Here is a 288,358-nt window from a genome sequence, read left to right as displayed (position 1 = left end):
TTGCAGAGCTGCTCAGGGCTCCTGGTGTCTGCTGAAACATGGTACAGGCATAGGGCAGGTCTGGTTTGGTCAGGATTTGTTCCCAGAGCAGCTTCTGATGAGCACAACTAATCATTCAGTACATTTTTTTAATGTGGTTTGTAGAGAACTCGATCTCTTAGCAACAGGTATCACAAAACATCAGCTGGTTTATGGTACAGAAAGACGTTTTTCTTCACTGAAAAGGAAAACACACGTTTCTCCGCATGTATTTATAGCCTGTTTTCTGGGTCTTCTTGACTTTGGGCTGTCTCTTTTTTTAGACCTGATGGCTGGCTTTCCTTAAGGGGTCTCATTGTAAAAAGTTGGATTCTCTTCTGCTTTAAAAATGGTTGATTAGCCTAACGTGTCTGTGTGGTGAAACCTCACGGCATTTTGTGACATGGATGTGCTTTATGTTGCTTTCTTTGACACCAGTTCCTCCATTTGACCTTCGCAGATCTCTTGAATCTGGGGAGCCTTGCTGTTAACCCTGGTACCACCACTGTTGGGACATCCCACCAGAAACAGGGGTTGCAGGACCACCCCAGGCAGGCAGACACAGTGTAGCCAGTGCCATGTCCTCTGGAGAGCCCAAAGGCCTGGGTCCTCCATCTCCTGTGGCAAAATGTGCCCTACTAATGAGGTGTATGAGCCCCTGCATGCCCATCAGACATAGCCAGTCAGTAGTTAGAGGAGGAAAGGCAATAAACACACTTTCACGCAAAAGAAAAATATCATAGAATCATAGGATGGTCAGGGTTGGAAGAGACTTTAAAGATCAGCTAGTCAATATAACTGATAGTGTTTCATATTTAGGGGTCGTTAATTCATCCAGGACTGGCTCATTGGATGTTGCCATACAGTACATCACTGAATAAAATGATTGTGTCCTGGCCCCTTGTGATGATAAGTTACTTTTCTGTCTTAATTGTGTTACTCGAGAGAGTTTCTTATCCTCGTATAATGGAGAGCTTGGAAGGCTGGTTCCCATAGCGTCATGGGTTTGGAGCCAATCTTATTAGTTTTAGGGTTTTGATGAGCTGGAAATACTAAAGCAAGACGATGAGAGGAAATTTGTCCTAAAAGAAGTTAACATTTGGTTCAAAACCTCTTGGAGAGCATGGAGTCAGGCCCTCCACGTGGAGTGCCCTGCTCTGCTCACCCTCCTCTCTGAAGGGCAGTACAGAAACAGGGCATTCCTTAGGGATGGGCAGCAGAAAAGTATAAGGAGGAACTTCAGCCCCTTCAAATCATCAGCCTGTTTGTTGCAGCCTTGTCACAAACCATGATCCGCCTTTGCAAAAAGAGGCTTTCCAATACCTCTGTTCTCTACAGCTGTTTTTCCTGGCCCTGAAACAAAAACAAAACTCCCTTTTCACACGCTGCACTTCTGCCCCAGTGCTCCCTACCCCTCTGTATCTGTTTGTTTGGAGCCCCCACTGCGCAGCCCCAGCACCTTCAAAGAGCCCCTATAATCTCCAATTAAATCTGGCTGTGTCCTAGGAGGCGTCAGCTGGGGAAATTACACAATTAGGGTTGATTCTGTCTGCCACAGAATTTGGTGGCAGCTCCTAATTGCTAAATGAGCGCTCGGTTGTATTAATTATTCCAAGTATCGCTCTCAGTTTTTTTTAATTGGTCATTCCAGTTGGATGGGTGGCCGGTGTCTTTGACGAACAAAATGGTCCATCAGGCTTAGTGTTTGATGATGGGAAAGGGCCTGTGATAATGTTTGTGGGTCCCCTTTTTTTTTTCACACCTGCACATGCAAAACCATTGCTGGTAATTAATTTAGAGAGAGCGGGTCTAGAAATTTTTCCTGTCTTTCATCCTTCCTCCTTTCCCGCTCCCAAAACTCTCTGGAGCTTTGCAAGCTTTGCTTGAAAAGAAGAGTTAGCAACATTTTCAGCCCCTTAAAAAGTGGTAATGAAAGGACTCAGGGGGCAGAGCAAACCAAAAGCAGGGATGTTTTGTTCGCTGCTCCGGCAAGTGAGAACAAAGGCACTGTTTTCAATGTGTAGACGCTTTCTTCCAGTTCCAGTTTGACTTGAGAACGGTGCCCTGTTTGAGTCTTGGCACATTAATCCAGGGGTGCCCAGCCCTGGCAAGCCCTGAATCTCACAGAAGAGCACCCAAACGAAGGGAAAGCACTCAGGGAAGAAGCCGTGTCTAATTGCAGGAGGCAGGAGCGAATCCTGCCTTTGCTCCATATGGAGAATATCCCCATCTGGAAACTTTCCTGGGCTCCTTCTTGCTTGTCTCTGATGTCTGATAGCAAAATCTCCCTTGGCTTCAGTGACAACATTTGCAGCCAGTGAGTTGATGGGTCTCCTGTGAGATTCAAACTCATCTTTTGAGTGAGAAAATGGGGTAAAACATCACCCTGCAGCACGCACAGCTGGTGTGGAAAGGGTAAGGACCCCAAAAAGCACAGCACAAGGAGGAGCTTGGTCCTGGCAGGGTGACCGTGCGATCCAGTTACACCCCAGTGCCCAGATGAGTGTCACCAGCACCATAAAATGGAATTTATTGTAGGCAGATATGTTAATAAAACAACAAACAGCAGGTTATTTGTCTGCCCTCCCTAGTGGCAGCAAAGGGGGACTTTTCCATTTGTGCCTGGCCTTTCCCATAACTCTCCCCTGTAGCCCTGTGAAGTTCCCAGGAAATCGGGGTGCATCACCAAAAGGAAGCGTTCGGACAGAAAACAGCCCATGCTTCAGAAACCAGAGACCAGACGTCTCCCAACATGGTTTTTGGAGCTCCCTCCTCTTCAGCCTTCACAACACCACCCCAAGTGTCCTCCTCCACATTTACTCCCCTGCTGCTGCCTGTGGTTTTGCCCAGCCTTTGCTTGGTTTCTGCCCTTTCCAGTTCATCTGATAGCAAAAGCATTTTACCATCAAGACCTGCTCTTCCTTCAGGGATTGCACCCACTCTTCTAACATTTTTTGAGGATATTCCCCATTTTTGTGCAGTTCTACCATTTGGAACGGTAGATGTCTACCTGATGTCCCAGTTTAGCCCACATTTTCACGTAGTATTTGAGGGCTCCCCTGGATGTGTCATGTGTTCAGAGCGAAGTTTTTAGCTGGGATTTTGCAGGAGCACGGGAATTGCGGGGATTCCTCCTTTTGTTGCTGTTTGTGCCAGCCATTCCCCTGCCGTATCCGGTGCCATCCTGGCAAGAACGGGGCCCTTAAGCAGTTTCGTTGTTTAAAAAATGAGGCGCATATGCGGGATGGGTGAGCACAGATCCCTCTGATACGTGGGGCTGACTCTGATAGGCATCACAGAGCATTGTGCAAGGGAGGCTGAGGGCAGATGCAAACCCTCAGTACTGGATTTCCCTCCCTGGGACAGCGTTACTGAGGCACCTACATCCAGTTACAGAGGTGTGAAAGCAGATAAACCATGAGAGAGACTTCTCTAGCAAATGGAGGGCCTTCTGGATGTAGCTCCTGATATCCAGATCATCATGGTCAGGTGGGCTTTGCAAGGACAGAGGACCATGAGCAGAGTGTTAGTAGGTGCTAAAAATAGGTGGGTGCACAGATTGCCCTGGCTGAGCTTTATAACCTTGCCTGCAATGTCCCTGGAGCTGGAATGCAGCAGGGAGCCTGCATGGGGGACACTGAGGACTTAAACCAAGGTGGGTTCATCACTGACTTACCTGGAATTGCAACGAAATGTGTGTCATGGAGCCAAATGCACTAGGGCTAAGTACACCTGGGGAGAAAGGAGGGAGCTCCTGTGCATCTCAAAGGCATTCAGCAAGAGGTACAACTTGGTACACAGTTGTCAGTCAGGGGAAGGGGATTACAGAGGCTTCAGAGTAGTGCTGAGATGGGGCTGTGATGCTGGATGGTGATGATTCTGGGCATCATCACTGCTGCAGGAGGGACCAGCAGTGATGCTTTCCCAACAGCCTTGGCGGCCATTGTGTTCTCCAAGACAGTTCTTGAAGGGCCAGCACCTTCGGTTTGTCTTGGCCAGACGCACACAAGTCTCTGCAACCAGTGGGTTTGGGTGCTCCATGTCTGAGTGCTTCCTGCACACCTGGGGGAGATGCCATTTACCCTCCTTGGCCTCCTTTTTGCTATTTTATAGCCCAAACACTACCCCCCCGCCAAACACATTGCCCCCATCTCCCTTTGGCCTCAGCTTGGAGCACAGGTCTGGGGGGCTGGATGTGGCCCCAGTGTGGCAGGGGAAACACAGCATGTACAGCTCTGCAGTGTTTCCTTAAGCAGAAATGAAAGCTCAGGAGGCTTTTTTAAAAAACTTTTTCTTTCTTCCCAGTATAATGAGTTTGCCGCTGCTGCTGCCTTAATTTGGAGTTAATATGTAATGTTTGTAACACAGCCAAGGAACGTAGCTGTACTTGAGGCAGATTATAAAAAGTATCTCATGCTAACACTGGTGTTTTAAAACTTATCCCTGTTCAAAGGTAACATGAATCTTTAAAACTAAAATCACCCGTACTTACAGAACATAAACATGATAAACCAGTTTGGCACTGGTGCATTTTTTTCTTTCCTTCCCTTAAGGAGGCTACACTACGTTTGTACTCAGTGAGGAGGAACATTTTCCAGTGCACTCAGCTCACACTTTTTCTCTGCTCCCTTGCTGGCCCATCAGCATTCTTTTACAGTTCTAACATCTTTCTGCTGTTTATGCTTCTTGGCTACTATTGTCTGTATCTTTTTACACGCTGAAGACAGGTTCTCATCCTGATCTGGGATAACTCTACTTGTTGATTTAAAAGCAGCCACTTTAGATTTATACTGGCATTACCAAGACAAGAACCTGGTCATGAACCTTTCATCACAAAACCAAAATGCAAACACCCTGTCTATGTCTATGAGAGTCATTTAGCTGGAAAGCATTTCTGTGTCATTTATCTTGACTGCAGCAGGTAGCAATTTAACTGTCACTCCGCACATGCCAAATCCTCCTCAAATGCATCTGCTCACCAGCTGATATCCTCTGTGGCAGAAAGGGGCCTGTTCAACTTGGTTTTTCCTTTCTCAGGTGTCCCCTTCTGGACCCGGCCAGATAAGATGGAGAAGAAACTGCTGGCAGTTCCCGCCGCCAACACCGTTCGCTTCCGATGCCCGGCAGGTGGAAACCCAACTCCTTCCATCTACTGGCTGAAAAACGGCAAGGAGTTCAAAGGGGAGCATAGGATTGGGGGCATTAAGGTAAGGACTTGGTTTGGATCTCAGTTTTTGTTAGTAGTTTTCTACCAACTAGAAAATTGTGTTTCACAGTGATTAATGTTGGTGGGTGTAAGAGCGCTGTCCTGACTGTGTAGAAACAAGGGTGGTTCCTGCACCCTTAGGAATTGCCTGACACCAGAGTTTTAAAAAGGATTACTGTCCTTTGGGATTGAAGGTTAATTCCTTCTGAGTTTGTCTATAGTGGTCATTCAAGGAGTAGGTAGAAATGAGGCTGGGTTTATGGTTGCATTGTGAACAGTGATAAAAATGCAAGAGCAGAAACTTCTGTCCTAATTTCTGGAGATCAGCCCGGTGCATTGAGATGTGTTAGACCAAGCTGTAGCTACTCCCAGCTTTCAAGGAAAACCTATTCAGTATCCTTTGAAGGTATAGGAAGGACCTCACCAAAGAGCTGGACACTCATGCTGGTAGTCATTAACATTCTTGTGGTATAAATCACTGACCCCTGGTCAAGTGTTGGATTCCCTTGTAGCCAGAGTAATAGCATCTGCTCCTTGGCTGCTCTCTCCTGCCTTTCTACCATGAGGTGTTCTGGAAAATGCTCTGGCTCACGTTTATAGATGGAGCTCAGGGACACTAAACCTTAATGCAGTCAAACTATTTAATTAGCCAGAAGTTTCTGTGCTACTGTATATGACGAATTATGGCAGGCTTTTAAAAGGAAAATCAGCTTTTCTGTGATTTTGTTGTTGTTGCTATTACTTAAGGGGACAGTAAGACTCTTTTACTCTTTTTTTGTTTTCTTTGGGGAGAACAAAACTGGCAGCAGCTGATTATAACAAAATCATCATAGCAGGAGGGACTCCTAAGCAACAATTTTTGTCTGCACTGTGCCAGCCCTGACATAACCCTGGGCTGCTGCTCAGGAGAGAAGGTGACTTGTAGGAAAGCACTTTCATCAGTACTTGGAATAGCTGTGTGCTGATGCCTGCCACATCCGTAGTGTTTTGAAGGGGCACCAGGCATGCAAAGCGTGCCGTGCTCCAGAAACCAGAGAAGGATTCAAAAAAGCCCTCCCCACAGTTTTGAGCTGTTTCTTTCCTGTTAGCTCAGACCTGTTCCTGAAAGAGCCTTTTGTGATTGCTTCAGTGAAGGCTTTGAAGCTCCCTCCTCAGTCCTGTCCCTACTCCAGTCGGGATGAGGCTGAGAGCATGCTCAGGTTTGGATCTTCTGAAAAGTTATGGAGGAAAAAGAAGTGGGGAGTCAACTCCTGTGGGTAAACTGCTTTTCAGCAGATGACATTCACAAAGCAGAAGCATCTTTTACTAATTGCAGGCTGTAAGGATCATCATGAAGTGTTTTCAGGCTTGCGTGCGCCATTCCAACGGCTTTTCACTAAACTATGTGACATCAGCTGCACTAAATTATGCTTGCAGAATAAAATCTAAAGCTGAAAGCAATTCCCCTACCCACTTCTCAGGAGTTTTAATCTATCTTTGAGTTTAAATTGACACGTTTCATCCTCTGCAACATGGTAGTGAGTCTTTGGCATCGCTGTACTTTGTGTCCCTAGGGACACCTTCCAGCAACAAGCCAATGCTTGAAAGAGCTTTTGAAGGCAATGTCAGGCCAATTACAGGAAGATTGGTTTAAGCTCTCTATCTGTCTAGGTGTAGTTCTTTGTCCCATTCTTGATATAAAGACATCTTTCTCTCTCTGTAATTTTCCTTCCTTTATTTGCTTGATTTTGCTCATGGGCCATGGTTAGATGTAAGTAGTCTAGTATAAATCTCATCCAATATAAATATACTGATAGGTATCAGCTGAGATTTGAACCAGAAAAGGAGATTGAAAACCTGCTCGGTATCTCATGTATTTAAGATTTAAATTCCCTGTTACAACTTAACTTCATAACAGGATTAGGCAGCTTGAAAAGAATGGGCAAGATCCAGATCTGGCAGAGTTTGGTTGGCTTACTTCATCTCGAGGTCTGGTCTTAACCCAGAAATCCCTGAGCTGGGAATGTTCTCATTTGTTTTCAGTGTGTGGAAGAGTTTAAATGTTGATTGTGAGAAGTCTGTTGTCAGCAAATGAAAGCTGACCACTCTTCCACGTCTGACGCTTGCACATGGCATTTAGACCCCGTGTGACTGCCGGGTGTAAAGCCTGCAAGAGAGAAGGGTGAGTGTTGAAAACATGAAGGGCAGGCTAACCTAGTTTTGTTACAGTTTAACTGGTAAAGAAAAGAAATTCATATGACTTATCATATGAAATTTCCCAAAGAGCATTAATGGTTAAATCCTTGTTGGAATCTCTAATATCGTAAGCCTGTGTGTGTTAAATGACCCTAGAAGGGAAGATTGAGGGGGAGGGGAGATGGAGGATTATCCCTTCCCCAGACCATTGCACTAACTTGCATACCAGTCTGGCAAACACAAGGTTCCAAGTGTGTCTGCAAATGTTTGTTTCACAAGGAGCCAAGAATGACAACACCAAATAAACCAGAGGGATTTCCAGTATCTCACCCACTTGATTAATTCCTACACTAAGTCACTTCATGTTTGTAGTATTCTTTCGAGTGCAGTGACTATTCTAACTTGGGAACATCCCATTTTATTATCCTTTAAATCTGTCAGTCTCGACCTTAAAAAAACAAATTTGTTGCTTCTCGAAGGGTTTCCAAACAAGTTCTACCCCATAAGTCCGTGCTCCCAGATTCTTCTCTCTGTTCAGAGTCCAAAGTCCCCATCACAAACCTGAGGAAGTTCTTTGAAAGTGTCATATGAGTACATCCTTAGTAAAACACCTAATTTGGACCTGATTTTATAATACAGGTCAGACTAGGGAGTCATCTGTGTGTCTGGAGCCCCATTTCCTTGAAGTAGCTCCTAGGGGTTTGACATGCAAACACTTTGCAATGCTGAAAAGTGAATTAAAAGAGGCCTTTAGACACAACTGTGAGACAAGCCAGTATGGAAATGAGCCACTGAACAGCCACAAATTTGCATTGAAACTTCCGAGACAGTCTGGTATGTTCAGCTGTGAACTTGGGGTCCAGGCTCTCTGTTCTCAGAGCTTCTCTTACCCTGTAATGGTCACACAGTTACAGAGATGCAGCAAACGGGATGTTGCTTTACAAAAGGTGTAATGTTGGTTCTGCATTGAGCTCTTCCATTTGTGCTGTCCTGGGTGGGCAGAGGTGCAGTCAGACCTGACCAGAGATCTGCCACAGCTGAGATGCCTGTACAGACTGTTTAGCCCCAGCTTCCTGTTACATATAACCTGAAATGAAAGGAAATGCTGTATTCAGTGGTCTCCAAAAAGTGGGGTGCTCAACAGTGCTGTTTTCAGGGATGCAGAGATCTACAGAGCTTTGTTAAAATGACTTTTGCTTGCGCATCTTGCAACTAAGCTGTCTAGTCCTATGATTTTAAACCTTCTCTTTGCAAAATTCTGGCTTTGATTGCAACTTGGCCCTCTAAAGGGAAGCATGTGGATGCAATTTATGTGTAGCAAAAGAGGTTAAATGACTTCATATTTGAGTTCACCTGCTGCAGCAAGAAACCTCCAGGAGCAATTACACCCTTGTTTTTTCCATCAGCCCTTGACATACTATAGCACAGTGCTATTGTAATCTCCTGCTTCTGTGTCCTTGGGGTCACCTTCAAAACATTTAATAAAGTTAAATGTTCTGCTTTGAGCGGCAGAAGGCATCAAATTAATATCCAGAGATTTGGAGAGCTTTCATACACTATGCCCCCTGAAGTCATGTTTGTTACTGTTGGTTGCTTTCTGTATTAATTCAAGATTTGCTTTCGGTATCCATTTCCTTTATAATCACTAGAGACAAACATTCTAGCTGAGATCACAGGGCAGCAGGTCAAGGTGGAGACATGGGTTGTGCTTTCCCTTCTGCTACTGAACAACCCTTCTTAACATGAGCCACATCCAGAAAACCAGCTAGTATAGAACTCTGTGCCAAAATAGAAGGGCTGACCAAGCATCCTAGGGACCAGACTTGAGGCTGGACATGTTTTCTCCTGTTTCTTATAGGGAATTTAGGGGACTAACTTGGTTATAGACACCCATTTCTGTTCAGACAGATGCAGTGACCTGTTGCCTCTATAACACACACATTTTAAAATATATTATAGGTAGGGTGAGAAGTATGATTTTATTGTTTATAGTCTTCTTATGGGTTATATGTAGCAGTTGGTAAAGGTCTAGAGCTGAGAGTACAATGTTTTGAGCTGACAGAGCCTCTGGACCAGAGTGGCAGAGGGGACCAGCAGATTGGAGTTATCTTACCTGATGCCTTCTGAAGTCGTTATTCTAATGAGAGGTGCCATGTTCAGCTGTCAGCTGGTTTCATTATTGTGGTTATTGTGGAAGCATGTAGAAGTCCCCATTGAAATCTCAGTGCGTTACCTTGTGTTGCATCATTTTTGCATTGGTCTTAATGCCTTTTCTCAGACTTTAATGACCCTTGTAATGGGTCCTTGCGATGTTCAGGCCTACTCTGGAGTCCATTGATGCTGGCCAAGTGTGTAGAAGCCCACTGATTGTTCACTGGTTTGAATGGTCTGGTGATGAGGGTACTTGACCACGAACTTGATGGTTTGTTTTCTTCTAGTTGCGACACCAGCAGTGGAGCCTGGTGATGGAGAGTGTTGTGCCGTCAGATCGAGGGAATTACACCTGTGTTGTGGAGAACAAATATGGAAGCATTAGGCACACGTACCAGCTTGATGTATTAGGTGAGATTTCACTGTTTTCTCTCTACAGCTGATCTGTGGTGGTGGTATTGAATAGCTTCATGATAGGGTATGGGAAGCAGGAGCTTAGTTTTTTTCCTAAGGTGCTGGATCATGTGTCTTCTAAAAGCAACAACAAACTTCTTTTTGGCCAATAATTCAGGCTCAGAACTGTGATCAGTAAATTACTTAGCCAGTCTACAGAGGGGCCAGAAAAGGAATGGCAGGGCTGAAGTGCCTCTTCTATTCCCTGGTGGTTCTTCTCTGTTTGACCTGAGAAGCACTGGGTAGAGCAGTGGTCAGGACACCTGTGGGGGACAAAACTTTTTTGCATCCTTTCTGCTGAAAAGCCAGCAGATGGAGGTTTCAGAGGAGAATACTGGCTGAAAGAAGGACAAGTAAAAGGATTTCTTCTCTTTTCTGTTTTTCAGAAAGGTCACCCCACCGACCCATCCTGCAAGCAGGGCTCCCTGCCAACCAGACCGTGGTGGTAGGGAGCAATGTGGAGTTTCACTGCAAGGTCTACAGTGATGCCCAGCCTCATATCCAGTGGCTGAAACACGTGGAAGTGAATGGCAGCAAGTATGGACCCGATGGGACCCCATATGTCACGGTGCTGAAGGTTGGTACATGCTCCTTCTTCTCGCCCTCAGGGCAGTCCTTCTGTAAGTCTGCGCCGTGGAACACTCTGTTTTGGAGGGAATACAGCAAAAATGTCCTAAAATTGGTGTTCCAAACTCTTCTGTTTGCCAGAGATAACACTACTACTGTAGTGGCAGAGATAAGCAAAGTAGTTGAAAGAGCTGAGGTAATTGTGAGAAATGCAGCATAATAAAGGAGCTGTCAGATTGCACTTGACCTAAAATTGTAAAAATAACCTTTTTTTACAGCTTCAATAGAGGTATTTTCAGAGCTTATTAAAATAAAAGGCTCCCAACTAAAACACATTCTTCCTTTTCCAAATAAACACACTGCAATGTGCACATACTAAATAATGCTGAACAACCAGCACCTGAGAGCCAAGATAGTCTTGTTCCACCCACTAACATTTGTGAACATTGCTATTATCCGTGCTCAGGAAAACTTTTTTTTTTAATTGAATAAAAAGTCACATAGTAAGACTTTATTTTGCTAAAATGCTTTCTTGAAAGGGAACTTGCAGATTACAGCTAGAACAAAGCCAGAGGGTCTGGTTCCCCTCAACCAATATAAATATAAGAAGTAGGGAATAGAGAGTGAAAAGACATTGGACCTCAAAAATCCGTTTTCTTTTTAAATAATCAAGGACATTGTGTGTTGGTGTTTATTAAAATATATAGGGCAAAATGGAGTTTTTATGCTGAAAGCAGATTTTATCTCTGCAGCTTCAAGCTGAGGTTGTCCTGTGTGTGGACATTCCCCATGCTCATCCTGCTGCACACACCCTTCTTCTCTTTGTATGAAGTTTAAAGAAAAACAAACACTTATCAGACAGTATCTACAAAACTGTAACTCAGCCAGATACATGATAATAAAAGCCAGAGACCCTGGAAATAATTACACAGATTGAAATAACAGATTGGTTGGAAGAAATGGTTGGAGACAGTTCTTCAGGACTGGCAACATGTGCTTCTCACAAGTTGATAAAACTTCTTATTTCTTGCCATCTCTCCAAATGTGTTTGAATTATGCATATTTGAATTTCCCCCTGGTTTCACAGCCCAGTACCAAGCTCTGAATAGCTGGTTGTGTCACATGCCATCTCGTATAGTCTCCGAGCTCTGTGTGTGGTCTCCCCGTGGGATAAAGTGCTACCTTTTGGAAGTTTGCAGAGCCGCTGCGAACAGTGCCTTGTGTCACAAGCACAAGCTCCCATTTTGCTGTGGCAAAGAACATATAAATAGTCCGTATAAATAGTGTTTTAAAATTAAGTTGGAGCGGCACCGGGGTGGCTAGGTAATTAGAATTGCCAAATACCTTCTCTTCTGTGAACGGCAAAGGCTCCGCATTCCTCGAAGGGGAGCACAGGCAGGCGTTTGAAAGCACAAGTTTTGTTTGGTTTTATGTTTTTTGCTGAATAGGACCAGCACACGTCTATTTACTACTTCTGGTTAATCAGGAATGCTTTGAATTGTATTAATGCCGGCATCAGCACTGGGGCACGGAGCATTTCCATTTTGGGATGCATCTTTTGTGCGCCAGTACTGGGCCTCCACAGAGCTGTGTCAGGCCCAGCTTTGCAGGGATTTTTTTTTTTTTTAATGTATGTGTGCTTATATTGTATTTTATAAATAAATATCTGATTCAATGATCTCACTGTCATCTTGGGGCTCTCTTCTGCCCCATGCTGTGCTGCCTGCAGGGAGATAAGGGTTTTTTTATCAGCCTGCCCTTCCCTTCTGCCTTCAGATTTTGTGGAGCGTAGGAGCTGCTATGGGGCAGTTTATGTATGGGGAATATCCCAGTCTCCATCGCATGAGGGGGACAGAGTGGTGCCTAGCACATGAAATTCCCCCCACACACACATCTAAAGGGGGGGGTCAAACCCCACACCAGTCCAGATGGATAAGTTGAATGCTGTACTTTCAACCCATTTTTTAAACAGCTTGACAAAACCAAGCCATCACCTGCATCAGTTCCTGAAAGCCTGGGCTAATTTGTGATCAAAGAAAAACCCTTTTTCTTTGCAGAAGAGCACTAAATGCATTCCAGTTACAGGGGGGTGCTGGCAACACTGTGCCCAAGCTTTGTCAAAGGCTAAATTGTACATTCTGCATTGAAACATGCCCAGTTTAATTATAAACAAGGCAGCAACAGCAGGCAGGCACGTTTCCCCACTAGTCAGGGCAGACAAAATTGCCAGCACGTAAGCCTTAGAGATGAGATCAGGTCAAAACCAGTGGTGTTTGTCATCAGACATGGACACTGGGGCTCTTCTGGTGCCTCCTCTGGGTTCAGTTAATAACCTATCAGAGCTGGCTGCTCTGATGATTTTAGTGGGCTGCAAGTCATATTGGCAGGATCAGGCCTTGAAATGGGAGGCATCAAGACTGGGCTGGAGAGCATAAGACCAAAGCTGAGAAGAGAATTATTTTCATTTCCAGAACTGAAGCTTCTTCTGAGGCCACTTAAAACAGTTGTGCATTTTCAGCCAAAATAAAAACAACTGTTTAGTGTTTAGGGAAAAAAAGATGTGCTGTTGTGGCAGCATGGAAGAAGATAAATAAACCCCTCGCTTAAGAGTCTGAACTTCGTTTGATTTATATGCACCACTTTATTTAGTAAAGAAGAGGCTCCTATAAGCAGTGGAAAAAATTACAGCTAATTTCTGAAAGGCAAAGTCAGCAGCGAGTTTCAGACCGCCACTGCTTATATTTTGTTTCCAAATTCTATTTTGGAATCTGATAATTGAAACAGTATTTGCTGAGCTGAGTTGCAAACACAAATCTCTGCTTAAACCCTTTCTCTGGTGCTCCTGTCTGCAGAGTTATTAAGAAACTGAGGAGATAGAGAAGGGGGAAACTGGTCTGTTTTAGAAAAGAAATCGCATGTGTGAAGGGAAGGGAGTTCACTTTCACGTGGTTTGGGGGCCAAATGCAACTTCTCTTCATCATTTAGGTCCTGGGTTAGGTGTCTCGCCACAGGGTGAACTGGGGATGTTGCCACAGCTGAAAAGAAACCTGCTGTGCACAGTCAATCCTATCTGATGTAGGTGCGAAGGAGGTATTGTTTGGTTTACTGAAGTTCAGGTTTCTGTCTATTCCTGCAGTCTTGGATCAGTAAAAGCGCTGAAGCCGATGCTAACCTAAATCTGTTCAATGTGACAGAACAAGATGAAGGAGAATATCTGTGTAGAGCCAACAATTTCGTAGGCATAGCCGAAAAGCCATTTTGGCTCCACATTCGCAAACCAAAACCAGGTAAACCATAGACTCTGTCCCAAGGGCCTGGCAACTGCAAGAATGAGCTATAACATTTTTAAGAATCTAGTGATTAAAATTACTATTCATTTTGTATTATACCCTGTCAACTGACGCTGAATGGCTTTATCTTATTTCCTTGCTAATTTTTTTTTTACAAGAATGTAACGCCTATACAGCAATTGCCATGGAAAAATTCCCACAATAAAATGACTGTCAAATTTTGCTATCAACTCTTCATACTTCAATTCCTTTCCCTTCCTTACAATTGAGTGCTGATAACAGAATTGCATGTTAATGACCTCTGACGTTCAAAGCTCTGAAAAACCAAGCTGCTTCAAGTTTTTCACCCATAAAACTGATATAATCAGTTCTGTCCCTTGGAGAAGTAATGGAGAAATAAATATCAACATTGGCTCATGCAAGCAAACATGTTAACTGAAGAACAGCAGCAGTCTCATGGGCTCTGGGTTTTGACTCCAGCTTGGAGGGTTTGGCTGCTGTGTTGTTCAGTGCCACTGCAGGAAAATTCTTAACAGGAGTTATACTGCAGTATTGAGGGCTCTCAATCAACATATGGCTCTGAGATACTCACTGAAGCAATTATAAAAAATTATAAAATTCTATATTTTTTTAATGAACTCATGAACCAAAATGTTTGTATATTCCTCTGATCAGCACTTGAATCTTTCCCCACTACATCTCACCTCCTTTATCCTTTCTTTCTGTCTTTCCTCTCTCTCCTCTTTCCTCCTCTTTCTTTCCCCACCCCTGTACTCACCCTACTAACCCAAAGTCAGTCATATTGTGGGGGCAATTTTTCATTTGGATGCTTTTGCTTGCATGCTTCTTTAGTGGGACAGAGTAAGAACCTGGTGAAGGGAACTTTTTTTTTTTGTTTGTTTTTGACTACAGGTTGCAGAGGGGAATGAATAAATAAATGTGGAAGATGGGCCATTGGAAAAAAAAATAAAAAAAAGAACCACCTTAATCTGCTTTTAAAATTTGCCTGTGGTGTCCTCACACTTGCTGGGAATGTGGCTTATTCTCTGTTTTCCCTCTTTCTATATGTGTGTGTTTTTTTTCCCTGTAGACGGCAGGTGTTAACACAACGGATAAGGAGCTAGAGATTCTGTACTTGCGAAATGTTACTTTTGAGGATGCTGGGGAATATACTTGTCTCGCAGGGAATTCTATTGGGTTCTCACATCACTCTGCTTGGCTGACGGTGCTACCAGGTATTTCCTTCTGTGCTGGCTTCTCCTTCCCTCTCCAGGATGCCTTGATGTTTTGCTTTAGAAATGCCAAGTTCCCGCAGACTGCCTCTTGCTTGCAAGAGAGGTGTTTTCCAGGGAGGGATTTTCTGCAGACCCCTGTTGCATACTCGCAGCTGACACTTTTTGCACTGCGTCTAAAATTTTAAATAATTGCAGTAAATAAAATATTATAATAAATCACATATTAATTAATATATTAAATAAAATATTATAATAAATCAAATAAATAAAATGCACTGGTTTTGGTTTTTTTCTTTTTATCTAGATAAAAGGGAGATGTTCACAGCCTCTTTGTTAGGAGACTGTTAGGTGCCAAAATAAGGAGCTTTGTCTTCTTACACTGCCAGTGAGAGAAGGAAGCCTCCCCATCAGATGATCCAGGGCACCTAAATTGGACATGGATTGTGGATCATCTTATGAAGGATCCTTTCTGTCTGACCTCATATCTTAACCTAAAATTAGATGCATAAGTGTCTGGTGTGAGTACACCCTTCCCTGCCTGTAGCATTATTTCCACTTCACGGATGAGCAGGCCAAGATAGTGATCTCAAACAGAAGGTCAAGGAGAGTCATCTGCAGACAGAGCACAGGAGTCCTGGCTCCCAGGGGCATTGCATGCTGCCTGCTCCAGCTGGGATCGATGAAAGCTGCAGTGGGCTTGAAACCCGAGGCCAGGGTGACCTCAATTTTGTGGTCCTTTCATGTGCAAAGCTCTTATTGACAATGAAGCCAGCACAGAATATGCAACAGAGGGATCTGCTCTCCAAAAGGGGGAATGAGGCTGTGCTGCCCCTTCACCTGCAGAATCTGCCTCCAGCTACAGGGCAGGCTTGAGCATGGTCCAGAGAAGCACTAGCAATATTCATTTGAATCTCATATATGCTGTGCCTTGCACAGAGTGCAGAAACAGACCTGGAGTATGTTCAATAGACCCTTAGTGAAAAGGCATGCAAAATCCTGGACAGCCCACTCTTGACTCACTCAGTCATAGACCACATTTAGGTCCATCTCACAACACATCCATCTCATGATGTGTTTAGGAACTGGAAACTTTGGCATTTCTAATCTCGACTTTATCTGTGCGGATGATTTGGATGTAGTCGCTTTTACTGGGGCTTAAGAAGGTCTCCTCCATGCCCGACCCTGCAGCTGGTGGGATCTGCTGATCTTTCCTGTTTATTTGCCAGCTCTATAATAGCTGATCTGATCCTGTTTCTGCTTCTGACATACACTGGATGAGAAATCATTTCCTTTGGTTAGAAGACTAATGTTTCTGTTATTTTGAGAATCTCACAATATTGTCTCAACTGACTGATGCTCTGTTTTTGCAATGTATGAATTTACACCTCTTATTTTATCAAAGAATAAGCAGGAGAAAACCCACCAAAAAACCTGAAGCAGAACTTTATTTTGAAGTCAGACACAGCGAAGGACAGCCGTCTGTGCAGCAGCAGGCCTCCACAGAGGGGGTGCAGGATACAGCCTGTCTGGGGAACCTCAACTTGTAAACCCTCGTCCGTGCTATGGGAGGAGGGACGTGGAGCAGAGAATGAGACAGTGTGATCCAAGGCAGCAGAGCTGTGGCACCAACTGTAGTGCCTGGTCCCAGGAGATCTGGTACCCCTTTCTCACAGCAAGGGATGGCTGTTTGGCAGGATCAGGCCATCCATAGCTGGCACACAGGCTGGTGCAACCCCCACTGTCACCGACAGCCCCTTCCCCATGTCCCCCTGGACACAGCCATCCATGACCTGACACGGAGCCTGCTGCTGCCAGGGAAAGGCTCCTGCTGCTTGCTGAAGGGGCTGCTCAGTGGTGGACACGATCCATCAGTGAGCTGCCCATGCCGACATGACTTCATTATAAAGTTTCCCCACTGTTGACTGTTCCTCTGATGCCAGCATGCCTTTGTGGGACAGAAAACCAGTCCTACCATGGCCCCTTTCTCTGGTCTACATGCCTGTCCTGAAAGGAACAAGAGGGAAAACACAGCTGAGCTTTGCTGGTCTCTAAATAAAGTCTTGCTACCAGGTAGCCACTGCTGATGGGCTCATGCCATCACCCTCCTGGCTCATGCACCTCTCTGAACCAGACCTTCCAGCCTCTACGCAGCAAAACTGTTTTCATTGAATAATTAAGCAGTTTGTTCTTTTGAGGCTTTTTCCCTCTGTGATGTCTTATTGCTGGGTACTCCTTGAGTCCCTTGGTCCCTCAGGGCAGGCACTGGTCCAGTGGAAATCTTTGATACAGAATCTGAATGAGCAAAGTGAAGCAAACCCCAGTCCTGCAGCTTTTGCACATCCAAGGCATCCAGGTACATGGTGTGGATGTGTGGAGAAAGCAAGATCTGGGTCAGAGGAACAGCACAGATGTGTGAAGATGCCTTCAGCCTAGAGCAGTGGTTTCCAGTCTGTGGGCTGAAGACTCTTAAAAACCAAAGATTGCATCAAAGGGCAGTAAAATTACCCCAAAGAGGGCAAACTGAATTAATGTTTTAGCTACAGCTGCAGGCAGAAAACCACTGGCCTGGGAGAATCCCCTTACTGAAGTCACTCAGCAAATTGGCATAGCTGAGCAAGTCCTCCCCAAATTCTTTGTGCTGCATGTGTGTGGTTGCCTGTGGGCAGCTGCCTGCTCTGTCCTGACTGCCATCTCTTGTCACCCTGCAGCCGAGGAGCTCATGGAAATGGATGATTCAGGCTCAGTGTACACTGGCATTCTCAGTTATGGCACTGGCTTTTCTTTCCTTCTCCTGGTACTGGTCTTGGTGATTGTCTGGAGGATGAAAATGCCAAACAAAAAGGCCATGAACACCCCCACTGTACAGAAAGTCTCCAAATTTCCACTCAAGAGACAGGTAACAGAAAGTAGATACAAGATTCCTATTCCCCCTATGGTATCTCTCTTTTTTTTTTTTCTTCCTCCTCTTTGAAATTTTCTCACTAGGTGAGAAGCTCCACCAGAAAAACATTGTCCAAGAGGGACATAAGTTGGCTGCAACCTAGAAGTGTAACCCCCTTTTATTCATTTCTGTGCCAGTGGAGCAGTGGCAGGTGGCTGCTGACTCTGGTTCATGAGCAGCCCCCAAGCAGCTGCATTGCTGCTGCCCTTGTCCAGGAGGGGCTGGCAGTGCAGCTGTGGGTGCCACAGGAAGCACATCTGGCAGGGGAACAGTTCAGTCCAGGCTCCCTGATGGAGCAGGGATTTGAGGAGAAGGAGCACATCTAATTGCGCTCCTTCCTGCTTTCACAGAGGTCACTGGTGAACCCAGAGCAGTTCATATGGAGGTGGCAGAGGGTCCTCTGTGCAATTAGAGGAATTGCAGAGGGGCAGGAGCAAAAGACACCACGTGAAACCCCATAGTGAAGGATACAGATTTCAAGCTTTGGCTGGAAGCTCACGGTGGCTGTTTACAGTGCCAGAGTGGGAGAGGTCACTCCATAGCCTGTATGTGCTGTGGAGATGCACACAGAGCAACTGAATGGATCAGACCTCCTGCTGCTGGAGGGCACTGGCTGATCTGTCCCTTCTTTCCACAAGCTATAAACCTGACCACGGGTGCCTAAATGAGTGCATTTCTGCAAGGGTGGGGGCATTTCCTGGTTAGAATATTCCAGAAATGTGTCCATGGGCAAAGAGAGCTCAAACCTCCTCAGTGTTCCGTCTCAGGCACTGCCTGCTCTGGGAATACAGTTGGCAATAACACTTCATTTGCTCTACCCAAGCAGGTGTCGCTGGAGTCCAACTCTTCCATGAATTCCAACACGCCCCTGGTCCGGATCACGCGTCTCTCCTCCAGCGATGGGCCGATGCTGGCCAACGTTTCCGAGCTGGAACTGCCTCCAGATCCCAAGTGGGAATTGACACGTTCTCGGTCAGTCAAACCTGCGGGTCGGGGTCTCTGTGCCAGCTGGTGGTGTAGCCACACCAGTACCCCCATAACATGCCTGTTTGTTCCTCCCTGCAGCCTGACCTTGGGGAAGCCTCTTGGTGAGGGGTGTTTCGGCCAAGTGGTGATGGCAGAAGCAATTGGGATTGATAAGGACAAGCCCAACAAGGCCGTCACGGTTGCTGTCAAGATGTTAAAAGGTATGGGGAGTCCACAGAAGGCAGAACAGCATATTGTGCTGGGATTTCCTGTGTTTGCCTCTCTTTTGAGTCTTTTATACAAACAGATACAGTAGAAGAAAGCAAGAACAGCCTTTCTTCCCCTTTACCCACATAGCCTGGGGGTGAGGGCTGTCCTTGGAGAGCAGGTAAAAGTGCAAATCCCATCAGGAAGAGGGACTAGGAATTAAACCAGTTCTCTGCCAAGGGGTAATAGCATCCCTGAGAAGAAGGGGAACCCCCTTCACTTCTAGCCAGCTCCATGAATCAGCCCACTCCTTGCTCCTCCCATAACCAGCGCTGCCTGTTCTACCAAAAGCTTATGCAGCAAGGTCAGATGGGGTTTGCAGAAATTCGGTTGACAAACCCCTTCTTGAGGAACTTCATGGAAAAAACTCAGTCCCAAACTTGCTGGAGCAAGTAGGGCAGGTGCTCCAGCAGTGAGCAGCCTGGGCTTGAGGTTACATGGGGTGACACTGTTAAAAAAAGGTAATATTTCTTGTCAGAAAAGGATTTGTTTAACTTACATTTTCTTCAGTCCATTCTAAAGCAGGGTTTGGAAGTAGGAACATTACATCTTTCCAAATCAAAGCATTCTTTTGGGAAGGTTTTCCCCCATTTTTCTACTTTTGCAGAAAGGTTTTTCTACTTCTGTAGAAAAATTGCAGTTTTCTATACAAAAAATACAATCCTTTGTGTAGCCACTCTCCCAGCTCTTACCTTCCATCTTTTATTCTTTGCCTGTGGAGCTGAGGGAGGGAAACTACCAGAAAAGCAGGTACCAGGTACCAAAGCCTGACTTTCTTTCTGTAATACTTGACAGGAAGAAACAGAAGATGAAAGGCATTATTGATTTCCATATGAGCATTTATCTCCACTTATTTGTTCTTTTATCTTTTTTTGTTCTAATGGTAGTAGATTTTGATTTTATTTTGATTCTTCTTCCCAAAGTAGAACAAAACCAAAACCAGCCATATTTTGAGTATTGTTTCCACACCAAAGCCCCACAGGGCTACACAGCAGTTGTGACTACTGTAAGTAGTAACTACTTCCCTAAACACTTATTTTTTTCATGACTTTTTTTTGCTTTCCTCTCCTACCTTCTCCAGATGACGCCACAGACAAGGACCTTTCCGACCTGGTCTCTGAGATGGAAATGATGAAAATGATTGGAAAGCACAAAAACATTATTAACCTCCTCGGTGCCTGCACACAGGATGGTACGTAGCAGAGCAGCCCAGTGCTCACAGGGTCGTGGGAGGCTCAGGTTTGGCTGTCCCCCTGTGTAATTACTCACTGGCTGTCCAAAATACCCCAGATGAGATTTTGGTGGTCAGCTCTTCCTCTGCTGGACACTGATGTGCCCTTCTTTGCAGGACCACTCTATGTGTTGGTGGAATACGCATCAAAGGGGAACTTGCGGGAATACCTCAGGGCACGTCGCCCGCCTGGCATGGACTATTCCTTCGACACCTGCAAGCTGCCCGAGGAGCAGCTGACATTTAAGGACCTGGTTTCCTGCGCCTACCAGGTGGCACGGGGCATGGAGTACTTGGCATCTCAGAAAGTGAGTTGAGAAACATCATTTGGTAGAAGCTTCCATCAAAGCCACGTATTCGAAGGCAGGCCATGCTATGTGTGTGGAACAACCTCAGGCAAAGCACTGCAGGCTTATCCCTTTAGAGACCAGACTTTTCCCTATGAAGTGTCTTGGGGTTTTTGCTGGAGGCTTTTCCCTATGAAGTGTCTTGGGGTTTTTGCTGGAGGCTTCACCCATATGCAGAAGTCCCTGTATGCTGGCTGCATTCATGAGCCATGCAGCTGTGCAGCCCTCACTGTTCACCTGCAGGACCATTAGCACCCCCAAAATGCCTACAAAACACAAGCAACCCAGTCCTTGGTGCCTTTCCTCACCAGTTCAGCCTCTACCACTTGTAGAGGTAACTGAGCTGTGCAGTTCTGGGGCTCAGGCAGCAGTGGTCAGGGTGAGTGTCACGCCGAATTGTGCACTTCCACTGCGGGAGATGTTAGGTTGGACAGCAGTGAGAAGCTGAGTGCAGCCCTGTTCCCCTCACCTCCTTTCTGAGGTCGCTAAAGATGCAGAGCACTCACAGGGAAGCTGAGATCCTGAGTGTAGCTCATGTGTTTGCAGCTGTCACGAGCACGTGTAGGCTCAGTGGGAGCAGAGCCGGCGGTGGATTTGGCTCGATGCACGGCGGTGCCCAGGATGCTCCCAGGGGAGCACTTTGCTGGTGCTGAGCCAGCTGCTGTGTTTGCTTACATCGTGCCCTGGGATTACTTCTGATTTACCCTGACATCAGCAAGTGGAGAATCAGGCTTTGGTTCACCAAGCTGTGCACCAGCCAGCATGGCCTTTCTGTGGGCAAGGGAGCATTGTGGCAAGAGCATGTTCAGTTTCAGATGTCAGATGTGTTTGTCCTCTGCCTGCAGTTCATGGTGGGTGGCTCATGGTGGCTTTAAACTCCCTTTCTGCACAGTGCTGGCCGATTTAGCTTCTTTGTCAGCTGACAGCTGTGATGTTGGGGGTTGGACTAGGTGAGTTTTAAAAGTCCCTTCCAACCCAAACCATTCTATGATTCGATGCGTTTTGGATGTATTGGGGGTATCTGAATGCAAGGATTTTTTTTCCTCTCAAACATCAGCCCGCACTCCTCCTCGTGGCTTCACGTGCCAGTAAGTGCCCATAGAAGGGGAGAGTTGGCTTTCTCATCTGTGCATCCCCTTTGGAGAGAAAAGGCACGTGCGTGGCTGTGTCAGCGCTGGGGCTGCTGATTAGGTGTTGCTAAGAGGTGGTTCCCACTGAGCATGCATGATGGGGCGGTGACACAGAAAGCCAGGAGTTAAGCAGTGCCCACAGCTTTATGAGCTCGGGAGTCAATGAAACGGCAGCTCATAAACCACACGGTGCTGCTGGTTCCAGGCGCGAGCAGCTAACGAGCCCTTATTTATTGACTTGCTCACCTTCCACAGTGCATTCATCGCGACTTGGCAGCCAGGAACGTGTTAGTCACCGAAGATAATGTGATGAAAATAGCTGATTTTGGCCTCGCTAGAGACGTTCACAACATTGACTATTACAAGAAAACCACCAATGTAAGTACAGCGCTGCCGAGCGCGCGCAGTTCTTCTGGCAGGGAACTCGGTCATTCCTGCAGCAAGTGGCCCTTGTCCCACATCTCCCTTTCTAGAGGGGCTTAGGAGGAAGAAATCTGATGGGGACCTCACCTAGGGAGGGACTGTAGATAGACTGGTCCAAGGAGTCTATACACCATCTGTTTTCTTCCTGACAAATCCTGCTCCTGCCAGCAGCAGGTTGTGAGGTCTCAGCTCTGGCCAGGAAGCTTTAGACTAAGAGAAACAGAAGTTTCTCCCATAGGGGAATGGAGCCTTTTCAAGTCTGCTCCAGTACTGTTCCTTAAGGTCCCAAGGAGCCCACTTCTGTCTCACTAGAGCCCTTGACAGAGGAACATTACTTGTTGTATACCTAGAGCTACCTGGTTTTCGTGCGTTTCTTTTTTACATTCAAGTTCCTTGACGCCCCTGCCAAGAGTGAGAAGATGGTCCAGGCAGTCCTTTGAAGCCCACTATGCCCATACTTATCCCCTCCAGTAGTATATCAGAAATCTTTCTTAATTGCCAGGATGTCTTAATCATAAATTAATAACAGTTCTTGGGAATTTTAGTTGTAGATCAGATGGATTTTCCCTGTTTAAACTCTGTTGGACAGCTGAAAGCATAATTCCATTTGTGTATCCCATCTCTAGTTGTCTCCCTCAGTGAAACAGTAGGTCAGAAGAGGACAAAGTTCCCCCATAGCCAAATTATGGCTTAAACATGAAACAGTTCTTTCTGACTCCCTCCAGGGGCCAAGCAAAGCCCCAGAGAATTATGATTAATCTAGTCTTTCTCATTTCATATTTCTCATGTGACAGCCTGTGTTTATGACCCTGATGTAGGATGGGATCAGACCTCCTCTCTTAGCCTCCAGCAGGATCAGGATTTGTTTCTTAGAGGATCTGGCCCTTGCCTTCACTCTTTAGGAGTTCCCTTCAAGTTGAGCCTAAGCTGGGTTTGGACTTGTAATCAACTGTTTCTTCCAACCAAAGAGACAGAAAGTGTTGTCCCATGCTCTGCATCTATGAGCAGTGGATGCTGTTCCCATGCAAAGATTTGGATGCACTGATTCGTTAAACCTGCCTTGGCAGTGAAATACAGTCCTTGACAGAGAGCATTTACTGCAAAAATTGTCAGCGAAGATCCAGGGATCAAATGCTCTAATCTGTTTATATGTGGCCACTGCTGCTTTGCCCAGTGACCGGGAAGGCAGATGTGGTTGTTAATGAAAATGTTTCAAACTGGATTAGAAAAGAAGATTCAGATGGTGCCGTTGTGGCTGGGGAAATATGCTGATGGGATGTTCCCATTGTCTTCCTAATTACAGGGTCGGCTGCCTGTGAAATGGATGGCTCCCGAAGCCTTGTTTGACCGGGTCTATACTCACCAGAGCGATGTGTAAGCAAACCTACACTTTAAAAAAAATAAATAAAATGACAGGAAAATCTACACCTATAGTATCTTACAGACAAACATACTGCTAAGCATGACCTGGGGCGCCTGAGGATGCAAAAACACAGGAATCAGTTCCAAGCTGCGTCTTCGCACACGTGGTTTTGTTTTGCCGTTATCTGGTTGCTTTCATCTGAGGATCTCTAGTGAGCTGCTGAAAAATTATTGGAAAGCAGGCAGGCATTTCTTGTCCAGCTTATAGATGAGGTGATTCATCTGGCAGTTGAAAAATATTGTGCTAAAAAAAAAAATCTCCATGAAAAAAAAATCACCCTCGGCATCCTCCACGCTTTGCCCCAGAGAGTTAACGCTTCAGTCAAGTATGTGGAGTGAGCTTGAAATATTCTGTCTGCTGTTAGAATTGATTGGAGTGTAGTCAGCAAATGTATCCCCAGATTAATTTTGCCACCTTTATTTCCCTTATTTTTCCTAATCCTATCTAGTTTTTGAGTGCCTCTGCACAGTAAGCAAACAGCAGAGCCCGCCTTACGTGTAAGTCGGTATCACATCTGAATTTTGCAAGGGCTGAAGCAGCTCCACATGCACACTGGAATTTTTATTGCAATATTTGGTCAATAAGGGCGTTTTTACAGTCAGCCCGCCTGCTCCCCAAAGCTCACTGCTTGCAGTTGCACAAACGAATCTTATTCTATTTCTGTAGTTTTCCCATACTTTGGCTTTTATTGATCTTAAATCATAGTTTCCATGCTTAGGTAATGCTGCAGAAGGCATGACAGATAAATCAAAGCTAGAGAACGGGAGAGCGAGTGTGCATGAAAGCGAAACAGAGACAGATAATCCCTGTTTTTAAAAAGAAAATGAAGAAGGCAGAAGATATTTTTGAAAAAGAGGACTTTTAACCAGAGCACAGCTGCAGGACTGGAGTGTGTAACATTAGTGCTCTGCTGATTTTTGTTGGGGTATTTTTCTCCCGGCTTGGCCAGTGAAATGAGTGTTGTAACAAGCAAGTTTTGGTATCAGCTTGCACAATTAGTGGCCTGTGGTTCCAAGCCTGCAATTCAGTGAAGCCGTGCATGAATAATTTGATTTGTTCCATTCAGTGGAGCTGGTGGAAGACCTAACAAAGAGCTGGGGGTGATAGATGGGCTGTCACCTATCTGATTAAATGCTCATTTCAATTTCAGACTTGGTGCCTGGGATTTCTTTGCTATTGAGTTGGATCAGCAGAGATCTCCAAGTAACTAGTAAAAATGGCCTAGGCAATTAGTCATGCTATTGATGACTTTGTTAGCTATGCATGGCTGCACAGAAATAAAGCCAAGCCAGGGGGAAAGGGATATGGGGGGATGCTTGGAAAAAAAACCTCATTGAATTTTAAAGATCTTTCTTTGGTTTCCAGCTGGTCCTTTGGAGTGCTACTATGGGAGATCTTCACTTTGGGAGGGTCTCCATACCCGGGAATTCCTGTTGAGGAACTCTTCAAGCTCTTGAAGGAAGGCCATCGGATGGACAAACCCGCGAACTGCACTCATGATTTGTGAGTGTGTGGGGGGGGGCTGACCTTCTTGCACCTCTGACCCTTCCCTCTATGGCGAAATAGTGTCCTAGGCTGTTTGAGCTGTGGTTTGAGCTGTTGGGGCACCCCCACTGCAAAATTGTGCAGCCATCTCCAGGTAGACTTACCCATCCCAACTCATTTTGGCTCAGCCCATGACTACTGAGCAGCATATGGCGCCTGCCCTCGTTTGGTGGGTGGTGGTTGGGGGTGTAGCTCTGGTGTGTCACCTTCAGGACAGGTCCTCCTCCTGCTTGGAAAGCACAGTCATGCATGAGATGATCAGTGATGAGGATCACGACTCCACAAAACCCTCCTCTTCCCCCCAGCTGGCCACGCACCAAGGCCACCACGATTGGCATTGCGTTGGCAATAGCTGTTCTGTCAGGCGATTTTGGGGTGAGTGGGCAGGCGATGGGTGCTGCATAGCCCCTCCAAGGTGACTGTTCCCTCTCCCCTCTCACGCAGGTACATGATCATGCGGGAGTGTTGGCACGCCGTCCCGTCGCAGCGACCCACCTTCAAGCAGCTGGTGGAAGACCTGGACAGGGTCCTCACCGTGACGTCCACCGATGTGAGTGTGGCGGGGCGGGCGCGGGAAGGGGTCACTCGGTCCCCAGCAGGGGCACCCACTGATGAGTCTGTCGCCCTGGCAGGAGTACCTGGACCTCTCAGTGCCCTTCGAGCAGTACTCGCCGGCTGGCCAGGACACCCACAGCACCTGCTCCTCAGGGGACGACTCGGTCTTTGCACATGACCTGCTGCCCGATGAGCCCTGCCTGCCCAAGCATCCCCCCTGCAACGGCGTCATCCGGACGTGAGGACCCCCGGCGCAGACGGATGGACAGATGGGCGGGTGGACAGAGTGCCCACAGAGGTGCGAGTGTGGGGCGCCGAGGGTGAAACCGTAGTGAAGGATCTTCCAGTGGAACTGTGCGATGGTGCCCGGAGATTTGTGTTGTTGACAAAGCTGTTCAGGGTAAAAAAAAAAAAAAAAAAAAAAGATTAACTTTTTTTATAAATTTTTTTTAAAAATTTTTTTTCTCCCTATTGCTGTATGAAAAGTCAAGAAGCACTGTTTGGCCTGAAGGAACTAATCTCTTGCCAAGATGATCTATCGTAGATGGGTTTTTTTGTTGTCGTTATTTACTTTTCATTTTTTGGGGGTTTTTATCTTTACTACGCAGAATGTTGAACCTGGGGGGTGCTGACCTCCCAGCCTCCGCGCTTGCGTTTCGAGTGCCAGAGTAACCGTTCTGTGCCTGCAATAAGAAGAAGAGAAAAAAAGAAATCTTCCTTTAAAAAAAAAAAGAAAAAAACAAAAAACACACACACACGAAAAGGTGTAAAGAATGTGGAAATTCTTGGCTTATGCAATCTGTACATGAACCTTTTTGGTGGAGCTGAAAAGCCACGTTGCCTGCAGGGATTCATATATTTATAAAAATATCTATATTTTTGTTGTCGTCGTTTTTATAGCTTCATGATCGTGCTACCCAGCTACATAGAAGGAATCCTTTTTGGAAGAAGAAGAAGAAGAAGAAAAAAAACAAAATTAAGTAAAATGCAAATTGCCACGGAGAAATGAAAATAAAAATAACAAAAAGAGACGGTCAAGTCACCTGAAGTGTCAGCGCTTTGGCCCTTGCACTGGGCTGGGAGCAATGGGGCCGTGCCAAGGCAGGAGCAGACCTCAGGGATGGGCAGAGACCCCGTGGGGTCCCTGGGGAAGAGTGCACCACCCATCTGAGAGCGGCGGGGTGCCCTGAGACCTGGCTCCTGGGTGCCCACACAGCATCTCAAGTCACATCCTGGCCTCTGAGAACAGCCATTTTTTGGGGGGAAAAAAATCTCGCTTTTGGGGTTTGCCTGTTTTTGCTTGCCAAGGGTGAGTGGGAGGAGCAGCTCCTCCACCCACCCCTCGATGCCAGCAGTTTGGCTCCATCTACGTGCAGTGACTCGGAGAAAGAAGTTACGGGTACCTGTAGGCAAGAGCCTTTAACTTATATCAAAAAGGTTTATTCCAGAGAATCTGTGTATATATCTATAAATATATCATGTATATATATAAATAAATATATTAAAAAAAAAAGAATGTATAATACTAATGCAACATAAAGCAGTACTGAGAGAGAGTCTCAAAATACGAGCATTGCAATCTAGGATATACTGATCTGGGCAAAAGAAAAGATGTTTTTGATTGTTTTATATCTTCACAGTTTTGTTTTAAAAATTGTACCTTAACGTGTATATTTGTAAAGTTATTTATAGATATTAACATATCTGTTCATTGGTTTAAATAGCATAGTGTTACTGTAAACTTTAAATTTCACCGAGCTTAAGGGTGTTTTTTTTAACTTATTAAAAGTGGAGAAAAAATATATTAATCAAGTTTTTCCTTTGTGTTTATGGGAAATATTGAAAGAATGTATAGATGTACAGTCCTTTAACAAATTACATTTAATGTTATAAATATATATATGTATTCATTAAAAAAATATTAGTTTATCCTGGATTGCAGTGAGCAAAGGTAAGTTTATTTTTCAATACATCACCAGTGGTTAAAACCAAACAAATAGCAACAGAGAGATGATTTTTACATATTTCAGAAAAACAAGGCCAAGAATTCTTCCATCAGTTTAACCACTGTGCATTAAGGGGGTGTGGGTGTTTATTTTTCTATTTTCAAATGAAGGTATTCTTTGTGGTCGATTTAATAACAAGTGTGCAGCAAAGCGAAATGTTGACTTTGGATGATGTGGGGTAGGGTTTTTTTTTTTCCCTTTTTGCCAGTACTGTTGTATTTTGGGTTTCAGAAATGCCATGTGAGCAAAATAGTGACACTGTTTGCAGGAGAGCTGCTATGGCTGCGTATTTCTTTTGCATCTAACACGTTGGAAAATACCAGTGACGCCTGATATTTGGTGTTTAAAATGCTGTGCTATTTTGTTCCTCAATGCCAGATAGCTGTTTAAAAGCACAGGACTGAACTAAGGAATGTTAGCACGGATCAGGCTGACAATGGGGGAGGTTTGGGCTGAGGATTTTTTGTGGGTGGGGTGTTTTTTTTGTCCAGGAGACTTCATGTACTACCACAAAGAGGCAAGGCAAATTGCATCCTGAATTCTTTCTTTCCATTTTTCTCTGGTGCATATTACATATCAATGTTGCAGAATAACAGGATGACAGCATCTCATTTTAAGATTTTTTTTTTCTTCTTAGAGCCACAAAATCCTTATCCTAAAATAAATAATTTATAGTTTGAGGTTACTTCAATGGAAGTTTGAGAAGGTAGATTTCTATAGATTTTTGTTTTGTTGGAATAAAAAGAAAAGAATTTTTTGGTATTTTCTTACAAATGTCTGCTAATTGTGTACATTCCAAGTACTCGAAGCATCGAGTTTTCCTGTACTGAAAAAAGAAAATGTACAAAACTGTGCATGATTTTAAATGTTACTAGATATTATAAATATATATATAATTTATTGAGTTTTTACAAGATGTATCTGTTGTAGACTTGTTGACTTTAACATTTCTTATTCAATGCTTATATAGTTTTATAGCCTGGACTATTATCTTTAAAAGCTTAAAAAAAAATTAAAAATTCCAATTTTGTTACATTTTATACTGTTGATGTTACAATCCACAGGTTTGCATAGCGTGATTTTTGCAATGAGCAACTCTGTTCAGTTTATTTTAATACTGTATTTCTGTGCCTGACAGCTGTAGCTGTCAAAGGTGTGAGATGAACACTAAATAAAACTATTCTGCTTTTGTTAACATGGGAAACTTACTTCTACCAAAAAAAAAATTAATAAATAAACAAGATGTTAAATTTTGGGATTTACACCCAGTTGTGAGGGTCCTTTGCAAAACCAGGTCTTCCAGGCACTGGGATTTGTAGTTCCAGGAGGGTTTAATTTTTATAGTGCTGCTTTGCGAGTCCTGGCCAGCACAGGTTTTGAATTCATAATAAGTTTATAGCAATTTTGGTTGAAGGACAGTATTCTATATTTGTTAGTGAGTACATTTATAGTCACACAAGCCACTGTGTGCAGAGAGTTGTTAACCCCTGCTCTCATACGGAATTAAGCACATAGCAGTAGCAAAAGGGCAGGAATTACTCATTAAAGTTCCCAGTGGGAGACTTCTCCCAGCTCAGTGGGACAGGCACAAGGGACCTAATCCTGCCTGGATCCCAAGGAGCAAGGGGTGACCAAGTTTGGCTTTGGATTCAGGCTCAGGAAATCCTGGCTCAGGTAGTAGCAGACGATGCAGGGGGATGTTGCAGTTTGGGAAACATTGGGCCAATCCTACCAGCCCTTTCATATAATATTAATGGATTTCTATAAGTGATCCTGTTGTACTGCATCCCATACATCTTGATTTTTGCATGCAAGTATGTCTACCTTTGTATAGCCTGCCTACAGGAGCAAGCACTTGTGTTTAAGTAGCTGGGCGTGGAATGGCATGCATCCAAGGAAATTACATCTGTGGCACTGGGACTGGCACCACCACTGTTACATCCTAATGGAATTTAAAAAATAAAAAAATTACATGAGATTTAGGTCATTTCCCTGGCCATTGCAAGAAAAAAACACATTCTTTTAGCACCACTAAGATCCACTGCATTGTGGGACGAGTCTTGCTACCTGACACGAGTTCTTTCCATGCTTTAGGGACATGCTTTGGTGGCCAGCCCTCAGCCCTGCGCCAGCAGGAGGAGCGTGGGCCAGGGGACACGCCCTGATCATCCAGGGCTACAGTCAAGTCAGAGTGCAGCTAAGTGGCCTTTTGCTGGCTCATATGGAAATTGCTTCCTCTTGGCAGGGTGGTGAGGGTGTGTTGCAACCATTTGCCACCCCCAGGACTTGAAAAGCAGAAGCAGAGCAGATTGTTCTCCAGTGAGCTGTGATGTGTAGCATACCTGTGCTTTATAGCTGTCCAAAAAAAGTCCTCTTAGCACACAAATAGCACAGAGTCAAAGTCACGAAGAGGAAAGTCTCTATCCCGGCACAGCACTGACCCGCGTGTGGTGCTGCCATGGTATTTGCTTTCCCTCTGGGGTTTCATGATGTCATTCTTCCTCTGCTGGCCTTCACCCGCAGCAGTGTTTGCTTGTGGCCTAGGGAGGAGGGGGTAATATTTTACTTTAATTGCCCTACAGTGCACCCAGTTCTTAGTCCAGGATGAATATTTGGCTGCAGCATGTGATGCACATCAAGTAACACACAAAACAATCTCAAGGAACATTTGCAAAGTTGCTCAGTTGGGCTGTGTCCCTGAGAGAACATCCCACTGCAGCTCATCTCCCCTTCATTGGCTGCAGTCTTCCACCCAAACCCTTTCCACATGAAAGAGTTATTTTTCAAAGCAGAACAAATGTCTTCTTTCCTCTGCGGGTGACTACATAAATAGGGCCTCTCACTGGCGGCCGTGACCTGTTTCATAGCAACATTCAAATAAATTCCTAAAATTATGATTTATTTCCATTGGTCATGGTTCCATGGTGAGACAGGGAGGATTTGGCAAAAGGAAGAAAAGTCTGAAGCCCTGCAGGTGTCAGTAGGAGATGGCAACTAAAACCAAAACAGCAAAGTTTCCTGGTGCCATTTCAAACTCTCAGAGGTGTCTCCTGCTAGTGGACTCCTCTGAGCAAGTTCATCCCTCCCAGGAGTTATATAACCTGGGAGAGAGGTTATGTATAACCTGGGAGAGAGAATATGGAGGCATGGGTTGTGCTAACATGAAAAAGGAATGTAAAAGGTGAATGATGGCTCTGCTCAACACAGCAGAGCTACTAACAATGGGAGGACATGAGGGAACAGCCAGAGGAGAAGCCAGGAGCTAAGTGCTTTCTAGGGTTTTGTGGCCCAGGACCATCGGCTCACCAAAAGACAGGGGAAAGGATTTGTCACTCTTATTTTACCCTCTTTTCCCTCCTCTTTCTATGTTAGCTCTGATTTAGTTTGTCTGTTTCATCACCATCATGCAGTTTTTCACAAACAGCTTCTCAGGTGTCAGCAGTGTGTCAAGCGGAAAAAGCATTGTGCCCTGCCCCAAAAGATTATTATCTAAACCCAGGAAAGAAATCAGTGTTGTAGTGCCCAGTGATACAGCCAGCTTTGAGCTCTGTGGGGACATTTGTGCCCACACACACCACTGTGTGACCAGTTCTCCTGCTGGTGCCCACCGAAGATGAGCTGTAACCATTGTACCTGTCACAGACCCGTTTTGTTTGTTTTTTCTGAGGGAGGTGGAGGGGGGCAGGTGTGGTAGTGGTGTCTGACAGGAGCAGGGGATGGTAAAGCATGCAAGCAGAAGAAAGATCTTACCAAATGTGCAAGTGGGATTGGCCTATGAACAATTCTGCTGAAGACCAAAGTCTGCATTCATCACCCACCAACCATGGTTTGCTCCAGGTTCTTCACCAGTGCAGGTAAAAGTGTCTTTTCCATCAAGGAGGAAGGACCCCAGCTGGGAGAGGAGAGCAGAAAAAAGGGACAGAGCCAAGTGCATCTTCCAGCCAAATGCTACATTGAAATAGGCACTGGGCACCAAACTTGAGCAGTGAAAGCAAGCGGAAATTTGGCACCAGGAGAGCATCAGGTACCTCCTCACCTCCACGACAGTGGGGTGCACTCCCTGCACATTTGGTCGGAAAATAAGGCAGCACAAACTAAAACCAGTGCTGGGCAGAACAAGACAACACCATGGATAATCAACACACAGCCTCTCCAGTGATAACACACCCTGTCTAGCCCTTGTTAATGGCATTTAGCTAAATGCCATGCACACTCACCTCTGAGGCTGCCTTGCCCCCCTCCGCATGTTCTCGAGGCTGAGATGGGGTGAAGGTGGCACCACTGCCTCACATCAAAGGTGGGTGCCTTACGTCTCAGGTAGGCACTGTGTCTGGGCTTGGTACCCCCTGAGCCAAAGGCCATACACATGGATGTAAGTGTAATTAGAGGCTTCCCAGATGTTGGAGACTCTATTGAAGAGCAGGTTGCAAGCAGGGGTATTGAAACTTTTAATTCATATACCAACAAGACCTCTTAAGAGGAGAGGAGCAGAACCTGAAGTTCAATAGCCAACAGAAAATCAAGCCTGAGAAAGGCAATATAAAACATAACTCATCGCCTAAGGGCTCTGCCAGACCAGTAGAACTGGGGAAAAACCCAAATGAATTCTTACAAGCCCTCACTAAAGCTGCCTCAAGGAACTCTGCTTTGGAGAATAAATGCACAAACTACACAGACACAGCACAAAGCCCTGTGGAAAACTGCTGTCATGCAGCCCAAACAGCTGCCTGGACAACCAGGATCCAGCCAGCAGCTTGCCATTTTCCCAGGAGCCAGCATGTTGCTCTATGTGATGGCTCTGATCCTACCAAGAAAGCCTGAACTCAACACAAGAGGAATCATTCCTTGCCTTTCCTGGGTATCACAAGTATCTTTCTCCCAATATAGACAATAACTTGGTCAAGAAATTATTCTTTCTGCTGACCTTCCATCAGACACTTGTCTAGTCTGCTCAGCAAGGCAGAAAACACATTTATTGGTTTCAGTCGATTTTTCCACTTTCAGACCAGTAATACAGAGGAGGCAGAGACCATTTTTTCCCGAACAACAGATTAGCTTGACTTTGTGGATGTTTTCAAGCAGACCCTGGTATTAAACCTTCTTCAGTAGAGCTGACCAGTAATCTCTTCATATTGCAGGGGACGGAGACCTGTTTTCACCCTCTTGTGCCCCCCCGCAGCATTTAACTCCCCCAGATGTGTCTGTCCCACAGCTGATGGCAGGCTCAGAGGTGATGGTGCCTGAGGCCACTCTGGAGGAACAAACTCAAAGAGCACTGACAGTTTTTCATTGCACATTACAGGGTTCCAAAGCAATCATCTTCCTGTCCCAGAATGACACATACACATCTTCCACAGGGGAAGAACACGCATTTAAATGCTGGCGTTACACTGAGCCCACCACATTCTCGTTGTGCACCTCCATGAGGGCTGAGCGGCGGGACAGGATCAGCTCTTGAATGTGCCTAATTGATTCAGTTTGCACAGTGGCTTCAGAGGACACATAGTGCCAGTCTTATATTTTTGCCTCATATGGTCTTCTAGTAATGTCTTCTCCCATTTGATGTCAGGGTCTTGTCTCAGCAGACAGTCTTAGCAGTCTGGCCTCTGCCACAAACCACCTGCTCCAGCCAAGGGAACCACAGCAGGATGCTAACTACAGGGCCACGGACCTTGGGTCCTTAGGAAACTGCTGAATACATCAGCATAATGGCACTGAGATGTTCAGCTGGTGAAGAAACCAAAGAAGAAGAGTAGAGACAGGCATAGGGGTGGTGAAAACTGAGTCATCTTCATAAAAAGGAGGGAAAGGACCAAGCTGCCAGGTGGTTTACTAAGAAAGGTGGCATAACTTTCCAGGGACTTATGAGTCCACACACTGGGAATGTGCTGTTGTCATAAAGGGCCACTCATTTACAGCCTACATGTGAGAATTTCAACATCATGGTAGTCGGAATGTCATCTCAGGGCTTGTTATACAAGTAATTCAGATTTCCGGTGATATTTTTTCTCGGACAGAAACCATGCAACCAACTCTAACCTACAGGAGGTAAATTTTAGGTCTGTTTGATCTGGCATAGTAAAATACATTTGTGGGAACACCCTCATCAGTATATACATTCCTACCAAATACTTCTGTTGGAGGTTTATGGCTTACACATGCAAAACTTCTGTAAATACCTCCCAAAGGCATTTATGGTCAAACTCTTGGAGAATACCAGGAAAATCCAGAATTGTACCATCTTGATGAGACCCTGCAGACTCTTCCTCTTCAAAAAAGCCATTCCACTCAGAACAACCCTCATCACCTCAGCCTGGGGTGTATAAACACCCAAATAATAAAATTGTCTGCCAAGAAGCCCTTCACAAACTACTCAAGGAAATATTCATATCCCACAGGAGGAATGACAAAAGCACCTGAAAATTAGGTAATGCCTTTGCAAGTTTTATCATCTTCCAAATAGCTCAAGAGAGATGAGAGACTGTGCAATATAACCCTGATGACCAGGGACTTTCAACTGGTAAGGCAACCACCAAAATCTGGAACAATCATACTTGGCTTCAGGGCAGGACAGGGACTATAAGATTTAAAAAAAAAAAAAAAAAAGCAGATAAATACAACACACATTGTGAGGCTGATGCTGAACAAACACCAAGATCCAGACAGGGGTGCTGGGTCCAGACTGCAAGGGAGGAAGGCAAAGGAACTCCCAACTCTCCTTGTCCAGGCTGAGCAAAGATGTTTATGGTGGATGAGTGGAGCTGACCAAGTGATGGACTTCCTCCAGCCTCACAATAGCAAAAAACTGGTGTTTCTTCTGAGATCAATGTCTGTGGAGAGGACAAGAGACTGTACCTGGAGCTGTGCCAGGTGGGCATCACTCCCCTTTTCTCTGCAACAGTGTTTTTTTCTGCTAGTTAACAAATATATAGTTATTAATATATAGTTATATCTACATGCTTGCTAGGTAGAATTTCAGCATAGCAAGAGTTCTGCTGTTAGGTAGAAATTCTGGGAAAATGAGTTCTTTTAGTATTGCTTATCAGTTTTATTGGTATTTACCACTAAGATTGTGATTCTACCTTAAACTGGAGGAAGCCTCAGATGGGCTGAAACATTTCAGATGCACTTTCTTCCACCTTCACCTGTGCCCCCTCATTGTTAATTACTTGTGATGAGACTTTTCATCGAGAAGGTCTCAGAGCATAGGACATACATACACATTCTATTTTTATTACAAATTATTATTTATTTGTGGTGATCACATTTTTTTTTCTCTTTTTAAAAAAATAAACAGAAGTTAAGAAACCTGAGCCAGTGAGAGCCTTTAGATACCAAGTCCATTTCATACAAAACCCACTATCAGCTTTCACTCTTGGAGAATGATTTTAATGACATTTTCAGGAACTGAGTTTGCAAAAGCAAGGCTGTTACTGGATATTCAGAAAACAGAAAAGTAAGTGCTATATTCATTACAACATTACAACGCTATGTTGGCACAGAAATGGTCATGGCTTTTCCATCAGCCTTGTACTTAAATATAGAATTCAAGAAATTTTTACAAGGTAAAGAAAAGGCAAGAAATTATTGGCAAAAGGTGTGGCTCTGAGGTTGCAGAATCCAAAATAGTTTTGGTTGGCTGATCAACAGCTAGTTAATTTTTCTGAATGCACCACAATCCTCCTGTCAGTGGTACTAACTCACATTTGCCTTGCCCAGATCGGTGTGTCACATGGATTTTATGAACAGAGAAGAACACAAGAGCCCTATGAGCCCAAGGAGAGCAGGCAGCTCCAAAAGGGAAACACTCATCCTCATTGTTATGGTCAACCTTAAGGAGCCATGTGAAAGGCCATCACTTCAGTTGTTAGGCAAAATCTCCAGCAAAGCCGAGAGAGGTTTGCCTGTGTGGGAGGGACTGGAGAAGCAAGGCCTCTGTGCATGTGTGAGCATGTAGAACGGGGCAGAAAAACAGCTGTTTATGCAATATTAAAGTTGAGAAATGAAGCAGTGAAGCAATGCGGCGTTAGGGGTGAGTGCTCAGGTGTAATGTTGTCTCCCGATATTTAGGTGTCGGTGATCACAGAGTCACAGAATCACTAAGGATGAAAAAGACCTCTAAGATCATCGAGTCCCTCCATGTTCCCAAGTGCCTTGTCCACATGCCTTTTAAATACTTCTAGCGTGGTTTTGCACACCACTATGACTCCATGCAATAACCAAGATCTGTAAAAATGCTGTAGTTGGGGTTGTTCAGTGACAAATCAACCTGTGATTATCCTGCAAAGGGAGAAAAAAAAAAGCAACACTTTCAGACCTCACAATCCTCACAGCCCCATGCTTGGTCCTTGATCTCCAGGTCTATGTGGGCTGTGTCTTCTGGCAGGAGGCCACACTCTCACCAGGAGAGAATTATGCCTAAAATAAGACTGTCACTTAGTTGACCACAGAGTGTTTCACTCTGGATGTCAGCATCCAAATAAGAGTCTAAATATGTCACCACTGACTTTAGCTCCTGCCTACTCTGCAGAAGGGCACCAGGGAGGTGAGTGTCCCTCACTGCCTGTGCAGCCCCACAAACATCACCAGACCAGCCTTTCCTCCTCAGCATCTCCTAGGAAAGCCGTGTCATTATTCACACAGTAATTTGCTGGTTTGTGGTTCTTGATCTAGGATGCTCCTCACAGCTGACATATCACAGCAACTGCCCCTTCCTGCAAGCACAGGAGCACCAGAAAATGGTCCTGCAGATACTCCTTTACAAAGTCCACATCATCTCTCAGGATTCAGCTGTGCAAGACAGATAGGGCAAGCACAGCCCCATGGCTTATAGTGAGACCTTTCTTCTCCCTTTGAGAAATGAGAATCTGTGGCTACAAAGGAACAGATCTTCCACATCCCCGTGCCTTTCAAAGTTTCCAGCTTATTTTGCATATAATTCCAAATGATCAAATATAATGCTGATTTGATATGTGTTTATTTTTCTTTCCTCAGTGTCCGAGTGATACATTTGGCTCAGAAAATGGATTTAACTATCATTTCAAACAACTGCTAATTACAGTGACTGAAACCTAATACTTAATTCCAGCCTCAAAGGAGCCAATGGTTCACATTAAATATTAGATGAGGCGAAACATCTCGATTTAGTTCGGCTATACATTTGTCAGATTTCTGTGTGGAATGCACGCATGAGCAAGATACAAACAAGACAGGGGAAATCAGATATCACCAAGCTCTCAGTAACACTCAAGAAGCATAACTGAAGCCATTCATCTTAGCTACCTTGAAGTTCAGGCACCGATGAAGCAAATTTTGGGTGGGAATGTGCAAAGAGTGGGAATTTCAGCAGCAAAATAAATTATTAGAACCATAGAACCGTTCAGCTTAATCATTACTCTCTCTATTTTCACATCTTATAGGTGCTGAAGAAGAAAGACCTCGGCAAATTTAGTAGAAAAACAATAATGCAAGCTCAAGGAACAGGGTGAGTTGGCAACACATCTCCCAGGTACACAGAGGTAGGCGGGGTCCAGTGGCAAGTGGGGGCACCAGTGGGGCTTTTCAGCTCTCTGCATAATCTTTTAGGTTGGTGCTAAAGCTGTCAAACTTGAAAGATGAGTTTCTACAGCTAATTACCACAGTTTACAGATGCTGAAGCTAAGACACTTTATTTTCAGAAGCGCAGAGAGCTCCAATATGGTGCAAATTAATAGCTTCATTAACTATCTGATTGTACACGTAAAGCGTTGCAGCAGTAGCCCTAGAAACTGGTGCATGGGGACCACACTGGCACGCAGCAGAGGATTAGCTTCTGGGTTCCTCAGTGTTGCCTGGGTGAGGTGAAAGAGATATTTCATATTTTTCAACCACTCACTTACAAAAATAAAATAATTACAAGCAAAAAAAAATTGTCATTTTACTGCTTCCAAATAACATGTGGATTTAGCTGGCTCATTTTCAACTGCTCAGGTTTGAAACATTTTACAGATATTTTTCTCCCTGACATTAAACCTCACATTAGTCAGTGTTTGGTTCAGAAAGCCAAACACTGTCTATTGACAAGGCTGTAAACTGGACACAGATCATCCCAGTAATCCCACATACAACCATCCCAATGAGCTCCTTCAGGGGGAAACACCCAGACACAGCATTTCAAGGGTTCAGTCACATCCCAGTAATTATTTTTCCTGCAGTCCTGCTGCATCTGTGACTCTTACTCTGGAGTACACCTAACGCATCCAGCTGCCCTGGAGCCAGGGCTTTACCTCTGCTCATTCACCATAAAACCCTGTTGTTCTGTGGGAACATCTGCTCGTTTGCGCTCCACCCAAACACCCCACACATTCTTCAGAAATTTTTCTTTCTACAAGTCTGGTTGCTTTTTGCCAGCAGCAATGTACACGCTTGACATGCTAAGAAAAAGTATTTAACAGGAGGCAAAACGCGTTCCTCATAAATTATTCTCACTGAAGGATGAAGAGGAGCAAACTAACACTCCCGTACTTTGGGAAACGGTTTGCTAAAGGAAAGAAGCTAAACCGAGTCAGTTCAGGTGAAATATCTCCCATTCCCTCTCCATAATATGCTTCAAAGAGCATTTATGGTAATTAACCCAGGTCAATACTGGACTGAGTGACCAGGTGGCTGTAGAGCACCCCAGGAACTGCACTCCCCCCAGTGTGAATCCATGCTCAGTGAGAGCCTGGAGAACGGATTTCTGTCTGGACTTCCACCTTGGTTTTTGTGAAGTGGGCTTTCTTCACAAACTCTCCTTAGCTCCCTGGTGGTGATCCATCTCTGACACCAAGACTGAATTTCTGTGGAAGAGGAAGAGTCCTGCTTCCATAGGCATGGCAGAATACACTGTGCTGTGCCAGACAAATGCAGGGTATGGGGTCAACAGCAGGTTTCTATACTAATAGGCCCACACATTCACAGTTCCTGCCCAAAGAAGAAGGACTTTTAATTCTGATTATTTTCAGTTTAAGTCACCAGTTGGAGATCTTTTTATTTGACTTCTCATTGTTTAATTTGGAAGGTGCTTTCCAAGGGCCATTTACAGCTTTTCTTCACAACATCTAAACATCATTTAGTATCACAACTCCAGGACCTAAGGTTTCAAAGAAAGGAAGCAAAGATAACAGTTACCAACTCTGCTCTTAACTCACATTTAAGATAGTGTAAAATTAATTCATTTTAAAGACAATTTCAGACAAGAAAATATTTAGAAGTGGTGCAAAACTAGCTAATGGTTCAGTTCTGAATGCACTTACCCCTCTTTCCTTCTCTCTGATGATGACATTGCTTGGAGTAGAACAGCCTATTAGATGTGTGGTGGTGGCTGGCCACTAAAACCTCTCTGAGAGGTGCTATTTCAATCATGCCTGTGCTTCATGCTTTATCTTCAGCCATATGAAAACAAGTGAGTAATAGTTTAATACTTTATGTCTAGTTGTGCTGGATTTATTGCTAAAACTTCTTCTCTTGGATGACCCAGTGCTCTTGCATGGAAACAGGCTGCTCAGTGAAGTGGTGGAGTCACCAGCCCTGGAGGCATTTAAAAGATGTGCAGATATGACCCTTAGGGACATGGTTTAGTGGTGGCCTTGGCACTGCCAGGTTAATGGTTGGACTTGATGTCCTTAAAAGTCTTTCCCAACCTAACTAATCCTATGATTTGATGATTCTTCTTTGGAGACTCATCTTGAGGTTGCAGTTTCTGTATGTTCTTCTCACCAGGATGCAAACAACAGCCTCTCTCTGAGCAGACATGGGCAGAAAGCCTTCTCAGTTTTGGTGTCACTATTTTATTCAAGTATCACAAAACTGAAAACTCATGGCATTATGCAGTGTACAAATACATGGCACCCAACCCCTGTCCTCTAAAAGACTGTTGCGGCACAAGCTGAGGTGAGCAATCAGTCTGTAGACAACACCAAAGAAAATCAGGCAGTGAAGATAAGCAATCCAGGATCCAAAGAACCCAGCTCTGACTTTCAGACCCCTCTTCAGAGTTACATCTCTACAAACCCTTTTACTTAGTCCTCTGCAGAGTTACCCAACTGATCCAAGCGTTAAGCTAATGGGGTCATTTGTTGAGCCACCTTCAAGGTTACCCAAGAGTTGCCTCTGTTGGGATGTTTAGTGTCAGGGAGGACAAAACTTCAGTAAAACCCATTCAAACTGCAGCAGTGCATTTCTTCCCTTTGCTCATGCAGCTCCAAGTAATCCAACTTGATCTAATCTCTCATAATTGTGCAGTGTATTTTTATTTAAATTTGCCTCCAGTCTCCTACCAGTCAGTACATTCAGGCACAATGATGTTGGTACCTCAGATCTTGCTGGACTGCCTCACTCTCTGTTCCATCGCCTTCAGCTCCTAAAATGCTCTAGGTCACTGACAGAAGCTGAGTGAGGGTATTTCTTCCTCAAATTCCAGACCTCATGAAAAGCCTTTTGTGATCACAGGGACTGCCCTGGAACAAGGCAATCACCCTCAGAGTCATGAGCCTTATCAGCGACACTTTTCCTCTGTAACTCTCAGAAGTGGTTCCCGTAGGAAGTGATGTGCTGATTTTGGCTTGCAGGAGAAAGTTAAGAGTGAACTGTTTCTGAGTTGTCTGAATCCAGTTCAAGTTCCATGTCTATCGTGTTTAATAACCTCCATAAAACCCCTGATTTTTCTGTAAGATTAAATGGGTAGTTACACATGTATCTCTCTGGCTTCTCTGGTACCAGAGCAGTAATCATAGAATCCTAGAGTGATTCTGGTTGGAAGAGACCTTAAAGATCGTGTAGTTCCAATCCCTCTGCCATTGGCAGGAATGCCACTCATTAGATCAGGTTGCCCAGGGCCCCATCCAACCTGACTTCGAACACTTCCAGGGATGGGACATCCACAACATCTCCATCCTGGGAAATGCTGAAATTTCAGCCTTGAACTGGGTTGACCAACTCATACTGCAGAGCCACATAGGGACCCTTATGCACATGCTGGCCTTGGTTAGAGTTTTGTGGAACAATTTTCAAAATCTACTTTCCTGACTCAAGCTAGAAGATCTACCGAGTTCCTTAGAAGTGTATGCATTGCACTAGGCCAGGCCAGCAAAAACAAGAAATGAGGGGCCAAGAACACACTCCTCAGCTCATTACTCTATGCTCACAATGGCTTTCACAACCTTCTTAATGCCTACATCCTACCTGCCCTGATGTTGGAAGAGAAATTGAGAGAGGAGCAAGTTTTTCTCTAAGTTCCCCCACTGTTCCTCTTGACCAGTGCTGTTGAGATAAATGGGCGAATGCTCTCCTCTCTAACAAAATTCTCTGTAAAAGCAGCTAGTAGTTACAACCATAATGAGCTCAGACACCAACTAGAGATGAATCAGTTATGTACTTTTTAACTTGTCTGGAACTACAGATTATGTCTACAGTGGAAAAGTTCATCTTGGAAAAGTTCGCCTTAGAAAATATATTCGTTAGCGTGATTAGATCAACACCACCACAATATTCAATATTACTTTGCCTTCGGCAGCAACAAGGACAGCTGGGCAAAGCAGCATTTAATATGGTGCTAGTTAAGGCATGTCAGATAATATCCTTTCCAACACAAGGCAGTCTCCACAACAGACAAGCCATAGCAATGGAACCAGTCTTGGTGGTCATTGAATAAGTGAAAATCTTTCTGAGGTTATATATGTGTGGGCTGGGTCAACACCCACCCCAGCAGCAGCCTCTCACAGCAGGGGTAGTTTTACACAATGGCAGCTTACAGAACAAGCCCTATAGCACCGTGCCACTGGCATCAACAGGAGCTCTGTACACTCCCAGCAAATTTCCACAGCGTAGGGCATTGCTGGGAGCTCCAGACTGTCTTGAGAACTTCTGGAGGCTGGTTTCAAGCTGAATTAGCAATGCACACTCCCTACAAAAGGCTTATTGGACACCAGACCAGCCTGTGCACGTGCTGCAGCCGTGCTCACAAGCACAGCTCTCCTCTCTGTGCACTTCCCCAGACCTGGGGGCAACTCTCTGCACCCGGTCTCCATCAAACTGTGCTCCTTACACTGTGGTCATGCTTTCTCAAAGCTCGTGCTGTTAAGGTTTCAGTTGCAAATGCTGTCTCATGTTATTCACTTGAAAAGCACAAGCTCCCATCTCCAGTGGTTACAGGCCTGTGCAATCAGGTAGTAGATGAGGTGCAAATGCTCCAGTTGAATATACTACATACTCAGGAATAGTTTCTTGGTCAGAAGGAGCTAACAAACCTTGCTGGGCCTGTAAGATGTTCCCTCAATCTGCTCCTTAGGCCCTACACACACGCACACTGAAAAGGGCCCGCTAGGTCCAAAATACACACACCCACTCTGTGATCCATTTGGGAGATGTAAAAGCTGCAGCAGTGCTTTATTGCAGCAAAGAAACTATTCTTCAGCCAGGGCAGAGGTCAGCATAGGTCAGCCAGCACAGCAGCATTAAAGCAGCGCTGGAGAACCAACTGGTGAGCATCACACCCAGTTGGGCTTCACTTGATGAGCAACAGGCTTTGGCAAGGTCAACTCAGTCAGTGCATCAAAGGCCTCTGAAGGTTCCTGTCATCATCTGATCTACACCTATATGAGCTCACTGTCACTACTGGCACTTTACCCAACTGTAATCCAGTCCACGTGCTGGCAGAGGGAATTGTCCTGCACTGGCTCTGTCCTGCCGGAGGATTCCCCGGTCCATGGAAACAGCAGCTCAGCCAGTTTTTCTGGTTTGCTTTGCATTGCCATAGTGGAACAGAGCAGCTGGTGTGGCTACTCTGGCTGACTGACTCCTACACAGCTGCCTAGGAAAGCTCTACATTGGGAGCAGACATGGAAGTCAATGGTTCAGAAAGATTTACCCTGGCTTCAGAAAAGCCAGAGAGATGGTGTCGCAAGGAGCCTGGGCCTGAAAAGTCCACGCATCAGAAGCTACCTTCCCCTCACAGTGAGAAGAAATTTCTAACCAGTATTTCAACCTTTGCTTTATTTGCCAGCCCAGGTGCTTTTATGGATTCCCCCCAAGCAGAAGATCTGTGCTCTGCAAAGATAAACCTGGATCAGTGCTTTCTTTGGCCCTTGTTTCAAAGATGGCTAATCAAAACACAGGCTAGACTGGTTAAAGGACCAAAGGCTCTAAAAGGGCCTGCAACAGAGTGGAGATGGCAGCTCAACTGAGCACTACTTCAGGACACTCACCCGAAATTCATCTTCCCTCCATAGTGGAGTGCCTGAGTACACTGCCTAGATACCTACACACAGGATGTGCTGCTACAGACCAGCATCCCATCTGCAGACCCAAGAGGAAAGAAAGTTCTCTACATACCTTTGTGAACTTTCTGCCTGTAAAAATAAGCAAACCTTGCATTCCTTGCTATTAAAAGACAAGAGAAAGTTAGTTATCTGTGTGGATACAGTCCCTGCAGGCATTCATCTCCCTTTGCTCTCTAAGATTAACTCTTGTTTACACCTGTAAGTCTTTTCCCCCCTGACAGGTATCAAACGTTACCAAGAGATCTACAGAGTTCTCAAGAGATTGGAGTTCCCAGGTTGCAATGCCAGAAGATGAAGCCAATTTAACTCATGATCTTTGAAACCCTGGGGCATCACACAACCCCTCACCCAACCTCCCATCTCCTAGCCACACACAGACTATTCCATGAGCTTATTCAATGCACTTGACCAGCAGAAGAGTAATCTACCTCTTAAACAGCCTGCTAGGCTAGGAGTGAACAGCTCAAAGAAAGGGCTGGCAAGCCCCGGAGCTCAGAAGGGGCTGTGAGACCACATAGCCTGGGGCAGAGATGGAAGGAAGGAGGAGAGTGAGCTATGGGGTTGTCCTAAGTGAGCTCTTGGGCTCTCCTTGGATGGGCTTTTGTGTTGTCTTTGGGTGGACTCTTGGGGTCTTCTATGAGGGGATCCCTGGTTGTGCTAGGAGGGACTCTCCTCACCCTTCGTCCGTTTTCCATTCAAATGGATAGACCAGGTTTACCATCCTGTGCCGCTACTGCCATGCCAAGGGCAGGGATTTTCCCTCTCTAGATGGGAACAGAATGGGAGGCAAGAAGCCAGATGCTTCAGGAGGACCTTGCAGCCTGACTCTAATATGCAAAGTGTCCCCAACAGAGTCATGAGCTATACTCCAGACAGCCCCCAGCATCAGAAAAAGCACTCCCATAAGAGAAAACTCTTTCCAGTCATAAGTTTCAAAATGATTTTTATCTGCATTGCAATGAATTGCCACTGGCAGGGATTGAAACTCAGGAGTTAATGTACTGCAGGTTTATGGTAAAGGAATGCTTCTGGAGCCATAATTCATGTTAATTGAGAGAAGCTGTCTGCAACACTATGAAATATGCACATCATAGCTGCAAAACAGGAATCCCTGTGTGCATCAGAAAACAAACAGCACCTTTTGCTTCTAAGCACCGTGATTGCTGCTCTTTTTCACATCAAATAAAAACTTCTAGTTGCATCCAGATCTGAAATGAGGTGTGAATAGTCAAAGAGGCATCTGTAACAAGCCAACCAAACACAAGAACTGGGAGAGGAATGTACCTGACTAACAGCTGACCTTTCCCATCCATGCCTCACTTTGATCACAGAACACACAGAACAACCAGTGAGCTCAGGGCAATGAAAATCAACAGGCAATTACCATTTGTGTCACCCGTTTTCATCACTTCATTTTAAAACAGGGGCCAACTGGGACAAACTGGCTTAGCTCCTTTAACTAGAGCACAATCATCCCACTAAGATTAATCTGCTTGGAAAATGCATATACTCTGTGAGTAGATCTGCTTTTAATGACTAAACTGGATTTACAGCCTTAAGATATGTTTAGGAGAAGAGGTTCAGTTTCTCAGGGAGGGATTAGTGAAACCAGTGAGGGGATGTACCCAAGGATCTTTGCTAGGATCGCTGAACCATGGATAAGTTTGTTAGAAATAGACCTATTTCTATGAGGTGAGATTTCAAATGTTGTGCAGAAGGACTTCTAGGCAGCAAGGAAAACACTTGAGCACTGTAATAGGCTTCCTGGAGAACTGGTCACAGCACCAAGCCTGTCTGAGTTCAAGAAGCATTTGGACAACATTCTCAGGCACATGGTGTGACTCTTGGGGTGTCCTGTGTTGGACTTGATGATCCTAATGGGTCCCTTCTAACTTAGCATATTCTATGTTTCTATGATTCTATGAAAATCTCCATTTTCTCAAAATGTATCACCACATTAAAGCACAGGCATACTGTGAAGACATTCGGGTTTGACAATGTATTTGGGGAAGAAAATTTTTCTGGAAGATTGAGGAATCTCTATCTGAGAGGAATGCAATGGTATGGTGAAGGTTTTTTTTTTATGAACCTTTTGATCTAAACACAGTAATGTTGAAAAATTCCATTTTAGGACACCACTCTAAAACACTTCTATCCTGTTTCTATGAAAAATAAAAACTATCTTTGAAGCTTTCTATGAACTAGATGAAACTATCTTTGAACTATCTATGCAAGCTATGACAAACAGAATTATCTGTTGACATCAGTAGCTGTAGGGGACAATGTTAGAAAATTCATCCTAGACCAACAAACCCAGCTAATGCCAGTCAGCTCTCATTGCATTTGTAATTAGAGGGGATTTTTTTCCCTCATTCCTCTCCCTATTAATATTATTGAACCCTAGTGCCTATAAGGAAATACATTGGGAAGTAAATTTCTCTTTGTAGATTATACACAATGAAGGGGGTTTTGCCACTACTGAACACATGGATACAAGGGATGGCTTAAAGGAAGGTATGTTCACCAGGTTTCCTGTCTTTTTGCAATGACTAGTGACATATAACCCCACCTGGCCCCACCATCCAAAGTATCAAAACCCTCATCCTTGGAAGTATTCAAGGTCAGGTTGGATGGGGCTCTGAGCAACCTCGTCTGGTGTGGAAGGTGTTCCTGCCTGTAGCAGGGGAGTTGAAACTACGTGATCTTTAAGGTCCCTTCCAACCCAAGCCATTCTAAGATTCTATGATTCTGTGACTTCCCACTGGCTGGGTTCCCCTCCCAGCCCAGCCTTCCATCTTCAGCAGAGCTCCCACCAAAACAAGGTGCACTGCAGCTCCAGGCTGGTAGAGCAAGGCCTGGGCAGATGTGGATTGGGGCATGGCGTGGACAGGGAGAGGGTAAGAGGTAGTGTTGCTCAATCTGGAAAACTGCACAAGGTTCTACCAGATTTCACCCAGAAATAAATCTTGTCATAGCCCTGCCTAAATTTTTGGACCCAGGATCCAGCTTTATGCCTTACATTCGTTATGCATCATGAAGAGCAGTGGAGGATCTTGTTACTCATTCCCTAACTGGGCAGGACTCTACCAATCTCCTTCACATTGGGCTGTTTCTTATTCCCAAGAGGAGACCTGGTACTTTCAACATGATCACCCAAGGACTGAGGTGCTGTCAGTGAGCTCACTTCAGTCAGGATTCAGCCCAGACAGGACATCATTACTGAGCCTTAACTTGCCCCTTTTGTTAGCAGAGCCGTTCTGCTGGTTCGCTCCTGTGACTAGTGAAGAAAACACTGAACATCGAATCCTTACCCAAAAGGCCTGAAACTCGTGAGCCCAGCCCTGCAGTCATCACTCCCACAGCTCTTCCTTTACTTACACAAGCAGTTCCACGTGTGTATGATGTTGGAGGATTTTTGGGATGAGACTTCAGGTAATCCTGACCTGACCTGACTCATGAAGCAGGAGGAAGGAGCTCAATCCAATTGGCTTGCGAGGCGGTTCACCTTGCCAGAGATACCTGATGCCAGTTCCTTTGAAAATAAAGAAATAATCATATTTCTGATTAAGTTTAGATACTCTTAGATGGGCAAGGAGAAACGAGTCAAAGCTGAAGACACCATCAGAAAAGAGTAGAAGAGGAAGATAGATGTCAGGACAAATTGTTCTCGTTTGGAAGCTCAGCTGAAATGTTAAAATTGCAGCAGGCTGGTGTTTGCAGCTTAACAGCCTGGCTTGTGAAGCTTTTCTCTCCCACCCCAAGCCGGATGCTGAGTGAAAGCAGACAAGACTTTTCACTCATTTTGAACCTGATCCTGCACTATTCAAATCAGCCAGGCTTTGTTCTTGGCCCCACGTTCCCAGGTGGGGAGGGAACACAGCCCACTGTGTACTGCCTGTGCTGATGGCAGTGAAAAGAGCATTTCTGAAATGTGTCAGCTAAAATATTTGAACAAGCAGGTTTTCAAATCCCAATGTGGACAGAAGGAGCTGCTTTTTAGCAGGTGTTAGGAGGAAAAGATAAAGCTGCTTAGTTGAAAATATGTCATCTTTCATTTGGAAATGTGTCAGTACAAGCATGTTAGCACCTTTGTGCCAAGTCTGGACAAGCCCTGGAGGAGAAGAATGGATGAACTAGCAAGGAGAGGGAGGTGGAACATGCTTTGGAGGCAGCCCAGTGCTGCAGTACTTTGGATAGGGGAGACAAAACAACTGTCCTCTAATGGGACAGTTTTAAAACCCAGGGGTTTAGGAAAGAAGTTCACAATTGCCGACATTTTTAAATCTGCTCCAAGCAAAGTCCGAGGATCCTGTTTGAGACAGACCTCATGGAGTCTTTTTGTATTAGGATTCCTGAGGTTGATGCTATTGTAGGAGCTAAACTGGGTTCAGCAGCAGTGGGACCCCTACAGGAGCCAGACCCAGATGGTCAGAGCCAGAGAGGAAGGGGTCACCTGCCAAGAGCTCAGGCTTTTCTTGTGCTAGTCCTCGCTGTGATAGCTGCTTTGGCATCTGAGCTGGCATTTTGGATCCTGCACACTCAGAGCAAAACCCAGCCTAGGCATCCTCATGTCCCTCCATCAATATCCACGGCAGAACTTCAAGTGCAGGGTTTGCTCAGCTTGTTTTTCTCTGTGCGTAGTGGCTGCACAGTCCCATTCACTTGGCACTTACCCAAGCAGCTGCTGATACAGCCCTGAAGAGACACAATAAAAAGGCAGGGGAAATACACAAATTCAATTTGATGTGAAACAAGGGACCAGTTAATCTGATCCCTGAGGAACTCAAAGATATTTATTTTCATGACAGTGTTCCAACACAACAGCTCTCATACCTTGGATCCACACTCCCTCTGGGCAAACATGCCCAAATACCCAAGCCAGCTCCCAACCTGCTGCTTGCAACCAGATTTGGTATATTGCGAGCTATCTCTCTCTTTGGCACAAAAAGATGGGTATAAACCCAAGCCACAGAGACATCTAACAGCAGCAAAGACACTGAATTGGGATGCTCTGATTTCTGTTCTATTTCCCATGGTTCCACTCCCATCACAACAAATCCAGTGTGACACATCAAGCAAAAGATTATTAAACACATTCTTGAGGTCTAAATGGAGTTACAAGTAATAAATGGCAAAAGTCAGTGCCCCAGTATCTAGGACAAATTTCTAGAGCTGTATTCCAACCCACAGGTTGCAGAAAGAAATATTTAACCCATGTACAGAGTAAGCAGAACTATAGGAATATTAGCTCTGATGGCCCTCTGATTATTAGCATCAGCACTAATTATTGTCACTGCAGCTTTCACTCCAGCTCTTACAGATCTGTACATCAGCTCATAGTTTCCCAAGCAAAAGCATTGCAGCCTTCCCTGCCTTGCTGCACAGCACTGCCAGGTCTCCTAACCCTCCTCTCCGCTCTCTAGCCATGGGTATCCCGATCCTGCTGTGCTGACCCCGCACTGGGTCATCTGTAATTGTGTTGCCACAATATTGGATTATCAACAGGGTGACTCTGAAGGTACATCTTGTTTTTAATTTCCTATTTGATGAAAAAATAGTTGCTGAAATCAATTACATTTTCATCATATTTAAGCGGGTGATCAAAGTTCTGTTACTGTGCATGACCAGAGCTACCTCCCCCTTGGATAAAACAGGAAAAAACAATTTCCTGCCCAAATCCACTTGAGATATACAAGTTCCCTGAACAGGGAATTCTACCAGCGTGTAACATCAGGGCCAACTGAACATGGTGTGCTAATATGATGCACAGCAGCCACTGGCACCTTCACCAAAAACACATCCCAAGGGGGAGGTGGAAACTCTCAACACCGTGACAGCCACGGCATCGGGCCAAGAAACAGCAAACTGGGATTCAGCTCTGTCCTCAGGGTGAGTGAACTCAGACGTTGCTCTCATGAGACTGCCTCGACCACCATCCTTTGGAAAATCCTAAGGGAGAAACCTCCAGCACAGGAGTCAAGACCTCTTTGCAGCCAACAAGTGCTAAGTGACCATCACAAATGACAGCAGGAAAGGAAGAGCTGCCTGCAGTCTCCTGACTGCAGTACTTAGCCCTGAAGAAAAGGGAAATGAAAATAAATTAAAAATCAGCCCTTTGGAAAGTACAAGACAGCATCAGTTCTTTACTGCAGTGCTTTTAATGGAACTCAGACACCTCAGGTGCCTCAGACACCAAATCCCCTGACATATTTTGTAAAGGGGATGCATGGAGCAGTTTTCAGAGAGCAGGCAATGAGTGTACTGGGGGCTCAACACTTTCCAGCAGTTCTAAAGTCTTTTAGGAGCAAAAGGTATTTTTCAGAGGCAAATGAAACCAGTTCCAAAGAAAACCCTTCTTCCTGGCATTATGGAAGGCCGACTTGAACAACTGTGCAATGCCAGCAATGTCACTGCAGAGGCAGGGCAAGGTGGCCATGGGGACCAGCAGAGCTGGGCATGCTGGCTTTCCTCTGCCCACAGCCCACAAGCTGGCAATGGGATCCCCTGACAGCTCTGGACAGATCATTGCTGACCCTATGAAGAAGAGGAAAAAAAAGCCCATGGTTACCCCTAGGTCAAAATTGCTGAGAACTTTTCTGATGTGGAGAGAAAGCAGTTTGGTTTAGCAGGATCTAAGCATGCCATCAACCTGGGCCCAGATGAAATAATGTGGCAGTGCAAGCTCAGACATGGATCCAGGCCAACATGCAAGGCCTTACTGGAGGAATATCTGAGCCTGAGCATGGACACCAACCCATCAATACATTCATGGTGACAGAAGACCTGCACCATCCCCCTACAAAGAATGATAAGACACTCTGATCTCCTTCATCAGCTCAGAGTGTCCAGGCAACCTGAAATACATTGATTATATTCCCAGTAGAAGACAGCCCCTGTTTCCAAGGAGTTTTTGGCCTAAATGCACCGTACAAAGAGTGAGCTTCACACCACGATGCACGGTAGGTCCATGGTAGGAGAGTAAGTGAAGCCAAACACCAATCACACCCAGGAGGTCACACTGGTCCTCCAGAAGTCCAGTGACTCAAGCAGATAACAGGAACTTCTTCTCCTGAGACAAGTAGTTCTTCTAAGCCATGCAGGGACAGACTTAAATGTGTGAAGGAGGCAAGACAAAGCCAGTGTGTCATCTCTGTGTCCATGTGTCAAGGCAAAGCAGCTCATCTACCACTTTGGGACAGGGGAAGGGGCAAACCCTGTTATCACACACAGCTATGTCAGGTGCAGGATGAGCCTCAAAGGGCACAACTGGCCAAGCTGTACCTCCTAGGGTAAAACTGAAAAAGCCCTTCAGATGCTCCGGGCCTTGTGTGGCTTGGTCCTCTCCAGTGTCTACATGGTGGAGCCAAAGCAGGTAGATTGAGGATCTAGTTGCTGACAAGGCAAAGGAAACTTATGAGGGTTGAATAAGAAAAATGATACAGCATGAGTTGTTTAAAGCAAAGATCATCTTTTTCCTTTGCTGTACAGGGAGACTGCAACTCCTGTGGGGCACCACCGTTCCAGAATTCCTCTACAGTGCAGGGGACCACTATTCCTGACCAGCAAGTATAAGCACTTATGCAATAAAATGAGAGCAATAGCAACAGGTACTGCCATTTTAAGGTAAATGGATGAAATATAACTCATTTAGTCCAAATATCAGTTGCTGTTTCCAGAGTTCCATTAATAATGGAGTAATTTGTCAAAGAAAATTAAAGAAGTCACGTTTCAGAAGATTTTATGGACACTGGGTGAAAGAAGACAAAATACATGTTAGATAAAATCTCATACTAATAGAAGGGAATAGAGGGGTTATATTTTTTTTCATCTCTACTTTCTGTTCATGCTCAGCCTTTTACCCAGGGGGATTATCTCTCTCTTACCATGTTAACATTAAGATTGCATACTTCTCTGAAAGATACAATTCAGTGAAACACAAAGTATTGAGCTTAATACAAAAGTAAATGGGTGAAGTTCTGTGACCCTTGTATTTTAGGGGGGATGAGCCTGGATGATCTAATGGGCCCTTCTGGTTCTACTGGCTATAACTCCATTAATGAACGACCTTTTAGAAGTGATGTTTATTTTTGGATTCTCTTCAATTCTTTTTGCATCTTTACTGGGACATAAGAGGTATAGGGAGACCAAGTTGAATGAAAGATCCATATAACAACAAATAAATAAATATGCAGTGTTTTTGCTGACAAATTGAGGGTATCATGGATCAGCAGTTTTATTATAGTCTCAGAGAGAAAAGATCAAAAGGCAGATCAATGCATCAGCTTTTAGTTGATTTTAGATGGCATGCAAAGGGATTAAGAACTCAAAGGATTTCCCTTCAATCTCAGAGAGTTTCCAGAACATGTAACAGTTTTAGGTCAAATTATAATAATTAACTTGAGATAGAGTGTTGACTGGAGAGGAACTTTGCCAAAAACAATTTTGCACATCGCTAAATACTGACGTTCCAATTCAGAAGGGAAACTTGTTTTAACTTACCCACAAGTTTATACAGGTTCAACCATTAAAAGGGAGGTTGGTTTCTGCAAAAAACAAGAGCTGAAAGTTGTAATGTTTCCCAAGTCGGATGGGGAGTAGTCCCAAGAGGATGATGTATAATGCAGCAGAAAGAATGTTACATGGGATAGTGCTGCTGTGTATATGCATGGCCTCTTAAAAGTCTGATAATTAATCAGTGACAGGATCATTAATCAACTTCTATGTTCTTTACAAGATCCTCAGTAAACTGGTAAATGTAAATGCCAGGGCTTATTTTTAGTAGGTAACTCATCTTTGATAATGAATAAATGGACATTTGGCAGGAAAAGAATATACAATCTCAGCCCAAAGTTGAAATTTTACGTTCTTATTAAAGAGCTGCTGTATCTCAGCCAGGTGGGATGGCCCTGTTGCAGAAGTCACTGTGTGATACCACACAGCCTGCATTAGATAGAGAGCAAAGCTGTATTAAAAGGAGAAATAGTCCGTTTTAAGGTCACATGTAGCTGTTCTTTAAACAGAAAATATCCATTCCCTGTTGTTCCATATCCAAGTGAAGAAGTAGAGAGGAGCTCAAATATCTGCACTATACTGCCAGACATAAGTTGCATTCAATTTTATTCCATTCCACATTCCTCAAACTTCAAACTGTCAGTACTTCTATCACCCCTGCAGGCTGCTTCACTCCTTTAGAGGCGATGAGGCAGCTGGAGAAAGTCATTTCATTAAAGTAAAAAGACAAAAAAAACCCACAAGAAACCAAAACCAGGCATTTACGCTCCGGCTTGAAGAATTAGACAGTCCAACAATCGCTGGGTCAATTCACATTAAGCTGAACAAAGAACAGACGGCAACAAGAAGATGAGTTAAATGGCTCGGTGGCTGCTGCGTGTCCCTAATTCTCTGTTGACTTTCGCCAGCGCCTTGTCAGAGGGGGGCTGCAGCATTTGACCCCCCGTTTCCAGGCGCGGGCAGGGAGCTGGGGACACATGCGGCAGCGTTAAATAGGCGGCTCCATCCCTGCGTGCCCCGGCCCTGCCATGGGTGACTGCTCTCCCGAGTCAGCCTATCAGGAATTTATTGCCTCTTCTCCATCACCCGGCAAAGAAACTGTCTCACAGATGTTGGCATTGTAACTCATTCAGTGTCACCGTGGGGTTCTCCGCCATTGTGTCCCCGCACAATGGGGCGGCTTTCAGGGGAGGGCACGGCGGGGCTGCGAAGGTAGCCCGGGGCCGGGGCTGTGCTGATGCGCTCTTTGTTGGAGCTCCTCAGCCGAGGGTATCGCCTGCCCGTGCACTCCCCTGCGCTGGAGGCAAGGCCCGGAGAGGAGCTGGCAGGAAGGAAGGATTTTCTGCCTTTTGTGGGCTCTTTCTGTGCTATTTTTGTTCTCCAGGACAGCTTTTGTTGCCCAAGGTAATGATCCTTGGCCCTTATTCATATCTCTGCTTTTGTCCGGGGGCCTTTGTAGGCAATGCACTGGGGGTGAAACCCGCCAGACACAGCACTGGGGCCAGCCCCTGCTATGTATATAGTTATAAATAACTAGTTGTGAGCTATATGGTATGAAATCATCCTTGTCACACCGTTGGCAGCAGGTTGTGCAAAAGGTTTCACCAAGACACAGCAGATGCATCCCAGCTCCGGAAAGCATCCCCAAGAACACACCCCAGTGACCCCAGAGGTGACAGGATGACGTGCAGTATCCCAGAGACTGGTAAGGGCAAGTATCCTCATGGGCTGTTCCCCAGTTCCTTTGAGTGAAGGCACACTCCTATCTGTAGGGAATGAAAAAGGGGTTCCAGGAGTGATATAAACCAAAGTAAAGCTCTTCCCTCAAACTTCTGCTGAACCTCCTGGGATGATGTTCTCACCCCTTCTCTGTGCTCCTACCCTGGTGCCTGCAAAGGGGCAGGAGATGGCAGGAAATGTGCACATGATGCTCTTTAGAAACACTCCTAAGTGCACATAAATATAAAAAAGTAAAAACAGCTTCAGTCCTTAAAAGAAGGAGCTCCAAGGACTTGTCTTTCCTCCCCTGTGCCAGCACTGGTGGCATCTTCACCACACTGAAGCCAGAAAAGAAAAACACAGGGACAGCCCACTACAGACTGAAGCCTCCCCAGATGCCCAGGGCCAGTGCTGCTCCAGCTCCCTACACAGAGCCCTCCCCTGGGCCCCAGACCTGCAAACAGTTATGCAAGTTCTTACATGCAAACTATTAAGCATATTTGTTTTTATTTTTTCAGGTTCAAGGCCTCAGAGTGTAAGCTCCGGAGGGTAGGGAGGCTCTGCTCTTCAGACATCTAAGGCACCACACCCAGCAGTGAGGAGAAGGGATTTTTTTTTTTTTAATTTTAATTTTTTTTTAATATTTATATATATTTTTTTTAATCTCCCATCCATCAGCTCAACAGCAAAAATGGTGCCAAATGAAGTCTTTCCACTCATGCAATTTTTGCGGTCTAAAATTCACCACGTGTTTAACCACGACTCCTTGGCCAGTCCCCGCAGCACCCAGGTTCCCAGGTGGTCCCCCATCCCAGCACCAGCCAAGCCTGCAGCTGTTTCGTTTCTAAGATCAGGGCAGTCAGGCCAGAGTGGATACAAGCCAAATACAATATAGACACACACAGACCTATGTTATATAAAATACACACACACCCCCATATTTTATGTACATACATATACATATATATATATAAAGTATATATAAACTCACACACAATATGTATGTTTAAAATAGAAACCCCCAACCAGAAAATAAAATATTTTATTGCAAAGCGAATGGATTTTTTTAATGCTTAGAAAAACGTGTTAAAATATAACTAGAACATTAATGAATCCCTGTTCAAATGCTGATGAAATACAGTGCTTCTACTGACTACACACAATTTTTTACTGGTTATTTATATCACTGCTAATAGGAAAATATAATTTGGAGTGAAATATTATACTTGGTACAGAATGGGCTTAAGTCTTCAGGGCCCACCAAACTGTCTTCAAGAGCAAACCTATGGCATAGAGGCTCTGGAAAACTCGTGGCCTCACTGAGTGCAAGCTTGAAAATCAAAACTGAGATGGAACACACAAACTTCATTCTCCTGGTGGGATCCTTTTGTCCTCGTGAGAGGAACTGGGCAGTTTCCTCTGAATCTGAGGTGGGGAAAAGCCTGCGCTCCACACCAGCCCCTTTTTTTTAAACTTTCCCTTGAAACAGGTGCCATCCACTATGGAAAACTCTGTGAAGTCCCCACAGGCAGGGTGACTTCCCTTAATACAGGACTCCTCTACAGGCCATAACCTGCTGTCCATGATGCTCGTGTTTGAAGGGAGGACCACCTCCTCCCAAACAGACCCTGCTGTTTGAGGGACAGACCCTGGTGGGGGTTGGAAACCCAGCCAGAGAGGGTTTCTTGACGCAGGTAGGCTTTGAGATGTCAGACCTTCAAAGAAAAGCCACAGATTGTGTGGGCAGGTTTCCTGAACCACTACACCCTGTTATTAGGGCTTTCAGCTGGGGAGGGGGGAGACCTGGACTGCTCCACTGGCAATTTAATTATTTTATACAAATGGGAACATCTTTAAAAGTTTCAGAGCCTGGGAGAGGCTTTGAGAGCTGCGTTTGGACATTTCTTTGAGAAAAGCAAGTTCAAGTCCCATCAAGCAGAGGAAAATCACTCATGGGAGTCTCCCATATCCCAGGTGAATACTTTAATTATTGGCCTAGGCATGGGGAGGAGTGGGGAATGCACAGCATTACGCTTTCTCCAGCTCTTCAAGAGGCAGAAGTGATTAACTCTTCTTGCACATCAGACCAAGCTTTGGGCCTCCAGTCATAACAGACACACAGAAGTAACTTCCAAAGGCAGTGGTAGACACTTCTCTGAGGTGGTGAGGGTGATAAAGGTCCTATTAAACTTCTGCTGTGGTCATTGGTCAGATATGAGCTTCTCCAGGAGGCAAGTACAACCACTGAAGATGCAAATTTCCCTCCTGAGGAATCTGTCTCTTCTCACTGAAGGAAGAGGGATCCCTGGCCAGCAGAATACTAAGGCAAGGAGCATTCTCTGGTGCTGAAACAAAGTGGGATGAATCACAGAATCATCAAATGGTTTGGGTTGGAAGTGGGAAATCCGGGTACTAAATCTCAGTGTTTCCTTGGCCTTTCCCCTTGTGACATTCATTAATATACCACCTTGTACAATGCTTGTTGCACTGTGTGGATGCTCAGTTTCAGTGCATAAAGATTATTCACGCTGTGACCTGTACCTTTGGCCAGATGAGAGCACTAACATATGTAAAGGACTGAGCCAAGCTCTTGGAAGCTGATGGGAAAGAAAACAAGCTATTATGCTGACATAGCACTTTAATATGGAGTAATCAAGAAAAAAAGCAATGCTAACACGGCTTGAGCATGCTTGAATTATGTAATGCTAACACTGAAGTGCCTTAAAAATGGTGGGAGGAATCCCTTTTCCTCAGAGTTCAGAAGATGGTGCCTTGGACTAGCTGGGAGTGGAATACTGCCAGGACAGGACAGCAGAACCTTTCCAAGTCTGTTGAGTAACTAGTTTTCACCAGTTTAACAAAGAAAGCTTTCAGCATGTAGATACAATGATGGCACAACTCAAGGAGATAAAAGGAGAAAGCTAATGTGCACAGTCAAAACAGGCTAGTCTGAGTCAGTTTGTTATGGTGGATGTACCTGAGATCAACCAAATGTGATTTGAAGATTCCTTGAGTAATCTTATGCAGCAAACCTGGCTAATGGCTGTGCTTTGGTTTTGTGCAAGTTCACACAGTCACAGCCAGAGGAAAAATAACAATAAAAATAATTTTGCTTTGTATAGGTTAGTCTAGAACAACAACAAAAATACTGAGGTTCCTCAGGGAAAAGGCCTTCTTAAGCAAAGTTACTGATTACAGCTCACATTGACCCGGTGTCTCTACACCCCCAAGAGATCTAGGTTCAGTGACTCAGGCTTTTCACCAACAGCTCATGCCCAAGATCATCATGCAAGCAAGGGTGCAATGATAGCAAAGGAGTCTCAGCCATAAGTGACTGACAGTCCTTCTGATACCTTCCACCAGCAACCAGAGCAAACACCTACTGAGTTCCTGGAAAGCATCTCACTCATTTCAGTGGTCTTTGGATCCTGTCCCAAAGGGGAAAGCAATTTCCATCACAGAAATATGCCTGCCACCAAGCTCATTTATTGCTGCTTTGTTTAAATTTACTACAGAGACACAGTAAAATCCCAGAAATCATCCAGTGTCAACAGGTTTCAGCTGGAGTGATTAACCAAATCCCAGGAACTTGGAGAGCAAGTGTATTAATGTCTTCTGGCCACTAAATCTTTCCTGCCAGGCAATAAAAGAGCCAAAAAAGCTAAATAGTTAGGAAGTTAGCACAATGACTCCAAATCCCAAAGAGGGTTCCCTAATTGTTTACAGAAGATAGACTGCAGTGAAGGGATGATTAGAAATATGTCAGCTGCAGGCCTTTGATAGCAGCAAATCTGTCTTGGCAGGGGGAGGAATAGACTACAGAGAGGAACACTAACAGCAGTCGTACAGGCAGAGGGCAAAGTACTCACTGTGCAGTCTCACAGATTTTGCAGTCCAGCAAACATCTACTGCATGGGCCTAAATGAAAGACTGCATCAGACATATGCCTGAATTTTGCATAATGGGGAACAAACTAAAAAGAATTTGACACACCGTGGAGCCAGCTGGGTCCGCCCATCCAGCTGATGAAGCTCCTTGGGAGCAGCACTTGCGCATAGCTGCTGCTGGAGCAAATGCTGGGCAGCAGGGATCCAGGGCAGCCCGTGCCATTGCAGCCCTGAGAAATGAAGGCAAACTTGGGTAGCATCCGATTCTGGACCTTGTTGGTGTCCTTTGTATTCAATGGCATGGGGACAGCCAGGGGACCAGCTCAACATCTGGAGTGCTTGATTGGTGTCACCAGTGACTACACAGTAAAATGAATTTTTACAACCATTTTAACACATTTGGGCCAGTGCAACGTATCCAGGGCTGTGATGCTCATCTCTGGCAGGGCTGCAGCCCACTGCTAAGTGTCTATTGCCACCTATACACAGCTTTGTGCCAGACCATGCAAACTAAAGCACATGACAAGCTTACAGAAGCAGGTGGAGGTTGCAGGGCCACTTTACCTATCTAAAAAAATCAAGGTCAACCCCCACCATTCACGTGAGTTTCTCTGACTGTTGCATCTCACCACTCCAGCTGTGCCAGGCACCATGTGAAGAAGCTCAAGGCATCTATCAGAAGCACAGCCAAGCAAACACACATGCAGATATCCCCATGCCAAGAGGCTGATAATGTTGTTTCTCTTTCTTTCATGGCTTCCAGATTCAATTGGCTCTGTTTCTATGAGATATTTTATTTTTCTGATTTTCAGAAAACCCTGCCTGAAGCCCTTTAAACAGTTTCCATACATGCCGGGACTCAGGACTGGTCACAGCAGTAAAGTATGGATTCTCAAGGGAGAAGGAAATAGGAATGAGTTGTATTAAATGCTAACAGGGTACTTTAATGAGTCCTCTGGGCATGGGTCCATGAAGTTTGCTGCACCTCAGCCTGACTGACCTAGCTTGTGTGCCCCTTGGTGTCCCCTGAGACCAAGCAGTCCCAGGCTCTCCAGTTACACTGACCAGCCAGAGACAAGGCACTTTGCCTTACTGTAGCCCCTTGAGACACACAGACCTCATAGCTGGTACTGGGAATTTCTGCCAGTGACTTCAAAGAGGGCAGGATTCAACTCATCGTTTGAAGCCCAGCCCCATTCCCTGTCCTTAGGCAAGTGGAGGAGCCATGAGAACAGCCCAGAAACCTCAGCTGCTTCAAAGAACATCTGCCTACCTTGGGAATTAAGAAGTGCCCTAAAAACACGCCTCCCCTCTGCACCTGCAAAGCACTGGAGACCCGTCTGTGCTGCGTGAGATGAGATGAATGCCCATGCCCTATTTGCCAACTGAACGGTCCTCAAATGTCTGAGTCCCTGCTATTCCACATCCCATCCCAGCTCTTCCCACTGTGTACTGCCACCAAAGCTGTGCCAGCCAAAAGGTTTTACTTGAATAAAGGCATAATCCTGTTTAGGATATGTGCCATGATAGTTTGGCTTCCCTGACATCAGTGGTAGAAAAACACCATAGAAATGTTTTTGTAACATTATGGCATTCTCCTCTTAATTAATACTTCACTGCACTAATTCAGCCTATTTTGCTGCTTGTAGGTCATCAGTACAAAGTCACTCAGCCCCAAAGGGGTTCGCAATTCCCATGTTTTCCCACCATGCAGTGTTCCTCCCCACATCCTGTCCCACCCGAGCGTGAGGTCAAGCAGCGTCCTCATTTCCCTAGGAAGTCCACAGAGGCATTTTGCAAATGAAGCGATATGATGCCTAAAAGTCCAAATAAAACAGGGCAAGGGGCAGTTCCCCAAACCTAGGCACACAGGAGAAGCTGTGTCTGAGTGAATGTTCTCCGCATCCCAAGAGGATGAGTTCTGGAAACAGCTCATGTGTTCCCCAGATGGTGCCAAGGCACCATCTTGGAGAGTGTGAGTTTATGCAGACCAAATCCATGCTAGGGCATTTGCTACCACTGACACTGTGTGGATGGTCACAGGCCAGGGCACAAGACCGCATTTTGGCCACTCATGTCTACTGGTGGCCACAGAACAGTGGGACCTGCCCCTGCTGACCTCATGCTGCCAAGTCAGTGTGTGTGACTTGTTAGACATAGAGTTTAGAAAAGCAAAGGCACCACACTTGCTGTATGAAAAAGACCCAAAGAGAAGTTCTAAAGAAGTCTGGAGACACTTCATGACTCCTTGGTGGAGCTGGTCCAGGGTGCCACTGCACGAGGCAGAATGTAGCCTTGGAAAATCTCCTTTTTTGGCTCTGGGACTCTGTTCCCCATCTACCCAATGGGAAAACCAGCACGTTCCCTTCTAACAGGGGTTGTTAGAGTTGTACATCAAAGAATACAAGGTGTCCAGGCACTGTGGGGATGGGAACCACATGAGCACCCAACCTGAGATGAAAACACAAAGAAAACCCATTTTCAAACAGAAATAATCTAAGTCAGTTTTGTCATCTCCAACTTCAAAGATAGAAGCTCCAATATTTTGTCTGCTTGGGAAGTGGAAAAACATTCTTCTTGTCCAATACAAATCCATGCCAACGGCAGACAAAATTTTGGCCTATTGAATTAATTAGCTTAGTTTTTAATTAAGGTTCCAAATTTCACCCAGCCTGGCTTAGGGCATGTCTACACAGATGGGTGCAGACACACATGATCTCCTCTGTCTGCCTTTCAAGCCAGCTCGACTCGAGCTGGCTTCAGCATCACACTGTGTGCACATGAGCTATCTGGCTACTTGAGGGGAGCTAAAACAGTCAGGGTGGAATATTTAAGCCCAGCACTACATGAACATGGTTTCATGGCTTCTCGATGAAGCTGGCTTGTGCCCAGTTGGCTTGGAGAGCAAGAGAGGAGTTCACATCTGTTTGCATCCATGCATGCAGGCATGCCCTTATATGCCTGTTTTCAAGTTTACTTAATATCTTTTTATTTGGCCACCCACTACTGACTGGAAGTGTTTTCATGACAGGTTTTAGAAATGGCATAGTTTACCATTTTACTGTTTCCTTGTACTGTGTAAAGCCAAATTATTGCGGTGTTCACAATAATCAACCAAAATCAAGAATAGAAACATATATTACTATAACAGCATTAAACAGCAACAAATTAATTAAATTTGTAATATGTTTTTGTTTCTGATAATCACAGGTGCTATTTACAGCACAGGTTTTATTTCATATGTGGGTGTAAGCAATGATCTATTACTTTGGCAAATTCTTCTAAAAATAGCACATTCATCAGTTCTTACTTCAATAAATATTCCACCAGAGTCAAATCTACGAGACATGGAAGCATCCATGGAATGGAGGCAGTCACAGGAAAACAAACCATCCCCATTTCATCTGTATTAATGTTCAGCCAAGTTCAGGATAAACACACACAGAGAAATACAGCTGAAACCATCTCAGTATTTACTATGATCAGTTTTCATCACAGGCCACAGACTTGTTCAGAGTGAGCCCAGTCACTGGAAAGGAATCCTCTGAACACAGAATAATAGGAAATACAAAAAAAGTGTACAGAGGAAAAATCTTTTCACTGGAACACAAATCATTCAAAATCACAGGGACTTAATTTACAATGAATTCAGTAATTTACTCAAGGAAGGAGGAAACTTGCAATAATTCATTTGAAGTGGCTTTCTTTGCATAAACATTGACCAAGATAAAGCTTATCAGAGGCATTCTTATAGCTTTTGTGTGCAGTTGTATTAGTCCATGGAGTATAACTTATTTGGCAGTCAACATGCTATTCTGATACAAAACATACAAGCAAACTAAGCATAATTAACCATTTGTTGTCCAGTGCTGGAGTAATGCCAGTGCTCCTTGTCACTCTCAACCAAAGTGTTTGCTCATGACTTAGGTATCATGATAATATTGCCAAGAAAAGGCAAAAAGAAAGTTCCTGCCAAAATAACAAAGTCACTGGGGAGAGAAATTATAAGGAGAGGCTTGCAGGATTTGTCCCGTTGGAAAAAAACAGGACCGCAAAACACGTCTTGTAGCACTACAACTTTCTTCTCAACAGCAGCATTTTCAGGCCTTTATTCGAGGCAGCCCCATAAATTCAAGCACATGGGCATTCTCAGGGGACAGCAGCTCTCAGAACCGCTTTGGGAGTGGTGGAGATCCGGTAGATTTGCCAGTCACACTGGAACGTTTTGCTGCTGGTGTCAGGGCCAGAGAGCAACAACTTGGACAGCGATCAGGAGAGAAATCAGCATTCACCATTAGCCCTTACAATAACACAAATAGGAATTGCAGTAAAGGATCAAAGCAACATCCAGCCAGTCACTACTGTTGAAAAGAAACAGATGTTTCATTGAACGGTAACAGAACAAGCCCACCAAAACTCTAATGTTTTATGTTCCTCTTGTAGCCTATTCCTCTGCTGTGTGCCTGTACTCTTCAGCCTACTGTGACCCTCCAAAATCAGTAAGAAGCCTGAACGACTGAAATACAGATAGGTCTGACCCTACAGGAGGTCTCCATCCATCCTCAGATACTCCATGGACAAGAAGTAGGAAAGGTTAATGGCTTGAACATCTGTGTGGGGGCAGGAGATGTTTCTACAGCACCAAATCCTGATGCAGCCCCCAGGCTCAGAGAGACAAGGAAGATAAAAACAAGAGACATGTTCTTCTCTCATGTTTGCTATGGTCACCACTTACTGGAGCTTAATCCAAGCTTTTCAGAGCTCACAAGAAGTAAATTAACAGGGCTGGACACTGCAGCTGCCAAAACAAAAGTTTATTCTACATTCATGAGAATTAAAATTACTTGAGAGCTCAGCCAAAATCTCTTCGAAGGGGACAAATTTTCTGACCAGCTGTAGAAGAAAATACCCCAGTCATAGGAGAGGACTGTAACTAAACAGTTATTCAAGTTTGACTGAAAGGAGTTGGCCTGCAGAGATTATTGATTCCTTTTTCGTAGACGATGTGCCTTACAAGACTGAGGGTTTGAAGGGCTGTGGGACAAAGTGGGCAGGAGAGCTTGAGAGAGTTTAACCAATAAGATGACCATGGGAACTGCTCTCCTCACTGACCAAAGCTTAAGGTAAAGTAATGCCTCTAACTGTAGCAGGATATCCAGTGGGTTTGATGAATTTCAACTTCTGTCCTTGGACACAGAATGGTAGAGTTTGATGCAAGGTGAATGAAGAGACACTTGCTTAAGCCAACTTCTCCTCTGAGGACCAACCCCATGGGTCTTTTCTGGGGACACTAGGTACCAGTGGAATCTGTATTTTCATTAGCTTCGCTGTACCTTCAGTCAGGTCCTACACCTGTGTTTCAGCTGGGTACCCAGCACAGGCTGAAGACCACACAACCCCAAGCTCACTACTCATCTTAATTGCATGGACTCCAGCTCATGATCAGTTCAAGACAAGCTTTGGGGAGCAAAGATTCCAGTATGCAACCACTCACAGCACAAGCAGATTGGCCACAGTGTACTTTTCAACCTACCACCTTTTATTCCTCTGTTGAGGTTAATCAGCCTCAAGGACCTCAACAGAACCTGCCACTTAGATGACTAGAAAATGTAGGTTAATATGCTGTTGTAGAGCAGGAGCACACACGTTTGCAGACATGCAGGTAATGTAGCTGCTCTGTGGAGCTGCATATCCAGGTGAAGAAACAGTCTGAGATTTGCTCATCATTTGGTCCCTGACCCAAAGGATGGTCTGGCCCGTCCTGCCTGCTCAAGGGACACAAATGCACTGGGCTGTTGGATGCTTCCTGCTACATCATCTGTGCTACTGTGGCCCAAGCAAGGGGGGCTGATACTGACACCCTCTCAACTCCTTTGCCACATAAAGGAATATGAAAAGAGAAGAGCAGATAATGCTCTCTCCACAGCACTCCCACAAGTTTTTGCAACAACGTGCTAGAACTGTTAGTTTGTATTGGTTCTTCAAAAGACCTTTGCAAGAAGCTCATTCTTTGCACATCAATAAAGAGGAGGATTATTTTGGTGTCTCATTTCTCTTTGAGCTAGTTGTTTGTCCCCTGTGAGCACCTAAGCATGGTGGGAGCTGTACCAACTTCCCACCTCATAGGTAGGTGAGTAGATATTTGTTGTCAATTATCACCCAACCCACAATTGCCTTTCCTCGCTGCCTCTTGGGAAACCACATCTGTGCCTTGTCTCCTAAAGGATCTTACAGCAATTTCTCTGACTCATGTAAGTTATTTCACTGTAGAAACAACTCCATCCCTTCTGGAACTGAATATAGCTCCACATTCACTGTCAAGATCTACCCAAATCTTCTACCAGGATTAGTTCCACTAGCAAATACCTGTCTGCAATTTACTGCCTGCTGTCAATCTAGAAAGTTTTTCCTTGCTTTTATCAGGAATGTCTTGTCCTTCCATCTATGGACTCCATCCATGGCGAATAACCCTGTCCTATCCCATCCAGGCAGTTCTCTCCAGATCAGGAAAGATATGCAATACTCACAACTGGAACACTTGAGGTTTTTTCATGCTCCACAGTTGCCAAAATAAACTCTCCATGAGATAGAGGCAAAAAAATTACTAACAGAGTGAGTTATGCTCTGATTGCTGCATTCCTCTCAGCATTCCCTGGGGCTTTCTTGCTGCACAGCCCTTCGAGGAAGGGCCCTGCATGCTGGGTTTGTTGTGTACCCTTTTCAGGATTTAACTCTAGCAACACCTTAAGGCAGATCATGAATGAATGAGCAGATTAATGAATACAAAATACGAGCAAACAAAGTGTGCTCAGTACAGCTCCTGATTTGCTTTATCCCACACTTGCTGGGCCAGGCTGAGAGGTGGGGATATGTGTTTGTGACTCAGCAGGTTCATGCTGCAAGAAAGCATCTATCTTCCTGTTGGGTTTGAATTACTCACTATTCTGTTTTCTTTGCTTCTTTTTGCCTGCACTAAAAGGAAAACCAAAAGCTCTTCTATGATCATGATGTTCTCTTTTCTTCATCTTCCTACCAGGATGGTTCCCCTCAGCCCCCTCTCTGAGGCCAGTATGCCAGGCTCTGGGCTATATGAGGCCATGCCACTCATCCTACTCATAATACAGTATTCTCCCTCTTTAGTCTCCACCTCATTCCTTTCCCTCACCTCTATTTGTTTTCCCAACTGATGAAACACACAGAGCAAAGCCTTTCCTCGCCTACAACCCTTTCCTGGTTAAAGCCGTCATTGAAAACACTTTTCATGACCTGCACTAACCAGACCTTCTCATGTCATCATATTCAGCTGTTTCATTCCTGTGGCTTTAGTCACTTTTTCAATAATTGTTTCACCCCTTTACAGGTATGGAGACCTGAATGACTGGTTCATTCATTCCCTAAACATCTTCATGGTCTTTTTATACTGCAGTGCAGTTTGGACTGCACTTTGCTTCTCCTGGGGTGACATGCTGAAGGACCCACACACTCTCACTGCTGTTGACATCTCACTCTCAGCTCCCCTGGGAACTTTCAGCTATCCAGAATCTTTTTGGATGATCAATTTTATTTCAGTGGCTTGAAAGACCAACACATGGAGAGATGCCCCAGGTGTTTCTCTCTTCCACAGACCTAGTGTTTTGTGATGGACAAATCTCGCAACTCCAGATTCGTTATATTGTATGGACACCTCCCACTAAATACATGATTGAAAGCCTAAGGATTGAAGCCACATAACCATCACTTCCCTGTCCCTTCAGCAGGTTCAATACAGGTTTAAGGTTTGTAAGGGCAGTAAACCTGACATTAAGCAAATACTAAAATCTGCTTTATGCTGCACAAGAATAGACTGTTACCACATGGATGTGGCAGTCACTCTCTTGTCTTGACAAGGTGACCACCATCCTTCTACAAACAGCTGCTAAAAGCCCAGCAGAAAAGCACCTGATCCCCTTCTGCTGTTCCCATGTCTCCATGCTGTGCCCAGGTTGCAGGCACAAGGTACCAGTTGGGCTGAGTGGCCAAAGCAGAGCTTGGAATCTGGGACTTTCAAACACAGATCCCTTGGCAATACTCATGTCAGCCACTTCTCAGTACTGCTGCCTGCAAGAAAGTTACTTGTGATGTCTTTTGCCACGACAACTTGCACCTCTCCATCAGTTGACTACATTCCCTCCCTTCCATTCTTGCTTACAGATATTTTTTTCAACCCAAATAACTTCCATGGCTGGCAGGGGAAAGGCGACCTGACTGTGAAAAGCAAATCTCCCATGGCACTCTGACAGCTGGGTGCAGACCTGTTAGCACTGCCAGGAGCCCATTCCTACAGATGGTGTCTGCTCCCTGCCAGTCTATTAATTTCTATAGAAAGCATTGATCCTACAGCTGGGAGCTGGTGCTGTGTCCAACCCAGGCAAGTCTCCTACTGCCCTGCACAGCCCAGGTCCCCTGACACTGGACACTCGCTGAAGCAGAGAAGAGGATTACTTGCTCATTTGACCTCCTCTATGAATGAAATTGCAGCTCACCATGATGTCTCCAGGCCTGGTTTGGAGGGACAAATCCTCCTTTCCCCATGAATTTGCCTTGAGCAGAGGGTTGCCTGCCTTAATGGGGAAAACGCCTTTCTGCTTTTAACTCTTCATGAAAACAGTTCACGTCCTCTAAAGTATTAGGATATCTGTAACCTTCCAAAATGACATATTGGCTTTCTATTAAACACATTTATGTGCTATTTTTAGGAATGGATGACACAATCTGTATAAAACCTTAAACTGCACAAATATTAATGTTCAGCATAGAAATGCGAGAAGCTTCTGAGCACATCAGAAGCCAGAAAAACACTCTCAAATTAAATGGAAAGTCACTGGGTTGTGCAAGCATTTGGGAATATCCTTGATATCCACTCACCACGGGGTAGATATGAATTGGAACCAAGATCAGCTTTATCTAATCTATAAAGATCATTCACACAAACTCCTGCAGTAGTTCTGGGCTTTGAACATGAGATAATTAGAACCAAAGCAAGCATTTTATTCCTTAAAGCTCATTTCCTTCTGCCAACAGAGCTTCTAAGCCCAGAAGCAGGGTTGCACCTGCAGTGTCAGTAGCTTTGCTAATATATTACAGCAGGGGTTAAGAATCCATTTCTTGACCAAACAGCAAAATTTTTCAGCTGATAGAAAGTTCGTGCTTATGAAAAAAAGTACCTTCAGCAACAGCAAAAGAAGCTGTGAAGATCAAAACAGCCATGTAGGAGCATGATCTGTGCTGAAGCAGCTTTTTGAGTTGTTTGAGGATTTTGAGATTCGCAAGGCTGAGCTAAATGAGGTACGTGTCAGCATAGAGACACAAATCACCATCACTCCAGTGGGCACAGGGAGGTACATGATGGGTTCAAATGCATGAAACTGTCACTCGCAGAGGAAAGAATACAGTTCACAGATCTGTATTTTTAGCCATTAAACAGAGCAGTCAGACTATTACCCTGGCTCTATCTGGTGAGATATTAGGCTGTGATATTTGCTAGTGGACCTGATTTCAAGAGGGAAAATGTATCCCAAGTTTCCAGTGAAGGCAGCTATTTACAGTCTGGGATCCAAGCAGGTCCTGCTTAGCAAGGCATCTTTCTACAAACGAGGCACCAGCAAGAATGTTCCCACCAAGTATGCTGAACCAGTATGCAGGGTCTGTATAAAAGGAAAATTGGAAACTTAACCAAGGCAAACAAAATGAATGGCAGATAGCAAATAAAAACAAATACAAAGGTCTAATTTTATGTATCACTGGAAAATTCCACGGGCTCAAATGTCAAGGTCTCTATATAAATGCAATATAAGCAATAGGGGGCTGATTTTCAAACCTTCTTTCACTGCTTTTACCATCGCCATTTGAGCACCACGGTTTAAAACTATGGCCCTAAGAGTGCAGTACACTCATTAAATTAATTCTGACTGGATATGATATACTGGAAAATATACCTGGTGCAGACATAAATCTGCTGTATTATAGCAGAATAATGACATTATCTTTATATTAATGCACACACACACCTTAGTGCCTCACTGAGCCTCAGTTAATGCCAGTTCTGCTGCACACAGGGGTACAGGCAAGCAGAGATACAGTCTAACGCTTGGTTGGGATGGGGACATGAGTCCCCAAGTAGTCAAATGGGAGATTAACTCACACAAATGCTTTTTATAAAAATTCTTTGCTTAAAATAAAATGCAAAATGAGCAGGTCATTACTGGCAAGCCTTGGCTGTGGGTGCTGAATGAGGGTTTCCATCATACATAGCTGGTGTGTGAGGGGCTGCTGCAGAGTCCAGCCAACAGGGATGCTCCAGGAGCATCCCTACGAAAGCCTCTGATGCTGGGGTTATCAGCACTTTGAAAATCTCACTGAATTACTCAGTTATTTAAATAATTTTTATGTTTCTTTGCACAGACAGACACCGGCAGCATGTCCCTGTCCAGGCTGCAGCTCTGTGCAACACTGCAGGGCAGCTGAAGGACACTTAGCAGCTGCCTGGTGATATCTCCAGCTTCCAGGATATGGGGGGTTTGGGTTTTGATTTTTTTTTAATTTTTATTTTATTTTATTTTATTTTATTTGAGATTCAGATAGAAACATGCTAGGTTGTGCACACTGAGAAAGCTCTGAACCTTGGAGGAAAACCTCTCACATGATCCATGCTGTGTGCATGGCCTGTATACACACTGTACAGGGCTTTTGGTGAACACTTTTACCAGCAAAAGAGTTTTTAACTACAATATATGAGAACTGAAGGCTTTATCAGTATTCCCACCCTGCACCTCTCCAGATACATGTCAGTGAATCTGTAACCTGGAGAGACACATAATGGGATTCCAGTGTCTATCATACAACATTTTGCACCATGTGAACCAAATTCACCAACTACAGAATAGCTCACAGAAATAGTTTGGGTTGGAAGGGACCTTTAAATGTCACTTCCAACCCCAGCAATCAAGTTTAGTTCTATGTCTCTTCTTCCTTGCTGACATGTTGCTGGTAATTATAAAGCAAACTTTTGGGTTGCGCCGACAAAAATGAGCATTACCAGCGCCACAGGGCTGCCAGAACTCTCTGGGGCACCACAGACCAGCAGCTCCTCTTTGCATCCAAAGGAGGAGCAGAGGCACAAGGAAATGGGGCGAGAATTTTCTGGGGTTAGTCTTTGTAATATTAATAATAGTAATGAAAAATCCTGAGCAATTGAAGCAATTCTGAAACCAGAGTTTTGTCTGATGAAACTTACTCATCTTTGCAGAGCTGAAAAAAAAAAAATAAATGAAAACCTTCAAAAACTCATGAGACCAAAAAGAACAGCAATAGGTGGTATGAAATCAAGTGTGTTTGGTCCTGCTATAGCAAGGACCGCCCCACACATGGGTTACATCATGCAGCAGAGAATGACCCCCACTAGGCCGTTCTGGGAGATGAGATAATGCTCCTCATTATCTTGCAGACGTGGAAGGTGTCCTGTGCAGAGACTCAGACGTGGATATTGTCACAGCCCCGAGCTACTCACCCTATATAGTGTGTCAGGAATGCAGGCTCAGCTTTTCAGCCCTTCCAAAGAACCTCTTCCCTCCACCTCAGATGTTTCCAAGAGATTTATAGCAACAACATTACTATGCTTTTCATTAGGCATCAACACCAAGCCTTCCTCGGCTGAAGCCTTCACAGGCTCAGCACAAACCAAGTTTTTAAGCACTTTTGCTCTGTACAGGAGCTTTTTGCAGATGCCTTTATGTAAAGAGCTGTGCTCCAGAAGCCACTTCTAGCTCGGCTCTCTGACAGTAACTTTATTGCACCACAAACTTAAAACATTGTAAAAGATTTATGGCACTTCTAAAAAATGATAGGACAAGAGGAAACAGCCTCAAGGTGCTCCAGGGAAGGTTTAGATTGAATATTAGGAAAAATTTCTGCACTGAAAGGGTGGTCAAGCTTTGGAATAGGCTGCCCAGGGAACTGGTGGAATCACCATCCCTGGAAACATTTAAAAAACATGTAGATGTGACACTTAGGGACATGGTTTACTGCTGGACCTTTCAGGGTTAGGTTAGTGGTTGGACTCAATGATCTTATAGGTCTTTTTCAACCCTAATGATTCTGTGAGTCTGTGATTCTCATGTAACAAATAGACACTGCTTCACAAGGACCATTCCCTGCCCACATTTCAGTGTGTAAAACCGGCTGTGTCTGCTCTATCAACATTCACTGAAGGAATTATAAGAAGTAATAATGGGAGAAAAGTTTCCTATCTTTCCTTAGATGCAGAGATTATTCAGTAATATTTGTCTTAAGTAAGTTTACACACATTTGTGTGCTTTTTTTCCCAGTTGGAAAACCAGCCCAGAAGATTTCATCCCAAAAGCTGAAAATTGTATCAAATTGCTAACCTAAACCACCTTAGAATGCCACTTTATGCCACTTTGTTATGCTAATTAACAGCTACTATTCCCTTAGGCCTAGTAGAATGCTAAACTCTAGTCTCTTATCAGTCTTGCCCCAGAACAAAAGGTTCCTGTGATCCCTCATATTAAGATATTATGCAAAAGTGATACTGTGAATTTTTTTCAATTTTGCAACCCTATGTCTTCAACTCTTTCTGTACTGTGTTTCGGAAGAGCAAGAGCAATCAGACTGACCTTACATGAAAGTTGTCTTTTCCTGAATTCTTGAGCTTTGAAAAAATGTGTAGGGACACTAAGCATTCTATGAGAAGCTGCATACGGAGAGGAAAACTGCACCAGTCAGAAGCACACATCATGTTACGGATCAACTGTATATTTTGTGTTAACATTTTAATAGCTCAATCTTGTGACAAAAATTGCAATGAAGGGAAAAGGGAGCAGACTAAATCTACCCAAGGTGCCATGTTCATGGAGAAAAGCAAACCCTGGTTTATCAATCACAACCCTACTGGTTTATCCATGTCACCCTTCCCTGAGGGACTTTTCCCATGCATGTCTGCTGGACTCCTTCTTCCTTGCCTCTCTCTCAGGTGAGCGTGTGCCCAGAGGGCTCCTGTCCCACTCACCATTTTGCTTCACTGGTACTAGCAGGAGCACTTTACATCTCTGAGATGAAGATAATTTGCTCCAGGTGGAGGGTGTTCCAACTATGCACAGCTCCCAGCCTGACTTTTAGCCCTCCACCCATCAACCGGTGTAAGGTGGAGGCAAAAATGGTCCAAGTTCACCTTCTTGAAGGAATTTCTATTCCAGAAACACCCACCAGGTGTTTCTAATCTCCCTCTTTCCTCACCATGCACTTTAAGGTACACACAATTATATTTATGAAAAATGAATGAAAGTGTCTGTATCAAGCAAGGAATAAGTGAGGGGACTGAGAGAGAAGGGCAGATGTGGAGCAAGACCCCAGTAGCCTCACCATCCAAGGGGGCAGAGGATGAGTGGTGACTTGAACATCTGTCATTCAGCAGCATGGTTTCCTCCTGAATCAGTGATTCACTTGATGCTGTGTGGGAATATCACAGGACACATTTTGGAAGGGTTAGTGAACAAGTGTGAGCAGCTGCTTTGAAAGATTATCCTTTCCTGTCCAGAATTTTATACGTATTAGGATTTAACTCTATCTCATCACTGAACCTACTCTCTTTCAGTTTAAAGTCATTTACCCTCGTGCTATTGCTATAGGCCCTTGTCAAAAGTCTCTATCCAGCCCTCTTATAGCCACACTTTAGGTATTGAAAGCTGCTGTAAAATCTCCCCAGAACCTTTCCTTCTCCAGGCTTAACAATCTTTGTCTCCGTAGCAGAGGTGCTCCAGTCCTTGGAGCACCTTCATGGCCTCCTCTGGACTCGTTCCAACAGCTCCATGTCCTTCTTATGTTGAGGGAACCCAGAGCTGGACACAGTACTCCAGGTGGGATCTCACCAGAGCAGAATAGAGAGGCAGAATCAAATTGGACTGTTGTATTTGTGGGCTGGCAAACAGTATTTTATAGGAACTGTGGAAGGTGTGAGCCTGGCAGAGGACAAACCCAGTCACAGTGTTCCACATTTAGTCCAATGGCTCCAGGTGTTGGGGGGCACAAAAGGCAGTGCTTCATCCCAAATACGTCATGGCCCACAGGAACCTCAGACCTCTGGGGCTCCAGCAGGGCACAGTTACATGTGTAGTGGGGCTCTGGGACCACCCCACCCTGCAGCCCATGATGTAATGTGAGACAAACATCATGTAATCAAAGTAATCTTGGGAATTTATCCCAATTTACTCACATGAAATGACTGGGCTGCACTTGCGCTTGCTGCAATTCCCCGTAACAGTGAAGGGTTTGCTGCACACACCAGGGTTTGAGCTTCCTAATGGGAGAGTGACCCCAAGGCCAAACTGAGCATAGTTGGTCTTAAATCTGTACATAACCCATCCAAGTGGCACGAGGAAGGGGAGTGGATCCAAGTGGCTGCCTGAACCCATGAGAAAGATCTGCGTTGCTGAGGACTAGTGGAGACAGGGTTGGGGTACTCTGCCTCACATTTTTGGGGTTTTTTTCCATTTTTTTAGATTTGATGTCACCAGAGAAGATCACGTGAATAATCTCAAAGTTTAACCAAAGCAGCCCTGTCTCCCTCACACACAGCTCTCTACCACTCCATTTAATTTTTACAGTTTTTTCTTCCCTAAAATGTCCAATAATGTAAACATTTATAGAAAGAGAAGGCTTTTCTTAAGAGACCAATGCTGCATAATTTCCTAGATTGCATTCTTTTCTTTCTCTCTCCTATTTCAGAGAAAGCCACTTTCTTATCCTTGCTATTGCCAACCTCCTACTTACAAGTGAACGAATCCAAAACAAACTCATTAGTTTCAGTGAAGATACTTTGGAATTATTTCCTTATAACTCCGAGTATAACTTTTCTCCGATTTCCTTAACCACTGTATGGATTCCTGTTATGCACTCAGATTTCAGCCTGTGTCCAGCACTCTTAGTAACCCAATTAATGTCACAAAAACTCAGTTATATTAGAACTTAAAGCAGAAACAGAGGCATTGCACTGCCTTGGCTCAGACAATAGTCAGTATTCATCTGGAAGAAGGTGTATGGTTTTTCTTTCTTTCTTTTTTCTTTTTTTTTTAATTTTAAAAGAGGCATTTATGAATTCATAAAAAAAACCCCAAACCAAACAAAAACAAATCCAACAAGAAACAAGATTTTCTATAACTACCTTAGATTTAAGCTTTATTTCCTGACTCATGGCAGTGTGACATGGGGAGGTGCAGACAACTGGACCAGATAGATGTTAAGATAGTGGAAGAAATACCATCTTTTGGAGGTGTAAATTCTGCACTTCTGTATCCTCATTTCAAAAGCATAGCTAGCAAATGGAAATAATTTCCATAATATTCATATCCTCAGCCAAGAGCATTTTAATTAAAGGATTTAATTTGTTGATTTTACCTTTATCATGAAAAGATATTTAAAAAAACCCCAAGGGTAACAATTCACATGACCATTCAATCCAATATATTAAATTTATACCATCCTGAAATTTCCTGCAAGAAAAATCAGACATTCATTCCTGTGTTGGCACAGGGCTCTGAAACTCTCATCTAGTTCTCGTGTAAAATATTAGGTACTGAAATTTGTCTCACTTTTTATTTATGAGCACAATGCACTGCAAAGCACACAGGATACCAACAACAGCTGCATTTCAGCCACATGTGATCCCTGTGGAAATTGGGATTGCTTAGAAGGACGTGTACCAACACACAAAGAGGATTTTTTTTCTTCCTAACTACCCGCCCGCATGCGGGAAGGCAGGGTGTGTATATCAGTATATCTCTGAAGTTTGGAGGAGAGGTAACACCCAGGATTAAAACTGTTACAGGCATGTTATTTCTTGCCATACAACGTGGAAATATCAAAGTTCACACCCTGTTATTTTGGAAGATCAAACCAAGCATAGATGGCAGAACCTGTCTAGCTAAAAAGGGCACCAGTTTGGGACTCATGCTCACTACGCTGAAGCATTTGAATTGCTTTTTTCCCTCAAGATTTAATTCTTCCAAATTATGTCTAGGCCATGCCCTAAAAAAACAGAAATTGCAAGGACACTGTGCCATGGTGAGGATAAGGAAGATGGAAAAACCCTTCTGAATTAGTGTTTGGGAATATGTCCTCAAAGCTCCATTGTTCATCCCCAGATGCTCCATTTCCAGCCCTGCTTCTCCCAAATCCCAGCCAAAGCCTGGGAAGTGCTGAGTATCATTTCTGCATTGCACTGTGCAACATTTCACCAGTCTCAGAGAGTTTTATTTCCTCCTGGAAGCTCTTCTTCCCCCAGGAAGTCCTTTGTCTCAGAACAGGAATAACTGCTGGCGAGCAGGGAGCAAGAGTGTCTGATCAATGGTCTCTTGCCTCAAAATCTGTAAGCTTATGTCATTGGGTCCTTGGTCCAATAAAAGGTCCTCCCCAAAAGACTGTGGAACCTGACCTGAACTCCACAGTGTGTCCCTGGAGCCACTGTTCGTCCTCTTGTTTTGTATTCCTCATGACAGCACATGTGATGAACAGCTAAATGCTTGGTGCAGTAGCTTTGGCTGGTTCATCCATCACCTATGTCTGTTCTCCACACTTTCCCTAACAGCTTGAGGGGGAAGGTGAGCTTTAGTCTGTAACGCATGGCTGTGCAGAGAAATCCATATCCACTGATGTGCTGGGTGTGGTGGAAACTCTCTGAAGCTCTCCTGAAGCACAGCCTCCCCACCCTGTTGTGACATCTCTCTCAAATATATAAGAGCTTAGGCTGAGTGGGACACCCAAATGTGAACACTTGTACTGATCCCTGTTGGAGACTAGATTCCTGTCCCAGCCTGCTCTCATGATCTTGCATGCTTTGCAGGAACACTATCTCCTGCAACCAGAACCCCATCTGCCAGAGGAGGCACCCCAATGGTGTCTGGGGTGAAGCTGTGAGATAGTGTTGCTCTGAAATGTCCAATCCTCCCAGGAAATGAAGAGACACCTTAAAACAGTTTGTTTGTTTGTTTGTTTTAGTCTACAGTATCTGTAGGGTTCTCTTCTTTCCCTTCCCAACCTACTGAAACTTTGTTGTCAGGGCAGGTCAGGTCCCCTTTGGCTTCATCGGTGTAGCTGCTCACTGGCGCTTCTTCTTGTCCCCCATAGAGATGGATGTCTTTGAGGTACTGGATAAACTGCTTTATCTAGAGTGGGAAAGAGAGATGGCAGAGCTCAGCACAGGGATGGGAATAGGAGGCAGAGAGAGATTCATTGGCCCCAAATGTCACCAATCAAACTGAACAGGGGGATAAGCATTTGCCTTGCTGGATCTGCACCACCAGAACGGAGTTTTGTAGGGGAGTCTGCATTCAGAGTATGGGTCAATGAAACCCAGCCTTGGCTGTGGCTTGATCTGCATGCCCTGCATCTCCTGCCCCAGCCTGCCTGGCTCCCACTCCTTTCGCCAGGCAAGGACCCACACCTTGTTCTGCCTCCTCAGAAGAGACAGGTTTGCCTGGTATCCCCTGCCCATTCCCCATGCCCGGGAGAGAAAGGAAGGTGTCTGTTGGGCCTGTGAGCTCTCCCCTCCTTTGGGCAGCTGAGAGACCCTACTGCTCCTCTTTCTGGGCAGGGAGTAAGGCTCTGGCTTGGCTTTACCATGTCCAGCTGTTTGAGGCTGTCATCCGCCGACACGTTACACTCCGCATTCAGCCGCCTGTTGGTGGACTGGAAAAGGTCGTGGATGGCCAGCTTGATGGTCCAAAGTTTCTTGGTTTTCTTGGAAGTTCTGTTCTGGATGTCAGCCCAGCAAGTCTCCTGGAAGGAGAGGAGACATGCAGCTTGGGGGTGTGTCCCAGCAAAGATGCTGCTTCAGCAGTGCATGCCTGGCTTGGAGACCCTAACTTCCACACTCATCTGCCTGGCTAGGAAAAACCCGTCCTTGCCAGGCTGTGCTGGAGGTGGTTCAGCTTGGTGTGATGGAAGCAGATCTGGGAACCACCACAGCTGCTCCTTGCTCCAGGAACCTCCCCATCTCTTTTCCACTCCTGCAGTCCTCACTCTGGCTCCCCACAGGCCCTATTCGTGCTACCCTCAGCAGGGTTGCTGATACCCTGGCAGCAACACATGCCACTGCCACCCTCCTAGACCAGGTGCTTTCCAGCTTTGCCTGATGGCAAACTGGCTCCAGACCTGGTCTGTCATTTTTCCCTCTGCAACCCCGTGGAGGGATGAAATGATGAACCTCCTCCCATCACAAAGACTGCTACTGGGCCCTGCCATGACCCCATTGCTGAAGGATGAGCCATCAGCTGGTCTTGACAGAGACAGGCCTTGGAGATCGTCCCCTCCCTGCCCCACAATTCCTTACCCAGAGGCGGATGTCGGTCTGAGCCTGGTCAAAACGTAGTTTGAGCTGCGACAGCTTACTTTTGTACTGAAGCATCTCAGCTTCTTTCTCTGCCCTATACTGTTCCAGGAGCACCTTGTCTTGCTCAGTCAGTTCCTGGTGCCCCTGTTGTGACTGCAGAAGGTCCTTGTGTGTCCTCACCAGCAACGCGTACCGTGAAGTGATTTCCAGGATGTCCTCAAACTACAGCACAGGATTCCTGGTGTTAGTAACCCCATGTCCTCCCCTCACGAGCTGCAGGTCTTGTTTCATTTGGCACCCTGCCCTTACCAGGGCCAACACCTCCCCCAGATGAGAGATCTTCCCTTCTTCCCCAACTCTAACTATTCTGTGATCCTGTGATTCTCAATGAGACTTCCTTTCCTGCTCTGGTTCTCCTACCCTAACTCTCCTCCTTGCAACTCACCTTGGTTGCAGGGAACTTCTTCCCATTCCATCTGAGGTCTCAAGCATCCAGTGGGTTTGCCTTATCTCTTTTAGTTTCAACACCTACGTAAGGCCCTTCCCAAGACCAAGATCTGTCTCTCTCACATCCAAACTCACCTGTGAGATCTTCACCACATCATCCAGGTATTTCTTGAAGACAGAGTACTTCTGTACTTTTTTGCAGAGTTTCAGGTGCTCTTTTCTGAGGGCTTCCAATTTCATCTTAGCTTTCAAAAGCTCACTCTCCTTTTGCATATTCTCCTCTCTCTCTTTGCTGTCTATCTTCAGAGCTAGGATTCGTACCTCTTCATTTTCCTGGTGGTTTCCCCCATCAACACACACGCATGCACATACAGAGAGAGGGAAAGGAAGGCAAGGAAAGATGGGGCTGGATCACTTAACAGCACTGGAAGGACATACTTCCAGAGAGTAGAGTCTAGTACTGAAGCACCCCAGGAATATTTTCCCTCCCTGTTTCACAGGGCGATCCCTCTTGCATTGACCCTTTGGTCTTGGAGACAGGTGCCTGGGATGACATTCTGATTTTCAGACCTACTTGTTTCTGTCCCTGGAAGACAGTTGGATGCCAACAGTAGTGGCAAGGCTGAGACCTTTCCTGGGGGACATTTGGTGCCCTAAGTAGATCCCACTGGTACAGGACAAGCTCTCTCTCACTCAAGCACTAATAGGGCTTTCTGTGTCTGTGGTACAAAACCTCGTGCCATGCAGTTCCTCTTCCTTACACCTCCAGCTTCAAGGGAGGCTTGAACAGGAGTACTGGCCTGACACTCTCTTCCCCAAGGGAGGGGAGAAGTGGGTGGTGTGGCTCAAGGTCATGTCATCTGGCATACCCGTATGATTTTCCCAGACTTCTGCACGTGGTCTTTCAGCTGAGCCCTCTTGGCGTGCAGGGCCCTCCACCGGTCGACGATGACTTTCATCTTCTCCCTGAAGGCCTGAAGCACCAGAGTGAGGGTGGCATGGCTGCTCTCACCTAAAACCAGTCACCTGCCTGCTGGTGCCCCGCTCCAAAAAACCACAGGCCCTCTCAACCATGCCACAACACCCTCCCATCTTTCTCACCTCATCTTTCTCTGCCAGAGCCTTTTCCATCAGTCGGACTTCCATCTTAGTCTTCAGAAGGTGCATAAATGAAGATGGGGATTCCTCCTCTCTCACTCCCAGTTCCCTGTCACAGAAGTTTTCCTCAAGGTTACATGCTGGGTCCAGTTCCTTGGCAGGGTGTTGGATTGTTCTGGATGTTGGACGGTGTTCCAGGTGGGGCAATCGGGCAGAGCAACCCAACACCATCTCAGACCCCATCTGGCAGCATGGCATCCCCACCCCTCCCCAGTGGGGATCCCCCTGGCAGAGCATGGGGGTGTTACAGGGAGGAACAGGGCTGGGGAAGGGAGGTACAAGAGCAGATAGAAGTGATGGAGATAAAGGATGGGAGTTTGCCATGGCATGGGAAAGAGGGATGGAGAAGACAGGAGAAGAGAATGGAGGCTGATGGAAGAGGCCCCTCACCTGAACAAGTGTGGGAGTTCCACCCTGTAGAGGTTGAGGAAATAGCCTGACATCTTCCCATTGCTCCAGATATCCATGATTGCGGACACCAGCAGGAAACAGAGAGCCCAGGCCCTGCTGGCAATGTCCCTCTCCCAGGTCAGCCCAGGAGCTGCCCTGCAAGCCTGAGGGCCCAGAGGTGTGTGGGAAGCACCGGGCAGGGGATGAGCCCCTCTGCTTTCCTGGGACCTTCCTTGACCTGTGGCCTCTCAAGCCCTGTGGCCCTGCGGCTACTCCAACCCCTGTGCCAGGCCCTGTGGCTACTCAAGCCCTGCAGACCGGCCCTGTGGCTACTCCAACTGCCATAACAGGCCCTGTGGCCACTCCAACGACCATAACAGCCCCTGGCAACTGAATGGTTGCTTGGCAACGGAATGTTTGCTTGGAATTAGGGGGACTGACCACTCTGTCCAGAACCAAGAATTTTGTCATTCCCTTTCTCTCACTTCCTCTCGTTCTTCCTCTGCTAAAATTTGGCCCTCATGCCCTGTGACCTCTGCTGCCTTGGGTGGGTATTTCAGTGCCACATCCTGACAGCCACATCCCACAGTCCCAGTGCTCAGGGCAGGGGGCTTTCTCCTCTCTCTCAAACCCCAGATGGAAACGCTGTTAACCAGGCACATCCTCAGGGATGTGTGATCACTGTACTGCCATGGTGAAATAGTGTCCTTCCCTCACAGCTCTGCTCATTGAGACCAGCTGCTCAATGCTTTCTCTCTCCTAAGTAAAAACACCCTTTTCCAGCCCCTAAGCCCATAGTCCAGTGGGCCATGAAGCTCCTGTGCATGGCTCTAAAAAGAGTGGCTGCTCACTTCACAATAGCAACAAATTGCTCTTGCTGGAGAGTGCAGGGGATAATGCTCCTGGCTGCTCCCTAATGGGTTATTTAAATCCTCCTAATCAAGCAGTGGCAAACCATCACTCCCTGAGAGTGGTTTTCCATTTCCTATTTTTCTTCTGGCCCTTCCTGAAGCCCAGGTCTTCCTGCAGGAGGGTGCCCAACCATCAGGCACCAGGCACACCAATGCAGCCAAATTAAACAGATTTAATGGCTCTTGCAGCGAAAGCTCCAGATTCACATGCATGGGCTCTGCTTCTGGAGTCTGAGGAAGAGAAAGTTTCTTCTACTCAAAAGGAATTTTTTTCCTGTCAGTTATGATAAAAGCTCAAGCTGGAGATGATCTACAGAGAACGGGCTGAATAGTTCAAGAACTGACAGTCAGATTAGAGAAGTTGCTACAGCTGGGAAGAACTTGGGAGGAACCATCTGTCCTGCAAACTCTTCTTGATGGCTTTTCTCTCACTTGTCCCAGTGCAATATCTGTGTCTCTACCAAGATTCACTCCAGCAGCAGGAAAAGATGGGTTTGAGGAGAGAAGCCATAGGAACAACTGTGAACATCATCTGGACTCCAACACTCTCTGTTAGAAGTGCAGTTTCTAACCTTTTTTTGGTTTATTGACTAGATTTGCCCTGGGGCTGGGGAGACTGACAGAGGAAAATTAAGTCTTGGAAGTCTTCAGAAGCTTCTCAGCATGGACATGCTAAGGAACACACACCAGCATGCTACAAAGGACAAGCTGTTGCTCCAGCCACAGTGTGGGCTACTGGTAGGAGTGGTGGCTTCAAAAAATTTTGACCAGTGTCATTTTGACCATTTTAATTTAAAAGTCTATGAATCTTCTCTTTCCCCTCCAAAACACCTGTTTTGCCTATCAAACCCTTAAAAGCAATCAGCAAAATGGAGAGGCATTGAAGAGACACAGGACATGACAGCTGCTGGTATGGAGCCCATGCTGTGCTGTGGTCACAAAGGCCACTGGAAGAGGGTGGCCCATGCCACCACTGACTTTTCAAACTTCCAAAAACCACTAGCTTATCAGGCTGCTGATCCCATCCATCTCCAGCTACCAGATCCACACACTTTCCCCTGTGCTGAAGAAACTGCCCTGGGCGGCATCCCAGGACACCTTTAAAGGACACTTCGCAATTTAAGAAAAAAACCAAAACAGTGCTTTTCAGAAGCAAGCAAGCAGCGTCCTACAAGGTGCCCACAGAGCCTCAGCCTTACTATTTTATTGCCTTCCTAATAATTTTGTTTGCTCTGGACAAATAAAAGCTCCCCTGACAAGTGGAAAGGTGCCTGGATGGAGCAAGAGGGTTGGACCAGGTGCCAGTTGGCCCCTCCAAGTCCTCGTTCTCTTTTCCAGGCTCTCCAGCATCTCGCTGAGAAACTTTCCCAACTGGGGCATGGTCTGCTCTGCTGTGGTCTGCAGAAGCTGTTCACTTGCAGGTGAGGCACACCAGGAAAACTGCCAGGCAAGGCATTAAGCAATGAACTAGAAGCAAACTAGAGCACAAAGTGCTCACCACCTGCAGCAGGAGCAGTGTCAAGGAGCCACCTAATATCCTGTGTATGCTGTGTCTTGCAGAAACACTAACTCCTCCTCTGCCTTTCTGTGCCCACATCTTACCCCTCCATGGGGCTCTGGTTTGGTTTTGGAAATCTGAGAGGTAGGATTATCGTCTTGGTTTGCTCTGGTGAGGTATCAAAGGGCTCTGGGAGTATTAGGGTACAAACAATGGTCAGTTCCCCACCCGATGTGTGGCTGGCAGGCAGCGTGACAACACACCGCCTGGCCAGTGCTCACTATCACAGCCTCTTCTTGTGGCCAAAGTCTCAGCACGGGCAGAGGCAGTGGATGGAAATCAAAGTCACGTGTTTCAGACACAGGGTCAAACAGCCTGTGTGCACCACTCTGTGGAGGAACAGGCATGTGGACAGGCTGAGTGGCCACAAATCTGCTTTACCCTGAGACCTTCAAGGAGCACCAGCCTGAAATGGGACAACTCAGGGGCTGGTCTAGTTTGGGCTCAGTGCTAAAGAGCAGGTCAAGCCAGATTCAGTTGCTTCTGCTGTCTCCTCTCCACACCTTTGTTGGGAGACACATAGGGTCACAAGAGCAGAGAGGAGCCCATGGAGGTAGGTAGAGACTTGCTGTTGACCCTGCTTGGAGATGGAAGTCAGACTGAAAAATTCCAGAGGGCCCTGTCAGCAGGTCTCCTGAACCATTAACTGACCCTATAAGCTCCCCATTAGCCTTCCTCCCCATACTGTGACCCTCCACAGGAAAAGCCCACCCAGGTAAGGACAAGGGCACTTGGCAGCCCTTTTCCCCACAGCCTGGGTACATAAGGCAGAGCTTTCATCTCAACCCCCAGTACTTTGAAAGCCTCATGAATTTTTATCAAACACTAATGGTTTAAGTTCTGCTCACATGTGTAGAAACCTTGCCATGAGTCTGAGCTTTTTTGGGGGGTTGTCTTGTTTCTTTTTAACTTTATAATAACTTTAATTTTACAAGTTCATAAATAAACTCTTCTTCCTTGCTCTGCCCCACATCTCCTGTCTAGGTGTGGCTATAAGCAAATGAGGCCATTGAATGAAAACTAACTTTTTTCTTCTTTTTTTTTTTTCTTTAAGAATCGCTCATGTCTCCTCACAGCCTCAAATATTTCATGCAGGTTGTGCCATGTATTTCTTAAGCTAAGCCAAGCAAAACACTGCCTTCCATATACACGGAAAAAAATGTTTTTCAGGCTCAAAGCATTTCTGTCTTTGGCAGAATCTTTTCTCAAAGCATACCGAAGGAAAAGTATGGAAATGAAATACAAAGAGTGGTTAAAATAATATTTTGGGTAGAGATGAGCCCAAACCAAACCCCAGATTACAAAGCCAGATACCCCCCTTAGATACCAGGCCTAACATGAGGAGGTTTGTTGTGATACTTGGAGAACAACTGGGAAACATTGCAGGTTTCCCACCGAGTTTAGTTTCTTAATTGAACTTATAAAAGATTTAACCCCTACCAGTCCTCAAAGCTAACTCAGATCCTATTATATTTATATCATAGATTATGTTTACCCAAACTGGCCCTGGGTGGATTAGGTGTGGGGTGGGCAGCCTGTGGAGGGGCAGATGGGGGTCCAGCATGGCAGAGAGGATCCACAAGGCAAAGGGGGTGTGCTGAACCTGGGCAGTGGACCCAAAACTTCCCTGGGTTTCAGTGTGGTTATATCTGCTATTTGGATCCATCCCATCACTGATGTGGGCACAAACTGTGGTGTAATTTGGGGTTTCAGACCCAGCATTTAAGACTGGATCCAAAACTTGAATAGAAGAAATTTGGGAGAGAGGCTTTTAAGAGTCTAATTTGAAACAGAAAACTCATGAAGCTATTTTTGCCCTTGGTCTTTAATTGAACTTTTTTTTTAAAATCTTCTAGTATGCCTGGGCTCTTCAGGCATCCAACAGCAATGTCTCAGTGTTAAATAGGACACTTTATGCTGTAGGAATGGTGAATGACTGACAAACTCAGCTCTGTGTGAACCTGATGTTCTGGTGAGGTGAACAAACAGCTCCATACATGCACTCAACAGCAGCCATAAGGAAAGCTGACTTTAAGGAAAGACTATCTTAACAGAAGATTTCAAGACAATAATTGCACCTACTAATTCTTAAATACTCTCAGATATAATCCAAGTCTTATACTCAGAGGCATCTTTACTTTTTGTACCCCAGCAGAGAGTCCGTGTATTTGACTATAAATTAAGACAGTTTAATAAAGTGTATTTTACTTTCTAGTTTAATATTTTTTATAAACCCTGAAATAGCCTTAAAAATATTTATCCTAGTACTTGACAGGATTTGCATTTGTTTTTCCATCGACTTAGTGGTTGTAACACAGGTCTCAAAACAGAGAGAGAGGGAGAGTTTTCTGTTTCTTCAGAAGCTGAGGGTGTACCCAGCACGTCAGTCTGTGCCAGCCCTGGTGCAGGAAGCATCTACCATCATGAGCTGAAACCACTCCAGCTCCCTACCAGATAAGGATGGATGTGTCCTGGGCTTTGGCCACTGCTCTGCTCCATCCTGTACTGCACAAGAATTGTTCCCATTTGGTACCCACAGCACAAGCAGGTGCCCGGCTGAATCCTCCCCCATCTTCAATAAGCCAGTTAGTCACACCTCTGTTCCTCCACCCTTAAAACAAGGACAAGACTCAGATAAGGTGCTGGATCTTTGGTGAAGCACCTGCTACTAGGCAAAACAAAACCTGGCAGGCATAAAGGGTTTACAGTACAGGAGAAACAACTCATTAAAAATCCTATTTTTCATGAGCGGTATCATGTGTTTTTAATGTTTCATTTTGTTAAATCCTTGCCCATCACAGCTTGACAATTGTTGGTCTGCAGGGGTCATGTCCCACCTTTAATGCACCCAGAACAAGCCCAGCTCTTCCTCAGTAGTGGTGCCAGCACCTCCCTGCTCCTATCCCCAGATCCTTGCTGCCACTGGTGCACAGGGAGGGACTCCCTCTCAACCTTCTCAAGCAGTTTTGGGAACTGCAGGCATCCAGGCCTGAAAGCAAACTCTGGAAGCCAGTTTTGCAGCAGACAGTGTTCCTGGATTCTATCAGCAACATCTTCAGACTTGGTCACCTTTGAAAAAGGCAAACTCCATGTACACTGCTCACACATACATACATGCACACAGAAAAACAGTTATTAGCTTCATAGGGTGAGTATCAAAATGCAACAATAAATTATCTGACATCTTTATTGCTTAGAATGACAGATTCAAACAAAGCTAACCCTTTAATTATGTTTATATAATGTAATTTGGCATAAGTCATAAAGCACCCCTTTGGCAATGCCAGATTAAATATTTTACATTTGCTTGGGCAGCATATTACAAGACTGGAAGTGGGTATTTTTGCCCAGTGCTACAGAGCAGTGACTGCAGTAGTGTGGATGGGAACAAGGGCACAGAGGCTCTCCCCCACAGGAATTGCCCTGGGATCAGGGGACCCCAGCCCCACATCCCACTTTGCAGAGCTCCCCTTCACACCCTCACACCCATTTTATGCCACAAACATTTTGGCTAATGGGCTTTGAGGGAGTTCATATCTGGGATTTCAGAGAGAGGATGAAGCACTGTGAGCTGTTCTGCAACAGGGCAGGGAAGAGAGAGCAGTCTCGATGGCCAGATTCTCAGGGCTCGTTTTCCCATCCCTCCTAAGTATCTTTCCAAGAAAAAGGAGTTCCCACACCAGGCTTGGTGTCTGGGTTCCTCTGAAGGAAACTCTTTAAAGGTCCCACAGTCAAGCTCCGTGGCCCTGTTCTTCACTATTGAACTAGAAATGCTAGTCATGCTTGTTGCCTGTTTCAAAGGGATGCCAATAAACATGGCCCTTTCTCACAGAAAAGGTCCCATGAAGCCATCCCTCCACTGCCAGCACATCAGGTAAGTACATGCAGATGAAGTTAGAGCAAAGCCCCTCAAGATCCAGAATGGCTATTTTACTAGCAACAGACTAGTTACCCTTCCCAAAGGATTTTCCAGGAATCACCGCCACCATGCCAGGAATCTCAGTTCACTCTCATCCTCCTGAGATACACCTTCTTACTCTGACCATGACCACCTACTCCAACATATCTTAATCCAGGACTGCCAAGGACCAGGCTTGTCCAGCCCAACCACATAGATCTTCCAGAGAGGTTTCCCTGACTAGGTTCTGTTGCTACCAATAGGTTGTGGCTGAGATGGTTTTGCTTCCCCTTTCCCAAGTCTGCCTGTTTGACCCTCATGTGTCAGCTGTGACCCACATGGGCCTCTGTCTTCAACCTTGCTTCCATGGTCTTGGAGTCAAGATGAAGAGCATAGCTTCATGTCATTGCCTCTGTAGGTAAAGGTAGAGAAAAGGCAAGACAACATTCTTACTGCTTTCTTATGAGAAAGTCCACCGAGTCCTTCAAAACTCCAGAGATGCAAAAGGTTGGGAGAGAAGCATTTTACCAGCCTCCATCACAACCTCATATATCATTGAAACTTCCAAATGTAAAAGTAGTAAGGTCACATCATAGGAGGCATCCAAAGTGCTTTTGTTTTGGTTTGGGCTTTTTGGGTTTTTTTTAGTGTTTGTTTATTGTTTGTTTGGGGTTTTTTTGGTGGGGTTTTGGGGTTTTCTTAGCCTTGCCATCTATGCAGTGAGAGATTTTATCAACCATGGCAGGATCTGCATTTTTCTTAAGCTGCCACCAGTACACAAGAACCAGACACGGCACTGCTGTGGGAGATGGGCAAAAACACAGCCCAAATGAAAATGTGGAAGTGTTCAGTCCTGCAAAAAGCTGTCTGCAACCAGTGGGATGGGAAGCCACACTCACAGTCTGCTGGAGCACCCAGTATAAACTTAGTGTAACCCCACTATTTTAAGTTCAGATCGTTTCACACACACACATTCTGTCCAGCATATTCTTTGTATAATGTATAGTAGGTAGAGGTTTGTATTGCTCATCATGAACATCAATTTGGACTCTGCAAGAGGGACCTAAATCCCTCTTCACTGTCATAATAGAGTGATGGCTGTGGAGATGTCAAGAATGAATGAGGATACAAGACAGGCAAAAGGAACTTGAACTTCTTCAGTAATATCTGGAGCCAAATGGTAAAGACTTAACATCAAAATTTAAAAAAAAAACAACAACAAACAAACAAACAAAAAAAACCAACAAGCAAAAAAACAACTCAAAATAATTCAAGTAGTCCACAAAACAGCATATAATGTACAGTTTAGAGTAGAACACTGAGTAATGTGAAGAGACGAAACCTTTGGAGCACTAAGCAGAGCAGCAGCTTACAAATTCTGGAGTATGTCATGTTTGCATCAAAGTGTTTTAATTACAGAATGAATAAATCTACCCAGACAAAAATTCCTTGGCTTCTTCAAAGACAGCCTTGACTGTTTTGTCAAAGCACTTTCCCTTTTTGCCTTCATATAAATTACGGTGTGCAAAAAAATAAGTCAATTAAGAGTGAACAGGCATTATGAAATACTTCCCTTTGCATAAGCACACAGGCTTGCAAATCTCATTGAAATTCTGTTGACTTGCATTGCCCACACAACTTGCAATCTTAGCGAAAGCCACACAAAAGGCTTTCCTCCCTATTGTTTACAGGAGCGTTTTGGGAACTGGGTATATATTGCTACGCAGAAAGGGAAATAGAGACAGGAGTGAAATGTAGTTTGTTGAGCTAATAAAACAGCAAGCCTTCCATTTGTTTCCTTAGTCCTATAGAGCCATTGCTGTTTAGGACTTGCACGCTCCGCTGTTCGCAGAGCTGGTGACAAGCATTTTCACTGCAGACTGTTAAAGCATGTGGGCTGGTCTAGTTTTAACTATGAGCCCACTATTAATGGCAGTGACTTAATTCATGATTTAAGAGGTTGATATATAACAACAAAGGGACAGAAAGCCCTAAAAAGACCAGCTGAACCATCAACCCGACTAGTTAAACCCACTTAGAGACTACAACAACACTAGAAAAACATGAAATTCATCTAAATTCAGCGACTTAAAGTTTGCAAGGAGTTTGGCCGAAAGCAACCTAATTATTTTCATATTCTTTTACATAAAGTTACCAGTACTGCCTAATTACATGAGTAATAAAAGACAACAAAGCACCCTTCTCACACACTCAGAACTGTGGAAACACTCTTTCATGCAGCAAGGAATGGTGTATATATAAAATGATTAAGACGGACATCAATGAAAGCAAGAAGGGGCATGAGCTTTGGAAAATCTGCCAAACCACTGGGGCTCCTGGCAGAACATCCTGAATGTCTGTGATCTACTTATTCAAATATGGGCATCAGAGTTCTCAGCAGAGGCACCCCATGCAGGTCAGTGGTCACACGACCACCAGACAGCAACTGCCTCCTGCTGCCCTTACAGGTGAGTTTCCCACTTCAGCTCCAAGGAGACAATGACAGAGAAACTGGAAACAGACAAGATGAATTCGGTAGCAAATAGCTCCAAAACAAAAGGTATCAGAGATACCCCTCTTTATGTCCTAGGAACTAGGGTTGCTCCAGCTCCATTCCTCCATCTCTAGAAGGGCTACAGAACATTTCTGAAGACTCGAGCAATATATAGCTGGAAAGAAATACCCAGGTATGTGAGAGTTTCTTTTTTCCCCCTATCCCAAATATTCAAATTAAATGACTGAGGAAAAATCCAACTTTACCTGGTTGGTAACCTTAGACCATCATGGCTGCAGCAACTTAATGCTGCTCCATATATTTGCAATGCCAATACCAAACCTTTTCACTACGCTAAAACTTACTGAAGGCAAAGGGTCACCGTCTGCTCAGCAGAAGGACTAGATCCAAACTGCTTTTCTTGCCTATTGGAAATCTTAACTTACCCCCTCACTGTTGAGGAGGAAATACATAACCAGTTCACTCTGGATCTTCAGTTAATTTCAGTAGGACAGTGATGGTTTACAGGAGGGGGTAAAGCCACCAACAGGTGAACTCATGTTTTTCCTGATTTACACCAGGGATGAGATTCACTATCAGCAGGTGAACCAGCACTGTGTAGATGAGGCCTCCTCAATAACCAGGTGACTTCAGTGTGGTTTAATTCTGAACCTCACGTTTGCTCCAGAGTAACAGGTGAAGGTGTGCTCCTCTGCAAAACTTCATCTTTACATGGCTGCGTGCTGGGGTATTGGGTGAAGCATCCTGAAGGTTTTCAGGAAAAGAACTGAGGAAAGATCCTCTCCATAAGAAGAAAAATACTTTCCACAGGAGCAAGGCTCTGATTATAGCCCCAGGCAAGTGGAAAGTGTGTTAAAGTCTGCAGCTCAGCTGGTGAAGGTCATAGGAGGAAACTGGACAACTTCTTTGGGCTGTGCAATCCCTTTCCCAAGCACTGACATGCCACCATGGCCTTCCAATCCAGCCTAAGCAGAAACACCTCCCGTGGAGCACTACTGAGAGCTGAGTGTTTGAACCAAGTCATCCTTTTTTTGTTCAGCCTTCAACTCAGAGTCAAACCTCCCTTCCCATGCTTTCTCCTCACTAATCCACACAATGCTCTACCTGGTTTGGCCCATGGCAATCTCAGGTGGGTGGTCGCTCCCCCGCTGTGGCTGCAGTTTGCTCCCATGCCTGTGGCCATGCACAGCCCCAGCAGCTCCCTGGCTACCAGGCAATTTGCAAACCAGAGCGATGAACTGTAGGGACTCTTCTGGGAAAGCACGTCTGGCACACACACGCTTACGCAGCTGGAATTAAAATCAGGTTTTATTTCCCTCTCTGGGTCAAGCAGAGTAAATCATCATTTGCCTGGTAAGCACAGAGCCTGGACCAGCCTCAGTGACAGAGATATGTACCCACAGTAGCAAAAGATCTTTTTTCATTTGCAGTGTGTTGTAGCCTGCCCCTTCTTCCCCCACTCCTGCATGTTTTCTGCTTATAACAATTAATTGCTTCATTGCTGAAGGCAGGGTTTAATCCCACAAGCATAAATTCTCACGTACAGTGATGTGATCAGTGAGACTTGTGGGATTAAGTCCTTGGGTCCACCAAAAATTTTCACAGGAGTGTAATTATAATCAGACATGCAGCTACATGAGTGTTTCAAGGGAAGCACACGTGCCATTCCTTGTGATTTGTTGCAGTTTTTAAGATCAGAAAAATTGTTCAGGATCAAGTCAATATGAGCTTCCTGGGCAGATATGCACAGAATAAAACTGTTTAGAAAAATCATTTTTTATGGATTCTCCTGTTGATCCTTTACCTAGTCCCTCCTCAGACCCCAAAACCTTTCTGAAGAAGTGACTTTCCTCCACCAGGCTTTACACTGTTGCTCTCCTGACCTGAGCCCCTCCTGATGCCTTTGTATTAGTCCTGAACCTGAAATTTTAACCAAACATGCTAAGACTTTTACCTGAACATCTCATTGTTTTTTCCTTGCAGCCCAAAGGACAAAGAAGCAAAAATATGCACTTCATATTTTATTAATGGTATGTTTTTCAACTGAACCCCCACGTCAACCCAAAAATTGGGAAGTAAGGATCTTCATGTTGTGTCCAAGATGACCTGTCTGGTTCATGTGGCTAAAGAAACAGCTCCTTGTCCTCTCCTGAGGGCATGCATCTCCCCCACTTTGCTCAGCCATGTCCTGTTCCTCTGCAGGTCAGATGAAATCCCAATCCGAGGCAGCTCACTGCTAACTGCAAGGCACAGCCCGAACAACAGGCAGTCAGCGCAGCAGGGAATTCCCACCAGCAAACTGCAGCTCTTCATGCCAAGACCATTAAAGAAACAACTCATAAAGATGTGTTCCTTGAATTAGGTCCCTTTGCAGAACCTCTTCAGCCAGTCACTGTCCCTTGTTTCCCACTGTATCTCCAGCAGCCACTCCTGACCCAAACTCTGCCACCAAGCCCAGCTTTCACATTAAATTTCCCACGTCACTGTCACAACTCTTGTATTTACAAGAATCTGGCAGTGCCAGCCCACGCTGTGCCTGGCTAGGTGCCTGGTGCTAGTGCAACCTCCCACATGCTTTTGATCCACATTTGCAGCTGCTTCAGAGCCTTTCCCATTAAGGGCTGTTCTGCAGAAGCAAAGTGTCCTGACTACACCCCTCAGGGCTCTGGGGTTTGGAGATGAGCTTTCTCCAGGTGAACCCCGTTGCAATTACTGGATGAATAAGACATTTCAGTTGGGTAGTCCCACACGGTCTCTGCTGCTGAGAGCTGCAGCTCTGATGAACAATTCCTGAGACCTGTGGCTATTGCTCTGGGCTTTTCTCCAGCTTCACAGCAGGAATCAGATCATTGGGGTTGCATTTGTGCCCTGACTTTGGCTTTGGACCATCAGTTATAAGCCATGGGCTATGCAGCCCATGTTCTGGTTGCCTTCATGATGTCTCCAAAATAAGCAACTACACCAAATTATATAAAAATCTCACTAATTGATGAGCTACTGCAATTGGTGACTGCCAGATACGACAGACCATCTGAAAGGAGGTTGTGGTGAGATGGGGGTTGGTCTCCTCCCCCAGGTAACGAGTGACAGGATGAGAGAAAATGGCCTCAGGTTGTGCCAGGGGAGGTTTAGATAAGATATTAGGAAAGATTTCTTCACTGAAAGGGTTGTCAAGCACTGGAACAGGCTGTCCAGGGAGTGGTGATATCACAGGAAGTCCGTGCTGGTCCTCTTTGACTTCTGGCTTTTGAGTCAGCAGAACAGAAAAGCAGTTCTCACACCCTGTGCAAGATTCTCCATGCAGTTTATACCTGTGCACAAACAAACATGAGCCTGTGTGCACAGCATCCTGCTGATGCAGTAAAACTATCAATGGTAGGAGGAACTTCTCTTTGTTGCATAAATTTTGTCCACTTCTGATGGTATTGCCATCAGCCTGTTTCATGGGCTGCGGGTAAAACCTTTAAATCAGAGAAGGAGCCAACTAAGTTTGATTTAATAACAATTTGATTAATGAAACAGAGTGCCAAATTGGGAAATTATTCACTGCCCTTACTAGAAACACAATATGGTAATGAAAGAGAAAAACATATATTTAATGTTTTTCCATCAGTCTGAAAATCAGACTTATTGTTCTATTTGCTCCCTTCGTGCCATGCTGGGTTTTGAATGAAAACGGACTGAGATAATCAGTATTTAAACCTCTACATAGAAGGATTTATTCTAAAAGCACAAAAATGTCCTTAAATATTACCTCTCCAGTTATGCACTGCACAAAAATTTTGCTTTCTTAAAAATGGAATTGTTAATTTCTGTACTGAGTGACAGCTGCTTGCACAGCTGATTCTACTGAGAATTTATGCCTGGTCCAGGCAGAGGAAAAGAGCCTGGAATTAACCTCTTGCTCTCTGCTACTGGTAATTACCTTTGCTGCAGAGTAGAGCATGCCAGGAGCACAGCAGTGAGGCAAGGCCCTGCCATCAGCAGCAATGGCATAAATCAAGATGTGACAGCATGAAGGAACAAATAAATCACCAGGAGAGAGATGGTGTGGGGAAGGATAAGACCTATAAGCAATACAAGCACAGATGAGCATGTTTTGGTTGGCATCAGTTGAACATCTGCAGTTGAGTTGGGTTCACAAACAACCTGTGCTTCAAGGACAGGAAAAATGAGAGGCAGAGAAGTTAAGTTTGAGTTTTCCAAGAGCTTCAGGGGAGCAAGACACCCTGTTCTGGTGCAGGGTCTCATCTAAGCAAGTTTCCACAGAGTGTTAGTACCAGAGCTAGGGACAGCTTAAAGGCATCCCAGATCTTCCTCTTCTGACATTGGCATGGGGAATTTATTTCATCCTTCGCTATCCAAGTATATCAGAAGCACTTCTACAGGAAAAAATTATTTTTGAACTTTTGCTGTTCTTTCTGAAGAGAAAAAAGAAATCTGTGTTAAGATGCATTACAGGTATTAATAAGGAAATATCCTAACAGAAACTTGGAAAGCAACATAGAGAAGGAGCCTTTCATCTTTAAACTATACACTGAAGGTGGGAAAATAAAGAGGAAATCTGCTTTTTGAGGGGGTTGGGTTTTGTTGTGTTTTTTGGTTTTTTTGGTTTGATTTGGGGTTTTTTGGTTGTTTTGTTGTGTTTTGTTTTAGAAAGAGAGAATGAGCAGCGGGAGGGATTTGGCTGTTGAGGGTATCTCATGGCAGTAGGTGCCAAAGATGCCCCAATGCGCCCATGTGACATTTTGGTGAGATGATGTGGTTGGAAGGAAAGCAAAATGAATGTAGCTGCTTCCCAGAAATAATCTCCCAAGGTTTTATCTTTAGCCTCTTTCCCTCTGTACTCTGATATGAACTACATTGAAAGAATCCTGAGGTCAGCACAGCGGCCCGGTCTGATGCCAAAGCGTGTAACCACGTCCCAGCCCCTCTCCAGAAGCAATTGCAAGTGTCTCATTTCCTGCAGGATCTTGAGCAGGCTCTGGTTTTAGTCGTGTCCTCACTGCCGCCAAGCCACAGACACTGCATGGAAATACCCACGTTGGGCTGCGGGTTTCTCCAGCAGGGAGGACACAGGCACAAAGCTGGGATGTTTTAGCAGGAAAGGGCCACTGCCAGGCAGCTCAGTAGTTAGGGAAGAGAAATCTCTTCTTTGGTGGAAAAAGTGAACATACACAAATTAGCTTGCTCAGCTCCTCTGCTATCCCAGTGAGGCAATTAACTGGCTGGTTTTTATACCATCAAGATGTTTCTTTCTGGTTTGGTTTCTTGTCGTGAACTTGAAGACCAGGACATGCTTACATGTGGTGAACAGCAAATACCAATGATCCTTACAAGCACAGAAGCCACATAAAATGGGGGAAGAAGAAACAAAGCAATGACTGAGTGAAGAGAAACCGCTAAACACCTGGAGGAAAACAGGACCGGGATCCATTAAGAGACCAACAGGGAGCCAAAATAATGTAAAATAATAATAATAAAAAAAGAACATAGAGTATTTTGAGCAAGATTCTTACTTCAATTTGTGTCCCACAGCACTTATGAGGCCAACAGCTTGCAAAGTGCCAAAGGGCATCAAGTGGTTTTGTCATTAGGTCTTGGGAAGATTTTGTTCATGAAGAATGGGAGGAGAGGGTATTTTTAATTATTATTACTTTTTCATGCAACTACTTTGAAGAACCTATCCCTGAGGAACAGAAGTCCTCCTGGAAGCTGATATCAGCTAAAAACTTTAGAGCCAAAATCTCAAGGTGCTTCAGAAAACTACCTCTGGGGGGACATCTATACATGCACTGTGGAGAAAACATCAACCACTAATCATTATAAAGGGGCATGCAGAGGTAAATAAACCTGCCTCACTGACCTGCTGCCCTGCTCCAGGAAAATATTTCTTACACCCCCTCCAGCTTGCATTTGATTTTGTGGAATCAAAATCCTGCCAGTGTCCAGCTTTCTGTGTCCTTCCCCCTGGTTCTTTTGGGCAGAAATGCAAAATGATAGGATTAATAGAGTGCAGAGCAGCTGCAATCTATTTGGGTTTCACTGAAGGACTCTATGCCGTCTCCTGAAATCTTATGCTCCATATTAACCCAGGTTGGCTCGGGCAGGAAAACACTGTCATACCGATTGAAAGCTGACTGAGATGCCTGCAAACATGGGGTACTGACTGACTGCACCACCGTGGGGCTGAGAGCTCCTGCTGCAGCTCAACCTCATCGGCCATCCAGGGAAAAGAGAAGGGGAATCTAAGAAGCACTGACAAAAACTTCCAGATGCAGTCAAAATAAAAGGGGATTGCATCCAATTGAGCAGAGGTCAAGGGAATTAAGAAGCATTGATAAAACAAATCAAATTTTCCATGGGAAGGAAGGGGGAAGAGGGTCGTGTACCTGTGCAGGGATAGAAGAGCACACAACGTATAACAGAGGGGAAAATCCAGGAGGCAGGGGTGTTAATATCCTTGCAGCCACACAGCTGCCTGCAGAGCCAGAGGCTGCTTCACAGATTCGCACATTTGTGTTTCAGCACAGATTCACACCTTGATGACGTGAGGAACTTGACCAGAAAAGCCATTGCAGAATAACCCATTCCATAATCACCATTCTGGAATAGCTCCCTGCTCAGACTGTCTTCTGTAGTAACAGTCATTTTAGGGTGGAATAATTACTGCTCTCTTCCAGTGGGAAATAATTGCTCTGGAGAACACTGCTTCAGTAGAGTTAAGAGGAGCAGCAGGTCCAGAGCAGCTCTTGCAAAATAGAACATTCTGGACAATTTTGCCTGTTAAACAAGCCCCAAAATTCAAACTCTTGATCCATTGCCAGAAATCTATGTGGTGACAACAGGAAGGAGTTCTGCAGCTGATGCAGTCAGGAGACTGCTGCCCTTGTCAAAGCCAAAATCTACTAACCCATCCCACTGCTCTTGAAATCTGGGGCAATTTTGCTGCATTGATAGGAGAGGATTTGATTATGGCCAGTTGCATGTTTTCAAGGAAAAAAGGCTTTTTATATTAAAAATTTTTAATCACTTCAAGGTTTAGTTGGGCAATTCTTTTACCATTGAAACTCAAAATATTGAAAGTGTTTTAACTTTGGAAGGGCAAGAAATCTGGACAGAAAATTGAGAAGAGCTTGGGAAAATCTAGGGTAAGGGGACATTTTTAAAGAATTATGGACAGGGAAAGATAGCTTGCATTTTCCCAAGCACTGTTGATAATTGCTTTGTTTGACATCTCTGCTTCTTCACACACAGAGTTTCCAAATTCTCCAGCAGAAAATAAAACTACAGGAACTTCACAGATATTCACCTGTTGCAGTGATGAGCATTTCCCAAAGCACCCAGGTGGCTGAGGAAGTAAATTGTTCAAAAGGCTTTAAAAATGGTTTGGTCATTCAGCTGTTGGTGTACTTCCACTAATTTGGATTTTGCATCCAAAGCTCACAAAAACAAATAAACTCTCAGCCCCTTCACCTCCCTGGAGTGAGCTGTATGTCCTGGGAGTGGTTTTGGATACCTGGTACAGGGGACTGCTCCCATGGCCACTTCAAAGACCGGACTTGAGCCTGATGGAATTCACTGCAGGAGTGATTCTAGTTCCTCCTTTCAAATCCAGAAGACTCCTATCCATTTCTGCCCATGGTAAGGTCGGAAATTTGGATGAGACAGAGCTGGCGTGCAGGGCAGGGTGGATCACCCCTCACACAGCAAAATGGGGATTCTTCACAGCAGAGTTCCCTGTGCTGCACAATGCCCTGTCTCATCACTGGTATTCTCAACACTCACCCCTCAATACAGGGACATCTCCAGGGTGGAAAAAAGCAACCTTAAAAAGAGCCTGACTTTCAGTTTAATGCAGACTCCATAACCAGCCAATCACTGGGGACATGAGATTCAGCCTTCTTAATCTCTTCCTGACTAATATGAAGCAGATGTCTTCTATTAATGAACTATTTGCTAATTAGTAACCAATTCATTTCTCTTCCATCAGTTTTCTTCTCTAGTTCAGGCTCAGGGAGGTCAGGCTGTGTAAATAAATTGGTTCCCATAGAAATGTATTGCACATAGAGCAATTCAGAAGCAGTGAGGTAGGAGATGAGCAGGGCGGTGCCTCTGATGAGATGGGACACTTGACAGGGGCATGGGACATGTCATTTGCCCCTTTGCATGTCTTTTGACTTGCCAAGTTGCTCTACCCTCTGTATTTTGGACTCAAATCCTTGTTCATGCCTTGTCTGTTCACATCACAAACACCAAACAAGGGGCGCCTCTCTGATTTCAGCGTTTAGCAGAAATGGGCTGTGATATTTTCTACCTCCTGGGAGACTGTAACAGGACAAAACTTCACAGTAGTTTCTGCTTGTTTGCAGCGGTGCAGAGCTGAGCATTGTCAAGCCAAAGGCAAATTCCTATGCCTGGCACAAACTCATACAAAGACAGTCTGAATGGACTTTGAAAGGGAACAAGGGCAAAGCCAGACCTTGTGCTCTAAGCCACAGGGACATGTGGGTTAAGCTGATGTGGCATAAAGCACAAGGACTTCTGTTAGCATGATTTTATCACTAAATCCAGAATTTCACACCTCCTTGGAGCCAGGTTCACAAAACTTCAAAAGCAAAGACCATGGATGCCGTACTCCATTGCCCTATCACCTGTGGGACAGCGTGCAGGGCAACCCTGTGGCTCTGGATCTAGGTAGTAAATACTCCACTCAGGGTCCAGAAATGAAAAATTATTCACAGTAAGCATCCCATTTTCATGGTGGGAATTGCAAGACTTTTGGGACAACCCTCAAAGCAACAGGCTGCAGCCTCTGATCTGTTTCTGGTGCAGGATTCTCATCCCTTTGTTCCCAAGATGTTCAAATGGGAGTGGAGAGCACCCAGCAGCTGGGACACACTGCCCAGGACCCCTGAATATGGTATCTCTGAATTCCAGTCCAAAATGTTACATCCCAGTTCAATCAAGAGAGATTATTTTCCTCTGGGCTTGCCTTAAAAAAATACAACGATGCTTATGCATTATTTATAGAAAAGGGATGACATTTAAATTCTGTCTGGGTCCCAGCCATCACATTGCATCTTTCTAATGGTTTCCCAATAGAAACAGATTCCTCTTCTGGCTGCCTGACTCTCCTTTCCCCTTTCCCCCTGATACCAAGGGATCTTAAAAGCTTAGAAGGCTATAGCCATGCAAATTTTGTAATACACTGTAAATCTCCTTTTGCACCGTCCTAAGGGGGACTTACTCTAATATGGTTCTTGGAAATGGCTTCTCCCCTCATAAAACACCCCAAATTGTAAAACTTCCAATGAACTCCTTACATTAAGGCATTTTAAAGTTTTATTTCAGTAATCATCATAATAAACAACTCCAGTCTTTACAGAGCTTTTCATCCCCCAGGATCTGTAAGTGCTTTCAGCCACTCCACACAGACTACGGACAGGGATGAGTCCATTGCCCTGCTAAAAGGCAGCTGTTCCCAGGGCTGCTGAGCAGGGCTGTGCAAGAGACGTTTCAATGTGAGGGAAGAGCAGCATCTCTGCAGCTCAGCCGGTGCAGGGGTCCTGTTACAGTGTCAGACCTGGCCAAAGCAGGAGTGGTGCATGTCCTCCACTTCTGCAACATAACCAAATCAGAGTCCAGTAGGTGGTTATGAAGAAACAAGTTATTGAGGGATGTATTAAGTAGTAACTAACAGTGTTGACTGCCCCATGATATCAGAGAGCCAATGGACGGAAGTTGCAAAATGGGAAATTATAATTAAATAAAAAGGTGGTTAAATGTCACAAATAGGTTGTCCAGAGGGGTTGTGGAATCTCCATTCAGGGACCAAGTCCTTGAATTCAGCAGGATGAAGCCCTGAGCAACCTGGTCTTGCTGGGACCTGCTTTGTGCAGGGCATTGGAGGAGAGAGGTCCCGTGGTCTCGTCCCAAATTTTTCTATGGTGTTGTCTGGCACAATAACTTAGAGCACGAGTGGCATTGATTTGAATTAACACATCAACTGCTGAGCTGCAGCAGCTGTCACAGCTGTTAGCTGCAGGCCTAGCAACCTCCAGCCAACACCAGAAATGCAATGCCTCAAGTTGAGGGAGTTCTGCCAGTGAGAGTCTGCAGAAACCCCACTGTTCTGGTACTTTCACTGAAAATTCAGTTGCTCCTGTATCGTCGCAGCAGCTGTTGAGGAGAATGGAGCCCGTGCAGCAAATGCTTCCAAACTTGGGTGTTCCCTTGCCTTCAGCCCCGTATTTTCTGGATTAAAGCCATGCAATGCCATTAACTATTCCTCACAGCAAACGGCCTCTCATGGTTCTCATTAATCTGGACCTGCTCCAGCTCGTTGGTATTAGGGGAGGAGTGCAGTGCCCAAACCTGGCTTCGACACACTGCACTTCAGACCATCGACACCCAGTGTGGCCACCTCCCTTATCTCACATACAGCCTTCCTAGGAAGCTGGCCCAGAGAGCTCTTACGAGGCAGACAAACGGCGTCATGCTGTCCCACTTGGATTAGAGTCTCCCATAGCTTCCAGATGTTTCCGCATCGCGCTGCAGCCGCATCAGCTGCTGCCTCCTCTTTAGGAATTTGTTCACTGGATCACACCTTCTTGCTCACGTCTTCACTAAAATTTGTCTTGCTGCTGGCAGGTTTGTGGTTAACCCCTGAAAAGTGATATTTCCTCTCCAGGGAGCTGTGCATGCTACACAAGGAATGACAACTAGACCTCGGGTGGAAGACAGCAAGGCAGGGAGACTCTACCACTGCCTGGGGGTTTTCTTCAATAGTTAATTTCCAGCTAACCACTTTTCAGCTCACACTAGATACTCAGGAGGTTACAGCATGATGTAAAGACTTGGTAGCTCGACAGCAGCTATAGGCAAAGTCATTGCGTAAACCGAGTCTTCCGGGGCCGGGAGCCAGCGAGTGTGGAACTCAATATGGAAGATATCACACTGTCTATTGTGTTGATATCATTATATTTTATATTCTGTTTCATTACAGTCTGAAAATACTTTTTAACCCACTGCTCTCACTGTGATCTGCAGTCACCTGATTGGCTTGGTGATGCTTATCCCAAAGGAATCCTCACCTGGATTCAGGCTCTGCTTGGATTTAGACAGTTCTGGGGTTTAATAATTTTTTTTAACCTTTAGCAACTGCTGGGAAGTAAACAACTCAACAGTTCCTGTGGCTGTGGAGACCTTTATGACAAACTGCAGCTCTGAACTATCAAGGCAGTATTTAAATCTCTGTTGTAGGGCAGGGAGACCTGGGGCAAACAGTGTGGATATTTATAGCTTGAACAAAAACCCCCTAACCCACTGACTTTGGACAAAGGTCTGGCAAGTTCCAGCTCTTCTGCATAGCAGCTTCTAAACTGCAGTTATCAGCTCTGTTGAATTAACTGAAAAACCCACATTGCTATAGTTCACGTCTAGAAAACATGTAGGACAGAAAACACACAATTGGAAGGTGAATTGAAGAACAACTCTTTGTTTAAAGTTTTACTCCGTGTAGCGTAAATAATGAACAGGTCATTTTTATCTTGTGGGATCAGTATGTACAAAAATCACATGAACTTTTCAACTTATAACATTTCTGAACACACATCACTGCTAAGCAGAAATGGGGGGGGGGGGAGGGTAAAACAAACTTCCCCCCAGAAAGTAATGAAATGAAAGTTAGTTACAGGATTTTTGAAGAAATAGTTGTTGGACTTCAGCCAGAAAGCTTTCTGTTTGGACCTGGTTAAGTCTTCCTAAGGGAAGCATTATTTTTTTGATGCAGACACTCAAGACTCTATTTTTAGAGCACATCATTGTTGATGAGTTTAGCACTTTCACGTTTGAACTAACTGCTTATTAATATTTTTTTCAGACCTTCTGTAACACCACATGGTAGTTTGTTCACTTAATAATAATTTTGTAAATTGTCATGCCTGTCATTAAATTGGTTTTACCCTGAATAACCCCTTGGATTTGGCGAGTGAGACTCAGCTATCCCATACTGTGCATTAACTGTGTGACCTCCTTGCTTCCTTTCAACCCTTCTTGTTCAGTGGAGTGTTCAGCTCAGTGATCATAGCGGTCCTTGTGTGGGAGGGGAGTGAGAGCTGAGTGCAGAGGAGAAACCAGCTAATGGGAACACCACGAAGTGCTACAAAGGCAGATGCAAAGCTCTTCACCTGGGAGAAATAACCCCATGCACCAGTACATGATGGTCTTCGAGCAGTTGGACAGCATCTTTGCAGGAAAGGTCCTGGTGGAGAAGTTGACCATGATCTAGCAATGAGCCCTTGCAGCAAGGAAGGTCAGCAGCTGCATTAGGAAGGATGTTGCCTGCAAGCCAAGGGAACTGGTCCTTTCCCCCTGCTCAGCACTGGTGAGACACACCTTGAGTGTTGGATCCAGTTCTGGGCTCCTCAGCACGAGACAGATGTGAACTGTCCACTGTGGGGGGTCCAGCAGAGGCCACCAGGATGGCCAGGGGCTGGGCCACGAAGTGTATGAAGAGAGGCTGAGCCAGCTGTGCCTGCTGGCCTGGAGAGGGGAAGGCTTCGGGGGGACCTTATTGCAATCTGCCACTGCCTACTGAGACAGTGTGGAGAAGGTGGAGCCAAACTCTTCTTGGGGTCGCACAGCAATAGGACAAGAGGCAGCAAACACTAGCTGTGACATAGGACACACCCGTCAGATTTTAGGAAAAAGTTATCACCCTGGAGGTGGCCAGACACAGGGCTCAGGAATTTGTGTAATCACCATCCCTAGAGACAAGCATGACTGGACAAGGCCAGGAGAAACCTGATCTAAATTTGGCCCTGCTCCAAGCAGAAGGTCAGATGACCCTAAGGGTCCCATGCAGCCTGAATTATTCTGATTCTCTAATTCATACCTTTTCACCAAGCTACATTTTTTTATAACAGACATGAGTAATTTGAAGTATCCCATCCAAACCACTGAATCACATCTGTGTAACCTATTCTAAACTGACTTAGCATTTGATCCTAAAAATGCCTCATTGCAAAGAAATGAGAGTGGACTTTCAGTTTTTGTTAACTGAGTGTTTATAGCACTGAGTAACACACTTGTTAAGCCCTCGAGACAAGAGCTGAATCTACCTTTGCACAGGAGAGCGCATTGGAACCTCTGCTTTTACAGCAACAGGAAAGTCCTGGGCTCTACGGGGAGATGCAAACCCGGATTAGTACTTTAATCCATCACAGAATGAGGGGAGTTTGGATGTGACCTCTAGATGTGGAGTCACATCGAATGCCCTGCAATCAAAGCAGACAAAACCTCACCAGGCACGGCTGAACATCTTGCTCACAGTGTCAATGCCGAAGAGTCAATAAGTGAATGTTATGCACCACCTGTACAGAGGGAAGGGCTCTGGGGAGGTCAGGACACAGGTCACTGATGAGAGAGTCAGGAAACTTTCAGAAGAGCTGAGCAGCTCTGGAGTTACCCATGGTAATGCAGCCCATGGCAGCCCCACAAAGAAAACATTCTTGGGGGTTTTTCCACTGAGCCAGTTGAAGCCAAACGAAGAGAAACTGGCACTAGATAAATTTACTACAGACAGTTTGGCTTTTTGTTATTTGATTTTCCAAGGGTGGGGAGTTACTTTATTTTTTCTATTTTTAAAGACTCTTTCCCCTCTCCCTTCCTCCCCAAGAAAACCTCCACAAACCACAGAGTGATAGCAATAGCAATAAACGAGTACAAGAGCTCACCCAAAGTTTTTGGTGGATTCTATTTCACTGTCAAATTTTAAATCTAGATTGGAGAACTTCTCAGAAATAATTCTGTGTTTGAAAGAGGGATTAATTTTGGGAAGTCCAGCAGCTGATTATACCAGGTCATTTGACCAGATAACAAAGATCTATTCTGGTTCACATGAAAGAGTTATCTTGCTGACAGACAGAGAGAGGAAACGCGGGAAGAGGGAGAATAGGGCACTGAGGGCAGAAACAGCCACACATCCCCTTGAGAAAACGGCATCTTCAGCGGGAGGAATCAAAGATTTGAGAAACAAGAAGCTGGGAAATGGTGGATGAAAAGCTGGACATGACCCAGCAATGTGCATCTGCAGCCCAGAAAACCAAACATATCCTGGGCTGCATCAAAAGCAGCGGGGCCAGCAGAGCAAGAGAGATAGTTCTACCCTTCTACTCTGATCTCATGAGACCCCACCTGGAGTAGCGTATCCAGCTCTGGGGTCCCCAGCACCCAAAAGATACAGACATGTTGGAGTGGGTCCAGAGGGGGCCATAAAGATGCTCAGAGGGCTGCAACACCTCTGCTATGGAGACAAGCTGAGAGAGCTGGGGCTATTCAGCCTGGAAAGGAGAAGGCTCCAGGGAGTCCTGACAGCAGCACTTCCAGTAACTAAAGGGAGCTTATAAGAAACATGGGGACAGACTTTTCAGCAGGGCCTGTAGCAACAAGAGAAGAGCTAATGGTTTTAAACTAAAAGAGACTAGATTTAGATTAGACATAGGGAAGAAGTTTATTAGCACTTAGTGCTATGGTCTGGTTGACAAGGGGGTGACCGGTCAAAGGTTGGACTTGATGATCTTGGAGGTCTTTTCCAATATAAATGATTCTGTGATACCAGGAGGGTGGTGAGGCAATGGAACAGGCTGCCCAGAGAAGCTGTTGGTGCCCTGTCCCTGGAAGTGTTCAAGGTCGGGTTGGATGGGGCTCTGAGCAATCAAACGAGGTGGAAAGTGCCCCTGCCCATGGTGGGGGGGGTTGGAACAGGATGATCTTTAAGGATCCCTTCCAACCCAAACCATTCTATGATTCTATGCAACAGAGCCCGTGAGCGCAGGACAAGAACCCGGACACAAAGACAGAGCAAGGGAATCGGGAATAGGATGGGACCTGAGCAGCGACGCGCTTAGAGCCCGTCCGGGGCCGCTCCCGGCGGGGGGCGGGCGCCATCCAGCGGGAACACTGGGAATTGCCCGCCGGGCGGGGCTTGGGGGGGTCCCGCCGTGCAGCGCGGGGGTCGTTCCTGGGGTGGGAACCCCGGCGGGATGCTGGTCCTGGTGCTCCGACAGAGAAAATTTATTCTCCGCCTGCTCTTCTGCAAAACGCGAGGGGCGCATCCGCTTCATCAGCCGCCGTGGCATCACTTAGTTGAAAGTCGAGAAGAAGTTTGAAAGCCTTTCCCCCGCTTTCTCAAGCGCCCAAGTTCCAGCTTCAGGAAGAGTATCAGGCTCGGCGGTACCTATATTACTACATGTATATTTCTGTATTTCTAGTATATTTATCTTGACTGAGGGAATGTTTATCTTCATAAAATTAAAACAAATAGATATTATAGTCTCCCATTTACTCAGGGGCAAATTACAGGAAGGAATGCACAACCAAAATATTACCACCAGCTCTCCCCACCTATTTGCATTCACTGCTACAGATGCTCCATGAGCCTGGCTAGGTGATCCATGTCAGATTTCTCTTGAGCATTAAGGTACAAAAGAGGTACAAATAAGGTTTTTCTGTTAATGCTTCCTCCCCTGTCATTTACCTGAAGAGGTCTTTTGGGTAGACATCGGTCAATTCTTGAATTTGCAAGTCCAAAACTTAGATACTGAAAAGGTGGTGATTTTCAGAGTACAAAGGATTTTCTGTGGAAAAAGATCCTGAGTGGTTTGGGTAAACCTCAAATTAAATCATACTGAGTCACTAAGGGACCACAGCTTTAGTTTAATCACAGAATTTGATGGGTAACTCTGGTTGCAGAAGGTTGGTCTAAAAATAGGGATGTGCATGCCTTCCTCTCAATGTCACTCTTGATTTTGAAGACTCATACTAAGAACATCTTTTCCATTGGAATGTTGTGGCTTATAGAAGAGCATACACAGTTCCCTGTGATAAGAGCACACAGGATTCAAATAGAAAGAAAAAACATCCTGTTCTTAGGAGGAGAGACTGAACAGGATGCACAATGGAGCTGGTGTGGCTGTGACAGAGGAAGATGAGGGTGAAACTTGATGAAGGCTGATAGTGACTGGAGTTTACATAGACCAAGCACTGAAAACCATCCAGTGAGGAGATGCTCATTGGAAAGATAGTCTCTGTATTTCAACTCTACTTCCACCAGTGCAAAGCAAGGTTCTGAGGGACTCCATAAATCCTTCCTATTTGGTCCTGCATACTAAGTAAGGGATAGAGAAAAGGAAAAGGCTGGGAGATGAGAAGGATGGAGAAGAAAAACCTGCTGGTTTTCTCACTACTGTGGGATTAGATTTGTGGGAAAAAACCCTCTTATATTTACAAGTCTAGAGTAGGCCACAGAGATCCCCAGGTTTTCTGCATAACATGTTGTTAATTCCAATCTTAATTTAGTAAGATTCTTAAGACTTTTTTTTTAATTATTTTTTGTTGTTGTTGTTGTTGCTCATCTCCCAGTTGCCCTTCAGCTCCTTGCAGAAGCTCTCCTTAGGACAGAGTCTGAAAATCTTGCTTAATCAAGGACCTGAAAATGCAGTTAGAAAATGCTAGAAAGGAACTTGGGCTGGAGCTAAGACAAAAGGAGAGGGAGGGAGAATTCGCAGTCACTCCCAACACACACGGGAGACCTGACATCTCGAAGTGCTGGCTGCAGCATTCCCTGAGACATAAATCAGGCCATTCATGAAGGGGCTGCTCTGCCAATATACATAGAGAGAAATACTAGACGGAAAGAGGCAAATCTGCATTAGATCCACCTCTAGCACAGCAGAAATCCTTTACGCCAGTTGGATGAGAGAAACTGATGTTTGCAAACCACAGAAGGTTTGGCAAGGGGAAAATTTTACATGCTAATGAGCCCCCAAAGAATTTTGACCTGTGAAGGATATTTAACTACTGAGAAAGATCTATATCCAATAATACACAAAAATGGAAGTGAGCACAGAGTACAGGGAATTAGAAACACACTACAAACATCCTCCTGATCACATCAGTCAGCACTGACGTGATCATTCAAGAAAATACCAGAAACACTTTTCAAGATACAAGCAGTGAGAAATTAAGAATCCTTAGCCTGAGAAACTGCTGTCATTTTCTGCATTCAGTATTTAAAAGCCTTATTGCTACAAAACACTGTACCAGGTCCTTGCACAAGGAGACTCTGCTCTGGAGAACTTCTTGTCTGCCCAGTCACTATCAAGGAGGTTTTATATTACAGTGGCAAAAGAACCAAGTGATGTATTATTGATAGACTAGGCATTAACTGAACACAGATTTCTCAAGCCTCAGGTCAATGAAACAACCACAAGACTATTCATCTCTCCACACCACTATGCAGATGTGTTCACCCTTTAAATGACATTTCACCAAAAGAGTTTGCAATAAAACTTCTATATTAATCCTTTTCAGACCATAATTTCATGGTCAGACATTTTCCCAATCAGCTTTCTGCCCAGCCTCATGTAAGAGAAGATTCCACCCAGTGAAGTCACAGCAGTATCTCCATTATCTACTGTTAGTGCAGGCAGTTGCCATTCCCTCTGTGTATATTTGCAGACAATGCATAAATTCACATCTGCAATAAAAGCTTATCCCCATCTGTCACAGGGGAAACGTAAGAAAAAACCTCCTTTATTCCTGAGACTGATCAAACACTGGCATAGGTGGTGCAGAGATCCACCCAGAGAGGTTGCAGAGAGGTGATGGAGTCTCCATCCCTAGAGATACTCAAAACCTGATGGGACATGGCCCTTGGAAACCAGCTCTGAACAGGCAGCTGCACTACATGACCTCTGGAGGTCCCTTCCAGCCTTACCTTCTCCAGGATTCAAATCTGGATTGTGCCTACACACCAACCAGACTGGCCAGGTACCTCGTGTGGTCACGGGTACCACTGTTTTGATTCCCTCCTACATCAAGGCAAGAGAGTCCAAAAAGCCATCAATTTTTCCTTTAGACTGTAACAATAATTGGACATAATTGTTATAAATGTGTAATAAAGATTCATAAAAAGAGTGTAATTTCTCTGATATAACCAATATATCTCAGGAAAGATAACACTGGATCCAGCAGTCAGTCTCTTTCTTGAGAATTCAGGACAGTGGTAAATATGATCAAGGGCACTTGACAATGTCCACATCTAATTCACAAACTCAAACTCCAGTTTCTCTGCTACTGTTTGACCACGCACAACACTTCTGTTCACCCTAAATAAGTCTGTCATTAAAGGAAATTCTCAAAGCAAAAGCCATTTTTCAAGCTTTTTATTTGATATTTGGTTTTAAGTAAAAGAAGGAAAAATCTGCAACCCCATCTATCTTATTTATCATTATTTTAAAAGCATGTCAAGTCAGGAGGTTGTTTTCAACCACCTGCTGAAATGCCTAGACACTAGAAAGCAGATTCCAGATTTGCATGTTCCCAAATCTTGTTTGAAAGCAGCCAAGAGAATTTCTGCAAGAACTACCACTCCACCAAACCCCACATAACCCACCAGCCCCCCTGTTAAAAGATTTGTCCTTCACTTTCCCTCTTCTACCCCAAACATTTCAGTTATAACACTCAGCTCATCAGCATCCAGCTCCGTGCCTGGTATCTCCACTGAACAGCAATAAATTAGCACTAAATAATCTAAAGCAACAGAAAAATAATGGAGAGATTAGGTTTCAAAATGATACTTTTATTATAACTAAACAAAGGACACAAGCTCCAATTAACATAAAAATTTTATACTGCGTTATGGCAAACACAGGACCAGTATGCTCAAAGCACAGACAAATGATTTTCAACTTAAATTTGTAAAACGGGCTGAAATTCATCAACTGAAAAGCAAAACTCGGAATACATACAACGGACAGAATATGGGATTATTCTTTTAATTAAATATACCCAATCTTTTTATATTAACAATTTAAAAGTATTTAAATACATGCTGAAGTAGTTAAAGTTTATATGATTTGCACGGTATGTAGATATAAAGTTACAAGAAGTATTTTGGAGTTGTATAAAAAATGTAACTTTTTCCCCCAGACAGAGCCTATGTACGTGTAAGGTACTATCCTGGCAAGAGACTATTCCCTGCCTGCATGCAGTCCTGCTGAAAACCTCCTACTGAATCAGCTTTCTAGTACTTAACTTGCAGGCAGATTTACTCTCACAGCATGCAGTCAGTGATGAAAATCTCTGCAAAAACCATCTCTTGAGTTATGATGAAACAGAAACAAGTTTTTCAATAAAATAGGTCCTATAACCCACTTGTTTTGAAGGGGAAAAAGAAATTGCACCCTACTCTGCTTCTCTTCCCTGTTGCTAAATGGATTTTTAAAAAAGTTTTTTTTTGTGTTTTACATTTTTCCCCTGAATAGTTTATAGTCAAAATCTGCCTTATTTGAATCCGTAAGAATCCCAACAATGGTCTTACCAATTATCTAACTCTGAGCTCAGAGGTTTTGCCTATGTAAGTCATAGTCATCAAAATTTCACACATCCTTTAATTATTTTAAGAAATATTTACATCTCCTGATTAAATATTCATTCAGGAATAAGTTCTGACCAGTTACTGTACACTTGCAAGTCATCCTTTCTCTGAAAGTACTGCAGCTCCTGGTTTTTTGGTCAACACAAAAGACAACCAAGCTTGTTATCCAAAGCTAGTCCTCAAGCCACTGATCTGCTGGAGTTTTCTGTTTTGCCGGGACAGAGCTGCTTGGGAAGGTTCACAACTGGGTAAAAGTGGATCACCGAGGGCTTCCTAATGCTGTAAAGCTTTCAGAAAAGCTGCTGTTCAAGTCCAGCTGTCATGGGTTTGCCTACTTTCAACAACGTAAGGAAGATATACCCCACGAAAATCCTTTGCTATGGTCGATGCATCCATGAAATGCTTTTGATAACAGTGGAAAACTGGCATTTGTGATTTGACATTTAAGTGAATTTTATGTAACCTGTGGAGATTTCACAATACTCCGAATTTCAAACAAGTCCAAAAGCTAAAAATGTTCAATAAATGTATGACAATTATTTTAATCAGGATGTTCTTCATTAAAAAAAAATCATCAACTATTTTTGACTCCCTTCTTATTTAAGAAAATTTAAGTGAACAGTAAACGCAGAACGGCATCTGTCCTAAACTCTCAAATACTACAATCTGCTAATTTACTGTAAGGACAGTTAAAACTCTGTAAAGCTCTAATCAATAAATCTTTGAAAACAGCTTTTTCTGCTACATCCCTGTTTTAGATCTGCATGCATTCAAATGCATACAATTCTTAGGTTTTTATATTCCGTGAAAGGTAGCAGGCGATTTTAAAGTATCTTTGCCGTGTTTCAGGAATGTCAAGTAATATCATCATACGTTGTTTTTAAATAGAAAGTATGCAACAGCAAAATTTAGCATACTTTAAAGCCCATTCATTTTAACTGTAAATTACACAATGTTAAATTAGTTTCAAGACTGTATTTTTGTGAAATGAGTTTCACTCTTTCAATTTCATCTAAGTGTTGGCCTAAAAAAAGCACCTAGTGAAGTCTGATCTTCAAAAACCTACGAAGTGAATTCCATGCTGAAATCTCCAAGTCAACCTCGATTTATGAGGAAGAGAACAGCCCCCTTGTTTAGGGACACAGGAACCACAAAGATTGTACTGATGTGAAATTTCAGCTTTGTCACAGCAATTTCACACTTCAGATACAGTTACAGTAATTCTCAGGAGGATCGTGCTGTGAGCAGCTTTCTTTGCAAACTGTACAGAATATGAACTCAATAGCTGAACTACACACTGACTCTTTTTCTAGAACTGTACATGTCACTGTACATATTGCTTTCGAAACAACTAAATACAATGGTCCATCATGCAAGCCATGAGACTGTCAAAACTTCTCTTGTTCCACTAACTTCAAATAAGTTTATACAAATAATTTAGCCAATCTGCATAAATACTGCACATAGAATTATGCTGAAATACGCTTGGGGGTCAACATTTTCTATGAAAATATACAACTATGACTAAAAGCATTAAGTACTAACTGCCCACCTTACTATCACTGTGTACAGCACCATTGTAAGATGTGCTCTCTATAGTGTACACAAAATCAAGACTGTTCATACATTTTAAAATACTGGGTGCAAAATAAGAATAGAATAAAAAAACCAAACCACAACCCCGCTGGTTCAAGCCACGCAATGTGTATTTTATAGAAGATTTTAAGAAAAGTGGAAAATTTAGGCTACCGAAAGTTATGGAACATCCCAGAGTTAGTATTTTAGTTTTAAAACTTTAAAATTTACTACTAAGAAGGAACATTAATGAGCAAAACTTGACCTACTGCCAGTATTCAGTCATACAATTAAAGACAGTGACTATAAGCAATTAATTGGAAAACCAATGATGTAATTAAAGCACTGGCAATACCAGACACTACTTTTTGACTGCACAGTAAGCAAAGCCATGAGATGAACATATTTATGTACTTTGACTATAGCTGGTTAATGACTTTATACCTGAGACAAAAATTGAGAGGTAAGAGAACTAGTTATGATGTAAATAATTCTCAGATGAAAAACAAGCATGCAGAGATAACTGCATTTTAAAAAAATATATGCAAGATCACAACTGACATTTCCCCCTTATGATTATTTTCACTTTGCTATTTAGACAAACACTTTAACTCACTTTATCATGTGACAGATTGTGTTCTGAAACTATTTTAAAGGCTCCTGTGATTCCAATGCTTTAACAATTCATGGAGTTTTGAGTAGAGGCAACACACTCTACTCCCTAGTCTTAAGAAATTTAAGGCACCCATAAGTAGCAAACTTCATGCCATGTTTCCATTCTAAGGAAAAATCTGATTTTTCCCTTCAACAGAAAAAAAATAATAACCATGAATTCGTAGAAGTGATCAGAATGCCACATTCTCTGTCAGTGAGGCAACAGCTTAGTGATATTTAGCTTAAAAAAGCCACAAACTACAGAGTTACTACTGAAGCCACAGAATCTTCACTAACAGGTTACAAAATATGTAATATTGTGACAGAACAGAAAGTTTGTATTAAATTCTGAAAAAGCTAAAAGGTAGAAGCAGAGCAAGGTTGGGCCCCAAGTAACAATGAAAGAAAATAAATGGGAAACATTTTTCCATGATAGATACACTTAATTTATACAGCAAACTTCCAAGTTTAATGGATCACTGTACCACAACAATGAGTGCAAATACATGTTTCTGTGGGCAGGAGCACTGCTAAAAAAGCATATTTTGTTTTCATCAGTATGGAATGACAGTAAATCACTTCTCTGATGAATGGAAATTTCATTCCATATGTCAGAAAACGCATCTACGATTTATTACCAGAATCAGCTCAAAACACTTCCCATAATCACAAAGCTCAAGTAATATGTAGCCATTAGACACAAAGATATACAAGATTTTGGTTACAAGTGCATTAGCTTCAGATTCTGAAGCTTAATTCTTTGCTTCTGCAGCTTCTTTATCATGTTTTTCCTTTGCTTTCTCTTTTTCTTCCAGTTTTTCTTCTTTTTGAAGCAGTGACATAATCTCAGCAACCTGACTAGTGCCAATATCAATATCTTCTTTGTCAATCAATTCTACTACCTAGATGAACATAAAATGATATTGAGAGAGCGTTTAGTTTTTACATGATTGAGGTATTTTCCTATAATAATCTGTTAAGACAACAAAACTGTTCAGTTCTCATGTTCAAGAAAAACAGGATTTTTTTTCTTACATGAAAGACAAATTCAAATCACAACCAGTACCTCAAACATATCCAGAGTACTAAAAAAAAACTAAAATGTAAAACAAATGATCTAGAACTTTTGAGCTTTTGTGTGTGCAGCACATAAAGATTCACATTTGAAAACAGACTCATTTATTTTATTTATTCCAATGGAAAGCCCAGATTCAGTACCTGTTGAAACAGTATTTAAGACAGTAATTTATTGGCCTACTTTTATCAAAAAAGTTCTACTGTATTAATAGGTACAAATTTAGAGTAGAGGGGGGTGGGCCTTTCAGAAAGCAAATGAAAAAAATAATCTGCTGGATGATTCCAAATTCCTTTATATAGCTTTTTATATTTATATTCTTGGCATAACTCCTCAAGTTCCTAGAATTATTCTGCAATACATGCAGAATTCAGAAGTACAGTTTATCTGTGTTGCTAAATGTACAATGGCTGTTTAGAGCAATAGGGAAGATAATCACCACTGGGATAACTTCAGTAGAGAGGGAAAATGTATTTCAAAAGGCTGTTACTGGATTTTCTAGCTGGCCTTACTCTACGTGCTATTTCTGTATTGAGTAGGAAAATGACTTGCAAGAAAACAAGTTTCAGGACATATCTGAATTTACCAAGTAAAAACGAAACAAGAAAATGCAGGTGAAATGCAGAGAAAATCTGAGAATGTTCTGCAAAATGAGAAAACAGGACAAATCAGTCAACAAACACAGGTCATTTACAGTGGACTTCATGCACAACTGATGGTCCGTTGCCCTTCAAGCGTAGGAAATACAGGTCTCAGTGACAACCAAGGTACACAAATAGGCAAGAGCAGCTACTATCTTGTGTTGACATCAAATATATCTATGGGCATTTTGTCAAGACATTGGCCAACAGTGGTGTTCCTGAAGTAGTTCTTCTACTCCCTCCCACTTTTAAGTAGCAAAACAATGACCATATTTTCTCAAACTTGACATAGACATACAGAAAAATCTACAGCTTTGAAGGTAATGTGGATAACAGACACAGGATAAAGATCTTTCTTTTCCCCCAAAAAAACAGCCATATAGATTGCCAAGATGCTAGCATGTATTTCAAGACCTATTTACAATACATTACCAAAAACCTCACTGGTATAAAGTAAAGACTCTTCAAAAGACAGCATTACCAATTTAAGTCAAAACAGATCCAACGTTTGAAGGATGGTTAGCTTTATTTTCTTTGAACAGTCCACAGACTTACCTTAACAACATTATCTATATCAATTTTTCCATCCTTGTTTTCATCTAGTGCCTCTGCAATCCTAGTTAGCTTCTCCTCTGGAATCTTCTGAATTTGTTTCATTGCATTGATTAGTTCAGCAATACTGATGAGATTCCCCCTGAAGAGAAAGCACAAACTGTATATGGCAAGCAGGTACTCCAAAGGAGTAAAGTTGACAAAAGGCAGTACTGAAAGTCACTACACTGCAGACATTTGTAAAAGTATTATGTAACTATTTATAATCCTGAACAGAATGCAAAAAGCAAAAATTAGTTACTGATCAACAAGCAGATTTTTATCTTACCATTGAATCTCATGCTTCTAGTTTCCACGTTTTATTTCACAAACACAAGTATCCAGCAGGATTTGAAATAAAGTTTAGCACAGTTCCTGTGCTTCCCAGACTGTGTATCTATTGCCCTTTGGACCCCCACCCCCATTTACCAAAGATGCAGTGCCATGCATTTGTCATCCTTTTAGATTTAGAGGTTGGCCTACAGAAAATTAATGAAAGTCACAGGAAAACAAAAGCTGAGAACTAATCACTTGAGCAATTTCTCATATCAAGGACCAGACTTTGCAGAAGAAAGGACTAACAGGTTTCAGATGTTTGCACTGCTGCTCACGGATCTCATGAAGTTGTCTGTGCTATCTAAAGCCTCTGTTTGCCTACACTATTTGTTAGTTTGAAGAACCATCTTCCAGTACAGATCCAGCTGAAATTCAGGAGACAGTGAACCCAATAAATACTAAACAGAAGAGCTTTATCAGTGTAGTCTCAGCTCCTCTGGGCACAGATTGACTTTTATTCAAGGAGCATTTCTCCACCTGTCACCAAATATCCTGGACTGGTGTCATTTCTATGACTCTCGATGGCTTGATAATGACTGCACCAACTTGAGGGTTGAAGGACAAGCCTTTGACAACTAAGCAATATTCAAACCAATAATTTTCAATCATCCACAATCACCCACAAAATTATCCAGAAAACCATCCATTACAAAGTATAATTACATTCAGTACAAGCAGATTCTGCATTGTATTGTTAATTTATAAATTCAGATGGTTTTGATCAACGACTTCTCTGCAGCACCACTCACATGGTTGCCTTAATGCTACTGAACAAAATCTGAAACAAATGACCATTTGCCCTGGGGACTGGAAAAAACAAAGTTCAGAAGCAACAAAAGCAGAATCCTTATTTCTGTTTAGTTATGCTCTTTGGGAGCTGGGATCCTCTCTCAGTGAATCACACAAAATGGTGCAAGCATAAACTAGATTAATACAGCATTCATGATCACAAACCATGAGAATTTGTGTCACAGTTTCCAGGTGTTTCAGTCTTTAATATGCAGCATATGACTGTCTGACATAGGATGGCCTGAAAGACTCTCCAATAATATTAAGACCTCGATAAGTGTTGCTAAATGAATTTTGTAATGAAACTACCAGGAAGGACCTTCCTTTGAAAAACTGAAGTGTCACAAAAATTGAGATGAAGTAAATTGTTTTTGAAAGGGACTGTGTAAAATGATCTCCTCACTTCCACCGCACCCGTTCCCCCATTTCTCTCCAGAGACACCACAGAGTTCCTTGAAATCTTTTTCCTCACTAACATCTTTGCTAGTAACAAACAACAAACGTGAACATGCTCACCACACTGCTGTGCATCTTTTCAGTCAGTGACACAGGGCAAACCTACTGCGTGAGGAGCTTGACTAAAGGCATAATTTCATCTGTATCACCACTCGTGCCAGAACAAGATGGTAAGATAAGCTTTGACTTTCAGAATGCCCTCAGGACTAGCATCTGGGGAATTAGAAAACTTTTTTTCCTTCCTCATTTCAACCATCTTTAACCTTAGAAGAGAGAAAATCTACAGCACAATTTTGTTAATTTTGTTTCTAAAATCAATTACCTCAACATTCTAAACAGCAAGTTATTTACCAATTCTTTTCTAACCGCACATCAGACAAAAGCAAGAGTGAATATGAGTAGCCAGAGACACACCCAGTGCTTCCAAGTCACTTACCCAGCAGGAACATCACCACCATCCAGCTTTGCATCCACTGTCTCTTGACTTGTCTCTAATTCAACAATAATTTTGTCTATCTGACCAATCATTCGGTTCACTTTCTTTGTCAATCTCTTGCTTGCCTTTGACTCTTCCACTGCCTCTTCCTGGCCAGTTTTAGAGAGCTCTTTTATCTCTTGCAAATCCTAAAAGAAATAGTCAAGAGAGAGAAAAGCTTTTGCTGGTGTAAATTCACAACAACAGATTTCAACTAGCATTTCAAGACAGGAGCCATTTGTAAATGAAATGCAAATGAAGAGATAAATTAAGCCAGACTGGAATTAAAACAATAAATTCTAACACTGCTGCCTATTTCATGCACCCCTTAAATGTTATTTTCCACATCTTTCATAAGACTGGATGAGATTAATTTTACTTGACTTAAAAGTTTCTGTCATACTGACATCTACCCTTGTTAAGAAAGAACTGCAGCATGCAGTAGTCAGTCAGCACATGTTAGCCTAGTCACCCTGGGAATAAGAGCAGGAACAGGATTCTCATCTGCTGGGAACTACTCCAGTGACAACAACTAGGCTTTGAACATGTAATACAAATGAGGCTCTGCATTGTCCCATACAAAGTTCATTTACTCAGCTACCAACTTCAGGCAAACAGACAACCAACCAAAATAATCTCTGAATTTGTGGGTCATTTCTGCTAAAACTAAATATGCACAGAAAAAGAACTTCCATGCCCCATTCTTCACCTCACTATACTCCTGGATATCACCCTTCAATTCCTCAAGCTCCTCCTTCTCCTTAGTTAGTGATTTTTTCTGTTCCTGCAGCTTGGTGCAAGCATCACTCAGCACGTCAATCTCCTCCTTGGTGATTTCCTCACCCTGTAACAGAAAACATACACAAATTAGTGAAAGGCACATTTGTGATTTTCCTCAAAGATTTTGGGTCTTTTACCAGAAAAGAGAGACTCAAGATTCTTTTCCCATGTTTGAAGTCAGTGCTATCATAACCATTTTGAGGCTAATGCAAAGATTTTAAACGGTAAGGCAATTAGTTTGCTACGGTTCATATTTTTGTGAAGTGCAACATTAGTAAGTTCAGCTAATGTGACTGATTATGTGCATTTTGGCTATTAGAAATTCTGTAGCTAATCACCTCATTTAAGAATGTTTTCCTTCATTCTTTGCTGGGTTAAGCAATTTAAACAACTGAGAAACAATTCACTATATATAGGAAAGATAAATTACACCAAAAAAAATTGTAAAGTTTAGGAAGTTGAGCTGTAGAAAAGTTATCTTCAACAAGTTTTGTGAGAATGAGGATGAACATCCATAGTTTGCAAAGTATACCTGTCTCTTGAAAAGCTGAGAATAAAAAACTAACCTTCATACTGGAAAAGCAAGACTTTAAGATTATTAATTACAAATGCTAAAATCCCATAATACTATCTATAGTTAGTGTATTAATCTTACCTATACACCAGCTTTTATTTTGAATTGCTAAACTTTGAACAGACACATAAGTACAGTACAGAAAGACATGTGCGAACAAGGATGTGTGGAACACAGAGCAGAAGAATGATGTGCTTCCAAGAACCAACTGTGGAACAGGCATCCAGTCCCTTCATCAACTCAGAAAGAGTTTCAGTGTAATGCTAATATCTGGGCATCAACCTCACTTCTGATTTTAATACAATATCTCTAGTTCACATTAGCAAAAAAGGTTTAAAAAAAAAAAAGAAACAATTCAGTTTGAAAACAAATTCCTCTGCCTCAAATAAAATTAGTCATCTTCAAGAAGCCAGCAGTCTTGCATTTCTCCTCTCAGAGGTAGGAATTCCACTGTGCTTAAAATCTTTGGAAGCATCTTTAGGGGACAGGCCACACTGCAACCTCAGTTAAGAACTGTCATGTTTACTTTTTGTTTTCTCGTATCAGTTTGGGCTGTTGAGGAAGTCCTACTCATGGCCTGGTGCCAACACATTCTCACAGCTTTGGTGCTGCAACAGGCAGTGATACAAACACCATGACAGATGTGGCAACAAATATCCTTGCTGTTTCCAAATGAGATCATCCCAGCCTTGCCTGCCTCCCTCCCACAGCATTCCTCATGGCTGCACTTCATGCACCCAGCTATGCAGTCAGTGAGGCAGCCAACTCACCACTCAACAACACCCATTTCCATGCACATTAGTTCCATTTGGTTATTACCATTGAAACCTCCTTGGCAGCATTCTGAAGGAAACAATGTTATGGTAACAGCAGGTAGATAATGATGCTGTCAAGAAAGATCAAAAATATTTTTCTACTTAAAACATCCATTTTAACTTAATGTTGTTATTCTGCAAAGTAACATTGGGACTGAGAAAAATCCTGACGTCAAATCCCATGGACAAAAACAAGCTACAAATAAAACACAAGGTGCAACTGGAACATGAAAAGGAAGCCTACAAGAGTTAGAAACAGATACAGGTGACCCAGGAGGAATGCAGAGACACTGTCCCACCATGCATGGAAAGCCAAAGCCTAATGGAGTTAAATTTGATGAAGGATGTGAAAGGCAACAAGAAGGGCTTCTACAAGTATACCAGCAGCAAAAGGAAGTCAAGAGAAAATGTTTCTCTCGCATATTCTTACTCCTCTCTTCTCTGGCTGCAATTATATCTGTGCAGTAACTTTTTCCTTCTTAAATACGTTATCATAGAGGTGTTACCCCATCTCTGGTTGGCTTGGCCTCAGCCAGCAGTAGGTCCATCTTGGAGCCAGCTGGCATTGGCTCTGTCTGACACGGGAGAAGCTTCTTGCAGCTTCTCAGAGAAGCCACCCTTAAAGCCTCCCTCCCCTGCTACCAAAACCTGGCCATGCAAACCCAATACAGGTTGTCAATGCCTTCCTCATTCTTTACTGGTAAGGGCCTTCAGGAATGCCAGGTCTTGGATATCAATGTCTGGAGAAAGAAAGACCTACCATCAACGGAGGAGGATCTGGTTAGAGAACCTTTAAACAAACTGAACACATTCAAGTCCATGTGACTTAATGAGATACAAGCACAAGTGCTGATGGAGCTGTTAAATGTTACTGAGAGGCCACTGTCCATCATCTTTGAAAGGACATGGTCATCAGGGAAGACTCCTAAGGATTGGAAGAAAGCAGATGTCACTCCTATCTTCAGCAAGGGAGAGAAGGAGATCAGGCAGGCAGCAAATGAAAAAGAGCACTCACTGTCTGTAGTAAAGCATGCTCTGATCACAACAAAGCATGCTAAGTCTAGAAATTAACCTATTACTTTAATGGTGGTAAATTATGTTCCATGTTATACTGAAGAAATAGAGAAAGAGTACACTGAAATGTTTTTAGCGTCCATACATTGCCCACTAGCAGTTTAGAAGTGGAAGTCAATACAAATCTAGTACAGTCTAGTCCAAACCTAACTACTTACTTAATGCTCTGGTCTTAGCTACACCCTTCAAAAGAAGGGAAGAGTCATCTTCACCTACTCTCGCCCTCTCCCTCCTCATGTGTTAACATGCACAGACTCATCACACCTACAGCCAATGCAAATACCCCACAAAATAGGTATATTAATTTCAACAATGCAAACAGATGAAGGAGATACCTGGAAATGTTTTGTGCTGACTTCAGTTTCTGCACTGGTGGCTTAAGAATTTTCAATCTACTAAGTAGTTGTTTTTAACTGTCAGAATGCGGTGAGAGGGTTAAAAGTGAAGGACAGACAAGCAACTTATCATGGTTCTTAGGTGGATGCTTTGAACCTTTACATTCAAAAGTGAGAAAACATGTAGTTATCCAGATTACCTTGATGCCTTCCAACACGGGTGCTGTATCTATCAGTGTCTCCGAGTGCACTGCCACATCTGCCCTTGCCAGTTCTTTTTCAGTATCCATAGCCACCTGGACTTTTTTAGCTTGCAGAGCAGTTGCTTCAAGATCTACTGCTGGTTCCACCTCTTTCTAAATTCGAAACAGTCATTAAGTTGCAATTAAAAAAAACACCAAACCATTCTCTGTATTAGCATCAGTAAAGAATGACTTCTCAAAATAGAAACAGTTGCCAAAGTAGACACACACGTTTTTATGAGATGTTAAAAAACTGCAACATAGTGAGTGGGTTTCACATTAAAATACCCACTTGCACCCAATGAACTACATTCTGTGAGCTCCTGAGGCTTAATTCACCAGTAAAGCAGGTCAGCAGCTTTTATAGTCATATATTATACAATAACATTATGGGGTTAATGACACAGAGCCAAAGATAAGAACATTTAAAGTATGGGATGCAGAAAATAAAGCAAAAACCAAACAAAACACAACCTTTGCTAGAGAAAAAGAAGTCTTCTCTTATTACTCTAATTAAGAAGAAAAAGAAACCAAAGACATGTAAGATCAAGCCAACATTTCACAGTAAATCCTTCTGTGTTGCAGTCATTTTTAATGTTTTCCCACATCTTCCATATGTGGATTTAAAGTCCAGTTTCTTGCAGGGAACACCCAGAGCAGACTAACTCACAACACGTTAGTTTTTATATTACTGACATTTATTTCTCAATAGTTGTGAGCAGAACTTACCACAGCTGCAACTTCAAGCGTTTCTTTGGCTTTCTCTGCAGCTTCAGACAATCTTTCCATCTCTTTTTCTTCATTTTCTTTTCTGATGGCTTCCTCTTCCTGAAGTGTTGCTTCCAGGCGGACTTTGTTATCTATTTTTTCACCTTCAACTTCTGCCACTTTCACTTGGGCTTCTTTGGCCTAAAAATAACATAAGTCTAATAAAAGTGTGTGTGTATATATATATATGTGTATATATATATGCATATATATATATATGTCTGCATGATTTAAGAAGTTTAGATATTCTTACTGAGGTAGGTAGTACAGGTATGCTAATGAATCAAGTTGAAACCCCCAAATGTTACCCAATTTTTGCATTTCTCAGGAACAGATGACTCTCTTTCTTGAGAAAGTTTTCTAAACAAAGTTTCTGTTTCTGGCGGAATCATGAACTTTTCACCCTGAAATCATACATGTTCTTCATTCTCTTTCTCTCAAGACTACCAATAATTTGATAATTTCTCTCTCTACATAACAAAATCATATATTTTCATGGATTAATGTCTTTATCTGGCCCAGAGCATTCACGGTATTTATGTAAGTAAAATGTGTATTCTAAACCTTTTTATGTTATTACTGTCTGCTGTCATGCGATCCACTATTGCCTCGTATTTGCTTTATTCTCATACCCTTCCACACATAACACAATTTCTTCTGCATTTGAAGGTCACTCAAACCTATCCGTGGCTTAGTTTTTCATGGAAAAGAAAGGAACCAAGAAGAACATTTACTTCTCTGAATGGATTTTCAGTGATGACACTGAAAGCTGGTGCACATACTGTGCACATCAATACTTACAACACTGTCTGGTAGTGTCTGAAGTGTTGTTTTGAGCTGATCAGCTGGAGAAAGGGTGTCTGGAAGATACATGGCTCTGGATAAAATAAGCAACGAAGTAGGGATTTCCTGGTTCAAGTGCAGATCTAACCACTATAAATTAAAAACAGAAAACAAATCTTCAACTTCAGGATTTTTTTCTTTTTTACAGATGAAGTCAAGCACACACAAAAAAAGTTTATGAAATTTTTTTAACCATTACTTATCAGTCAATATCCTAGAACAGTAACTACAGCCTATAACCAGAATTACAGCAATTGAACTGAAATATAGGAAGAAGTATTTTGTTTGAACAAGTATTTCAAGTAATATTCAATGAGTGTTTGAAAAAATGGTTTGTTTCACATACATCTTAGAATTACAGAATGTTTTGGGTTGGAAGGAACCTTAAAGATCATCCATCTAGTTCCAACCCCTTTGCAGGGGCACCTTCCATTAAACTGTTACTCAAAGCCCCATCCAACTTGGCTTTTTAACACCTCCAGGGTTGGGGAGTCCACAACATCTCTGGGCAACTTGTTCCAGTGCCTCACCACTCTCACAGAAAAGAATTTCTTTCCAATACCTAATCTAAACCTGCCCTCCTTCAGCTTAAGGTGATTCCTTCTTGTCCTATTACTGCATGCCCTTGTGAAAAGTCCCTCTCCAGCTTCCCTGTAAGCCCTTTTTAGGTTCTGGTAAGTGTTATAAGGTGTGCCCAGAGCTTCCTCTTCCCCAGGCTAAACAACCCCAACTCTTCTTAGCCTGTCTTCATAGCAGAGGTGCTCCAGCCCTGTGATAACTTAGTGGCTCTCCTCTGGACCTGTTCCAACACGTCTTCCTCTAAACCAGGCAACAGCAAAAGACAAAGAACTGATTTACTTGGCAAAAATTTCTTTACAGAGCAACACAAACAATTAACAAGACAAACTTCCAAAACTGAAAACATATACTGGCTATGTTTAAGTATCCATTTGCATCGTCAAAATGTCATGGCCCAGTCAAAAGGCAGAAACCTACAGGTACTACATTCTTAGAATTTATGCATGATAAAAGCCTGTTAAGAAGAAAGACTCTTTTAACCAAGTCTTTAATGAGAACAGAATTAAAATGACTTCTCAGAATCAGAAGAAAAATCAGAGCTAACTATACCTGTTTAAGCTGCTCCTTGAGACGCTGCTCTGTCACACCAAGAGCTCTCATCCCTCGGGCACGACAAGCTGCCTGCAGCTCTTTAACAGTCAGGGTATCAACTCCTTCTTCAGAAATCATCTGCACAATGCGTAAAGTCAACTTCAGTACATAACAGCTCAAAACACAGGCACCACCATCACTGCACAGTTCGTGTGTTACATGGGCCACTAGAGGCTGCTGCAGCAACACAAAACAGCCTCCACTGTTCGAACACCCCCATAATGGCCACGTCGATCTCCAAGCCAATATTTCTATCAGCTCCCTTACAAATTACACTTTCATAGAAACGTTTTTCTTTGTAATATAATTACTTCAATTGCGATTAATGGTAGATTAAAAAAAGGACAGTTTTTTTGTTACAAATAAGGGCACCTGATTTTAAGCTCTTCAAGCCTTTTTGTGTTAAGTTAGCTCAAAAAATAAGAAAATTACAACAAAAAAGACAAATACCTAGGAAAACAAACATACATATTTCCACACTACTCTTATGTGCCAAAATTATCATCCAGTGCCTATTCAGAATGACTCACCTTATCATCTGCTTTTATGCTTCTCAACCTCATAGTCAGCTGGAAGCGGAGAAAGTTATTTGTCCCAATTGACTGAAGTTCCAACAATTTACAAAGTGCCACCAGCTGTGGCCTGGTCAGATTGTCCAGTGTCAACTCATCTTCAAACAGTTTAGAGAACCTTAAGATCTCCTCATTACTGGGTCTTTCACCAGTTTCCCTGATCTGTAGGAAAAAAACAAACACACACAAAGCTTTTCAAAGCAGGTGTTAAGGTTGGGCATTATTTTGAATAAAACATTCTCCTCATTTGTCAAACACTTTGCATCAATTTTGGGATAGGAAATAGCACACAAAGAAGTAATGACACAAATTTTTAAAAAACAACTTATATACTACAAAAGGCAAAAGAATTGATGGTGTCATAGTTTCCAACAACGCTGCATAATACCTCAAAATATATGTATATATACATCTGAGGGAATACAAAGTTGCTAGAGAAGTCACCCTGACAAGTATTCTTTCTGGTACCACACTTATTAAACACAGAAGCACATTAAAAGCATCACCCTGTGAAGATATAGTGAGAAGTACATCCAATGGCAAAAATTTTGCAACATTGCTGTCCCTACGAAACATAGATTAGGACACTTACCTATCTACTTCTCTCCACAAGCACATTTGTTACAATATTGTTTGGCTTTCAGTTCCTAGCTGTTCTGCAACACCCCAGTGCAAATGTTCTTGTACTCGAAGTTATACCGAAGTATAAACCACTATTTGGGAAAGGACTCTGCATCCTTCATACTGGAAGGTTCTATGTAACTACTTGTACGAATGCAAAGTTAAGCTTTTCAGTGATGTCTGGCCAAAGGGCACTTCACAGTCATTAAATCCAATTACAGGAAGCAGAAATAACAGTTCAAAGAAGTAGGAGAAAAATCATTCCCTAGTCTCATCAGGTCATACTAAAGCATTATCACCTGTACAGATGTTGATTTTTTTATTAAAGAATACCATTGAAAGCTTATTAGTGACATCATGGCATCAAAAATCTGCAGTCTGAAAACCTAACATTATCTACAGAGACTGATGTATCATGCCTAACTTTTTTACTAGCAAACTGAAATATTTTAGTAAACGGCTACCGAGAGCACAGGAAAAGGTAAAAATTGGAAGACAAGATGGCCTCAAGTCCATTAACCTCCAGGATACTTGTGTAGCAGAGAAACCAACTCAGATAAAGGAAGGTCAAATGCCTTGTTCCACTTCACCGGTGCCTTCACCGTGGGAGCCAAAAACAGCACTTTAAAAATATAAGAAGTATTTTCTTCCTTGTTTAAAGATGAAGAGCCAGCCATGTGTTTCTTAAGAGTACAAACTGAAGCTTTCCAGTACATCACTAGCTAGAAAGCAACATGGAGAAATTCTAGAATTCTGCAGCAAACATGCTAAGCCTATAATCAATGGTTCTTGCAGTATCAAATACTTCAACACAGAAGAAGCTGTAAAAGAACAGCAAAAAGGTGGGAAACATTTAAGCTTCATCTTGCTCTGACATTTATTATGTGGTACAGTGAAATGAGATCAATGAATTTTGTCTCCAAGGCACAAATGAGAAATATAATGCTGTAAAAAGCACACCCACACACAAGAAATGTGGGGCTTGAAACTTCTTTTTTTAGTCATCAGAGGAACTTGGGACTTCCTCCAGCAAACGTGGAGTGAAACATCATTTATTTCCACAGAAATTAACGGCCAAATACAAATTCTCAGTAGCAGTTCTTTCAGAAGAAAACGAAATGTTCCAAACATGAAGCACAGCAGTGGCACGTTCCCAGGGTCTGCAGGGCCGGTGCTTCAGCCACTGACTGCTATAACTAACGACTTACAATGTTCTGCAGATTAAAAATAACAGAAACAGGTAATTGCATAGAAGTTTCAAAGTACCTGGACTTTGCAAGCAGCTGCTGACTGGCAAAATTTCCCACTATGATTATGTCCAGTAACCCACGTGGCACCATCAACATCATCTCATTACCCCACACTTTAGAACTTCATTCTTACCTCTGACAAGCAGGACAATCTTAAGCTGACAGAACTTGTAAAGTTCAGGTCTGAAATCCCTGGGCTTATGTGCCTTTTTCTGTGCAAATACACACACTCCCCAAAGGAGGGGACCACAGCCTTACTTTCAATAAAGCACCAGTGATGTTGTTGGCTCCATCTCTTATTCAACAGCTCCACAATTAAGAGAAATTAAAAGTGTGAGTGGACTGAGATAAATCCTATCCTGAGAAGATTTAAGAAGGTATTTTTATCTTCAGGGAATTTTCTACCCTTACCTACAGTTTGGTGAAAGGAACCACTGTCAAACCTAAAGGCCATCAATATAGGAGGCAGATGTCTGACACTCAGTCTCTCTGTCAGCAACTGATTGTGAACAGAAAAATTTTGCACCAAACACAGCAACCACATTACAGCTAAACCCCAGACTATACAATGTTCTAGTCAGTGACCAAAAGGATTTCAGCAGCATGGCAACTGTGCGTTTAAAAACTGTTTCTATAAGCAGAATTAGATCTGACCAAAAAACATTTACTTTCTTCCCCCACGAAGTTTTAATTAGTTAATTAAGAAAGAACCCCTTTCTCCCAGTTCTCTTACCCAAGCTTAAAAAAGGTCAAAAACTACACAAGTAACCACTGAGCACACAATGTTTCATGTTAGAATTAACTTGTTAACAAAATAAGAGAACAAGAAGCAAATGAGAAAAATACACCGCTTCTAGAATAAGAGAGTAGAAGCACCAGCTAGAACACCAAAGAACAGTAAAACTTTATCACACTGAAGTATTACTTACAAAAAAAAAATTTATCGTAAAAAAACTTCTACATCCTGCTTCTTCAAGTCAAACAGGATAAAGGTATCTGACGATTACCATAGACCAAATAAAACACCAAGCCATTTTTATGTAGCAAGAGTAAACACATTTTTAAATTTTTTTACCTTTTGAAAGAACGTTGAAAAATCTTTTGCCACATTTCCCTTGGCTGCTTTATTTTTTAATGCCATCTCCTCAATGGTGTCTTGAAGGAATTTAGCCAATTCAAGCTTTACTCTCAATTCTTTCTTCAACCTTTCCTCCTGTTAAGAAAATATTTGGTTTTAAAAGTTCCTTCCAGAAACATGTGCATGAAATATCACTTCTTCTGGCCCCAGAGAAGTCATGTGAAGTACTTCTGGACTTCTGCTGTAACACATACATCCCGAGAGGGCATTCACTCTTAGCAAATATCTCCAAATTACTCTGAAAAATAAGTTCCAAGCTCCATGAGGCATGAGATGCAATGCCAGGAGTGGCCTCACCTGCTAAAACTAACATGCACTCTCTAAATTAGCAACAAAAAGATTGAAACTAAAAAACTGGTTTGGGTAGTTCCCAACTCTTGTATCCAGCACAGAAATCCTACACTACATCTCATCCAAAGAGAATTTATCACAGAATTAGACATGAGTGGTTACTTAGATCCAAATACACAATCATGATTGATTATAACTGTGACTGACTGGGAGCTCCCTATGTACAAACCTCATGGAAGCTTTTTGTACTCTGAAAGTGAGAACTTGTGGGGCTTTTTGGTGGGATTTCTAATTCTGATAAAACTTAACTAAAAGAAATAAACTCTAAACAAAAAAGGCATAAGAAGCTGTTTTAAATATTAAGTATACATATGAAAAACCTTGTATCAAGAATAAAGACTACAAATGTTACAATGTCTATTTTAATACAAGTCAGGAAAATTAAGCCTCAGAGCTCTCATTTCTGAATTGAAAATGGAGATGGGGACAGCAGAAAAGACATGAGAGGCTTAGAGCCCTGATAGCTCAGCACCTGCACATATAAACAGGTAAACCAGGATGGCACTGGTTCATTATTATACATTAAACAGCAAGATCTTCAACACAAGATAAGGGAGATAAAAGCGTTACCCTAACACTGAAAATAAAAACAAACCTACTTTTCAGACTTTTTGTAATTTCTTTACCAAGAAGATTTCTAATTTTTTCAAAAAATATTACTGGATTGTAAATTCAGACCTGCTTACCTTTTTAGACTTTGTCTCAAATGTAGAGGGAAGCATATTAGGGAACAACTTAAGAGCTACTGGAAGCAAAAATTCCATAAATGGGACAACAAGAAAAACCAAGAAAGGGACCAGGCGGAAAAGATCGGCACATATTCGAAGGAACTAGAAGGAAAAAAAAAAGAAATGTATTGATAAGCTAAAATTTAAATATTTATTTTAAAAATACGTGATATGATCATCCAATTATCACTTAGGCTCACATATATATATTTGGTATGAAGAAAATTTAAAATAACACAGAAAAAGGATGTGACAAAGTCAGTTTTTAGTATGTTTTTCTTCAAGTTGCTATATACTACAGAGTTTCAGGAGTTTTCAACACTATAGAAAGTATTTCAAAAGCCTCACTGTGTCTCAATAGGATTATTGAACAAGTATCTCATTTAAACCTCTTAAAAGCACCTGAAAACAGGAGGTGGTCATTTGTTGTCATTAAAGCTGCTTAACTCCTTTTATGCATCTTTATTTGTGCTCCACCACTTCTTACATGCATGAGCTACTATGGACTAAGTAATCAAGAACAAAATGGAAGATCCCTCCCCCTGTGCCTTACAACAATTGTAATGTACATTTAAATCCAGGGTAATGAGCCCAGCTTGGTAGCTTTTTTTTTTTTTTTTAAATCACTGCTTTTCTAGAGCAGTAATCCTCTGAAGCAGGCCAAGGCATTGGTTACTGAATCTTCAGCTGCATGAAATACTGTCCTTGTGATTTCTGTACACTCACAAATATATATAGTAGGCTGCACAGTCAATAATCAAATCTTTCAGTAATTGTTGAAAGCTTAAGAACTCAGTTTATATTGGGGAGTGCAGATATTGCTTGATTCTACCTCATTTTACAACAGATATAACTGGTTGTTGGGAATACTGTCTGTTCCTAAATCGGAGACCAAAGGCCAGATGTGCACTATGGCACACTACGGCCACAGCAGATGTCATTCAACATCAGGATTTGATAAACACAGCTACGAGTGGTAAAAACTGGCAACCTAAATGCTATTACAAAACCAAACACATGCTTCCCCCTCCCACCCCTTCCCGCAGCTCAAAGCAATTGAGGGGAACAGCAGCAACAACCAGCACAGACCTCATGTGCCTAGGACTGATTTGCTAGAATACAAAACCTGTAAAACTTCATTCAAAATTTTCTTAGCATAAAACCAGACAGAATCTTAAATACTGTATGAGGAATGCACATGCTATACAGATTCAAAGTTCCACTTTTTTTTTTTTGTTTCGTTTTTATATATATAAAAAAATTCAGTTTCCCAGAAGGGATGCTTTGGTCCATTGTTTAGAGGCTCAAGGATTTTTCCATTCATTCCAACAATAGAAGGCAAACGACTAGAAGGGAGTTAAAAAAAAAAAAAAAAGAAGAAAGTTTGGAGGAAAATTTTAAACCTCAGAAGAACAAGTTCCAAAAAAACCCACCTCAAAATTTTCTAGAGTACAGAGTTCCTATTTTAACCCAGTCTCTATTTTCAGTCAGTGCGTGCAAGTATTTCTACAAAATCCATATCCAAGGAAGCAGTTTTACCACCGGATTAAGCTACCCTAATGCTAACCTGAGACAAGGTATAAAGAGTCATGAAGGTGCACTAGCAGTCACACCACCAATCCAGGTAAAACTGGCCCATAAATACATACACAGACAAGTGAAAAAGGATCAGTACAAACCAAGGAGAAGGGCTGGGAGCAGGGGGCATTGCAAAACTTGATTAAAGCACCAAGCAGAACCAGCTTTTTTTTTCACAGCAGCACTGTCCTGGATCATCTTACATAAATCATGGAACTGCACTCGGCTAACTCAAGGAAAACAGCTTTACACAGGAACCTAATACAATGGTGTACGATTACACACACGTTATTTGGCAGCACGGCAAGAAAACCTTGTGACTACCTTGTATCTGCTGCTACAGCTCATGGATTCCACTTTTCCCCCCTCTGCAGGTTTGAAGAGTTTGTAAAGCTGGCAGACCTGCCACAAACTCCATAGTGTTTGCCACCTCACTTCCATGTCCTGAACCATCCTGCTGCAGGAACCAGCATTAGAGCCATTAGTTTTTAACAGCCAGTATCATATTTTGCATGTTTTACTTCTTCCTGCCCTCTCTCCTAAGTGTAGGTATGTGACCCTGTTTAATCCAAACCCTGCCAGCAATTGTACCAGCAGAATTTTGGAACTGACTTTTAGTTTACATAAGCAATAGCTCCCTTTGCATTAGCCATGCTGCAAATGCTTGTTCATGTGGTTAGATTACTTGCATATCCTTCCATTATTGCCTCCAAAGAGGAAGGAAAGGGCAGGCAGAAATAACTCATTTGTCAGTCTGCATGAAGATAAGATTTCTTTAGGACTGTCAGTTCATGTGCAGCTTAATACATTTAAGGTAGTATGTACTTCAATTTTAATTTTACATTTTTTAAAGTTCAGGAGCAACTTTTGCTAAGTTTTAGGGAATTTGGCATCAAAATTTTAAGACTTCTTCAAATCAGTCAGTATACCATGATTTAAGGTTGAACTGATAAAAAGAAATGAACTGCGTTAAAACAAACTTGAAATAAGGTTTAAAAAAACACCAGAGGTAAAGGGTTTTGTCTAGCTGCAAGATGGCTTTGCTTTTCACTGACGCTGGGTTCTCAGCCTACCATGCCTTCATTCCAGAGACAGGATGTCCTCTTCCTTCAAATAAAGAAAACACAAAACCTAGACTGAGAAACTAACATCACTGCAGTTCTTAAAACTATTTTCTCTACATCTCCTACACCAGATTACATGCATACACATTCACACAAACACACATCACTAGGTAAGAGACAGGCTACATCAGTGTAAACACCAATTCATATCTGCAAACAAAAAAATTTCTGTTTTATTTAAAACAAGGAAAATTGAACATCTGCACACAAAACCAAAACGAATCCAGAAAGGCCAAATGCCAGATCACTACTTAAATATGAGAAAGATAGATCTATGATCAAAGGGCAATCAAATTAATAAGTCCACCTACTGATGGAATATTACTGCTGTTTGTATAATTTCCCAGAAGTATAGCTCAGCGAACACAACATAGGCAGGAAAATCAATGGTTCCAATCCACCCTCTGGAGAATTTCTGATTCTGTTTGAAATCATGAATTAATTTGTCTCGCTTGGCTTTCCAAGTCTCCCAAAGCTCTCAGTAAGCCAGCACAAGCCAGAACTGCTGCTTCACGAAGTCCTCCAGTCCTCACCTTCCCCTGTCCTCGGTTACTCCTTCTTGGCACCACATAATCTCCTCTCACGTCAGCACAGACTGTTATATTTATTGCTGAGCAACGTCTCAGCTGGATCAGCTGCCAAGCATATTCTTGCACCAGCGTAAGGAGGGCAGCAAAAATAGGGAGCATGAAAATGCTGAGACCATCAACCAGTGCTGTTCTTGGAAAGAGACCACAGGCACCCACAACTAAAAACTGCTACATGTGCATGTAACAATTTTTGCTATTTGTTTCACCTTGTGAATATAGGAAAAACTTTTGCATACTGCATTAGGATGTGATGGGTTCTAAATACACATCAAAATGTTCACATGTGTACCTAATTTTATCTGGAAATTATGAAAACAATGAGCAAATATTCATGTTTTTTATCATTTATCGGAAGTTTTAAGGGCAGAGATGTGACCCTAACACTTCGTGTGTGCAAGTGCACAAACTGCAGAGCGCCAGACTGTGCCCACGAGCAGCACTGCTCACTCCTACTGCAGAGTACATACACTTCTTGCTCTCCAGCATTTCTTCCAGTGCATCTTTTTTTCAGCAACAGCTGAAATGCTTTTTTCGTATTTAAAAAAGGCAGGAAGGCAGACTTGAATTTTTAATCTGTATAAACTGCTTAAACATCTTGTCCTTTAAAACAGTAAAATGAGAACTATCAAATCAGCATGTTGCATATTTTGCTAATGAACGGGTGAAGTTGAATATCAATGCATTCTTAAAGTAAAAAAAGGAATTAACTATACCAGTTTATTATTTTGCAGTCTTTTAATATATGAGCTCACATCAAATGCTTTTAAATATCCATATAACTTTTTATTCTAATTGAATAAGCCTCCATTTACTTCATCCAGAACCTGAAATTACTATTGAAATGCATGTATGTTATCCAAATTTGAAAGCACTCATATTTTGCATCTCCCTTTTCTTTAAAATTATCAGTTTCCTTTTTACAGTTTCATACATGTAAGCTACATGTCATGAAGAAAATAAATGTATCTGGACTAAAATTATTTCAGATATATTTATAACTGAGATAGTACATTATCAGTCATGAATTTCAGCCTGCTGCTTTAATCCTGTTAAAAAAAAACAAACAAGCAAGCAACAAACCAGAAATAGAACTGGCACAAATCCAACCTTTACTAGAAGTGTCTTCCCTCTACTTTTCCAGCTGGAGTGAAAAAGCAGAGAAAGTGACCATATACAGAGATGTAGCACATGGATGGGAACTTGAGAACAAACCACAACTGCTGCCCATGTGACAAAACAGAAGAATCCTCTGCTGTTCCAACTAGAAAATACCAAATTTATCTTCAATAACAGGGAACACAACTGAAATGTTTTGGAGCAAAAATATCCAAAAATTTTAGTGTCCACATAGTGAGCAGGAGGGAAACACACCTAGCAGTTCTAATTCTAGGAATAGAAGACAACAGAAAGAACTAACTCAGTTCAAATAAAATGGAGGAATCACTGAGGATACTCAAGTGAAACTGGTGTTTATTCAGTACCTGTCTCCGTTCTCGACGAGACAAAGTGTTTCCGTGCAGGATTCTCCAGAGCATCCTTGCAGCTATTTTGGTGTCAATCCACAGTAATCGAAAACCATGGTAATAGTGCTTCAGTTCATCCATAACCCGCTGTCCAAGAGATTTTTTCACAACTTCCACTTCTGTTGGACTATACACAGGACCTCCTTCTTCCAGCTTCTTGTTTTTGTCCTTTAAGGACTTCAGTGACTTTTCAACTATGGAGTCATCTTGAAGGGGACGTGAAGAATGCCACCATCTAACTGGGAGATACTGGGGACGTAAAACACCCAGGGTTGCTAGTGGCGTCCATGAGCCAGAAGAGCTCGTAAGAGTAAAGTATATTTGTCCAGATCCTTTAGTCCAACAACAGTAATGATCTTTTTTGGAGTATGTGTAAACAGGAGGGACACCAGTGCAATATTTAAAGTGTACAGTCCTTCAAAAGAAAAATGCATTCAAGAATTAGCAACAGATCATAAGCTATTTATATATATATAATATACAGTTGTATAGTTATATATATTTATGTAATTATAAAATGCATAATTTGAAAAACATCTACAACATATTTAAGAAAAAAAATGCAAACTTTTGACTCTTATGATCAATGTCTATACCTGAAAAGAACAAGTGGTTTTACTTCATGACAAAAAAAAAAAATCTGCAGGGAATTTTCCATTAAACAACTTTGAAAAGGTAGCTTATTTTACTCCAATTAAATAAAGAGTACCCATCAGATGTGGTTTACATTTAGAAAGCTACATTTGAAAATTATTCTGCAAATTCATAAGTAACATAGAGACCCTTTTACTACTTCTCCTGTTTGAGCAAAACACTTGAGAAAAAGAAACAGAAGTTGTAGACTTGGGATAGGTGCTGAGTCAGAGGAAGAGAATTAGTATCAGAGAAATCTGATTTCATTAGAGTTCCTCTCTTACTATCTCCATGCATTTAGTTTTCCTTTTTCAGTGGAAAATTATGCAAAAAATTCCATCATGGTACTGAACTGGGGCATAGAGAACCAGCACCTTGTTCAGAATTTTGTTCTTTTCTTTAATTAAATGTAGACTGAAGTTAGCAGGGAAGCACTGCCCAAACATCCCAAAAGCTCCTGTTACACACAGAAGAACTACTCCTTATACCCAAGTAGAACTCTACACATTTTGATAAAAAGATAGGACAAAAATAAAATAGTAGATAAAATATTTTATATAAATGAGTTCCATTAGGTGTCCCTCAAATTGAAATGCCAGCATTAAGTCATCTACAGGACAGAAATGATTGGGGTGTTTCTTCACGGAGCCATTGTACTAACAAAACAAAATCAGAATGTGATTTTTGTCTTCAGTCAATGAACAGAAAATAGGAGCAAATGGCTCTGCAGGTCTGAATAACATTTTAAGGGAAAAAAAAAGTCTATTGAACACTTGTAAGTATTAACCTCCCTCACTCAATTTTCAGGCAGAAGCACTTTTTAAACTTAATTATCACATGATAAAATGGATTTTAATTCCTTTAATGGTTTTGTCTATTTAATGTTATTCAAACAGAACTTTGTACAAAAAAAAAGAAAGACTGGATTATTACTTTTTAAAGATACATTATTATTTTCTAGTTTAAACTAAAGTTTTAAACACCTGACCATTCAATGGTCAGACAACTGCCGAAACAGACACAGTTACCCAAAACAGTCTCTTGATCAGCTAGAAAAGTACATATTTGCACAGATATTAACAGATGACAATGACAGGTCTCTTAAGAAAATAAAGTACATATTCAAAACCAGATTAAAACATTTGCATAAATCAATCCAGCCTGACTCTAAGGAACTTCCCAAAAGCAGAGCTCCAGGCCTACAGACCAAGTTCCACCTACATACATCGACACTCTTCTGCATGGAGAGAGGAAGGGAGCTCTGCCAGCAGAACTGGTTCTGATTCTGCAGAGAAAAGAAAATTTGCAAGAAATGTGCCTCTCTGAACATACTTTCACAAGCAGGAGGTCAGAGAGACTTCTATCCTAGTCTGTCTGCAGCATTTGTAATAGTAGAGTCCCCTGCTTTCAGATCTGGGTCATGTGGGGTGCAGGCACTAGTTTGTTTTATTTTAAGCAGCCACCTTACATTAACAGCAATTTTTGTTAAAAAAAACCCAGCAAAACAAACAATACAAAAAACCCCCAAACAAATTACAGTAAAAACCCCAAAAAAACTGTTTGACTTGGAAGGGACCTTATAGAGTATCCAATTCCAAACCCCCTGCTATGGGCAGGGACACCTTCCACTACATCAGATTCCTCAGAGCCCCATCCAGCCTGTCCTTGAGCAGTTCCAGGGATGGGGCACCCACAGTTTCTCTGGGCAACCTGTGTCAGGGCCTCACCACCACACAGCAAAGAATTTCTGATGTCTAATCTAATCCTACCCTGTTTCATTTTAAAGCCATTTCCCCTCGTCCTGTCCCCTCCATGCCCTTGACAAAAGTCACTCTTCACCTCTCTGTAAGCCCCTTTAGATACTGGAAGGCCTTCCCGAGCCTTCTCTTCTCCAGGCTGAACAATCCCAATCCTCTCAGTCTGTCTTCAGATGACAGGTGCTCCAGCCCACAGGCTTAAAATCATAAGTTTCCAAATTTCCAAGAGAGAGGTCTTATAAGACTTACACTAAAAGTCTTTACAAAAAAGTACATAGATATTTGGAAATGCTTCATGTATTTTTAAAAAAATGACCACAATTAATTCTACAGCAGGTGATATAGAACTAACATGTCTGAAAAAGAATTAGTTTGTTTTGCATTAAAGGGTTGTGTCTAGAGACACATCCTTGTGTTAAAATGGAAACTCAGGAAATCGAAGAATAGTCACTGTGCCCTGGTCAGTTTGACTATAAATGAACTACAGAACACATATTTTAATATTCCAAGGAAAGGGATTAGGAAATTCATATCCACAAGTATGCCTTGTGAGCCAAGCCAGAAACAGAGAATGGATTCTGCCAACATTCAACTCCTTAAGCTCCATGAGGGCACACAACAGCTGGATTCATTTTCAGAAGAGGACACCATCACCCAAGGCTGTAACATATAATACACTACTTTCTCTGGTTTCATAGAGATACAAATCAAACGATTTACATTCCCAACTGTCAGCTATGATTTTCAAACTAGCTGTGATTCAATGTTTACGGTACTCCACAGAGAAAGTATGCGGGAAACTCATCACATCCCATTATGACACCTGGAATCACCCAAGAAAAATATTAATATTCTACTGCTTTCACATCAGAAGTGAAACAAAAAGGGAGGAAGTGGGTGGAAAAAGGAAGATCTCAGTTTCTTTCTCCCACACACAACCAAGCAGGTGAAGAGAGTAATACTCAGACTTCCTTTAATCTGTCAATAACACAAGCTGAAGCTAATATTTTAGCACTTGGTCTAGATTTAAACCTACGCTCTGCAACACTACACTAACTGATTTTTTGTACAGTTTTGAGTTCAGAAAAATGTTCATATTTACTCACATCTTGTTTGCCAGCCTCAGAGACGTACAGCTAAGACACACCCGATCTCCCAAGTTACCTAGAAAAAACACCAATAATTAGCATTAATTCTGAAATTCAGCATGACATTTATCTACACAGTGAGTTGCACACAAGCACATGATTTACAAGACCAACCTTTACATAGGAATGGCTACTACTAAAAGCACAAAGATATAGCTTAACAGCAACTTCCCTATGCACATTCACACTTTGGATGTTGCCAAGACTGAATTCTGTTTTGCTTTTGACAGTAGGCATGTGAAGTACTGAAGCCCAAATACTTCACCCTATTCCAAGAGAAGTCAAAGCACATGCCTTGTTCTTATTTCTCTCAATCTGTAACCCCAATTTACAGCACAAAAAAAGAGAAAACAGGTGGGAAGCAATTCTGTAAGGCAGATGAGATGCTCAAGCAAACTGCCTGTGCACATCTGTGGATGTGTGAGGTACTGCTTGCTCTTGTTCAGTCACCTGAAGACACGTTTCCAAGTCCCTCGGGCAAGTGACTATATTGCAGAAAAACTTCACTGAAAGCAAATATAATCTTTTAATAGCTCCGTGACAACACTGGATTAGATGATCCAAATGGAGCACTTGCAAGCATTTAGGATGAAAATAGCTTTTTGTTTGTTTTAAGCAAAACAACAAATAAAACATGAGTAGGAACCTAAACACACTTCATTAGAGAAGCAAAACCACATCACTTGAATACATTTTTGATTAGCATCTGGTACAAACAGCCCTACTCTGTGATCTCTCTGCAAAGGATACAAATTGTCTTGAAGGGCAAGGACCTGACCCAAAGCATATGAAAGGTTAGCTTTCCAGAAAAAGCCATGTTCCTCAAAATGAATTTTATTTAAAACACTAACTCAGAATCAATCCTAATAATAGCTAATAAAGTCCACAAGCAGGACTGACACCTATATACAGCCATCCTCTATCTAGGTACAGAGACAAGCTGCATCCACTCTGGAAATAAACTGAGGAGAGACCATGAAATGATAAATCATTTCACAGGCTTCAATAAAGGGCCATGCTTCAAAGCCTTCCAACCATGGAAGAAGCATCAGCAACATGAAATGCTACCTCATGGCTGTACACAATCTACAATCAGTGAAAATCATCCCTGAAATCACTGGAAAGGAATTAATCTCCCTAAGGAGACTTTAAAAAAATAAATCTTGTATCAACACCTAGCTACAATAACTCAACAGGTAGTTGAGTTATACCAACTGCAAAAAGATTTCTGGACAAATTATAGGAAAATCACACAAGCAAGACTCCAAATGCCTTGGCACTTTCTGGCCAATCTTCTTAGAATTCGTTGTATCCAAAATAAAACTGGAAAGCTGGATAGAGCAGGTATGCTGTGGTTTGTTTCTCTCATCTGGAACCTACTATTTCTGGTCAATCCTAAGAGATAGCAGGATAGAAAAGTCATTTTAGAGGTTAGTGGTACCCTTTTCCACCATTAAAGCCAAGATATGGCCTATGACAGAACCTAAAGTAGAAAACTCTATCTGAGAAAACACAGCATCCAAATACAAGATACTTTAAGTATTAAGGGAAAAGAGATACCACAAAATCAGGTGGGACAATCAGAAGATATAGAAGATAACTTATCTGATGAAAATCTCAATAATCAAGGGATGTCCCATGCTTAGTGGGCTCTGAAATAATTACAGCAAAAGCCATCGCATTACCAAGTCAAAGGATTTATCCATCTCAAGTTATATCAAACTCTAACAGGCACTTACTGCCACTGCAAGTAGAGCCAAAGGAAAAACTGTGTCTTTCTGGCTCAAAAAGCAAGCCTTGAGAATCTGTGAAGGCATTCTGACACTCTCCAATATTTAGAGAAAGAACAGCAGCTGAATTTCTAAACCCAAAAGGCATCTCACAGGATGTCCCTGACTTTAAGGAAGAGCTGACCAAAGCAGATAAGTACTCAGTGTCTAGACAGGTAAGCCACAGCAGGGTAATCTGCTTGTCTCACCTGAATGCCAGGAAGCACACAAAGCCCATGTGCCAAAAACCAGAGTCCTACTAGGAGAGGACACGGCCTGCTATGGACAGGTGCCCCTGGAACAAACAGGGATGATCTGGAGATCAACACTGGCTTGGAGTTTCTTAGATAAAACTCCACAGGCAGCAAGACACTTTCACTTCACTTACTTTCTTTCCAACCAAACTCATTAAATGTTAAGGAAGGGGTCAAAGAACAAAATTCCAAGGTTGCCATAAGAAAATATGCTGACTCAAATGCTTCTTATTGTACAGCTATTCAGAGTGTGAAGAGGCACACAGAAACTGTTAATTCCAACTCTGCCAGTTCTGACAAGAGCTCTTTATGTTTTGCAGTGTCTGTTATAATTACGCACCTAAGAGCAAACCAGCTCTGAAATAAAATACTTCCTACAAAGAGGAGCAAAGTCCATAATCCTTGCTTCTAGGGTAACCCAGACATCCAGAAGTGTCTAAACAAGGTGAATGTTGCTTAACCACACTCAACACTGTTCATTTAAGAAACTTGCATTAGCTTTGTAAGAAAGAAAGGCAGTAGTGCCAGAAAAATTATATGTTGACACGTTCCTCATGAAAAAGGAGTAATGAGAAACTTTATTCACATATTTAATGAAACATCAAAACCAAAGTTTTTAATGTAGAATAGCTGTGTACTGTTACTATGTTTAGAGTTTTTTAAAAATAAAATGCTAACATGAAGTAAGTCCTTACAGAAGTGTAAGCTTGCAGTACTTAACAGTCTGATCTTGACAGGAAGAACATTTAGGATTCTTAGAAGCACTTAGCTTTAACTTAATCTTAGACTACTTACATGTAGAGCTAAAGAAGATGAGCTAAGTAAAGCAGAACACCACACAAAAAAAATTACACCTTACAATAACGCATTAATAATAAATTAACACCCCAAATAAAAGCACTGATTGTATCATAACCATAGTGCACCACAGCAGAGTAATTATTTGATTCTATCACAGTATTTCAGCACAGGTTCTCTAAGATTTATAACACGCAAAACCAGAGCGATCATTAGCACTTCTTATGCTATGCAACCAGAAGAATCAAATTTAATCCCACATAATTTGAAGGTACATGGATGCGTTTCTTCCTGTTATAAACTGGACAGCTGAGATACCCCAGTTGTTGCTTTTTTTTGAGGTCACTGTACAAGCTCAACCTAAATAAATGTCTTTACAACAGTAGTTTAAAAAAAAAGCCATCAACTAGAAGAAGCTACCACATTTGTGTGATTACTCGTAACCAAGAGGACAGCCTGGTCATCATAATGGACAAGCCTCCTCTTGGCTCACGAGGTTTGCCTGAATCTGGACGTGCTGCTGGCCTGTTCTCAGTGACAGCACTCCAGTGACAGGCCGGGGCCGTGTCAGTGACAGTGTCAGTAACAACCCGCTGCCTGCTGAGCTTTCCCTCATTCCTCACTAACCCCCTGCCATTCCAGCTCTGGGACGTAAAGAGCAACCACAGGCCTCGCACATGTCTCAAGTTATCAGCTGTTTCATGCCACTGAACTTCACCACCCAGAGATCCTTAAACCGTCAAATTATCTTGGTTATTAATCAGTATCCCAAACTGCGTTCCCTTTTTATTTGCCAGGCTTTCAAAGCCACGCGGAAAAAGGCGAATTCACATATCCTTCCTGCTGCGAACTAAGAAAAAAACCCCTTGTACTTTCTCAAAGGGAAGGAGCACATAAACTAGCGACAACTCCACACCCAAGCTACGCTGAGAACAAGGCAGGCAGGACCAAGACGTAGTTCCTGCACCTCAGCAAAACGCACGTGTTTTTCCTTTCCCAGCCAACCGGCATTTAAAGAATACGCCTGTCCCAGCTGCCCTTACGGCAGAGCATCCTCTCCAACCACGCTGGTAGGGGAAGCACATGCTTAGAGGCCGCAGGACCCAGGGAGCGCGGGCCGGGCCAGGCCGGGCCGGGAGCAGCGCCCTGCCCAGCCCTGAGTCGCCCCCGGCGGGCACTCAGCCGCGGCCCTTTCTCCCGCACCAGCCTCTCCGCCCACGCCGGGAGCCCCCAGACGCCGCCGCCTCCGCTCTCCCTTCCACCCTCCCCTTCCCCTTCGCCCAGGCCCGGCGAGCAGCCCCGGGGGAGCCTCACCGGGCTGTGGCCGGCGGCGCAGCGCTCGGGGCAGGCGGCAGGCGCGGCGCCCGCAGCTCTGCAGCAGCATGGACGCCATGGCGGCGCTCGGCGGGCGGTGCCGGCCCCGCTCCTGTCCCGTCCTGCCGCCTGGGCCGCGGCGATCTCCCACACAGCCTCAGCAGCGCCGAGGAGCCGCGTTCGCCCAGCACCGCCCCCGCGGCGCCGGGCACGCCGGGAGCCGTAGTCCTGAAGTGCCCGGTGAGGGCGGCTGGAGCGGGCTCTGGGGATGGCGTCACCGAGGGGCAGGCGCTGTGGGATGTGTGGCTCCGCAGCCGCCCGAGGGGAGCGGCGGGTGAGTCTCGGGGTCTGCGGCGGGTACCGCAGGCTACCCCGATGACGGGGCTCCTACGCCCGAGGGTGGCTCGCTCGCAGCCCGCGGTCGGGTAGGTCGGGAAGCCCGTGCCCGCTGCGAAGGGCGGGCGCTGGTACTTCCCGGAGCCGCCCTGAGCCGCTCACACCGCTGTGGCCACACAACGCCAGCCCGAAGTACAGCGGTCCAGCACCAGATGGTGCTTTCTGCCCTGGCAGCGGGGTCGGACTGGACGGTCACCAGAGATCCTTTCCAACGCTGAGAATCCTGGGATCCCGCGGTGTGCGCGGCCGTGTTGCCGCACGCCTGGGGCCAAAGCCCAGCCTGCCGCTGGCCTTTGGGGACTGCTTGGCAGCAGCAGTTCCAGCGCGCACACGTGTATTGATTGCGGATCCAGGGATGTGTCATAAAAATAGCTTTCTTGTGGAGCTGTGATGTCTTTGATAGGAAATAGCACATAAATCAGTCAATTGACAGATGTGCCTCACTAGTGCTGGTTAATGGTTTGGCTACAACGTAGCATGATATTCTTAAAATATCAGTTCTACTGACCAGCGTTAGGATCTCTTATCAAATATGTCAGTAATCAATATAGCATTACGTAGTGCCTCTCATTTTGCATACTTTCGACTGTAGAGGCAGATGCAGTGAATAACTGGAATCAAACTGCAGAAATTATAATTTAACCCGAGAGCACTGAAATTTTAAAAGCTGTGTACGTGAGGTTTGGGTGTTAATGCCTTGCTTATTCAGATAAAAAAAAAGAGGGGTGGGTAGAAGTTGCTGGAAGTGTCTGTGGACAAGATGGCTGACAGCCCTGCCAACAAGATGGCTGCCCCAAGGACAGCTCTCCAGAGGGACGAGGGTGCTGTGGGCTCAGACCTCTCCTGCCTCACGGGCCATTTACAACACCAGGCATTGCATCACCTCTACACCCACCTAAACCCCAAAGAAAATAGGTGCTATTTAACCTGTATTTACCCTTATACGTCACGGGTAGCAGAAGCACCAGGTTTGACCCAAAGCGTGACTGAAACAGCCTCACAGTAATAAAAAACCAAATGAGTTCTGCGGTTATCCTTTCATGCTTGAGACTTTGCAAATGCAGGAAATTAATTAGTAATGTTATGAAGTTCTTTTGTGTATTTAAAGAAAATCCTCAGGGGTTTCTCCTAAGTGTGAAAAATTTAGATGAAAAAGATTCAAAAGAATATGTGAAGATGGACTATGCAATTGACTGAATATTTAAAAAAAAAAACAAGACACCCTTTTCTCACATCTTTTCACTGTGTTGGCTATAGTAACACTAGTATTGTTTACATTTAATGATAGTTAACAAATTAATTGGTATTATTATTTATGTACTCTAATTACTAAAGCTAGTATTAAAATGTTAGGTTCTCTAATGCACTAAAAGACTTTTAGCCAGCTGTGTTTGGTTTACAAGTATTTAAAAATGTAATGCATTTAAATGGTTAAAATTATTTAAAATGTGCAACCTGACAATAGTGCTTTATGTTAATATGGCAATCTTAAAAAAACAAACAAGCAGCAACAAAAAAAGCATCTTCCCAATCTACACATCTCTCTCACTAGACTGGGTTTGTAGCTTTCTCTTGTTATTCTTTTTTCTTTCTGGTTGGCTGATAACAAAACCAAATGAAATGGGGCAACTAATGGCAGTTCCTCTAACAAAGCTGCTTAATTATGTAGAAACATTATATGAAGCCTATACAAGAAGAATAATATGCTCTGAAGTCATTAAACTATTGACAAGAGATTTCAGACAGCAAACAGATGATTACAGAGGTCTCAATACATTTATGCAGACAAGTAACCAGTCTTTCAATAGTTTCATTAAATTCATTAGTATTCAGGGTGGCAGACAATGTAGATGCATGTGCCTTTTCAGAGCTGAATTCGTTATGTTTTTGTACAGTCTTTTGTTCCAGATTTGTTTATACCTGGAATTTACATGGTTTTCTACCATATATGAAAAGGATTGATAATATACTCTGTGAAAAATTTGTAAATAGATACAGTTTCAAAAAACTAATTGTGTGCATTTACCAAGCATTGCGAAGTAATGTTTAAGATAAGATGGAGTATTAATAATTTCCAAGTAGTTGTACAGATTGTTCCCATAGGAAAAGGCTGAGTGACTGTAGGTGACACATGGACCTTCCACACAGGTCAGTCTTTGTTTTAAAGAAAAACATCTTTCACTCCATCCAGAGCAACAGACCATGAGTTCACAGAGAAAACACTCATCCCCAGAATAAATCATGATACACATAATTACTAGGGGTTTATTTTTAAAAAACTCAACTGCTACAGCCATTTTAGACCTGGTTCTTAAAGCAACCATGTTCCTTGGAAAGGTTGTCAGCCATCTTGTTGAAAAACCTGTTTTCTAGGACGAATAGGATGAGGGACTGAAAGGAAGAAATACAAAGCCTTCTTTCCAGATGGATTTAACAAGGATCTGAGAATTATTAAAATAAATGTAATACTTGAACATTAAGATTTGAAAATTTAATTTTAAAATTAAGATTGCTATTTAGTATTAAATATTGATTTTTCCCCCTCCCTGAATGTTTAATAGAAGCAAAAGCAAAGTAAGAGTTGTTGAAACCAATTTGAAACAACCTCCAAATAACAGGCAAATGTGATGCCTGGCAGAGCCCAGTGATAGGACAAAGGCAAGGCTGTTTTACTTGTCTAAAAGAGGTATGATGCAAAGACCTATAAAAGCACAGAACATGCCTACGGCTCTGCATTACTTGCATAGACATGACAAGGAGAAGATGAACCCATAATTCTCAATGAGGAAGGTTCGAAATCTGTCTAGAAATTGGGGAACAAACGTTAATATCAACAGGGAGCAAAACTGTAAGGGAACTACTACATATGCAGTATTCTTGTTCAGAAAATCTCTGTTTCACAGCCAAAAGACTTGCCAAAGTAATAGTTACATGAAATTCCTGTCTGCTGTTGTGCAGTATTCCTTCCCTCACCAGCACCTAACGAGCCTTCGTTGGTGGTGGGCAGGTGCGTTTGGGGAGTAGGATTCCTTTGTGACCTGCCAAAGATGCCTGCACTGTTGGAGAGGGTGCCCCTCCCCTGAGGACATGTCCTAGGAAGCACTTCCTAGATCCTGTTGATGTTTTTGAGGATGGATAAGAGGACCCCCCACTCCAAACTGCAGGTGCCCTGTAGCTTGTGACAGTGGCTATGTAACAGTCCCAGGTCTGTGACACTCCTGCCAGAGCCACCATTACACAGACACGGCCTCAGTCCCCCGGAACACCCAGATGAGAAGCCAAGCTGGCAGCAGAGGCAGGAAGGGACCAGGGTAGTGGGATTCAGTGAGTGGAGGGGAAGGAGGTGCAGTGTTGATGCCCTGGGCTGCAAGCAGGAGGAATTGGGAGTGTAATTAGCGTTTGATGAGTTGGGAGACAGGTTTGCCATTTCACTGCTTCAACACCATGTTTGTGTACACAGTGCAATTCTGTAAGATACATATTAGCATAGGTCCATAGACAGTATTTAAAAGTAGGATTATGCTTTTAGTCTGTAGAATCTGTTTCCATGGCAATCCCCAGGTTGTCTCCTTGAATAGGTTTAACAATACGGGATTAACCTCATCTTTATTCAGCGTAAATCTAAAGAAAGGAATAAAAAAAAAGACATTACTGTGTAGCAAGTTGCATTAAGTTTCCACTCGAGGGAGAAAACCAACAGATTATTAGTAGTTTTTAAAAAAAAATACTCCCATTCATCATCGTGGATTTTTAGGAGAGACTCGTGGGATACTGAAGCCTGTTGCTCTGTTGATGTTAAACCCAAAGGTAAAAGTTCAAGTGGTGGCTGGATTACAGAGCTGCTGTATGTACGTCCAGGTCACAAGTTCACTCCTGTCTGTAAATGTGCCAAAACCAAGCAGCGCTGGCTACACATTAGCACAGAAACAGGCGGCCCTGGGTGCCTCTTCAAACACTGCCCTGAAAAGCTACACAGAGATTGCCTTGATGGTAATAACGTGCTGTAAACAGTCATTCCTGATCCAAGGATAATTACCTGCTCAAATTCTAGTCAAAAAGTGGTATTTTAAAAGATTGCGTAGGCTTGACCCAAATTAGCAACATAAAATGACAAATACAATTAACGTTATTAGGTTGTCATTAGTTAGATTTGACATGCAGGCAGACAAGGAGAACACAGCTAGGGGAGCACAAACAGGTAATTTTGAAAATCTTTCCAAATTGAGGGAAAAAGTACCACTTGTGGTTCCGAGGGAAAACCACCGAGGTGCTCGCTTTACCCACCAGATGGAGCTTATGTGAAACAAACAGGCGGAGAAGCTGCGTAATCACCGCACAAAGAGGGTTTTGGGGAGCAGAGGGAGCACGAGGGGGAAAAAGCCAGAAGGTTCTGGCCCAGACAGGATCAAGCAGAGGGAGGGCAGGCACTGTTCAGGCTATATGCACAACAAAAAAAGGAAGAACGTATCTATAAAAAGCAAACTGATTTAGACCTTGAGAAAAACGGAGGAGGGGAAAAAAAAGACAAAAGGAGTCTTTGGTGTTAAAAATGCACCTGTTAGTTCCAGCTGGTGTGAGAAGGACTGAGATTTTGCTGCAAAATCACCAACCCTGTATGTAAGTAACCTGTTCTGCCTCCAAATGCATCAATTTGATTTTCTGAATGACAGGCTTTAAATCTCTGTATTTAGAGTTATTCTTTCCTTCCAGGATTTTTTGAGTCTGTAGGGTTTGCAAGTTCCTGTCTGCAATTAGAAACACAGAAAGCCAACAATTGTAGGTCATCATCTGCCTCTCAGTTAGGTCTTTCCTAAGAAAACACGAAATGTTGTGTTACTGTCAATAAAAGCCCTAAATCTGCCACCTCTGCTTTTGTGCACCCATCAAGAAGCAAGACAAGAAGCGCATGTGACCAGAGAAGCCCTCCCCCCACCCATCCCGTATTTTGTGGACCTGTCCCTGCACTCCTTATATATCACCAAATTCCTGATGAAGTCAGGCAATGTTACAGGAGTGCTGGAAAAACAGGAGGTCCCTGCAAACCAGAGACACCTTCCAGTTTGTGTCCGTTAAAGAAACAACAGGAGGTCAGTACACCATTTTAGGAGGATTTTTACCTTTATATTCTAAAAAGGAGAAAAACGTGCTACTTCCAAGGGCCATTTTAATGGCAACAGTATAACTTTCTTTAGCCATTTGGTGAGGCTGAGGCTGCTCGTGGTAGGCACTGGTTTGGAGGGGAGTGGATTACACCAGCACATGCCCACAGCTGTATGACTTGGTAACAGGCAAAATGCACCGTAATCCCATTGTCCCCCAGGCACATTCAGGCTTTCTCTGCCTCCAAGGAGGTAAGCAGAACTCAGCGTTTCTGTTAAGAGAACAAATGAGAAAGATACTGAAGATGGAGAGGTTGATTTGCTGGAGCTCTATGCTTAAAATTCATATGGCAGAATTTAGCTCTCTTGGGCCTCAGCTGTTCTTACCTCTTTTTTGCAGGTTTTGCTGAAGATCTTATCAGTCCTGGCTCATATTTTTCCCTAACAATCAGCCTTAATAACCTCACCGAAATGTGTCTTTCAAACCTTTGAATCGCTCTCTCTTATTTACCTTTCAGCTTTACACTTTCTACCTTACATAATCCAGACCAAGCCTGTAACACAGATCTCACACTTTTTTATCCTGTTCTCCTTGACCTGGCTAACACTCCCATATTCCTCGCTGCCGTACAATGACCTCCCCATTCCAGCGTGCAAGCCCACAGCCCCTCCTTTATTCAAGTCAAAGAGCTGCTTTTCTCAAGAGGCCTCCCCACAGAGATAATGAAAAGCAGATTAAGAGATTTAAAAAAGGAGTTGGTTCCTTTGGAATGGTCAGTGCGCTTTCCCTTTCTACAACCATCCTCTATACTGTAAATTTTCCAAATCAGTGTTTGTCTGGATGTCTGTGCCTTGACCTCAGCAGGACCTAAGCTGTTTGGGCCCCAATCCTACACATGCATATTCATGCCGTGTCCCTTTGCTATCAGAGAGGTTCACACAGAGTGGTAAAGAAACAGCGCAGTTATGTATTTGTAAAATCAAATCCTGGTGCTTGCCAGATAATATCATAAAAGTCTTGGGAAGAGCTAAAAATCAACAATTTAATCTCTGTTTTTGTGACACAGAAAGAATGGCAACTTGCAAGGCAAGTGAAGTGGCAGTTCTGTTGACAACACTTGGTTTGAACTGATCTGTAGGTATATGAGAATCTTGGGGGGAAGTACCTGGTAAAATGTGATGTGAAGCTATAGAAATACAACAAAGAGCCATCAGCACAAGTACATCTCAGTGGTGCTTTGCCAGTATCCTGTCTTTTTCTTGTGCTGCTGAATTTCAGGCATCAGAAACAGAAGACGCTTTGTCTGGGCTTTCCCATGTAATCAGCAACCTCTCTCCTGGCTGTCTTCGGCCCCTGTTCACTTCATTACTATTATAGTATCCCCTAGAGACAGACTGGGGAGGCATTCACCCCCAAACATCCTGTTACCTTCAAGCAATTAGGTATTTTCTCAGTAACACATGACATGCTTTAATCCTGGTTACACGTGTGGATAAAGGGTGGCTAGCAAGTCATACGTGTATGTAAGAAGATACAAAGTTGACATAAAAGAGCTTCACCATTGGGTTTGATCAGAATCCAGAGGAAGTAAAGTCCCCCCAAAGCAGTCATTGTCCTCTGAAAGCAACATCTAGAGGGAATTTTGTGTACAAACTGAAGGCTTAGCTGGGGATTGCAAATATCTAGCAATTCATCAGCTGGATAGAGCAAGAGGAACTTGTTGGGACTAACCTTTGCAGCAGGTCAAAGTGAGCCATCCAGTCTGCTTGTCAGTCAGGGAAACAAGCCCCACACTCATTCCAGTATGACATATATCAATCATTTTCTTTTTTAATCACTATCCCAACAGCTGAAAGAAGAAATACGCCCAACAGGTATCAACAAAAAGCTGGCTCAGCCAGCAGTGCTTTCCTGTCGTGCCAAGGGAACAACCTCCTCCCCTTTCTAAGGCCTCTCCTCCCAAGGAACAGACATCTAACTCTCCCCGAGCGGGAAGCCTCTTTCAGCGTGCCAGCTGGGAATCAGGGCCCTGGGCGCAATCCCAGCACCTGTGCCTGGTTTTCTTACAGAGTGCAGCCAGCTGCTCTTCTAGGTCTGCAAATGTCCTGTATACTCTATTTCTTTTCATTTCTGTGTGTTGCTTTGGATAAGCAATGCAAATGTGTTGCTTATATTTGGATTTTTGCAAATACATTATTTTACATTTACCTTAACCTGGTTTCTTTAAGGATCATATCAGAGCACTGACAGATGGTGCCATGCCATGTTTTTGGTAATCCTTAAACCAGGTTTGTTGAACCAGTAGTGCCCAGAACCTCTGAACAATTTTTCAGGGAATTTGAAGGTGAGAAAGATGTAACTGCAGGCCACTTTGAAAACTGGTGACATGGAGTTTGGGAGAAAGAAGTGTTTTTGATGGCTGGTGTTTGTCAGCAAACTTTTCTGGCATTGCACATGGCAGCAGAGAGTATAGTTGACCCTGAGGGTTCACAGGCATTAGATAATTGTTTTGGCTCTGACTTAGTTCACAGAATGTTAGACAAGTCATTTCTATCTGTGACACCGAACTATCAACTGCAAACTTCCTGTGTGGAAATAATTATGCATGTTTTCCGAGTTGGCATTATGTTCTTATGTATCCAACGGTTCTTATGCAGAGAGGCTAGGTTAGAGTTAAGAGAAGACTGTTGTCACTGCTAATAGCTTGACTCTGAAAAGCCTTCATATTATTCAGAAATTCTAGTATAAGTGGAGCCAGAGTAGAGTTAGAATTCTGTACTACAACAGGAAGGGGAAACGTAGAGGTTTGAAAAATAATGAAGGTGGGAGGAAAGAATAGAAAATGGTTATTATCATTGCTAATAATACCATAGCAATTCAATCAGTTTATCTGGGAGCAGGGTTTAACAAAGAACAGAAGGAAATATATTTTTATGCAAACTTGTTCCCACAGGATGTTCTAAACCCCCAAAATATAAATAAATAGGTTCAACAAGAAAATAGACAAATTCAAGGGAGCTAGGCTTCATGAAGTCTCTGATACATGCTTGTCTAGATGCAATGTCATGTTTGGAAGTTAGGAAATCCCTAAACTACTGATTTTCAGGAATGACACAAGTGGGTAGGAGCTACTTTTCCTATGCCCTGTTTCCAATTCTAAGCATCCATTACTACTTCCTTTCATGGTTTCCCATAAGGAAAGAACATGCCCGAGCCTGCTTTGAATTTTAAAAGCTGCCTCCATTCTGCACAAATAGAAGTGAGAATAAGAGACCATAAATGATTACCCATGGGCAGCTAATAAAAGCCATAGGATGGAAGTCCTAAACTGGAACCAGGGAGGTGTTTGAGGTGGAATGAAGGGTCACTATTGGTGGGTCTCGAGGCACTTGACTTGAGGTGTGCGTGGCCCACCCCATGCTGGGGGGCTGTGGCAGTTTAGTTAGTCCTAGACACTGTTTCTGCCATCCTTACAACTCCAGGTGTTGCCCTCACCAACAGAGGAACAAACAGGTTAATAGAGGTGGGGGTTTTTTTGTGTAGAAGTGTAATGAAAGCCAGGTTAGAAAGGGAAAAGATTTCAGTCTACTTGGTAACTTACACAGAACTTTGCAACACGAAACTCTACCAAGGAAGGGGACGGGCATCTTCTCTTGCTTTCTTATCACAGTGCTTCCTCTTTGAACTTTATGAAGTCCGACTTCTGCCATAATCCACCTGGCAACAAGTTACAGTCAACGTCCCTCTAGTGGGTAATTAATTACTCATGAAAGCCATGACAAAGTGAGACGTGTGTTAAAAATTTGCCTTGCAGTTGCTTTCCTTAATCTTCTTTCTTCAATTTGCTTTGTTCTTCTTTCATCTGTGATCTTTCTTACACATACATTCCATTTTTTCTTGGTACCCTCCCTAAACATCATGTCTGCTCCTTCTCGATTCTTGTGCTTTGCGAGGAGTTGGGCTGTTTGAGGGTTTTCTGTTTGACTTTGATGTAAGTGGAATTGAAAGTAAAGAAGCTGCCAAAGAATGAATTTAAAATGAAATATTCTGGAGATGAGTGATGTTTGCACAGAGGCACATGTGAAACCCCCAGTACACTGAAGGCTTAGAAATCTAGGGAAAAGAAAACCCTAAGACCTACCTTAAATGGGTTCCTGAAGTTTGTAATTTATTTTTTCTATCTGGAGTTAGTCAAAAGAAATTTACAGTTGGGTTTTCTTATCCTTAAAGTTGATTTATTTGGGTGGAAAATCTTCTGCATTCTGCTTAGTAGTTTGTTCGCTTTGCATTTGTTGTTCCATTACCAAAACTATTAAGAGCAAAATACATAAGCCAGCTGTGTTCTATCTGAAGTTAGCTCTCTAACAGCAACAGTTAACTACCAAAGAGTATTCCCAGAGCAGAGCTGACGTTAATTGAGAAGGATAGTGCTCTCAAATACATCGAGACAAGATGCTATAGAAATTGATTTAACCAGACCATGCCTTTTGTCTATGGAACTGCATTTCTCTCCTTGCAGAGCACATAGGCTGGATACAATGGCTGCTCCTCCATTCAGATTAATGGAAATACAGTAGGGATGAATCTCAAAGGTATTTCCTTTTCTATGACTACTCTGATTTTTTTTTGTCTGGTTAAGCAGAATTCAAACAACAAGAGGAAAAAGTCAATATTGTCCAAACGAAAAATGACAGATCTGGTTCAAAGAAATTTTTAGGACAGGCTTTGATAATACATTTCTCAAGTGATAGTAGGCTTTGTATTAATCATTATGTTACCTTTCTGTTTAAAACTTTTAGTTATATAAATAAACCAACATGAAAGACGTTGTGCTCCAGTCCAAGTATTTGCCAGGTTCCTGGAGGCACTGACCTTTTTCTCAGCTCACTGTGATAATGGTGTTCCTCAAAAGTCACTAATTAGAATCCCAAGAGTCTTTATTATCACAAACTCAGGTATCACAAGGAAACTGAATAAAATGAAAATAAACTGGAATTTAACTGAAGCAAAGTAAGGTCATGGATTATTTATCATGAGCAAATTCTGTTCCTACTAACACCTGTGCAATCTGTATATTTACATTATATTGTGAAACAGCCTCATACAAAAATAATTTTGCTATACAGCATATCAGGATTATCAACAGTTATTTTACTTACATGGGTAAAAAAATACTGCAGCTTTTGCTCCCTTTATAACTGAGATGTCAATATAACTAATTTCATCTCACTGTAATAAAGATGAAATGAATTCCAATCCTGCTGCTATATCAGTTACAACATATTTTTATTCAGCTGAGACATTTCATAAACCTGCTGAAGGTAAGAATTGCAGACGGCACTGAGGAAGGAGGTGGAGGCAGGGAAAAGGTACTGCAGAAGAAATTTACAGATTTTGTCTCCAGAGCTTTCCTTGCATTGATGTACAGGACAAAAAGGATTCAGTGACTACCAGCCTTCAAGACCAGCTTGTACAGCTGACAGTAGGAAAATGTTCTTTTGCATCCAAATTGAGTGCATTTGTTCTAGAATTTATTAAGAGGCTGAAAACAAAGAAACTTATAGTGCCACATCCTATTCTTTATTTAGGTTGGATGAAGGCTTCATTTGGCTTTATGGAAATGGGAACGACTGCACTGGGCTAAACCAAAGGCCTGCGAGTCCCTTTATCCAGTCTCTGGTCATACTCAGAAAGCAGTGCTTGGGGAAGGAGTAGGAGAAGCAGGGTGAGCACAGAGCGTTGCTGCCGTTTGCTTGCACTGCCTGCAGCAGCAATGCTGTATTTCATCGCTGCTGATAAACACACACGGAAGGTAGTCTAGTGGTCTGAGCGCAGAGCTGGGAGCTATGAGTCTGCTGTTTCAGCCCTGCCTCTGTCACCAAGGTTACTTGTACATTGCTGTGTCCCAGCTCGTGTGTGGTGGTGGCAAACCTGTCTTCAAGCCTCCGCACTGCAGAGGCACACACGGCCCATGCTCACGTATCCACACTTGCGTTCGTGCTGTAGTTGGCCAGGTCTGGTATTATGGAGAGGTTTGTTCCTCCCTAGTGGGCTACTTAACATCTGTGATTGTTTCCAGAAAAGCTGCACAATATCCTAGTGTACTTCTTATTGTGCCCCTTTATCTCCCCCCCATTCCTTCTGGCTCCTCTGGTTTTCGCTTGGTTATCATCACTGGCCTTTGTGGTCCTCGTGCTTTGTCTTAAGCTTGTCATCCCTCAGTTCTTACACTCACAAGCAGCAGGCTTGGTGTAAAAACTCTGCAAATGTTTTCCCTGACTGCATAGCCCGAGTCAAGGTCAATCCGTCAGGTAGCACTGATCCTTTCAAATGTCCCCACTGAAGCTGCTGATAAAAATGTTATGCTGTTAGATTTCCAGTAAAACCAGAAAGATAAAGTCACCTTAAAAATTCCCATTACAAATTTTGTTTAAAAATTATGTTTCACATTGCTTCAGGACTACCTGCAGTTCCCAGCATGGTAAGATGGCTCCTGAATGGACACTCAGAAAGTGAGTCTATCAGCTGCAGGCCCAGTTCTGGTGAGCTCACAACTTCATTGTTGCTCCTGAAACTCCACCCCCTCTCCTACACAACCATTGTCTCCACCTCCATTGGTCTACCATCCTTTCAGACACACCACGAGGAGCACTGCAAGCTGCTCACTCAGGACACTACTCAGAACATCACGATGCAGGCAGGTACATAGGGAGTTGCCAGAATTCCTGTTTCCATTTTTAACCTTGAAATGGAGAGACTTTACCAGTTTGATGCATCACTTGGCCTCTAGAGCTATTGGGCATGTCATTTCTGCAAGGTGATTCAAGCTGGCTGGACTGAAGGGCAGATTTCTCCCCAGATCCTTGCACCTCAGGTTGAGCAGAACCCTGGAGAGCTCCTCCTCCTCCTCCCTGCAGCCTCCAGCTGCTCTTCTATGCAGGGCAAGGGTGCACAGGAACTGGAGGAAGCCACATGCAAATCAGGACTGAGTGGTAACCAAATATGCTTAACCCAGGGGGATGCTGGTGGGAAGCACAGAATTAGTGAAAGGGAAGCAAGTAAATAGACTGGAACATACAGGCCCTGGAATATTGGCACGTCAGTGAAGGGCTGTGTATAGTAAATAAATAGAAATATGCATGCTTTAGCAATTTCCCCAGGGTAAAGCAAGTAGGAGTGTGTTTAAAGAGTAGTATTTGCTTTATAGTGTCCTGCGAGCACGGGTTCAATATATACATTAGGAAGTACATATAGGTTGTATATATGAATGATCAAGGAGTTTAGACAACCACCTGAGTAATTGGCAGCAAACACAAAATCCCATCAGCCTGATCCCAATGCCAAGTTCCTCACTTCTCAGTGTTCCAATTTCACAGGCAATTAAAATGGCTACTTAGCTACATCACTTGTCAAGTATTTTAAGTAGGAAAAGTGATGTTAATTGTTAGGCATTACTGCCCATGTAAAAACCACACCCCCATGTTAAGCATGCACAACAATACACCATTAACCTGTTTAATATGATAGCTTGAAAGAGTGGTATGTTTTTCTTATACAATTCTACTAAAAGTCCTTTGTTTTTACTTTGTTCATTAAAATTCTGTCTGCAATAAAGGGGATTCAATGATTTTGCAAACCAGCATCATCCCCAGAATGTTATCATTTGACAATTTCAAGGCTTTTCAGCACAGACCATTGCATATATGTCATATATCGCATTGCAGATTTCATCCAATAGTGGAAAATGTACTCTGAATGCAGTATCGTCTTATCAGTATTCTAGCACCATAAGCTTTCTCACTGCAAGCAGGCTACTGTTCATTACAATGAAACTGAAAATGGAATAACTGAAGGATTGATTTATATGACCTTCACTCAGGAATGTTCTAATTCTGACATAATCTCTCTGACTGAAATCCTAAACACTGTATAATTTTGATTGATTACCCTTAAAAGAAAGAGCCTGGATCTATAGATCAACAGAATACCTGGCATGAAAAGAAGTGGTGCAACAGCTCAGGGAGACTGCAAGAAAATGCAGATCGATCATGTGACTTTACTCCAAACATTGTCTCAGCCAGCAAATCCAGGAACGGGGCTGAAAGCAAGTGGAAAAACATTATGCGGATGTTTTCACAAATCACTCTGTCACTCGGAAATCTCTCATGATTATATACATTTTATAGCAAAGATAAGAGTATGTTAATAAGTTCAAGCATGAAACAGTCTGTTTACTAAAGGCTGCAGGAAATGTTTATTAAACCAGCTAATTTATGGCAAAACAGGGCCAGAGCTTGATATACTCCACAAAAGGCTGCTTTGCCAGGCAGCTCTGTTTTTGTGCTGCACCGACAGTAAAACCTACCCTGTGCTATTCTGTCCTAACTCCTGCTGCCAGGGGAGCCAGAAGAAGGTGTGAGGGTACATTGGACCTGCCTGCTCGCAGGTGAACACTAGAGCAGCCCTACAGCTGCTGCTTACAATTAACAGCTGGTATCTTTAAAGCAGCCAGATCTAAATCAAGTAGAATCTTACTGAATTGAAAGGTGAATCAGGCTGGTTGTCACTTGGAATTTTTTGGTGAGGTAAAGGGAGTAGTTAGAAGAAAGGGCAGATAGAAACTATTCACAACAAACTCATTGATAAACGTACATTAAAAGCCTAATGAACATAGTTTTAATACCTCGCAGGACTGAAATCAACAGGTCATTTAATTTTAAGCAGACTACCAAACAGAAATCTGCCCTCCACCTCTGTCTTTTTTCTGTTCTCAGTGTTGGGTGAAATGAATGCTTGCCTCCTTCCCTCCCACACACTCAGCTCACAGTTCCCACTTAGCCATTTCCCAGTCCTATTTTGGACAAATCTTTATCTTATCATGCTTCTCCTGCAAATCCTTCTTCTCTAGAGCACTTAACATCCTCTTCTTTCATAAAATCCACCTTTTACAAGTGGTACCTAATCAGTCTTACTTTATCCTAGTCAGAAAACTGAGGGAGTTATTTTAGAAAAAAAAAAAAATTGTTATTCAGTGAATTTTCTGTCTGGTATGAATTGTTTAATTCTAGCAGATGGTAGTCTCCTCTATGCAGGAGCATTTGTCTCTTCACTGTGTTGCACAATGTGTATTATTCTCACCTATGAATGGGCCTGTTTCTTATTACTCCCAAAGATCAAACATTACACAATTCCTCCAGTATGGAGCTACAGTCTGAGCTACAGCTACTGCAGCCACTGTAAAAGCACTACAGCCTCAGAAAGATTATTCCTTCCTTCCTGAATACGTTAGAGTGGATATACCAGGAACTAAATTTGTGCTTAGGGATAGCAGGAAGTGCCTGATTCTTTTTATGTATTTGTAGAACAAGAGGGAATAAAAAAAAGAAAAAAAAAAAAGGAAAAAAGGAGGAGATAGAGAAGAGAAAAAGATAAAAAGAAAAAAAAGAGAGACTTGGGTGGAATCATATTTAGGACATTTATTCCTTCAACTATATGGACACAGTTTTAAAGAGCAATAAAATATTTATATCAAAACCCGTGTTCTCCTAGAATGACAAAGGCTTGTAAGCAGTAGACAAAAGAGAAAAAACACAGTGAATATTATTTCTGTAATCAATTGCACCATACTGGTATATGGTGCATATCAACATGTATGAATACAATACAGACAATATTTGATTCTTTGGACTAGAAAATTTAACATAAAGCCCAATTCTGCAAACCAATCCTGGCATACTTGATTTTCAGCATGAGTTGTTTATTGAATTCTCAAACGAATGTATTTATCATTAGGAAAATCAAAACAGCAGAGGAAGTAATATTGTCTTAGATTTCCCAATGGTGAATTAATTAGCTGAGTCAATTCTGGCCTCAGCCTGGTATCTCATCCACCAGACAACACTTGCTTCCCAATGTAATGACAGATGATCATAAAAGCTTAGCAGTGTTTTGCCAGTGCTGGTAAAGCTGATAGGGATGGGAGTGAAGGGCAGCTTGGTATCTTCTTTAACCAGTGGCATAACTATTCAGTATGAGAGATTAAGAACTAGACTTTGTTAGGATGATTATCATTACCCTCAACAACAACTATAAAAAGCTCTAAGTCAAATGGTTCTGACTCACTTATTGAAGGGTACTACCATCTGTGGAGGAAATTCTGGGCTTGGGCTATCACGGGGTGGCTAATCCCACTGGAACAGGTGCACAGCAGTTTGCCAGTCCCACATCATAGCACGGCTGGGAGCCAGGGGCTCCAGCTCATAAAAGAGATGCCCATTGGAAAGGAGGTGGACAAAAGAAGGAAGGGCACTGCCTCTCTTGGCATCTCTCCTGAGTGGCTTCCACTTGCAAAGTTTTGGAAGAAGAATTTGGAACCCCTTCTCCACTCAGTGTGCATCAGCAGCAATACCCTACTTGTCCTTCCCCTGAGCAAGTTCTCCTGGGCCGCAGCAGCAACTTGGGTGAAATACTTTTGCAGACCGTATGTTCGTAAATTCAACATATTCTCTACAAACTGTTTAACATTTTAAAATATCTCTAGAATGCGTAAGTAGCAGAACAGTCTAACCTGACTAAGGTCAAAAAACATTTATTGAGTCTGTTCAGGACAGAAGGCAGAAATATTGCAAAATTGACTTTCAAGTGAATGAACAAGGAATAACAGACTCAAAACCTCAACTCTGGCAGACGCTGAACCCGTCATTTGATCTGCAGTAGCACTTGGGTGTCTGTGTAGGTCAGCTGAAGCAGAAGGAAACCTTTCTCAAAAAGATTGCTCAACTAGTCCAAACTAGTGGCTTCTGAGTAAGAGAAAAACATTTTCTTACATTATAAGTAGTATAAATAAAATAATGTAAAGTTCTTTCACTGATTCAGACACACCTATTTAAAATTACATGTCACAGAGTTAGAAAGGATGCTATCATCAGACCTGCACGAGACAGACTAAAAGACTTCTTGAAGAGATTTTTTTTCAATCTGAAATACGACATACCTTTCAATATAATATTTCTGCCCAATTAAAGTAATTCCATTGATGATGAGTCTATCACAGGCTGATTATGATTACAATTTGTTGTAAATCTATTGTATTCATTAGTTACCTGAGCTGTAAAAAATGTTAATACTAGTAATTATTAAACTTGAGAATAATGCAAAGAAAAAGATAAAGAAAAAAGAGGGAAATGAAGCTAGTCAAATGTCTGTCTCCCATCGATCGCCAATAGCTGCTAGTGTTAAATTAAGAGGTTATTTTATTGTCCTCTGCAGCCAAGCTCAGCTATACTCCACTCAATAACCAATAATTTATGTCTTTGAGTTAATAATAATCACAATAAAAGTATTCCCCACTTTCTGGCACGCTGTGTTTATTTTAGGATATTAACACAGCAATCCAAATACAACACGTAAGACTCCCTCAGGGCTTTCTGTCTCACATCCCAGACCTTCTGTTTCTTTATAAGCTTTAACAGCCACAGTTAGAAGAGATATAAATAGTCCAAAGCACAAGAGAATCTCTCTTCCCTGACAGAATCTTTATTTACAAGCTCTACAGACCTAAGCAGGTCAAACAGTCCCTTGCTGGCAGGTTAATAAGGCCCACCTGCCAAATAAACCCACCAGTGAACTCCACAGGGCCTACATAAATCCAAAACGCTTGGACAAGACAAGATTTTCTCCCCAGGAATCATACTGAGATGGGATCCTTATTGTTCAAAAGGGGTTCATCTTTCAAACTCCAGAGTGCTTGTCTACCTGGCACATACTCATGAATGTGCAGAAGGTTTGTAAAAACCATGGCTCTTACTTTCAGAAGACATCATTATTTAACATTTATATTTCAATTTTTCAATTTCAACAGGACACCTTCATGTTGAGGGCTCCCAAACTGGTGCCATACAAACATGTAAGGCTTTTAAGTCTCTGCCCTTGAGACTTTCTTTTTAAAAGGCAAGAATAGTTGGGACATAAATGAAATCTTTAAAATTATTCAAAACTTAACGTACAATTAATTCCCCAACAACACCATGAAAATGAAACAAAATAATATGATAACTGGTTATTTAAACCAACCTAGAAATTAATTCTCAGAAGCCACAGTAAATTTTTAAATGATTACTGGCCATTGCCAAAATGGAATTCTGTTCCGAGATCTGAGCTATTCAAACATGACTCTTGGGTAAATGTTTCCCACTGAATCAATTACTTCTTTATGTTCTTTCCTGAATCAGTTAGACCAAGCAACTATCCCAGTGTGGGCATATCCATAGACTTTTGAAAAGGCCCAGTCACTATGCTTATATTGCATTGTAAAAAGTATCTTCAAAGCACCCTTCAGATTTCTATTTGCTGTTCATACAGTCAGCAAAGTGGTACATTCTGAGAGCATGTCTCACAACTTATTACACTCTCAGGATGGCCCCAGGAAGATGAAGGCAGACAGTGGGTTGTAGCTGGGCAGCAGAAGCTCTCTGGCCCAAAACATTGAAGCAGAAACTTGTGATCCATTCATGAAGGGAGCTGGTTTACCTTTCACACCAGGCTGAGAACTGCAGTAGTGCCTGAGCTGATTCATGAACAGAGGTATGTCCCAGCCCCAGAGGTGGCAACAGCAATCAGAAAGGGCAATACAGGGCTGGAGAGGCAGTGTGTGTGTAGTGGTGTCCTGGTTAGAACGGCTGGGACCAATTCATCACTGGATGGGTGCAACCCAAAACTGTGTATTCTATAGCCGTCCATGCCATTTCCCAGAAACTGTTGTCAGTAGAGACCTGCAAGGTGGGAAGATGTTCCTATACCCTTTTATGGAATTCCCCGCTCTGATACCCTTTTATGGAGGAGGGACTGAGCATCCGCATGCCCTTTTATGGAATTCCCTACTCTGAGGGAGGGACTGAGCACTCCCGCCTGAACTGGAGAGTATATAACTGGGAGTTTCAGAACCTTGCCACCTCTCGTGGGATCCAGAGGACGACTGAGACCACCACCCTCGACTGGACTGCAATCACCACTTCTGACCAGACTGCAGCAGCTCTCCCACCAGCAGGTTTATCCCCTCTCCCTTTGCTTTGGACTCGGGGGTGGGCCAAGGTACACCACTCTTGTTCATACCCCAGGGTGCTGGGTTTTGTGGGTTAAAACCAATTGTCTGTCTGTATAATTGTACTTATTGCATTATTTTAATAAATTGTTATTCTGACTTATAAATCTCTCTTTTGAATTGAGTTCATTTTCCCTTGCTGGTTAACTTTTAAACCAGCACAAGTGGCAGGGATCACAGGTCCCATTTTAATGAGCCAGTGGAAGTCTGATAAAGTTCTTTAACGTATTGTGAAGGACACATCCATACCAGGCCTACAGGCTGCCTGCCTGTAAAAATCCTTGGGGACAGGCAAATCAGGGAGCACATAAAAAGGCTTGCAGTGATTCCTTCCTGCAGGTCTACAGTGGGCTAGACCAGACTCCCCTCAGGCACGGGGATTACAGTTTTACAAGCGTAGATGAAGTAAGGAACACATGTAGAATGTGCATTTAAGATGGAATGCTGTGGCAAATCACTTAGTTGCACTTTGAAGGCCTCTGTGTTGGATCACCAGAGAGAATGCTCAGTTTTGAGATCCTGGTATTGCAGCTCCCAGTGAGCTGCAAGCTATCAGTGGTGTACTTTTAGTAAGAAACAAAAGTGCCTCTTCTGGGCTCTATAAAGTACTTCTGGGACAAGACAAAATTTGGGGATTTGAATCAGTTAGACTCCTGAATTCTGAGAGCCATTTAAGTGCCTATCACCTCCTTTGGACCGGTGCAAACAGTTTATTCCTGCTTTGAAGAAGCAGTTCAGACCCAGAAGATGCACATAACATCAGCCCTTCAGCAAACACCACGTGCCCAGTTGCTGTAGCAGTTGCAAAAGGAGGAGTGTTTAACACAGGGTGGCTCATGCCCAAGGCAGTGATGCTATTATTAGCACAGTGGTACTACAGCCATGCCCAGCTTCAGCGTGAGACAACGCAGGGTGGGTGAATCTTCATGTAGGCTGTGTTCTACACGCTGGCCAGGCCCAACACCTCTTCTCTGCTGAGTACATTCTTCATCTGAATTACAGCTTAGTTCAGCTGCTGTAAATGCAGCTGAGGCAGCCTGATGTTCTCCTGCTGTATGTAAACTGGACGCAGATTTGGCACTGGAGCCGGAACTGCCACGGTGGGATCAGTGCTGTGTGTAGGGTTGAGCTGCTGACAGTGTGAGTCCTGCAGGCAGCCCAGCAGCCCTTCTGCTCCCTGCCAGGGCTAGTGCACCAGGCAGGAGTGTCTCACACAGCCCTGCGCTGCCTGGCAGAGCGCACGCTCTGCTTCATTAACAATAACTGAAGAGAGCAAATAGAGCTTACAGGAGTGAGCATGTCGAGCTCGAGAAGAGTGTAAGAACACTGTAAAATGTGCAAGAAACACATCCTACTCCTTTCAGTTTTCACTGCAGAAACAGCACAGGTGATAATTTAGCGGTTCAGCCTGCATTTACAAGCCTGCTCATCTTATGCCTCAAATCCAGTTGTTTCAGCCCTCATTTGTCAACTACATTTGCACGTACTCAACACCAATGTAAAACAAGTGCTAGGCATCTTATATAAAGTCTCCAAACAGTTCTCAAAATTAGTGGATGTTTCTGAAAATGCCTGTCAGTGAGCATTTTTCTCAAGGCATATATACTGAGTAAATGGGATATGATCAGAGCTACAATTTCTCAGTACAGGAAATTGCCAGCCACCAATATAATTAGAAACAGTTCATATGATCAAATTAATCATTCAAAAAAGAGCAATTACGGTTAACAGAATAATGGCATGCCTTAAAAAAGAATGAAATTAACCTTTAGGACTGACATAGTTACCCTCACCATTCTGTACTGAGGCAGCAAAGATTAATATATGAGCAAAATAAAACACTGCATTAGCATCTGCTGGAAACAGTAGTAGCATTATCTATCTGGCCTATTCAACCCTTAACAAACTTTATTCTTTGGCCCTGGCATAGAGTTGAAATATCAATAGTCACTTCTCTGCCAAAATGAAGAAAAAACACTCTTCAAGACTTCCATTGCTATATAATTTACCAAATTGTGATTATCACTGACCAATAATTACATGAAGGTTAAACATAAGTCAGCCATTTGAAATGCAGAACAATTTAGCATTCAAACTTACGTTATGGCTCCTCAAAAGCTAAGAGTTACAGAGTTAAGCTTTAGCCCTAACAAGCTAAGATCTAGAAATACATACCAAACATAAGTCAAAAAACTATAGTTTTGTTCTGGAGTCCTAAACATTAATTCTGATTATTAAAGTATTTTGGTATATATACTTAATGATATTAAATTTATCTTTATAAACAGTAACATACTATGCTATCAAGAGATAGAAGAGTTAATGTGTTTTGAATGCTCAAGCTGTGTGTTTCTACATAGATTAGATTTATTTTATTCTGAATGTCAGCAATGTTTAAATTAAGTCATCGTGATGTTGAAGATAATTAGAGACATATAACTTCTATAGCTAAATTTATTAGTGCACTGAAGTTACTTATACCAGGCTGAAGCACGTTAGCTGCCTAGAACTGATATACAGCTGTTTTTTATCATCCAAACACTGGAAAACAGCAGGGACATGCTCCTCAGTTTTCCTTTCTCCTGGCCTCTGCCTTGCCCTGAAGATGTATCCCACTCCCTCATGTCTTCAACTTTCCTCTTCCTTTTGCTTCCTCAATTACACTTCCCTTCCTCCTGCTCAGTACAAATGGTGCAAACACACAATAGATATTTGCAAGAAAAGTGACATTTACTCCATTCTTTTCCTATCTGAAAACATATCTGGTAAACAGACTGGTGTATAACTCGTAGTCTGAAGAAGATTCACATTTAACTGTGTATTTTCATCAGGATATCATATCTTACTCTGATCAGTATTTAAGCTATAAGCTGGAGCTGCCCGTAAGAGGCCTCTCATTAGGAGAGAGACTAATTCTGTTTGAAATTCTCTAAGTAGATTATTTTCTTTTTCCCAAAGAATCAACTTACAATCAAAAAATACCATTACTCCATTTTTATATGAGATTACAAAAAACATACAAAAAGTCTGAAAAGCCCGTACCTTCTCATTTTCAAGTGAATTTAAAAGTAAAAGTGATTCTAATGCACAATGCCAAATTTTTTGAGTAACCATTTTCAATGAATTTTCCTTCAAATTAATTAGCAGATGTGTAAGTTCTCAAGAACACGTTAACTACTATAATTTGAGGATGAATATGCTACACTTGATATAAAATATTTTGAAACGCTGATTTAAGTTTACGCTTCATTCTTTCTTAATTCTACAGCAGCAGCTTGCTGTCTCCATATTAAACAGCACGCAATATGGTGCACGGCCAAGGACATAAATGCATACATGCTGATAAAGATTTTTCTTAACAGGGGTGAGGACTCACAGACTGACATGCTGAAGGATCAGTGGCTCTGTCCTAGCTATACCTAACATAGATAAGGATAGGTTCAGACAGGTTGAAAACAACGACTACTCTCTGTTAATCCGAAGGGAAAACACGGACTGCTGGCCAAAGTCAGCGCTCAGGTAATGGGCTGCCAGCTGACAGGATGAAATGGAGAGTAATGGTGACAGTAGGGACAACACTGAGCAATCCTATGCATCAACAAAACAATCCTATGCTGCGACAAAAGCAATCCTATGCTGCGACAAAACAGGACAATGGGCAGCAGCAACTTTTCCAGTGTATTGGTTTGAAGTAGAACTACAGTGTCTTCAGCGTTCACCCCAATAGGTGGAAAAGTTTGTGAAACAAGAAAAACTTACATTTGTTGATTCTATATGGCCTAGTACAGTCCTTATCCCATTAAACACCTGCAGTACACTGTGGACATGCTGTGCTCCTGGTACTAAGTTGGAAATATCTGATTAACACATGCACTGCACTCACATAAATTCATTTTAACTCTACTTCGAGTTATCTTAACATTGCCACCAAGATAATCTGCATTCAGGAAAATACTTAACAGATTATTATACAAAATTCTGAAACAAAAATGTAAAGGGATACAAGAAAGGAATTCAGAAAGCAATCAATCCTCAGCATCCATATAGGAGAGAAATGTAAACACAAAGCTCCTGCAACAAAGATCTTCAGCGAGATTAAATGTGCTCAGGAACTGCACCGTCATTGCTATTGGCCTTTGCCAGGAGAAAGGCAAAGCTTTAGCACAGGAACTGCTGGTCCCTATTGCTTCTAATGGCCACAAGTACCCCAAAATGTGCCCCAGCCCGTAGTTAACAGGGCTGACCAAACTCTCAGAGTAGGGAGCTCTGCACTGTTGCACAGAGTAGTTCCATACACATCCTACTTGATCCTGAGCTCTGCCTAACACAGTGGAACTACAGCAACTGCAATGTAGGGCCTTGGCTTTTCCAGCACTGACTGTCCCTGTGGTGGTAACAAAATTCTTCCTTCAGTTTTAGAATTTCAGCATATCCCAGCATATGCCTAAAGCCAGAGGCACTAACTACAGTTATTGCTGAATAAGTGATCTTGAAAAAGTGTTTAAATTGCAAATTATCTTTCAGCCTAGTAACTAATTGATAATCTCAAAAATATTTAAATATTTCTAGGGCAATATGCAACTGCCACATTTATTTTAAATCCTTTGAGTTGAACAGAGAGACATTGATTGTGTTTAACACAATATATCCATATAAGTTCAAAGTAAGGAGCAATAAAATTTTAGATATAAGATAAAATAGGAGTCATTAATAAATGAATACTTTTATCTGCTCTAGTTATACATCCTTGATATTTCTTGGATAGGTCATTGAAACCAAAACTATTAAAAAATATTGGCTAATTCAAAAATCACAAGAAAATATAATGAAAGAGAATAAAATCTCCAAGAGGTTCAGCCTGCAAATTTGCAACTACTAGAAACCAATTGGAGAATGTTTCCTTCAAGTCTTTCAAATATAAGCTGGTAGTATTCCAGTTAAAGGTGTTAACTCCCAGCGTAAGCTTTCCTGGAAATTTGCAGGGTGGGTCTTTAGGGAGGTAACAACATGGTTACAAATCTTAGTCGCATAGACAAGGCCAGTGATCTATAGGAGCTGTAAGGGCTAAGGAAGATTTGTTGTCACCTTGACCATGATAACAAAATCCTTCCACTTATACCTTAAAGGACTGACACAAAAGGCAGACATAGGAACTGGAGTTATCTGGAGGACATTATGGATTAGTAATAAGTACAAAATAAAAAGCCATTTCTCTTTTATAAGTCTTACATAAAAATGAACTTATATCATTGGGCCTGAACACAGAGTCTATTCCCAAGAGTATGCAGATAAAGCATTTATATTATGCCAGTTATTGAAAACTAACCTCATTTCTTATGAAAGTTTGGGCTTTTTTGGGGGGGGAGCAGCAAACACTCCTGCAAACGCCATGTTTTGTACTTTTAATATGTTAGCATTATGGTTTAACTGTGGAAGAAAAGCATGACTGTATATTCCCTTATGTAAACAACACGATTCACATATTTGTACTTCTGTTTATTTGTATTGATACTAATGTCTCTATTTTTAATTAGAAAGCATCTTTAATTTTTCTGTAAATGCATTTAACTGAACTTTAGAGAGGAAGATAGAATTGTCATGACTCGTAGTCAAATTAGCTATTGTAAAGTGGAATGGCACTTTATCTTTCCCTTTAATGGTATAAACCTTGTTTGTCTTACACCCTAAAGATGGTGTTGGTGTGTTTTTTTTTTTCACAGAAAGGCTCTAAAACAAGTTAAGGTACCTTATCAGTACAGACTTCAGCCACCTTGAGATTAAAGTTTTAATCAGCTGATGATTAAGATTTCCATTACTAAGTAATTAGCACTAAATTCACACTGTTGAACTGTTAACTAAGGAAGGTGCACCATTAAATACACATCAACAAACTCTAACATATGAAAGTAAATTAAGGTCTAAAAAAGAAAAAAATAGTCAGAGCCTTTCTGTAACAGATGGTCTAATTTCCCCATTACCCATGAAGTATGATGCCGGTGTGTTCCCCTCCTCAATTATCATCTGTTTACCTTTACAGGAGTTGCTACAGGCCCTTAGCTACCAGGTTACTACAGTATCCATAGCACCGAAGAACTCTGTCCTCTGACTTGTACAGAAAACACAGGTACCCAGTGCTCCATAACCTCTTCATTAAACCATCGAAAGCTTGAAAAAGTTGGCCATTACCTGCTTTACATTTCACGGGAATATCTGTTCCTATCATAACATGACAGCTATTTAATGATTTGACAAAAAAAAAATTAAATAAATAAAAAACCTCTGCTTTCCATTGGCAAATTGCAAGCACATGTACTTATTTTGATGCAAGCTTAAAAAAGAAAATAAAATAACCCGGGCCATACTTCCAGAAGAGACAGCCCGGGTAATTCGCAGCCAGGCGCACTTGGACTCTTACAACCACCCGACAGCCCCCAAATTGTGTGCAGTTGTACGGAAAGCCAAAACATTTGGCTTAAATCAGGGTTTTCCAGAGAGCGCACGTGCACGGTGTCTGAGGCCAGCGGCGAAGAGGGCACTCCCACCCGGGCCCGGCATCCCACCGGGAGATAAACAACAACAGCGACATAAAGATATTTAAAAAAGGATATAAGCGTTTTCCACCCCGGCGGTGGGCGGGCCCTTGGGCGCGCTCTCGCCCCACCTGGGGGCGGCGAGCCAGGCTCCCCCCCGAGCCCCGTGGGCTGCCCGCTCCTGTCTGTCCCGGGGCCGCCTCGCTCCTGGTCCCGCTCCTGGTCCCGCTCCCGGCCCGGCGCGGGGCGGGCGCCGCTCCCGCGGGCGGCGCGTGCGGGCGGCTCCGCGCGGGGGGATTTGAAACGGCCGCTCCGGGGGCCGCGCGGCGGCGGCGGCCAATCAGCGGCGCGGATTTTTCGCGCTGGTTCTGGCCGGAGGAGGGGGCGGGGCCGCCGCGCAGGACCCGCCGGAGCCGCCGCCGCCGCTGCTGCCGCTGTGTCGCCTCGGCTCCCGCCGCTCCCCCGGCACCGAGACACCGCCGCCGCCTCGCCCGGCTCCCCGCGGGGAAGGATGCGCTAGGGCACAGGTCGGTAGGGCCGGGAGCGCGGCTGGCTCTCCCCGCACACCCCCCAACCCCCCCGCGGGAAGGGAGGAGGCACCCGGGGCACGTTCCCGCAGGCCCCGGGCGGGAGGCGGGAGCGGCGGCGGGGAGGCTCGCCCGCCCGCGGGGATGCTGCCGCCCGGCCCCGCGCTTCGTCGCGGGCACCGGGAGCGCCTTCCCGGGCTGGGACCTCGGGCCGTGCCCGGCGAAGCGCTGCGGAGTCGGCGTGGGGGACTGGGGGTCCCGTGGCGGGGCATCCGCGCCCCCCCCCCCGCCAGCTCGCCCCGCTCCGGGGACTCCCCCTCCGCCGGGGCTGCGCTCCCTCAAACTTACCGTCTGCATCGCCCGGGCAGCCCACGGCTCCCGTCTCCCCGTGCCCCGGAGGAGGGTTTTTTGTTCGCTCCCCCCTCCTCCCCCCCATTACCTGGCCCTCGCTGCGGGGCCGCGGGTCCCCCCGACCGCCCCTCGCTCCCCCCCGAGGCTGCCGCAGGATTTGTGCCGCTGGCTGGGCCCTGACTCCTGGGTGGCGGAGGAGCGGAAAGGAGCGATGCCGAGCAGGAGTCCCGGCTGTTGCAGCTTCATCCTTTTCCCCCCCTGCCCGCCTCCTCCTCCTCCTCGGCGCTGCGGGAGGTCGGGGGCAGCATAAAGGGGTAAGGGAGAGGTGCCCACCCGTCCCACCTCCCTCCCCCGGGGAATGGGGGATCAATCAGTGCAAGTCAGAAAGAAAACCGGAGGGGGGGACACGACCAATGGGAAGGGATAAAGGAAAAAAAAAAGCCTCCCCAGGGTTTAAACCGCCTCCTTAAGGGGTGTGGAGGCTGCAAATGTCCCCCCCGTGGCGGTGAGAGTGTGGGGAGGTGGAGGCTGCTCCTGCCCCTTCCCGCCGGGTAGGACTGGGATTGTACGGCAGCAGGAGTGAATGTAACTCTGGAAATGTATGGAGGGGGAAGCCATGTTTGATTTATTCCTCCACTAAACACTGGTGTGATGATCCTTCCACTTACACCCTTCTGCAGTCCATCCTGGACCGGTATGGGAGGAGAGCCTTGTTAGGAAAACGGGAAGGAAACATTCCTGTGAAGTCGTGCGGGCTCGTTGGCTCAATCTTCATTAACTATAGGAGGGTAGGGCTCTTGTAACTTGGATTGATATTTGTGTGGTAAAAGAGCCTGGGGAACTTGTATTCCCAAGGCCATAGTTACAGCTCATCTGCTGTGGCTTTACCGCTCTGGGGGTGGAGAAGGGAATTTGCCATACTTCTTGAGCATATTTATACTTGCTTTTTGGGTTTGGCTTTTTTTTTTTTTTTTAATATGTCGGCTGAAACGGGGAGTAAACACTATTAAGGGTAGGGAGATGGTAAACACCATATTTAAACAGATTTCAGAGAAAATGGGCTTCTTGCTAACAGACATTAAGCAAGCAAGAGGCTGGTATCAGTCATTGCCCATGTATTTAGTGTGCGTGAATAGTTTCTTATTGGCATTTGCTTTAAAGTGGATTTATACTGATTGTTAAATTTAGGAGCTAGTGCTGCCCAGACTGAGTAAGCTAAAGAGGTCTGTTAAAAAAAAAAAGGGAAGATACGTTTGGCTTTTAGCCTTTTCATATATCCAAGGAAGGTAACTGTAAACACTGTAGGGTGGCAGTGAAGTTTGTAATAGATTTTGCAAAGACTCCTTGCTGGTGACTTAGAGCAGACATATATATGCTTACTAAAAATCCTTACACATGGAATGTGTGGCTTCAGCTGCAAGAATAAATTGGTTCTTTACTAAAATGTTTTGTGTGTTAGTAGAATCTTTGTAAATTAATTGCTGAAGCTGTTATTTGCTTGTTTGCTGTGGGAATTTCACTCGGGAAATGCAGCATATCAACCTTAATAAACTCCTCAGTTTCACAGTGTGGTATTATTCGACTGTTGGATGTAATCATTGAATTAAACCACTGTTTTGCAGGGCTTCTCAGGGCTCAGTACTTAGGCTATGTGCAATTTTTGGTTGCTTTGGTAAGCATCTATACCTTATATATTAAAACATATCGGGATTTTTGTCTAGGATGCAGCCATCAGAAAATCTGACAGTTTTTTTCAGTATGTGAATATAAATACTCTGAATATTCCTGGAGACTATATGGCTAGTTGTTGTGAAGGTTACTGGACTATCCACCCTCATACATGCTTAGAAAAATCCAGATATTAAAATTACAGTAAAACCTACTAATTTATCAAATATTATTTGAAAATGTCAGAAGAAACTAGGTCATTATACTTAAAGGGTATATATTTAAAGTAGTTTAGAAAATGGAAAATAAATGTGAAATATATTTCTTTTTAGTTCAGTATGAATCCAACAAATGGCTAGTAAGAATAAAAAAAAATTGTGCTTAACTGTTTGTAGGGCTTCGTGCCTTTTCTGAAGCCAGTGGTGGTTTTGCAGGGGAGACTATTGCATTTTAATTACTGCCTGCATGCAATAGACTGGATATTAGAGCAAAAACAACCCCACTTGGGTTTAGACTGGAAGCAAAAATGATTGATGGGGGGGTGGCTTTCTAATATTTGGATGGTGAAATGAATATACGTATGTACGTGTTTCTGTGTCTTCACATGTATATGTATACATATATATGTGAGTTTATGTCCAAAACGTTGCAGCAATAAAATAGCAAAGGAATGGCATGAAGGGATTATTTTTCAGTGCCCTATTGTTTGTGGCCCTTTCACCTCTCACTTTTGCACTGAGCCTGCTTTTTGTTCCGCTGGTATCAGGACGTTTCCCGAGCGAGGTCTTGTTTCTCCAGCCTGATAAATGTCTGTATTTCCTTGTGGTCGATCAAAGCCTTGGGACTCCATCCGTGTGTGCATAAAGGTTCACCTGCTCTGGTCAGATTCCTGCATCGAGGATGTAGTGTATGATGAGGAGAAGATACAGCAGAATTCTCGCAGCATTTCAGTCACATCTGGTCATTCCTGCTTACATAACTGCAAGACTTCTCTTAGGTTTTAAGCATTGAAGATGGTTTGATGCATGAAAATTGCAAGTATTTTCTGTGTAGAGCAAGGTAAAGGGCCTGGGCTTTTCTGGGAAAAAAATTCTTACTTCTCCTTAAGAGCACTGTGCTGCACAGTGAGAAGCATCCACTAAATGGTATTGCTGAGAAAACATAATTCCCTAACAGTAATCAGGCATCAATAAAGAAATGCTCGGGTGGAACTAATAATAATGCAGTAGATAATGATGACTGCGTGTTTTAATACTATGTTTGTGGCTATAGTGTTTGAGCTCTTTCATTACTTTTCTGCAAAGACAAATGAAATGGCCTCATGGTTGAGTAGATACAATAATAGATCTGGTATAATTCTCAAATCTTGCCTTTGGATGAAGGAATAATGGAGATCGTTGAGTCCCAGAATGGTTTGGGTTGGAAGGGACCTTAAAGATCATCTAGTTCCAACTCCCCGGCCTGGACAGGGACGCCTTGCACTAGACCAGGTTGCTCAGAGCCCCATCTCAAGTGGATCTAAGTGAATCAGTAAGTCCCACATTTCTAGGGAACATCGCTTTCAAGTTAGGATGTAGCTTTGAGAAGTGTCTTCACTGAGGATATTCTGGAATCTTGGTGGTGTAAATGGGAGGCAGGGATGGAATATGGCACCAGGATAAGCAGTCAGGTGGTAAAGTGGAGAGAGAAAATAATTTCTCATCAGATCTTGGCAGGGGAGTCTAAATTTCCTGTGGTGCTTAATTGTGGAGGATTTGGGAGAAAGGAGGTGGGTAAGGAGAGCCTTCGTTTACATGCCAGTAGTCACCATGCTGGCTGTAAATTCATGTAGCTGGTTGAATGGGTTGGTCAGCTATTTTATACAGTTAATGGTTACTTGTAAGGTTTTGGTTCTGAGAACATTTTTGAAGGAAAAGTGAGAAACTACCTAAGTTCTCCCTTCCTTGTGCATTCAAATTAGCTTCTCTGTGACCTGCAGTCATTGGAGGTACTAAGAAAGCTATATAAATGTATTTACCTTTTCCCTTTCATTTTACACTGACAGAAATTACTAAAGTGATACACCAGGTGTTACTTTCAGTGTTTTTATGAAGTTTGGTGACATCTGTAACAGATGTTTTATATTTTCTAGCATGAGCTGAAAGAGAAGCTTTCGGAATGTGTTAGAAGGAAAAGGTAGACCTTACTCTATTCTGTTGTCCTTCTAGTTGAATAGTAAACTCCAAAAATACACAAGTTTCCTGGAGAACATATCATATATACTAGTACCTTGTGTATGGTGATGGATGCCTAATCCGTCATGCATTACTTTCCTAACAGGTAACTGAATCCATTGATTCTCTGGTACATTCAAAATGCTGCTTCTGTCCAAGGCATACAATAGATTATACCATGAACTGAATATTTTAAAATACATTTTATGTGCAATAAATAACTGTGAATCGTGGTTGAACCAAAAGCAACGTTTCTACTATCCTTCTTGCTAATGTTAAGAATGAATACTGTTGTATGGAAGTTGTTCTGATAGGAGAGTGATGTGATGAGCTACACGTGGAAAGTAGATATTGGAAAATATTTTTGAACATTTCACAGCAATCAAGTTAGACTTAGTAAGTATGGAAGAGTGAAGTATTAGCCTATGTGTACTTCACAGTATTCATACGTTGGGCAAAATGACTTTGCCCTGTGGCACCATTGACCTAGGTTCTTGTGTTTAACATACTTCAAAACTAATCAAATATACAAGTGACATAAAGCACGTGTTAAATTGCAAGGGTTGCTCAACAGGTGATGGCTCAGTTTCTAGTTTTGTCCCCATCCTTTTAACTTGTTCTATTTTTATCTTAGTGCAAGAGAGCAATTTGATCTTCTTTTGAACTTTGGTGTTGGAGCTATATTATGTTCATATTTGCGGTAATGATACATAGGTGGCAAATGACTGAAAAACTGTAGCATGATGTGCTGTTGAACTCGACTTTCATAGAACCTTTAAAATTTTTCTTCTGCTGTCTGAAGGATACTGTCAGTTTTCTGTGTGTCTCTTTGGAGAAGCACAAGGATGTCTTGTTCTGTTGGCTGACAGAGATGGTATTTAACTGTCTTTGTGAAACCTCTTTGGCCTGTGCCTTATACAAAATACTAAAATAGTAGCATCTCACATCTGTGCTAAAACACATAAATACCCCTGTGTTTCATACAGAATCACAGAATATTCTGAGTTGGAAGGGATCATCGAGTCCAACTCTTAAGTGAATGGCCTGTATGGGGATTGAACATACAACTTTGGCATTATTAGCACCATGCTCTAACCAGCTGAGCTGATCTCAGAGTGTACAAATCCTCTTTAAAATGTATTTGGCCTTGAGGACTGAGATCAGAATTCCGCGTCTTCTCTGCCATAGTCAAAAACATAGCAGGAGTGGATGTTGTCCTGATCTTGTGAGTTCTGTCTTAGTAAATAAGAGATACACCAAGGAGCAGGTGATGAGATACTACGTGACAAAAATATTTTCAAGAAAGAGGGCTGAGGTTAGGGAAGATCTCATTAGAGACGTGATTTAAACGTCATTTGAAATATTTTGAAAAGCTACTCATAAAAGAATAAAATAGAAATAACCTGCAGTAATGCAGCCTTTTGTGATGGTGTTTGGGACCCATTTCATGTATTTATTCATTCTAATAAGTTGAAATGTAAATGTTCCTGCTGTGGCATGAGTTAGTCTGTGGAGCTGAGGTTCCCAAGATCGTGTATCAGATAAGTCAGTTGTGGAACTTGCCAGCCTTGGTGGGATGCCATCGGAGCAAAGATCCTGACTGCACTGGCACTCAGAAATGTCTAAATTGAGGAGTTATCTCTGTAGTAAAGAATGCCTAGATTCTAGTCTGATAATAAAGACAGAGGGATTTAAGCCAAAGTATGAACCTTGTAGTGCAGTGTAGGATGAAAGATGAATATGGATCATTTCACTTTATGGAGTAGTTGCTGACAACTTTCAATCAGATACTTCAGAATGAAATTAATGTTGTGATTTTTCTGTGGGTGCAAAATGCAGACCATCAGAATCTGGTTTATAGTAGCACTCCTGAACAAACTGGAAACAAATGCTGGGATTAAATGTGGAATGTCACTGAAACTCAGCACCAGTGCAAAAAACAAGTTGCGGGCTTAAAATGTAGCAGAAAGTGCATGTACGACATCTATTCATGAGGTGAATGCTTAGCTCAAAATGGTAGTGATAGTTGAGTCTTCAGGAACTGCAAGTAAGGAGAGAAACTACAATTGCTTAACATGACTTATTTCTACAGTCAGAACTATTTTGATTTTCCCATGAGAGGTATGTACAACAGAATTTGTCTAAAGAACTAAATTTGATAAGACAGCGAAGTAACCCGCAAAGCTAGGGCTGTGCTGAAAGGACAGCAAAAAATGGCAAGAGATACCTGTTGCAAACCTCTCAACACAGAAGTTTTGTAAAGTAGGCAAGAGGGAATTGGTTTGTTAGGAAAATGTTTTATCTTTCTGTCTCCAAGCTAGATGGGTAAGCTGTACTATACCTACAGAAACCTAAAACCCAAATTCCAGGCCTTTTACCTCAGAGATTTTTGATGTAGATGTAGCAAAAAGGAATTAAGAACCATGAGAATGGTGGTAATGCATTTTGGCAAGAGCATGGTAAAGCCCCAGCACAGGGAAATACTTCAAGTCAAGTCAGACCCAGAAAGGCCACTTCATGGCAAGTATTTGGATTTGTTCGGAGAGTGTTTAATGTTCAAAGTCTTGGGCCTTGTTTGAGTGTTCCTGGCATACATCTGCCAGTTCTCTGTGTGTGTGTGTTTTGCTTCAAGGTAACAGATTCATAGAATTATTAATGTAGTTGAATGTAAATGGTTTTGGTCTGTGTAAAGTAGACCAGATTTAGCACAGTATGACCAGGATTACATTATGTACAGTGAAGTCGTTCAGATATGGATGTGTATAGTTTTTGGTGAACAGTGCACATCTGTAAGTAAAATTCTGTGGAGTCTATTAATTACCTTTGAACTTTACCCTCCACTTCTTTACTTAGTACCATGGGATGTGAGGTTGGATATACTGGATGAAAGAACTCATCTATTTGTACACCTTACCTGGCCGCATTAGAGAGGTGCATTATCAGTGCAATGTGCTGCTGTTTCTATAAACAAGCCGTGGCTGAACACTGCTCTGTGATAAAGATTATGGTGCCCACCTCTGTATACAGGCAGCTGGGCCTTCATACTATGGGCAAGGCCTCATATATCACCAGTGTCACAACACCACCTTTTACAGTGATTCCAGTGCACCAAATGTACTTCTGGCATTTATATTCACCCACTTGGATGAACAGGTTTTAATGCTGTGATACACAAAGATAGCAGAGCTGTCAGGGTCTGGGCAAAATGACTGTAGCCTCTGGATTAAAGTTATTTGCTGTCTGGTCAGATCTGGGCAATGTTGTTGATCTCTTTAGTGGTGTAGCAGATAACATTTTGGTAACACTACCGTTTGATTCATTACTTATAACTTTTTGTGGTGTCATCCCAGATTTGATCTTCCCTTCTCAGAATTTGTATGATCAGAAATTTCCATGATTGTCTCTGTGAATCTTCAGGCAGTCGCTGTGCTGTCGTGACTACACATGGGAATAAGGGCAGAATCACTGGCCACAGTGAACAGGAGACAGACTGCAGTGTGTTATCTGCTGCAGGGAGTCTTACGTAAGCCAGAGGATCCAGGTCCTGAAGGTGTGGTGCAAGGAGTGGAGGTAGGATGCTGAAAAGAAAAAGCGGTGGGATTTAAGAAGGTGTGGGAAATTAAAGTGGGCCTGGACCAGGTCAAAAAGCAGTGTAAATAAGAAACTCTTCACCTAAATGCTGAGCTATTTGGGATTTTACTTGGTTCTTTGTTTCCAAGCTACATAGAAGCCAGGGGCACAACTCTGGCCCACCTGAGAGACAGAGAGATATCATTTCACTGGTGAGCAAAGACCTAGACTGGCTGTATTGAGTCCTGTTTTATTATGGAGGGACCAGTCCCTACAGCTGAACCATTTGGAGCTCTCCAGGACACAGAAAGGTCTAAGGTTTGCATTTGAAAACATAACATTTTTACTTTTAGCCATTTGTTAAGCAACTGTTGGGGGCTGCCTTTTAGTGTTTATTAAATACTGGTGGTAAATCCACTAATTCCTACCATTTTAGGCACCAGTATTCTTTCCTGTTTATCTGCAGAGGAGAAGCAATTCTTTTCTGTTCAACCTCTGGTCCTACCATGGTAGTATCTATTCTCTCTTCAGATAGAAATACAACATCTTAGAAGAATTTGATTTTACTCAAATCTGTCTCATCACTTCTCCACCCACCTCCAGCAGCAGGAGTGGAACCGACAAAATTAAATTTCTGCTGCAGTGGAAAAAGAATATTTCTTGCAATTTTGGAGAAAAGGAATTCATGGGGAGGAGTCCTCTTACAGAATCTTCTAGCCTTGTCCTCCTCATCAAGGGTTGCTTGCAAAAGCTTTTCCTGAGAAAGAACAAAAAGTCAAGTCCATCCATTTTGTAAGCTTGCTTTGTGCAGTAGCAAGTGGCATTTAAGGGGAAGAAATTAGTCACCATTCTGCAATTCTTAAGTGTACACGTTGGTATTACCTATTGCTTTCATAAGAAGGCAGTAAATACTTGCTTTGGTTGATGAAAATGGACTATAACATTAAAGTTCTAAAATTTTGTCCATTAGGGGAAAAAAAAGACAAAAACAATTGATACTTTTCTTTTTCCCGAAAAAAATTATTGGGTGGTAAGTGCAACTGTAAGCACTCTTAAGTTTATTCACACAGTTTTCCAAATGTGCTTGATCTTTTTGTGCAAATATATATTGCACCTCTGTCTAACGTTATTGTGTACTATATGTGTAAGGAAATTTTTATATACCCATTTAAAAATACTTTGTAAGTCAGCCTTGCAGCTGACTGATTAATTGAAATCATTGTATATCTACTGCAGGACTAATGAAGTCTTTACTTCATGTGCTTTTACATTAAAAATTGCCTCCTTTGGACTAAGGTTTCCTTTTTTTTTTCCTTTCCGAAGACCAGTGGTGAATTTTTAGAAAGGTTTGGTTTGGTTTAATTATTTTCAGTTCTCTGTCAGCTACTACAGTTAAGGTTTTCTTCGTGAGAGATAATGCTTTTGAATCTTCTGGATAGAACTGGTTTGTAACAATTTTTGGCAAACTTGCAATGCAATTTTCAGTTACGTGTTTTCTTCTGAAATTAAATTCTGTTTAGATCCTGTAGTAATCTTTTGTTGTTTTAGTACAGTGAATAACAGTTTCAGTGTACTGCATGATAGTAAATATTTCTCTACTCCTATTTGATATTTCAGGGGTATTATACCAGATAACATGTGTAAGCATACTCAAGATCTCAAATGTATTAGCAAGAATGTATTGTAACCTTATTAATCTCTTTAAGCATTTTGTCTCATTCTGATCTGAAATTAGGAATAACCTTTTGTCTTAAAATTGATGAGAGAATGGAGGAGACTTAACAGAAAAAGGCAGCAGCCATCTATTAGCTTTTTCAGTGCCAGCCGAAAGCCTGATTTGTAGGTAATAAAAATAGCTTTTGTAGATAAAGTTCTCTTACCGTGAATTTGTATTGAAGTGTCTCATCTTCCCCCTCTTCTCCCCCTCGCTGTGCCTGCTCCAAGTAATTCACCTTAGTAAGAAAGCCCTTAGAGAAAACAAAAGTGATATTTAATAGAGATCCTTGTTGTTGGTTACTTACTCTGTTCGCTCCCTTTGGCAGAATTGGAAGGAGTGGACTACTCCATTATTTCTGACACAGAAGAAAAGCATCTCTGAAATTACAGCAGATGTGGAAGAAATGACTAATAAATATCACAGAAATGATAGTGGCCTGGACAGTGAAGGAGGAATCTGACATGCAGAGTAACTGTATTTGGCTCATGACTCCTGTCAGATGATGAACTTTCAAGTAATTAATAACATTATTTAAAATGTCTGCAAAATAATTTGCCTTATATAGAACCTGTTCTTTTCGTATGAAAATGTGTACAAAGCTATTGCAAGGATTGTCCATTTGTCATTGTCTGAATAAAATATCTGGAGGCCTTTCTCTGATAAGTCAAATCTTCTTTGGCATACTGAAAGCTATTTGTTCACAAGCCAAAATATCATGTTTATTCAGCAGACTCCTTGGCTATCATGTTTTTTCCTCTTTGTTAGTGAAAATGGCACTTGTTGGGTCACCAGACATTCAATATGGGACGATACTGGCTTAAGCTCATTAGCTGCTACTAGCGTGTGGTGCTTTTGTCCCCTTCCCTTCCCTGCCCTCCCCCCAGTTTCCTTTTCAATAGATACAGAGTCATCTAGGAAAAGATAAGGGATTGCTTTTACTTCTGTGTGATATGGTGCTCCAGCATGAGTGCACTTAAATTTAACTACCAAATTTAATCACATGCTCAGCTGCTTCAGGACCTTACTCTTACAACTTGGATCAACCAGATCCTGTCCGTGATCTGTCTCACTTCATTCTTTCATGTCCTGTCTTTTAGATCTCCTTGCATTAATTCCAAACTACACAGCAACACTGCTTGGTTATCTGCTGCTGATTATTTTCTCCTTGCCCATTCTTTTCTGCTCTGTCCTCCTCACAGAGTCTCGTGCTTTTCCTTCCTTATGGTGTTACCATGAATTTTGTGCAAAATGTAACTGGCTTAAATTTTGATCTTCTTTCTTGAAACCCTTAGTTATTCTCATGTGTAGATTCGCTAACTTCTTCCATTGAACCAGACCCCACAATGTAGCTTATTTTTTGGGAGGAGGACTGATGCATATGAACAATTTCCATCCATTGGTTGTCCTAGACATGGTGACTAACCTGCAAATTACTCTCTACATGTCTCATCTCCCCAGTGGGATTATATTTGCTTACAGGTACTCACATCTATTATCTTTGCCCATTATTCTGCCTCTTTAAGCCTCTTCTCATGTGGCTCCATTAAATCTTTGTACGAACATGTCTATTTTTCATATTCTATAATCTATATCTGCTGGTTCTGATAATCTTACTGTCTCAAATTCCTGTCTTTGTCTTTCTTTTCCCATTTACCGTTGTCCTGGGTACCTTAACTTCCTTTTACCAGTTTTACTCCTGGATTTGTCATCTCTCTAGGCTCCAGCATTTTGAGGAACCTTTTTCAGTGCTTTCAGCTGTTTTTAGTGACCTGTATTAGTGAGAACCATTAACTGAACCTTCACTCACCGAAATTCTAAAATCTACATGCTGTATATCTTCTGATGTTTTAGGCAAATCAAGATAACTCCTAAAAATTCAGGGTCTTTCACTGCATGGCCTTATTGGTCTTCATTTTTTTGTGATATGGAATGAGTCCCCTTAGGTTTATTAGCTAGAAAGATAATAACTTGGTTTCTTTAAGCAGTATCTTTTCACTAGTTATCTACTGCTTGCTGTCCAGACAAGGCCTTGAGCAGTTTGACCTGTATTGGGCCTGGCTTAAGCAAGGGGTTGAAATAGATGGTCTGGGAAAGTCCCTTCCAACCTAAGTGATTCTGTGATGATTTTTATGTTTTGAAATTCTTAAAGCTATCACTTCTAATTCATCCAGTGTTTTGAGATTGAGTGTACCAGTAACATAGTCGAATTAGATTATTTATTGCTTTTTTGAGTTGTCATGATGTGCCTCGAGCTGGATGGCTTTGTAGCTTAAAGAAGTAAGCGATGAGAGTAAGAGTTATTACGCAGGACAAAACAAACACTAGTAAATTACGAATCAAAACAAAGAGTTACAAAATGCAGATGTCTCAATCCAGAAATCCAGACCTTGATAAGCACTTAATGGAGCCACATTAAAAAACGTTTTTCAGGGATGCCCAGGAGGCGTGTTTGGTGCTGGTGCTCTGCGAGCAGCCGGGATGAGCCACCGGGAATCCGGGGGAGGCGGCGGCTGCGTCCGGCACCCACTGGAGGGCGCTGCAGCCGCACGAAGCTGCTGGTTCAGATCACAGGAAATTCGGAATTTAGGTGCCCAAATCAAATCCCTGGTTTGCTCTGTTAAGAATCTGTAGGAAGGAAGTAGAGATTTTGTGACAGTTGGGTGTTTTGGGTTTTTTAAAGGAATTTTGCTCTCATCTCCGTAACCGTAAGTGTGACGTGCTCCCTAGTGGGTTTGCCTTTGGCCTAGAGAGTTACAGAATTCGTCATCAGTTGCTTCTCAAAATAAATACGATCTCAGTTAAATCTGCTGAATCACAGCTTGAAACATTGTCACATCATTATTTGGTTTGAGAGTTTGTCTCATGTCCGTGCTTTCAGAGAAGATCTTGTGAAAGGACATGAGTTCTTGTTTGGGTTAGTGAGTTCTTTGTTCTGTTCTGGTGAAGTTTTGAGTTTTCTTTTACCTCTGATTCCTCTTCAGAAAGGTTAGTATAGTTGGCTGGTTTCCACTCATTTTTTAAGAGATTTTATTGGTAATTCAGACTTCATCAGAAAGATTAGAAACTTTTCTCTTGCAGATTCACTTGGAGTTCAGGAATACTTGCTCTTCTTGTTTAATGCCGGTGTTTCAGCCTGCTGTTTGTCCCTGGAGGGAGAATGGTTTTCATCTCTCACATGAGTCTATATAGCTTGTGTGGAGAGATACCCTTGTATCTTGTAGGTACCTTAGGTATGTTAGGGAGATGGGAGCATTTGCTAAGGAGTGATGGAGCTATGATTTTTAGTGGGTTTTTTTTGTTTGTTTGTTTGTTTTTATTTTCCTGCGTCTTCTGTGTAAATGGAAAGGTTTCATACTTGCCAATTGCTTTGAATTCGGGATTGATACCCTTAAGAAGCTCTGCTAGGCAAGGGCAATGCTCAGGTATGAGCATTTATGTATTACTGCTCCTGTTGTAGATGTAGCAAATATGCAAGTTGGAGGAATATTGCAGTTGTAAGCATCATTACTGTGTGCATTAATAAACAAGGTGGTGGATTCAGAAGTGATTTCTCCCATAGCAACTGGCAATTCAATAGTTATTCATTATGGTTTTTACTGTACTTTTTGGAAGCATGTGAGACTAGATTTGATGAATTTTTGATTTGATGTGACAGTTCTTGGACTTAATCATATATGAAATTGGTTACCTTGAGCATGGATATGATGATTGCTGTGCTGAGATTTCATAATATTTATGATGATGTATTTCTCTGTATCGTGTATAAACTGGACCTGGTAATGTGAAGAATCTATGCATATGAATTTTAAATATTGAAACCATCATCTACCTGGTCTAGGAGCACAAAGGAGTTATTCTAACAGATTCATTTGTTCGCTACAATGGTATAATGTTGAAATAGGCAGGGTTAGCTTTTAGAACCCTTGGGAGAGCCTGCCTAGGGTGGCTAATAGTGCAGTTTTAGCTTGTTGCATGTTTGCAGCTTTCTGTGTGAAAAGTGGATGTTAGATGATATTGTTGTTATGGAAAATCTGAAACTCCAGAGTTGCTTTGACTATTTAAATTTTGCACAGTATGACCACTGGCCTAAAGGATTGACTAGGACTGGTGTTCTTGGCACAAAATGCACTTTTTCATTTGTCCATATAGGCAGAACCCTTTGGGATACATCTAGAGACTGAGCCTGTGGTGTTTCCTCAGGAGGTGTGCTTCGATGGAAGATTGAAGGCCTATTTGTAGAGTGAGGAAGATAAAGCTTGTGATGCTGCTGTCCATGGTGTAGGTGCTACAGGAACACGGCCTGTGGGGTTTTTGTGCTGGCACAGCGTCTTAGAAATAAAAGCACCTGGTTTATGTTGTTATTAATGATATTATCTTAGGTCTAACTCCTGCTTGCTTCAAACAGTGCAGTACCTTTGTGTAATTAACGTGGGCAGGACTCGTGCTGTAGATGGCTAACAGATTGTTAAAGCTGTGATTTTGCTTTCTGCATTTGTTTTAATAAAATTGATGATTCATCAATCTATTTTTCTTGGACTTTTTGTAATGCATATTAACAGATATTGAGGTATTTTGGTTATGAAGATCACGAAATCATAGAATATGCTGAGCAAGATTGCAAGCAATGCTTTTTTTAGTAAAACTTGAATGAAGTACATTGAATGTTATATTAGTGGTGACATCTATCTGTATACTTAATAGCTTTTGACATTTCTGTATTATTAAAAATATTCTCTCTTTGTCTTAATATAGCAGTGTAAGACTGGAAACATCTGGGCTGAATGGACTTTAGCATCAAGAGAAGTTCTCAACTGTTAACTCAAAAAATTAACTACATCAAAATGAAGCAGGTACCAGAGATCCTCGGAAATACCAATGGGAAACCACAGAATTGTGAAGTGAATCGTGAATGTTCCGTCTACTTGGGCAAAGCACAACTTTCTGCCACTCTGCAGGAAGGGGTCATGCAAAAATATAATGGCCATGAGACTCTTCCATTCATTCCAGCTGAAAAATTGAAAGATCTGACCTCCCGCGTGTTCAATGGCGAGTCCGGGGCCCAGGATGCGAAGCTGCGCTTTGAACCCCAGGAAATAAAGGGAGTTGGAACACCACCCAACACTACTCCTATCAAGAACGGCTCCCCAGAGATAAAGCTGAAAATCACTAAAACCTACATGAATGGAAAGCCTCTTTTTGAATCTTCCATTTGTGGAGACAGCAGTGCAGATGTGTCTCAGTCAGAGGAGAACGAACAGAAGCCAACAAACAAGGAGAGGAGAAACAGAAAAAGAAGCATAAAATATGACTCTTTACTTGAGCAGGGTCTTGTTGAAGCAGCGTTAGTATCGAAGACTTCAAGCCCCACTGAAAAGAAGGTAGTACTTTGTTTTTTATATTCTGTCTTTTGTTTGGTTAGTTAATCAGGCTGGAAGTTCAGTGTCCATATGCTCACCTTCAGGTGCTTCCCACAGACAGGTCACTTTCTATGATTCTCTTTTTCTCAACAAAGGACAGGTGCACTCCAGTTCCGGTCCCTGTTTCTTCCCTAGCCTAGGAGTACCCCATAAATTCTGTTTCCATAGCAGTAAAAATAAGTCTCCAGAACAAATCAGGGCATGTGGAAGTATGTGATGTATGAAGCAGAAACTTCTTCCAGACTTGAAGCCAAGACAAGTTCGGATGTGCACCTGGGCAAGGGAGCTGGGGGTGCCTCTAAGTGGATGGCCTTTAACTGCTGGACAGTGAGGTATTCTGGCTTCCTTATAATCAGATGTTTCAGAAAAAAACCACCTCTTTCTATATTCCTTGTTCTGAATTAAATAAAAAGGTACTCAGCAGTCAGTTGACTGATGAACTGGGCTCTTTACCATCAGATTTTGGCAATTGGACTGGAGTCCCTACCCATATTTGTCACCTGAAAAGAGCTGGGTTTCCTTGGTATAACCTAGTGAATTGTTTTAATTGAAAACATCCAGATATTTGTATTAGGTGTCATTAACTTTTATGGTCAAGCTCATTTGTTTTGCTCCTTTTAAACGTGGGCAAAAATGGATATTTTGCTTTTTTTAACTTGTTTTACCAGGTTGTAAATAAGAATGCTGCTGGCAGCCCTTCCCCCCGCTTTATTTAGCTTTTGTTTCTAGACTCCATTTAAAGGAAGGTGGTTTGCAATACTTTTATCTCGGAAAAAAAACCCTACATAGCAGGAATATTTCTATGTATATTAAGTTTCTCAGTGACTAATTCAGAATAGTGTTGTATAGCAATGGTAGACGTTAATGAATGCTTTGGCTGGTTACTGTGTCCTGGTTTTACACACCTTAAACACAAAATGTATGTTACAGTTTTCTGTCAAACACAGGTTTCTAGTTAATCATAGAAACAGAGATGGAAAAACACCTCTAAGATCAAGTCTAGCCATTAACCCAGCTCTGCCAAATCCACCACTATTGATTCTTACTTTCTGCCAAGGTCACACATGCAGGGAAGAATCACACACACAACTGCTACATTCCCTTTTTTAAATTTTATTTATTTTATTTACCCTTCTTTTCAATAAAACTGCTTAATAAGTTCACAGAACTGTGTAAACATTTTTCGAGTATCAGAAATATTTATCATTTATTTATGGTTTGAATATATTATTCATCCTAGAATGATCCATACTGATGCTTTCAGGAATGTTATTAAAGGGTTTGTTTTCTTTAATTTTGTTAAGGAGAATGTTTTAACACTCACTGGTTCAGACTTTTCTGAATCACTACTCAGGTAAAAGATGCAGGCAGTCAGTAGTTCGAGTAATTCTTTGTCCAGTTCATTATTAATGAGGATAAATTGGACTTTTTTGGTTCTATTGGTGGTATATTTATTAGCATCAACAACTCGAGCATATTTGTGTATGTTTGTTAGTTTGCTTTTCTTTTAGAAAGAGGAGGAGATGTTTAACGTGTCCCTCTGTGCAGTTTATTCTGCAGTTTATCCCTTTTACATTGGTTGTCCATTAAGGGTGGCCTTTAATTTTTCCTGGTGTGTGTGGATTATTTAAAACGAAAAGAAATGTTTGTCTGGCTTCTTTGAGTTACCTTCTGTCCAGAAATGATGTGGAGAAAACCGTGTCAACACGTTTCCCAGAGTGGTTGAGACTTGGTGGTTGGTGAGTGATAGGGTTATTTGCTCCTGTGCCAAACCTGTGAGCTACCAAACTACTGAATCAGAACAACCACCTGCTTGATATCAGACTGTGCAATACTGCAGCCCTATTCTTTTCAGAACACTCTGTAACAGAGGGTCATGCTTCTGGCTTCTTTTTTCCTATCACAGTGCACTTTAAAGCACAGAGGTCGAAAGGAAAAGCATTTGAAGGTTGCAAAATGTTATTTTATGATATGACTCCTTGATTGTAAAAGTCCCGAGGCTTTTCTTTCTCTCATGAGGAAGGTTTGCAGCTGCGCAGGTTTAAAACAAGGAAAAACACAGTATGAGGGAACATGTGAAGGAGATTTTTCAAATGTTTGTCCACATGAAAACTTGTGATATACATGTGTTTTTTGTGGTGATAACTGTAATATCTTAGTATCAGTGTTCTTTGGTTCCAGGCCCCTGCTCTAGCTGTTATTTCATGGCCAGCATCCAAAGCCTTAATGTTAGTGCATCATACTTTGGTTTTATATAGCTGATTGTGGCTGCAAAGTGGAAATTAGGTAAATATTCTTGGAGCAAAAGCTGATGAATTTTGCGCTCAGATCCCTGTTTATTGTAGGTTACAGGTTAATGTGGAACCTGTTTGTCTGGTTTTATTTCTGGGCTTTCAATTTCTTTTTTGTCCAACCTCTTACTCTTTTGATTTAGCAAAAATCACTATGGTTCAAATACTGCCTTTTATGTAAGGTAATTATATCTCTGTCTGATGGACACAGCAGATTACTGTGGTGCTGAGGTGAGAGACATATCATTTAACAAATGTTCCAGTGCTCTCTTTTTGGGTGTTCTTGTTGTTTGGGCATTTTTCGTTAACAGAAATGAAGGCTGTTTAAAACTTTGGCTGCAGGTTAGTTTTCAGTTGGGAATAAAAATGATCTGCCTGGGTCTGATGAGAGTTAGATTTCTGTTGATAACCACCACCTTTTCCAGGCCTCTGAGAAACAACTGTACTGCTCTCGTTTTCCCAAGGTAAAGGAGAGGAAGTGGGACAAGCCTTGTCTGTTTCCTCCCTCCCCTCCTGCCTTTCACCCCTCTTCCCTCCACCCCGGTATCTCTCCACCTGAGGAGTTTACTTTAAAATCCAGGCCTCTGCTAATAAGGCCCAGTTTATCAACTTTTATGCCAAGGCACTACACCCCTGAATGTTCTGTGTCATAGGTGGTGGGTGTCACATGTTAGGGGTTTGAACTGATGCCAAACCCATGGGCTCCAGTAGCTGCTCACGTGCCAGTGCTGCTCGTGGGAGCGGCAGGATGCCTTGGGACTGGGTTTTGTGGTGGCTGCCTTTTGAGTCACTGCTTTCGTCAATTCTTGCAATGTTCAGTGAGGAATGAGGACTTGCCTACATTTTTCTTACTCATTGCCTGTGTTAGAAGTGAAACAATAGTGTTTGGAGGAGAACAGCAGAGATTTGCTTCCTATATTAATACGAAGTAATCCAAATCCGATTCCTGGAGCAATCCAGAGGGAAACAGAGAGAGAGTACATGTATCTGCAGCGCTCATGCTGTGGCTCCCAGCGTAGATCTGTGCTCTCTGACCCTGAGAGCAGCTCAGTATGCGATCCTGGCACATTTGAGCTCGTTCTGCAGAAGCTGGGCTGGGCCTGCAAGTGGCAGTTTGCCCTTTTGGCTTGGCTTCCTGGCCTGGCTTCCCAGCACGGGTGCAGTAGCTCAGAAAGCAGCAGTGCTGTGTTGAGAACAAACCTGGAAGTCCACTCAGCTCTCTACTTGCTAGCTTAGGGTTTCCAGCTGTGTGATATGTACACAATCCAGGAGCTATACCTTCCACATAGCTTCCTATCCAATTTTCTTGTAGTGCTCTTCTAGTAGTACACCAGAAACTTGGCAGGTTTGTACTCGTTGTGCGGGATACAGCCTAAAATGACTCTGCCGTAGCTGCATGGGGGGCAGTTGCAAATTGCTGGAGAAATTCCATTAGTCCTTGTCTTGTGTTTAAGTTGCCATTTCACCATCACAGAGAAAAACTGTTGTGGCCAAATCCATTATGTCAAATACCTACGTAATGTTACAGTGCCTTTCCCAGGTGAAGACTTACCCGCTAAGGGTAGAACAGAAGCAGTGTGAGGATGATCTTGTGCTTTGAATGTGTCTGTGGTAACTAAATACAGGAAGATGGGGACCACTGAGGGTGGGGATGTTGCTCTGGTGCTTGTTTGTATCTGATCAATAGAGCTGAGCACAAACCAACAAGGGCCCTTTGTCAGATTGGAGAGCTGAGTTTATCTGATGTTTGATTACCCACTTGTAGCTGTTATAGGCAGATACTGAGGTGACTTGTTTTAATTTCAGAAAAAGTAAAAATTGTAGTAAAATAAATGTATCTTTTTCAGGGGAAGGACTTGATTGTTTTTCATCATCAGTTATTAGGAATTCCTGGCCAAGTACAATTACTGAACGTGTCATAAAATGTGCACAGGATCTGTATTTGTAGGGTAAAATGAACTCAGTTACCTTTTTCTTTTTAATGTGCTATTCTTGAGATATCAGATCCTGTTTTCAGGCGAGTGATAATACATGCTGTCTGGCTGATGTCACCAGAATCCCAAAGGAGTAGGAGTAATCCTAAAAATATCTTCGGGGTGATCCCTTCAGGAACAAGAGAAATAACTTCTTATCCTTTTTGGAAGAGTTTCTGAACTACTGTTTTGCATTAGCCTTTAGTAAAGGATTAAGTTTAGCTAAGCCTTGAGAACTTGTTAGTGCTAAGCAGCTCATGATGTGCTGCAGTAATTGTTACTTTAGAACTTTAAATTGTTTTTTCTTAATGCCTCATTGGAAAAGTATCTTAAAGAACTGCTTGTAGTTTAAGAAGCACCAAAAAGCATGCAACAGTATACGGGTTTGGGGGGAGATTAGAAGCTGTGAGTGTTCTCAGTGTGGCTTCAAAATTAATTGCAGAACGTTTGAGTATTTGCTCAAGGCTTTCCATACCAGACTTCCTGTTCTTGTATGTAAAAGTGGCTGAATTAAGTACAGTTTCTACGTAAAACTGTCGTCTCAATGTGTATTATCTAAATACGTTTTTTTGTCCTCTCTCTTCATAAACCCATTGGTGGGAGAATGCAAATCAAATATGAAATAGTATCTTGAAGTGTCGACAGAAGTTCTGTCTAAGAATAGCACTACCAAGTTGGATCAAGGAGCCGTTTAATTCAGCACCTCACCTCGGGGTGAGGATCAGTGGAGGAGGCATAATAGAGAGTGTAGATGTGGCAAATCATGGAGTGATGCTCTTTTTGAATATATTCAGCCTCCAGCAGTTTGTGACTCAGAGGTTTCTGGAGCTGGTGACTTTATATTTGATGGCTGTAGATGGCTAAATTCGTGGAAGACCTCAGTTTCTTTTTGAGTCAGTGTGAGTTTTTTGCATCCATGACATTAAATAATAAAACAATAGAGCTGCTCTTTTTCCCTTTCAATTTGCCACCTACGTGTTTTGCTTGATTCTTTCATAGTAATAGAAATAGGGATCATGGACAAACTTCTCTATTATTGATAATTTTATAGATTTCTCACAAACCTGCTCTATTTTTAATTTCAACTTGATGAGCCCTAGTGCGTAGTTTAACATACAGGAGCCATTCCAGAATATTACTTCTTGTTATCATCCTGTTTCTGAACTCTGATGCCCTTTAGCTTCTCCTATCTTTTTTTTCCCCCCCCCGAGAATGAGGACTGGAACAGTAGAGGACATTCAAAATACAGATATCTTGTGAATGCATACAGTGGCATGTTAATGGTTTTCTACATTGTTCTCAGTTTCATTCTATTTCATTAGAAATAATGCATAGTGTTTGATTCCTGGCTGCTTCTGAACACTGAGCCAGTTTTCTGTAGAAAAGAGCTGACCAGATGTAACTAACTCAAATTCAGAGAATGTCAGAACTGTTGCATTATTTCGTACTCATCATTGGTTTGTGCATTCCAGGGCTTTTTCTCTTTTATTTTGGTCTTTTGGGCACTATGGTGGACATGACAGATGAAATAATGTGGTGAGCAGGCCCTCTTTGGAAGAACTAACTTCCCTTTACATGTCAACAGCAGCTGGTGTTGAGAGATTAACAGCAGTTTCTGGTTTTATAAGTTGACCAGGTTTATTCGCAGTCGTGGCACAGGTAGTGTCATGATTTAAATAATTAAAAACCTCAGCATCTCCTCTCCAGATGGTATTGGCCATTATGGGTTTGTGTGGCAAGGAATTTGCTTGTTTTCACTGCTTTTTTTGATCCAAGATATGTCAAAGCCTTTCTGTCCCTCTACTCTGTGTTCTGCTTAACCAGAATAATTCATGTCTAAGTCTTGTATTTAGCTGAGTTAGACCTACAGTTCAGGGTTATGTTACTGGGATGGATTTACAGGCAGATATTTGGGAAACATTAGTGATCTGTACCAGATGTCATTTCTGGCCCTTATAGCCCCCTCTTGTCAAGAAAGAAAGATACTTCGTAGTAACCCTTAGGCGAAGTAGCAAAAGCAAAATATTTTGATCTGTCTTGGAACAGTGGTTTCGGCCTCCCTTACAAGTTTTCTTGTTCTGGGCTGAATTTCATGTAGGGCAGATGAACTTTTGGACCTCCAAAAGAGGTTTTTGTTCACAGATACTAATTTTATGTTTGCCTATTACCATGTTTCATTATCCTCCTATTATAAATAAGTAGGTCCAACTGGGCTAACTTACATTTCTGCTTTTTGTGAATACCCAAAGTACCTACAGGAGCTGTGTTCCTGTGCATCATAAAATGGCAGTAGCTAAAACTCTTGAGTTGCAAGTAATAAAAAATAAATTCCCTTCTCAGAAGGACACTTTATAAAAATGCTGTATTTTGGAAGCTCACTGCAAGAGGAAAAGCTTGATCTTGCTTATGCCATTGTTAAACAAGCCCTGCACTTGTGTGAGGAAGGGAAGTGAATCTGTGGCCTCATAGCAGCAATTAGTGCTAGAAAAGCTTGATTTTTTTTTTTTCTTTCTTGCTGGTCTTTTTGTTTGTTAAATAAATGTCAACTTCAGTGTATGTTGAGGATGCCTGTAAAGAAGGAAAACAATTTGGGATCTTAGTTCTGGAATTGATAGTACTTTTATCACATGCATCGTGATTTTTTTACTGCAATGACTGCACTATTTTAATGTTCATATGGGGTTGGGGTTTCTTAGGTTTTCTGTACATCTGAAAAATGCTGCTGAAAAAAAGGAATATTTCAGGAATATGCTTCAACCTTGCCAAATCAAGGTAATATTTGTCCAGGTTTTTTGGGTTTTTTCCCCCCACTTGCCCCAGGCTTATTAACCACTGTTCTTGCATTTCATCTGTAGAAGAAGAGGCCCTACTAGGTACATGTATCTGCACAACCTATATGGAAACCTTTTGTGCCTGCCTTTGGGTGTGGGAATTAATTTTAAAGGTCTAATCTCAAAGGCAGAGTAGTACTGGGATTATGTCAAATTATTAGTTAACTAACAGAACCCCTTTATACCAAATCAACATTTGCTCTGTTTAGGTTTAGCCAGCTGCCTTCAGAAGTGTTCTTGTTGAAAAACAAGGTAGAGATAAGTCTCTGCTTCACCAGGAAACAGTGTTCTGTAAATCTAGTTGCCTGTTGACAGTGCTATCTGGGCTTGGGTGTTTCTCTTCTTTGCGAAGAATATTAGGATTCAGAACAGCTGCCCGTGCTGCCGTGGATGTCTGGGACCTGCCAAGAAGGATATCTGTTCAGAAAGTGTCTTGGGAAAACTCTTTCCTACTGAACTCTATAAGGGTGTAGGTGAGTGCTAAGAATAAGGCCCTGATACAGATTCTGATCTTGAAGTATGTGAAACTGTGGTACATGCAGATAACAAAATACATATGGATATGGCATTCTGAAAATCTGTAGGTATGCTGAGATGATTTAGCTTTCGTTCTGTTATCCTGTGTGAAGTTCATATGGAAATTATTCAGAAATAATTGTTTCCCATGCCAAAGGTCCCCGTGGCTCTACAGCTATGCTTTTCCAGACTTGTGTAGCATCTCATATCCACACTGTCTTATATACCCAGATACCACATCAAAAGTTTAAACCTTTGAAGGTTGGGTGAAGGTTAGAGATGCTGGATGTAGGCAGGAATCTTTTTCTAATATTCAGTATAAAAGATGGTTTTATTCGTTCTGATCAGGCCTTATCTAATTTAAATTTCTGAAACATGGAACCTTTCAGTAATAAGCCAGTAACAACTTAAGAGGTCATCTAAATGTAAATGCAGAAGTTCAGTAGAGCAGCTAAAAGAAACTACTCTCCACATTTTTAAGAAAGATTGAGGGTTGGGAAGTGTTCCAGAACTTGCATTTTACTGGATCTATCTGTGAATGATTGAATCTGTTTCTCTTCAGCTCTTTACTCTGAAAGAGTTGTATCCTAGTTACTAAAATACCATGTTAAGTTTATTTCTAAAATACATGCTCATACGGTGTTTGTGTAAAGGAATACTGCTGATTTGAATAGACAGATTTGCTTTTGAATGTAAAAGCATCTTAAAAAACTTTCTCATCTGCTAGAGACTTGCTAATGAGGGAACCAAAGCCAGGAAAAAAAGAACTGAAATGTAACCAGGAGATTACTGCTTGATTTGGAAGACAAATTTGAACTTCTGTCTTGTTTTAAAACCCTTAATCTACGTTATGAATCCCTCTCTAAGCTTAAATGAATTTTTGTCTTCTGCTTGCTTTCCCTCCTGGAGAGGAGGGTCCTGCATAGTAATACTCAATCTGCTGTCCACAAACTGCTTTAAGATGAGTTTAGTGGAAAGAAATAGAGAAAACAAACCTATTGTCATAAAACTTATATTTGGGTTCAGAGAGCCTCAGCCAGCACAGAAAAGTTTTTCAGAGATCTGTAGAGATATTCTTTCTTATTTTATAGCTTTACCATCTAAGCACACTGAAGAAAAATAAGTGAGTCCCGGTGAGTCCAGGAAGTTGAAAACTTAGTGTCTTCTGCAAATACAGTTTTTCACACTGTCAGATTTGACCCCCTTTTAGTGATAGAAGAAAAGGAGTAAGTGGTTAGTAATAGAAGAAAATAAAAGATAACTTGGGGAAATACATTTAATGTAATTGCTCTCATAATTGAATTTGGAGGGTGTTAGTTAAATCTCTGGCTTGGTATAAAACAATTAGAAATCTGAAAAACTAACAAACAGATTTAGAATATAGTTTGTTCGCTTTCTTTTGTTCCAGACTTTGCAGGTCCTCTTCCCCCTCAGCAGTCGTTACCTCACTGCATAATATGTCGTATGTTTTATGAGGGTGGTACAGATTTAATTGTGCAGACATGGATGCAATGGTCTTTTGAGGGCTGCAGTCTTTGGATGCTCTACTGAAGTGTCCTTTTCTGTTTTACTGAAGATGGAACATAAAGCTTTGCCAGCTCACTGCTTCTTTCTTTGTGTTTCCTCATCCTTCTCCATTTTGTAATAATAATCCATGTTTTCCTTTAATCTTCTTGTGAGATTCTGGTTTACTCTTTTCTGCCTGAAACATTCTCTGTGTAGGCAGTGGTTTGCCGAATATGTAGTTGCACAGTATTCTTCCATTACATAATAAACAGAATATAACAAAACAAAATAAAACCCCCTTAGTTTCTGTTCTGTCACGTTCAGTTACTTGTCATTTAATATCTAAATATACACACCACAGATCCCAGAAGGTGGGAGCTGTTTGGATAAACACAGGGACTCTAAGGCCCTTTTGGGATAAACAGTTTTACTATAACATGTGAATTATAATCTTTAAAAAAAAAAAAACATAGGCAAGTAGGGTTGTGAGAATACACTATTTTTAGAGACAGAATAATTTAGAAGGAGCGCTGGCCATTTCTTAACAGACTTAAGTGGCCACCCTTCTCATTTGAAAAATAGTGTATATTGAGGGGGTTGTATTGATTTTGATCAGCTGTAGTTGTAATTTGGGATTTTGAAGTGATTTGACTTAATGAGATTTTTGTCCTCAGTCACAGAGTGAGAAGCAGCCATTTCTCTGCCCAGAATGACAGGACATCACTCACTGGGAAAGTAGCTGCATCCCTCCATTCCTTTGACTGAAGACTGAATGTTGATTTGTCTTTTGTCAAGTGAAATTCCTGAATTTTCCACTTCCTTAGTTCACTATGTGTGCTGATAGAGAGGCAAGACAAGACAAAACAGTTTTACTTTTATTTTCATTGCACAAGTCCGTGATAAAAAATCAGAGTATTAGTGGTTGAGGCACAGGACAAGCAGATAGTGGGGAGCAGAAAAACATGTGGGTTTGGTCATCAAGCAGTCTGAGCTTTTCCATAGTAAATCTTATCTTTTTCCGTAGGAAAGAAACACATTTGACTGTCTGAGTTGGTGTGTTCTAACTTTGATTCAAAATACATTTCAATTGCATATATTCTGTGTAGGGACCTTGATTATTTTGTTTTAGTTTCTTTGTCGTGCCAGTAGCTTGGGTTTTTATCCTGGCCTGCAAACCTGGACCTCCAGCAGTCTCTGTTTGTACCTGGGCCTTCTGTTATAGTGAAAGTGGAAGTTCTTTGGTACAGAGTGAAACTGAATTGAAAATGAAAACAGAAAGGGAAATACCAGATATCTGCAGCTTAAGCTCTTCAATATGTACTTTCCAGTTATGTCACACAGAGGAGAGCATTTACTGTCTTCCCTTGTGTTAATGGTTCTCTCCTTTTTTTTGTCCAATATTAAGTTCTTGTGGTGTATTCTTCACCAGTTCTCAACGTTGTTTTTTGTCTAATCTCTTTATGACAATTAAAAGATAAAGGGGTTTATTTTATGATTTCTGTAACTTTTCAAGTTTGTGTAATGAAATAGTAGCTTTTTGATGCTCAAGGTAATTTGCAATAATTTTGAAAGGTTCCTCTTTCCTCTGTACACACACAAAGTGGATAGTGATTATATTATTATCTTTACCACTGATTAAAAGGGATAATCTGTCTGACACCACCTAGTAAGGCTTCTGGCTGTTTATAAAAAAGAAATTACCTTTGACCCTTGTTTACTAAATGCTTATCACAGTGTTTTTGTAGCAGAGTCTACAAATAAACCCAAAGCTCTCAGTAAAGATGCTGTCCTTAAATGCATTTTGGTTTTGGTCATTTTAAGATAGTTTTAAGCTTTGAAGTGACATATCACTCATGGTGTGTTCTTGCCTCACCATATTCGTTAGGCAGATCAGAAGTAAATGGAAGTTGACTGGATTCTTTTGATCAATTGTAGGCAAAGTTAATTAAATACTAGTGTTTTCTATGGCCAAGCCACTTCTTTGGGCTGATAGAATGCTGACAGCAGTGTTGTAAATTCTTGTCGATCTGCCTGTCACTCACTGGTTATGAAAGTGCTGAGAGAAATGACAAACAAATCTGTGAAATGTTAAGGGAAGAGTAAAGGCATGTTAAATTTTCTTTTATTTTTCAGTCCCTCTCAGCCTGTTGCAGCTGCTTGCCCAGATGAGCTTTTAAATATGCTGGTACTCTTCAAGGCATAATTTGTCACAGAAAAACTCAGTTGCTATAAAGAAATTACATCATTTCACACTCCACATCCTCCTGGACAAAATAAACCTAAAATCCATCTAGCTGCCTTTAGAGCAAGTGTTTCATTAGGATGCTAATCCAGAAAGTCATGAATTTCCATGTCTGCCACAGTGAGTAGTTCAGAGCCTGTGGAATGGCCTGTGTATTCAGTGTTAGGGCTGGTCTGTATGGGAGTCATTACCTGCTCACCCCGGCCTTGATTTGTATAACTTCTCTGCAGTCTAGTGTTTGAAAGGGAAAAAAACCCCTCGAATTCCTTAAATTAGAAAATTAACATTATCACAAGCTGTTTCCTTCTTCTGTTCAGCATAACTTGGTTAAAGTTTGGGGCTAAGGTGACTGAGGTGATAGTTATCTCAGGCTATAGAGCTTGTCTATACTTAAGGAAGGAGAGGTACGGGAAATTCTGCAATTAAATGTGAATGTGTTTTAAATCTGACAAAACTGCAATAAAAGGTAATGGGATGGGGGCATACGCAGAGCAGTCCAGACTTACTTAGCAATAACAGCAACCAAAGACTGTTCTGTGCTCCTCTGCAGCACAGAAAGCCTGTTGATATTTATGGGTAGGAGATCTAATTAGAAATGAGACCAATTTCAAGAAATAAAAAGTCATCAAAAGACACAAAGAACCAAAACCTGAAGGTAGAGTATTTTAAAATAGTTTGATTTTGTGTGATCTGCCCTTGCTTTACAGCTGGGCTCTAAACCAGGAGTCTTTCATCTTAATTTGTTTGCTTAAGTATCATCACAGAAAGAATTGATCAGCTCATGCAGGACAAGGTATTCCCTGTCTTCTGGTGCATTCACACAACCCGTCAGGACTGTGCTGCTTGTGCTGCCTCTGCATCTTCCACAGGTGCAGTCAGACGCCCTGTGCTGTCTGACTACATATTATTGTTAGGAATCTGAACTTCCCTAAACACCAATTTCTGTTTTCTTCCAGAGGAAAAAGAAACTGCAAGCCACATTTTTTTTCTATACCACTGTGTAACTTGACAGTGATCTCCTATTCCTTAAAAATACAGAGAGTATAAGTGTCTCATAAAGAAGTTCCAGCTCTTGTCCTATGAGAACATCGATGCCATCAGAGGACTGGATGGCAAATTTGTTTAGAAATGCTTTCTTCCTCCCCTCCCATCAATAGTTAAAAAAACCCAACCTGGATACTGAAGTAAAATCTGTACATATGACTGCCTTCCAGTATCTAGGATTTCCGAATGTTTTTAAACAATTTAAATATTCAAGTATTTAATGCTGTGCTCGTGGTTTGCAAAAATGTTTGAGAGGAAGTATTGAAGACTGTTGCTGTCCTACAGCTGCTTGTCTCTCGAGTATATACTAGGAATTTCACCTCACTGTTTACTGATGAGATACCTATTAAATACATCAGAGCAATTCCCAGAATGATAAAATCAAACTAAACCAGAATGATGCGGGGAAGTAGGATGGAAGTGAGCAAGTTTATGGTGATATTTTCTGTAGGTGTTTAAGTAACCTCATATGAGAGCTCTTAAAATATCATTCATCTAGAATTCTGTGCTGCGCTTTGCCATTCTTTCAAAGTACACACATTTTATCAATAAAAGAAAACATAAATACAGCAAGCATTGCAGAGATAAACCTTGCAGGTGTTGTGAGAGCCTGTCATTTTCAAGTTTTTTATCATGTTTCAGTACAGTAAAAGAATTCTGGGCGTTATTTAAATTTTGTGAAGTGCTTGTAGATACATTGGAACGTGATAATGGCCTCTGTGCTGTCACCCCTTTTAGATTATGCTGCAATAAGAAGCGCTGCTAGAGCCTTTTCATTATTCCAACCAGCTCCCTCTCAGACTAGAGTCATAAATCTTTGTGGCTTAGTTGCACTTTCCGAGGAATACAGGGAGTCATAAATTAAAAATGAGATTCAGAATCCTCTGTAACTTTTACATTTCCAAAAAGTTAACTCGTTGATAAAAAAAATTCATCCCACCTCTTTAGTTGAAGTGCTGGAGTGGGTTTGTGTGTGTTAGGTTTAATGTTTTTCTGGATCTGCTCTTGGCATGTGTGTTCCTTAGTTTTTAGCTTCTAAGCATAACTTTTCACATCATGTTTTAACTGCTAGAAGGAGCATTTGATTTTTCACATCTGCTTGGAATCTTCTAGGTCTCTTGAGAGTGCTGGACTTGAGGCAACCTTGCAGGAGGGGTTTCCTCACAGTCTTATAGAATCCTTAGAGAGCCAAAACTGTCGAGACATGGGAACATAGCTCTAGCTGGAGTCACATGAACCAAGTCTGAATTCATCAGAAAAGCTGAATCACTGGATGAGTAACTGTCCTTAGCCATCAAATGACAGAGCATCATGTATGTTTTCCAGGCTGAGCTTTAAAAGCTTTGAGGAAAGGATTTCTGAGTATGTCAAGCTCTAGGGTTTATGATTGGATGTACCTCTATATTTCAGTTGCAAATAAATCTCTATGCAGTTGCAGTGTATCAAAGATTTTAGTGTTTGTGTTTGGCAAATAATGTGTAATTGGTTATGGTAGTATTTTCTGGATTTAAAAGTCTACTCTGATTCAACATAATGCTCCAGGTTCTTGTTTCTGTATTCTAGATTTCTGGTTTCTTAAATGTGTTTTCTCTTTCCTTTTGCTACTTTAAATTAATTAAACCAGAATTTTGCTCTAGCTCTTAACATTAAGTCCAGTGAAAACGTGAAACTCCTGGTTTGACTTCTGGATGTTGAGTCAGTACTACAGAAAATAAATAGTATAACATTTTGCACATAACTTTAGTACTGGTAAATTAAAAAGGAGATTCAAAATACATGATTTTATAAAATATATGATATCTATAATGAGACACTTCATGTGCTTTCTTACAGCCATGTAGTTCTGTAATTGTTTTCCAGTAGCTAAAATAGCTTTAGAGGAGCAGCTGAGCACTCACAAACTTACTGCTAGAACGGGAACAGAAAAAAGTTGCAGAAGGGTGTGGGGAGGGGTTTGTGTCACAAGTTCCCTGCATGGAAAAAAACAACTGAAAGACAGAGTTTGGGGGTTTTAAACTGGTTATTTATGTAGTTTCTATTCAGACATAAAGAGAGTATTTCACTCTACTCTAGTTTGGGAATTTTTTTTATTTTTCTAAATCTAAGAGCACACGTGTGTGTATAGCACTTAACTTGATTAGTAATATTCAATACGGAGGGAGGTTGGCTCTTCCACACGTACATCCAGTGCTCACTTAATGTGTTTGAAATTAAAGTAAGCCTTCCTGATGGTCTCTCAGCAGTTATTTGAAAAGATAAAGGCAAACCACAGCTTACTTGCCAATATTTCTAATTAAAACCAAACCCATAACTGGAACATGATTTTTTTTTTCACTGTGAGAGAACAAAAGTTATGATCTAAAGTTTTTTATTACGCATGAAATGCAATTATTGTTTGTTAGCAAACATGACAGCACTTTGTTCTGATGAACTATTTCTTATTTTCTTCCTTCCATTACCCCTCTGTTTTCACATATAATAAGAATGTTTAAACAGAATACTAACTGTAATTTGGCTTTTTTGGTGCTATTTGTAATCCTGGTGCTTATCTGAAGAAAGATAATGATCAGTTTGAATTTATTTATTTTTTTTTTATCATTTAAGGCTCCTGCTAAGAGAGATCCGACTCAAAGTACCACCAAAGAAGAAAAAGTGCATCTGTTGAAGTATAATGTAGGAGATCTAGTGTGGTCAAAAGTGTCTGGTTTCCCATGGTGGCCATGTATGGTTACTGCTGATCCTGTTCTCCATTCCTACACTAAACTAAAAGGTATGTCAATGATGCTAAAAAAAAAATCAGATTTCTTCAGGTATACATAATCGTCATTTTGGAAAAATTCTGTTCTTCGTCTGTTCAGATGATCAGTGACTAAATCAGCTCCTTGTTGTCAACAGGAATGTTTAAATCGTGTAAACACCATTCTTGAGGATATAACAGAGGGAACTTTTTTCCCACTGTGTCTTTTAACTGAACATTCTCTGAAAGGTATCAAAGTTGTGATCTGTGAAACTGTGGAGTCTTGTTAAAAAATGTCTCTGATGGTGCTTTCCGTTGTTTTTATAGAGGTGCTTGGATAAGTGATATGGGCTAAAAATTTTATCGAAATGTAATGGGAATTAAATACTCTTGATGATTGTACTTTATTAAAAGAATCCAGAATTCAGGCAGCTAAATTTTCTGTGATTAATAGAGTCAATACTGTTATCTGCAGACAATATTAGTCAATTTTAAATGCAGGAACTATCAAGTGTTAATGAAATTTTTAAGTAGGAATCTGTACAATTTTGTAATCTCATTTCCACCTTTGTTCTCTATTCTGAAAGCTGAAACATTTGAAGCTTAAGAGCAATGAATATTTAGACTACACATTAAGAAAGACTTGGAACGGCTAAAGGTAGTGAAGCATTGGGGTGGATTGCCTGGAGAAATGGTGTGATCTCATTCATAGGAGGTTTTTAAGAGCAAATTGAATGAATATATTTCTAGGATTATAGCTAGATCCAACATTGGTAGTAAACTAAATGGCTTCTTGAGAACCTTTCAAGCATTCATAATACAGTTGCTAGAATGGTTATTATAGACTCCTCAGACAAATTTTCCTTGTAAAAGTCTTTCAGAGTTTGGATCAGGCAGTCCCTGGGATTTTTATTCATTGGATTATTAGGTCTATTATGACATAAAGAGCTGGATTTTGAAAGTAATAAAGCTGTTTATTTGTTCCTAACTGAATTACTCTGTCCCTTGAAAGGTGCAAAATTTATGTTTTGTTACCAAGAATCTTTGTGGTAGCTCTTTATAGAAGTAGATCCAGCAAAACCCAGTCCCCTATGTCTGAATGCAACCTGTGGAGTACTACCAGAAAGAAGGGCCCACATACTTTGAGATGTTAAGTTCCATTTCTTTGAAGTAACATGGGTGATGGTTATTTCTCATATTTGCTCTGGAGTTGACTTGGGCCTGCCTTTTCCTTTGGGAATTTGGAGTGGGTCTGGGCAGCCACCATAACTGGTAAATGCACACTGATGTGTGTATTTCCATCAGTAGATGTTTCCAGTCTTACCTTCCACCTACTGTTTAATATTGAGGCACTTGCAAAAGTCTCCTTTTCCAAACAGAAGAGTTCTTTTATCTGGGAGTTGTAGAAATACTGAGCTAGGTCTCTGTATTTCTCATTTCTGGGCAGTCTGAACTTCTGGAAGCTGATGCTTTATTTCATCCTTCCAGCTGGTTAGGCTTGAGAAAAATTAGCAACTTTCAACTTGCAGAAAATATACTTTATGTAAGAAAGCCCGTACTGAGTCAGACTAATGCTCCATCTCACTCAGTGTCCTGTCTCTGGCTGTGGTCAACCACAGACACTCGGATACAGAAAAAACCAGTAGAAGTAGTGGGTTCCCAGAACACTCTTCCAAATCTTCAACAACTTATTTCAGGATTATGTGAGCCAAAATTTGTTTTGCTATATAACAACCATTAATGAATTTCATTATTTTATCCAAGAGCATTGATATAAATTCAACTCACAAAAGATATCTGAAGATTCACAACTAGGTTCTGTGACTCCAGTGGTAGGCGCTGTTATTTAGTCTCCTTAATTAGGCAATTACAGATGTCCTGCACTACAAGGCAGATCTTTACAGGTGGTTGTAAATTTATTCTGTGGCATCTCTGTCTGCAGCCAGGGCATCCTGGTAAAATGCAAACATTACCCCTTATTTCATCATAGAATAAGTCATCGAACCTCTGTAGTTCCTATTCAAAAAGCATTTTCTTAATGAGGACAGAGTAATTATTGTGCAAGAGAATTACTGTGCACTTCTGACTGTGCATTACTGGAACATGTATTATACTAGTGGATTGGATGTGTGATGTATACAATCCCAAGACTTTCCCTATGGCATTCCTTTAGATTCTTATATCTGATCTCAAGTGAGTCATTATTGTTCTTGTAGTTCTCATATATGTTTTTATATATATGTATATTTCTAATTGTTGTAAAACATTACATTGTGCTCATATAGTTAGGTTGATTTCATATTACCTTTCCAGATGCCACATCTTAAGATCAAGCCCCTTTTAAAATAACTGTTTGCTTTAGTCATCATGGAAAGAAAGTTCTTTCTAAGTCTAGAAACATCCCAGTTACAGTGCATTAAGCTATCCACTAGATGTGTTTTCTGATTAAACCAGAAGACATGCAGTGTATGAATAACCTGGTAGAATCTAGACCTAGTTTGAAGACCCCTGTAATAGAACTGTGACTGCTATTTGCTCTTTCTGTGTAACCATCCCTACCCGAGTTCCTCTGCTGCCCAGACTCTGTTAGACTGACTAATGTGGCAACGCTGGAGGAACCATAGATAATCTAGGGAGGGTAACTGATACAACAGGATTGAATTTGCAAACACAAAAATGTAGGTCATCACAGCTAAAACTTTTTCCATTTTTAAATGAGTCCCTAATTTGAACACTGAGACAGCCAATCTGCCAGTTCTAATGAAGGAGGTGCTAGAGGACATCTTAAATCTGATCTCTTACTTCTGCATTTTAGAAATTCCTTGTTAACTGTGAACTCTTCGATGAATTTTGAAGGTGTTGTCTTCCCCATTCTCTGTAGAGCAACTGAGACCTTTAGAAGGGGAAGGTTGCATGCCTATATTATTCCACAGTGAGACAATATTTCTTTTTTTTTCTCTTTTAGGAAAAAAAGGAATATTTTTATTTTTAGAAGAATAAATAATTTCTTGCCTAGGTTTCAGAATTATTCTCTTATCTTTGAACTCTCCCTACCGCCACCCAAATCTATTTTATTTATTGCTTTGATTCCTGAAAAATATTGGCTGACATGAAGTTGTGATTGCAAGGGTTAAAACTAGCTGAAGTATGTGTTTCTGTTTAAGAATATTAAAAGAAAGTTTAGGTGACTCAGAGATGAGGCTGAGTATACAGGCTATCCACGCTTTGGAACTTTCTCAATGTTCATTGAGAAATGAGTGCTCAATGCATTTTCAGAAACATCCAGACCTAGATGTAAGTTAATATACATGGAAAACGGTGACAGGTGATTGTAACCTTGAGTTAATTTAGCCAAGCGTATTGTTGATGGAAATTAAACTATTGGGCTTTTGTGTCAGACTTCATAGATTATATCTCAGAGACTTTCAGGCTGGTTAAGTGGGTTTTTGAAAGGTTATCCAGTTGTACTGTGCTTTTGTCATGGTAACTGTAGCAGCTTTCAAACAGACTTCCAGTCCAAAAGTGAAGAGAACAACCAAAGTTGTATTTTAAATTCATTTGGTTTTAATTTTCAGGACAGAAAAAGAGTTTTCGTCAATATCACGTTCAGTTTTTTGGAGATGTCCCAGAGCGAGCTTGGATATTTGAGAAGAGCCTTGTGCCTTTCAAAGAAAAAGACCAATTTGAACAATTATGCCAGGAAAGTGCAAGACAAGCCCTCACTAAAGCAGAGAAAATAAAGGTAAGAGGTTACGAAGTCAGACAAGATTTGCAGCCTTTTCTTTTGCTGTTACAGGTATGTACAGATATAAATAGATATTCTAGAAAGCTTAAAGACAGCTTGTTTTGCAGAGACCTGTAGTCTTACATTTCATTTACAGATGCAAAGGATGGGATGATTTGCCACTGTTTATTATTCAGTAAAAATCAGTACTCTTCTGCTTTGTCACTGATTCACGCGTGGTACCAGTACCGTCAAATACAATTCCATTTGAACCTCCTGAATTGTAGATCTACATTACCCTTAGTCTCTTGGAATTGTTTTATATTGATGTTGGCATTTTGAAACGAAAAGTGGACAAGTTTCTCACTCTGCCAGTTTCTCTTGCAGATGTTAAAGCCTGTGTCGGGGAAGCTGCGGCCACAGTGGGAGATGGGTGTGAAGCAAGCGAGTGAAGCAGCTGGCATGACAGTGGAAGAACGGAAGGCCAAGTACACCTTCATCTATGTTAGGGACAGACCTCATCTTAATCCTCGAGTGGCAAAGGAAGTTGGCATTACTGAGGAACCGCCAGAGGAGATAGATGAGTCATCTTACTCAAATGAAGAAACCACTCCAAACCTGAGATCGATGAAGGAGTCTGGCATTCCTAACAAGAGGAGGAGAAGGACATCAAAACTGTCTGCCATTGATGATACACAAGAAAGCAGTCAGTTGGAGGATAAGAATACTACTCCTCAAAAGTCATCTGATCAGGCAGAATCCAAAAGAGGGATAGGCTCCCCTCTCAATAGAAAGAAAACTCCGGCGTCTACTCCGCGAAGCAGAAAGGGCGATGCAGTATCTCAGTTTTTGGTCTTTTGTCAGAAGCACAGAGATGAGGTTAGTCTCTTCTGGCTGTTACTGTTGTTGATTGCCTCTTCTCATTTCTGTACTTGAAGTAACTTTTTTGCCTTAGTAAACAAAAAATAGTTATTACTGCAGAATCCATAATACTCTGGGCTTGACAAGGTATGCCTGCCTCAAATCTCAGTCTAGACAGAAATAGAGAAGGAGGGGAATGTAGATGAGCAGTATGAACAAGATGGTGATAATGCTGTTGTACCTTAAGCCAAAGTTGTGTTAGTATCTTCCCACATAATCTAATAGTCCTTTGTATTATCCATATTTTTTATTTAATGTATGTAAAATATAATAGATATGCATACGTACACACTCAAGCAAATATAACAAAGATTATGCTATTTATGGCAATCTACTTGTAGATAGCTTGTACATTCTTTCTGAAGACATGGGTTAATTCCTTTGGTGTGTTCATTTACCTCTGAACACCTCAAAACCTCATTTACCTACCTGGAACTTTTTGCTGAGCTTCAAAAGAAGCATTTTACCAAAGCTTGTGAAAACCACTGTAAAGTGTGCAACCTGCTGGGACAGAAACTAGGTCCTCTTGAGATGCTTATACTCCAAACCTTTTTTAGGAAGACTGTTAAAAGTATAAAAGCAGTACTGCTGTTTTAGCTCATTACTTTAAAATCACGACCGTAATTTTTCTTCCTTGCGACCTTCTGCTCCATTTGCAGTACTAATCCATGCATTGAAGTTAGAGTGATTCCTTGTGTTTTCTTGTACTGTTACATATTTCAGGATCAGAAAGTTAGTGGTGACTTTGTCATACTATATAGCTACTGAACTGTTGACTTTGTCATAGGATATTTATGTTACAAAACATTAATAGATACCAACTTCATAAAGAAATATTGAAAAGCAGATTCTATTGTATGGAAGTCAATTAGTTGTGGTTCAACTTGAGATCTTTTTAGATCATTGAAACTTAAGCTAATATTGAGAATGAAAATGAGCACAGCATTACATAAACCTTCTAGTGACTTTGGTTAAATTGAGAAAAGCATTGGCAATTCAGTTTTCTGGCTCTGCAGAGGAAACGTTGTTTTAACCAGACTATTAAATACAGATTTGGACATACTAATCATGAGAAGCTGTATGAGTAAATCATCTGTCTCATGCTGGAGACACGAGTTCTGTTTCCAGTTCTTCTGTAAGTGATGTTGCAAGAGGGAATTTCCTTGGCCTTTAACGTGTGTAGTGGGAAGTCTTGTGCAATATTGAGGGACGTGAAATTGCGTCTCTGGAAGAAATGAGGTTGTGAGGACCTGTTTTATGGAGCCTTAACCAAACATGGTGAGCCTCCGATGTTGTACTTCTGTTTTCTGTGCCAGTTATCAGGCTTCATTCTCTGCTGTGGTTATACTGTAATTCTCAAATTATTAGATGGAGAATGTGAAGACTATTACAGTATCTGAAATTGAGGTAATGCTTTGTCTTCAGGGTCATTTTGGGAAATTGAAAGGCTTGTGTAAACTTGAAATTCACACCGATGATAGTGATCTAGTATTGCACAAAGTTTAAAGCAGAAGGAAGTAAGTTTCAAAATATTACATATCTTTAGAGAGAGGACATCCTACCATTACTGCCTAGAATACTTTTTAATGAGATCAGTCATGAAATCCCAAATCTGCCTGATTGTGTTATCCGTTGTAACAGATACAGAAACACTTCTGTGGGTAGAACAGAACTAGATTACAAAAGCTGCAGACGCCCCTCACTGATCATCAGGGCAGGAGGACCTGTGTTTCCTTTCTACTGACTCAAAGTTAACTGGCAAAGTGAGGAAATACCAATTTAGATACTCATGCATTTTGCCTGTTATGTCGCTTTTAAAATGGCAGTTTTGTGCCTTTGGTGGAAGGTGGATGTTGTATCTGAACTAGTATTTGGAGTTTCCCCTTCTGTTAGGTTTATCTGGTCCAGCTTGCACATCTTGCCTTCCACCCAAGCGTTGGTTTTATTGTGTTGTAGATGTTCTGATACTTTAGAAAGAGTGATAAACAGCTAAAAAACAGACCTGGTTTTGAGCCACTTGTATTAGTGGCATCAGAGAGTGTAGTGTATGGCTGTCTTAGTATTTGCATGTACAAACTTAGAAAAAAGGAAAGCTGTGTATCCAGAAGAGGCTCTCTGGCCCCAGTCTTGGGAAGGGATGGAAGTGAATGAAAGGTATGACTGAAGAATTCTCTTCTGGGGCCTCTAATAATCGTGAGCTCTCTTGAAAGTAGAGCCGTTTCTGCTGTGTCTTGCTCGGAATCTGGCTTTGTTCTGTAGTAGGGTTCATATATTGGCCTGGTTTTATTATTTTTATTTAACTGCTGGAAAATGTTTTTTATGATTTAAGAGGCACACTTCCCTGAGAGAGGTGCTGAAAGCTTGGAGCACTTTTGTGGTTGCAGTGACGCATTAAGTGTTTTGTGCTGTTACCAGAGCAGTGAAGATGTATTTGTACTATTGGCTCTCTTGTGCACTTCGTCTATGAAATACAACCATAGTAATCATTAGAGAGGAGTGTCTGACTGGAGATAAAGGTATTATTCAGTGAGGCAGACAGCTGTACTGTTTACACTGGGCCTTGAGTCTGTTTTGAGGAAAGTTAAGAAATAATTTGGCCAGCAGGGTTCACAGTTAAAGATTTCTGCACGTGTAAGGCAGTGTTGGATATCAAGACAAATAAGAGCGAAGGTGATACTGTTTGCTTGGATGAGCTAAGATGTGCCTGGTCTGATTACCACATCCACACCTTTAGTGATGTTAATTCCCAGAACTAGCAAAAGATATCCCTTGTGTTGTGGAGCATAGTTAGAATAAGTACCTGAGAGAAGTGCATGATTTTTGTGTACATCAAGGTACCCAGTACATCATTTCTGGTATGTGTGCCGGGATTGAGCGTTACAGTGTGGAGACTTTGAGAAGACTGCTGGGCATTTTCCTTGGAGGCTATATTTGCAAGGATCCCTTCACTGTTAAGAACCATGACTGTCTTTTCCTTGTCATTTCACAGCACTCCTAGTCAGTTAAAAGTTATTTTTATTGGTATTTTGGTGAGACTGGAGATGATGTTAAAAATTATCTCATTTGTGTGAACAAATCTAGTTATTTCTTAGAGAGTTAAATAGCTCTGTGCCCTAATTCAGCACAATGAGCTGTATACTTGGCAGCAATGGTCAAAATTGATGCTAATTTCATTTCCTGAAGTAAGATTTTGTGGGAGGGGGTATCTTGTGGGTCTGTCTATGTCCCCCTCCTTCAAGAATTTTTTTGACATTGGTGGATTTTAATCAAACTTTGAGTAGAGGCCTTCAAAGATAGTTGTATTCTTCAAGCCTTATACAGGTGAGTTATGCCAGATAGAAGCAAGAAAATTCTCAGTACTCTACCAGGAGAAAAATTACAGCATAGATTTCTATATTAGACACTGACTAATCCCAGTGGAAGGATGGTACTGCAACTATTCTAACCCCTGGAGAAGCATCACTCACATTTGTATCCTGTTTGATAACAGGAAGTGCAGTTTAAAGGCATTAAGTTCTAAGAAATTAGGTTTAATAATTTCCACTTATCAGAAAAACTGTATTTCTGTTCTGTTGAACAGTGTTACTGTTTGAACACTTGGCTTTCTTGTCCTAGTTTTTATTTTGCTCTATGTTTTCGGGCTGTTGGTTGCATCACTCCAGTAATAGGATTTTGAAGAGCACTGGATAATAAGATGAGAAGGGTTGTTTTTAAAAGTACTGTTTCAATTCTGTACAATTTAGAGCTTTCTGACTTTTATGATTAATCAATCTGGTTTTCCTTCAGTAGAAGTAGGGGAATACTGAAGCAGTTTGGGAGGATTTTTTTTTCTGGGTTTTAATACTGGATTTTCTGTTTGTGTTGAATAAACCTCTAGAAACTCTCTTAAATTCCATGTTGATGGATATTATGTGTCCTGCTCACAGTATTAAGAAAAGATGCACAGCTTTTGAGTTCCTAATGTTCATATACATAATATAAAATGATGAATTAATATGGGAAGATGTTGCATCAGATGGTAGCTTGTGTAAATTTCTCTACTGAGATAGGTGTACTGAGTTTTGTGTTTAATGAGTTCTTCTATGACAATGGATGGATTTCTATACTCCAGTATTGCTTGTCTGTCGTTTGTGGTATGGATTTAAACTTCGTTGAGAAATCATACACATCTTTTTGAATGACGACAAGATTTACACTTACTCTGGTTTTTTGAATGTTAAAATGCAAATAGATACTTCCAAAATTAGTCTTAATACTTCTGAATACTCTCATGGATTATTTTTTTAGAGACACAGAGAAAGAAATGCTTATTAAAAGAAAAGCTGAATACAGAAGGTTTTATTCTAGTTCTGTCTAGAAATGTTAGATAACTTGGTTGTATCCAGTTTTCCAGAGTGATGGAAATGTGTTCACCATTCTTTTCAATGGTCCACTTTTTTTAATTCAACCCTATTTCTGCATGTATAGGTGGTTGCTGAACATCCAGATGCTTCAAGTGAGGAGATTGAAGAATTGCTCGAATCGCAGTGGAACATGCTTAGTGAAAAACAGAAAGCTCGCTATAACACAAAGTTTGCCATAGTGACCTCCCCCAAATCTGAAGAAGACTCTGGTAAACGTAAAACTGTGCTAGTGTACTCTAACTAAATTTGATATACATAGTGGCGTTAAACTAAGCACATATTTGAGACCCTGTAGGGAAAACAGCTTTCCCTGTTTTCCAGTTTTAATTCTTGGTGTTTGTGCCAATAGCAAAGGAATGCCAATGGTTACAATAAACGCAACCCACGAAGTCTACATTTCTTGCTCATTGTTCTGAAAAGTTGTTATATGTAAACCTTCTGCTGTTTAGACATTGCTGGTTTCTCATTCTTCTTCTGCCCATAAGCAGCTGCCATTGCATCCACTGCCTGTTACAAGTGGATGGTGGGAAGATGAAGTGTTACTACTAGTAAAATTTGAGGTGTTGTTTCTATAGAACAGCTAGAAGTGGTTTAAAAAATTTAATCAGTGCTACACCTTTTCCTGATACATACCTAAAGTGTATTACTTCACATCATCATCAACTCAGGAAGAAGTATTCTGAACTTTATTCTGAAACCTTCATCCATTTGGCATTTTATTGTGCTACTCAAAGTTTTTAGGACTTTGTACAAGATTGCAATTACTTTATTTTTTTCCTGTTTTTATTTTTTTGTTGCTGTTTTCTGGTGTTTGGTTTTGATAAACAGTCTCGATTATTTTGCAAAATATTTGAGGGGGTTTGGAGTCATTTGAGAAGGGAGGAAGATAGTTTGGCATTTGCATGAACTTTATCAAATTTAACTAGCTATAATTTTTCAAATTTAAATAGCATTACAGCACTCTAAGAAGACTTACTATGGAAGTATTAGAAGCCAACAGGTGCTGCTTTGGGCAATGACAAGAATGAGAGGGAGTGTTTGAAAGTTTGTGAGACTTGGAAAAACTTGTATAAAAATGGCAGTCAGTTTTGTTAACTGTGTGTGTGTGTGAAATAACATCATTTTGTGGAAAATTGAAAAGTTTTTAACTTAAAATTTTAAGTGTTAAATATTTGGATATCAGTTTAAAAAAAAAACACATTCTGTATCTCTCAAGGTTCATCATTGAAGAATATTGGAGAGGCCAAACGTAAAGTGTTTCAAGACTCACCTAAAAGGAGATCAAGATCCAGAAGTAATTGAAATTTGTGTTGTGTGCAAATAGCTCATCATTATAAGTAGCTATTGAGTGTATTTTTTTATGTAATCGCCCACGTATCATAATCTCTTTATTTTATCTCAGATGTTGTCTTACTTGACATTAGAACTTTAATGGATCCCAAATTAAATATCTTAACACTGTAGTGCTGAATTTTGTTCACCTTCCTCAGTGTCATATTGCAAGAAATGTAATTGAAATTGTACCTGTACCAGGTGTTTCTAGTACATATATTGTGTACATTTATAGCTATCTACAGATGATAATATGTCAGTTCAATTGTTCCCCTACTCAAATCCTCTTATCTTAAACTTGGAAAAATATTGTGGGATTTCTTTTGCTGGCTTTTTGTAAGTAGCAGGTTCTCCTGGAGCCATTTCAGTCTGCTTTGTGGATTCAGAGTCTGATCGTAGAATATATTCTAGATTGTTTAGATAAGAACATTAATTTGAAAATTATCCATATTTTCAAGTTGCTATATTTTTAATATTTACAGATATTTGTTCCCACTGGAATAGAATGCTTGTAGCTATAGGGCAATTCTAAGTTAACGTATTTGTGCCCCTGAAGCTTGCCATCTTCATACTAATAATATTCTGTAGCTTCATAAACTAGAGAGTACTGGAGAGTGTAACGATGTTGTCATTTCATCCTGATGAAACAGACCACTTCCTAAACCCTTACCTGTGTGTTTAAGGTGCAAACAATAGCTGAGCCTGTGGCAGGGGTATGTAGATTACTCACTGACCGGTTGTAATTTAGCAGCTTCTTAAACTGTACAGTGAACAATCATCTAAATATGTGAATGAGTTTGTGGTTTAAAATGACCAATGTGGTTCTGTTCATAGGATTCTGGTTCATAAAGGGATCTTACAGTCTCTTGTAAAATACAAGTAAGCTTGTTAGAGAGAGTCTGGAATTGCCACACCAGAAAGAGAATCAATCTGTATGGATGGTGATAACTTGTCTTTTTCAGAGGCCTCTTAACAGATGTTGCCAGTATCTTCATCTGTAACAGCTGAAGAACTTAAAGTAGACTTAAGGAGGAGACTTACAAACTAATTTTAGTGATAACAGTGACAGGAGAGTTAAAAGCTGTGTAGATCAATCACGTGCAGCCTCGTGATGTTAAATAAATGTTGGGCAGTAACATTCAGGTGTTCAACTAGTGCTTATACAGGTAGACTCATCTTTCTAAAATAACTTGAGTATGAAGGAGTTGATTTGGATGTGTTCTAGAGTTAGTCTTCAGCACCAGAAGCTAGATCCTAAGTGTTAAGAGGTCATCAAACTGTGTTAATGTTTAACCATGTTTTAAAGATAATGACTGAGAGAAAAGTACCTTAAATAACTAGATCAGTTCAAAATAATTTCAAAGTGGGTTTTAGATTATTTTTCATGTAAGTTTCCCCCATCCCCCATCCCAAGGTAATTTACATGGAAATAAAAGAAACCAAAAAAAGAGGACAAAGGAACCTACAGAAGATTTTGAAGTTCAGGAAGCACCTAGGAAAAGACTCAGGATGGATAAACAGAATAATCGGAAGGTAATTATGTTGTTGGTTTGTTTGGGTTGATTTATAGCAGCACCAGTCACATTGCTGTAGTTAAGTTTGTCAGCATTTCCATTTCCAGGATAAAAAAAGTACTATGTCATACCAAACTGTTGTAAATATTCAGATACATGTGAGCTTATCACTGTAGGATTTTTTTCTTTGGTTCTGAGGATGGAGGTATGACTTAAACTGTGGCAAACATGTCACTCAGAAAATCTGTTTCTTGAAGGAATGTGCAGAGGGGAGGCATGACCTCTCCATGTTGTCATGCTTTGTAGTTCTTTTTCTTTCCTCCTGATTTGGAGTTCAGTTTTACAGGAATGTAAAAAACAAAATACCTTTAGTCAATACTTGTTTTAGACAAAAGTCAGGAGAGGGGAAAGCAAATAAAACAAAACAGAAAAACTTCATGAACTGGAAGGCTACAGAACATTTTAGGGTGGCATGCTGACCCATTTCTTAAGTTAGGAAACTGCAGAAAATTTATATTTATGCAGTAAAATTATTGTATATCACACAAATCACAGGCTCCTTTTCAGGTTAGCTTGCTTGTGAGGATGAGACTTTTCCTTACACAGATCACTAAAACTGTGTATAAGGACACAATACTTATCTTCTGGAGACCTAAGCACAGGTTTATTTAGTCATGCATGTAGAGCAGTGAACTTCATGGGGTTTACTTGTGTGGAAAGCTTATCTCACACATGTTTTCACATATGTTATTGCAGTATTATTATGTAGTGTGAGTTCCACAGACCTTGTCTCAGAACTTTGATGGTACAGCAAGCAGTTAAATGAAACAACTTAATATAAGGAAAGGTAATAGGTTTATTTTTAAATAAAAAATTTGTAGATGTCAATTTGTTTGGTAGGCGGGTTACTTTAGTAATTCTGTTGATACTGTGGATGTTAAGACAACTTGTTTAAAGTTTGTTATAAAAAAACCAAATAGAATTTCAGATAGCCAAGCTTAATGAGCTGATTAGCAAGGGACAGAGATAATTGTAATGTTGTTACCTTTGCAGAAAGAAGGGCCAAAACTGGTTTTTGTACTTCTTGCTCTAGCACATTAGTTGTTGAAATAGTCATCTTATGATGAGTAGGAGCAGTTTTTCAGACCTTTTTAAACTCATCTGATTGATGTGAATGTACTATAGTGCAGTAGGCCCATGGAATAATGAAGTCTACTTATTGTAATTAATTCCTGCTATGAAGTCCTTGTTTTAAGTGTGCTAAAGGTACTTTACTATCCCACCAGCATTCATACACTACCATTAGTCTGCATTATCACAAGTAGAATGAAATGTGGCTGCAGTATAGATCACGTGCATGGGAGGTTCTGGTGTCTGATGCTGGGACACAGATGTGAATATCAATAGGAAAATAAGTAAATGAGATGAACGATTCCCATGAGATACTTCCCACTAGTAACACTGACCCAGTAACGTGCACTTAAAAAGTGTTGTCCTCTACCCAATCTGTTTATCAGAACTAGGAAGTTCTGGTACAAGGAATCTGTTACGTGTAAATATTAGGCAATTTGGAAACTCTAACTGGATATAGCAGGGTTTTTGATCCACAGAAAGGTAGATATGGTAGAATGGTTGCTTTGCAGTTTCTTTTAGGAATTATCTCTTAGCCTTTCTCCTACCTTCACGAGCCCAAGGTACTTCCAGCTGTATGTGCTGCTGCTTAGTAAAACATTTCGTGAATGACAGTGAAAGTGTCTATGTAATGATTCAAAAACACTAACCATACACCTTCCTTCTGCTATTCCCAGTTTACCTGCAGGCTTTAGTTGCAATAATTTTGGATAGGAGGAGCTTTGAAGCCTTTATTTCATGATGTTTTACTTGTTTTGTCTTATATTCTGCTTTTGTCCTTAATCCTTATTTGCAAAATCTGAATGTTTTCACACATAGTGACCAAGTCATAAGTACCCATAGGGCAGTTTTGAAAAACTAATTTGTTCATTGTTGCTTTGATGATGTATATAAAATGCACATTAACAGAATGGGGGTTCTATAAAGCGTACTTTAAATGTAAATGACTTTTCACAGAGTTAGGGTTGGAAAGGACCTCTGGAGATTATCCAGTCCAACCCCTTGCCAAGGCAGGGTCACCTAGAGCAGGTGACACAGGAACAGTTCCAGGTGGCTTTGGAATATGTCCAGAGAGGGAGACTCCACGACCTCCCTGGGCAACCTGTCCCAGTGCTCTGCCACCCTCAAAGTAAAGAAAATCTTCCTCATGTTGAGGTGAAACTTCTTGTATATTAGTTTATTGGCCACTGCTTCTCATCCTGTCCCTGGGCACCACTGAAAAGAGTCTGGCACCATCCTCTTGACACCCTTTTTTCTTTCCTTTTTGCACAGAAGTGTAACAGTAATCTTAGAAAACTGATATTGGGAGCCTCCGGTGGCATTAGTGGTAGGGCAGCTTAGCCTGTCAGAAGTCAGTAAAAGCACAGTGCAGCACATCTGTAGTTCAGTAGCCATTCATGTTTATTTTTACAAAGGAAACCAGTTCTCTGGCCTTAGAGGTGTTCACCTGCACATCTTTTGTAAAACTCATTGTCAGATGAAGACTGAAAAAGTGTGTAAAACCTTGTGTTCATTAGAATTGTTCTTCTTCATCAGGTGAGCATCTGTAAGGATTAAGCACTCTTGGCTGCAGTTTTAGTAACTTGAATGAATTTGTAACATACAAAAAATAAAAAAAAAATAGTGGCATGTGTAAGGAACAGTGTCTTAATTTTGACAAAGATTTGACAAAAACTTTCCCAGTTCTCAGCCTAAACTTTTAATGATGAATTCTCAATGTGGAGGAAATTTAGGTGGTGTTCATTCTCCCTTGAAAATAGTGTATTATTTTGGAAATGCTGAAACAATCTTAACCATAGTAATTTAAAAAATGGCACTGCTATAAGTTGTGGAGTTGAAAGCAAGCCTCTCTGAGACATAAAGTTTCCTGCACAGGGTTTATTCTCAAATTTCTATACTAATTCTGCAGTTTACCTTTAATAATTGAAGGTTTTACTTTGACTAGTTTAGATAAAGAATAGTAAGGATAACTGTACAAGGTTTATGTTCATTTAGAGCTCCCCTCTTTGATATGCTGAATTTGGGATGGATAAGTGGGATACTGGAATACTATGTTCTTTAATTTTTCTCAGTTGTTTATGGGTTTGTACCCTGTGCTGTAAATGAGTTTTAAAATTCACTTAAATGGGGCTAGCTTAACTACATTACCATTCATATATTTGTGAAGACACTTTTTAATAATATAAATCCAGAACTAATTGCCAGTTTTATCCAACCACTCATAAATTAGGAGTTTTTTTATTTTTTCATATTTTTTTTTGTGACAGAGGGAGACAAGCAATGACAAAACAGCAAAAACAAACTCTTCTAAGGTCACAGAAACCTCCTCTTCACAAAAGAACCAGTCAGGTAATGTGGTCAGAATAAATTTTAATGTAACTTTTTCAATTCAGTAATTTTAAAATAACCAGGTTGTCTGAGGCAGCCGCTAAATTTTGCTGATGCAGTCACCAGTTGCAGGCATTGTGCCACATCTGGGGGGGAGCATGTCCTCTTCCTTCACTACCATTTTGCAACGTTGTCCTTGACTGAAATTGTGCGTTGCTGATTGAGAGCAGCAGTTCACAAGTTCACCATTTGATGGCACCAAATTAAAGCTGGTGCCTCGTGCTCTTGGCAGCAGGGATACAAATCCTACTGCTCCAGTTTGTCATTGTCCATTGCCCCAGTGAAACAAGTGCAGTGACCATCAATGTCATCAGTTACTGTGGGATTTTAGTCCTTTTAAATGATGCTTGATGGGAGGCAGTGTGGAGCATGAGAGGGGATTCTAATTCTTGGACCAAAACTCAAAAGTCAGACTTGTTTATGATGCTCAAGTTCAAGGTAACTTCTGTCAGAGCATGTCTCTTTAGGTATCACAACGATATGCCAAAGACAACTGAGCTTCAGCAAGTTCTGCATGATGTAGAAGTGGTGACGTGCCATAGTTAATGTCTGGTTCTTGGCTCCTGTATATAACCTTTCCCTTAATAAAGTATTAGTGGTACTCAGATTGTGATGAGATCACGTAGGCCTTCTAATATAACTGTTACCTCTGCTTTAAAGAGGTCATAAATCACAAGATATTTTGATTTGAATAGAAATGAGCCAGAAAAAAAAATTGAGAAAACAAACATTTCTTAGCCATTTGTATCAGATATTTGATCAATGGAAGCCTCTTTATTTTTAAAATCAAGCCGAAACACATGGTTTCAGAAACTTCATGTTTGCTCAGCCCTACTTACGTGCCCAGAAGACCTACCTAAATAATTCCTTCCTTTCTCTGAAGGAATATTTTTAAGTGGCTTCAGGGAGATAACATTTTAAAGTTCCAAACTTCACTTTGTAAACCAAAATTATTTTACAGCAACGAAAAATCTGTCTGATGCATGTAAACCTCTGAAGAAGCGAAATCGGGCTTCAGCAGCAGAATCTTCAACTCTTGCTTTTAGCAAGAGTTCATCTCCTTCAGCTTCCTTAACTGAGAATGAGGTAAAAAAAAAGTGGTGTTTGCACACAGCCATTTAATTACGGAAATTATCAGGTGTGAATCTTGTTTAAAAAAACAAAAACAAAAACAAAACACAAAAATCAAAGGCGAATTCTCTAACGTTGGTGCTCTAGACAACTTACAGTTTTGGCCTCAGTGAAACCTGTTAATGTGTGCATTGCAAATTCATTTATTGTAACACAAACGTCTGATTTGGGGACATCGAGGTATTATTGTGGTTTTTATTGTATTTACCAACAACGTTTTAGAATTGTAACCTTCTATTAGAGGCAAAGTACAATGCCAGTGTGTTCTGTATTTTCTTCTACAGACTTTTATGTAAGTGTACTACATTAGTTACATTATGTAACTCAATATTGTCATGTTGCCATAGCTTTTATATTGAAGCAAATTTCCTAATCCTCTGTTTGATCTAGAACTGGACAGTCTCCTGAGCAGAGCCCCTTTGAGCTCAAATTAGTTTTCAGGCTGTTTAAGTGCTATTTCTCTGTGATGCAAATAGCTCCATCCCCAGTAGAGTTAAACAGGCAGTGGAGGATGTATCTTTTTGATACTTGCAAATCCTAGTCTTGGCTCTGCATATTTGGAACTGTAATTCTTCCCAATTGACATACAACAAATGAAATGTATGTACCAGAAGTGTATTCATACAATCCATTGAACCATTCCCCAAGTCATCTACACTATTAAACCCAGTCAGCCAAAGAGTGGCAGCATGAGGGTGAAGCGTGCATGCTGTTTTGCAGGTGGGTTCAGAGACGTAGTTGGTAGGATTTAGTCAAATATCCATAGACAAACAGCTTCACCCAGTTTGTGTTACAAAAGCTGTAGAGAAAGTACTTGCCTGCTAACAAGGGAGTAGGGCTTCCAGCTCTCCTACAGACTCTCATATCCCCTAACAAATGCATGAGGTGCTTAGACACTGTGATGAATGCAGTTAAAATACCTAGACATAATGTTCAGTAAACAGTTTATGGGGAAAAAAGATTGCATGTTAATGGCTGTATATCTTAACTGTAACTGGAAAAACATTTTAACTAAAAAAAGAAAAAATAAATTCTTCCTCCTGTACCCCTATAAAACAAGCAAAGGAAGTCCCACAGGAAATAATGTCCGTAGCAACAGCCAAGTAAAGTAATACTTTGTTCTCTCAATTAAGAGACTCCCATCTTTTGGCTTACCAGTTTCTTCTGGTTTGGCTTTACTGATGGGATCATTAGTAAAAATATGTCAAAGCTGTTTCTGTTTGGGACCATCTATTCAGCCAGACCAGTTTAAGGGGTTTTTTTACTATCTTTTTTTTTGGCTCTAAATATGCATCTCTAAATATTGTGTACTCAGGAGAAAGATTATTATGTTTCTAGATATTGTGATTATAAAATGAACTACCAGAAGTCTTTCTTAACAAAAGGCTCATTTTTGTAGGATTTGATGTTGTAACGTAATGGTTCATATGTGAGAAAGCATATGGTTATATAGGCTGAGATAGAAATTTTAAGACTTAACTTTAATTTACTCAGCTACTGCTAAGCAGTAAAAGATGTGAGAAAAATTTACATCATACGCTGCTCACAGAACACAGATACACAAACTAGAAAGTGAGTGAATTGTTTTCAAGAGTCTGAAAGGCTTAAAGTACAAAAAAAGTCCCAAACAGCATAACAGAAAGTACACCTTGTCAAAAAACAGAGATTTTTTTGGGGGACTGGGTGCAGGGGGAAGTAGATTAGTGGGCTAGATCCTTGGTTTGGTTTAAAGCTACACTGACCTGAACTTGGACCAACCAAGGACTGGGCCTAGTTTGTTTCCTGTATTAGATATATTTTGCCTTTAAATAAAGCAAAAATGTCAGGCATGTGTTTCTGAACTTTATATTGGTCTGTTCTACAAAACAAGGAAAGACAGAAATTTTGGATTATGTGGGTAGCTCTAAAAACTTTTTTCCCTTTTGTATTATTTAGCACTTGTCTAAATGGCTAAATATGTGTGGCCTGAGAGGATTTATCTAGAGAAAAACCTTCTCCAGTGTTGAGGGAAAGGGTTTAAAAAATAAACACAATCAGGTAATGATGAAAGCCTTGCACAGCTTATTGAATAGGATGTAATACTTCTCAACATTAAATAGATTTAATGATTAACTTTTATATTTCTGTGTTCACTGTAATACTTTAACTGTTGGTTTAGGTGCTCTCTTAACAAATACAGGAAAAATTCTGCATATTCCACATGCACCTCCACAAGGTGTATACTAAGAGGATTCTGGTCTTTTTTTTTTTTTCTTTCCTTTCTTTTCCTCCCACGCTATTTGTGGACAGCTTGTTCCAGAATGGAACCTGGATATGACTGTTATTTGTCAAGATCTGTTGTTTTATCTGCACACCCCTTATATGTCAGTCCTTTGCAACCAGGTTCTAGGAAAGGTGTGCTCGGTTCTTTCTTGTTTGAAAGATGCACCTTATTTGACATTTTCAAAAATATTTTGGATACTTTTTGTTGTTATTTGGGTATTTTTTAAATGGCGTTTATTTGAAATACTATAAAATCAGGAAGGCCAAATTTTCAATTGATAAATTACTTTGGGAGAGAGACAGGAGTGGGGGTGTGGACTTACGCAAGCAGAGATTTATAGACCTGACATATCAGAGATTAAAGGTAGGCGTTCACTCCCTTCAAAAAATTGGGCTTTGAAGTTGTTTTAAGATGGATGGACAGAAGTAGTTAGTAAGGTACAGGAATAAATGAATTTCATACGTGCATTTAATTTTGAAACAAAGTAATTTTACTTCTAGGCACTTGACACCAGTGGTAACTTCCTCCAGTACTTATGTGAAATATGATTTTGTTTATAATTCTTAATGAGCAACTGGAAGGGCCAGATGTGAGAAAGATACTCAACACTTCAGAGTCTGCAAAAGCTCGTAGTAGTTTTTTACTGCCTGTGTAAGACTTGGTGTAACCATCCAGAAGCACATGATATTTGAGAGAAAAGATACAGGTGGTGTATTTTAATTTCTTTTTTTACCTTGGCCCTCCACCTCCCAATAATGTAGTAGGTGCCAGTAGAGTGTAACCAGTATTTTTTTAATAAATAAAGAAGACTTTACATTACTGTTACTTCTGGATTATTGGCACACTTGGTGTGTTTGCATGAAACATATCTGCTTTAGCTTTTCAATCAATTTTTGTGATTGTTGTCTGGCTTCATTAAATTGGATGACGTTGACAGCAGATAAGTGTCATAGTATCATGTAGAGTCTAGATACTTATGAACTTTGTCAAAAAAACTGTAATTTTTTTCTAAGAGAGGTCAAAATAAAGCACATATAATACTCTCCAAGTTAGCCAGCCTGTCATTCATCACACCTTCCTCAAATATGAGCTGACCAGCAGATGGCAGCTTAAAGAAGCCTGTGAAAGATTTTGAAGGGGTTGCTTTTATCCTGAGTTCCTCACACCTTAGGGAATTCTTTCTTCCTTTTGTAACATCCAGTGTCAAAACAAGCTCAGTTGCCGGTTATAGCTGCAGATTCTTGTGTTTCCGAGGCCTGACAATGCAAATTATAGTAATGCAAGCTTTAATGCTGTTTTTCTGCGTATCAAACAATGTATTTTTTTCTCATTACTGATTTGAGACAGATTTGCTTTATCTGCATTTTCAATGGGTATTAGCATGTATACACAATGGAAAAAACACGTACAGTTCTTAAAAGGTAAGGTATTTGATAAGGCAGTCATGAGACACGCACAGCTTGCAACTCAAAAAGTACCTCACCTCCATTTGTCAACCCTGGAGTCTAGTTGTCCTACAGTATACCACTAAAATGTTCTGGGCAGTCTTACTGAAGGTAAAAATAACTGTCTTTGAGATCCTGAGAACAGGAAGGAAGAGGGAATTCATGTTATTTTAAGCAAACTACTGCCCTAAAGAAAAAACAGTTGCAGTTAACCTTGCAGGTGGTTAAACGAAACCAGTGTGCTTCTAGCATTTTGTTCTAGCTTCCTTCAAATGTAATTTTCTCTTCAGAACAGTGCTCAAGGATAATTTAATATATAGTGCCACCTTACATCCTGTGACTTAGCACACAGTTGTTTCCTGTGTTTCTATATGCCTGTAGATTATTTTTTTCCCTTGTTTGAAAGCATCAGTAAGCAGTCAGGGGGACAATTTTTGTGGAACGCTGCAAGTAGTTGGACTTGTTTCTTGCTAAACCTCTGCTAAAGACTTTAACATTTGACATGACCTGCATTGGCCACCAGTCCATACAGTTTTGTTACAATGGCTCTACTTTCACATGAAAAAAAGTTCTAAGCTTGACTTTTGTTCTTTGGCAGCACATGCTGTGTAGAAAACTGAAGTTTCTTATGTAATTATTCTCCTTCTGTGTATTACTTAGGCTTCAGAGTGCAGAGAATCTGTTAACTGAATGTTTACATGATGTAGGTTTTTATTCCACATTCCCTACCAAAGTATCATGAGTATCTGTAGGCAATTTTATACTGTTTTAAAATGTTCTTATAGTTTTAATTAACTTTCCAGGCAAATTCAGAAATGCGTAATATCCTTATCTGAAACGTCTAACTCCTGCTAATAATAAAATGAAACTTGTCCCAGGCCGTCTTTTTTTTTTGCTATTATAGTACTGTGTACACTTGTGGCACCGCATACTTAAAGAATTTATCTAGTCTAGCAGTATGGGCCAAAATATCACTCTTCATTCAGTTCAGGAATTCTTTTACTGAAATAAAGGAAATGTTAACTGTAACTCAATTGGCTCTGTCAGTTTTTCTGTCTCTGTGTGGGTGCACGATAGTCTTTTGAATACAGCCTGACCTGTTGTTTGTGTGCTGCTTATTGACTTACGTAAGTTGTTTTTAGATTAAAAAAGCCTCGACCCTCTAGCTGCTCAGATTTTGTTAATAAGAAAAGAAAAAAAAAAGGCAGATGGGGTTTGTCTGTTGGAAAGATTCAAGAGTTCACTTATCAGAGTGTGCATACACCAAGCTTTTTAGAGAAAGCTCTTGGCCAACCCAGCCCAGCCCACTTCCTCCTGGGTGAGTGTGGTATATAAATCACTGACTCCAAAGTCCTCTCAGGAAGTCTGAGATTGTAGCAGTGTCCTGAGTTTTAAGGAAAGTAGAACTTAATAGGCAACACCATTCAGAACTCATGGAAACGTGCTTCTAGATTGCCCATGAAAAGATGCAGTGTATTTTTTTATATGATATGTTCATATCATATGATCATAATATATATGATAGCAGGTGACCCAAGAAAGGATGTTGCTTAAGCCAGTGAGTAGGAGTAGCAGGTCACTCTTTGTGGGCCCTTTCTTTATGAATCCTGCTGATCCTGCAGTGCAGGAGACTTGCCTACCAAACAAAACATTAGAAGGAAATAATCTCCTGCCATGGTTTCTTTTCATTCTGTATATCCCTGGCTTTAAGATAAGTGTACGTAGTGGGGTGTGTTTCCATGTGAAGCTCTACATCCCAGATTATAAAGCAGGTGATGCTCAAGTACAACAAGGGGAAGCAGGAGGGGTTACCTTACCTTCTTTGGCTCTCGAAAAATTTGCCCTTTAGTTATTTTTGTAACTGCTTAAGCAGAACATGGCAGAAGAGCATCGTTGTCTTGAGTATGACTAAGACCAAAGCTTGTGGTCTTAAGAAGACTGTTACACAAGCATATATGAGTGATATAAGAAGTGTTTTTGTAAGACTGAATGACTTGATTAAATGAAGAAATTTTTTTACGGAGAAGTGCACTTTGGTAGCTGGAAAAGTCTGAAAAGGTGTGTGGCTGATGAAGTAGTGACTGTTGGAGCCCGTTCCAGTGTGGGCACCATAGGTGCTTAAATGTTAGCAACCTTTTCACTCTAAATTTCCAAATTTGTTTTAAACCTTTAAACACTGGGCAGGGAAACTTTGTCTGAATTGGATCTAGGAGAGAAGTCCCAAGGAAGCTGATAAGCACAGAAGTGTGAATGTTGTTAACTCTGCAATTGCTAACACACAGTGAATAGTACTTGAAACTTGCTTCTGCTCCATGAAGCAGTAGTTTTTGTCTTAACAAATATTGATGCTCTAGTCCTTTAGGACATCCTTTAGCCAGGAAGTACTTACAGGGAAGAAAAAAAGAGACACCACCACCCCCTTCCCACCCCCCAGGATAACATTGAGCAAGGATGCTTTTATAGATCAGCTGTTAAAAAAGAATATTTAATTCTAAGTCTGAAACAAAAAGCACATTTAGTAGCCAAGTCACCAGCTGATTGAGGGCCAGTCCTGACAAGCATTTTGTGTTTTTACTATGGTAACTTAAATTCTTAAGCTGCAGATTGGATGAGTACAGCCACTTACTTTCAGACTTAGATTTCTGAACCTCTTTCTCCTTGGAATTGCAATGTAATGATTTTGCTGGCACTGGTATTTACTCTGATTTTGGAGCTGTCTGAAAGGAAGGAGAAAATTGTAAATGGAGAAAAAAATTTTTTCTTCAAGTGGGTGAGTTGATGGAGCAAATATCCACATTGGTATTTGATTTCACCTGCTTCTTCGAACCACAGCATCATTTGAATTTTTAAATTCCAGGCTATCCTTTCTTGTACCGTGTTATCAGTGTGGTTGGATGCCAACTGAGAATATGTCAGTACCTCTTTTCTTCCTTTTTTTTTTTTTTATTTTTTAATAAGTGACATTTTAACCATCCAGATGGGGAAGTAACGATACTGTTTGCAAAGTTCACCCACGTGATTCTAGAAATATGCAAGCTGAGTGTACGTCAGCCTGCATCCAACTTTTTTTTTTCCCCTTTTTTTTTTTGTGAAAAGCCAGAGGGAATGAAGAATTGGCTCGCGTTTCTGCTGAGGTCTGTGGCTGAGACTGGAATCAGGTACCTGGTTGTGAAAAATGCTTAAAAAGTTGTTGTAGACTTGAATTCAATATTTAGATGTACTGTGAGAAGTGCTTCCCTGTGTTGGTTTCCTTTCACCTTTGAACACTTTAATTGCTGGTGCAGTGAACTGTGAAGGTAACTGAAGCTCAGTGTTGCAGCTGAGGGAAGTCTTGTGGCAGGAAAAACATTTTGAGAAGTGATTTTGTACAGGCAGTATGTGTACAGAATCTTCTGTCAAATTGTCTTCCTGCCCACCCCCACCCCCCCTTAATCGTTTTAAACAGCTTCAGTCAAAAGGAAAAATTAAGAATATAAACTTAGAAAATCCACATAGCTGACTCAATTTAATTCCTTTTAATACTCTAGTGTCTTAACTCTTACTGTAAAGTGTATGGAGTTCCACACATTTCCTCCTCTAAGCCTGCCCAGCAGCCTCTGTCAAAACCAAACACTTATTTACTCAATGTAATCACGTAAACTCCGTTATTCCACAGTCTTTGCATCTGTATGCACATTGTACGTCCCTTTCACACAAAACAAGGAAAAGTAGTTCAGGAAGCAGTTAAAAAAAAAGTAAATCTCATCCTTATATTTAGCAATTAAACAATTACCCAGTATTCAGCGGCGGTTGCTGATGTAATCTGGCTTTAGACATCAAGTATTGCAGTATGCAAAGCATGTTCATTCGGTTAAGAAGTAATGCTGAGGATTGCTTTTATAAGCATTGTTATATAGTCTCTCTAAAAATAGGTTGATGTTTGTCTGAAAGAATCCCTTAAGCGCTTCTTTGGGTTATTGTGAAAAGGGAATTTTAGCACAGAGTTCAAAAGAAAATTAAAAATACTTTGGGAATTTGAAGTCTTGATGTGCTGATTCCTGTACTGTTGTGGGTCTGAGTCACTGTTGCCAAAAAAAATTGGAGTAGTATAAAATGTGTGCCCAAAATATCTTGAGATGAGTAAACCCAATTATTTAATGACCTATTGCTACAGTTGCTCTCTTTTCAAGGGTAAAAATACAATACTAAACACAAAGAATTCACAGAGATGCCAAAATTTTGTCCCAGTTTGACTCAGTGGCGAAGTATTTTTTCAATAATAAAGCTATGGAGAACTTGGAAAAATGCAGTAATGTGTCCTTACATGTTCCCTTTGAGTCTTACATGTGTGAGTAGTGAATAATGACTGAGACACGTGGGAAAGGAAAGGTAGTCTTGGGAACCTGACAGGAAGTTGGTCTGTTCTGTGAGCAGTAACCATATTCTGAACCTCTCCATCCTTGAAGTAAGTTCTGGCCCAGCTGAAGTGAAGAGCAAAGCTCATGATTGGGGTTTAGGCCATTTTCTTCCCTTTCTCTCACTTGCGTATGCAGGTGCACAGTTTCCAGTAGAAAGAGCTGCATTTGATTTCTGAAATACCACCCTTGCTCAGTGTTCAGGCAGTGAAGTGTGAAAGCCTCTACAGGCAAGTCCTCACAAAGTAGTGTTGATGTTCAGTAATTGAAGGAAATGGGAAGGAAAGCCTGACTGATGTGCAAAATGCAAAGTTTGATGGTGCTTGTGAGTATCCTGACTGCAGCAGAAGAAGGGCATCTTTCACATTGCAGCATCAGTAACTGCTAACAAGTGGAGGTGATGATAGAATTTGGGTACAATCTCAAGGCAGAAACTTGGCAGTTGCTAAAAATCTGAAGTGCCTTTTTCCCCCTAAATTTGCACTCTTAAAAATAGTACTTTGCCTTTATGAGAAGTAAGAAATTACTCAAAATGCAAAGCAGAATAAAATAGCTACAAATTGCTAATTAACAGGTTTTCCCCCTAATCCAAATGTTGATTACTTTGAACCTTGGCCTGAATATCAGAAGCATTAATTACATGCAATTTTCTTTGCTAGGAAGATTATATTAGGAAAGTAAGGACAAGACAAGCTCTGCCATGATCACAAGGGAAAGATTTACATTTGTAACTTAACAAGTACAGAAAAAAAAACCCCAAAACCTGTCCTGATCTGTATCGAAGGCTGTGATTAGGGCTCTGGTATGCGAAGTATTAGACCTTCCGCTGTGGAGAGTTGGGTTAACAACCCGCAAAAGTGTTACATCTCATTGTAGCGGTGGCTGTGTCACGTCAGCACAAACTGCTTTCTAGCAATCCTGTTGTAAATCATCTTTACTTAGTGACTGTTTCAATCTACAGGTATTTTAATTGTGAAACTCAGTGTCCCCTTGGTGGACCGGAACCTGGTTTTGCTGCTACAGCTTGCTTGGGGTACAAATAGAGTTTTCCCAACCATCTCATGCTGTGCCTCTCTTAGGTTCTAAGTCCTCTCTGAGAAACATTAGGTGGAGGTTGTCTTGACCTCTTCTCCTCAGGCCTGAAGGGACAGACCCTTATTTCACTTTCCCAATACTTCCATTGCCTGTTCTGGGATAACTTCAGGAGCTGAAGTGTTGAATTCATTCCCTCTTCATAGAGGGACCCTTCCCAAAAGGTGGTTATATGGAACAGGGGTTATTTGCAAGGGGAGATGGCTGGCAGAGGGTGTTTCACCTTCTGCAAGATACTAATAAGGGTCAAACTTTGAAGTATCCTATAGCAATGCTTCCCTTTCTTACAACAGGGAATCTGCTAGCCTTCCCCTTATTAGGGCCCTGAAATTAGCCAGTATGAAAACTCTCAGATGATGGTGAGGCACATGTGAGCTGTGAATGAGTTGTAGCTGTTGGCTGTGATGGCTAAACCTTTGGTCACAGTTGGCAGGGATGATGAGATGGGTCCTGCAGCAGCAGCCTGCACCAGGCCATAGAGGTGTATCACTGAGCTTCTTGTGAATGTAGTGATTCTTAGGAGTTGAGACAGCCCTGAGCAGGTATCCAGGCTTCTCTGTGTGATACAAAACTGGTGGTTAATAGAGCGTTTTATTTGTGAAGCGCGTGAGGCTCCTGACAGCCATAAAGGAGAGATCTTGAAAGATACTCTCGGCCTGGTAGCCATACCGTTGATGAACTGAAGGTATTTTGTTCATGCTCTGCATGTTGGTATTCGTGCTTGAAATCTGGCATTAATCTATAAGTGGGTGTAAATTGCCAAGTTTTATCTTGAATGGGCTGATAGAATTTGGCTTTTGTGGTTGCATTTGTGATGTAGAGTTTGATTCTTGCCAGGGCTGCTCCTTTTTTTGGCTCAGTAACCATTTAATTTAAGTGAAGGGCTGGCACATTAATTCTGAGGCAGTAAAATCTCTGTTCTGTAGGAAAATTGATGTCAGCCTATGGTTCACAAATAGCTGGGATTTTGTCACCAAGACCTAGGGGGGTTCTGAAAAACTGCCATCTGCCAGTAGGGTTCCCTTTCCATATAGAGGTCTGCATCCTTTGTTTCAACAGAGTATATAAGCCAAAGAATATCTTGGAAACCATTGCTTTGACTCATTGTCTTTTGACTGAATGTATTTGTCACTGTATGTGTTCTGTGTCTCTTCTCTGCCTTCAAAAGTAGTGAGCTGGGGGAAGATGAGTGCCTTCCTCAGGAGCAAGGCTCTGTAGCTTTTGCTGCTGGGAAGACTCTCTTAACTCAAGGTGTGCTGCACAAAAGGATTTTGTCAGGGTTAAGGTGTTTTGTGGTGGGGGTAAAAGATGGGGAACAACCATAGTGTCAAGTTAACATAAGACTGCTTGTTTTGTTCTCTTTTCTTTTGAAGGAGAAAAGAAATACAGATCTAAGACCTTTCAGCTTATTTTTTTTATTATTCTTTTCTAACCATGACTAATTCTGGCTAGTTCAAACAAGGAACATAATGAGGTACTAAAAACGTTGGAGCAGTACACTGCTTACACTAATTAATGCTTCTGTGGGGATAGTTTAAACAAAAATGAGCATGTGTGTAAGTATGCTTAAACCATAAGGGAAACTGGGTTTGTGTTTTTGCCGCACTCCCACGCTGCCTTCCTTTATCTGCCCCTTCCCAGCAAGAACTGGCTGCTCCTGGCCTTGCACTTGGGTTGCATTTGCAGTTTTACTATTTCACAGCTCCTTCCAGGGGACAGAGATTTCCAGGTGACTGAACAAAGCAATGATTTTTTCATGCAGTTTTTTGCAAAACGGCCAAGCAGAATCTCCAAATCCCTCCAATTGTAGGAATATTCGTAGGTGATGTGTAGGTACAAGACACTTTGATAGTATTTATTTGCATGGAGGAAATGAATTTATATTCTTGCAAGTAATGGGGGGGGGGGGGCAAAACCCACCAACCAACAACTGTCAGTCTGATTCAATTTTTAAAATATTTTTAGACATGGTCAAGGCAAGCAAATGTTAAATGTTAACTGGCAGCAGCAGTGAGAAGTAATCACTCAAAACCAAGTGTTTCTGAAGGGCTTTTATAAAGAGTAATTCTAGGCCTGGTTCAGTCTTATATTTTTCTCTCTGATGTCAAAATAAATCACTTCTAATAAATTTGCACGTTACATGGATTGTCTGATAGGCAGGGTGCATGTAGCTGTCTCCTGCATGTAGCTGGGTCATTTTTTAATTTACTGTCATTAAAGATGAGATTCTATGTCTGAAAAGAGAAAGCAAATCCTTCATATAAAGTGGGGTGTTTCTGTCCTGACAAATGGCCATTGGCAAAATGATCTCTTGAGTAGCACAGCTATTTACGGTGACTTTCAGTGCTGTGTTGAAGAGACTTAGGGAGATCCTTGCATAGCAGAACAGAAGTGGAGAAGAGTAGTAGCATGGTGGCTTGTTTTGGATACTGGACTTAGAAGACTTGTAATGGGCTATTGCCTCCAGTTCTCATGCCTGATTTTTCAACAACCCTTTTAAAGTACAGATAAGATTTAGAAAAAAACCCACTGAAATCCTCTAGATGCTGTAAAATGTCCCCTAGGGAGAAAATTAGAGAGTGGACCAAAAAGGGTTGAAACCAGTTTAATGGCAGCATGCTTCCACAGGAGGAAAATGTCTGCTTCCAAAGGACTTTTAATATAGCTGAAGTACCTGAGAAGGCATCATCAACTGGGAGTTGCAGTTAGACAACCCAAAAGGACAGGAGGCAGTGCTTTTGATGGTATGTGTGAATAACCATTAGAACAAGCTCAAAGAGAAGTGACAGATTTCTTTTGCAATTCCAAGTTGTGATGCTCTCCTGGAGAATGTACTTGGTGAGACACAACTCACTGAGTACCATCTGGGGGCAACAGCAAGAAATTCTGCATCTTCTGGTGTAATGTGAGATGAGACAAATCACTTGGTTGTCCGTTCCCTCCTTAAATTCTATTGAACTGAAAACTGCCCTGTATTTTTCTTTAAATATGTTACTTGGGTTGGTTTTTTTACAAGTTAAAGTTTTGAAGTAAATTATGACTGTTTTTAAAAATTCTCCATATTTTATACATCTAGATCTGTTATATAAGATTGATCCATAACAGGACTATCTTTCATAGTATTTTGAATTCATTGTGTACTGTAACATTCCCTAAACATATTGAGAGCTGCTTGTTTTTTTCTTCTTCTCTTCTATATACTATTCCCACTTCGTCAGAGAATATTTGAGTCAGAGACTTTAATACACAGCTTGAAGTTTACCAAGTTTCTTTTTTAAAACTGACTGTTACTGTCTCGTAAACCACATACTCAAACTTCAGTCAAGGGATTTGAAGATATCCTTATGTTACTGGCTAGGCACTTCTTGCTAACTGTATTACAGAACTGAGTATAAATAAAATGCCATATTACAAAGTTCTGGTGTTCTGTTTTGGCTGCTGTTGAGTTGCTGGTGAGGGTGATTGTTACAGAGTCCTTTTGCTGAGATTTCCACAAGTGCATATTCTGGTTTTTAATGAAGTTTTTCTTGAAGGTGGGGGAAACAAAACCGAAAGAGTGTGCCTGAATCTCCTAGTCTGAATTGCAGTCTGTTTGCTTCCATCAGCTGATATTCTGTGCAGAAATGACCATTCGTGGCTGCTTTCTCTAACACCTGTGTTTAATCTTCAGATCTCCGATGGCCAAGGAGATGAGCGGTCAGAGTCTCCCTATGAAAGTGCTGATGAAACTCAGACTGAAGTGTCTATATCATCCAAAAAATCTGAGCGAGGAGCAGGAACAAAAAAAGAATATGTGTGTCAGGTGAGAGACATTAGCTGGGGCAGCGAGACACGGAAAGGTGTTTTTAAAGATTAAAATAACGATGTGAGGCCAGAAGCAGGATTATAATGTGTGTCTGAGATGTCTGTTAGTGATGAGGTTGCCATGCCAGTAAATGAAGTTCTTAGTACCTAATTATTTTTTTTCTTCACCTCCAGTAAGTGACTTAGCCTCTCTGCTTGAGCTTCCAGATCTGTAAGATAAGCATGATTTGTACCTCAGAATAAGCAAATGAGTGTTGCCAGGTGACCAGTGATGATTCAGAAGAGCTGCTCACTCCTCTCTTAGTAAAGAGGAGGAACTCAAACCTGGTGGGGTTTGTGCTTTGTGTGCAGCAGAGGTGGCAGTGATGCACTGATCACAGCATGCAAGTGGCAGCTGAAAGCAAAAAGCTTTTTCAAAGACTACTCTAGCAGAGTTCTTAGATTATGAAATGATAACACAGTCCAAGTAGGCAGATCAAATTTGTTTCCATGAAACTGGGCAAGCAGTTACATTTCCATTTCTTGTACATAGTGATGATGAGGTTATATCTATCTTTAAATGCTGGGTAATCCCTAAATTCTGACAGCAGTGTTGTTCAGTTCATTTTTAGTTGTGCATGTGTCATTGCTAACCACTCAGACATAGAAGTATCATTGTGCCAACTAGATTAATTTCCTTTTGCCAAGGAAAAGGAAAATAAGGATGCTTTTTAACCCTGCTCAGATGCATCAGTGTGCTCAGGGAATATTTCTTAAGGCTTCTTTTTTCCTATTCCTTTTTTCTGTCAGGTTGTATTTTCTATTGAACCATGGTTCTGAAAGCGATATTTCTAGTGGTTTAATGATTCTTTTACCTGTTTCAACTTGAAGCCAGGGCATGTGGTGATGGTTGTAAAATTATCTTTCACTTGTTAAATTTGATTTCAACAATGGGAAAAGAGATTTTGAGGAGCAGTATATGAAATGGAATAAAGAATTCAGTTTTTTCCACATATGAACTTTTCTTTAACATTCAATGCCTTTGTGTTGTAAAAGCTGTGTGAAAAAACAGGTGATCTCCTACTGTGTGAAGGACTTTGCTATCGAGCTTTTCATGTAAGCTGCCTTGGGCTCTCTGGAAGACCAGCAGGAAAATTCATTTGTAGTGAATGTACATCAGGCAAGTTTGTCCCTTTCTATTAATTTAAAAAAAAAAAAAAGTTGTAGTTTTCCCATACATTGTTCTAGGATATCCTCCTGGACAGAGTATGTATCCTTGGAGAACCCTTACTTATCCTTTGGGACCTGACAGGGTGGGAGTTCATAGAGTACCACTAAGTGTGCCGTGTTTTAGAAAGTTCACCCTGGTTTTGGTGAGAACTCTCTTGCAAGTTGGCTGATTTTAGTCTGAATTCCATTGCCTTAATAACTGCAAATTATTTGTTCTCTGAGTACAATTACAGATGAGATTTAAAGTCTGTCACAAAGACTTAAGAAATCCTAGAAAAAAGAGCAGCAAGTGAAACGTTTTAAGTCCTTTTTTAGTCCTTTGTGTGTCTATATCAGTCTTTTGCTTTTCCCATTAAAAGACTACCTTAATTGCTATTAATTTCATTTGCTTTTAATCCTGTAGTAACTGCTTGGAAGTTCTTAATCTCAAAACTTTATGTAAATTATTTGCGTTCTTACTCATAAGCCCATTTCAGTACATGCAGTAACATCTTGTTGGAACAAGGCTGCTTCAAAATAAAGCTGTTCCAAGTGGTCCAGAGAGAAGATATGAGGATGCTTGTCTTTGGTTTGTGGTGCTGCCTCAGATTTCACAGGATCAGAGACAACCTATCATTCTGTTTCATTGGTTTAAAAAAAAATTTAAAAAATTAAAATTCACAGTTGTCCTGGTGTACTGAGGCTTATAAATAAGAACATAAAAGCAGATTGGTGAGGCTTTGGATGTTGTGTACACTTTAAGTGCACAAAACAGAAGCAACTTCCTCATGCATAACATAAAAGCACAAGAGAAGCATTTTAAATTCACATGCTTGCATGAAAAATTAGTTACATTCTGTTTATTATTTTGCCATTAGGTGTGCACACCTGTTTTGTGTGTAAGGAGAGAAAGGCAGATGTGAAACGCTGTGTCGTATCTCACTGTGGAAAATTCTACCATGAAGCTTGTGTGAAAAAATTTCATCTTACTGTGTTTGAGAACAGGGGGTTTCGATGTCCTCTCCACAGCTGCCTCAGTTGTCATGTCAGTAACCCCTCACATCCACGAATTTCAAAAGGTAGTTTCATTTTACATTTTTGTAACTGATGAATTAATTCTGTTTGTGGTATGTTAAGGTAAGGAATCTGTCCACTTTAGAGCTGCTAGCTGCAATTTTTTTAAGTGTAAACGGACTATCGATTGATTCAGAATTTTTTAAAAAATAATAATAATATTTAGTCAACATTAGTATTTACTTTGTTCGTGCTCTTTTTTTTTTTTGACTAGCTTTCAGTTATCCATAGTTAACCGTGTTTTATTCTCAAGAGAGAATGAAATCCAGAATGCATAGATGATGGGAAAGAGGCCAGGCAGTGAGGGCAGGACCTGAGAATGTAAGAACACTGCAGCAGGGCTCGATGAACACGGAGACATTTGATTCTGTGCAGGCTTTTAGCTTTGGGCAACAACTGTAGACAAAATTACATGACTGAAGAAAGCTTGTCATAGTTAATGGTGTGCATAGTTAGAAATCTTCACATTTAAACGTTATAGTGCTTCAAAAAACCTTTATCAATTCGGCATTGTCGCTAAATGCAAATATGCGGGCTTGGAAAACATAATGAGCGTGTATTTGTGTGTGCATTGGCTATCTCAGGCATTTTTAGCTCAGATAGCCAGTTCTGTTGGGAAGTAACGTGTCAGTGCTGTGCTTTGCCAGGGAAGATGATGCGCTGTGTCCGCTGTCCCGTTGCGTACCACGCCGGAGACATTTGCATTGCCGCGGGATGCGCCGTCATCGCCTCCAACAGCATCGTCTGCACCAACCATTTCACTGCCATGAAGGGGAAAAGCCACCATGCCCATGTCAATGTCAGCTGGTGCTTTGTGTGTTCCAAAGGTAAACTCACAAAGAGAACTCTGTTTCGTAAATGCAGCCTCTAAATGTTTTAAATTTTATTTTATTGATCTGTTTATACAAAATTATTAGAAGTGTGGCATATTAAGTGGGGCTTTGTGAAGTTTCGGTATAATATCAGGCTGGCGTGTGCTGCTTCAGGTTTTTAAGTATCCTTTTTTTTTTTTGCAGAAATAATTGATTAAAGAATAGTTTTACTTGGAATTTATCCAGCAACTAGAAGCTTGGTTTAATTCTGTGTGAGAGACACATAATGAGTATTTCTCTGTTCTTTCCCCTGTGTTCATTGTACTGTAGCTTTTTGTGTTTCTTTATTGCTAATATGTAATATTACGCCATAAATATTTTAAGTGTTGCTTTTAGTTTAGCATCAGGCAGCAAATTGAATCAGTATTAGTTGTTGCTGGGAGTGCTGCTAATTAAGGGTGTTTTGTTTTATGTTGTACAATAAATCTATTCCTTATTGAGAACCACAGAATGCGTAGTGCTGATTAAGCTTGTAGCAGCGAAAGTTTACCTGATTTGTTAACAAATTAACAAGCAGCATAGCAGCTTTTAAGCTCCAGCTAACTTTCCACTTGATAATTCGTGGAACAAACTAACAACCTCATTCCCTTTTCCCCAGAGGGGAAAAAAAAAAACCCAAACATAAGAGAAGTCTGTTGTGGTTAAAATTTTTCTTACATTGAAATGTTAATATATATTAAACTGTGTTAAACATATTGTAGTCATTAAAGTAAAGCAAAGTAATTATAATATGCGGTGCATTATTCTGGCTTTTTTATCACCAGCTTGCTTGTTATTTTGCATGTGTTACTAACCCAAGTCTGCCAGGCATTCAAATCAGGACTTTTGGCTTTTGTACACAACTAAGAGATATGTATTTGTTGCATTTTAACCATTTATTCTATAAGTGAACCTACCCACATGTACATCACACTGTTTTTATGCAAACTTTTATTTTGGTCTTGATGTCTTTCAAACTTTTTGTTTTCCTTTTCTTTTTTTTTTTCTCTCTGTGAAGGTGGAAGCTTGCTGTGCTGCGAGTCGTGTCCAGCAGCCTTTCATCCCGACTGCTTAAACATTGAAATGCCAGATGGGAGCTGGTACTGCAACGACTGCAGGGCGGGCAAGAAGCTCCATTTCCAGGATATTATTTGGGTTAAACTGGGAAATTACAGGTCTGATGAAGGAATTTTACATTGTTTACAGTACTGGCATGTTTAAGTAAGGATCATACAGTTAGTTTCTCCTGCAGACCAGCCTTGCTGCACACTGATTCCTCACTCCTCTCTGAGCTGGGGACCCCACCACCTTGCAAGCTTCAAGTTCAAAGACTTGCAGCTTTGCTGTTGCTCCCAGCCAGGGCATTACCCGTACAGGACTCCTTGAGCCTTATGATATCTGATTCCAGTGTATGAGCTTTCAACCCCTTTTGTTTCAGAGATCTCTTCAAATAAATTGTTATAACTTGTAATTGGCTAAATTACTACCTCGCAGGCTGGGAGATCAGTCACTCAGGTTGTCAGTGTTTCACACTTCATGGAGATTTGAGTGAGATAGAGGTGGATGGGAGTTGTCCTAGAAACATTAATAGCTATTATCAAATTTCTCTTGATCTTTGACAATTACAGGGATTGCAGGCCTTGTAAAGATGATGGTTTTGCCACCCAGACATGAGGAGCCTGAAGTGTTTCCTTAACTTTGAGGAAGGCCAAAGTCCCACAGATCTGAGTGTCAGGCTTTCCTTTCCTAGTCTTCTCTCACTGCCTAGTGAGTGAGGGGAGGAAAGGATTTTAAATCCTCTTGGATCTTGGAAATAATATGCAGTTACTGCTCTTTAGAGTGATTTTACTAAACTGTCTCATGCAGAAAGAGCTTGACTAAAATGCTGTATTTTTTTATTTGTACTTCTGTGCTAGATGGTGGCCTGCAGAAGTTTGCCATCCGAAAAACGTTCCCCCAAATATCCAGAAAATGAAGCATGAAATCGGAGAATTTCCTGTGTTTTTCTTTGGTTCTAAGGATTACTATTGGACGCACCAAGCACGGGTGTTCCCTTACATGGAGGGAGACAGAGGGAGTAGATACCAAGGGATCAAAGGAATTGGAAAAGTCTTCAAAAATGGTACATAGCTAAAAGTAAACAAAAATAATCTAGGGATATGCATGCTTTGCTTTCTTCACACATAGCCTTGGGGTCTGCTTTTGTACAGTTGTTTTACAATATTGAATTAAGGAAATTGTTGTGGTGTCCTAGGCAGCAGCCACTGTTACTATCTTTGAATGAAAACGTTATTTTCATGTCTTGTAAAAGACTGGGATCTAATTGGAATTATTTCTGATGATTTTTGCTTTCTGGAAAGGAAAAAGAAAAGTGTAACTGGGAGACTGAAAGAGTAAAATTTGTACATCTGTTGAGAGCATTAACATCTCAGAAGCATTGTTTGTAAGAAAATTGAGTGATGGGACTAGGAAGCAGACAGTTATTTGTTTAACACACATGGGAATGAGCAAGTCAACCTGGGGAGAGTAATCCCCTTTCTGGCATTTCTGTTGATGTGACAATCTTTTTCAGCTTTGCAAGAAGCTGAAGCTCGATTTCGAGAAATAAAGCTACAGCGAGAAGCCAAAGAAACCCAGGAGAGTGAACGCAAACCTCCACCATACAAGCACATTAAGGTAAAGTTTGAGGAAATTACACTGGATACTCAAAGGTCTCAGGCAGCACTGGAGAGGAAAAGCTGAGCTGTGAGCTAGGGACAGGTTATGATGCTGTGCTGGTAATTGTGCTTTTACAGTCCTGCTGTGGTGAAATTTTGCTTCCATTGGAACACCTAGTGTGGGAAAAACAAATTAGTAACCGCCTTAATAACTCTTACAACAAATTCAAACGTTCTAAAGTGATATATTTTAATGTGTTTTTTTCAGGTGAATAAACCTTGTGGTAAAGTGCAGATATACACTGCTGACATATCTGAGATTCCCAAGTGCAACTGCAAACCCACAGATGAAAACCCTTGCGGCTTTGATTCCGAGTGCCTCAACCGGATGCTGATGTACGAGTGCCATCCCCAGGTTTGCCCAGCGGGGGAGAGGTGCCAAAACCAGTGCTTTACAAAGCGCCAGTACCCCGAGACCAAGATCATCAAAACTGACGGGAAAGGGTGGGGTCTGGTCGCCAAGAGGGACATCAAAAAGGTATGAATTGTTCTCGCCCCAGCGGGGAATTGGTGACTTGTGATGCTGTCTGTGGGTTTGGTATATACTTTACTAGTGATACTTGGTATCTTCCAGGGAGAGTTTGTGAATGAGTATGTGGGAGAGCTGATTGATGAAGAGGAATGTATGGCAAGAATCAAATATGCACATGAAAATGACATTACCCACTTCTATATGCTTACTATTGATAAGGTAGAGTATTTGACACTTTTTTGCCATTATTTAGTTATTATTTTGATCTCTTTTTCTCTTGTTGATCACATTGGTAGGGCTCTCTGCTGCCTTTGATGTTTCACAGTTTCCTGTATTCATAGTATTGTATCTTCTGTGCCTGTTCTCTGCATTCTTTATGTATATAATGCATTCATTAGTTCTGTGTTATCTGGTAACACAGTATCTAGTTTTGTTGCTTGAAATCAGGTGCAGCAAAGTATTTACCTGCCTAGTCTCAAAATGAAGTGTTGGGAAATAGTAGTGATACAGTTGAAAGAATTACTGTTAGCAATCCTTTTAGTAAAATTTCAACAACAGAACATAAAATTCTCGCTTGAGAGAATGTGAAATAGAATTGTGAGGCTGTGTCTTATATTGGGCATTTAATATTTTTTGGATCTATCTGTCCATTTCTTAGTTTATAACAAAGCTAGACGTGTGCTTTTGTAGAAACTTTTTCTGAAAGCACTCTCTGCATTAGTAGCCAGCCAGTACTCCACAAATTGATTCTGCAGCAAATTGTTGCAGCAGATTAATTACCACACCAAATTAATGCAGCACCTGTGGTTCTGTGCCCACCTCTGAGTATTTTCTTTCTGAGAAGGAGAAGAAAGTGGAGAACCTGGACAGTAGGAGGTATTGTTACATATATTATATTGCTTCAGTCCCCCCAAAAAAAGCTAGTTAGGAAAAAAACAAGAACTGGCTGCCAGTCCTGCATTTCTTTCGGTCCCAACCACTGTTCTTTTGCCCAAGACTATCCTGGTCTGTATTTCCACAACTACTGTTTTCATTAAACCTGTGACTGAGGAGTTCCTGTTACTGGAGTTATCACCCAAGGAATGATGAAACCACGTTTCTCTGAACACTTAAAGTTTCTCACCCCTCTACTAAATTGACACACAACGTCAGTGTGTTACATATCTGAACTGAGCATGTATTTGACTCTTGCTGTAATTAATAAATACTAATTGTGGGTCGAGCTGCCCATGGAGTTGGAGTGGCTGGGGGTGTGTGCACATAGGCATGGCAGTCATGCATGTGCATTATAAAATGAGTTAAAGGGAAACTCTAATAATATTTCATTAATTAGCAAATCCCTCTTAAGCAGCTCTGCAGAGAAACACAGTTCTGGCTATTTCAAGATTTTATTTTGTTAATATCTGGTATGTTCAGTGGAGATAGGAACTAAAAAGCAGTTGTGTGTAGGGATGGGATTTTTTAGTTTACCAAGAGCTTGTTTTTGTTTAAACTAGGCTGATTTGGGGAAAAAAAGCTGGTGTGAGACTGATAATCTCTGCAAGTAATCATGCAGTGACTTGGTAAATGCCATAAAGCATAGTATTTGGAAATGCCTCACAGCTCTGTGAATGCAAAGTAAAAGATAAATGGACTCAGACTGAGTTTTGAGGCTTCCTGAGGGAGGGGGTTCCTTAACCACCACAGTGCTCACAAGAACACTTATCCTGCCTTGTGGCTGCGATGGGTGCTGGGAAAACGTGAGCTAGAGCACAAGTATTGCTTTGGGAGTGTCACATTCCAGGCCACATGGGACACTACAGTTTTCAATACAACATGTACCATCGATCTTCTTTTGTGCTCTGGGTAGCAACACCCTGTTTGTTCTGAATGCAACTACTGAAATCATGTATGGATTTATTTTTTTTGTGAGGGGGAGAGAAAAGACATTCATTCTGTTGCTGGTCTGATCTCCCCCAGGACCGTATTATTGATGCTGGCCCCAAAGGAAACTACTCTCGGTTTATGAATCACAGCTGCCAACCAAATTGTGAAACTCTAAAGTGGACAGTGAATGGGGACACTCGTGTCGGGCTGTTTGCTGTGTGTGATATTCCTGCAGGTATGTCAGCTTCTCCTGGGTTTGGTTTCATTCCTTAAGTTAAACCTTTTCTGCACTTATGGGTGGGACAGTCATGTTTTAACTGATTCAGTGCAAATATTTTTATAGAGAACTCAGCAGTCAGAGAGATGCTTCGTAACCTGCCTTTTACTTCAGTGTTTCTTAATATTGAGTCCCATGGCTGCTTTTTATTGCTTCCTTCTAGAAAGGGCAAGTATCCTTAGTAAGTTAGTATTCTTACACTCACTTTGTGTTGTAGAGCCTAGCTTTTGTTTTGGAGATCTCAAACAGTATTTTGCATCTTTTCACATGAAGATAATAAGCTTAAGGCATGGATGTAGGAGGCTGTTTAAAAGTAGGTATGTTCTGGTTTGTTTACACGCACGCTCACACACATATATCTATCTATAACTGTATCTAACTGGAAGGATGGATGGATGGATAGATAGATAGATAGGTAATCTATATAACATATATAAGTGTGTAGACCAGGCACACGCACCAATTTGTGAAGTCAAACCAATTTATTTTAAAATGTAATTGCCCATCGTGCTGTGTGGGCATCTCATTAATCATTGTCGGTGCTTATGAGAAGTAAAGGGGACGAAAATCCTGTGACAATACATCAAGTCCCAAACCAGCAGACAGATAAGGAAAGCTGCATTTCTTTGTAATAATTTTGATAGAATTTGTTACCTTGTCCTTCACAATGAAAGGGTTTGTCTTTTCTCACTCAGGGACGGAGCTGACTTTTAATTACAACCTTGACTGTCTGGGCAATGAAAAAACAGTCTGCAAATGCGGTGCCCCAAACTGCAGTGGATTTCTTGGGGACAGACCAAAGGCAAGTAATACATCAAGAGATTCTGACAGTCTTGTCTACTACCCTGGGTTTTTCTTTTGGGGTATGAGTCAGTGGACCAGTTTTATGTTGTAATAAGGGGTGATGATGCATGAACAGATGCTTTCTGTCATCTGAGTTCAAAGCTTGTTGTTTCCCTTGCTGGGAAGATGGAAACATAGTTTTGCCAAGCATAACCTTGATACTAAAGAATACACTTCATGCTATAACAGTATAGTAGGTGATAACTGGTTTTGGGAACAGCCCAAAATATTTTCTACCACTTTCTCCTATGAGAAATTAATTACTTTGGGTCCTGAATAAGAAATACTGCTAGCTACTGACACTAGTTTCTGAAATCAAAAGCATATTAAAAAAAATGGGATTTCAGAAGAATAACCTCCCCACTCCCATTTGAAACATGGGGAGAGGAAGGGTTGTAGGAGCTTTGAACTGACTAAGAATGCACCATAGTCAGTGAGATTATTCTGACATTGCAGTTTATATTTCTCCCATCTAAACCTTAAAATATTATTATTTTAAGATTCGTTAAAGAAAAATCAGTTGAACTGAGGAATAAAAAATGTGAGTTTTGAATGAGGAGAAAATAATATAAAATTATGTCAAGAAATTATCTGTATGATTCCTGCCAGGTTAGTTTAAAACCTGTAATCCAGCAGTTGATGGGGCTTCCTGAAGGGCTGGAATAGGAGTGCAAGGGAAGGCACAAGTACCAGCTGTGGATGTTCAAAAGCTGCACCTTCCTGTGGCCCTTCACACTGCTCAGTACCAGCCACTTCAGAGGGTGGACTGAAAATCTCCAGAGTTCACATAGTCGTTTTTTTGTTTAGAGATAGGCTTAGGTGAAGTTTCACAGAAGCTTGTGATCCATTTACACAGACAGCCATGAAAAAATGAAATATTACAGTTCAGTTTTGCAGAGCTGTCTGCATTGGTAGATAGAATGGGCTAATTTTAAAGAAAGTAGATAATGATTACTGGGGTAAGAAGGAGGGGAATGATGGTAAGGATGTTGAAAAAACATCCAAAATTTTACATGATTTGGTGAAGTGCAAGCAGCAGAATGTCAGATTGAAATAGAGATGAGGTTTGGAATATTCTTTCTATCATTACAGGCACAACTACAGTTCCTGAAGTTCTGCTGTCTGTTCCTCAAAGAGAAATAGAGGCAGGTTTTGGTAATTCCAGCAATAGTATTCACAACTGGAAGAGAAAAATGGGTATTGAAGTGATTGGTGGTGCAAGTACAAAATGGGGCTAAATTAGCCACAAGTAGATCAGACTGGAAATTGGAAGACCTTTTGTCAGTGACAAGAAAGTGAAGGGGGTTTCCAGTAGGGAAGGTACTGTAGGGACAAGGTCTGGTTTTAGGATGACTTTTCACAAGGGTCAGTGTGGGGATTTTGCCAACACAGATCAGTATGGTGAGGCACTGGACAGGTCTGCCCCAAGTCAAGTTTTTGGCTGTGTGCACAGTCTGCCAGGTGTGCCAACAGCTTGTCTAGGTTGTGTTATATTTTTGCTTTGCAAAACTGGCATTAACAGATTTGCATCTTTTAGAATTCTTCCACTAATGCCTCAGAAGAAAAAGGCAAAAAGACCAAAAAGAGAACACGGAGACGCAGAATGAAAAATGAAGGGAAGAAGGAATCTGAAGATGATTGTTTCCGTTGTGGGGATGGAGGCCAGCTGGTACTGTGTGACAGGAAATCTTGTACTAAAGCTTATCATCTCTCCTGTCTTGGTTTGGTGAAACGTCCTTTTGGTGAGTCAGCCCACCTCTTACACTCTTATAAATAACTTGTGCAGGTACCTCATTTATTGCATTCAAACCTTGTCAGGAATGTCATCTTGAAAATACTGGGTTTGCGTGGTGAGAACTTTGTTCCTGCATCACGTAGGAGCAGCTTCTCCTGGATGCAGAGACAAAATGATGGCCTCCTCCTGCCTCTCTGCTAAAATGAACTGTTTGCTTTACAAATGTAGGCAGTTGAGTACATCACCTGGTATGAGCACTGTCACAGGAAAGTTGTTTTATATCTGAGAAATGCATGAAGCCCTTTGAGCTCAAGGCAGAGGAATAACAGCAACTTCTGGAAGGAGACGAGTAGGAAAATTAGGAGCAGCAGTCAGTTTGCATTTCTAGATATCACAGGAGTTACCTGGTTCCAAACAGCCATGTCAGGTGGGATATGAAGAAGGGAAGCAGGGAAAGCCTGTTATCCCAGAAACAAGTAAAACAAGGACTGGGTAAAGCATGCTGGGGCGAAAGAGCAGCCGTAGGTGAAGCACACCAGCCATCCCTGAGCAAAACTGGCAACAGACAGGTGAGTGCTGTAATAGGCAGCGGTTGAGCTGCTCTACCAGCCTGCAAGTTCTGCAAAATGTTGTTGAGTAAAGCCTGAATACTTTCTTCTAGCTGGAGCTGACTGCTGTATTTAAATTGAGAGTATGTCAAGTGTGCTCCTTACAGCTGTCAGCTGAGCTTTAGAAGTATGAAGTAGCATTTTGTGTTGAGATTAGCCCCAGTAGTTGCTGTCTCATTTGCTTTGTCAGGAAGGTTGTGTTGTTCAGCTGTTAAAACACAAAACTTCTTTCAGAGACGATGCCATGTTTTACTCCCCACTCGCTAATGGGCTCTTTGTTTTTTGACTGCAGGGAAGTGGGAGTGTCCTTGGCACCACTGTGATGTTTGTGGCAAACCTTCTGTTTCTTTCTGCCACTTCTGCCCAAATTCTTTCTGCAAGGAGCACCAAGACAGGACAGTACTAAATTCTATGTTGAATGGACAGTTATGCTGCTCTGAACATGTTCTCGGGGTGGATTCTGTTGAAACTCGGAAGACTGAGAAACCCCGCAGAAAACTGAACAAGTTGAAGCCGAGGAGAAAGAGGAACAGATGGATGAGAGCTGAATGCAAATAGTCATGGACTGCAGTTTCTACTGCTAACACTATCTTGTAGATAAGTTGTGAATATGACCAGGGAAGGACACAGTTTTACATATATTCTGTAAAGGTTACATGGGAGGGGGGGATTTTTTGTTTTTGTTTTTATAATTCCACTGAGCCAACCACAGCAGTCTTCTGCTGCTTCTGCACTGATAACGAACTGCATAGTTCAGTAAACTTCAGGACAAACCAAACTTATTACTCAGCATTACAGTTACACTTGAATTGTTACGAATGTAAAATGTTCCCTCCAAAATACTTGCAGGTTGGAGGTAGGTTAAAAATCAAACCAGGTAGGCGTAAACATAGTTTTTTGAGATAGTATTTGTCAACCAACAGATGTTTAAAATAGTATATCCTTGAAAGAAGTTGTTAGCTCTCAAGTCCTTTTGAGTAAGAAATGGCTTGGTCTGTGGTCCCAATAAGATTTGCTTGCCTTGTGTGTTTTTGAGCAAGTGCTTGAATGCCAGTCATGGTCCAGGTGTGTATCTCGCTATAACCACACACACAACAATTCGTTTGTGCTCTTAGAAAATTATTATCAAACAATCATGTTCTTAAATATCCTTCCACCAAGAAATGTACTGCATGGTGGGAAAGGCATACCCCATACCAGAGAGGGGAAATCCTACTTTGTTAGGGATTTTTTTTCTATACTGTTTTTTCCTGTGTTTCATCCCAGCAAAATAGAAGCGACTTGATCCTGCAGAGCTGTACAAGTCAGGATTTAAAGGGATATTGTCTTGCAGTCTAGGGCCAATACCCTAGGATTTTTGTGTTTTAATAAAAATAAATCTTACAAAACCTATTATTTGGAAAAAATTACTTGGTCTTTTTTTTTCCTTAATGTCAGGTAAAACACAGATGCAAACATTTCTTTGGAATGCTTGGAGTCCAAGCACTACAACTTTATGATAATGCAAGAAATGCCCAGCAACAGGTAAAACCACCCCTGTGAATGAAACAGAAGGTGAAACTTGACTAAAGTGCAAAAACTAAATTCAAAACAACTAAGTAAAAGTGAAATAGATTTTTGAAGAAGCACATAAGGAGTAACTTTAATACAAAATTTAGCCTGACTGTTCCTTTCAATAAAGTTTGTAACTGGCTACTTGACTTGACAGACTGAAATTATTTGTTACAATTTTACAAGCTCTGCTCTTGACTATCTCATCACCACTGTGTTGTGTCAGCAAAGCTGTTTTGAATCCTTTGCTCTCATCAGCGTTGGGTTCTCACAGTGAGATGAATATAGGAGATTTAGTATTGATGGAAATATTAGAACTAGGAAAAAACGGTAAAGAAAAACACGTGGCAGTTTTCTTCCCAGTGCATGTCCTTGGCCCCGTGATTAGGCAGCATTACAAGCACATTTTGACTTGTGCCATTGTCATCTACCCTCTGTAAACACCACGGGCGCCTCCACGTCCATTTAGTCATTTGTGTATGTTCTAGCTTAGTTTGCCTTTAATAGTGCAAAAACTCTGTGTAGCCCTTTTGAAAATGAAGCCTTGCTATATCATGAAAGTGTATGGTTTTTTCCCAAGGTATTTCTTCAGGATTTGATTGAAGATATAGTTTTTTTGAATTATTAAAATCCCTGTTTATTCCCAACACATAAAAACTTTGGTTTTATTAGAAGGTATTAATTGAAAGAGGTTTTAAATGTCGCATTACCATATTCTGAACTCTTTTGTTCCTGTTTTGTGACCAAACTGCTTTGTTCTTTGAATCAGATTTTATAAACACTGTTGGAAGGTTAATTTTTTTCAAATAATTTTGAAGAAATAGCACAGGTCAGAATCAGGGGAAGTGTTACATGTTTGTATTTCTTGAAATGGTATGCCAAGCCTTGCATTCGAGCTAAAATTCAAGATTCCTTAATTGGTTTTGAGGGAAACTTTCTGCCATGGGACTGAAGAAAAGTCCTGTGCCTAAAATCAAAACCAAAAGATGGTACCATGGATGTTTCTCTAATATTGGGGTTTGCGGGGAGGAAAACGAGGTCAGGTAGTAAAGCAGAAATATTTTCCTCATTGCTTTTAAACAAAATGAAGGAATTTGATGTCATTGGGACCATTCTTTGAATACTATACTGTGTAAGGAAGGCTTTTAAGTAAGTTATTATAAAATTTTACCTTTACATTCCATTGATTTTATAATTTGTTAATTTCTTTTAGTTGGTGTGTTGCTTTTTCCTCTTCATGTGTAGGTGTAACAGCTCTGGCACTCTGGAACAGTGAGAGGCAGAAGCCACTGTCTCAAACAGTTACTGACGTGCACTGCTGCAGTAACACCCTCCGGTTTGGGATCAGGTACGGAGCCTGCAGCTCCCTGCCCACCTCTCCGGTGGGATCACAAGCACATTTATCACAGCAGGATGCAGGACAGCCACCCCTTTGTGTCTGTCTGTGGGGACATAAGGACTTGGGTGTCCAAAGCGACCCCTCCGAGCCCTCCTTACATTCGCACAAACAGATCTGAGGGAGCGGCTGCTCCACTTCCCGCCTCCTTCTACCTCTTCCCTGCTCTTTACTACTCAGCTCTCGGGGCCAATGAAGCTTTGCATCATTGAGACTGCAAACCAGGAGTTCCCTTTTGAGTTCCCAGTGATTCGTTCCTTCTGCTGGGCACATCCTTTAGACTGATCTTTAAAAGAAATGTGGATCATATTCCCCCTCAGTACGTACTGACCTGCTCAGCTCAGTCACTCACGTGGCAGTCTGGGACAGTTTTAGTTTCTGAGTCAAGAAAGGTGGGCTTTAGGTGTGTTTTAATGAAGGCTTCTGTACCCTGCTCTGCAGCCTGGGAAAATAGGCCAAAGTTTTGTTTAAAAAAGAGGGCAAAAGAGAAGTTGTTCTGCTGTTTTCCTTCTCCCACTGTGCTGGTTTAAAAGTAAACCGGCGGGAGAAATGAATCCAACTCCAGAGAGATTGTAAGTCAGAGTTAAAACTTACAAAAAACTATTACAATAGATGCAATGATACAGAGAAAAACTGGTTTTAACCCCCAAAGACAGATGTATAACCCAGTCCCTGGGACAGAGATGACCTCTCAGGCTGGGTGTGAAGGTGCTAATGCCTCCCCGGAGGGGGGTTATCACAGCTGAGTCTTTGGTGTGAAGACAAAGAAACGCTCCTTGCAGAGTTCTTTAACACCTGGCTTGTAGCTTCAGGTGTCAGGTGTGCCCTGGGCAGCTGCTGCAAATGATCCATTATTACCAGTCCATCAGAAATGACATAGAGGGTGTAGGATACACAGTTTTGGTTATACCCACAAGGTGATAAACTGGTCCCAGTCCCTGTAACTAAGACACCCACTGTTCAAATAAGAGGTAAAACAATCTTCAAAAATTGAGCTTTCTCATGATGCAACTCAGTACTTCCTAGCATTCAGCAACCTAAAAGGTGTTCTGTTATAAATTCATCTAAACAAAATCTAAGTGTGGCAAATTATGTGGCCTTAAATTATGTTCTTTGTGTCTTGCCCATCAAAGTAGCAAAATGTCTTTCCTTTTCCAAACAAAAGCTGATACGTGACAGCCAATTTCAGAATTTGTTGTTCTTTTATCACATGAGCAAGAATGGGAACAGTTTTCAGTTGAATATGTTAGATGTATTTTCATACACTCTAGGAAGAATAATCAAATGTCTGTTTTGTTCAGTAGCTTTGTGTTCATGGTCAGGTTTAGGTTTTCTTTTTTTTTAATTTGAATTACTTGGAAAAGCAAAATATCTTGAAAGACGTATTAATGGGATTTTTCCACATTGTTGAGTCATATTATTCCATGTCTGACTGCTTGAGAAACTTCAATGTCTTATTAAATATTGTATTTCATTCCTAGTTATTTAAGAAGTTGCTAAGTGTTTTTTATAAAACAGCTCTATATACTTATTTTTGCACCAAATTTTTTTCTTTAAAGAAAAATGATACATACTAGGCAAGCATGGTTTGACAGCGAGGGAATGGGGTTTTGTTCTTTCATAGGGAAAACTTACACTCCAGGACTTCCTAAGAGACGCCATGGAAATACTGTTTTATGCTTACATGGAGGTGATAGTGATTGTGCTCTGGCTTGTTTTCACAGCTTCTTTTATCACAAAAATACTGACATTTTTTGCAGTCCAGTTTTTCCTGTGAGAGTGCTGTGCTCATAATTCTACAGGCTCTAGTGGCACTGAGCTGGAGCCACTCAGCCCGACCAGCGCCGTTCCCTCGGGTTCCTTTTGCTGTCACGGGTGCTGGTCCTGCTTGCCCAGGTCTGAATTTGACTGTTTTGCTTTTTCAGACAGATTGGGGTTTTTTTGTGGGGGAAGGAGGGTCTGGTTTGGCTTCATGTGTAGAGTCTTCTACGTCTGACAGCAGCTACATTTTTTAAAAAACCATTCCAGAGAACTGCTTTGATACCAGTGCCTTACTGTTCTGCTGAGCTCATCTAGTGCTGTGCATCAGGATTGTGTCCCTTTGCTGCTCCCTGGAAAAACCACAGCCTTTTGCCAGTCGAGAAACTTCATGTCTGTCTCCTGAATCAACAGCGTGAGGGAGACTGCTGGGAGGGTGCAGGGACCTGTGCCTGTGCTGGTGTTGCTGCTGATCCAGATTAGAATCACAGATTGGTTTGGATGGGAAGTGACCTCAAAGACCATCCAGTTCCAACCGCCCTGCCATGGGCAGGGACACCTTCCACTAGATCAGGTTGCTCAAAGTCCCATCAAACCTGGCCTTGAACACTGCCAGGGATGAGGCATCCACAGTTTCTCTGGGCAACCTGTCTGTCCCCAATGGCAGATGTACCTCTCTTGCCATCCATTTATTCATCCGACATAGCTGAGAGACATCAGAACACTGATATATTTTATATATTTTTTGAAACACACTAACACCTCCCCTGGAGAGAGAATGAGCAGCTGAGGGCAGGAACCACTTAACCCCCCACAGCTGGGTTATTCAGCCGACTGAGCTGCTCCAGGGGCCCATTAGTGCAAGACTGAAGTGAGAAGCAACACCTGCTCCCACCTCAGTGCAGAGTCATTTGAAAGCGTGGATCTTCTCATAGTAGGTACTATTTTTACAAGCACTCACGGAGCTGGTGAAGCACAGCCCTGACACGAAGGGTCACAGCTGGCTGGTCTGTCTGGGCTTACACAGCACGTGTGTGAACGTCACTGTAGGAAGAAAAGGAAGGTGGGAAGGTTAAGAGGCCCCAGGTACTGGTTTCATGGAGCAGTTGAACCTGACTCCAGTACAGTCAGTGGCATTTCTGAGTGCCTGGGGCACTGACCAAACATGACTGAGAGAAAAAGCACAATAGGGAAAATACAGCAAACAATAAGTTTAAAAAGAGAAGAGTCACCCAACTACACACTTTGAAACCACCCCTGTAAAACAAATCACATCAGTTTAACAAGATGGTTAAACTGGGCTGGGTGCACAGGAGAAGGCTTGGAATGGCAGTGCAAACAGGTAGAAACCAGACCTGCTGCTCTTATGGGTGGGGGATGAATCAAGTGTCCGGGATCAGGGAAAGAACTTTGCATGGGCATTTAGGGAATGGGTCTCATACAGGCCCGTCTCCTCAGCATGCAAAACTCTGCAAGGAATTTTCTGTGCCTGCACCATGCTGCTCCCTTTGAGTTGCTTTTGTAGCTCTAGTATGAAGGACCACCTTACAGCAGGAAACAAAAGAGATGTATTTGTCCCAGAATTGACCATTATTTTAGTTGCACGTTTGCCCACAGCTGAGAGAAAGGGGAAAGCTTTTTCCTTCCCTTGACTTACCCATTTGATAATGAGAAAAAAAAATACAAATGACATATTAGTAAAAAGAAGCACATTCATGTTAATTCATGCTCGGGTGGAAGGGAGTGTTGTGTCACAGGAACTTCAATAACTGGAGCGGTCAGAGTGAGCTGACTATTGAAATGGAAAGAGAGACATAATTGTTTGCTTCTGTTTGGGTTTTTTTCCCCCTGGGAAAGGAGAAAAATATTTACTTGTGAATGAAGCCAGGAATTGAAAGGGGAACACTTTTTCCATCAGCCCAGTGTGGCAGAGCAGGCAGCTGGGTTGGTTCGCACAAGCAGCCACAACTCAAAAACTGAGTTTTATTTCTCAGCACTTATTTTACCTATACAGAAATAGGTTGCTTGTGGTTAAACACCTTGCCCATACACACACACATCTGTTTTGCCCCAGGCAAAAGAGGCAGGTGCCTGCTGGTGGCCTGTCCTGTGCTACCACCCAGCATAGACTGGTTCTGTGTGCTCCATGCCCCCGTAAGTCGAGTGTTGTCCTGAGCCTCGGGGCAGCAACAGAGACTTCAATGATTTCCTGCCAGAGTCTTGCCTCCTTCTCAGAATTATTAGAAAGACAACAAGGATTCCACCTGGAAAGAGAGGAAGGGTAGTCATTCTCAGATGGGAAGGTAAAGCACCAGGTGATATTTGCTCTAAGGCTTTCCAACCCAGGTATTCTCTTCCAGTAACATAAGGGTTTTTTCTCCTACATACTCTGCCTCTCCCACACCCCCCCAAAAAAACCCCCAAAATAAACCACCAAAGAAAGGTTTGGCTAGCAATAATAATAAACACTCCAGCATTTCAGTTTTGCTCTTGAAGCTGCAGGGAATAATGGCAGGTTTTAATGAAATACTTCAGTAATTTGCTTTCCTACTCCCATTTACTCTCTGCTCCATGGAACTGTTCTTTTCTACTTGGCATCCTATCCACTGCAGATCCCACCAAAGGCTCTTATTGAGAAATTAGTTTGCTCTGAGCAGCGCTCACACTGAAGCACAAGAAGTAACTAACCTAGATTAACTTTTGAGTCTAGACCGAGATCATCAGGGCTGTCAGGAAAAATTACTTTTAGATTGGGCATAGACATGGAAATAATTGGCAAATCTCAAGTACTGCGACATTCTGTTCATTTGTTTCTGGCAGAAGCATCATCAGGGAAAATTGATCTGAACAGAAGAGCACAGATCTGTCGCTGTGATGCAATATGGCCAGACAAATATGCCCAAATTTAGGCTGCATGAGCAGACAGTCTCATGCTAAACACTTGATCTGTGAGACCAGCCATTAAATACTCGTGTTTTCCTGTGTGGGCTGTTTCCTTTCCCCCGCCTTGTAAAAAGCTCTGGGAGAGGCGGGACTGCGCCAGGGAATGCTGTTCTCTCACCCTCGGACTTGTTTATCAGAAATGCTGGTTAATGGGCCATTGTGGGCCTCTGTGGACGGGCTTTTCATACACTTCATTTTAATCTACTTTTTCAAATTAATATTCGCTTCAGATGGCATCTGGCAGATTTTTGGACTACAGCCTGGCATGAGGGGGATAGGGGTCAGTGGAGGAGCTTTCACATGGCTCCGAGCCACAGCTTGTGAGAACAACCCTCATCTGCTCCCACCAGGCGTTTCAGCTCTTGAGAGACAAGCAGTCAGCCAGTGCTGTTAGAGCTCCTCCAGATCCTGCTGTCCTGGTCTCCTCCATGCATCCATGGAGTCCTCTCCTTAGCCACCAGGAGAGGAATTTGATGGGAGCTTGTGCTGCTCTATTGTTGGAGAAGCAGCTTTGCTCACTCTGGGGAATAGCACATCTATTTTATCTCCCCCGCCTTTTAACAACAGTGAGCTGAGTGAAGAATGGGTCTTCAGGAGGTACATAACACACACTTGAAACACAGAAAGCCATGGATATGAGGGTTATTGGATATTCCTTATCCTCTGATGGCTTAGTCATCTCTATGACTTAGCTCTCTTGACACAAGATTTTCATCTCTGGTAGCATAAGTGGCACTTAAGAATTTCTCTTCATTTGCCTGGGCATGGGAGACAAATCCCTCTTCCCAGCTTCCTCATCTGCCCTTTTTGCAATCCATAGCAGTAATAGTTGCCCATTTTCATAATAACTTTCCAACTAAACCTCCCCCAACATTGATTAAAACCAACAGAACTCTATTTTTCCCTTTGCTAAGACTACAAATGCAAATACATTGTCTTGGAATGATTGTTCATGGTGCAGCTTCCCAGCAGAAAAGCTCATCCATGCATTGGCTTGCCCTAGTGAGCTAATTCCAGCAGGTGGCACTTGGGATGAGGGATGCTCCCCACACTCAGCAGGTGCTGGCTGTCTCATTCTGCTGATTACAAGATGCACTATGGCATCAATACAAGCAACAGTGCACGAGCTGGCAGCCCCCAGTCCTGCTGGATGCTGTGGCAGAAGTTAAGGCAGAAATGCTTTCAGGAAGCAAAGTCTCATACCAAAAGGAAATTGGCCTTATTTCCTACTTTTGGGCAGTCAAGAAATTCCTGATGTGGGGTCCATATGCACACCTGCTTCCCAGGGACAGACAACAAGCATTCAGCCTTACTCCAGAAAAAGTACAGCTGTTAATGCATACCAACAGGGAAAGGATTATCACTGGCCTTGAAAGCAGCCAGAAAGACCTTCACTAGAAATCCAGGTTCCCAGAAACACAAAATACACCATCCAGAGAATACTTGGTTTAACAGAAAGGTGCCCAGGTTGCAGAGGGTTGTCTAGTTTTACCACTAGTTTTACAGGACAGAGAAGACTGATGCTCACCTGCAGAGAAGGTGGCCAGGAGAACAATCATCACAGGGGTCAGCTGGCAGGAGTCCCCTGCCTTGTATAGGAAGAGCTCCATGCAGTAGGTCGGCTCTGTGCTGCCCCGGGGGCAGAAGGCATCAGGAGGGCACTTGACCGGGTTCACATCTGGGCTCTGCCCAAGAGAAGAAGTAACTCAGCACCAGCAAACTACAGAAGGTAACTAGTGCAAAGGGAGGTGACACTGTAGCATTGAAAAAAAAAAACAAACCCCAGAAGAAAAATAACCAAGAAATGAACCTGCTGTCATTAAATTCAGCCCGTCTGCCCCTGTGGTGTTAGAGTAGGGGAAGAGCAGAAGGTGTCATTATGCAGCAAGTCCATACATCAACCCCCTCATTAATGGACACGCCATCCCCTGATGGCCCAGGGAGAGTGGGCAGCTCCAGGGACAGCAAAAAACCACCCTCCTGGTGTCATAATTTTAACCATCTCCCTCCATCAGGGCTCTGTCTGTTTAAAAAAAGGAATGAAGCTCAGATCAAAAAAAAAAAAAAGTGTTAATTGAAGTGTATTTGGTTTGTCATGGGACAGCTCTATCGTTAACCCAGGCTATTCCACCAGCTGATGGGGACTCACAGGGCAGTAATGATTCTCTGGGCACAGGTCACAGCTCTCCTTGCCCCGCTGTAATTGGTACTCTCCTGTCCTGCAGACCTTGCACCTGCTGTCATTTGGACCTTTGAATGTACCTAAAGAGCAAATAAGCACAAAATTAAGATCTGAGACTAGACCCCAGGACCTTTGCAATTGCATATGGATGATTTAGTTTTCAAAGCCACAAGGAGAAAGAGCATTAAAGACTCATGTGCATAACAAAAACTGAGCCTGGCCTTTGGTCCTGGGTCGGTGGCAAAGGGGCAGAACAGAACAAACAGGGACAGAAGGACTAAAGAATATCTGGGGTCAGACCTTGGCAAACAGTAGGTGTGACTAGGAGTAGGTGGGGGAAGGATTTAGTTGTGAGCTCTGGCTTTAAAGCAGATGGGAGGTTGAAGCTGGAGGTCACCAGTGTTTCATCCACTCCAGTTCTGGATTCAAACATCTTTTCCAGCTGTTGGAAACTTGCTGAGCACAGTTCAAAGCACAGCTTGGTTTCCTAAGCTTTGTGGGAATGATGTGTCACAGAAGTTCCAAGTCTCAAAGCAGTAAATGGTTTTCTGCACGTTTAAAACTTGGTTACAAGAAACCCCTGGTGCTGTGTCCAGAGTGGAGGCTGGCCATGGCCACTGGGGGTGCCCAGAGCCATGTCCTCACATCCCCTCTCTGACTGTCCCCTTTGCCCCAGGCTGCTGCCAGTGCAGAGCATCCCCCCTTCTGTGCTTTCCTCAGCAAAGCCACCACCACTGATGAAGATGCTTTTTAGCCAGAACTGTGTATCCAGCCTGGCTTTGGGTGCCCAGTCCTCCTCCGAGCCATTAACCTCGGCAGGAAGGTCTGGCACAGGCACAGCCTCCACCAGCAAGTCAAACACCCCAGCACCAGCACTCACTGCTTTGATCTGCAGATGCCAGCCAGGGCAGGGAGACACAGCCTCCAGCTCCAAGGGGAGGAGTCTCGGGAATAAGCCACTTCCACTGGCACTGAAGCCATGTGTTCCCAGCCGGGATAGCCCAGCCCCACCCTCCCTGCAGAGTTACCTGGGATAGCTCAGCCCCACCCTCCCTGCAGAGTTACCTGGCTGGCAGGGCACACAGTCCTCTGACGCCTCCCGAGGAGCCTCTTGCCCCCCAGGACAAGGCAGACAGGCCGTGCAGCTGGTGGTGCTGGGAGGGGAGAGGAGGCAGGACACGCTGTAGGACAAGCACTTCCAAGGCCAGCCCAGCCCACAAAAGCCAGCTCTTATGTATGTATAGACTGGACTCTCCAGGGTCTACCGGGAATTAAGCTTTTCCCATTTTATGGGCATTCACAGTGTCTGTCTCCAGTGCAGTTTCTTGCATGCAACCATAGATTCCTAGAATGGCCTGGGTTGGAAGGGGCCTTAAAGATTATCCAATGCCAACTGGCTGCCATGCACAGGAACACCTCCCACTAGACCAGGTTGCTCAAAGCCCCATCCAGCCTGGCCTTGGACACATGTCTAACTAGGGTTGAGCACATGATGGCATTTCTGTCTCTCTGACTGCTTATTTGAATTAACCCTGTAAGAACTTGCTATCCCAGAAGTCACTATGCCTTAGCTGGCATTCCTTGGCTGGAACTGGTTAGAACTTGGCTAGACCTGCAATACAGCTGGTTAAGCCCTGGGTTAAGTCCCATGGCAATTTAAGCAGAGTTCAGCAGAGATCTGCTGCATAACATAGGACAAATGAGCTCAAGGGAAGTCAGAAGGAAGGTAAGTATCCATATGCCAGTTCTCCTGCTTTGGACATAAACACCCCAACCCCCGTGCAGGCATCCCTACGCAGTAGGTCAAGGCCCATCATGAGGTACCCACCAGCACCTCCCTCAGGCTTTCCCTCCCACCTCAGGGTGACAGCTCAGCCAGGGTACTTTTTCCACTGCCTTCTGCTCACCCTGATTCAGGATAAACAAACCACCAGCTCAGTTTCGACCTACAAAGCCCAGAGCAACTCTCAGCTCTGTCCCTGTGCCAGTATCAGTCTGATCCCAGGGGTGTGCAGTGCCCATGAAACGCAGTGATGATGGAAAGTGGGAATGGGGAAGGCAGGTTGTGAGCTGATTCTCTGCCACCTCATCCCAGAGGACCTTCGCATCCAGCCAGGATCCTCTCCTCATTGTACCATCCCTCTCTCACCAGGGTCAGCACTAACATCTCCATAGCTGAAGTGGCAGATGACTTGTCTTTGGCCACTGCACTGGTGGTTGCAGCTCAGTGGCCAAAAGAAACACCCCTCTCCCTGTCTGCCTGAGAGCCAGTGTCCCAGGAGGCTTCTTACTTGCAAAATGATCCCGGCAGGCAAGGAAGACAAAAGGATGAGTTTTGCTTGGAGCTAAAATAACCTGAAAAAGAGCAAAGTAAGGCTTCAGGGTCTTGCCTCCACATCACTGCCACATGTTGTTGTGTATTTGTTCATCTTCGTTTTACAAGCAACAAAATAAATCCCCACAATGTGCCTCAGGTGGCATTTCATGGGCTAATTCAGGATATTTGGGGTTCCATTTGTCAAAAGCTCTGAAAGAGCAATAAAAGTTCCCTACTGCCCTCTTCCATGCTGAGGGATGCATGGGGGGATCAGGCAGATTGCCCTGGTGTCAACTCTCACATCCAAAACCTCACCAGGGAGACAGAGAGATCTGTCACCCTTCCCAGCACCACAGGTTGAACTGGAATGAAGCTGGAATAGGTAATCCCAGTGCCATCTCCTGGGTTATTCAGCTGGAGCAAGCCTCTGGCCTGGGAAAATCCCTCTGGTCACCCCAGCCCTTCCAGGAGTTCCCTCATCCCAGGAAGTCTGGGGTGCATCTCGTTGCCCCCAAAGGGAAGGACACAAGACCCACCAACCAGGATGGCTCCGCTGATGCAGGAATTAGCTACTCTCCCTCCTTCCCTGCGCCATGAGGACCCTGATGGGCAGGAGGACACATACAGACCCTTCCCAAAGCACAACAAGGAGTGAAGTGCCCCAAAGTGGCCATGGTGAGGGCAGGGGCTGGCAGGACCCAAGTTGTGAGTCCTCCCGCACCAGCAGGAAAGCCAGGAGAACAGCACTTGGGAATTCAGGTGGTTTTGGGAAGGAACCTGATGATGCACAAAAATTATCACAGCCATGGGGCCACATGGGATGAAATTAAGCTTTAGAGATGAGCTGAAAGCAGTGTGGGTAAGATCTGCCTCAAATCCACACAGATTTGCACCAAACAGCAGGGGCTGCAGCAGAGCAGGATCAAACCCCTCTGCCTGCAGGGAAAAAGGATATTTTTACATTTATAATTGTAGGATTTAGGGGCTACCCCCACAGACTCCCTTGTGGCCTAACACAGTGTTCAAATCTGCTGAGTAAGGGGAGTGACAGACCCCATCACTGTCACCAGTCAGACTTTGTTCCTCCTGAAATTAGCAAGTGACAGCCAAGGTTTGGGAACCAACCCAATGGTTCAGTGGGAGGATTTTCCAAAGAACAGTTGTGCATGTTCAAGCAACAACCCATTCTAGTGCAGAATAGCTGCTGCACTGCATGTGTTAATTAGGGTTTTGCATAAGTAAATGCTGTTCTGTTCTGCACACGCTGTTACCCCATCTGCAAACACATTGTACCAGGCTCGTGTGGCATCACCCAGGTGCAAAGCACCTCACTGAAACTCCAATTTTAACACCTGGGGAATAAGGAGAGCATTAAACTTAGTACGCAGGTTGCAGAAGATTGCCTAAAAGAAAACAAAGATGATTTAGACTCATCTTTGCCATTAAAAATGGAGGAATACCTTATATTCCTGACACACCCCTCCCCCTTGTGCTATAACTGAATTTCATAAACCTCCTTCCCTGATTTTCATTGCAGTGTTAGCCTTAGCTTGTTGGAAACACAAGCTTGACTCCGAGATCTGTTCTTTTCATTTTCATAAAAATGTCAATAGCAGAATGGGAAGGGATCTGCTGTGCTATTTTTAGCCTGAACAAAATAACCTGTTTACCCTTCAGTGCTTTTAAGTTACCTGGTAATTGCATCTGGCCCTGGGAAAAAGCATCGGGTAGCCTGATGAAAATGCATTTGGGTTGAATACAGACCAAAGCCTACCTTGGTCACATGCTCTGCAGGCTGCAGCCCCAGACTCATCAGCAAAATGGCCAGGCAGGCAGGGAAGGCACACGGTGCTCCTTGGGAAGCTGGGAGAGAAGGGAGCAGAGGGGAATGCTATTTTAGGTCACCCGAGCCTCTATCTGCTTGGAGAGGAGAGAGCAGAGCACAGCACTGACAAGTCTAGAAATAGAGTCATTATAAAGAAGGAGTTCAGGCAGAAAAACATTATTGTGAACCAGCCTGAATGTTAAAGGTCCTCTGAAAAAAAATAAATTCCTGTATTATTAACATTAGAGATGCCCTGTGCCTGTGAGCTACATGGAAAGGGAAGGCCTGAATTGAAGGTCTTGAAGAATACATTGTGGCCAGGCTTAAAACCCTTGGTTTATAGTCAGATTCTTAAATCCACATTTGAATATTAAATTGAACTGGAAAGGTGTTTGCTGTTCAGCATCCATCAACCATTTCAAGAGGAGCTGCTCCATTGTTGGAAATGAGAAGTTGAAAAAAAGGAGCTAAACCACAGGCAGTGACGTGTGTGAGAGAGCCCTGACCTTAAATATCAGGGACTGTAGGAAAGGGGATGCAATATGTTAGACCTCTAGGAGGAGGGGGAGGAAATGAGGGAAAGGCAGGGAAAGAGGAAGCTATTACATTCATCACTGACAGAGCCAAATCCCCCACAACAAGCGTGGGGGTATAAGAATTTGTTAACATTCTCAGGGATGGTTTGGAGGAAAACAAGGACATGCTCTTTAATTCCTTCAGAAACCCCCAGGCTGACCGAGATTTGCAGAAAAAAAAAAAAACAAACACCAAAAATCAGCTGGAAACAGAGCAAGTGCTTTGCTTAAAACAAACCAACACAGGGCCCGTGGCAGCCAGAGCCGCTCAAAGCTCCGGGGAGGCTGGATTCTCCAAATACCACAAAAATGTTAAGTGATCCCATCGCAGCCCCAAGGCCCAGACAGCTGCCACAGAGATGACCATGCACACACTGCACCCCCCAGAACCCCCAGTCTCTATATCCCCCATATCCATGTCCCTGCTCTGGCACACACAAACCCAACACCACTGGCTGATCCTCTCTGGTCCCTGGCTCCCTGTTACCCTCTCCCACATCCCAACACCAGCAGCTGTGTGGTGCCATGGAGACTGCTCCTGGTTGTTTTTTTAAAGCAATTTGCGTGTAAATTTTTAAGGTAGGTCCTCACAGCACAAACTGCAAGGAGGAGGAGGATGCTGGCACCCCAAATTCAGGGGCTGCTGCAAACAAACTGCACAGTTGGGTCACTCTTCCCTGCAGAATTTGTTCCCTCTCCCCAGGACTGATCCAAGTAGAGCTGCTCTGTGATGGACACTGTCCTAGGAAGCTCTCACCACCACTTCTATCCTTGCAATCACCCAAGGGACAGAATCCACTGGTTGTAGACAAGGGAAAACCTGATGGAAAATGGGGAGAGCAGCACATCCCCATATCCCTGCAGCCAGAGGACTTGTACAGCATCCCTGGATGAGGCAGCCTGGTGAGACTGCAAGGCAGAGTTTCTGTCTGGGATGTCTTATCAGCTTTTCCACACCCTGTCAGCTGAGGATATTGCTTTAGATGCCAGCAACTTAAATGTAATGAGATCCCTTGAGGGTAAGAAAACAGGGATTGAGAAAATACTCAAGCAAAGCACAGAGATGATGCCCATTGGCCAGAGATATCCTAGAGTAAAGATGAGAAGATGAACACAGACCTTGCTCCCAAGTGTCCCCTCATCACAACACAGACATGTTCCCCTTTAGTACACACAAAAGACCATGGGGGTATAAAAGGGCAGCCTGCAGAGGGATGGAGCAGCCACCGGGCAGCTCTCAGCACAAGGATATCCACACCAAGGTTTCCTGATGAGGAGAATTTAGCCCATGAGAAACAACCCTTGCAGCACTCTTCCTATAGCCCAAAGGAGGAGATTTAGCCAGCTGGGAAGTGTTTTGAGGAATAGCATCCACCTCCCACCATGCCCAGGGGCTCAGTCACTTACCTGGTGTAAGACCCCTGCGGGCAGGGCAGGCAGGATGGTTGCCCACTTTGGGGCTGGTAGTGGCCTGGTGGGCAGGAGCTGCAGGCACTGGGGTCTGTGCACGACCCCCCTGCACAGCATGAGCAGCTCAAGGTGCCTAAATTGGAACAAAAAGTCAGGATCAGGGCTGCAAGACTTGAGTGAAAGCCCTGTGCTCGTCAGGACGGGTCACTGCCATGAACACAAAAGGGTTGGGATGCAACCCCTCTGGCAAGGCACCCTCAGAATGTAGGAACTGCAATATTAATGCTAATTATGCTGCTGTGCATCATTAGCAAGCTGAAGAACAGCCCTAAGACGATCTAAGGTGTCAAGTCTATTAATGTGGATTTCCAGTAGTTAAGGTCACTGCTTTTTCCTCCTTTAATTTGAGAGGACAGGAACATTTCCTTGTTTTTCCTCCAACATACAAATAAAAAAAACCCAAGAAAACCCAAACCTTGGAATTACTGATAATTTAAGCTTGCAGGAAGCAGAACTGATGAGTAAATCCCTGGAGCAGAGGATATGCCTTAAGCAGTAACAACTTTTCTCTGAGCACAGGTACCATGGCATTCCCACCAGGCAAACTCTACCCCTCTCTGCTCCTCAAAACAAATCCAAACCATGCAGAGTAACTGGGTAGGATTTGCTGTAGCTGAACATGTCAGATCTGCCATCCCACTGCTTGCAGGAGCCAGTCCTGAGTGCTGCACAACCATGCACAGGGAAGAGGAGAAGACCCTGGGGATGAATATTCTGCACACAAGGGAGGTGGGAATTAACTCCTGTCCTCTGCAGATTCACCCTAAAGCATCAGAGCTGCTTACTCCCCTTTTTGAAAGTGCCCTCCAGTGGGGGGGAATAAGCAAAAAGTACATGGATTTTATTTTAGAGAATTCTTTTTTGGTGGTGGTGGTTTTTTGTTTTTGTTTTTGGGGGTTTTTTTTGAGATTTTTTTTTGTGGGGTAGTTGTGTTTGAAAACAAAACCCAACCATGTTACAACATAACTTCTGGAAAAGGTAATATTATGCACTCCTGACCACAGCAGAAGTTGATCAAGTATTTTCTCAAGCCCAAGGGAAAAGGCTGTTTCTATAGCAGAGATTCTCTTTCAAACACTCAAGACAGCTGGAAGCTGACCTTGTATTTGGCACTGTATCTAAAAATAACATCTTTCTCCTGATAAATCAAGTTGCACTTGTGTTACATTTAGTGTCACAGCCCTGTCATCCCACTGGGAAGCCTCGGGAAGACCAACAGCACAAGGCCAGAGAAGACCAAGTCTTTAATGTCAGAAAGGTGCAATGAATTATCTCCCTGTCCTGCTGCCTGTCCAAGTTTCCAACATAAGAACACGTGCTGGTGTCACCTCCCCTGACAAGTCATTTTTCCATCTCACGTGGGATCCAGGGCGAGCAGGGACTCTTACCTTCACTGGGGAATGTCCCTGGGGGGCAGTGGGAACAGGCTGTCACGTTCACTCTGCTGCAGTTGGAGGGCTGAGGGGTAGTGAGGGACGGAGCTGCCGATGGGACCCTGGGAGACGTGGCCACTCCTGGAGGGGACGTTGGGACACCAGTAGATGCACCCACTGGTCCTGTAGATACTCGAGAGGCAGCTGTGCTGCCAGAGCTGAGGATGGTCACATCTGTGGTGGTGGGCAGAGCCTGAGCAGGGGTTATGGTGCTTGGATCAGCAGACAGAGCTGCTGTGGACGATGCAAGGTTTGCAGTGGTTGATGCCAATTCAGCCGGGAGGGTCACAGTGGCAGCTGGGGGAGCAGAGGCTGCTGTGGTGCTTGCACTGGGAGATGCTGGGCTTGATGCAATAGGGACCTCAGTGCTGGTTGTACTGGGAGGCACTGGTGTTGATGCAATAGGGACCTCAGTGCTGATTGTCTGGCCTAAAGCAATACCTAAGAGAAGAAAAAACATAAGAAGTGGCAAAATTATTGTCCTCCCCTGGTCGGTGGCTTCCCATTAGGTCTTTATCAACTACTTAAACCATGTGTCCTTGTCTGACATCCAGAAGTTCCCATCTGCTGTGATCTGCTACACAGCAAGGATCTGAGTCAGCATCTGAGCAACCCTGGCACACAAGAGACTTATCAAGGAGCTAAATTAATGGGTCCATGAGGCCACAAACTAAGTAGATGCCAATGTCCAGGAGGCCTGACTCTCCCAGATAAAAGGGTGTGAGAACTGCCAGAAACACTCAGTTTGGTTAGCTCCTTGAGACAGTTTACATTGAGAGCTCATGACAATCTGATTTAAGATGCTTGTCAAGTAGCTGGCTGTTTTATCCCATCTCCCTTAAATGGATCTGCCAAGAAAAGTCATGGGTTTGGGATCTTTTAAAGCTGTCTAGAGACATATGCAGTAGCCAGAAGGAAACCTGCAGGCCAAGACTTGCTTTGATTCTGAAATCCCCCACTAGAAAGAGGATAGCTGTAATCTGCAGAGAAAGGAGGTATTACTGCAGCTCAAGTTGTTTTGCCATGATATGTGGTGGACTGAAATGTCTTCTGCTGATGGAAGCCATCCCTTGTCACAGGCACGGGGGACATCTTCCAGTTTCTGAACAGAGGAGAGACCCATGAAATTAAACAGCTTGGTTTTTACTTTGGTAGTGTGGTACTAAGCAAAGGAAGCAAAGCAAAACCAAAAACAGGTAGCTCCTGCCACAGCAACAGGGGTCAGTCAGCCCCATCAGCTGGGGTCAGGAACTCAGGGCAGGGATTTACTCAGTAGTAACTGCAGCTTCTGAAAACATCCAACCTTATACAGCACCAGTATGAGACCAGGGCTGATACCATGTGAACACGCTCTTCCAACCAGCACACATGTGCTAAACCCCCACACAACTGAGCACCCCTTGGCATGGAAAGCAAAAGGACTATCTGAAGAAATCAGTTTATGGGTTTCAAGGAGCTCCAAAACTGCAGCTGACACCCAACAGGGGGATGTAGGTTGAGGAAGGTGAGAAGAGGGGTGACAGCACAAGGGTCAGGCAGCTGCAGACCCACAGTCCCTGAAGGTTTTTCCCAACCTTGCTTCACCCCCAGTCTTTGATTTGTCTAACTTTGTCCACACCATACAAGGCCAGGCACTGCAGATACCAGTGCTTAGCACCACCATGGTATGATGCAGACCAAGCTGATGCTAACTCCAGTTAAATTTCTACAGTAAGATCAGGACACTGGACAAAAGAGTCCTTAGAAAGTTGAGATCACATGGAGAGAGTTTGATAGGAATGCTCCCTCCTGTTGAAAGTGCCTGCTTTGTGCTTCACCAAGTGCTAAAGCCCATCTCTGTGCAACTATTGAGTGAAGCAGATGAACACCCAGCTGTCTGGGCCACTGCCCACTTTTTTGCTGTAGCCCTAAAGCAGAGACACCAAATCTAACAGCAATCATTTTGTGGGATACTGATCTGCCCCAGGCTCAAATCCAAGTGACCTGGAAGTGCCAGCATTGGTCCTAGGCAGGAAGAGCAGCTCCACAGCGCCCAGAGAGGATACTTCTACCGTGGCCATGCCTCCACCCAGGACTGAGATGCACAATTCCTGTCATCTGACTCCCCTGCCTTAAGGGCTGAAGCCAGTCTGCTGCTATTTCCCTGCCTCTGGCGATGAATTGAGTCAGTCCCGAGATTCATTAAACTAATGGTGAACACTACCACTAAGTCACTGTCCGGTTTTCCTGGAAAAACCTCCCAGACTGCTGGGATCAAAGTCTGATCTCCCACAGAGCAGCCCTACCCATCAGCTCAGCTCTGCCAGCCAGAGACTCTGCAGGGTTTTAAACACCTTGGACTGCCATTAACGAGGTGAATTTTGTTGTTGTTTGGGTTTTTAGTTGAATACTTAAGCTTTCATTGTTTGGTTGGTTCTGGTGTTAAATGGTGGTGCTGTTAAGATGCATTGTTTCTTTAACAGAAAATACTCTTTGATAATAATTTCTTTACTAAAACAGTAAAGAGTTGCTTCCAAAACTTCAGTAGCCATCAATAGCCTTCAGTAGCCAGCACTTTTTACATTAATTTGAACAATTTCTGGAGAAAAAAAAGGAAGTTACAAGACTGAAAAAAAGTCGTTTTGAGCATCTAATAAAGTATGTGGGTTTGTTTTACGAGTTATTGCATCAGAGGTGTGAAAAAACAATACTCAAACAACCTCAGCTTCATCAGACAAACTATTTCCTGTCCTGCTCTTATATTGTCTATTCCAGGGAGCAGCAATTTTGATTTCTAGAGCCTTTTTTTTTTTTTTAGGAGCACCGTGAATCAACCAAAGTACCTCCAGGGATACTTGAAGGATTGGTCATTTCACGTGTGATGCCTCAAATAGCCTTGGGGACGTCAGGGAAGGTTACAGAGGTGATCCTTCCCACCCTACAGGCAGGCATCCTGTTCCTTAGGGTTTAAGATAAAGCCACGAAGAGGCCCCTGCAAGCCCTCAATATGCAGAGTAATACAGCTCTATTTTTCCTTTTTTTTCTCTTCTCATAAGAGCAAGGTTTTATATTTACCGTATTCACCCCACTTCCAACACTGCCTGTCATTTAACACTTACTTCCTTTCCTGCCTTCCCCCCTTGCCCTGCCAGCTGCAGCACCCCGACTCAGTGAAGCCCAGTGCTTTCACAATCCCGTTATGGCTTTTCCCAGCTCCCTGCTCAGCCTGCAAAGAGGAACTCCACGTCGGGAGGGCTTACCTGTTAAACACGCCGTGGTCAAGCTCCAAAGCAGAGGAGAGGGCCAGGCACTCATTTTTCCCTGAGGAGTAACGCGGCTTGTCAAAAGGCAAGATCAGCAGCTCATGCCCTCACCCAACTGCTCATTCTGCTCCGCTTTCATGCCCAATTTTGTCACCTGACTCTGATCATGCGGCTCAGTCAAGTCAACCTCTCCCCAACAAAAGGGGGTTTATATTCGGAGACTGCAGCAGGTCTTAAGACGATACTGGCCTCTCAAAGCATAGCACAAACTGGATACTGAGAAGACCAGATCCAGGCCTCTCCTCGCAGTGTGCAGAAATTCATGCAGGAGGAGTGTCCGGGAGGAAGCGATGGGCTCACAGGGAGGAACGGGCAGAGCAGTGGAGGAACCCTGCCTGGCTGCGGGCCAGCACCCTGTGACCTCGTCAAGTGAGAGGATTTCATTTTGTAGACACACGAGATTTCCTGTAAGAAGAAGAACAAGAAAAACAACCCCAGAAGAGTCCCCAGTTCAAAGCAGCTCCCATTTTAACTAAGACCACAAGGCCATAACCAGAATGCAGCCTCTGGTGAGCACAGAGCTTTCCAAATCAGCATTTCACTCCCCCCTCACTGACCCCAACGTGTCCAGCTTGATGCATCAAGTTTTTGAGGATCCTGATGATGATGATTTTGAGGTGAGGGCTTAAAGTTTAGAAAGGCCCCACCCAATTTCCACATGTTATCCAGTGGCCATACTGCTTGCTGTGCCACCTCAGGACACAGATGTCCCCATCTTTTCCTCACCTCGCAGCCCTGCTTTGAGAGATCCCCCCCTTTCACTGTGCCCCCATCCTTTAGCAATCAGCATTGCCAAACCTCCCCTGCGAGAGAGGATTTCCTTTAGCAGACAGCCAAATGCCACATCTCACATGTCACATCTTCCCCCAAATTCAGGGAACAGCTGGCTACTCATGTAGGATTGTGGATACTCCACATGCCCCAAGTTCCATGAGCAGATCATGTGATCACTGCCATGTGCAGCCCACGTCCTTTGTGCCCCAGGGTCCTCAATAGGACCCAACACGGTGAGCCAAGAATTAGTGTGCTCTAACACAAACCCTCAAGGTTTCCTCACAGTGGCCCAGGTTGTGTCAATTTGGGACCAGGGACAGTTTCTCATCCTCCTGTCTCCAGCAGTGACAGTCTGTTGGTGCTGACCTGCCTCGTGGCAGGTGAAGGGAGACAGAGCAGCCTCCTGCAGTCTGGTATTACCAATTTGGGTAGGCACAGGCAAGGCAGTGACCAGGCTTTCCACTGTCAGATAGAAACTTAACCTGAGCTGGTTACTGCCAGCAAGTAAAACATCAGACTCAAGGACACAGCCCCAGGCCCAGCACTCAGCCCTGGCAGCCTCTCAGAGATGCTGCTCCAATGGCTCCAGGTAAGGCAGGAGTGGAGGGTTGACCCTTCCCTGCAGGTGGGAGAGCTCTCAACAACCTTTATAGGTTTTACAAGTCTCTGCACAGGGTGTTTGATCTCAGTCTGTGTAAGTAACACAACAACCTGTTCCACCCAGACCTGTGCGGGGCCATCCATCCTCTGGTGGGCTGAGGCTCTGCAGTGGTGGGCAACTTCCACAGAAGCACCACTGCAGGATGCAGCAGCCTCATGTACGGGTACAACACTGCCAGCAACTACCCACTGAGATGGATCCTGCTCGGGGAGCTGACAGCAGATCAGTCCTCTCCATACCACAAACTGTACCCCTTGCTTGTGGGGAACCTTCCTACACCCCCAAGTCCCAGTAGAAAGTCACATTCTTCCTGAGCAGCCACACACTGGAAAAGCACTTCAGAACTGGATGTGGCAGTACTTTCACTGGCAAGTTTCAGCCTGACATGTGGAAGAGAAGGGAAAATTGCATATTAAACCCCCTTCCTGTGCCCTCAGAGCTCCCTTTCTGGATAAGCTACCAGAGCCCAGTGGAAAGGAGAGGCAGGCGGCTTTCCCCTCAATTATTTTAGCAACTGGGTAAGTTGGAAATACTCCTCCAACAGGAAAAGTCTGATGTCACTTCAGGGCAAAGAAGTACAAACAGATAAATTTGTAAACTCCTGACCCACCCTGGACTGTCTCTGTTGAGATTAAATGCTTTTGCTAGTTGGCTCATAGAGAATAAAAAGCAGTGTCATGGCTGATCAAAAGCGATGTCCTTGGCTGGCACAGGGCCCTCTGCTTGTCAGTTCTGTTGCTCCTCCATGGATGGTGAACCTTGTGTCCCCAGATAAACCAGACACTGCCCTCCACCCTCAGAACTTACAGGGCAGAGGCAGAAGGAGTGATGTTTCTCCCAAAAACATGGCATCAGGCTCAAACACTCGGGCAGTTCATACCAACTCCCTTGTGTTGCCCAGCCTGGGGAGCACAGCTGTTGTCCAGGGCTCCCCAGAACCACATCAGCATCCAAACTGAGCCAGCAAAGGATGTGCCATTAGAGATTTTATCTGCCAAGGGCAGACTCGGATTTCTGAGCTACACAGCCACTACAAACCTGTTCTAGGGCCAAATGACTGCCATGCTCCAAGCCAGGCTAGATACTGCAGAACCACCTTGTTCCCACTACTCTTGAGGAAAAAACTGGTGTGCTGCATCCAGCTATTTGACCAGACCATGGTCCTTTGGCGATCCACATCCTACTGCTGAGCTAGAACCTGAAGGGCTGGGCTGCAGCTGCTGCCTGGGAAAGAGTGAATAGTCAAGACAGACTTCAAGGTGGATTCTGACAGGAGCTTTTCTTGGAAAACAACTTTTCTTCAAGCAATGGAGCTTGCGGGTCACACCCAAACCTGGCTGTGAACAGAAGAGGTACCAGCCAGCAGGTAGCACTTCCTCCTCTGCAGACAAAAGAAAAAAAGAAAAAGCACTGAAGCATTCCTGGGATTCATTACCCACATGGGCTGTGCCGGGAAGCAACTGGGAATCCAGAACCCCCTTTTAGATGCAACGTTATTCCAAGGTATGCAAGTTGACTCCCATAAAACAGGACAGGCACTCAAGGCTTTAGGAACACAGATCCAACAGCCTCGTGCCCAAAAGGGGCCAAAACACTCCCGGCACGGGTAAGAAAGAAAACAGCAAGCGGAAGCCGCCGGCGTTCCTGGAGGGACACACGTTTTTGTGCTCTGGACACCGAACCCTGCACGGGAGCGAACGGCCACATGATGGCACCACAGCCCTGGGGAGCGAGGGCACTCCGCCACGCCCCAGCCAACCCCGAAACCCAAAAAAAGAGGTGGTGCTGCTCTTCTCAAACTGCACCAGCAGAAAACTCTGTCATGGGTGTTGTGTAGTTGGAATAACATCCCGCAAAAGGGGAGCTGAAGGAATTAAGTACACAAAAAAAAAAAAGGTAAAAAAAAGTTATTGCAGTCATTTTGAAATAACTCAAACCTCTTTTTCTTTTTTTTTTTTTTAAATGTGTTTCTTCTGTGCCTGGATTTAGAAGGAATTCAAAAAAGAGTAAAACTAGCCAAACAGCAGCGATCTGATGGCTTATCCAACCATTATAATGTACAAGCTGAGGCTAAAAGTTTATTTTCTTACAAGCAGCACTGAACATTTAATTCTTAATTAGTCCCTATCAGTTAAAAATAGGGTTTTGAAATGTGAAAAAGCTCCAAAATGGAGCAGTGTGCCTTGGTTGTAGTCAGTGTTAAGGATGCAGGTCAAACCCAGCTGGTGCTCCAGGCAGAGCAAGTGTTGCCTCTGCTGTCAGTGCCTGCAGCTTTTGGGGAAGGAGGAAACATGAGGTAACCTTTCCTTTAGGCACAGCTTGGGTCCCACCTGGCCAACAGCTCTGGATCAATGACACAAAATTTTAGCACAAGGCCAGTCATGAGAGCTTGTGTCTCCAGCTCTCCCACATGAAGAAACAGCCAGTAAGAATAATTTTTATTGAAAGATGAAAAGGAAAAAGGAGAGACTATGGACTCCAGTGACACCAAATAATGGGTCAGGCACCGGAACCAAGCTTACATGCTACTGAGGGTTTGAATCAACCATTCTGAGAAACCAATTGTTTTCTGCTTCCATTAGATTTCCACAAGGAAGGAGTCAGTATTTCCAATACCAAATGCTACTCAGGAACCATGTTCTGAGAGCCAAATAAAGGAATCCCCCCAAATTCCTCAGGACAAGGTCACAGAATCCCAAAATGTTTTGAGTTGGAAGGGACCTTAAAGATCATCTCATTTCAACCCCACTGTCATGGGCAGGGACACCCTTCCACTAGACCAGGTTGCTCAGAGCCCCATCCAGCCTGGCCTTGAGCAATTCCAGGGATGGTACCATGCAAGTGTCTTGAAACACAGCTGATTCTGAAAATAAAGTCACCTCATCTACTTTAGAATAACCAGGTTTTGCTTCTTGCCTTATCTTTCCTTTCCTGCTCTCAGGAGAGCCTGTTCTCACACACACCTGCACAGGCAGGGAGACGAGTGGAGTCTGGGATGTTTTGAGCTCTGCCTAAAGGCACTGGGAATACAGGGCAGCATCTGACAAGTTTGTCTGGGTCTCAAATTGCTCAGTGATCACACTTGAGGGTTAGCATTACAGCAACATCCTAAACATTAAAAGCCCTCTGCTTGTACCAGCTAAGACTGCCCAGAGTGTTCAGTGGCAAAACATTGGGTCCAGTTCAGCACAGGCCAGTCTCAGCAGGCAGGTGAACTGGCACGTACCTATTCATGTACAATGTATCAGTGACACGTCTGGATACCGCAAAACTTGACAGAACAAGTGCCCTATGAAATCACAAAAAGCGCATCTCAATCTATCCCAAAGCTTTGTCCCAAGCATTCTACCAAAGCAGCTGACCTGGAACAGAATTCCCTTCCCAGCTATTTGATAAGGTCGATCTGACACAATAAAGAGTGAGCTCAGACTATGTATGGCACCAGCGCAGCACAGGGAAGCGGAACACAGCCATGTCACACGGCTGTGCATAAGGAAACTGGAGTAAGACCAGCCACACACATCCACGTAACTCAACATTGCAAGACAAACCTTCACACTCATCACAAGATAAACTAGACGGTATCTGAGCATGAAAACAGTTTCTAAAAAAACCCACAACAAACCCCCTCAAAAACCACCAACCCCAAACCAAGAGACGCCCACCTCCTGCAGCACTCTGAAACTGAGAGGCCACCCTTGCTCTAATTCAGATAAAGGCAGTGTAAAAAACCCCCAGGGTTTATTTTATACTTCCACACTACGTGGGCCATCACAGAACCTGTGCATGGATTCTTTTCCTTGAGCCATCAGGTCTTGGCTGTGGCTCGAGTGCCTCAGCACAGTACCCAACCACAGACACACCACCCAAAGTTCATCAGCTTTCAGTGAAGCCACACGGAGAGCAAGAGCAGGCACTTCAGTAGATCTCTTACTCAAAAATATCCTAAACCAGCATAACCAGCACAGGTCAGCTTTGAAATAGCAACTCTGAAATGCATCTACAGAGGCAATGGCAACATAAATCTAAAAAGGACACACATCACTGTGCAATTTGGCTGTTTGGTCTCAGGTTGGTGGTATAACAATTCAACTGTCAATACAATGAACAACTTGATTAAGACGAGTGTCAGTCCATTTCCTTAGAAAATCTAAATTTTTTATTATACATACTGTATTACACTGAAAATACGTACCCAAAGACAGAATATTTTGAATTTACAACTGTACAAAAAAAAAAAATAGAAAACACACGGGCTATGCTATAGATGTGACATTTTACAAAATGACAGTTTTTGTTAAAGGCACCAGATTCCCAGAGGGCTCTGGCTTAACATTTTTTAGTCTTTTTTTTCCAGTCAGATCTTACTAAGAAAACGTGATTCACCCTTAAACTGTGTAATGTCAAAGTCTCAAGATTTCTTTCATCTGGACACAAGTGGTCTGCACTTTGACACAACTCAGAGAGAGAAGTGACCAATTCCACATGGAGATGTCAAGCAACTACCAAAGGCTCCTCCCCACTGCATCCTGTGGTATTGAACTGAAAGATTAAATGGCAAAGCTAACAGCCAAAATCAGGTTAACCCACAAAATACAGGCCCAATACCAATGTTAACTGTACTAAGCCTAGACTGGTTTCTATGGAGATAACTACAGAGCACTAGAGAGCAAAAAAACGTTCTAGTGACAAGTAAGATGGAATCTGTCTGTGATCAGAACTCTTGCTCAGCATCCTTCTCGGGCTCAGCTTCTTTGTTACACTCATTTACTCTTTCCGGTCCTCACAGCACTCATGAACAAAAACGGAGCCAACAGAAACCCAGCACTTCAACTGTAGAAGTTGTTAAAGCAGCCTGGGCAAGCACGTATGTGCTCTTTCTCCCCTAAGACCGAGTTTGGACAGGATAGGGAAAACACAAGCTACTTTCATTGCCTCTTTCTCCAGTATTCTACACTCTAAAAAAATCAAACAAGCTAATTCATACCGTGTCTAGGCTTGCACAGACAGAGGCTTCTCTACAAGTAAGGGCAAGAGAAACTGGGACATCCTCTTTGCTGAGGAGCAGTTCAAGCCCAAACCTCAACAGTTTGGGCTTGCTATTTCCTAAAGCTTCCTGCTTGGATAAAGGGAAGAGGAAAGGACACAAGCAAAGCTTGAAGAACTACTTCTCTGGTCAATTTCTGGGTGCATCTGCGAGTCATTCCAGAGTCAACAAGTGTTCGGTTTAAGGTACAGCACACACTGAGCCTCAGCTCCAGAGAACACATCCGAGTGACTGAGTATTCAAGACAAAAAATATCAAGTTCCAGGGCCAGATTTTGTTCCGTATGCAACAAGTCCAGTATATTGGAATTTCAGTGCTGATGTTGCCCTTTCTGATTTGTCTGGCATCGTTCCTACTTTCAGAACACTGATCTGAAGACTTCATTGGCTGAACTGAAGAGCTCTATGTAGTTTTACTCCTTACTGTATCATTTTAACAATGTTGCAAAACCTTCCCTTTGTTCAGGCATTTAAAAACACTTTCTAGATTCACAGATCAAGTTGAAGTAATGCTCTGATATTGAGGGTCATAAAGTCACTTTAAAAAATAATTTAATTTTGCAGTGTTGTTTCGTTCTAATGACTGAACAGAATTAAAAATATACTATAGTTCTATTTAAAATTTCCATTTATTGCATATGACTGACTTTAGACAAACAGGCCTGGAGACCAACTGGGTTATGCAGCAAATACAAACAGCAGCATGGTTAAGCTTCCTACATACTACTGCACTCAAATGACTCCACTGCATCCTAGAAGGGCTCTTGAAGAGGAGAGGGGCAACTGCCTCCACCCTCAGGTCTGAAATACAGACTTCTGTGCACCAAGAAAGTTTAGTGAGGGACTACAATTACTCTCAAGGAAGCCAAAAGAGCCACCACACAGCAGCTCCTGACCACGACACAGTTGCACAAGTCTTTCATCAACAGTTTACAGTGACAGTCCATGCCCCTCAAGCCAATATTCTAAATGCTCCTTCTTAAAAACTGTATTTGATAACTGTTCCTGCTTGCTAAATAAGCTGCAAGACAGACAAGCATCATATATGTTTACAGAAAACTGGTCTTCACAAAAAAACTTCAAAATCTGAATGCAGACAAGAAAAGGAATGTCACTTTTCTTTAAACCTTTCTTTTTAAAAGATGAATATTTTCATATTCTATCTTCAGCCCTTACCATGTAACACACTAAAATCAAATAAGTTATAACCATGATAAAGCATTCTACTGAACTCCTAAAAACTAAAACTCACTACTCATCCTCACTTGTCAGGCTGGTTTCTAGCTGTTTATAAAGAAAAGTTGCAATCAAAATTACAATCTACGTTGTTTCTGAAATGGGGTAATTACGTGGAGGACAGCCCCAATGTGACAGTTATATGTGATTAACTTTCACACTAAAACATGCACAACACTCCTTAATGGCAGCAGCTACCATCACATAACTGGCCATTACAGGAGCTACAACATTCTGCATATTTGCTTAAATAAGGTTAAGAAATCTACACTTTTGGTCACATCTTAAAACACTGTAGAATACAGGGGTTCTTTTATTATTTATACTTGCCCTGTCCTGTTGGATAGTTTGTTTGAAAAACTAAAATTAAAATGCAATAAAAATTCCCCAATAAAAAACAAGACTCTAATCAAATCATCTAGATGTCTGTTAGTATACAAATGTCCTATGGGATTTGGTCTGCTTTCTTTTCAGAGAAAAAAAAAGAAAAAAAGCCTCATTTTGTCCTAAGAGTTCCACTTCAACAGGAACCTCTAAGTCAGCCCCAAGGTACCTTCTCAGCACCACATCACCACTCTGCTACTCATCTTTGTATTTCTTCCTTCTAAGCAGCATTCCCAACCACACACAACTACTGGCACAAAGCAGACGCTGAATCCAAGTCTCCTTCAAATGATGAAGCCAAGTCTCCCAAGGAGCAATCCTGACTTATGTACACAAGTCCTCTCAATAAATGCCAGCTTTGTTTGTATTATTAAAGCCAGATTACACCAGTGGTGTGAACACAGTTATAAAGATAAAAATGTGCTTCTACTAGCGGGGGACAAGTATAAGGCACATTTATATGCCAGTATAATTGTGGCCACATTAGCGATTATACTGATAAAACTACACTGGTAAGAACCACAGCTACAGTCATTCAAAACTTTCTGGGTCAGGGCATGGCGATCAAACACATCATGACTGCTCAACCAAACATAAACTAACACTGCCTCAGGACAACAAAATTACTACTTTTTCTCAGATGTATGTCTCAACCATTTCTAGGGCCATTTCTAAATTAAGCTCCAATTGGTCTTAAGATGAGTGGTTTCCCTTCCTCCCATGCAAGTTATGCTGTGCAAAGGGTTTGCTATGCAAGAGCTTCAGATAGACTTCAACTCCAAGACTTCCATGGCAAAGAGCTGTCACTTCCAGGCAGTGACAAGCCACCACTACTTTAATTTCGACAGTTTTTTTCCTTCAGAAAGTTATGATACTTAGTTTCTCTTTATCTCAAATAATGCCAAATACAGGTTAACACACGCTGGGCATGTACATTGACAATATAGCGAGTTAGCAAAGCTGCTCAATCTCATCCTATGACCCAAGCACAAATAAGCTAAACATACAGTGGGTACCTTTAGACACTGACATACCACCCGCAATAGTTATACTGCAGCTGAAACACAAAGTAATCAAGCACTGACTTGTGGTGCTTCAAATGTCTGTTCTTATGACAGAACCCATGTAGCCAAAGAAAATGTTTTTACAATAAAGATCTGTGCCCTCAGTTAATGGTAAACCATGAAGGACTGTGCAGTCGTCTTCTCTTCCAGCACTAGGCAGTGAACTGCTCCCATCTGTAATCTTTTTCAGCATCTTGAACTGCAGGAAAACAAAACCACAACGTCTCCCCGTCAAGATCATCTTTCCCTCTCCCAAGATTAATTAAAAAAAAGAAAAAAAGTGAGCTTGACCCCATCTTCTGTGTTCACTGAGCCCAGTTTGGTTGAAGAGCCACAGCTTCTATTCTGGAGGGTAATAAGAAATGTACACATGAATGCCATTTTGTACAGTTGACATACACTATGAGCTGGTTGACTCTAAGCTTGATTTGGTCCAGTCTGCTGTTGCTGCATCTCTTAGGAAACATTAGTTATAGGTTTGTACTTCTTGAATCTGGTCCATTCACCAGTAGCATAGTTCATTTCAAAGACCGTATCAACCAACATAGTGGTGCTGCCCGTGCCATCTGCCTTTGGTAAATCTTCTGTATGCTCACTGAGTTTAATTTGGATGATATCACCCTGCTCTTGGCAAGGATTCTCTGCAGAAACAAGAATAGAAACAAATTATACATTTCAACACTATATTAGGCAAGTTAAAGAGCACTTTAAAGGGGTTCTTATGCTTAAAAAAACCCAATACACAAAAAACAAACCTCAAACCCCAAACTGAGCAAAACATAAAGCCAAAGATCTCCCTCCCTCTATACTCTACAGACTGAACTCTACAGACTGAGCTTTAAGGATAACAAAACCAGACCCCAAAAGATGAAGCCCAAGGGTAAAGTAAATGGAAGAATAACAGAACGGGGAGTAAAACATGCCAGTGCCATTTCTCTCTGCCTTGAGAGAAAACCTGAACTACCAGACTTATTTTATTTAGGATGCATTTTGTAATTAAATGCCTCAACAACTTTTAGCTGTTCAGAAAACCAAAACAGCTTCACTGAAACCACTTGTCCCAGACTCAGTTCCCTGTCAGTAGAATATTAAGTGTTACCCTCCAAAGTATTCAAATGGTGTTCAAGAATATCAGTTGGCAGTTATTTATTTACCCAACCTTCAGAAGGTGCTGACATTATTACTGAAGAAATTCATACTGATATATTCTTTTCTGTATATGTGAATATATCACACACACACTTCCAAAAATACTACTTTATCTTGCATTACAAAAAGCTGTTCATTAGCTATTGAAGTACACCCTTTTACTGCAATTTGAAGTAGCATCTAATACTAAAAACACCATCATTAATGCAAGATACACCAAACCTAAAGTCCAAGGATCACCACAGTAACTCTACCCTGGTCATCATTGCTAATTTGGATTATTGCATTAATCCAAATGCATGAGTCACATTTAGGCTCCAGGGCTCCAGTGATAAGAACCCTCAAATACCAAATTAGAAACCAGAGCTAGTGCAGATGATGGAGTTCACTTAAGGACTCTTAAGCCCCTTCTCATTTTACACCCGATAATCTTGTAGGTAAAACAGCTTTGGTCTATCAAGGCCAGTATATAACAGGATCCAGCTATGAGACAGCTTATCTCCCTGTCATTCACAGCCCCAGTGGTTATCTAAAGTCTGAGACAGCAGTTGCTAGCTTCTAAAGCAAGGAGCTAGCCAAGAGGTTCTGTACTACCCAGCTTGTATCTGGGCTTGCCACAGAAGAATTTACATTCGCTGCTCTTCTAGATAGTGTAGCAGGACCCAACCAGACTGTTCAAGGTTGACCAGCTGCCTTATTTCTCTTCAGCCTCAAGCTGTGATTTTACAATGTGTTCAGTTATGTATATATCACGTTCAGCAGCTGTTCTGACAAACTGTTTGACTTATGGGAAATAGACCCTAAAAGATCCACTTCAAGGTAGCTAGAACTATAATCCGTAAGTCTGGAGTAAAGGAAGGAGTCCAGCACATACAGGCAAACCTAAAGCAAAGTCTTACAGTATAGCATTTCTAAATGTGCATGTGTGAGTGCATTGCAGATTTGGGTATTCAGAAGCAAGCTAAATTAGTCTCAGTACATACCTCTGGATCCTGCCATGAATCCAAGTATAAGAGCCTTTTCTGGCCTTGTAACTTTGTTTGCAGTCTTGAACATTTCCTGTGCAGCATACATTTGCTCCCTCTGCAACAGATACAACAAATGTCAATTCCAGTAGAGAAAAACTCTGCAAACAGGGACCCGCAGATAAGCATAAAAGAATACAGTGAAAGTTGGTAGGACCTACAAAAAGTAAACAAAAAAAAAGCCCCTTAACATCAAAGCTTCCTCCTCCTTTTTAATACTTGCCCCTAATACTTCTGGCAGTGACAACTGAATTCTGAAAGTGGAAAAAAAAACAAACCACCTTTAAATAGTTACAGAAACATGTGAGAGACTTAATGTTTACATTATCAATTTTGTGTCCTTTATGGCATAGGAAAAAAGAAAAAAAACACAATGCTTCCTCTACAGTCCAACAAACCCAGGCTTGCAGTCATTTCAGAGTTTTCTTTTTTGTTTAATACATGAAGTAGAGATACTGTAAAAAAAAATTCACCCAGCTTCTTAAAGTTCAGACCTTGCAAGCCAGGCTTATAGATGTGCTTAGCAAAGTCTTCAGATCAGTTCCATCTTGAATTAGTTACCTACTGACCTTCAAGTATCACATAATATATACCCACATACCAGGAATAAGGTGCCTCAGGACATATAATTGCTGTTGAGTTTAGTTTCCTCCCCACCCCCAGGCTTTCAAAAATGTGTGATGTGGAGTGGCGAGAACAGAAATAAAGGCTTTCACCTTAGAATAATCTATTGATGTATTTTCTCCTACCACACCAATGACAGGATCCTTTTAAGCAGCTTATATTATGTAAAACTGGCTGGGCAACAGCTCTGCTGGAAATACACCTTTCTTCCAAAATTCTTTATAATGAGTAACACGTTATTTTCCATTACAAATAGAAGTAAATAAAGACATCTTACTGCGATATTAACACTATACAACTAAAAATGTCGTGATTAACATTAAAACAGTAATGCTAAACCCCCCCCCCCCAAAACATTCTCATTATCTTTGGTTATAAAAAAAGCAGCCTCAACCACTCCATGATCTAAAGGCCAGGAACTGCCAACATACTAAATGAGATCAATAATAAAAATTGGCATTTTCCAACCTACATCAAAAGCATCAGTCAAAAAGAACCTGGTTTTACTTACTGTGAGAGAGAGGCTTTTCTTCGGTGGTGGTTGTTGCTGAGTTTGGGGGGCCACTTGTGGTGCTTGTGCCGCAGGGGAGATGGCAGGAGGCGTGGTGGGTGTGAGGGGTGAGGTAGGTGTAGCTGCAGGTGGATTAGAGTTACTGTTGTACATGGGCGTTCTTTGCTTGAACTGTGCAGGAAGAGTTGTAGTAGCATTGGGAGCTGCAGGCTCTTCAGTCTGTCTGTTAGTCTGCAAGGCCTCTCGTGAAGAGCCAGCTGCAAAAACCAATCGGGATAATTAAAAACATAATCCACAAATAGGGATTAGCATTACCAATGGCCTTTAAAAAAACCCTAAAAATTCTGATTATTCCATTTTAGCACCACGATTCAATATGCTAATATCCACATGAAGAATTTAAGAGCTAATGCTTTTTCCACTCAATTACCTTTAGCAATAATTAGACAACAGAGTAATTAGCTGTCCAATATGGATTACACTATATTTAGTATCAAATTTTATGTTTAATGGATATCAGACTTATTAAATTGAAACTGCTTTATTTACTGCTTAGCTTATATTGCTGTAACAACTGTACTCTGATCCTATCAGGACTATTGCTGTACTGTTATGTAGAAGCAAAACCAAAAATATTCCAGCAGTTTTTACCTAATGTAGCAACAGCTTTCAAAGGAAACGGTAACTAAGTCTCAGCCAGTAACAGATACTGAAAATACAAATATACTTAAAGAGATGCCAGAATTAAATGTAGTCTTCACAAATCACTCATTATTTAAACACTAACTGCTAAGAGCATTAAAACCCCACAATATTGACAAGTCTTAATTCTGTTCTTTCTCAAAGTTGATCCATTCACCTGCACTAAGGAAGCTACTATTCCAAACCTGGCTGCAGGTGGAGGAACTTAGGCAATCTCAGTAGCTTGATCACACAAGTTACTTGTCCAGCCAATGGTAACTACCCGGTGGACACTCACCAGTTACATTCTTTTGCACTTAGACACAGGCACAGCTGCTTAAGCACCCTTCCCAAACCCCATGGGGTTTAATCTGACCTGTTCACACTGTGTTCACAGCAGACTCTAAAGCAGGTATCGATCAGAGCTATGCTGACACCCTTCAGATCAGATTTCAGAGAATGAGAGGTTTACAGTTCTCCATCTCAGCACAGACACGGCATTGCTTTAACAATACGACTATTATCCAGTGGATGTGAAAGGGGACAGTGAACAACTGAGAGGACAAACATTTGTACCAATTAGTTACTCCTTAATTTTGTACTGTTTTATTACCAGCTTCTTCTCTTGTCATAATAACTGACTTGCACAAAGTAACAGGGCTTAATTATGCAGCCTCAGATTATATGAGACCAAATCTGTGGATCTTCTGTGTGCATCTTATATCAAGGGAACAGTTTTATATTCCTTGTCCATAAGAAAAGCTAAATACTCTATACTTCTAAAATAAAAATAGAGAACAGACAATAGGGAATTCTAAACTAGACTTTTCCTGCTGTTGAACACAATGCCAACACTCTGGAAAACAGTACTAGCTGCTGACACACTGATGTGCTCTTGGCTGTGTTCCTTCTAGAGATGCCAATTTTCTGCCAGAGAAAGATGTGCATGGACCTTCAGAGAGATTCTAAAGTGCTCAGAGGCCAAGTGAAATGACTGGGGTTTGCATACACATTTTTCTGTAGTGACCAACATCCCACAGCTCACAAGCAAATATAAAATTAATGTATTAAACTGAAATGTTGGTCCTCTGTAACAACCACACCTGGTAATGAATCCAAGTCATGCACATCTTTGAGTGCAAACTAATACACTCCTTTAAGACTTTACACACAGCAGGGACAGAAGAGTAAAATCAAGTGGGTTAAAATATGAGGTGTAGAAAAAAAGGATTTGTACAAACTATTTTTTACTATCGGCAATTTCCTAGAATTGAAAGTAACAAAGCACTTTTTCAAAATATGCAGGAGCTCACAGATAATATCACAGCTCTTATCTATCAGACTGTTCTACAAAAGCAAAAGGAAAATGGATGGCTTAATCCTAGACTGCGTGAAAGCTAATGTGCACTTGCCTCTAGAAATTAATCTGACTCTTGAAAGCAACTGTTCTGGAAGTGCTAGCATATGGAATATATACTCCAGACTTATGTTTATTACTGGTGTCTCTTTAGGGATTAAAAAGGCTGGATTTTCTATTACAGAGTAAGAAACAAACCAAATCAGTAAATCGTTTTACTTACTTAACTAGCAGTCATTTTAAGACTTAAAGCCAACAATTACTTTCTTTATTTAGGTTAAATGACATGTCTGGTTACTTCAAACCCAAAGGTTGGGTTCTTCCAATGGATTTTTATACTGCTAAGGTGGAGTTTCGCTAGAGGGACAGTAGGTTTATAAATACAATAGTAGCTAGACAGTAAAACTGTACAGAGTTGGAGGTAGTAGGTCCAAAGAGCAAAAATGTGTCTGTTACCTGGCTGTGTTTCAGAGCTTGGGATATAGGAGGAAGATGGCACCACGCTGGGGGTAGCAGGTAAATAACTCGTAGAAGGTAGTGCAGGCTCATTGTTCAATGAGCCAAGTTTCTACAAAAAGAAAGAAAATAAAGTGTTAAAGTCACACTATATATTTCAGGTGCTGTTTCTGAATTTTAAACACAATTTCAACATTAGTTTTATTACAATATTCCTTTTGGGAACTCAATTACTGCCTCCTCTGTTAAGAGTCCTACCTAATGACCTGTTCAATGCTAACTTGCTACTTCAGACATTAGAAATTTGTGCAGATGGTACTCTGTGAAGAATTATACTATAGAATTAAGTGACCTTCTGCCTGAGCAAACATGCTCTTCACTATTAGTAAGCAGAAACCTGCGTTCATCCATGGGCAGAAGACCTACTAGAGTATCACCGAGAGAGCACAAAGGCCTTTGGGACATAAGCAAGCAGAAGGCAGCAGTGAACAGCTCAGGTAAAAAACTCTGTTCCCACTGAAAAAGGCAGTGAACAGCAACACAACGGATGCCATGTAAGATCAAGCCAAAGAAAGCCACATTTTGTACTTAACTATACATGACACTGCATACGCAGTACAGTATCTCTATCAGGATCTTCACTGTCCAATCCAGCCTTATAAACATAAGAGGGTGACAGAGGAAAGAAGTTTTGGGGGAACATGTCTAGCACACAGTTAATTTAAGGTAGCCTTACTGGATAAATGATGGGTATTCTGTAAAATGTGGAGCTTGCTAAAAGAAAGATACTCTGAGCATTCTGCAGAAAGATGGGCAATGACCTTCACTGCTGACTCTGACCTAGCAATATCTGCCTGTATATTGTTTTTTGGCATGTGTAACATGCCAAGCAAACAGTTTCTAACTCAGAAGTGGGGGCAGGACATAGAATTCTTTTAAAACCCATGGCCTGACAGAGAAAAAGCTGCATGACAGTTTCTATACCGTACCATACCTGAAACAGGAGGAAAAAAGCCTACACACAACTCCTCCCGCCCTCCCTGACTGAACTACTTCTAGCAACAGGTTCGCTTTTTTGGGGTAAAAAATTATGTAAAGATTTTTATATAAAGAGGCACGTTTAAAAAAAGTGAGTAAAATATCATTACAGTGTTTAAAGTTTTAGAGTAGCATGCATCATGGTTTGGGTTTTTTTTTTACTCATTGGTTTTTGTTTGATTGTTTGGTTTTACCTGTGTAGACACAAGGCCAGCAGCATAATCTGGGGTAGCATTTTCTACTACTGTTTCTTCTTTGGCTTGTTTTTCCACAACTTCTGTATCTATTGCATAAAAAAATAGAAGTCAGTTCAAGAAAGTTTTCTGAAATATTGAATTAAATATACTTTTTAAATAAAGATATAAAAATGCATTTCTCAAAGCCTGCTAAAACACGATTAAAGAGGTATATTTGTAAATAGATAAACTCCATTTACAATTCTATAATCAAACCAATAATGAACTGAACCACAATGTACAAGATACAGTAACTGAGTGATTAGGCAGAACTGGCTAATTTTTTGACATTAGAAAGCATGAAAGCCCAAGCAACAACTTAATTCCAAATATGGTTTTGCTGAGGTTTTGGTTTTGGGGTTTTTTTGGGGTTTTTTTGTGAAAAATACAAAAAGGTTGTTTTGGAACAGATATACTGACTAGTGCATCTTCTTGATATGGTTAAGTAGAGCACTGCACTGCCACTTGACTTAAAAGCATGATATCAGATACTATTCACTTCCTAAGATCTCTCAGCCAGAATTCTGAAGAGTGCTCCAAGTTTTTTCAACATTACTTTCAATTAATTTACTTCTACAGTCAGTAGAAGTAAGCAGAATATCTCAGAACAATTCCAGTACTGAAGCCACTCACACACCTCTGGGCTGCCCAAAGCACAATGGATGGCTAGCTCAATCCTTTCTATGACTGAGTTACTGGGCACAAGGCAAGAGGAATGGGAGCACTGAAATAAAACAAGCGAAAATCTTTCCCCTAAAACATTTTTGGGTTGGTTCACGTCATCCTCCTGGTTTTTAAAGTTTAGCTTAGGCTAAGTTTTAACAAACTGAGAACAAAATGGTACTGCAAATCTAGATCCTGTTTGCAGGTATACTGATAGCCTTTGTAAGAAGAATGCTGTACCAACCTAATGTCTTTCTTCTTCTCTTTGCTTCACGGCCAGCACCAACCATATCCAGCTCAGAGATATCTAGAAGCTAAAAAGAAAGACCATAAAGAACTTAATAACCATTGTTAAATGTATGTAGTTTAAATATCGTCCTTAGCTCTTTTTCTTTAATATATTGATATTTAATTCAAAACAGCACCAGAAACTCACTGTAGATGAGGAAGGAGAACTGAGCACAAAAAAAAAGAGCCCAAGAATGAGCACACCCACCTTTACTCCCCTTTCTTTGCGCAAAGGTGTTCTTGAAGGAGGAATAGGAGTTCTGTTTCCAGAAGGACTAAATACACTTGGTGCTGAAGTACTTCTGAATGGAGCTTGTTTTGGTATTCCTTTGAGTGGTGCTTAGGGAAGATAAAAAAAAAACAACAACTGATACACACATTTAGTTACCAAAACCATATTCAAGTTTTTCAGCTTTTTCCCTTCTTAATGCATTCCCTACCTCCCCTTTAATTTCAAATGTTTATAATGTGGAACTGTCTATAAGACACTACATGTCCCTCAGAGGTCAGATTAGGTTTTACCCTTCAAAGGAGTAAGAGCCAATCTCTAGGCTAATGCTTGCAATGCTGTTCTACTTGAAGTATTCAAATGGGTGCACTCATAGCAAAATCTACTTTTCCTACACACATTGATGCTTTCTTTACTTGTAAAAGATAAACTCTGAACACATAAAATGGTATAGGACATAAATGTTTTGAATCCAATTATTGTCAAAGTTGCTCTTTGAATTTCACGATCTGGTTACTTGGTAAAATTGTAATTTAATCAAAGATTCTCAGCCAAGCTTCTGCAGGCTAAGGGCTCATATCTACTGAAAAGGTAAATGAGTGCTTCACACAGGGGTTTGAAATTCTAGAGCTGCTGTTTGCACAAGAAGTGAGGACCCAATTTGGGTCTACAGTGCAAACAGAACACCTGCTGTCTCAATCAGTCTCAGCAGAATCAGCTACCCTTGTAAGCAGCTGTTTTCCCCCAACTCTACACTGCTGCCCTTTACCTCACACTTAATGCTAGTGCTAAATACAGCACTCTTTTACCTACAAAAAATTAGGGACACATATACATTATCTATCAGGTCTTTGAGCCTCCTGAAAATCTCATCATACTCTTTAAGTTGATGATAAACACAGAACTTTAGTTTGATGTTAGAGACTGTATCCCTCTACATGTTGTACTGAAAACCCTTTCACCACAGGACAACCCTCTGACTCATGTGAGTACATTCCAGCAGAGCAAACCTCAGCTGGTGCCCAACTCCTATTTCTAGAGACCACCTGGCTCCAAAGGCCATGTCTAAAACCTGGCTTTATTAGTTCAACAGCTAAACAGAATGCCAAGAACTAATGGTCATTTTCTATACTGGGACAACTTTTAGTTCAAATTACAACCAGACTTTTTGCATTTCCTGCATGAACGTGAGGCCAAACTTCGGTCCTCAAAGCCACATCTTAAATAGCATCGGCACAAAGTACTTCATAGTTTCTACCCACAAAACCAAGAAATCAAAGTTTCACACCTCAGCATCACATTGGTAGCCAGAAAAGTGATGTGGTGGCCTGTGCAGTGATTTAAAGTATGTAACTAGTTTTGAGTTCTCCTCTTGCTTCTAGTCAAAAACTCATTTGAAAAATTCAGGATTTGGGGAACTTCAGCAAACAGTTGAAATCTCTTAATATAAAGCTGAAGAATCATTATAAATGTCCGTCATGTCCATTAGATAGAAGTCACTGCACAGCCTTGGCTGCAGAGAACACACTGTCCCCCTTCTTTCTCCAGACAGAATTATACAAATGCAATATAGTTTCAGTCTAGTTCACAGCATTTCAAAGAGCACAGCAGACTACTGTGATCCACTCAGCTCCCTTTTGGAGCAACATGGCTTAGTCAGGAGTTATTCCTGGAGTGATGCAAATTAAATTCCTACCAAAGTCTACAAGCATGATCTGGCTGCATACATTTTAGAAGCATGGCAGATATACTTGCCATTTAAAAAAACCTCCACACTCTTGTTCTTTTTGACAAGACATGTCAGAAATATTTAAATATCAGGAGAGAGGGAGGCAGAAAGGGAGAGATTCTTTGCTTCAAAAATAATTAAGTTTTTGTAAAAAACAGATGGTAATTTTATTCTTCATCAAGGCCATTTTATCAGATTTTCTTTCTGAAAAGTGATGAAAGTGAGCCATACTTGTTGTATCTATCTTTTTGACCAGTCCTCTGCCTTTGGCATGGAAAGGCACTCCTGCAGTCTTCTTGAGCTGTTGTGCAGTTTCTGTTGCTAAAAAGAAAAAAGCTTTAGTTATTACAGAACCTGTGCTGAAAAAAACACATTGCTTCTTATAAAAACGTTAACTAATACATAAAGAGAGGGGAACAGCAACAAAGAAAGAATTATACTTTAATTAAAATCCAGGTCATTTATGTGAAGTTAACACAGTTTTTGGAGAAAATGCAAAATCAATGACTATGCAACTAACAAGGTGATCTAAGCTAAAAGAGATTACCAAAATAATATAATTTCAATCTCTATTGAGTAAATTGTCTAAGTTACATATCACATCATAAAAAGTTACAAATCTTGTATTTAACCAGATCAACTACTCAAGTCACACCCAAGAAAGCAGCAAGTTGCTGCAACAGAACAGCAGCTACAGTAAGCTATTTTAAGATCACTCAGTTCAACCAGCTACCAATACGTCCATGTACACATATGCTGCCGTTTTTTAGCGAAAACCCACTTGGCTTCCACACCCTATACAGCCAATACTGAGCAAAAGGAAAATATTAGTTAGCAGCTCTTGCTCCCTGTTGCAAAAACACATGGTAAAACAAAACTTGGGTTCTCATTTTACTTTTGTTTCAGAACCTTTAACCAATGCTGTCCCTCACAAGTCCTTACATGTTAAATACACCCCTGAGAGAACCCATCTGTGCTTTAAAAAGCTACAGCTCTTTGTATGCCTTGAAATCTGAACAGCATTTAAATCAAGATAAGAATTTTAGTGTAATCATGGCCGGGATGACTTGCACCTGCTCTTCCACACATCAGTCCAGAAAAGAAAAATTTAACCAAAACTCTTGTAACAGAAATTTTTAATGTATATCACCATGCTGGAGAATAAGACTGAATATAAATTTTCCTTTCACCATTCAATTTGCTACACAATCTTAATACTACTTACACTTCTGCAAGAGTTCAGCTCTGAGAGTGGCACTTTTAGGTTTCCTTTTCAGCTGGAAGTGTTTCACTGGGGGAGTAAGTGGCCCAGCTAGTGTTGTCAAGGCATTTTTGTTTAAGTATTGGCATTCCAACGGCAACATAGCTGAAGTTTCACATTCACTTACTGCATAAAGAGTTAACACAGTACATGGGTATTAGCACCTCTTGACAGCTAATTACAAAACATTTTACACCTAGACTGTACAGGTGGTTTTAAATTTTAGATTACTTGTTTAAACATCAAGAGTAATTTAGTTCCAATTATTACACAGTGTGTAACCAGTTATTAGGATGTTTGTTTTTTCACATTAGCTTCATAAAAGCTTCCATGTTAACTATACCTAGGGAAATTACAGGAATCTTAAATATTCTACTATTGTCAAAAAAGATAAAATTACTGCATGTCAGATTCCTTACAAATTACACATGAAAAGGAAACTACTGAATAAAGTTCAAATCTAGTGTGAACAGACAAATGATTGTTTGTTTAAAATAAGAAAATGTTTCCACCTCCAAGTCATTTTATTATTGTTCTGCTGCAATCCCAAGTCCAAAATCATGTCTGCCCATTTATGCCTGAGGGCTTTTTCCAGGCAGTGTGCTGAAACAAACCCACTGAAGTATGAGTAGTTTTGCATCACCATTTACTACACTGCTTGAAGCAGCAACTGTGCAAGTGCCTGGACCCACATTTTCAGCTGCTGGGCAATCTGCAGCTATTTGGACACTGGCAGCATAACTCTTCCTGAGGACAGTCTCCCCTCCAGCACCTATCACCTCTTGCCCAGAGGACTTCCAGCAGAGGCAGCCCACCCGCCTAGTGCAACAGGGTGCTTCCACACACACAACGCTGTCCACACAAGAAAAACAGGGACTTACTGTCTTCTTCAGTACTAGGACATGAGACAGCAAAATAGAAAACCCTCTAATTATTGCAGTCAGTCAGTTGTTACCCATCAGTGCACACACAGCCTGTCTGACACTAATGAATCCACATTAACTTGTGTGTTGCCTTGCACCAAGACCCAGGGCAATACCTGACATGTAAATTCTGATGATGTGTGAAAAGACATTTTAGGAAGTTACCATTCCTCAAATATCACAGTTCCCAGTGCAGTAACATTCCATGTCATGAACTGTGGTAGTTCAAAGACAAGACATACTGCTTGTCCTGGTACCTCTACTGTTAAGATAGCAAGACTGCAGATGAAATGACAGGTTATTCTTGAAAAAAGGCACCATATTTCTGCAATTTTCACCAACAGGAAGGGCTTACCTTTCTCTCTAAGCTCTCCTAAAATATCTTGAACATTGGGATTCTGTTCTTCAAGATCAAGGTTAAGGGAGCCAGTATCTGGAAAGGATTTTAAAATATCAGCTACCATTAAGACCCAGGGGTCTGAATCCAAGGTAGCGAGCTGGATAATTTCAGTCAGTGCCCCTTTCATCTAACAAAAAAAGAAAAAGAAAATCAACCAATTGGAAACAGTTTTAAACAGGTTATAGTTGGATTTATTTTAAAAAGACACTAGCATAAACATGCACAATGTTTTACTACTGGGGAAGGGAAGAGGGACATTGTTTCCACAAAGTTATACATTAACTCTACAATTAAGTAAAGAATGAACCAAAGTAATTTTTTTCTAGTGCTTTCAGCCAATCTTACCCCAGTTTGTTTTGAGCTTTTGGCAGCACAAAGCTCTGTTTAGCACTGAACATTTTTACTAAAAGCAGCAGGTCAAATTCTTAAATTACTGTCTCCTTATGTTCTACACTCATACTCCCAGTGTACCCACACCTTCTATTCAGTGATAGGAGTATCACCTAGAATACAAGTTATTTAAACAGGCATCTAAATGAAGATGTGCCCCTTGCTGAGCTACAGTATAATTAAGCAGACAGACCGTATCTGCATCGTAATTAAGTCCTCAAAATAATGTGTTTCAGACTAATCAAAACTGTATTGTTTGACAAAAATTATGTATTACATAAATAAACACAGGCCTCTATTATGTCAAAAGTACAAAGATTTTCCATCTATCTAGAGTTTCTATAGTCAAAAAAGTTAATTTTCTTTATGCACCTATCTTGAAAAATGCTAAGTAATGCATAAGATGAATTTAAAAAGTCTCATTGTCACAGTAGTTTTTTTAATTACTGATCAACATGTCTGTTGGCACTATGAAATCAATATCAAGGTGACTACAGTCAGGGTTTAGACAGTGAATCTCTTAAATGAGTGGTTCACTTCATTCACAGGTAAGCTGAAACCCTTAAAGACAACACTTGCTTTTTTAACAAGTACATTTTCATGTAAGCATTACAGCATTAGCATCAGAGAACTAAGATGTTAGAGATGTGCTTCATGTCTATCAAGTCACAAAACATAATGGTAAAATTACATAAAGTAGTTAAACATACTTTATAACACTGAAGAATGTACAAGCAAGTGTAAGGAAATATGTGAACTTTTGTTTTTCACAACCCATTGTAGCACATACAGCTTAGTTACAGTCTACATGCTTCTGAACACAGGAAGACAAGAAACTCATCTTCACCTTTATGCTGTATTCCTTTCCCTTTATTTAAAGCCAGTCTTTTTTTATATGAGAACATTTAATCAAATAAGCTTACTCTACTCACACAACTTTAAGAAGAAGTTAAACCTCTGCTCCCCATTCCCCCCATCCACTTTTAAACTCAGAGGCAAACAAATACTGACATTTCTCAATTCCTTTCACCCACACGATGTTATTGGCCTCTCACTTTGGAAGGGTTTACAAGTCCACTATAGAGCCTGCTTGTCCTTCGCCCCCTGCACGTTTCAGGGCTCACAGTAACGTGCTTGTGAAACGAACTGCATCAGTTCATCCGACAGAAAACCAGCATCTCTCCAGCTTTAAGCTCAACCAGCTCATTGGTGTGACTGACTGCAGACACACAAACACCAGAGCCACAAAAACAGTGGAGCAGGAAGGAGACTCAACATGAGCCAGTTGCTATCTTCAGCAGCACCACTGATTTGCTTTGGGTTAAACTGAGCACATAACCAGGACCACACACTGTTTAATGCGTTGCCCAATTTAACTAATGCACACCCAGTGGAAAGAATCGATCTCTGAGGTCCTAGTCTTTGCTATCCTCCATTGCTCATTTCTTTTTCAGTAAATATAAGCCCACCAAAACTTCCACACAGAATTCTCATTCTCTCTAACCTAAACTGCTCATCGAAAGTCACTTCTACAGAGGAGGAGGATGGCTGTGAACACTATCAGAACAAAGTCTTTTATTCTCCTATCCATCCTTCAGGAATCAAGGTAGTGATTTATACAAAACACCTGAAAACCTAAAACATGCCATGAGAGCTAACGCATTTATAGCTTTTTTAAGCTTTTATCAGGACACCACTAACACAGGTAAGTGCACAGAATGTGATTTGCTCCATCAAAGCAAACTCAGGCAATAGCTAGAAGAAAGATGCTTTCTGTATCCTCACAATTTACCCTTCATACCTGCTTCACAAAACTCCTCTTTACACCAAAAATTCACAGAGCTACATGCCTATACTGTGTAAGTTCCTAGAGAGCTCTTGTCTGGGCATGTTGCATCCCCACTGTTCTCAGGATTAAAGTTCAGGCAACCTATTTATGCCACAACCCACCACTACGCAAGCCTTTGGTTCCTTCAAGAAAGGAGCCCAGAAACAACTTGTTTTCCTTGCACTGGGCAAATAACATTATCACTAGGCCTCGAGGCAGAAAGAATGCGATGGAAGAACAGTCACTGTCACGCACAAGGAAGCAAAGCACATTAACTCGTACTGTGAGCTAACCAGAGACCTTGCCTGAATAGGGGTTTGCATTTAACAAGCCTGGATTCAAGTTTTGACTCAGGTTTGTATTTAATTTGCCATTTGAAGACATGTTCCCACTTCACTGTTCAACTGGCAGCTGAAAAAATTATACTTCATTTGTGGTTTGAGAATGCCTGAAATGAAACTTAAAATAGGGAATCCTACATACAGTTTTTGGGTCACTTTACAGAGCACAGCCATAATTCTAAACTCTTAATTGTCTAAGATTGCAACACTGGAGTAAAACTCCCTTTAGTTCCAACCAGCATCTTGTTAAGCATGAATGTCAAGATCTGATGCAACATGTTCTGGCATTTTTCTCATCTGAAACTTAAGCATCTGAAGTATTTTTCTCAGCCTGCTGGCACACAAGAAAAAGTAAAGGGTAGGACTAGAAACATCTAGCAAGAAAGGATCAGGTAGGATGGAAAATGTCTGGGAACAAAGGCAGATTAATAATGGTTGTGCAGAAGGAATACACACACAGGACTGTGGGAAGGAGTAAAAAAGGAAATGTTACTAATAAGGCATAACATGATGGCTCTGAGATGACTTCTTGCAAAGAATTCCCATTCATTTGCTTTATATTATGCCCAAATTAATATATGGGACTATACCTTTAGACAACTACATCAACAGGTGGCTAATAAACAAAATCAAGTTTTAATCTTTCAGGGGCCATAGGGGTGATATTTAATAGGTATCTGTATTATTATTATAGAGCATTTTCATTAAACTAAAAGCATTGGATTGAAAGTACAGTATTAATATTTACACAGTACAAACCAAGGATGGATCAAGTATCACTATTGTATGTGGTTTGCATTTTAATCATGAAAAAGAGTAGAAGTGGCCAAGAGAGCTATTAGATTAAAATATACTATATTACATCACAGAATAACTAAGAACATTAAGTGCAGGCCAAAAAGATGCAGAGCAGCCTGTCTGTTCTGAACATAGGGAAAGGCAAGTGTCATGTGCCCTCTGACTCCTTTGCACCAGTACTCCACAATTCCCACTTCCATGGGTAGATGACTCCTGGTTCACATAAGCCAGAAGGAATAAACAGTTTTGATTTTTGCTCTCTTGCAGCTACTGTAATAAAAGGGCAGGCCCCCGCTGGGATAGGGATCTTCCTCTCAGGATAATTCAGAGAGCACAGAAGCACAGCCCTGATTCCAAACTTGGTTGTAACATCACAGTCTAACCCTGAACAAATAAATTAAACATTGGCACAGGAAGAAACAACTTGCATTTGTCATTGTGAATCAGGTTAACAAGAATATAATATACAAAATAAACAGAAGTAACTGTTCTGCCAAATTCACAACTGAAACTCTGGTCAGCACTAGACTGAGCTTTAGGCATCATTTCAAATAAGCGCAATTATCCAGAAAAAATTTAGCAGCTGAAAAGCTGGGAGGCTGAGAGATTCAGGAGTTCCCAAGTTCTGCCCAGAGAATTACAGTGGGAAAGGGTATTTTTGATAACTGCCTACAAAACACAGCTTAGGACGAAAATGAGAGCCAATTATTCTTCCTAGTCAGCAGGAACAAACGTGCAGTAATGAGGTTCCCAGCATGATAAAAAAAATGAGGTTTATTACCTATCCCACAGGAGTATTATGAGGATTAAGTCACTTATATCTATATAATATTTGTAGTGTTGAATGAAAACATTATGAAAATTGAGAGATATTACATATGAGGAAAAAAACCACTTAAGTGAAGGACTGAGCTTTCAAGAGAGCTCATTGAAGATTCACTTGTCTAGACTGAAGCTTTCACAGAGATTTAGAAAGGACCAGCAGGAATTAAATCCCTTCTAACCCAAATACCACCACAGTTTCCTTGATTCCCACATAACTTTCTACTCAAATGTCTTCTCACAAATGGTTTCCATGTTATCCTAAGCCTTGGTGAAACTGCTATCATAAAGAAAACAAACAAACTCAAAAAGAGTTTAAGGAGAAACAACGAGTGGAATCTGTTATCTAGAGAAGGGAACATCTTTTAACATTTAACATATTCTGTACCCACTATCGAGGTTCCCAAAGCTTTACAAAGCTGATGCAATATATTTTCCAATACAATTAAGCTTCCAAATGCCAGCTTAGTGCTTCTTGCACATGATCGATACACACTGGCACACAGCATGGAAGGCACACATGTGACTTTCCAAAGAGACTCATTAAGTACTCTCACAGTTCATTTTAATCACTTTCAGATAAAGGAGTGATTTCCAAATGCCTAAATTCATTTACAGGCAGCTACAGGTACCCTGTCCTGGTGCACTTCTGCTGGCACTCCACAAGACATCGAGTAGGGGCTGCTGCAGATCCACACTGAACACAAACATCTCTCTCTGTTTTCTGGGTATCATATGCAAGACACTCAATGCCAGTTAAAATATCGAAAAATCTTAACAGTAAGTTATGTAACAAATCTCCACAAATGCAACTATTTTAGCAAATTCACCACAAATGATGAGTGTCTGATAAGACAACATCCCTTTCTGTCAGCAGTTTGTTACATCAGCTATTTTTACCACCTATAGAAGGAAGTCTATAATGATAATAGCAGGCCTACTAGCAATGTTAAGGGTTTCTGACTCATGAGTTTTTCCATTTTTAACCACTTTTTTAAGCCTTTCCTTCCAGTTTAAGAAGAAAAAAAGGAAGTCACATCCCTGAAATAATTAAGATGCTACAGGTAGATCTCAATCAAGCATGATCTGTTTACAATAAAGGATGAAATTTGTTACTGAATTCATGAACTCTACCAAACTGAAAAATCCCACAATATTTTGTTACAGCAGTAACAAGAGCTTTGTATTTGCAACATTCTGACCACTTAAAGGATACACTAAAACACACAGCAACTGACTTGCTCCTCTCTACATACACTTTATCTCCACAGCTAACAAAAGCACAGATCCATCCTCCTCAGAATTGGTTTAAAACATGAGGGTTTTTTACCCACCCAGTGAACACTCTTGCAGCATTTCAACAAATTATTTCAGTTTGCTTAAATGCTGCTCCCTCAAACAATTGGCATGAGTGTTATTTATGAAGGTCCCTAAGCTTTTTGAAGCTCTTTTCAATCTAAAACCACCACTAATTTGACAGCCTTTTCTAAATACTGCATTACTCATTTCTTCCAGGCTACTTGGGATTTTCACACTTCAGAACAATTTTGCTAACTCACGAGTTCACACGAGCTCCCATCCCCCCCTTTCTGGCCTTGGTTATTTCATTTGTCCAAAATACAGCCTCATTTCTCACACACAAGGGTGACAGCTTATGCACTGGACATTAATATCATGTTTAAAAAAATAAAATAAAAAAATCAGCATATACATGCTGAACAAGAATTTTTTTAAATTGACACCAGTGTAACAAAGTGAAAAACCACTCAGATGCACGTGGCAAGACAAGCACTGACATACACTAAATTATTGCTTAAAGGTGATGCTTGTCCACTTTCAGCTTAGAAGTGCACAAAAGCTGAGCATACAATAATCCAACTTAGATACCACACCCTGCCTAGTATATCTGTGTATTAAGCCTAAGCAGCAGCTGTGTCCTAGCCAAGAAAGAGACTGGTGCAAGCACAGCTGAGAATACCCTGCACAAGGGGAGGACTAATTACACACTGCTTCCATGGTTGTTACCAGGAACCAACACCTTACACGATAGAAGTAGGAGAGGAATTCCTTGAATCTGGCTGAAGAAACTTAAGATTTCCAATCGTTCTCCAGCTATTGCCCCAAACATCAATAGGTAAGAATAAGCCAGGTACGGTCCAGGGCCAAGGGAATAAGGTTGCAGAGCCAGCTCAGATTCGAGCCAGCCAGTTTATTAGCTGGGGTGGGAGTGTAAAGGAAAGCACCAGCTGTTCCCAGAAAGGTGAAGAGAAGCAAACAAAAAGCATGGCAATTTTCTTCACGAAAACCCTGGCTCCAAGAGGGTGGGGAAGAGCCCATTTCACTGCAGACCCCAGATCTTCCACTCTCAAAGTTTCAGCACTTGCTGCTGTCCTTCCTAAAGCCGAGATGTTCGACTTGTGACACCTACACAGCTGCCAGTGCTAAGGAAGGAGTGAAGGAAGCTCCTAAACGATCCCGCCTTTCTGTCCTAGCCCTACAACAACCACTGCCTCAGAATAGCTCTCTCCCCTAAAAAGCACCCAAAAGTGTCCTAAAACGCAGCCGTGTGGGGGCACACGATGGCTCGCAGGTCCAAACTGCTCCTAAAAGACTGATGCCAGCCAGGGAGTCCCCGAAGCGGAGGAAGAGGAGGAGCAGAACCAGCAAAGCTCCCACTCTACTCTCTCCTTTATCACGGGCAATCTCAGCGCTTCCCCTCACACCGAGGACCGAGTCCTCCCCCTCCTCGTCCAAGAAAGTCTGCAGGGGAGAGGCGGGGACGGCTGTGGAGACCAGCCCCACCACACAGCCCTGCCCGTGAGGGGCAGCGGCCTCTCGGCTTCGTCCCCCAGGGTCTGTGGGGGAGCCCGGGGTGTCCCCTCCCCGCAGCCTCCGTGTGGACAGAAAAGGGCGGGCAGGGGAAGCGGTGCTGGCGCCGCTGCCCCTTCATGCCACCTCCGATCTCTTTTCCCCCTCACACACACCCGCGCCGCGCTTCGCTGCGGCTCCCGCCCGGCTCTCACCTCATCCACCGCCCGCCGGGGCAGGTGCAGCATCCCCAGGAGCAGCTTGAGCTTGACGGCCGAGGAGAGGCCGTGGAAGCAGAGGCGGATGTTGTCGATGACCGAGGCCGTGAGCAGCGAGGCGATGCTCGGCGGTGCCCACAGCTCGTCCGTGGAGCCCAGTTTGTTGTGCAGCCACAGGCCGGTGTCGCTCTCCCGCATCGACGCCATCTTGGGAGCGGGGCGAAAAAAGAGGGGATTCTCGACGGGCATTTTATGAAGGCACCTAAAGGGAGGAAGGGAGGGGGTGAGGACCCCTGCGGGTCGCCGTCCTGTTCGTAAGCCAAAATGGCGGCGCCCAATGAGGTTGCGCTACGAAAGCTGGAGGCTCTGCCGTAACCTAAAATGGCGGCGCCCACCAGGCGGAAAATAGCGAGGCTCCTCTCATCCCTCGGGCAGATGCAAAATGGCGCCCGCCGCGGCTTTTGTTCCGTACTTCAAGATGGCGCTGCCTCACCGCAGAGAAACTCTTCTGTCAGCTCCTCATTGTCCCTCACAGCCCGCCCCGACTCCTCCGGGGCTCCTCCGGGCTAGAAAGGGTCGAGAACCGGGAGCGGGGCGCCGAACCACCGCGGGGCCGGGCGGCGAGGCTCGGAGGCAGGGCTTCCCCCCCGAAGCCGGGCCGGCCACCGTGCCTCCCGGCACAGCGCTTAGCGGAGCACCACGTCTCCTTCCCTCATGGCCCCGAGGGCGGGTCACCCACTCCCTCAGCGCCCTCCTGCCCTCCCTAAGGCCGGATCGTGTTCCCACCCAGCACCGCCGGTAGCTCCTTAGCGTTAAGGGCCCTTTAAAGTGCCTCAGACCGCCGCCGTGTGCGCTTCACACGCTGTCAGTCCCGCTCGCCAAGCCCAGCTCCGGCCAGGCAGGGAAGCCCCGCCGTGATGCTGCGATTTGACAGAGGCTGAGTGTCTCCCTCACGATTTTCCCCCGAGTTTTGTGTGCTGGGTGCTTCAGCGATGTAGGAGGTTACCTCGGTGTCTGCAGCGCTAGGGGTAGGCGCTCAGAAGTCGGGATTGGTGTGCATACAGTCGTATTCCCCAGCGATTCGACTCATTGTTATTTAAATATGAAAATCAATTGCCTAAATCCCGGAAGACTCGGAGTTTTTAAAGTGCAGCATAAACGGTTCAATTTTGTGTCTTTCTGGTTGAAATCAAAGTACAGGAGTTGTAGGAGTGCGTAGCAAATTCACCTTCTCTCTTTCCCTAAGTTTTTGAATGAAAACATTTTCTTTACAACATTCTTCCTTTCAAGGATGTCGCCTACAACCTGATTTCTCTATGAGAGCACACCGGTTGTTGCCGAGGTGCTTTATTTTTCCTCAATAAAGAATCACAGAGTCGTTAAGGTTGAAAAAGACCTCTTGAGATCATCTAGTCCAGCCACCAACCCAGCGCTGCCAACCCCACCGCTAAACCACGTCTATGAGTGCCACATCTGCACGTTTTTTGGACACTTCCAAGGATGGTGATTCCACCGCTTCCCTGGACAGCCTGTTCTGATGCTTAACCACCCTTTCAGTGAAGAGATTTTTCCTAATATAAAATCCAAATATGGCATTGTAGAGTGTTGTATTTTATTCTTGTTTTGACTTCTAAGTAACATCCAAAATGCTGAGTGTCTGCAGTTCTTAGGTGCTTATGACTTCTGTCAGTGTGGAAGTGTTTTAAAGCAAAGGGTTTCGATGTGAATAAACTATATATTAGTACATTGGGATTTTTTTCCACAGCTAATCATGCATTTAGTTGGTACTATCAATGTATACTCAAATCTGATTTAAGACAAACCTTTTATATGAAGTGAGCTGACATTTTAGAACAGCAAAATCGAAGTTGAAGTAGTTTTTGCAGCACATAAACATCCAGAATTTCAGTTGACCTCTATCTTGGTATATTAGTTCAGTACATAGCTGTGGGGGCATTATTTATCCACAAGTAGCTATTTATCTGTTATTTTGTACAGAAAAAAAATTGTAACTAAGAGACTGCGGTAAATGATTAAATTAAAAACAGAATAGGAAATTAGTTAAAGCAAAAGGTTTAAAAAATAGCTGTAAAGGAACTGTATTAGTTTAGACATATAGTTAACATGTAATTATCACTTATAACCTTTACCCTCCATTGATTATACCCAGCCATTTACAATAGGCACCAATACTGGTAACACTTGGGTATGTGCTTAACTGTAGTGCAAAATCCCATTGAGTTCACTGGAACTATTTGTATCATGGCAGGAGAGTGAGCTTTGAATTACCCGGGGTAGAGAGTGTGTGTTCTTGGACCTTGCATGGTCCCTCATAGACTTAGGTCTGATTTTACTTAAGAGTATGGACTCTGCTATGAGAAAGCATTCTGAAAATTAAAAAGTGCAAAGTGGCACAATTGTGGAAAAAAAAACCCAAAAACCAACCCAAACTTATTGGTGAGACACAGTTTAATATTCCACCCTTAACTCTGCCTTCTGCTGTCAGCTACTTTTGAAAATGTATAATCCCTGATATAGGGTAATCGCAAAAAAAAATCTAACTAAACAAGGAAAACTAGTGATGTTCTCACCTTCTAATGTGAGGAGAAAAGTTACCAACTCCTTTTAAAGGTGAGTTGGGGGAGGTAAATCAGAGAACGTGTTTGCACAGCTGGTTGTCTTCAAGCAGTAGATAAAAGAAAGTTAACCTCGTTTGTGAGATGGCACCAACTACACCAGTTCAGGTGGACTGGACGTCTTTGGACAGGGTAGCTCTGTTTCAGTAAAGTTTGTGTGGGATTAGGCACTGGCTTTCCCAGGCAGTGCCAAATGCTGATGGAAACTGAGGAAGGGTTATTACATGCTCTCTTTGTTCCTGTGCTTTCCTCGAGGTATCTATTTTTGGACACTGTCAAGTGTTAAAACACTGTACTGCTCAGGCCGTCTGGTCTCAGCTGCTTTTGATCACTTCTGTGCTCTTATCTGAAGTGTGACTTGCAAGGGGAGCCCATTCTGTGATATGTATCTGGAATAGAAGGCTTTGCATTGTCAGTTTGGCTCCAGTCCTATCACCTGCAAATTTGTCCCTATCAGCTCTTAACTGAAGGGGCTTCAGACACTGTGCAGATTAAGACAAAGTGCTGTAAGAGCTTCTATCCTGACATTTACTTGTACCTTAACTTTCTGTTTGAAAAGAATAAAGCTTTTTTTTTTTTTTAATTTAGATTTTGTTTAGCTTGTATAGTGATTTTCAGAGTAATAAAAAAAGTTCTTATTCCTCAGGGATTCCTGGAGCTGGAAAAGGCATACTTGATTTCTCTGGAATGCCTTATATCCCAGAAGATGTTGCTTTTCACAGATAACTATTTGCAGATGTAGCTATTTGCAGATGTTTTCTCCCTTAAGTTGCAGGTCCCTTTCTCAAAGTTGGTGATGTTGAACATCAAATTGTTGAGAAGAGTTGGAGCTACAAAATAGATGAGGGGGAGACACCCTAGATTCACTTGCTCAGTTGTGGCAGTATTCAAATGAAAACCAGACATAGGCAAGGATTCATTTCTTTGATTCCAGTTTTATAATTGTTTTAAGAAAGATGCAACTTTGTCTCACACCAAACTCAGTGCTCCTGAGTGAATTTCCTGCCTGCAGTTTTATCTCATTACCTGTTGAAAGATGTACCTATGTATGCTGGGGTGAATCAGTCCTGCGCTCCCGAGGGCACAGTGCTGTGTCACCTCTCAGATTCAGGATAATCATGTAGTCAGAAGGACATTCCGGGGGTGGAGCGTGGAGCTGTCCTGGTTTGGGAGAAAGCAGGATGGCATCTCAGCTGGGCACCCACAGCAAGGAGTAGGACACTGATAGGCAGAGGTCACAGATTAGTGTTGGCATTGTGCTCTCAGTGAACAAGAAGCTGCTCTACTGAATTTTGGGAAGCACTGAGGCCTGTGCAATGAACACAACGTTGGCATTAGCAGTGGCACTGAGTTCCCACTGGCGTCTCATCCTGCAATGGAAACTATGGCAGTGCCTGAGCCAGCAAGGCTTTAGGCTGTGATTCATGCCGCGATGGCAGGGGCCAGCCCAGGAAGGCAGACAAAGCAGTAGATTGTGTATTACTGTATAATATACCCTTCTGCCCCCCAGCATTGCCATCAAGATTGAATAACTGAGCTTTTCTGCAGTTTTGTTTTTACTTTCATGTTTGTAAGTGGTGTTCTAAACACCACCTCTCCTTAGTACGTTCAAGATGATGTTAAAGTATAGTTTCGTAGGTTTTCAAAGTGTAATAAGAGGATAAATTTTATCCTGTGGTATCAAGTTGGCACATAAATTGTCTGTGGGGTTAAACCTTTAGAGCTGTCAGGGGCACTGATGGAATAACTGATAGTAGTAACAGGCTAATATCCTTTGTGTTAACTGATAACAGAGGTTTGTCACTGGGTCTAAGGTACACTATTAATAATCATTAAGCAGTAGTTGGTTTTATAAAATGGTATTTACTGTTGGTGTTAACACCTGTCAATACCTTATACATTTTTATACTAATTCAATTCATAAAACGCTGCTTATTATGAGTTCATACATTTGTGTGGGTGTATCATTTTGTGTGGGAGTTTATTTGACCCATTTAAAACTTTGCTGTAGGAATGTGATCTGAAAGGAAACAATGGCTGAGAATTTACTCAAACTAAACCAGATTATCCGACTTCCTCCTGTCAAATGGAAACCTCTTGTGTTGGCTGTGATGTGTATTTGTCTGTGCATGGTGCTTCAAATTGTCTCTGTTTATGATAATATGACCAAATGTTAGAAAGGCCTTGCTTTGTAGGTAAGGGATTCAAGGGAATTAACTCAGAATCATCTGTTACTTGACATCTCATGGCATGTGCTGTATAAAACATCATATTGTTTCGATAGAAGCATAATGCTTTCAGCAGCCATCACAATGAAATTGTGCTGTGAAATGAGGGGTATTAAAGGTTATGACATCAGGTCATGTTGAGACAATGTTGGGATCTCTGACAAGGAAGTCACCAAGTTTTCAAGGAAGATTCCTTCCCTCTTCATTACCTCCTGGGACTTTGTTTGCCAGCACTCACATGTTTCTTTCCTCTTTTCTCTCACTCTTTATTATGTTTCAGAAACTGTTCTTTTATTTTCCTTCATTTTTTATCACTCTGCATGCATGCAGAATTCAGAATGTTGGACTGGATGAGATGTCCTACATGACCACTTGCTGTCACATGCCACGTTATTACATCAGTCTTTCTATAAGCAATTAAGCTCCATGTTGCAACTGGCTTGATTGTTTTATCCTGCTTCTGAAGGTAGAAAAGTATTCCAGAAGCTCATTGCTCTGGCAAGAATTGCTATCTTCTA

At 42.2% G+C, this 288,358-nt stretch overlaps 6 protein-coding genes and 1 long non-coding RNA gene across 14 annotated transcripts in view; 3 read left to right on the top strand and 4 right to left on the bottom strand.

Moving 5' to 3' along the window:
• FGFR3 (fibroblast growth factor receptor 3) overlaps positions 1 to 29,124 on the top strand; it is a 55,573-nt gene extending 26,449 nt beyond the window's left edge. The window contains exons 4-17 of one of the 5 annotated variants that reach the window (XM_027699875.1): positions 5,056 to 5,225; positions 9,838 to 9,961; positions 10,390 to 10,580; positions 14,951 to 15,095; positions 17,804 to 17,991; positions 18,860 to 19,008; positions 19,102 to 19,223; positions 20,351 to 20,461; positions 20,618 to 20,808; positions 22,233 to 22,355; positions 23,704 to 23,774; positions 25,189 to 25,326; positions 25,813 to 25,918; positions 26,001 to 29,124. In XM_027699875.1, coding sequence (XP_027555676.1) covers positions 5,056 to 5,225; positions 9,838 to 9,961; positions 10,390 to 10,580; positions 14,951 to 15,095; positions 17,804 to 17,991; positions 18,860 to 19,008; positions 19,102 to 19,223; positions 20,351 to 20,461; positions 20,618 to 20,808; positions 22,233 to 22,355; positions 23,704 to 23,774; positions 25,189 to 25,326; positions 25,813 to 25,918; positions 26,001 to 26,165 — 1,994 coding nt within the window. In that variant the 3' untranslated portion in view covers positions 26,166 to 29,124. Of the gene's footprint in view, positions 1 to 5,055; positions 5,226 to 9,837; positions 9,962 to 10,389; positions 10,581 to 13,706; positions 13,858 to 14,950; positions 15,096 to 17,803; positions 17,998 to 18,859; positions 19,009 to 19,101; positions 19,224 to 20,350; positions 20,462 to 20,617; positions 20,809 to 22,232; positions 22,356 to 23,703; positions 23,775 to 25,188; positions 25,327 to 25,812; positions 25,919 to 26,000 lie in introns of all 5 variants that reach the window. The other 4 variants (XM_027699874.1, XM_027699873.1, XM_027699872.1 and 1 more) reach the window with 4 other exon arrangements.
• A 45,241-nt stretch (positions 29,125 to 74,365) lies between these two features.
• Positions 74,366 to 78,191, bottom strand: LOC113975681 (coiled-coil domain-containing protein 42-like). Its single transcript, XM_027699936.1, has 7 exons — positions 77,717 to 78,191; positions 77,270 to 77,375; positions 77,038 to 77,142; positions 76,304 to 76,501; positions 75,722 to 75,943; positions 75,010 to 75,168; positions 74,366 to 74,555 (listed from the first exon to the last, which is right to left on the bottom strand). The coding sequence occupies exons 1-7, from the start codon at positions 77,791 to 77,793 to the stop codon at positions 74,385 to 74,387; spliced, it is 1,038 nt and encodes a 345-aa protein (XP_027555737.1). The 5' UTR covers positions 77,794 to 78,191; the 3' UTR covers positions 74,366 to 74,384.
• A 27,032-nt stretch (positions 78,192 to 105,223) lies between these two features.
• Positions 105,224 to 136,477, bottom strand: LETM1 (leucine zipper and EF-hand containing transmembrane protein 1). Its single transcript, XM_027699865.1, has 14 exons — positions 136,384 to 136,477; positions 132,207 to 132,264; positions 128,669 to 129,125; positions 123,854 to 123,997; positions 122,754 to 122,891; positions 119,766 to 119,969; positions 119,194 to 119,313; positions 118,024 to 118,155; positions 117,184 to 117,363; positions 116,413 to 116,568; positions 113,344 to 113,478; positions 112,596 to 112,783; positions 110,543 to 110,681; positions 105,224 to 109,173 (listed from the first exon to the last, which is right to left on the bottom strand). Exons 1-14 carry the CDS (start codon positions 136,460 to 136,462, stop codon positions 109,024 to 109,026), a joined length of 2,280 nt encoding a protein of 759 aa, XP_027555666.1. The 5' UTR covers positions 136,463 to 136,477; the 3' UTR covers positions 105,224 to 109,023.
• Positions 136,478 to 136,490: 13 nt separating this feature from the next.
• On the top strand, positions 136,491 to 161,228 carry LOC113975648. Its single transcript, XR_003536867.1, has 3 exons — positions 136,491 to 136,717; positions 138,883 to 138,927; positions 161,016 to 161,228. It is a non-coding gene; the product is annotated as an uncharacterized LOC113975648 (long non-coding RNA).
• A 678-nt stretch (positions 161,229 to 161,906) lies between these two features.
• On the top strand, positions 161,907 to 238,073 carry NSD2 (nuclear receptor binding SET domain protein 2). Of its 4 annotated transcripts, none has more exons than XM_027699949.1 (23): positions 161,907 to 162,035; positions 176,307 to 176,932; positions 191,979 to 192,144; positions 195,687 to 195,853; positions 196,223 to 196,714; positions 201,224 to 201,368; positions 202,376 to 202,453; positions 203,906 to 204,024; positions 207,404 to 207,485; positions 208,486 to 208,610; positions 221,520 to 221,651; positions 222,689 to 222,812; positions 223,720 to 223,920; positions 224,563 to 224,742; positions 225,785 to 225,941; positions 226,683 to 226,888; positions 227,339 to 227,442; positions 227,692 to 227,961; positions 228,058 to 228,174; positions 229,915 to 230,056; positions 230,794 to 230,900; positions 232,479 to 232,683; positions 233,577 to 238,072. In XM_027699949.1, the coding sequence occupies exons 2-23, from the start codon at positions 176,336 to 176,338 to the stop codon at positions 233,840 to 233,842; spliced, it is 4,182 nt and encodes a 1,393-aa protein (XP_027555750.1). In that variant the 5' UTR covers positions 161,907 to 162,035; positions 176,307 to 176,335; the 3' UTR covers positions 233,843 to 238,072. The 4 variants fall into 4 exon arrangements, 3 of the variants coding, with proteins under 3 accessions (XP_027555750.1, XP_027555752.1, XP_027555751.1); XM_027699950.1 differs by lacking the exon at positions 161,907 to 162,035 and adding an exon at positions 175,758 to 175,832 and having other exon boundaries at positions 233,577 to 238,073; XM_027699951.1 differs by lacking the exons at positions 207,404 to 207,485; positions 208,486 to 208,610 and having other exon boundaries at positions 233,577 to 238,073.
• A 1,487-nt stretch (positions 238,074 to 239,560) lies between these two features.
• LOC113975680 (mucin-2-like) lies at positions 239,561 to 254,432 on the bottom strand. The gene is made up of 9 exons (XM_027699935.1): positions 253,974 to 254,432; positions 250,690 to 251,175; positions 249,239 to 249,374; positions 247,206 to 247,294; positions 245,406 to 245,469; positions 244,180 to 244,268; positions 243,082 to 243,194; positions 242,461 to 242,617; positions 239,561 to 240,253 (listed from the first exon to the last, which is right to left on the bottom strand). The coding sequence occupies exons 1-9, from the start codon at positions 254,026 to 254,028 to the stop codon at positions 240,102 to 240,104; spliced, it is 1,341 nt and encodes a 446-aa protein (XP_027555736.1). The 5' UTR covers positions 254,029 to 254,432; the 3' UTR covers positions 239,561 to 240,101.
• Positions 254,433 to 259,607: 5,175 nt separating this feature from the next.
• On the bottom strand, positions 259,608 to 283,826 carry NELFA (negative elongation factor complex member A). Its single transcript, XM_027699891.1, has 11 exons — positions 282,974 to 283,826; positions 275,727 to 275,898; positions 274,413 to 274,574; positions 273,419 to 273,508; positions 271,438 to 271,568; positions 271,186 to 271,255; positions 270,237 to 270,325; positions 269,005 to 269,116; positions 266,511 to 266,767; positions 265,334 to 265,433; positions 259,608 to 263,842 (listed from the first exon to the last, which is right to left on the bottom strand). Exons 1-11 carry the CDS (start codon positions 283,223 to 283,225, stop codon positions 263,658 to 263,660), a joined length of 1,620 nt encoding a protein of 539 aa, XP_027555692.1. The 5' UTR covers positions 283,226 to 283,826; the 3' UTR covers positions 259,608 to 263,657.
• Between the last annotated feature and the right edge of the window lie 4,532 nt (positions 283,827 to 288,358).

This window comes from Neopelma chrysocephalum, unplaced genomic scaffold (genome assembly GCF_003984885.1).
Source record: "Neopelma chrysocephalum unplaced genomic scaffold, ASM398488v2 Primary Assembly neopelma1_142, whole genome shotgun sequence".
NCBI classification, from domain to species: domain Eukaryota; kingdom Metazoa; phylum Chordata; class Aves; order Passeriformes; family Pipridae; genus Neopelma; species Neopelma chrysocephalum.
This window is presented reverse-complemented; position numbering and strand designations above follow the sequence as displayed.

Coding starts and splice junctions, on each gene's coding strand:
- LOC113975681 (XM_027699936.1), bottom strand. CDS start 77,793: ATGGATATCTGGAGCAATGGGAAGATGTCAGGCTATTTCCTCAACCTC. Junction 75,169..75,721: donor AGACCGACATCCGCCTCTGG/GTAAGGAATTGT, acceptor CTCTCCTTCCAG/GAGACTTGCTGGGCTGACAT. Junction 74,556..75,009: donor GCCTCAAACAGCTGGACATG/GTAAAGCCAAGC, acceptor TTCCCACTCTAG/ATAAAGCAGTTTATCCAGTA.
- LETM1 (XM_027699865.1), bottom strand. CDS start 136,462: ATGGCGTCCATGCTGCTGCAGAGCTGCGGGCGCCGCGCCTGCCGCCTG. Junction 132,265..136,383: donor GCGCCGCCGGCCACAGCCCG/GTGAGGCTCCCC, acceptor TGTTTTTTCTAG/GTAACTTGGGAGATCGGGTG. Junction 119,970..122,753: donor TTTCAACGTTCTTTCAAAAG/GTAAAAAAATTT, acceptor TTTTTCCTACAG/ATCAGGGAAACTGGTGAAAG.
- NSD2 (XM_027699950.1), top strand. CDS start 176,336: ATGGACTTTAGCATCAAGAGAAGTTCTCAACTGTTAACTCAAAAAATT. Junction 204,025..207,403: donor ATAAACAGAATAATCGGAAG/GTAATTATGTTG, acceptor TTTTTGTGACAG/AGGGAGACAAGCAATGACAA. Junction 207,486..208,485: donor TTCACAAAAGAACCAGTCAG/GTAATGTGGTCA, acceptor ATTATTTTACAG/CAACGAAAAATCTGTCTGAT.
- LOC113975680 (XM_027699935.1), bottom strand. CDS start 254,028: ATGAGTGCCTGGCCCTCTCCTCTGCTTTGGAGCTTGACCACGGCGTGT. Junction 245,470..247,205: donor CTGCAGAGCATGTGACCAAG/GTAGGCTTTGGT, acceptor GCTCTTTTTCAG/GTTATTTTAGCTCCAAGCAA. Junction 242,618..243,081: donor CAGAGAATCATTACTGCCCT/GTGAGTCCCCAT, acceptor TCTCTTGGGCAG/AGCCCAGATGTGAACCCGGT.
- NELFA (XM_027699891.1), bottom strand. CDS start 283,225: ATGCCCGTCGAGAATCCCCTCTTTTTTCGCCCCGCTCCCAAGATGGCG. Junction 273,509..274,412: donor AGCTGAACTCTTGCAGAAGT/GTAAGTAGTATT, acceptor TTTTCTTTTTAG/CAACAGAAACTGCACAACAG. Junction 271,569..273,418: donor CAAAAAGATAGATACAACAA/GTATGGCTCACT, acceptor ATCTTCCCTAAG/CACCACTCAAAGGAATACCA.